The following is a 249,144-nucleotide window of genomic DNA, read 5'->3' as shown; positions in this document are numbered from 1 at the left end:
GTCATTTACGTTAATAAACTAAGGTGAGAGCACAAAGGCTGCCAGAGAGGGATCCGAATATCCCTCTCCTGCGATACTCTCCCCATATGATTGAATGGCTAGTTAGGCATCGGGGTCAAGTTTGATAAATTTGCCCACAATACAGTCCCCGTAGACTATTATGAATTGTGCTGTAATTTGCCTTATGCGGGAGATATCCCCTATTTTGTTAAATAGCCACTTGACTTAAAAATACCTAACCCATGCGGTAAAAGCCATTTCTACATGGTTTAGAGCTTAACAAATAGGCCCCTTAGTATTTCAATTTCCTGCCAGTACCCTACGGAGGATGGAGCTGGAGTCATGGATCCTATTATTACTGTCAGTCACCCATTCACCTCTGCTATAATTCACCAAGAACTAATATCCTTACATGTATTAACTGTACTCACTAATTTCTTTTTGGGACAGTGCTGATTACTGCATTGGAAACATACTTGCCTACTCTCCCGGAATTCCCGGGAGGCTCCGGAATTTCGGGGAGTCCTCCCGGAAGAGTAGGAAAACCTCCTGCTTTTGCCAAAATTCACGGCATTGAATGGTGGGGACGGGGCTTAATCTCATAATTAAGCCCCTCCCTGCTATTCAATGCCGTGAATTTCGGCATTTTATAGTGGGGGGCTTCTCCCCCGGATACCATGGGGAGAAATTTTAAAAGTTGGCATGTATGATTGGAAAAAAGGCTGAGCCTGCTAATTTGTAGACAGATTGGGTGAGGTTGGACAAATCAGGGCAAGGCCTAAGGTGTCCCAATTTCTCCATTTTGAAAGTTGGCAGGTTTGCGTTATCTCAAATATTAAGTTTGTTTTCTTATTGTTTGTGCTATATAAATATGTATTTAAAAAGCCCTATTTCAAATTCAAAATGACTTGCTTACAACTTACAGTGGCTATATTTCATACAACATTATTATTCTCCTTTTTAAAGGACCGACATATTGTTATGCAGCACTGTACAGAGAACGTCATTGATTGCACTATATAAATAAATGATAATAAAATAAATTCAGGCACATCAATCTCTGCCTCAGTAGAATTCACAGCCTAATTATCCAGGCACAACCACATACATACTCCATAGCCAATTAACTTATGTCTTTGGTCTGGCAGAAGGAAATCCACAAAAACACAGAATAACATACAAATATCAAACACGGAACTCTAGGTCGGAATCAAATCCAAGACCACAGTGCTGTACATACATAACTTTACCTAAAAAAAAATTATTTAGATGTTGGCATCACGCCAATCAACCAACCAACTCAAGGTGTGGTTCTCCAAATCACCCAGTGCCCAAGCCCCTGTGCAGGGAGCTTGGGCCATTCCCTGGAGCCATGAGGCCCCTTAGGTAGACAAGGGTCTTTGAATCCCCTTTCATCTAAGTCATGGGTGGTCCCTTTATATTCCCAACACCCGGAACCTTAAGGTCCCTTAGGCAAGGGTCTTTGGCACCACTTCCGCCACAAGGCTTGGGTAGTCCCCTTTCGTACCGAGGTAGGCCGAAGCGTCCCTGGGTAAGTGGTTCTTCAGCTCACCCCCATAAGGAGGGAGCCACCATCAACTTGAGGAGAGGGTCACATATCATCATCATCGTTATCACTGTTTATAGCGCCACTGATTCCGCAGAACTCATTCACATCAGTCCCTGTCCCATTGGAGCTTACAGTCTAAATTCCCTAACATACATACAGACAGACAGAGAGACGAGGGTCAATTTTGAAAGCAGTCAATTAACCTACCAGTATGTTTTTGGAGTGTGGGAGGAAACCGGAGCACCTGGAGGAAACCCACGCAAACACGGGGAGAACATACAAACTCCTCACAGATAAGGCCAAGGTTGGGAATTGAACTCATAACCCCAGCGCAGTGAAGCAGAAGTGCTAACCACTGAGCCACTGTGCTGCCCACATATGAGGGTCTTGTACTCTAATCCCTCAAAAAAAACATACACACCAAAAATATAAAAAAGTGCCAATGTGGTAAGTGCTCATGTCAATAAATTAAAAATAGAAAAAATGCCCAAATTCCCCAGGCTTACAGCTTGAGGGTTTTTAAAAACCATTAGAGCAATTAAAACGCTAGTCTGACAGCCTATCCATTTACTCATAGAAATTAATGATTTCAATTTGAAGCAATGAAATGCTGTGCTTCAAACATGGAGAGAAAACATGGAATATCATTAAAACATGGCTTCTTTGAAGCACGTTTACTATTTGCAGAATGTTGAAGTACCTTTGAAGAATTAAAGTTTGGGAGACCTGGTTCTAGAATGCTTTTCTGAAGAAGATGCTCATTACTGCCATACATATAAATCCTTCTCGTCCTGTTATGAAGAGCTTCTAGCCCTACCTCGCTGAGAGAGGACTGAGAAACAGTGGCAGCCAACACCTGCCGAGATGGGCCTACATAACAACCCCCAAGAGAGGATCAAAAGACAGACACAGATCCCCCGCAGAGCAGATGTAATAATACAGGCAATCAGGGGAATTCTGTGTGACAAAGGCACCACCTGCCAAGTCAGATGACAGAGCACCAGGAGATTCTCTCTCCACAGGACTAAGTGCAAATACGGATAAGTGGATCACACCAATCACCAGGCCCATTAGTCTTTACTATAATATTGTTATCTATCCTTTATTTTTAGACAGATCATGAACAAAAATCTGTCATTAAAAGGAGTTTTCCACCTTTCAGATTATTTTAATTCATTGCCTCCTACATGCAACTTTTATTTAAGAGATTGCTTTCCCCCCCTCCCTAGCTTTCTTATATGCTTTCCAGCCATGTCTTTATATCATTGGATTTTTTTTGTATTTATTTGGGGGGGGGGGGGGGGTCATTATGTCAGAAGTCTGCTCTCTTTGTATCCCATACTTACCAACTTTATAATGTTGGTTTCCGGGAGCCTGCGGGGGAGGTGGGCGTGATGGGGGGGCGGGGCTTCAAAATGTGCGTCATTTTGGACCTGCCCCCCATGAAGTCAAACGTGTCATTTGACAGCAGGGGACCAAATGCCGCGATTCACCGGGAATCGCAGCGTTTGGGACCTAATTCTGCCCACTTCTCTAGGAAGTGGGCGCTTCCTAGTGAAGTGGGCAGATTCGGGAGATTGCCACACTCTCCCGGCAGTCCGTGAGACTCTGCCAAAATGCTGGCGTCTCCCGGACATTCCGGGAGAGTTGGCACGTATGTTGTATCCATTACAGGGCAATGAAACTAAACAGCTCTAGCTGATGATAATTATACATGGTTACAATGCACTGAAGGAAGTGATAAGGTAAGCGACATGACAAATAGACAGAAGTAATCTAAGCCTATGTTTTCTTGTCAGAAATACTGATATTTGGGACAAGATAGTGTCAATGTCCTTTATAGACTAGAGCTAAACAAGGAGATCTCGACAGAGGAAACACTACACTAAACACTACGTCATTATATCATTGAATCCTGCTTCGGTGCCAGGATCTGATGGCCTTACACCCCAGAAACTTGCATTGACAGAGTTGCTTAACTCCATTTTAGGAGACCCATCCTTTCACTTGGCCATAACAAGGGCCAATATTGTGATATAAAACCTGGTTGCAACCCAAATGTATGTAGCAGCTAGAGATCCATATCATGAAAAAAACATAGCCCTGAAGATTTATGTAACATGTTAGCCACCGAAAACACTGAAAAAGCCTTTGAACCGATATTCTGATCATTCACGTTTCATGTCCTTTCCACAATGAGTTTGTCGGGCAGCTTCCTAAATAGCATATCAGCCTTGTATCACAACCCAGCAGGCGCAATTTCAGAATATGGCATCACATCTTATGCTTTTATCAAACGGAACGAGACAAGGATGCCCCCTTTCACTCTTAATATTTGCGATAGTTATTGAACCCTTGGCCATTAAAATTCGGTCAAATGTATCTCCTCCCAAGTGACAACACATAAAAGTTCCTTATATGCGGATAATGTATGCTAACAATATCTGATCTGCAACAGTCTCTCTCAAATCTCATACAGGAAACAGAAACCTACTGGGCCCTGTCAGGATACAAAATTAATACTGACAAAACAGAAATCTAAGATTATTACAATCTGGTTCTGGTCAAAGCTAAGCCATACTAGCCAACTCTCCTGGAATGTCGGGTCGGTCTCACGGACTCCCGAGAGAGCTGGCAAATCTCCTGCATCCCGTTATTGGCACCCCAAAATGACGCGATTCGCAGTGAATCGCGTCATTTTGGCCCCGACCCCCCACGACAAAACTACAATGCCGTCACGGGGGCGGGGCCAAAATGACGCATTTGGCCATATCCAGCCCCGTCCCGCCCTCCAGTCACGCCCCTCTCCCGGAAAGAGGTTCGAGAAAGTAGGCAAGTATGAGCTAACCTAGAGCCAATGTCTCTATCATTAATTGTTTCAAGCTAAATATTCTCCTCTGCTCACTAAATTCCTACCCACTTCAATATATCACCTTAGTGTTTATCTGGGTAAAGCATCAACCCTGAATAAGACTATGAATATTGTAGCAACCTACTAGAGGAGGACTGGGCATTCCAAATATTACCTAGCGGTCCAAATAGCTCAATACGTACAGTGGAGCGCCCCTTCATCCTCTAAGCTGTGGTCCAATATTGAGAGCCTAAAGACCTTGGACCTATCTCATCTCCTTTGGCTCCCTAGACATTGCAAGCCCATATGTACAAAATCTTACTTCACTATTTCTTGATCTCTAGCAAATTGGAACTATGTATGCAAGAAGTACCTCAGATTTCTCCCCCTTAGTCCCACTTCAAAATAACCTAGATTTTCCCCCGGGGTGAAATACAAAATCCTTCAGGCCTTGGCTGCCAGGTGGACTTAAATATCTTAATGACTTTGTCATCACCTTTTCAAAGATATAGGATAAATTTACTAGTCTCTCCAGGAATTTTGAGCAAAAGTTGCAGATCAGACACTTCCATCAGACATCTAGGCCTAGGGGTATATTTACTAAACTGCGGATTTGAAAAAGTGGAGATGTTGCCTATAGCAACCAATCAGATTCTAGTTGTCATTTGTTTAGTACATTCTACAAAACGACAGCTAGAATCTGATTAGTTGCTATAGGCAACATCTCCACTTTTTCAAACCCGCAGTTTAGTAAATTTAGCCTCTAGTCTAACAGACCTCATGCTACAGTAGTTTTCCTTCATCTGTCTTCCTCAAAAGGTCTTACCTCAGCCCTATACCTACAACTAACGTTAGTGAGTTTGTTAGGAAAAGACCCTCATAAACTGAAGTGGGAGGCCAATCTGGCGAAGGCTCTGAATGATGAGGAGTGGGCATAGGTTAGAGATGTCCTGGGCCGCCCATTATAATCTAAGGCTTCATTTTCAAAAAATGCACAGATAAAACATTACGAATCATGTAGATTGCACCATCTTTCTTGTTTTTGGAAAGCAACCTCTCCAGCACCCCAACCCTGCCCAGAAATGGCCACACACTTGGATGTTAGCACTCCCCTTCCCCTTCATACTGCATCTTTCATGCCCTCCCCTGCTCTTTCTCTAAAAAAAAACCAAGAAAGAACTGAGTGTCTTTCCTGGTAAATATATCAAGCTGAGAGTTTTCCTGCGGGCTTGAAAAACCAATCAGATTCTAGCTATCATTTATTTAGTACATTCTACAAAATAACAGCTAGATTCTGATTGGTTGCTATAGGCAACATCTTCACTTTTCAAACCCACTGGAAAACTCTCAGCTTGATACATTTACCCCCTGATGTGACTTGTACTTCTTTGTTTACTCATTGCTGATACGTTGCCAGTCCACACTGTGGTTGGTTGCACCTGTACGTTTGCTTTGATTTTATTATACTGATCTTTCGGTGCTTCAATAAAAGTTCTCTTCATCTTCACTGTGAGTGAATGTGGATAAACTGCCATCGGTATCTATTATAGTTTGTATCCATTACAGGACAAAATGGAATGTCTGTATCCTACACTCACAACAGAAAGCAGCAGGCTTGGTTCAAGGATTCTGTAGTAAATAAACTTCAATATCATCAAAGAGATAGAGGGTGGGAGAGATTCAATATTTATATTACAGAACAATAAAACAATGAGTTAGGATTTAGCTTCTGATAAGAGTTACTCCCACGGCTGTGAAGAGATTGGTCAAATTGCTTCTGTGGTTTTGGGCAGTTCTTTAAGTGAATAGTTTATACAGCAGCATTTTTTCTGTACAACGAAAGAACTTGATCCTGACCAATCTAATCCAACATAGCAGTGCCCACAAAACACATGAACATGTACCTAACAAATATAAGCACAGATCTAAACGCTTTTCTGATGGCCATGAAACATATACAAGTTGCATGCAGCGCCCCCTATAGGTAGACAAATAAATTAACGTCACATGACTCTCAAATATATCCACAACATTGAATTGCACTTCACATTCTCTCCCCATGCTGACTCTGTTCATATAGAGAATACAATATAGTAATAATAAAGTAAAAAAAGGGATATTTTCAAGGACAAAAACATTTAGTGACTTTTTATTTTACAGGGCGAGTTAGACAACCGAAGCACTCACCCTAGGCCCCCAAACTTGTCTGTGTGCATTACACAAACTCATACCGATTTACTACTGAGATAAAAGCTATTTTAGTGTCTTTCGCCTTTCCAGGTGGGCAAATGTCCCTTTATGAGAAATGCTATGGCCATCAGACTTCACTAGAAAGAATTATAGGGGCACATTTATCAACCACCGCAAAAAATGAAAAATAGGTTTTAATCCTTATCGCATCGATAAGTATTGAACTATTTCTCGTATTTATTAAAAAATCTCCACAGGAACAGCCGTCGTTACGATAATCCTGCTTTGAATCCCTGTGCGCATGCACCGATCAAAAAATTGATTCCTCTGCAGATGCGCTGTTCAGCTCTGCTCCGAAGAGTAAAGAAAAGACCATTTCCGATGATGTGGCTGCCGTACATTAATTAATATAACAGGTTTCCGGAAAAAAATCTCTTTTTCGGAACTTGTTAGATTGCTGTAGGGAGCAGTCACAATACTATTTGATGGTGACTGCTTAGAAAAACGATACAGAATGCAAAGCACGATGCAACAATCATAAATTTCAAGGATACTCCAAAGTGTGCCAGAATCACGGTGAGTGTCCGTTAATTAGTGTACACTGTTTGATAAATAGGCCCCTTAGCAACCTCAAATAGGCAAAACTGACAGGTATACTAAACTTATTTTGATGCCAGTGTCCATGCCCAGAACAACTAAGAGTTGAATGGTTTTCTATGCAACTCCCCCACATGAGCAAATCAGGGGCCCTTATATATAAATATATATATATTTATAAATAAATAAATAAATAAATATATATATATATATATATAGACCCACTCATGCTCTTATCCCTATTCAGGGCCGTAACTAGGGCTGTGCCATAGGGATGACCGCCCGGGGCACAACGCTGAAGGGGGGCGCAGTTTAGGAATATTTTAGGTTAATTTGGTTAAAATTGAGGGCTAGTGGGGCAGCATTTGTCTTTCTCGCCCCGGGCGCTAGAATTCGAAGTCACGGCTCTGTCCCTCTTCCTGTATCTGTGATGTAAATGTAAATTTCCCAAAATCATTTAAGCCTTTAACATCGCTACTTATTCAAATGAACCTTTATTCTGGCTTTTATACAAGTTTGGCTGGATCTAACTGTACTCTATTCAGATACACCCTATTATATGTGTCTAATGTGCAGTAGCTAGCACATTTAACCCTTTGAAATAAATAGTTATTCACGACTAAGAAATCAGGCATTTAATATTACTTATGGTTGGAAATGGGACTTTTATGTGTTTTATTACAGTGATATATTTGCTGAGGATGAGCGACAGAGCGGTGGTAACGATGGTTGGCATGGATCGCAGACATTGCCAACCATCTTGAAGACGTAACTTTACTGTACCAAGTAACGGGAGGAGCAATTATTAACTTTCGCCATCGTCATGACAACGGCATCTACCACCCACCACGGAACTGTTACTGAGAGAGAAACGTGACTGACAGACCACACCTACAGAGATCACATCATGGTTCTGCCCTTTCCTCATAGCCAATCACACATCCCTGCATCTCCATGACAACAGTCGCTCTTCTTTTTCTTGATTGGCAGACCACAGACACCTTTAGTGGGTTTTTTTTTTATAACAAACTTTATCGCTACTAATGTGTGGGACACGGCGGTGCTGTAGCTGCAATTTTGTAAAGCAATCAATAAGATTGTTAAACCATTGCACTGTTTTAAAACCAATGCAGTTGACCATATTGTGCTGCAATATTGGAGAAAAGTGTTCAAGGCATTAGCATTTTTTTAAAATAAATATGCAATACATCTGTTATGCAAATGCATGGGAAATATGTCACACTATTCTCAGCAAACAGCTCTAGAGCCTGGTTCAGTGTCTACACTACCTGGGGAGTAGGAGGCAATTTTATTCAGGACAATTCCAATGCAATCACCTTAGTTACATTATAAGTAAATAGCAATAGGATGCAGTTTAAACCTTGACCATTTCTTACATCACTGGAAATACTCTAGTGCGAGGATTGCATAACTGCAAAACCACAATTAAAATATTACTTAATAAAGTATTCTGCTTGATTTTTAAAAATTGTTTTAAAAACATCGCTCATTGTATATCAGATCCTTCGGGTATAATCCTCTCTGTGTAAGGCTGGGTCAGTCGGTTCATTATAGAGGGAGAAATGTCTGTAGTGTGTACCCAGCCTAAGCGAACACAGTCTGCAGACAGGAATTAGCATTGAGGGTGGGGGTTTACATGTTAATTCCTCTGGATCAGGCTTTGCCAATATGGCCATCCAGCTGTTATGGAACTACATCCAAGCGTGCTGTATTAGCAGAGCCGTAACTTAAAATTATAGAGCCTGGGGCGAGAATGTCAAATGCCGCCCCCCTAGCCCTCAATTGTAACCAAATGAACCTAAAATATTCCTAAACCGCGCCCCCCTTCAGCGCTGCGCCCTGGGCGGTCGCCCCTAGCGCACAGACCTAGTTACGGCCCTGAGTATTAGCCTCTAGTCATGCTGGTACTTGTAGCTCCAATCAGAGTCTCTGATGTCAGTCTCGTGTTTGATAATCATGCTAGCTTTTGTTTGCACTGAGCTGCTGGTTTACAGGGTTTTGTGTGCTACAGGGATCTGCATAGTTGCCAACATTTTAAATATAGTTTCCATGGACACTTTGCTGCCGAGCTGATGTATCTAAGCATAACATGTATAAAACTGTTTCAGAAGACTTGGCGCAATACATTGCCCAACATGTCACTGTTACTGGATCAAATGCGAACATATTCGTTCGCACTTGAAATACTCTTTTGCAATAAATGTTGATGTTTAAAGCCCAGAGGATAAGCATAAATGGTGAGAACGACCTCTAACATGCAGAAAGGCAAGAAGAACTGTATTTTTTCTGTCTTGCGTGGCCAGTAATGTCACCTCTAGTACCAATAACTGCACCCACCAATCAAAACAAGTGAAGTAGTTGTGACCAAACGGTCGTTAAAAAGGGATAAAAACGTATGGATTTCTTAAGGTGTCACTGCGGTCTGTAAGAATGGGTTGAAGATAACCACCCACACATCTTCTGACTGCATTTACCATCATTTTTTAGACCACATATGCTGCAATGTCAGGCCAACAGCCTGATATTGCTGTATATATAGAATTGTTATAGGGCAGCGTGGTGGTTCAGTGGTTAGCACTTCTGCCTCACAGCAATGGGGTCATAAGTTTGATTCCCAACCATGGCCTTATCTGTGTGGAGTTTGTATGTTCTCCCCATGTTTGCGTGGGTTTCCACCGGGTGCCCCGGTTTCCTCCTACACCCCAAAAACATACTAGTAGGTTAATTGGCTGCTATTAAATTGACCATAGTCTGTCTCAGTCTGTGTGTGTGTGTGTGTGTGTGTATATTGGGGAATTTAAGTAATCTCCAATAGTGCAGGGACTGATATGAGTGATTTCTTTGTACAGCGCTGCGGAATTAGCGGCGCTATATAAATTGCTGATGATGTATTGTTTGTGGCCAGCATTTCACTGCACTACTGAGGTCAGAAAGTTGCCACCTTTGCTGTCCCACTTAAATCCTACTTGCCAACTCTCCTGGAATGTCCGGGAGACTCCCGAAATTCTGGTTGGTCTCACGGACTCCCGGGAGAGCTGGCAAATCTCCCGCATCCCGCAATTACGGGGCTAAAATTACGTGATTCGTCATTTTTGTGGCCCCACCCCCCGCGACAAAACAGCATATTTGACGTTGGGGTGAGGCAAAAATGTAGCAATTCACCGTGCCCCGCCCCCTCCCGCCCTCTAGACACGCCCCTCTCCCGGATACAACTTGCCAAAGGTAGGCAAGTATGTCTTAAATCCAGAACTACACAGGTCAGGGGGAGTCTGGGTAGGTGGGTATGGGGAGGGGGGGTCTGGTTATCCGTAGAATCTGGGGAGAGTCATGCTATTTCCTGTTTCTTTTCTGCTCTTTTTTTACTAGAGGCATCCAGCCTGCTCTGACTAACCTGTCATTACCATATAGCCGGGTTGGTAATAATAATTGGGTGCGGGTGGCATGCAGACGATTTTTCTTGTTAAACTAAACTTATAAAACTCCCACGTGGCAGAATGTTAATAATTATAGTTTAATTATGCAATAAGTCCAGAGAACAGTGAACACTATTGCGATGTACTTTTTCCCAATACATCATCGCTTATTAAACATACCCGGTGGTATCATCTACATTGAACCCGCACTGTGTGTTTCTCCACTATTGCAATGTGTCACAATATCATTAATATTGCAGACATATATGTATTTTTAAATATCTTTTTCTTAAACTTTTTTTTACTTTGTGTTTGCAGTTTAGAGAGTGCTTGCAGTGTTAAACATTACAGCGTATTAAACATATGCTAAAGTGACATCTTTAATGTGCTAAAGGGCCTCTGAAGAATTAAGGCACATTGTTAGCTCTGAGAGAGATACTTGTGTGGCAAATTGTGAAGGTACCATTGTCACATGCCCTATCTCTCATGAATAAAACACACTGGGCTCCATTTTCTCTTTGTCTCGCTCCAGTAACACAAGGAACAAGAAGAGATCAGGTCTCTGCATTGAGAGTCTCTGTTTCAGTTGAGTTTCAATAGAGTGAAATTAATTCTGGATCAGTTATTGGGTCAATATATCTGTGCAAGGACAATGCAACCTTTTCAGTACTGTATGTGAAAATCTCATTAGTGAGCAGTTCTATTTTGTGAGTTTAAAGGAATGGTAGTAGTATAGGGCAATATTGTTTCAGATGCATGAACTAAGGACAGGCACAGAATGTTGTTGCCATGTTGTGTAGAGAATAAGTAACATCATCATCATCATTTATTTATATAGCGCCAACATATTCCGTAGCGCTTTAACACTTGTCAACTTTTAATGTCTGCCCTCCGGAAGATACCAGAGGAGAGGTTTGGTGACAAGTGCGGGAGGGGGCATGGTTCCACCCCTGTCTGGGAAATGCAGTGATTTACGGCATCATGTAACAGGGGGCCGATGGTGGAAATTGTGTCATTAAGCCCCGTGTCCACCAGGTATACAGGAGGGTGCCTGCTCTTCCGGGATTCTGGGAGAACTCTCTGAGCCTCTCTGTCATTCTGGGAAAGTAGGTAAGTATGAAGTAACATAATACGGGTCAAAGGTACAGGGGTACAGGCAAACAAATCAACAATAACATTACACCACGAGGGACAGGGGGGCAGCGGGCACCCGGGCCGCTCAGTCTAGCGGCTGTTCGGGTCGGCTGCCTCCCCCCGCCCCCCGCCGTGGATGCAATTTTTTTTTATTATATTACAGACGGCCGCATCGCGTGTGCGATCGCGTCAGCGCACAGGCGGCCGCATCACATGACACGCGATGCGGCCGCCTGTGCGCCCCCCGGGCTGATAACTCCCAGCCCGCACCTGACGAGGTAGTGCCAAATATAAGGCTATAATCTGTAACATTTCCATGTCTTTAGTGTACAACAACATAGCTGAAAGGTTACTGTATTTCATTTATTGTAACTATATATTGATTCTTTCAGGTGGCCACGACTGACGTCCACTCTGGAAATAAACAGGGTTTTGTTGGGCAGCGGTCTGTGTAGCTCAAGGAGGGTATAATGCACCGTACTGAGGATTCTATGATGGGCTATGTGGAATGGCATCTGGTATATTTGCATATTCAATATTAACAATCTGGTATTTCGACGTGTGGTCTTTCACCTTCCTGGATTGATGGTGGCGCAACTGGGCTACCTTGTTCCCAGCTGTAGGGGCAGAATGTCCAACGTAGTCCTGTGCCCTGGTCGATATTGATATGTACTCCTTGGGACGGACTCCTCTGGCCCCTTCAGCTGCTCTTTTATCAATGATCCTGACAGATAATGTCCCAGTAACGGTCTATAGAAACCCAGAACTTGAATTGGCCGCATCTGTGTTGGAACGCCTATGTTCGTCTGCCCCTTTCTCACCCCAATACCACCCTTCAAGTTGTAGACAGTTGTAAGTGTCGTTCAGACATGAATTGCATGCAGTTGTGTTCATTGACGTTGGGTACGTTTCTGAGCACTTGCAGACCTATTTCACACAAGATACGGCACGCAATGGGACTTACGTCTGAACATAACTCAGGCCCTTATTTGGAACCGTCCCAATGATTTAATAAACTCTCCAGAATACAGCTCCCGTTTGCTATCACTTGGCTGTAGTGTGGTTCTAGCTTTATCTTGACTCTCAGACTCATCACATGTTGCACTTGAGTCTAGCTGGCAGTGTTGCCTCTTATTATTCAAGTTGAGATGTGCAAACAATTTTGTAATGCCACAAGATCTACATGTTTTCCTAAACACTGCACTGCTCTTTCCCTCATTTTGCCTCAGTATTTGCGTGTTGTATGTTTGGCTGTCGGTGAGTTTCCATGTAGGTTTTTATGCTGTTGTTTGTTGACCAAGTCTCCTGGCTGCGCTCTTGTATTTCTGCAGACTTGACATGGTCAATCTGCTGTCTGTCCATTGCTCTGATTCTCTGGTCAGTAAACTCTGCTGTGCGCCACATCTTAATAGCTGCTTGTAAGCCTAAGTTCCATTGTCTTACGTGACGGCGGGGTGTGCTCTCACTATTTATGCCCATTACTACCCTATTGTCACCCTTTACACAGTTCACTCAAGACTACAAGCCTCTGGCCTCTTGACCAACATTGCTGCGTGACTGGATCACATGGCCCACTAGGCAGTCTTTAACTCTGCATTCTGGCTGGACCAATTTGCACTGTATGGAACTTGACCTCGTGTCTCAGACTCTCATTGTCCCATAGATTGTAAGCTTGCGAGCAGGGTCCTCTTACCTCTCTGCCTGTCTGTATTACCCAGTATTGTTTTATTACTGTGTTCATTCCCAATTGTAAAGCGCTACAGAATGTGCTAGCGCTATATAAATAAATGATGATGATTACTAATTTGTTACGTATAAGTTCACGTAACTAGATTCATTTTCCAGACTTGATAACATCTTACTAGCCGACTCTCTGATAACTGAAACCATTAAGGCCGATATCGGATCAATACTCATATCTGATCATGTCCCGGTTTTTGTATCGCTCCGCCTCCCATTGGAGGGTCAATGAAATTTCACATGGCGATTTCCATCCTATCTAAATACATCAGACAACTTTAAACAACACCTTAAACCCCACTGGATGGACTATCTAGACAATAATATAGATCATTTTGATAATCCAGTGCTATTCTGGAAAGTTTCCAAAGCCGTGATACGGGGGAATATAATAACATATCTGGCTAATCGGAAAAGGGAAACCAATAAACCTATCAATCCTTAGCAAAAAGTATGAGAACCCAAAACAATGTTTACCTCTGTAACCCTAATGACACCACATTAGGGGGCAAATGTATCAAGCTGAGAGTTTTCCGGCGGGTTTGAAAAGTGGAGATGTTGCCTATAGCAACCAATCAGATTCTAGCTATTATTTTGTAGAATGTACTAAATAAATGATAGCTAAAATCTGATTGGTTTCTGAAACCCGCCGGAAAACTCTCAGCTTGATACATTTACCCCTAGATATCAGGTAAAACTCACACTAAAAAATTTCTTCATAGCTTAAGCTCAGTCTAAGATCGATTACACGAAAAATAAATATTGCAGACTTCTGGCAAACATGTCTAAACCTTTTAGACATAGAAGCCACATAGTAGCAATCAAAACAACAGACTCTGATGTACCCTTAATCAAATCTAAAGATATAGCTGACGCTTTCCTTAAATATTACCCGACACTATATACAGCCACCCCACCGAACAACTCCCTTTTGAACGACTTATTACAAGAAGCCAATTTACCCAAACTCTCCTCGTCAGCAAGATTTATTAAATATTGATATCTCCTCACAAGAGATCTCAGATACTATTTAGGCATTAAACCTCCACAAATCCCCTGGCCCTGATGGATATTCGGGTAAATATTATAAACTCTTGAAAGCAGAACTGGATCCAACCTTGTTGGAACTTTACCGAACTATCCACCGTCATTGTCCTCCCACTACCCATCTTTTAACCAGGCATATACCACCCTTATTCCAAAGCCAAACAAGGATCCTATGTTGTTGTCCTCCTTTTGACCTATTACATTGCTAAAGTTGGATTTTAAAATCCTTTCTCGCATCATAGCCAAACGACTCCAAAGTATTCTGCCTTCCCTGTTAACCTCACACCAATTAGGTTTTGTTCATGAACGCCATTCGGCACGGGGCATCCGCACCGCCATAGCCTCCATAATAGCTTCCTTCCATGTCCCCAGCACATCCAATGTACTTATTAGCCTAGATGCACACAAGGCATTTGACACAGTGTCTTGGTCCTTTTTGTCAGCAGTACTGATGACAGGGAATTTGGAGCAGACTTTACAGCACTGATCAATTATTTTTATGACAATAATTAACACACTAATAGGAGACCCTTTAGTGATGACAAGCGGCACTCGGCAGGGGTGTCTGATGTCCACCCTGCTATTCAACCTATCATTAGATCCTATGCTAAGAGTGGCCTCAGCTGAAGCGTATACATATTGGCAGGAAGTGCACCAGAATCACAGCATTTGCAGACGATATTACGCTCCAAACCCGGAAGCTTGTCTAGGCCCCCTAGTGGAAAAAATTGGGAAATTTGGCCCAGTGTCTGGCTTCGAGGTGAATCTTGACAAATCTACAGCTATCTTTCTGGGACAAAGTCCAGTAAAACCTTGGTGGGCTCCAGCCCTGTTGTTGATGGGCTAGCCAGTCAATACCGTACCTTGGGGTCTGGCTCCTGAAGAACATGGCCACTCTCTAGAGTCTGAATATTGGTAAAGCCATAGCTGACATGCAAAAGGAACTATTAGAATGGGAACAACTTAACCTCTCTTATCTGGGTAGGGCTAATCTCTTGAAAATTATAATACTTCCTAGTCTGTTCTACCCTCTGCAAACATTGGCACTCTTACTAACGCAGAAAGACGCTCAACATATCAATTATTTATTCTGCTCATTTATGTGGAAAAAAAACTTCAGCAACCCAAAACAAATGGAGGTATACATTTTTCTGATATATATTAAATTATAGCCATGCGGCACAGTTGCGTTACCTGAGAGACTGGTTAATGGATCAGATCACTTACACCAACCTAGAGGTAGAGAAACAATTTCTCCCGGAGGTTCAAATCAGGGCTTTTCTTCATCTCCATGATCAAGAATTACCTTCCTATGTCCTTGAAAATCCCCTTGTCACCTCAGTCAGGAAAATCTGGCATATTCTAAGAATTAAACTGCACCTTAATCCCTATAAACCCATTCACTTACCTTTTCTTAAGAATCCTGAATTCCTCCTAGACAGATCCCGGACACTGGTCGCTTTACACAAAAACGAATCAATCATATATTAAATGCCTCTAAATGTTTAATTGCCGCCCTATGGAAAAATACCTCTCCCCCTCGCTCTCAGCCACTATAAATAAAGTATGGTCAATCTATAGGATGGAAAGCATCACAGCTTTTCTCAAAGACAAACCTGTGAACTTCCAAAAAACATGGTCTTCCTGGACGAGTTACTATGACGCTGAACCTCCCCTGACAACCGTTTGACAAGTATCTGTCGTTTTGATTTATATCCCCACTGGGTCTAAGAAGGTTCTTTACGCATATGAGAAGTGGAAAGGACTAATTTAATTTGCCCTTCATAAAATTATCAGGGTTCACGCTCTTTTTCCATGTAATCTGATGCATAAAGCAATGAGTAGAACATTCCCCCTCACCCCTTCCCTCCCTTAAAGCATTCCCCTCCCTTTTGTTTGTCTCCCCCCTCCCTTTTAAAAACTTAAACAAACAACATTTTTCCTTCTTATGTATATCGTACCTGATTATAGATAATGACTCCAAGCCTTTCTTTTTATTGAGAGTAAGCATTTTGGAGTTTTTTATATGTATACACCATGTTTATCTCTTGGTATGTGTCAAATTCACTGTTTGTTTTGAAAAAACTCTAATAAAATTACCTTTAAAAAAAAAATAATAAAAAAAAAAATCCTGAATTACAAAATGGCATGGCGGCCCACCCCTTCACCGGATGGGGGAGGGAAGGACTGCGGACAGCGGGCCAATTACTAGACAAGACTCACAAAAACCACAGCGCTATAATAGAGCAAAGGAATTATTCCTCTTTTTAGGCCTTTCCTTTATTCAAGCCCAACATAACACCCGTTAAGTAATGTCCCTCTTTACTGCAGTTGACTGGGACGACCCTCTTGGCACTCTGTTATTAGCTACTCCCTCCAAATGAGGAGCAATATCTTCTAATTACGCCTTCCTGACGACTATCCTAGACCATACTAAAGTCAATACAGGTTTGAGTAGATGGTTGACCTGCTTTCCCCTATTAGATGAGGAGTTGTTATTGAAGGCATTAGCTACCTCAATTAAACTTTTCCCGGCCTCCACATACACTGAGATGTTCCTAAATATATTCCACAGAAGATACCTATCACCATATTGCAGGCACACAATTGGTCTCTCTGATAATTCTAGATGCCCTAAATGTGACGAATCCAAAGCTGACCTATACCACTGTTTATGGGCCTACCCCTCGATTAAGACCTTCTGGACCCACATATGGAGATTCACAACGACAGAGCTGGTGAATTATCTGTCGCTCACCCCTGAGTGGGCATTGTTGGGCATACTCCCACCTGGCACGCGGACTAATGCAAGGGGGAAAAATTGCTGGTGGCAATCTCTGCTGAAGCCAAGAAAACCTTTCTTCATATGTGGGCACAGGACTCACCCCTCTGCTAGATATGTTCAGGGAAAAATTGTTTTTTTCCCCTGCGAATGGATTGTCTGAAAGCATCATTACACAAGGGCACACTAACCCGTAAGTTCTTTGTTATTACCTTTATGTATGTAAAATGTGGAGTTTTTCATATATCCTTTGCTATGGTGATTTTATAATTCTTGATTTGATCAGAGTTTTACTATGCAAAAGTTTCATTGCTGGAATATGACGGGACCTCTCATTTCTACGAACTGGAATTGTTGCTTCTGTGACTGGGGAAAAAATAACAACAAAGGGGACTAAATATATCCATGTTCCTCCTTTCACACCTATAAAGCATAGCAAATAATAACTTATATGTACATGTATGTATATTGAATTTGAAAATGGCTGACAACACTTGAAATATTATTGTCAATTGTACATCTCCGAACTTCTTCAATAAAACCGTTGACAAAAAAAATAAAAAATGTCACTAATGCATATAAGATTGCTTTTACATCCCTTTGTTGTTCCTCTGCAAGGTCCAGTTTCTGCTTATAAACATAACGACACTCACTGCCCGTCGCCCTCCTCAGTGTGACTGCCTGCACCTGAACCCGCTGGTCATCAAGGCCCGTGACTAAAGCCACTCGGACTAAGCTCCGAAGTTATCCCAGTTACTACTCATATTGCCATTCACATACTTCCTAACTGTCCTGATTTTGACAGGACATTCCGATTCGCGGGCTGCAATCTGGGCGGGGCTTAACAAAATGTGGGTGGGGTGGAATTTTCGCCAACTTTGCCCACTTGTGGGTGGAGTTTTGGTGAAATAGGGATGGGGCTTATTTGGCCCCAATTTTGTGATTCTTGAGGGGAGATTCATTTCAGAGCAATGTATTTCCGAAACATCTGCAGAGACACGTCGCACCGATGTTATGGCTGGAAACGCCACTCATTTGCACCCCCTAGAGGTGCGCAGAAAAATGAATGGAGATTCCTACGGTAATTTCCGGCAATGAACGCAGCCAGACATCGCGGTGATGTCCCCGTGGCACATCGGCAGCAATTGAATCCCCCCCTAAATGTCGGGAGGTACGACTTCATCTGCATCCCCTCTGGGGGAGGAATATTATCAGTAGTTGCCACGATGATCTGCTCCTTCTTCAGAATAGCATTAAACGTAAGACGGGAGGGTGCCTGAAATCTCAATCCAACTGATACCCACACAGTCCGTGTCCTTTTCTTGCTGTCACTGAGCTTTCCACAATCCTGAATTGTTGCGCATCCAATAAGCAGCATAATTTGTGGGTTCAAAAACATGTTTCAGATGCATGAAACAAGGACAGACACAGAAGGCTAGTTGGCAGTAGCCATGTTGTCTAGAGAACAAGTAACAACATCCGATTAAAGGTACAGGCAAACATAAAATCAATAGCATTGTACCACAAGGTGGCGTCAAACATAAAGTTAACAGGCCTGATTCATTAAGGAACTTAAATTAAGAAGTTTCTTATTTAAGTCTGGACAAAACCATGTTACAATGCAAGGGGTGCGAATTAGTTTTCTGTTTTGCACATAAGTTAAATACTGACTGATTTTCATGTAGCACACAAATATCAACTTTAAATTTCAGTGTACAAATAAGCTATCAAGTATTTGTGTGCTACATGAAAAAACAGTCAGTATTTAACTTATGTGCAAAACAGAAAACTAAATCGCACCCCTTGCATTGTAACATGGTTTTGTCCAGGAGACTTAAATAAGAAACTTCTTAATTTAAGTTCCTTAATGAATCAGGCCCAACATCTGTAACAACTACCCTGTGTGGTTTAATATGCACAGCAATGGTGGGCCCTTCGAGCTCTAGACAGGAGCCTAGGTCCCTAGAGGCTGCACCTGCTGTGAGCTTTCCTGTCTGACAAATAAACTGTAATGTGCTGGATGTGAAAGCACATTATAGTAACACCCAACACTGCAATTTGTGGTATATAGCTCATTGCAGTGTTTTAGGCAGGAAAGCTTCATGGTAACGCAGGTCCACAAACTCATGTTACCATGCAGGCTGGAACGGAGAGGTAAGTGGCACAGTATCTGCACACAATTTAATCCGCACTGGATTGGCCAAACAATTTACAAAATCTCAGGAGCAAATTCATTAAAGAAACATCAGCTGAAAAAATAGCATTGGATTAGCACTAGTTGGGAGACATATGTGTAAATAAAAAATAAAGAACAATTATATGGAAAGTCATAATGTGGTGTATGAGTATTTTTCTTAATTCAACTTGAAAAACTCTATTAATTCCTGTATTTCCCTTTGGCATCTCAGATTATTCTAATTCCTGTCTTCTCAAGGTTAATGTCTCGGTGCCCTGCGACTTTGAAGGAGGTATTTTTTTGAGTCTACATTAGAAAGTGAACTTGGCTCAAATTATTTTCCCTCAAGCACTAAAAATCCAGACAAACGGAGAATAATTTCAGAGCTTGAGTCAGAACATATTACCATTCATATCCCATCACGTACGCCTCATGAGAATGTGGCTGTAAAGTAGACATTAGAAATGGGTCCACAGGGAAGAAAGACATCTCTATCATTTGTCTCAAGAATGTGAGAGGTCCTTTATTACCACTTGCAAAGGATTTAAAGCTTATGATCCAATTCCTGTAGAAAGAAAACCATGGTGTTCCTGTGACCAAGGGGAAGGGAGGGAGTGGCTGAGGACCTTCCTTAAACTCCAGAAAAAAAAGACCCTAAGTATAAGAAAATGACTTACCAAAGCCCACTTTCCTATTGGATAGGGTATCAACCAGGGGCAAACGAAAGATTTGCAGAGGGGGATTTTCACACCATTCCGCCAGTGGGCGTGACCAGCATGTTGGGGGTGTGGCTATAATTTTAGAGTGTGCTTGATTCCTCTCCAACTCTCCCTATCCCCATAATATACACGGGCAATGCTGCATGCACTACTGTTAGGTGCATGCAGCTCTCTCTTTTCGAGCAGAGCCGTGTGAAGCGGAGGAAGGGTCCAGGCACCTCAATTATACAGTGCCCCAGGCTTGGCAACGTAGAAGAAGCGGCGCAAAAGATGGTAGACTTCCATACCAGGTACCTTGCCAGGGTCCTTATTGATCTCCACCATGTGGTACTTCTTTCCTGGTGGATAGGACAAGTGGCAGAAGCAGCATAATGTCGGTGAGCTGCAGTGGCGCCCCTATAATTAACAAGTACCTTTCATTTCTATAACAAGAAAATGTAACTAATTTAAACAGTTACTGCAAGAATAAAACACTTTTTTTTAATGCTAGTGTTTTGTTAACACCATCTGAAGATGGCATTACCAGAAGAGGGTGTACCAACTCGATACTATGATACCCGGAATCTCCCAACATGGGTTATCGAAAGTGTTAACCCCATTAAAGTATAGGGCAAAATGATATCAAGCCCTTTTACCAGCAATAACACACGTTTTCTCCTGCCGAAGGGCTTTTCATCCTTTAATAAATGAGCCCCTGAGCTTTACACCTAAAACTGCTTTTTAGGCACGGGCCGCAGCTCATGGGCCAGTGTGGCCCCTACAGGCTAAAATTTTTTAGGCAGTCGCTGCAAACAAAAAAGGTGAAGAATAGAAAAGTGTAAAGCTAAAAATGCATCTTATTGATGAAGCATTATCACAAAAACGGATAATTGAATTGGGCTCTGTAATAGGTAACTGGCATCCCTAATTAGAACCACTACACTAGAGCGAATAAAGGTAACATCTGTCTGATTGTTACAGGGTACCACCAGCGTTGCATGAAAGACACTTTCTTAAGCCTGTGAGAGTCTCAGTTTCTCTCTGTTGTTCACGTTCTTGCTTTTCTGAACATCCTGCAATATTGGAACAGAGCAGCAGGTGTCAGGATGAGACTATACAACGATACTAACAAACGTCTGATGTAGGAAGAGACTCAGAAATGTGAGAGAAGTTTAAGACGAACCACAAACCGTCACCTGCTGCCACCAGCTTTATTCAGCTCCAACCTTCTGGCGATGTAAGGTGGTTTGAAATGTCCCAAACTGCATGTGGTTTAGGCCATTCAGAACATAAGAGGAGGCACACTGCGCTTCTTCATTATGAAGGAAATCATTATTTATTAAATAAGGGAGGAACAAATAATTATGTATGATCTTATGGGGCAAAATTATTTTATGAAAATAATATGTGATTATCTTAAGAGTGCAATATTCTTTTAGCATTATATTAAGAGTGCAATATTCTTTTAGCATTATATTAAGAGGGCAATATTATTTTAGATTTATATAAGGGGGCTTGCTTATGTTGGCAATGATAATATATGATGGGGCAACACTTATTACTTTATGATATGGGCACTATTTATAATGCCCATTTATAGCACGACAAGTGCCAGTATGCACATGGGTGACTCCATTAGCAAAAGGGGCACCACTGCACCAGATGATCGCTATTACTATACCCAGATAATTAACTATTATTTGTATTATATGTAATGTTATTACTGGATGGTGCACTCACACACAAGATAATCTAATGTTGTAAAAGAAAGGAAAGAGAGAAATGTGCTAATAGAGGCACTCAGCGATCTTAAATTTATTAAAATATCTGAATCTTTATTAAACAATCTTAGAATTAAAATTGAAACCCTCCAAATGTAATAGCGAAATATAAAACCATTAAGTGACAACTAAGTGAATTAAAATAGCAAAATAATTTGCTAAGCTCCGCTACTCTGTATATAATATAAATGTAATTGAATCATCATTGTATTCCTCACTTTATTCTAATCCCATCCTAATCAATTATAACAGTGTTGTTCACCTAGTGGTGATCGTGATATGGCAGTAATAAGCCAAACTGTCTGCATATAACAAGCTGTATGGCTTTGCTACGCATGTGGTCTGGTATAATTTCTCTGCAGCAATTCTACCCAATAAACTGAGTTCTAATAACACTCTAACTTGTTCTCAATACTCGGTCTAATAGTTATTAAACACCTGATGTGGTACTACTGATTGCTGTAAGATCTCAATCCTGCCGTTTGTACACCTGATATGGTCCTATTAATTGCTGCGAGATCTCAATCCTGCCATTTGAACACCTATTGTATGGTTACTGGCTGCTGCTAGATATCAACCCTGCCGTTTAGATAATATCACACACAAACACTGTTAATTGGTATAAGGTGAGTGACAGTGGCCTTGGTCTGTATTATACCTTCTACCTTGGAGCCTCCAGCTTGTCTGCCCTGTCTCCCAATTATTTAATGATGGTTTGCAGCTCAGCATCTGCTTGTTTCCTGGTAGCTTAATATCTTTCACAAATGCATCCAGGTCAGGTCTTGTCATTAGATCGTCACATGTTTCATAACCAGATTAGTCTGAATCTGGGTGTTGCGGAATGTGAGAATTGGTCACATTTTGTGAAGTCTGTTTCTCATCCTGTTTATTCTTAAAGAACTCATGTAGCTCCTCTTTCCTGTATTTCAGTAGCAACCTAATGAGGGTGCTGAGATGTGGAGCAAGCTTAGCGTTGTCCTAGCGTTATCTGGTAAGAGTAAGCACATTGGCAAGTGGAGCCTAGTATTATTATAGCCATCTTAGAACAGGATGGACCCCACAACACTCCATGCTCACCCACCAGCATCTGATCTTACTTTGCGTGTATCATTAAAGTATACTTATTTTGTGACACATGCAGGGTGTAATTCACAGTATTTATTTAATTCGGTATTGTAGCTGGGTTAGGGGAACAGGTCTCATCTGCTGGGGTAGACGGTAATGTACAGCAGCCGAGAAATCACACAAGTCCAAGGTTTTGGTACAACTGATCTCAGCCAGTTTTATTCAGCAGAAAAAAAAAATTAAAGAAAAACTTCAAAATAAACACCTTGGGCCTGATCCATTAAGGAACTTAAATTAAGAAGTTTCTAATTTAAGTCTCCCGGACAAAACCATGTTACAATGCAAGGGGTGCAAACGAGTTTTCTGTTTTGCACATAAGTTAAATACTGACTGTTTTTTCATGTAGCACACAAATACTTGATAGCTTATTTGTACACTGAAATTTAAAATTGATATTTGTGTAGCTACATGAAATAACAGTCAGTATTTAACTTATGTGCAAAACAGAAAACTCATTTTCACCCCTTGCATTGTAACATGGTTTTGTCCAGGAGACTTAAATTAGAAACTTCTTAATTTAATGAATCATGTCCCTTGCCTTGTCTTCCCGACACTAACTAAACACAAGTCATTCCTGACTGTCAAACTATAAAAGAAAACATTAGAAGTTCCAGCAGTTATAGTTTAGTCACAACAAATATCAGCCTTTCTCTTATAGAGACTCTGCAGTCCCTTCCCCCAGGCAGAGAAAGAGGATGTCCATCCTGACTGCTTTTTAATACCCTTCCACAGGTGCAAGTGCTAATTAGCCTATCCCCACCCTGAATGCCCAAAAGACCCCAAGTGGGCCTAACAGATGGAACCCACCCTCACTCTCCATTCATAACCCCAGGAATCCTTTACCAGTTTTTACCAAAGGCTAAACACACTTAGCAAGCCTTTTCAATGCAGACAAGCAATTTCTTTGGGTTTTAAAACATGTAGGTCAGAAACCTGGGACAAACATTCCTGCTTAAAAACACTATTCTATTGTTTTTGTTACAGTATGTGCAAACAACTGCACAGAGACATCTTTTACTCTGATAGATGTACTTTGTATTCGGGGTAACATTGTCATCATCTGTATGTATTTTGTGTGTATGATGAACTACACAGAACAACGTCCCTTGTGATACCTGCTGGGTATAATTCACAATATCTGTTCTTACTCTATATCTATGAAGAACTGCACAATAGCATCCTTCATCTTGTTTGCTGAATGTAATACCCACGTCTTCTTTTAGTCTGTATGAATACATTGTACAGTTCAACGTCTTCCTGTCAGTCATTTCATGTTGAAGTGTGTATCGTCCCACAACAGTCTAGATTACACCTTGTGTGATATATATAGGTGCTCATGCTGTGCAGCCAAATGACTAGAATGGAAACTGTATTTAAATATAATGTATTTCAGTCCTGTCTCTGTTTCCAGCAGCGTGTATGTTACTAAAGTAAGACACCAGGCTACACACACCTACTCCAAGTTGGCAGCTACTCACAAGAGTGAAGCACAAAAGCCTTTTCCACAACCAGAAGAGGATGGAGGTTCAGCTATTATAAATAGTAAAGGAAAGCTATGCCTGACAGCAGCTTACTATTGTAGGGTCTCTATAGTGACTGATTCTTGTCTTATGTCTCCACCTTTTGCTGTCTCTCTTCTTTTCACCCATAATGCACAAGCAGCGTAGGTGTGCGCAGCAGATATCAAACCTAGTGAGGCACACTCTGCACCACAGTTTGCCCCCGGAAGGGATTGTGTAGCTCCGTTTTGGGGGGAGGGTATCTAAAAGTGCCCTCATATCATATTATGCAACAGTATTGCCCCCAATTCAGATTATGCCACACAGTAGCGCCCCCAGTTCATTTAAAAACAGGAATCCACTGTAGTCATATACCAGGCAGGTTGCATTAGATATACAAGGATTATCTTATCTGTGGTGTGGATTCTAGTGGTTGTAGAGTAATATTTACCTTGCACATTAGCTTGTAAATATAATTTCCAGGGACACTTTGCTCCTGATCATCTATAACCACAGCTGTGCATCTAGCACATACATTGATGCATTCCAATGTCCTGATTTGTACTCCAGTTTCCTCCCACACTCCAAAAACATACTAGTAGGTTAATTGGATGCTATCAAATTGACCCTAGTCTCGGTCTGTGCGTGTGTTAGGGAATTTAGACTGTAAGCTCCAATGGGGCAGGGACCGATGACAAATATTCTTTGTACAGCACTGCGGAATTGGTGGCGCTATATAAGTAAATGATGATGATTTGTCCTGATTTGGAAAGTGATTCTGTACAAATACTCTATGCAAGTATTTGCATGATCACTATTGCAGAATTGAAATATATCTGGTGGAAAAAGTAAAATGAACTTCAAAGTCATGTCTGCTATCACTTTTGAAGATAATTAATATATTTCCATTTCTCTCCTTAAATGCAGCTGTTTCTATCTTATATAAATCATGAGAGCATGTGGACAGCAGGATTAGGACTGTCTTTACAAACTTATGTCCAAACTACAGCACCTCTAATCCCACATAAGTCCACACAGCACCACAGCCCTCCACCCCCTCCCCCCTTTACAAGGTTACTTGCCCTCTGACAAAACCTGTGTATTTGTGTTTGTGTGCAGGGTCTGATTAAGGGTTCAGGCCATCCCAGGCTAATGCGCTCGTACTGCCCCCTCACCTTCCACGACAGGCTAAACAAATTCATTCTTATATGGAATGGAGGCATGAACAAGCATTTCTGAGGGTTAAGATGTGGGGGGGCTATCACACCCCTCCCGTTTTCCAGAGCCCAACATACCCCATGTTGGAGGTGTGGAGGCAGTGAATTATTTCTTTACTAGAAAGAACACGATCACTAAGCAACAATGTTTATTCTACAGGCTATTTTTTTCATTCTTACACATAATTATTTTCTGTTTGGCAATGTATTGGCACAGCCATGGGGACCAGCTACGCTCTGAGTTTCGCCAATCTATATATGGGCATGTTGGAGGAAAAACTTATTTGGGATGGCGACTTTGGAGCGAGCCTGATCCTCTACGAGAGATATATTGATGATTTGTTTTTTATTTTGGATGCGGATGAATACTCTATTTTGCACTTTATTTAGCACCTTAGTCAAAATCCCTTCGGTCTCACATTTACAAGCAGATATCACAAGTCACAGATTAATTATTTGGCTATAACCCTGGACATTATTGATAATTCTATCCATACTTACACTTACCACAAGGACGTTGATACTATTTGGACTATAATAGCAGCCGCTAAAAAAGTTGGCTGCAAAACGTACCAAAAGGGCAAATAAAAAGCATATGGAGAAATTGTACAATCAATGGTAAATTTATGGAACAAGCAGATGACTTGTTAGTTTCAATCAGGGAGAAAAACTATCCTGTAAGCTGCTGGAGGAGGCTTTGTCTAAAACTGGGGAACTGGACAGAAATAGTCTATTGAAATCAAAACCAAAAACGGCCATTTCAAACAGATCTAAACCACTCAAAGAAATCTCTTTCTTCCATCACACAAAATTAAAAAGATGGTCAACAAATATTTCCACATTCCAAATTCTAACTAGACCCAATTCTTAAGTCCAACTCTGAAATAGGACAAGTGTTTTTTTTTTTTTAAAGAAGGTAAACTAAATTCAGTGGAGCTAACAAAGATGTTAAAAACAAGATGTATCTATCTGTAGGGATTTTCTGTTGCCAGAATTAAAGGGATGCTACAGATGCAATAGATCCCGTTGTACCACCTGTAAATGTATCCAACACAGAACGGTAACATTCAAATTGAGTGTTACAGGCAGGGGCGCACGCAGGGGGGGCTTCTGGTTCTCCAGAAACCCCTCCCCTCTGCGAAGAACTGGGGCTAAACAGTGCCCCTACATAGCGGCACTGTACTGTACAGCAGCCGCGGCGGTGCTGTATTGTAGTACAATAGAGCACCGCCGCATACGCTTCTTAGACAGCGCCGCGGCTGTTGTACAGTACAGTGCCACCGAAATGGAGCGGCTGCATGCGCATCAGCTCTCTCTCTCTATTTTTTTTTTTCGAGGGGGAACCCCCCCTTAAAAATCCCGCCCCTGACAGGATCCTCTTTCCCTATTAATTCTTTCATTAATTGTGGTACAAATTATGTAATATACCAAATTAAGTGTTATTGGAAATTACAGTAAATAGGGAGGACGACTAGATTATTTAAGACCCGTTTTCTTGAACACAACAGCAACATCTGAAATTATAGTGTTCCTGGACATCTCTATGAAAAGCATAACAGTGACCCTAAAAAAATTCAGTTAATCGGAATCGAGGTTATTGTACCCACCCCTAGAGGAGGAGATTGTTATTGAAGATTGTGTACGAGGGAGAGCATTCTGGCTGCATAGCATAAATAAGACTGTAGAGTTGGATTTTTTGCTAGTTTATTTTTTTTATCTTTATTTTTATTTTAATATTTTATATCATCTATTTATTACATATTATTTATTTATTTTTTATATTACTATATTATATATCCACTTGTCTCTCCTGATCTTTGATTTTTGTCTTTTATATTTTGTTTCAGAACTGTATCATCAAGAAATTTAGAGCTGAATAGTATATACTATTCATTAGGAGTAAGGGGAGCGCAGAAGTAAAAGTAAAAGAAGATTTTTCTAACTTTGGTAATATGAGTTCTTTAATTTTGTAATATGAGTTATGTTTATTTGTTTAAAACTCATACAATTGCACACTGCTGTGAGTCCTATTACATTGGATGGATCGTATAGTCTTATATCTATAGTTGCACTATTAATAATAAATAAAATCTCTCCACATATACCATCCTCTATAGAATCAGTGTTATCTTTAATGGTAGCAAGACAAATCTTTTAAGATTGAGATTAACATTAATATTTTTTTTTTATTATTATTATTACTTTTTTATTTATGGTTATAGTTTCTCTAAGCCAGCATATATCTATTGATTATCGCTCATCTGTTTTGTTTAACCTACATGCCATATAATGGACTTTATATGAAAATGCAAACTTACTTTTAGCATTTTCCCTGCTAATTAAGACAGATGGAGTTTAATGAGCAACTTTGAGTGATTGGTCATTGGACCTTTAAATAATCAATAGCAGAAAAGCTGTTACAATACTCCTTCTGAAGAAACCGTTAGTCTAAACGGAGAAACGCGTCAAGCTGTTTACTAGAGAGCTGGATTGCCCCTACTCATTCGAAACGGATCGATTGAGTGACTGTGTTTATTCACTTATATTGTATTGCGTCGAAATGCATTTAAAGCCTGCCGACAATGAGATCTGTTACTATACACAAAAGCACATCGGAAGCAGTTAATTGCTAACCAAGAACATCTATATTGGGACTGATCCTATCTGTCCCGCACTGGGGACTTTACATAGCTAACACCATCATTGCTGTGCTGACAACTGGGACACTTAGAAGCTGGGATTTAGATTCCATATTTTCCGTATTAGTTCCGCTCAAGCCCCCATAGCCATGGGGAGGAAGCCAGTACTACACATAGCCAGAAACAGCTGATGCTAATGTAGGGTGGAGGTTGTGTGTGATTCTCATGGACAGATTTGGGATCCCTATCAACTGCTCCTTTTGAGGCTAAATGGATTCCCTAATTATGAGTTATTGCCAAGTGTATTGGTACTCTGATACACTTCTATGTTCAGCTGGATTTCTATCCATTGACTGTACTATATCTGGCTGAATACACTTTGTCCAGTTTAATACCCGCAATCTTTCAATCTTCCGGATGACATTTTGTCTGGAGACTTTGGACATTTTATTATATACCTTTATTAGTAATCTTAGATCTAGAACTACCTTTCATATTTGCTACGCTAATCGAGCGTCAGGGGCAGGCTGGGCTGGGCTGGGCCAGTCCCATAGTGGGCTACCTTGGGATGGGTCACTGGGACATCTGCATTATTTTTCCTTCATAATGTTCATAGTAGGCTGCTGAGTTGAGTCTTGCCCCCCTGAAATTTGCAAAAATTTGCCAGCCCTCCCCTGTCGAGCGTCCTTCTCTACATCACTACAGTTTATTATTTTATATGTGCAATAATGCAATTGTTTATTTACGAACCAATTATTTGAAAGAGAATCCTGTGCTTAATTTCATCAGCATCACCATTTAAATTATATATTGCCACTGATTCCGCAGTGCTGTACAGAGAACTCATTCACATCAGTCCCTGCCCCATTGGGTCTTACAGTCTAAATTCCCTAACATATACACAGAGACAGAGAGAGAGAGAGATACTGGGGTCAATTTTGATAGCAGCCAATTAACCTACTAGTATGTTTAATGTTTTATGTAATTTTATCATTGACTAAATTGCTATTTTTTAATATTTGCTGGCTTTGCATAATTTTAATACTATTTCTATTTTTTATTAATGTCATGCTATGGGGTCTGGTGAGACACTTTCAGTGCTGCATTTTTCTTTATTTTTGCTATTGCTTTTATATGCTTTTGATCTCCCATTGGTCAGCATCTCTTTGTGCTCACTTAGCCAATGTTTATACTGATTTATATTTCTTATTTATGTACTATCTATCTATTTATCTAATCTATACTTTTAGTGACAGGGTTTTTGTTTATGTTTTATCTAGTTATTATTTATGTGTTTTCAGTATTCAACTTTTTATATGATTACATTGGAAGGCGGACTTTGTTTTTGGTAGTGATATCAACATTTTTTTTTATTGTTATTTTATTCAAAGGTAAGAGGCAGGCGCTGGTATTTGTATTTCTATAATTATAGGCCAGACTTGTGGGTTTCTTCCTAAATATAGCAGGCAGCACAGGAGCTAATTTAATTTCATGTAACTTGGGATGAGTCGTGTCTTTCCACTGTCACATTAATAAGTGATAAGGATTGGGTTAATGGTACACAGAGTGCGTGCAGCTTTGGCGACCTGAGCATTGTAATGCTGTGGAACCTGTTCCTCTAGATGGAAATACAGTAACTTGCGTTCCAGCCTGAACGATACTAGGTCCATTTCAAATGGAAATAAGCCTAAAGAAAATATTTTACTACATGGTAGAGGATGAAGGCCACAAATTATGTAATAATTTTTTTTACTTAATTTCGATTAATAAGGTTAACATACAACCATGATATCTAGATCTCAATAACCCAAAAAATCTTTTTACTTAATTCAACTGCACTCTTTACACCCCTGCAGCAACAAGCTCTATATAGATGCCACCCTATAGTATACCAAAAATGTGAACCAAAAGTAAAACAAAATTATAGTGCCACAATTGCGCTTCACCAGCGCAATTGTGGCACTATAATTTTGTTTTACTTATGATATCTAGATTTGTCCAGGTATCACTGTCTGATACATCCCAGAGTGCACCTAATAAGCATACTCTCTTTTTCTCTTTGCATTGGAATAAATTACTAAGTATGTAGGGAGGCACCTCCCAGTAGACACAACCTATAGTAAAATCTGACTGGAATATATATATATAATAAACATTAATACCTAGGAATATAAAGACAGTTGGTGTGACTCAAACCATTTATTTCACGAATTCCAGTCCCGAACCCAAGATTGGAATGTATATAGCTTTCAAGACAATCTTCACATCAACATCCGCCAGAGAGATTCCAAACAATCTGCCCATCCTGCACTTTCTTATATGTCTATCTCAAGTATTACAGACATAATTGGATGCCAATACTAACTTTAGACAGTAAATGGCAGTAGTACTCTAAGTATAAAATATTTTATTATTTCTAAATCACAGTAGGTGGTTGTAATACATATAAATCTATATATTGCTTATGTATTTCAGCAAAACAAAGCACAATATGCAGTATTTTTAATTAATTCTCAAGTGTCTTTTCCAATCTGTCTAGTATGGAATCGTCTAATTTGCAAACATTTACTTATCTAATCTCTTTGATACCTAAGTGGCAGAATCTTAAACATACGAAGAGTCATACATACCATGATAATACATCAATTCATATATACAATATTTGATTGAGCTTTAGGGAAAAGCTGATAAAGGGTCCTTGGGTCCCTGGGGTTGTAGAGCGGGAGAGAAGGGTGGGCTCCATTTACAAGACCCAGTTCGGGTCTGCTGTTCTGCGGTGAAACTGGTTAATGCTGGCATTTGTGAACTGTGTTTAAAAGACTGCTAGGCAGTGGATTCAGTCTCTCACTAACTGGGGAAAGGGACTGCAGAGTCTCTGTGAGAGGAAGCCTGATCTTTGCTGTGAGAAAACTGTGCTGGAACTTTTTATGTTTTGGTTTGTTAGTCAGGAGTGACTTGTATTTAGTTAGTGTCAGACAGGCAAGATGTTTATTTTGAAGTTTCTTTTATTTTCCTGTACCCAAACACACTATCATCTACCTCCCAGGAGATGACACCTGCCCCCTACCCCAGTCACAGTATATCTAAATACATTTAAATTTAAGTATATATATATACATATATATATATATATATATATATATATATATACTGTCCACTATCTGGCATTGGTTGTACTAAACATTGAAGAAGACAGGTTTTCATACTTTAATAACTTGATTTATAAAGTACTGATGATACACAATGTATACATACAAAGTAAAAGAGCCAAAGTAGGCCAGAATAGGTAACACTGTATACGTCTTGAAGGGGCTGAGTGACAGGCCGAGCCTTTACATAGAAGAACGTACAAAAAGGGTAACAAAAAGGCAAATAAAATACACGTTCATTTAGATGGCCTGAAATGTACCAAAATAATAAATACAAAACCATTTTAAGATATGTCAATGTGTGAGGTCTATTTTCTATGATGTAAGGAGGAAGGGAGGGAGGGGAACATGAGGGAGGGTGAGAGGGTTGGGGCAGACTGAGACAAGACATGGGACTCCTGGTGCCCAGTGTAGGTTTTCATACTTTAAACTCCTCTCACAGTCCTAGCTTGATTGGCAGGTGACACTCCCACCTTGCCTTTAAAGAGGAGTTTTTTTGCAGGTGTTCGTTTAATCACTATTCATTAAACGACTTCTGTCACATTAATGTGCTTTCTTGCATAATGTGCATCTAGATGCTCCAAACCAATGGCAGTACAATAGATTCCTGCTGTGATAATGTATTTAGTATAGTGGAAAAGTGACATATTGCACAAGCACTGGTCAGAGTGATAAATATACAAGTGTTGTTACACAGCGATAATAACAGTACAGCCCTGTATTGCTCAGTTCAGCTCAGGGCCCCACATCTCCCCCCTCATTGCTCACTGCTAGCCGCTGAGTCTAACAATGGATACCAGTTCATAGGCAGTGATCCTGACAGGCACCGTGTGTTTGCAGGGCCTGTGAAGCCTTCAGTTGTCAGCTGTAGCAATGAACAAAGCACCCTATACACACACATTTTATTTATTAACATTTATTTATTTAACGCCAGCATATTCTGCTTTATAATTTACAGTGTTCATTGACGTTAGTCCATACTTGCCAACTCTCCATGAATATCCAGGAGACTCCCGAAATCTGGGTCAGTCTCCCGGACTCCCGGGAGAGAGGGCAATTCTCCTGATTCCCGACCGGCTGTGGAAAAGTGAATGGAGGGAGCGGGGCTTATTGGCGTCATGGACGTGTCATTGTGGCCCGCTAGTTTTATTGGTCGAAAAGGGTGGTGACAGCATTGGGGGTGGGGCTAACGGCACAATTTTTTTGAGCCCCGCCCCCACACACCCACCTGCCCCCCCGGACTTCCCGGGACACAAGCTGCCAATGTTGGCAACTATGCGTTAGTCTTTGCCCCAGCTTACAGTTCAAATTCTCTACCACACAAACACACACTCAGTACAGTATGTCTAGTAATTGACACCATAAAGCCATGCCACTCACAATGCAATGCCGTGATTTTAGGCAGTTCATAGCAGGGGGCGGGGCCAATGTGTCACCACACCCCCTCCAGCACTTGTCACATGAGCTCCTCTTTTAAAAGTAGGCATGCTGCATGCATGTTCTATTTGCACCTATTTGGATCATACAATTGGGTGCATTATTCCAGCTCTCTCTATCAGTAAAGCTTTTTGTTCCGGTATTTCATTACAACACCTGGTTATCTGCGGAATGTCAGTACTTGTTAGTACACTGTGTAGTGTCAGGTGATGTGGAGTTGTGTTAGGAAGGTGTGGTTCTTGTCACCCAGTTCCTTGTAGGGTGTGGGACAGGAATTCTGAGATTGCAGAAAAGCAGGAACTGGTAGTTTCATCTGGCTACAAAGTGACACGTTTGTTAAAAACAGCAATCCACTGTAATCATATACCTGGCAGGTTGTGTTAGATCAATAGAGATATACAGGCATTATCTTATCTGTGGATTATAGTGGTTGTAGAATGTTCACCTTACATGTTAACTTGTAAATATAATTTTTAGGGACACTTTGCTCCTGAGCCTCTACACCTAGCTCCCTGAGCTGCGAGCAGAAAGTCGGCGTTAAAAGTAACGTAATAACGGTAATAGTGCGCAAGCCGCGTTACTGTTGACAGTAACGCGGCCAATTGAATATGTCCCATTGATCCATACCAATGTCCTGATTTGAGAAGTGCTTCTGTGCACAAGTATTTGCGTGATCACTATTGCAGGATTTACATGGGCCCGGTGGAATAAATAAATAAATTTAATAAAATGAGCTACAAAGTCCTGCCTACTATCACTTTTGAAGAATTCCCTTAATTAATTAATTAATTCAAACATTTCCATTTCTCTCCTAATTTATATTTTATGTAAAGGCTGAGAGTATGTGCACAGCAGGACTGTCTTTACAAACTTACGTCCAAACTACGGCATGACTAAGCCCACATAGGCCCCCCCAGGCACCACAGCCATCCCCCTCGACAAACCCCTGTCCAAAATTACTAGGACTCTGACAAAATTGACCTGTGTGTGTTTGAGCGCACGGCTTGATTAAGGGTTAATCGGCGCAATATTAGATTATCAATTTCTCTAGAGATCAAACAACATTTCCTTGTTCCTATCCTACTACCCATCCAGAAAAACATATTGATATATTTCATCTCACACTTCAGCGCTTGATTTATTTTGATCCTTATTTGCTGATTCTTTAAATATCTTTGGAAAACTCTGCTCCTGCAAATATTTATTTTTTTTACTGATCCCCGTTTCTTATTCCCATGTTTACTGTATAGGAGGAAGCAGAGATTAAATGTACTGCAAATATGCACACTGCATTTTCTCTCCAACGCCTATCTGGTAACATAATTATAGGCCAGACATGTCGGTTTCTTCCTAAAAATAGCAGCCAGCACAGGAGCTAATTTAATCTTATGTAACAGTTGCGATGAGCCGTGTCTTTCTACTGTCACATTAGCGGGTGATCAGGACTGGGTTAATGGTACACAGATGTGTTTGTGTGACCTGAACATTGGAATGCGGTGGAACCTGTTCCTCTAGCTGGTAATACAGTAACCTGCGTTCCAGCCTGACCGAAACTAGGTCCATTTAAAATGGAAATAAGCCTAAAGAAAATATTTTCCTACGTGGTAGAGGATGGTGACCTGTTCTTTCTGAGACTGTCAGGACAACCCTGTGAACCCAAATTATTTAGTAGCTTTCTACTGATAAATGAGTGTTTCTATGCGCTGGCATCAGGGACCCCAACCCAGTGTGCCCCAGGTCATCTATAACATTTTATTTTTAAGCACGATGCACAAAGGTGTCAGCTACTCTTGTATTAGAGGGTAATGATGTCTAGGATGTCCTGGTGTTTGAACTGTGAATGTGCAGGGGCCTTAAGGGATAAAGTAAATCCAATTGAGTCCTGCTAAGCACATGGAAACCACATACTGCTGCGCGTTTCACGTGTTTTAGATTCACTGAATCAAAGTACTTCATTAGTTGACATGGAGCCGTGTAAACACATGCATCTACCTTTATCATCCTTTCCAATTCACCGCGTGTAGAAATACGATTGAGATCTCATGAATGCATACTTGCCAACATTTTTCATCTCCGGCTGCCGAGTCTGGGGATAGAGCCGTGCGAATCGAGTCATTACGACCCCCTGCTGCGGCTTAATACAGTGAGGGGTGGGGATACGATTCACTGTGAATCCTTAAGTTCCGCACCCACTCACTTTACTAGGAAAGTGGGCGGGACACTGGAGCTTGCGCTGCTCTCCCAGGAGTCTGGGAGAACTCCTAGAAATTCCAGAGTCTCCTAAACATTCCGTGAGAGGAGGCAGCTATGCATTATTGTAGCTGCCAGTTAGCAGTTGTTGACAGTCACTATTTGTTGCCAATTTATCAGTAGTTTCGTCAGTCACTACACCATACTTGTCTACTCTCCCGAAATCTCCGGGAGGCTCCCAAATTTCAGGGAGTCCTCCCGGATTCCCGGAAGAGTGTTCAAACCGCCCGAAACCTAAAAAGAATGCTGATATTTACGGCATTGAATACCGGGGACGGGGCTTAATTGTGTCATTAAGCCCCGTCCCTGTTATTGAATGTCGTGAATTTCGGCATTTTATAGTGGGGGTGGAGCTGTAGTGAAGCAAATATGTCACCACGCCCTCTCCTGCCCCTGACACATGACCTGTCTTCCTGGAGGACAGAGATAAAAAGTCAGCAAGTATGCACTACACTATTGAAGTGGTTGGCTGCAGTCACTAGATATTTAGACACAAACATCAGACCCTAAATAAGATGACATATATTTTACATTTCCCATATTTGTATAAATTTAGACAGAGTAGGACAGGCTAACCAAACCCAGTCCTCAGGGCTCCCTATCAGTGCATGTTTTCCATATCCTTGCTGGAGCACAGGTGTGTTCAATACTGACTGACACATATTAAAAGATCCACAGGTGGTGGTAACTATTTCCCTTGTGACCTGAAAACCCTGCACACCGCTAGTGCTCCGTTAGGACTGGTGTTCATTTGACCTGTATTTCCCGCTGTATCAAGTATAGCGGCCATTCCACCTGTGTGACAGCATTCATTCTAAAACTGTATTTGAAAGTGTAATATGCAATAACTGGAGGCTGAATACCTAAATGTCATCATTGCTTTTTATAGAACAAACTTTGTTACTGGATTCGATCACATAATGCAGATAGCAACATTATTACTTGCTTATTATTTAGCATAATAACATACCATACCTCCCAACATTAGGTAAGTGGAACACGATCACACCCCCTCCAAAAGGGGACGTGTGGTTGTATACCAGGGGCATGCCAATAACTATATACTGTATAAATGGAGCAATACAATCCCCATTAAATTGTTTCATTATTTTAATTATAACATAATTTTGCCTTTTAAATACCCCTTTTCAATAAATATCATAAGAATAGTATCTAACATGCATACAATTAAGTTGGTCAATATATAAAATAGGATAATTTAAGGGACCATACATTCCAAGTTAAAATGTAAACTGTCACTGAAGATGAAAGAAAGTTTTCAATTCTGATATTGATGTTAATAAAAAAAAAACACACTTTTATTCAGGATCAGGACCGATTGTAGCTGAGAAGGAAATCCCATTACAATAATATATATACTATCATCATCACCAGGGCCGTAACTAGGGCTGTGCGACAGGGGCGACCGCCCAGGGCGCAACGCTGAAGGGGGGCGCAATTTAGGAATATTTTAGGTAAATTTGGTTAAAATTGAGGGCTAGGGGGGCGGCATTTGTCTTTCTCGCCCAGGGCACTAGAATTCTAAGTTACGGCTCTGATCATCACCATCTTCTACTGAGAAAGTCATTCAGCAATATCTAGGTTTGTTGCAATGTTCATACTTGTCACTAGAGGGAGCCCCTTCCAGCTAGCTGTGCTCTGAGACACCTGTGCAATGCACACACAGCGAGAGCATCACGCCAGCCATTGTGTGCATTCACCTGCCGTCAATAGACACAGGATGGAGCTGCCTAGTGGCTCAGTCCAGCCCATCACCACCCACTGCACAGTTCAATCAGAGCCAAGACTACGCTTCCCAGAACTCCCTGCTCTGTCAGGGGAGTGGTCTGCTCATTGGCTGTGCCTGTGCAAAGGTTGTGCAGCAGGAAAACAGGTTTATGTTGAGTATAACCCGGGTTACACATTAAGGCAGTTGTAACATGTAAAGATACAGATACAAGGGAGGGTGTTTTATGAAGCAAAATTGTTACTGTCACAGGTCACCTGTTTTTCACTAAGGATTAATTGTATTGTTCAATGCACAAATAACTGAGTCTTTTATATCCCTGTAATGCCTGTTCTGCAGGAAGGGAATTGCAGCATTTAAGTCCAAATGATATGCACTATATAGGTAAAGCAACTGTAAGGATCTCCAGCAAGACAGTCAGCTATTTGGGTCATTGAATTATGGTCTGTTTCTTGTGGATCTTTAGCTGTTGTGGAACTACAAGTCCCAGCATGTCTTGCTAGTTCTAAACCAAATAGTGTAACCTGGGACCCGAACCAACGCCACAGGCCTAGTGGTTATACAAGTCAGGACTTCCAGACATACAGATAGACAGGTTGCACATTATTATATGTTAGGAACAGGTGAGATTTGTGTGTTCTGAGGAGAAACCAGAGCATTCTAAGTGCTCCCATGTGAGTGAAAGTAAGTAAATGATCAGAGTAAAGAGGTCAGTGGTTGGGTACTCTTGACTATAAAACAATAATTAGATCATTTATGAGGACTACATTTTAAATCCTGAAGTCTAGCTTATGTCGCTTAGTATCACGGTCATTAGGAATTACATAGTAAGTATAATTGTGCTATCTGTGTGATTGGTAATCTTGCAAGTGCTGTATACGAGCTAAAAGTACTCATGTCTATTATACAGCTTTTAATTCATCATCATCACCATTTATTTATATAGCGCCACTAATTCCGCAGCGCTGTACAGAGAACTCGCTCACATCAGTCCCTGCCCCATTGGAGCTTACAGTCTAAATTCCCTAACACATACATACAAAGGAACACAGACTAGGGTCAATTAGTTAGCAACCAATTAACATAAATCCACACCACTGATTATTATTATTTAATAGCGCCACCGTATTACACAATGCTGTACAGAAAATATGTCATTCACATCAGTTCCTGCCTCATCCATGAATATGTTAGGGCTCTATAAATATGCAATAACAATTTACAGGTTACATAATGAAATCACATGTATGTCAATGTCGTATGGACAATTTTTGTCTGGGTCTATTTTAAATATGTGCATTAGTTGATATATACGTATTTTGTGTATATGTTTATTCAATAGGTACATCAATAAAGAAGTGTAATTGGCAGGTACACAGCGTATCTAAATAAGCAGGAGTATTCACATATTATAAGTATACAGAGTTTTTGTGTAGGTACGTACGATAAGAAAATACACAAGCGTGTTCTGTATTTATGCTGTTAGACAATGGGACATTGCCTGTTTTATTGATCACTTCCTGAGTCTACAGGGACTGCATGGCACAACCTGCTGGCCACCCTCTGCAATTGTCTCTTTGCAGCACAGAGAAAACTACATCTCCCACAATGCAACAGGACAGAAACAGGGAGGTGAGGGGGTTGGCTGTGTATCTGCTCTGCCTGGAACAGCTGACAGCCTGTAAGGTGAATGGAAACCATTACCCCAGAGAGAGGGGCTACAGCTGAATTCCTGTAGGTGATGGGAGAGAGTTATCCCATCTGTACCTTGTGATGGCTGGAGGACAGAGGATGATGCTGAAGTGGAGATGATATGATGATTGCTCAGTCCACTTACCGGCTTCAATTGCTGCTTAAGGTTCCTACATGCCTTAAGAGATGATCTCTCTGGTAGATTGTGGTGCGAGACCCCAAGCATGGACCTCATAGGTAAGTGACCCACATGATTGTCATTTTTATCTATATCTTTTATAATGAACATTGGTCCTGATAATAATGTCCAGTGAGGAGATCTCTCTATATTAGATATAGAGACCCAGCACTGTCTGATCCTGTCCTGATAATAATGACCAGTCAGGAGATCTCTCTATATTAGATATAGAAACCCAGCACTGTCTGATCCTGTCCTGATAATAATGACCAGTCAGGAGATCTCTCTATATTAGATATAGAAACCCAGCACTGTCTGATCCTGTCCTGATAATAATGTCCAGTCAGGAGATCTCTCTATATTAGATATAGAAACCCAGCGCTGTCTGATCCTGTCCTGATAATAATGACCAGTCAGGAGATCTCTCTATATTAGATATAGAAACCCAGCGCTGTCTGATCCTGTCCTGATAATAATGACCAGTCAGGAGATCTCTCTATATTAGATATAGAAACCCAGTGCTGTCTGATCCTGTCCTGATAATAATGACCAGTCAGGAGATCTCTCTATATTAGATATAGAAACCCAGCGATGTCTGATCCTGTCCTGATAATAATGACCAGTCAGGAGATCTCTCTATATTAAATATAGAAACCCAGAACGGTCTGATCCTGTCCTGATAATAATGACCAGTCAGGAGATCTCTCTATATTAGATATAGAAACCAGCGCGGTCTGATCCTGTCCTGATAATAATGACCAGTCAGGAGATCTCTCTATATTAGATATAGAAACCCAGCGCTGTCTGATCCTGTCCTGGTAATAATGACCAGTCAGGAGATCTCTATATTAGATATAGAAACCCAGCACTGTCTGATCCTGTCCTGATAATAATGTCCAGTCAGGAGATCTCTCTATATTAGATATAGAGACCCAGCACTGTCTGATCCTGTCCTGATAATAATGTCCAGTCAGGAGATCTCTCTATATTAGATATAGAAACCCAGCACTGTCTGATCCTGTAATAAGGAACAATCAGGAGAACTATCTCTATTTAATACAGAATGCTAATGTCTAGATAAGAGATCTCTATATATTAAGCTGGTCGACTGAAGTACACACGCACCTAAGAAAATGAACGAGATCTGGCAATTCAATACCTAATTCCAAGCAGCTGGATCACTTCTGGTATCACTGGGACCTGTTAGTGTGAGCAGTTCGGCCAATAGAGGCCCATTGTGGTCATCTTCCAACCACATACATGCCCAATAGGGATCCAATTTCTATAGTATCATTATCATTGTATTGTAGATCTCTACATTATATGGAATTTTTAGGGACTTTTGTTGTCTTTATGTATGTTCAGCATAACACAAAGCTGAGTGACAGGTAGACTGTAATTGTCACACTTCAACATCATATTTCTATCAATCAAATAAACCCAGGCACGCTATCTAACCTGTCACAAGGTTAATGTCCCACATGACTAAAATCTGTATATCAGGGAGGGTTCAAGTGAACATTTAATCACACATACATGTAGAAAAACACAGGATCCCTCAGCCCATTTAAAATGTCTTTGATAGTTTTTAATGAGGATTTAACCTAACTTTTCTTAATCCTACAGTTCTGTTTTAAGCGCGCTGAGGCTCGAAGTTCCAGGATTTCTAAACTCTCCACCTTAACGCACCTAAGAATTTGGACAAGCAACTGGCCTGGTATAACCTATTCACTAAACCCATTTGTTTAGCAGAATGTTCCTGTCGGACGATGGATGGGAAGATGAGTAATGGAGATGATTTTTGGTCTAGTCCAGGGCCACTTCATGTACAACTGGTCTTGGACGTCTTTATTTCCCTTTATTATGGAAAAAAGCACATTTTACAAGTCCACCCTTGGGATTAACATGGACTAAAATGATTACTCTCCCCCCTTGATCTGCAGGTATGGATGGTGTTCCAAAACCTGAGCCCATCTTGTGGCAAAACTCTAAAGACACAAAGGAGAATGGAATGTGGCACGATGTACAGGATTATGGAGTCTCCAATCCTTTGTGGACTGCAGTTTTTGATTACGAGGCCACAGCAGAGGAGGAACTAACATTACGGAAAGGGGACTTAGTGGAGATCCTCTCCAAGGACTCTACGGTCTCTGGTGATGAAGGTTGGTGGACTGGAAAAGTGAGAGACAAAGTTGGCATCTTTCCTAGCAACTATGTGGTCAGTGATCTTAAATATACCACCTTAACGGCTGCCCCAAAAGATTTTCCTCATCCGTTGCAGATAAAGTTTGAGGAGCTAGAGGTGGAGGAGATCATTGGGGTGGGGGGTTTTGGGAAGGTCTACAAAGGAGTATGGAGAGAGGAAGAGGTGGCGGTGAAGGCGGTGCGTCACGATCCAGATGAAGATATCAACGTAACGGCAGAAAACGTCAGACAGGAAGCCAAGCTTTTTTGCATGTTGCATCACCCCAATATTATAGCCTTGAAAGGAGTGTGCCTGACGCCCCCGCACCTTTGTCTGGTCATGGAGTATGCCAGAGGTGGGCCCTTACACCGGGCCCTGGCTGGGAAAAAGGTCCCGGCTCATGTACTGGTCAACTGGGCCGTGCAGATTGCGCGAGGCATGAAGTATCTTCACGATGAGGCTATTGTACCTATAATCCACAGGGACCTGAAGTCCAGCAACAGTAAGTGTTCACAAGGAGAGGTGCTACCTGTTATTGTAGATGTCATGGATGGCGCTGCGGGGTGGGGTGAGCAAACCGCCTCTCCCTGATCTATGTTCTAAGGTTTTTGTTTTAGTTTTTTTGTTTTTTTTAATCTGTTGGTTAAAATGTCAGGCGTTAAAGGGCAGACATACCCTATGGCTCAAAATGTAATGCATACCATCATTCTCAGTGTGGGGCTTAAACAAACCATGTTTCGGGTCAACCAGAGGAACAAACAAGTTCTATCTTTACTCTAAATTGACTGTGTTGAATGTTAAAAATGATGTGTGTGTGTTTGTGTGCAAATGTAGCAATGATGTCCTGTATATTCATAAGGTGGACACGCAAGGGCCAATCCTGCTGCTCAACCCAAGAGTCGAATGTCGGGATCATGACTAGGTCGGCCCAACGCATACTGGCCCATTAGTGGCCTGTTAGGGCAGTGGGAAGATGACGGCACACAAACGCCAATACTGGTCACCACATATAATGCCTGATAATCTTCCTATCGCCCTTGACTCCCCCCCCCCCGCCCCTTTTCCACACACAGAGTGCAGGTGGCCCCTTTTGTGGACGGAGTAAACAACGATGAAAGTGCAGCCTATCGCTTTAGTACGAACCAATGATCTGACCTCATTGAGACACTTAATGATGACTTGCTAATTTAGCTCTTTTAATGATGCATATGTCAATATATATTCTATACTATGTTGTAGTATGTTCACAGGACATGGCCTTTATGTACACGTCATGCTGTATCTGTACAGCGTACATATGCTGACTTTGTACACCTGTTTCCCCTGGAAATTCAGAGGACAGGTCTGCAAAGTTAGGGTGAGAGGGTTGAAGCTTGACGCGTTTTGTGTCTTCATGAATGGTCTGCATCACCCCCTGTCCACTGATGTGCAATGTGGCCTGTGCCGTACGTTAGCTGTCTGTCAATGGCCACTTGAGTGTACACCTTTCTTGTACTGGATAGAGTCACCCTTTGCCCCCAGAACAGCCTGAATTATTTGTGGCATGGATTTATCACAGTGCTGGGATCATTCCTCAGAGATTCTGGTCCCTGTTGGCGTGATAGTGTCACACAGTTATTCATCTTGGGAATCTTCTGTTCCACCACATCTCAAAGGTGATCTACTGTACTGAGATCTGGTGACTGCGGAGACCATTGGAGTACACTGCTGAGGTGCGGTTTGTGACATGGTGCATTATCGTGCTGGAAGATAGGTAGACTGTGGCCATGAAGGATGCATATTGCCAGCAACAATGTTCAATTGGTATTATGGGGGCCTAATGTGTGCCAGGAAAACAGTCCCCACACCGTTGACACAAGGAAAGATGGATTCATGTAGATTACGCCAAATTCTGACCCTACCATTTCCATGTTGTAGCAGAAATCCAAATTCACCAGACTGAGCAATGTTATACCAATCTTCAAACTGGAGCACCCATAGGAAGCCCATGCAAGCTAAGGCCATGGTCGGGAATCAAACCCATGACCCCAGTGCTGTGAGGCACAAGTGCTAACCACTAAGCCACTGTGCTGCCCCATGTCTTTGCATGCGTTGAGTGGCTACCACGCGATTGGCTGGTTAGATATTTGCATTAATGAGTGTACCTAATAAAGTGGCCACGGAGGGTTTGATCCAGAGTGAGACATACTCCCGTTGTGTAGTGTGTAGCTTTGTGTTTTGTCACACTGCGCATGCTCAAAGTGAACGCAGGATACTGCAGCTATTCAGACATGCGCCTTTTTAACATTTATGACTCCTTGGGCTAGATTTACTAAACTGCGGGTTTGGAAAAGTGGAGATGTTGCCTATAGCAACCAATTAGATTCTAGTTATCATTTATTTAGTACATTCTACAAAATGACAGCTAGAATCTGATTGGTTGCTATAGGCAACATCTCCACTTCTCCACTTCTTCAAACCCGCAGTTTAGTAAATATACCCCCTTGTGTCTGAGGAGGAGTGACAGGGGAGGGAAGAGGTGCTGTAATGTAGGCAATGTACAGTAAGGGCACGTTCAAGCTTATTGAGACTTTAGTAATTGCTCGGCCATAGATTTGGATTTGTTTAGCGTGTTGTAGCAAAGGTAACAATAAAGCTATTTTTGTACAGAAGGTATTCCTGTTGTGTTAGCTCGTTAATTCAAGTTTACATGATGCTTCATAACCATTATGTTCGTAACATTTAAAATGAAAGGTATTTGTACGGAATGTTCTCAGCTTAGACGGAAGCGTCTGAGGGGTGTGTCTGTTGTGAAGAGAACGGGTCTTCTATTCATTCAAACTTGGATGCATCTTCAACTGTGAACACGGTGTACGTACACATTCACTTATCTGCAGCTGGCGGGGGGGGTCTCCGGTGTGTGTCTTGCAGCTGTCGGTGGGGTCTCCGGTGTGTCCTGCAGCTATCAGGGGGGTCTCTGGTGTGTGTCCTGCAGCTGTCGGGGGGGGGGGTCTCTGGTGTGTGTCCTGCAGCTGTCGGGGGGGGTCTCCGGTGTGTGTCTTGCAGCTGTCGGGGGGGTCTCCGGTGTGTGTCCTGCAGCTGTCGGGGGGGGTCTCCGGTGTGTGTCCTGCAGCTGTCAGGGGGGTCTCCGATGTGTGTCCTGCAGCTGTCGGGGGGGTCTCCGGTGTGTGTCCTGCAGCTGTCGGGGGGGGGGGGGGTCTCCGGTGTGTGTCTTGCAGCTGTCGGGGGGGTCTCCGGTGTGTGTCCTGCAGCTGTCGGGGGGGTCTCCGGTGTGTGTCCTGCAGCTGTCGGGGGGGTCTCCGGTGTGTGTCCTGCAGCTGTCGGGGGGGGGGGTCTCCGGTGTGTGTCCTGCAACTGTCGGGGGGGTCTCCGGTGTGTGTCCTGCAACTGTCGGGGGGGTCTCCGGTGTGTGTCCTGCAGCTGTCAGGGGGGTCTCCGGTGTGTGTCTTGCAGCTGTCGGGGGGGTCTCCGGTGTGTGTCCTGCAGCTGTCGGGGGGGTCTCTGGTGTGTGTCCTGCAGCTGTCAGGGGGGTCTCCGGTGTGTGTCCTGCAGCTGTCAGGGGGGTCTCCGGTGTGTGTCCTGCAGCTGTCAGGGGGGTCTCCGGTGTGTGTCCTGCAGCTGTCGGGGGGGTCTCCGGGGTGTGTCTTGCAGCTGTCGGGGGGGTCTCCGGTGTGTGTCCTGCAGCTGTCGGGGGGGTCTCCGGTGTGTGTCCTGCAGCTGTCAGGGGGGTCTCCGGTGTGTGTCCTGCAGCTGTCAGGGGGGTCTCCGGTGTGTGTCCTGCAGCTGTCAGGGGGGTCTCCGGTGTGTGTCTTGCAGCTGTCGGGGGGTCTCCGGTGTGTGTCTTGCAACTGTCGGGGGGGTCTCCGGTGTGTGTCCTGCAGCTGTCAGGGGGGTCTCCGGTGTGTGTCTTGCAGCTGTTGTGTAGGCATGTGACACTGCGGTAATGTCGGGGTGCTGTACATATGGTATGGTGTAGTGGTCTCTGCCGGGTGCATACCTGTGGAGCTGTAGTAGTATGTGAGGGGGAGGTGTGTCTGTATTGTGTAGGCATGTGATGCTGTGGTAATGTCGGGGTGCTGTACATATGGTATGGTGTAGTGGTGTCTGCTGGGTGCATACCTGTGGAGCTGTAGTAGTATGTGAGGGGGAGGTGTGTCCTGCAGCCAGGTTTAGTATCAGTACACACTGACCTTTCACACCTCCTCTCTCCTGAAACCTGTTTGACTTTCTCCTTTTGTCGTCTGTATCTCGATTAACTTCTGCACTGCCGTGATTTTGTCACCCTGGTAGTGAACCTGGCAGCTCGCCTCACCTGGGCCAGTGTTTGTGGGTAAATATTGTGATTACTGTTTGATCAGTGTCTCAGCAGAGGTGGTGCAGACAGTAACGGACTAGGATAGAAATACAATCAATGGCTTTATTAGGCTGCCACAGAGGGTTAATGCCTCAGTCTTCGTGTCATTTGTATATGCACAGCCATTATTTTGCATAAATGTTCAGCACTGGCCGTCAGGAGATACATCCATCCTATTATTGACCTGGTAAATTACAGACACAGGGCTGTGAGTGTGTGTTGTCTGTATGCAACGAGAGCCAGGGACTGTGAGGTTACAGCAGTGGTGAAAGGGGTTATTTGGGGCTCCCTGGAAGAGTCACTGACAGACACCTATTCATATACACTGGGTATCGGAGTGTGACAAAGACCTATATATGCTATATGTATATTTACTAAACTGTGTTTGAAAAAGTGGAGATGCTGCCTATAGCAACCAATCAGATTCTAGCTGTCATTTTGTAGAATGCACGAAATAAATGATAACTAGAATCTATAGGCTATAGGCAACATCTACACTTTTTCAAACCCGCAGTTTAGTAAATATACCTCGTAGTGTTTAAGGCTCATGTTCACATACTACATTCATAGAGAAGCATTTGGGATTTTAAAACTTTATTTGCACTCTTTCCTGCTAAGAATGAAGCCTAGTATGACATCACAGTATTAGAGCAACAATTTGATGCAACTTAAGCAGGAGGTTAATGTATAGCTGGTCACTGAATGAGGACACATCACTGTCCCACTACAGGACACAATGTAACAACAAAAGAACTTTCATGTCAAAAGTATAAAATACTGAGGGCCACATTGGACTCATGTGTTCCGATTTCCCTACAACAGTCGCTTTTTTGCAAAAACTTTAATTCCCCACACATTCGTTATCATCATCATCATCTATATAGCGCTACTAATTCCGCAGCGATGTACAGAGAACTCGCTCACATCAATCCTTGCCCCTTTGGAGCTTACAGTCTAAATTCTCTAACACATACACACACACAGACACAGACTAGGGTCAATTTGATAGCAGTTAATTAACCTACTAGTATGTTTTTGGAATGTGGGAGGAAACCGGAGCACCTGGAGGAAACCCACGAAAATATGTGGAGAACATACAAACTCCACTCCAGATAAGGCCATGGTCGGTAATTGAACTCATGACCCCAGTGCTATGTGGCAGAAGTGCTAACCTCTGAGCCACTGTGCTGCCCATACCTTCCTATAAATGAAAATATTGATACCCCAAATTAAGGAAACAGGTTCCTGTAACTGTTTCATCTTATTGGGATCTAGAATATAGAATGGGGTTGGTTTTATGGTCTATGAAACATTCAAGTTCCCTCCACCATCTATTTCCCTCCACTGTATTAGAGTAAAGGATGAAGAGGTCAGCTGCACTCAGTAAGACACTGCATATGTCTGTATAGTAGCACACACCAGAACACATCCATAAACCCAAAGAAGGGTCGGTAAGAACATAGGGGCATAAAAGTGCCCTAGTTGTGGTGATGAGGCTGATTTTATTTCCCCATAGTTTCCCAATGCAATGGCACGACTGCCATCGGGGGTTATTGTCGGCGATAGAAGTGTAATAGCTTACTGTAGCCTTTTCATGAGTAGGGCAAAACTATTTTATGTTTTTAATAAATCATCCCCATAGTTGCCAACATTTTAGAATATTTTCTACGACACTTTGCTGCTGCGCCGGTGCGTGTAAGCGCGTCACTTGCGACAGTCTGGGTGCCCCATGGGGCATGATAATCCCCATTATGTCATATTTACTGAATTTGATTAGAACATTTTTGCATGCTAAATATGTCTCTTCATTAAATATCAACTTATAGAACACTAGAAAATAATAATATTGCATCAAAGACCTAAAAATGTCTAAAACTGGAGACTGTCCCTAGAAACTAGGGACATTTGCCAACTCTGTGAGAGATTTACTGTGACCAGGGCAGACCTAGATTTAGCATTGGACACAGCAGGTCTGGTCCCAGGGACTACAGAGGATCAGAGTGGGCGTCTATCCTCCCGCACTGCAAACATTTTTTTTGTTTTCAATTCCATCAGCAAAAATGAACTGATGTGAGCTTATTGGAAGAAGGTTTAGTGCGTTTCTGTTCTGTGAGATATCTCTTCTCTGACACATAGCTATAAATTCATAGAAACCCATCCTATGTGTGTGTGTATTACAGGTCCTGAAAACCATGTATCTAATAAGAGAACAACAGTACAGGGATTCTTATAGTTCATTTGTCTCATTGCCCATAATTACAGCGAACAGGCCAGGATTTGAGTCAAAATTAGTCCATTTACAGCCAATTAAAACACAACTCTCTTTAACAAGCAGCCTACCATCACGTTGGACCCGTAGTTTAAATAGTTTTTTCCGTTTTAAATATGGATTTTACAGAATCCCCTCCATTCTCAATAATAGTATTTTGGTGGGGTTCCCTACACTGCTTTTTGCTGCCTTTAGCACGGTCCAGGCATTTGCTAATAGCCAGGACCTTCGCCAGTTACTTTTGTCTGTAATCAAAAGGGACAATGCACGGATCTTGTTAGTTATTTGGAGGTAGAAGGACTCCATGGTCACATAAGAAAGATTTTTATTTTTTACAGAGAGGCTGCTAGATCTGTGGGACAACTGCAGCAGTTGGGCAGGGACTAACAATGTAATAGAATTCAGTAATGCATGGGACAAACATATTGCTATTGTTAAGAGAATATTACAAAAAGAAACAAAAGCACATACAATAGGGCAGACTCAACGGACCTGTCGGCTCTTTTCTGCCGTCAAATGTTTGTTTCTTTAGCTGCTGCACAGCCTGTGCTGCTGCTTCCACAGTCGAGGGGAAATAACAAATCTCTCTTAAGCCTCACATATTGGGGGCGCACTGGGTCCCCATTGCTGTTCCTAGCACTGCTACCTCTATTGCTGCGCTACCAATTCTTTTGTTATGAGATTATCTTGTGTTTAGTTCTGACAAAGAAGGACAAGGTTGTAAATTCCGTGCTCTGTCTCCACACTTTATTTTCTGTTATTTGTATAGAATTATTATTTTTCAGTCCACAGACTGCAGTATCTATCCGATGAACTGCTGTTATTGGAACGGACTATGTGAAACTGGAAATATTTGGTTTTGTTTAGGTCATTTAGTTGCTGAATTTCCTGCAGTTTGCTTTTTGTTTTCCTAAAAATATAATGATACAAAAATTTGTTTAAATACATGTTGCTTGCATCTTGTAGTTCTCGGTTACAAAGACACATTAATACACACCCACATATACATTGCAGGTTATCTACTAAAAGTCCAGAAGCCCATTACAACCAGGCATTTGGTATCATAGATCAGTACAACATGACAGGTTTTACTGTACATTAGATATTTTGCATTTTGTAACTATCTTCCCTTCACACACGTTGATTCTTATCTGTGTCCTCAGCGGCTGTGTTAAACAACAATATGTATTTTCTTAAATGATCCATGCAAAGTGAGCAAAGCAGAAGGGAACACTGCAAGGACTGATTTGCATATTAGTACCCAGAGTCCCTGGCTCTAGCGGAAACATTTTATTGTGAGGAGTCCGTAGTGACATGATGTACAGCCTCATTGCAGAGCTAAGGAAAGTCACGTTTGTATGAACAGACTGGCATTCTAAGATTCCAACGCACATGTGTACAGTTCACACAACATTTATATTTCATGACATTCCTACTTCATAAGAAGGTGTACAGAAGTGTCTTCTATATTGATATCAGTATATGCATGCCAACATGGTTTACTGGATAAGATCTTGGTTGTTGCAGGATATAAAACAGAGAGTTATAGTAAATGGAGTGCATTCACAGGAGGGAAAGGTTACCAGTTCAGTAACCCAGGAATCTGTACTTGGACCAGTGCTTTTTAATATCTTTATTGGTGACATTGCAAAAGTAGGTATGTGCACCGGCCACTTTTGGTGTCTCGTGTTTTGTGTTTTGGATTCGGATTTGCTTGAGGTTTGGGGTTCGGATTTGTTTCGCAAAACACCTGACGAAAGGTTTTGGTTCGGATTTAAGGTTTTGGATTCGGATTTATTTTGCAAAAAAACATAAAAAGTGCTAAAAACCAGTTTTGTGGTTTTTGTTTTCACTCCTACGCTATTATTAACCTCAATAACATTCAATAACAATCATTTCCACTAATTTCCAGTCTATTCTGAACACCTCACAATATTGTTTTTCGGCCGAAAGGTTGCACCGAGGTAGCTTGAGCACATAATGCCAAAAAAAGAGGTACAAGATGGAAGTGTTCTGGGCCCTCCCTCCCACCCCTCGCGAGATTCGACGCGAGACTTGGACGACAGAGCCTCGTTTTCATTTTTTTGCCCGCCGGAAATATCTGAACAGTGATCGAATCCCGTTCGGATCCGCTCTGTTCGGGTGGGCTCGGATTAGCGGAATCCGAGCCCGCTCATCTCTATACAAAAGGTATTGAAGGGAAAGTGTGCCTTTTTGCAGATGACACAATGATATGCAACAGGGTAGACACACCAGGAGGGGTAAAACTAATGATTGATGATCTAGGTAGACTATAGAAATGGTCAAGAGAATGGCGACTACAGTTTAATGCCAAAAAATGCTAAATCATACACTTGGGTCTCAAGAACCCAAAGGCTAAATATAGTATTAATGGCACTTTAATGGATTCTACTGAGGAGGAAAGGGATCTATTAGTCACTATTTCAGATGACTTAAAGGCAGGTAAGCAATGCAACAAAGCAATGAGGAAGGTAAGTCAGATGCTTGGTTGCATAGGGGGAGGAATCAGTATCAGAAAGAAGTAATAATACCACTGTATAGGTCATTGGTACGGCATCATCTAGAATACTGTGATCAGTTCTGGAGGCCATATCTCCAGAAGGATATAAATACATTAGAGACTGTACAAAGAAGGGCAACTAACATGGTGCATGGCCTACAGCACAAAACTTACCTGGAAAGTCTATAACATCTTAATATGTATAGTTTGGAGCAGAGAAAGTGAAAGGGGGGGGACATGATAGAAACTTTCAAATATATTAGTCTTTCACTATTTGGATGTATAGATCAAAAGTTAATTTTATTTCCGTACTTAAAATGTTGTCATGTGTTCTTTTGTTTTTCTAACGATTAAAATGTATAGCCGATTACTTACAATTATGTTATTGTTATGTATTTCTTTTGTAATACATATTATTTATAAATAGCATGTTGGTCCTGTGGTCATTTGAGGGCCAGTCCTGTGTTAGTGACCCAATGTCCATGTTCTCTGTTGCACCCACAGTCCTGATACTTGAGAGGATTGAGAACAATGACTTGTTTAACAAGACCTTGAAGATCACAGACTTCGGTCTGGCCAGGGAGTGGCAGAAGACGACGAAGATGAGCGCAGCGGGCACCTATGCTTGGATGGCTCCAGAAGTCATCCGACTCTCGCTCTTCTCCAAGAGCAGTGACGTGTGGAGGTAACGGACTAGACCATGAATGGAGAGGTCTCCTTGTGGTAGATGCTCTCTCATGAGGTCTTCTCATCACTTTATTATTTTACACCAACAACATCAGACACAGCCCTGAGAGAACATCCATGTCTAGGTCTGGGCCCCTAGTTTAACAGATTATCCAAGTAGAAATATCCCTAAAAAACACAAATTTTGGGGGCCAGGAATTTTTCGTCAGGTGGTTGTAATCCAGAGGGGAGAGAACCGGTAAGACCATATTGTGGGCCGTCATGGGAATCTCCTTATCAAGGAGAGCTAGTCTGTGGCTAGTTCTATATAGAAATCCAATTAATGTCATAATTAGGAAAGCTATAGCAGTAAAATCAGAGAAGGTGATTTGATTTCTCCTCTCTGAGCCAAACTCCGGCAGAGACATCTGGGGATTGAGGAGGAATCTGCTGGCACATACAATCTCGGCCTCTTTGGCCCAAATGGGTCCACTGGGGTGACAGTCGGATGAAATGTGGAAGGTCCATAGTCCGTCTCATATGGGCTCTCATTGTATCTGGGAAACAAATAGGGGGTTGTTCTATAAAGGTGAAGGAATCCGAAAAGTGGTAATAAATATTTATGCCGTATTATACTAAAGTGTTTTTATTCTTTTTTTTATTCCTTTGGTGGTGTAACTAGACCACGTCCACTTTTACTTACGCTTAAGAAGAGATGGGAAAATTGGCACTATAACCTTATAAAATATGTAGTGCAAAGAAGGGGAACCCAAAAAATAATTTACAGCAAAATCTCTATTCCTCTTATATAGATCAGAGTTGATTTACGTGAATGATCACCCACCACTGTAGTCTTTATCTTTCTCTAATGTATTCGTGTTCTCTCGGTCACATGACAATGTGAATGGGTGTAATAACAGTATCTCTGTGTGTCTTTCAGTTTTGGGGTTCTCCTGTGGGAGCTGCTTACTGGAGAGGTGCCGTATCGGGAAATCGATGCTCTCGCCGTTGCTTATGGAGTTGCGATGAACAAACTGACTCTTCCGATCCCATCAACGTGTCCAGATCCATTTGTCAGGATCCTGGAAGGTAAACAGATTCCATTGCTTCGGAGTGTGACTTCAGATTCATGGTTCGGTTACCGTGGCCCTGTAGCTAGGTTAGGCAACCCTTCGATGTCTAGAAGTTTTGGAACTGACTGGCAGAGTATACCGGCACTTGTATTACCACAACCGCGGAGTATAGTATTCCTACATCTCATTTCTAGGGGGGGATTTCAATTCCCCCCCAAAGTACCGCCACGCTAAAACTATTACCGTTATTACGGTAGTTTTAGCCCGGTTTTTGACTTGCAGTTCAGGGAGTTGCGAGCAAAAAGCCGGCGTTAGAACTACCGTAATAACGGTAATTACGTGCACTATTACCGTAACAACGGTAGTAATGCGCAGGCTGCGTTACTTTTAACAGTAACACATCCAATTGAATTCCCCCCATATAATGGGGTCTCAGATTCCCTCAAGTCCCTCACTATATCTCTGTCTAAAGGTGACCACATGTGTTAGGCTCCGCCCGTTTAGCCAAATTAGACAGAACCAACCTTTCGCGGTTAGACTCCATGGTTATATCCCATGGGGCTCCAATACTGTGCTTGGACTGTGAACAGATCGCACTGGTGATTGGCCGTCTGGGGGTGGTGTTCCACTCACTCTGAATTTTCTAGCAATTTGACATAAATTGGCCAAGAAAATATCTGTGCGGCCTGCCTTAACTTCGCTTACCAAGTCTAATGTTGACCTATCCTTTTCTCAGTAAAATAAAGGTTTATACATATATACAATATATATATATTTAATGCTACTGTCCTAGAGCAAACACAATCCTGTATCTTGTGTTGCTCTAGATCAGGCCTGTCCAACCTGCGGCCCTCCAGATGTTGTGAAACTACAAGTCCCAGCATGCCCTTCCAGCTATCAAATGGTGTCTACCAGCAAAGCATGCTGGGGCTTGTAGTTTTACAACACCTGGAGGGCCGCAGGTTGGACAGGCCTGCTCTAGATCCTCAGGCTGCTTTGTTAGTGTCCGTTGTTAGACATAGACCATAATGTATTCACCAGTACTTATGAATACTTACACATCAGTGGTATCTATAACAATCCTAACATTTGTTATTTTGGCTTTAGCGTGCTGGAACCCGGATCCTCACAGCCGCCCCTCTTTTTCCGTTATTTTCGACCAACTGACCACCATAGAACACTCAGCCATGTTCCAGATGCCCTTAGAATCCTTCCATTCCCTGCAGGAAGACTGGAGGTTGGAGATTCAGCAGATGTTTGATGAGCTCCGGACTAAGGAGAAGGTGAGGCTTTGTGTATGGCAGGCTGTCCGCGACCAATCCCTCGCTTCTGTTACGATATTGTCTGCGCTAACAGTACATTGATCTGTGAGGGCTGGTAAATAACACATATATGTATTTTACATTTCCCTGTTATAACTGTAAATTCTTTATTGCCTCCTTAAGACAGATTCATAAAATCATTTAGAGAAAACCAAATTATTTGCCCCAGTGGATGGAACAGTTTTCTCATAGGCAAACCAAGGGGGTTTTCTAGTGCCCGGAAACCCCCCTCCAAGCCTGGGACACTGTATAATTGAGGTGGCCGGACCCTGCCCCCGCTTCACACGGCTCTGCTTGAAAAGGGAGAGCTGCGTGCACCTAACAGTAGTGCACACAGCATTGCCCGTGTATATTATAGGGATAGGAAGAGTTGGAGAGCAGCCAAGCACTGTCTAATATTATAGCTACGCCCCCATGCATGCTGGTCACGCCCACTGGTGGTGTGATGTGGAAACCCCCCCTCTACAAATCCTGCCTTTGCCCCTGTTTCTTTGGGGGTGAATTAATTCCTGGATCTACTGTTAGAGTTGTAAGATGTTTATATGGCAGTGAGGAACTAATCGTCTAAAATGTGGGGCGTCTCAATCTGTTGATATTAGACAGGCATTGTTGGACTCTTTGTATATTGTGGTGAAGAGAATAGAGTATTCTGTTCTTTGTACTAGTCGTGCTGTGTTCTGAAGAACAATCAGACTTGTCCACTAAAAGCCAGTTTTATAATGAACAGGTAGAGAGCTAAATTGTGTTGTTGTTAAGCTGGTCATCATTGTCTTGCCTATATTATTTATCCAGAACTCTTACTCTACAAACTGGTGATTGATTAATGCCACACAGGGGTAATGTAGCAGTAAATTAACGTGAAGCTCGTTTCCCCCATGTTAGGAGCTGCGCAGCCGGGAGGAGGAGCTTTTTCGGGCGGCAGAGGAACAGAAGAACCTGGAGGAGATGCTCCGGAGGAGGGAACAGGAACTGGCAGAGAGAGAGATTGACATTGTGGAGCGGGAGCTGAACATCATCATGTACCAGATGTACCAGGAGAAACCCAAGGTGAAGAAACGGAAGGGTAACTTCAAGAAAAGCCGTCTGAAGCACAAGGATGGGAACCGGATCAGCCTGCCGTCGGGTAATATCCTCTCAACTTTCCTGTCTCCAAATTTATCAAGAAAAATATGATACTATTTCATTTATACATTTGGTGCAAATAGGATGCACAAAAATAAAATACATATACAGGGTAATGCAGATTGTCCATCACCATAGATCATAGAGCTTTCTGACCTGTAGTAATCTATTTATTATATATTACTATTCCCTTTCCACTCCAGCACACGTAACCCCACTGTAAACCCATTAACACCTGTGTTGTTTGCCCCTCTGTATAAGCATCCGTGTGTTTCCCCCCCCCCCCCCCCCCCGCCAAGGTGCCCGTCCCGCGCGTTTCCTCCCCGCCAGGTACCCGTCCCGCGCGTTTCCCCCCCGCCCAGGTGCCCGTCCCGCGCGTTTCCCCCCCGCCCAGGTGCCCGTCCCGCGCGTCTCCCCCCCCGCCCAGGTGCCCGTCCCGCGCGTCTCCCCCCCCGCCCAGGTGCCCGTCCCGCGCGTCTCCCCCCCCCGCCCAGGTGCCCGTCCCGCGCGTCTCCCCCCCCGCCCAGGTGCCCGTCCCGCGCGTCTCCCCCCCCCGCCCAGGTGCCCGTCCCGCGCGTCTCCCCCCCCCCGCCCAGGTGCCCGTCCCGCGCGTCTCCCCCCCCCCCGCCCAGGTGCCCGTCCCGCGCGTCTCCCCCCCCCCGCCCAGGTGCCCGTCCCGCGCGTCTCCCCCCCCCCGCCCAGGTGCCCGTCCCGCGCGTCTCCCCCCCCCCCGCCCAGGTGCCCGTCCCGCGCGTCTCCCCCCCCCCCCGCCCAGGTGCCCGTCCCGCGCGTCTCCCCCCCCCCCGCCCAGGTGCCCGTCCCGCGCGTCTCCCCCCCCCCCGCCCAGGTGCCCGTCCCGCGCGTCTCCCCCCCCCCCGCCCAGGTGCCCGTCCCGCGCGTCTCCCCCCCGCCCAGGTGCCCGTCCCGCGCGTTTCCCCCCGCCCAGGTGCCCGACCCGCGCGTTTCACCCTGCCGATGGTATGCCATACCACCTCTTCACTTTTTCTGTGTGCTTTGTATTTTTCCCATAATACATTGCATGTGATTCTTTTAACTATGTATTATTCACAGCACAGTACAACATCTCTTATAGTTGTAATTCTCATTATATGGTTATTTTTCTTTAGGACTGAGCATATGCACAGTACAACTTATCTTGTACTGTGTGCAGTGTTTTTGTAACTGTTCCAAATTTGTATATGAATATGACAGATGTTATATATTAAGGGGTATAATATACTCCTTATATATATAGAGATGTGCTTGGCCCATGGCAAAGTGTCTGTGGAAATAGTAATGAATGTTGATTGCAGCATATAAACCTTATGCGGAATGCATACAGCTGGCTCTGACATATACATCTATAGAATTATTTGAGAGCATCTGCCCCATGTAACAGGAATACAGAGCTGACAATGGGCTTATACACTGGTATGAAATATGGGTGGCTTCAAGGGACAATGCAGTTCCTGTGGCAATAGAGGTCAGTGCACGATGTGTATACGGTGATACGGCCATACCGCCACTTTTCCGACTGCCTTCATTATAAAACTATCAAATTCTATTCACTTACATTACGTTTTTCATACGGCCACTTCTAAATTTCCACTTTAACCACTGACTATAATTACATTATTTATTTTTAACTTAAATGAAGAATTGAAGTTCTAATTCATTTAGTTATAATTTTCCTGTGCTGGTTGTATCTCTCTCTACAGGGTTTGAACACAAGATCACAGTTCAGGCATCTCCAACTTTGGACAAGTGTAAAGGTCAGGGGTCAAGCAGCTACAGCCCCCCCGGAAGCCCCCTGATCATCCCCAGACTCCGAGCCATTCGCTGTGAGTGCTGTCCATACACCTATAAACCATTTGCATTACAAAGACCTGAGACACACTGATCATATAACCTACTTTTATATGTGTGTAACTGAGCAAAGGACCAAGAAATATAAATATGTAAAATATTAGCAACTCTCTTAATTAATCCAGCCTATATTTTAGGTTTAGGGGTCCTTTTAATCAAATGTATTAATTTTGTGGAATTTTATCTAGCAGTTTGTGGCTGTTACTGGATACCCTTTCAAGCTCTGACTTTAAATTTTAGGATGATTGTTCTACAATTCTATTTTTCTTGGTACCAGTGGAGTAGAGATTGGGGAAATTTTCAGAGCTGACCAAGGTTATATGTACCCAGGGATAATGCTAATATATTACACTAGGCATATTGTCCTGGGCCTTCAGCTTTGCTTTGGTACAACAGCGACATAAGCCTGTGCTCTGCGCACAGCCAACGGGGCGTGCCCTCACAGACCAATGGAAAGCCACAACTGAGACCTTGCAGCTTCCTATTGATCCAGAGGGGTCACGCCCCCCGCTCTGTCAGATGGATAGATATAGAGATATAGATATAGACATATATATATATATATATATATATATATATACACACACACAAGTTAATCCGTGCATGATACTCATGCATTCTAGTCAAATCAAGCTACTTAAGGTGTTTAAAAAGGTTCTTGTCATGCATTTGGGCCTAGCCCAGGCCTCCTCAGGGGAAGAGCGTTACTTCCCGACGCAAGCGCCCTTTTTTAACGTGGGTTTGTCCACATGTCACCACCTCATCATTCTTCTCCATCACCTCATCCTTCATCTTCATCGCCACATCCTTCATCAAGCTACTTAAGGTGTTAAAAACTCCCCACTGCCACCCCCGGCAACCACCAACCACTCCCAACTGTCACTTCTCCTTCAAGAAATATATAGGTCAGTGTATAACTCTGCCCAGCAGGTGGCGCTGCAGCTTGTTTTTTTTTCTTTCCACACACGCCACTAGGCATTTATATAGTAGATATATATATATATATGTATTTATTTATTTTTATTTATATTTCAGCTGCTTAACACGTTTAACCAGCCAGCCGAGACCTATTTCACTTTAACATTTTACTGGAAGTACCCCCAGAGGAGTAATGTGTTTTGAATAATTAAATGAGAACAATCTATCATGTGTGTGTGGTAACAATGTATTCTATGAACAGATGTGTGACCTGTCCTCCGTGGGTGCATTTAGTTATCCTTACAATAGTAATGAATGAAGTAAGTAGCAATGATGAAGTTTCCTATAATATAGGAGCAGCAATTATTAAACTTTATTCATTACTGTGTGTTATCATCATCATCTATCTATATAGCGCCACTAATTCCGCAGCGCTGTACAGAGAACTCACTCACATCAGTCCCTGCTCCGTTGGAGCTTACAGTCTAAATTCCCTAACATATACATATACACACACACACACACAGACAGAGAGACTAAGGTCAATTTTGATAGCAGCCAATTAACCTACCAGTATTGGTAAGATGCGGCTCAGGAATCGCTCTAGAGCAACTGACTGGTTAATAACACAAGGTCATCTCGACTTCTAAATAAAAGCATATGTACATTGCGTCAGCAGGATTGTCATGTAGAGGTAAATCTGTGTGTATATTGTATCCCAGTGACCCCTGTGGATGGAAGTAAGACCTGGGGACGGAGCTCGGTACTGAAGAAAGAAGAGGTCACCTCGACAAAGAAGAAAGGAAAAACATGGGGTCCAAGTTCAACGCAGCCTAAAGAGAGAGTCGGAGGAGAAGAGAGGTGCCTGGGTCATATATATAATATAAATAAATCAGACTAAACATGCTAAACTCCCTGTGGTGAAAATGATCCAAGGACTAATATTGTCAGTAAAATGTAACTTTCATATGTATATTATTTTTAATCTTGGAGTTTATTTTACATTTGAAACAATGTATGTTTTGATTAAAGAAATGTACCTGTTTGCTATAAAGATGGGCTAAAAAGATCCAGCTCACTGGACATACAATGAAGTACTGGCTGAAGTGCTAAACCTTACGTGTGTCACTTGGGAGCACAGTCTAACTCGGCAGCTAACATTTGATTGAATTTTGTGCCGGATGTGATATAATTAGGCCATTTCAAGGCCGATGTTGAGGATTTTTCCTTTCAGATCTGAAAACTTCCGTTGTATGGTCATAGAAATGTTTCAATTCTTGTTGTTTTGCTATCTCTTTTTAACATATTGGGTAGTATCTATTTATAGTCTGTATAAGTCATGGTTGCTATTGCTGTCCGTGAAGAAATGTACTCTTTAAATACCCACACATGCATCAATTGCCTTGGAGCTGACCACCCCTTTCTCTCCCACGTCAAACTCCATTCTGTGTTACCTTCTCTGCAGGTATTAGCTATGTTGCTTGATTCACTCATAAGAGGATTATTTTTGAGAATAATTGTTTCTTACAATGGTGTATTGCTCAGTAAACGGGTGGGTGCTCAGTAATAATTTTAGAAAATATATATATATTTTTTTACTACAATCATATACAGTATATTTGGGATTAACATAGGTCTGTTCTTAGAATGAGCCATTAATAAGAAAAAAGGACAGACTAGATGGGATAGTTGGACTTGGTTTTTCTACAATACTATGTGCCTAAACCTGTCATATCTGCCGCCAGGCTGAAGTCACTTGGAGAAGGCAGCAAGCAATGGTCCAACAGCGCCCCCAATCTTGGCAAGTCCCCCAAGCACACCCCTATCAGCGTGGGCTTCGCCAGTCTGACAGAAATGGGTAAGATTCTGAGATTTGGCGAAGGGAGAACTATTGTGGGGAGATCGGTAGGGCAGATTAAATGTTTTGCCTGACACAATCTTTTTGAATAATGGAACCACAATAATGTCCAGAACTCCTATATCGAGGGGTCCTTTAAATTTTGAAACAAAGAGCACTCGCATGACTTGAAGTTTGCCTAACGTTTAGATTATAGGAAAATAAGCATTCGGTAGCTAAAATGAGACACATAAACCAAAACACAGTAGAGCCAAAGTACGGGCCGAGAGTATTTGGGGGCTCTGCAGAGAATATTTCCCATAAAATAGCATGATAGATAAGAGACCGAGGGAGGATACTGCTTGGATAGTATATAACAGGATAAATAGAATTCAGTAGTAAAGTATTTTTCAGGTAGAGGCTAGTTTGTAGCAAGAGGACACCGTCTGACGATGGGGGGGGGGACGGCTGATTCGTTACAATACAAATACCGGTCTGTAAATGCACTGACATCAGACCTGGGACACTTAGCAATTTGTAAGGCCAACTTGGTAATATTTAGACCTGTACGGCGTCAGCCTCCCAAAGAGAGAGTCAATCCTGCGATCATTGCAGTATGGTTAGAAGACCTGATCACTGTCGTTTTTCTCATTCCAGAGGAATATGTGGATAATGAAGGTTCCGTTCCCCAATCCCCATATTCCACACAGTCCTACCTCACACTACCCCTCCAGTCCGATGCCAGGAGTTACACGGAGGACTCCAGCCTCTCTGCAACGTCGTCTTCGGACAGTCCCAAGCGCAGCTCTCAGTCACGCAGGAAAAGTGAACTTGTGCTCCTGGGATGCGCCTCCCTTCTGGCAGCCGTCGCACTGGGCAGTGACCTGGCGGAACTGGTGCCCCAGGAAGAGAAGAGAAAGGGAATTTTCCAGTGGGCAGCGAGGGGTCCAAGGCGTAGCGCCAATTCTCCCAGCCGCTCCATGTCTAAAGAGGAACCGGTCATCCCACCCAGTTCCGTCACCCTCGTCTCCTTGTCTTCCATCTCGGACTGTAATTCCACTAGGTCCCTCATCCACTCAGATAGCGACGAGGCCAGGCTGGCCTATGATAATGTGCCCTGTGGGCAACAAGCTGTTAGGGAGCCCAGTAGGGAGCAGGGTGGCTCCGAGCGCAACCCACTTGTGGACTACAAAGTGGAAAGCTTCAAGAGGGACCCACGGCAATCCCTGACTCCTACCCACGTCACCGTGACCAGGTCCAACGCCACAGCCGCGAGAGGCCACAGGAGAACTCCGTCTGATGGAGCCATACGGCAGGTGACGCAGGGTCACCGGAGATCTCCCTCAGATGGCAGCGCCCCACCACAACTCAGTGACGAAGGTCAGTATTGTGTTCTGTCCAGAGAACTCTAGAATTCCTTTGTATTACTCTGGGGTTATTATGACAACCGTGTTTAGTATTTACACTAATGGAAATACTGGCATCAAATCAGGAACATAGTACAGTATCATGATGCATATAAAACATATGAGCCTATGTGCACCCTGTAGTATAGGCAGCTGCTAAACTGTATTCTTCTACTCTCTGCTGGATCAAAGTAATAGATTCATGTCCGTAGATGGAATATTATACAAAATGTACCTTTTATATATATTTTTTTTAAAAAACTCTTTATTGTACAGGTATAACAAAGCAAATGAACATACATTTTCAGATACAACAATAATGCACTGTACAACTACATTTTCAACTTTTATATAGAGGGGGGAGGGAAGGGGTGGGGCTAGGGAATAAAAGAAATGAAAGGGGGAGGGGAGGAAGGTAGGGTGCATTCTACAATTCCAAATATTTAAGTCCAATACACATTGATATAAGCATCATACCTTTTTGTGACATTAAGATTTCTAAGTCATTGAGATGCATAAGATTAAGACAGAGATTCAAATTTAAGATTAGATTTGATTTAGGGAGGGAATACCGAGTTAAAAGAGGAACAGAAACCAAATGCTGAACATGCTCCAGACAATACAAGAAAGGCTCCGATCATCTCAGGCTCCCCCACAACCCAGAAGTGTAAAATTCTCCTACATGAAGCACGTTAAAGTCTTCTCAGTAGAGACCACTTGGTTCCCTCAAAGACTTGCATAATTTGAGCTTGTACATGGGATTCTTAAGTTTCAATATACACCCCCCACTTAGTATAAAACCCTTTAATGCCTTTTTCTAGATCTGAGAATGTAGCACGTCTGTCAAAGTATAGAATATCCAACAATTCCGATTTACGTGTAGTCCATTTGCCTAGTATGGCTTTCCTTGCTAGAGTGACAATAACTGTTAGTAAGGGTATAATCTGAGGATTCGGTAGTTGCTCCTTCCAAGCATCAAAAAAAGCAAACAGAGCCTCAGGGTGTGGCTGTAATTGTATACTAAAGGTAAAATTTAGAAAAGACACCAGTTTGTTCCAAAAATTAATAATCTTTGGACACGTCCAAAAATTGTGTATCAAGGTAGCCTCAGGGGCCCCATGTTTTGGACAAAACCCAGTTTCAGACTCCACTATATGCCTCCTATCTACTATATAAATCCCTAGTGGCGTGTGTGGGAAAAAAAAAAAAACCAAGCTGCAGCGCCACCTGCTGGGCAGAGTTATACACTGACCTATATATTTCTTGAAGGAGAAGTGACAGTTGGGAGTGGTTGGTGGTTGCCGGGGGTGACAGTGGGGAGTTTTTGACACCTTAAGTAGCTTGATGAAGGATGTGGCGATGAAGATGAAGGATGAGGTGATGGAGAAAAATGATGAGGTGGTGACATGTGGACAAAACCACGTTAAAAAAGGGCGCTTGCGTCAGGAAGTAACGCTCTTCCCCTGAGGAGGCCTGGGCTAGGCCAAAATGCATGACCAGAACCTTTTTAACACCTTAAGTAGCTTGATTTGACTAGAATACATGAGTATCATGCACGGGTTAACTTGTGAGATATATGCTCTGTTTATTGTTCTTATATGTACTTCTTGGAGCCTAGCTGAAACTAATCCTTTCATAACCTGTGTTGTATCAGCTAACGCCTTCCATGGAGGTCGTAGATTCGGAATATCCCGTTTCCAAGATTCCCAAACATTGGACCAAACAGATGCTGCGTTTGTATTAATCAAATCCAAGTACAGATATCTGATTCTAAATCTGTGTATACGAAAGAAACCCAGTAGAGATTCAAGGTTTATCATTGATGTCTCCTGATTTTGTGTTACTGCCTTTTGTTTACTGGTAATATAATGTCAAGCCTGCAAATATAAGTAGAAATGGGTACGTGGAAGAAAATGTGTCTCCTGCAGCTGCTGAAAAGTGAACATTACCCCTCCCTGAGTCAATGACATCCTTCACTGATAATATACCTTTTTCCTTCCATACTTATACATCTGGTTGGATGATGAGGGGGCTAATTCTGGGTTTCCCCATAACGGTAAATACATGGTGAATTTCGGGTTATCATTCAGTTGTTTACTAATTCCCTGCCATGCAGCATATGTGTCCTTGAACAATACATTTTGTAATATATCAGGTTGTACGTTACTTTTTGACATATGAATAAGTGTAGCCGGGGCGTATCGATAGAAACTCTCCTCCTCTAAAACTTTTATTTGTGAAATGCTCAAAACCAAGTAACCAGTCTGAGATATTCCTAAACATTGCTGTCCTATTAAAGATCAGAACATCTAGGAAGCCTACTGCTTAGGTAATAGCAGTCTATGCCTCAATATTTTGGGCTTTTTCTGCTGCCATATACATTTGGTAAAAAGGGTCAAACATTTAAAGGCATCATTCCTGTTTATGGCAATGGGCAACATTTGCATGGGGTATGTCGGCTTAGGAAAGATTATACTTTTAATAATTGACACTCTCCCCGTTAGGGAAACTCTAAGATGTTTCCAGTTATTCAACTGCACCTGTATCTTACCAATAATAGGCGTGAAATTGTTTTGGAAGAGGTGATGTGGCGACGAGGGTATTTAAAGACCCAAATACTTAAAGTGTTGGTTGCACTATTCGAAAAACTCCCAATGGTACTGATTTATTATTCTGGGAGTTTCCTAATAAGAGTATCTCGGATTTTTGAAAATTAATTTTATATCCTGTGAAAGAGCTAAAGCTCGTTATTGTGTCAAGTATTACTGGGACAGAGGCAGATGGTTCTAACACAAAAAGCAACATATAATCTGCAAATACTGAAAGCTTCACCTCCTCTTTCCGCGCTCTAATACCTGAGAATTGGCGACTTAGTGCCGCTGCTAAGGGCTCTGACACTGGCGCGAATAACAACAGTGATAACGGGCGACCCTGACGCGTCCCTTTGCGGATGGGGTAGGGAAGCGACGAATGTCCATTAACAATAACGTGAGTTAACGGATTCGGATATATTGTTTGTACATTTTCAATAAACTGTGTGGGAAAGCCAGACGTACGTAAGGTTCCGTATAGATGATCCCAGCTCACCATATCAAAAGCCTTCTCGGCATCTAATGAAACTGCGGGATCATCTCTACTAGTCTCCCATTCCCACTGGAGCACAGTTATTACTTTCCTAATGTTAGAAACTGCGTTTCTCCCTCTAATAAACCCTGTTTGGTCTTTATGAATGTCAGGCATTATCCCCTTCAAACGTTCAGCAAGAATTTTTGTTAAAAGTTTGTAGTCTGTATTTAAAAGGGATATTGGCCTGTAAGAGCCAGGTAATTCCGCATCTCTGCCGGGTTTGGGTAACACCTTTTATAATTGCGGTTTTGAATCTAGAAACCTGCTGATCGGATATCTGAGGTAAGTGTACCTGGGACCCGAAATTAGCTTTATTCTCTAGATTAGGTTCTTCAGGGGAATAAAGTTTCTCATAAAAGGATTTAAGTATCGTTAGAATACCCTCACTCGAATATTTAAGATCACCCGAAGTATCTCTTAGAGAAGTAATCGGAGATTTAGTACCTTGTAACAGATTAGAAAGTAATCTACTGAATTTGTTTCTATATTTCTACCTTTTGTACCTTTAACTATTTTAAAGTTCTTCATTTGATGAAGATCTGCATCATCATGTATCTGTCATTTTGTTTTGATGGACCTCTAGATGGGGATGGAATTGGTAATACCTCCCGGTCATGTACTTTACAGGATGTGGTTACCCAAATAAATGCTAAACGCAGATTTTCTCTTCTTACTTTTGATGTAGTTTTACTGTCTGGGAGCCAAATAGTGTAAGAGATGATCTGGAAGAGTTCTCGGTTTTGAACAAGTTAGTTCTATTTTCTCTCTTCCATTGTAACTACGGAATCAGACCTGAGACTAGTAAGTTGTCCGTGAGCTCACAGGAGCCGATTGTCAGTGTGAGCGACATCTATACTGCCTTCTGAATAGGTTCGCTCAATCCGCTCCCGGTGGCTGCCGGCTTCAGGCAGCGGGACGATATTGAGGGTGCTTGTTATTGAGAGGTGAATGGAGGCAAGAGCGAAGTTCACATAGCCTAGTTGTTAGCACTTGTGCCTTACAGCGCTGGAGTCATGAGTTCAATTCCCGACCATGACCTTATCTGTGAGGAGTTTGTATGTTCTCCCCGTGTTTGCGTGGGTTTCCTCCGGGTGCTCCGGTTTCCTCCCACCACCTAGCCACCTAGTGGACATATAATGAAAAATTATGATATTATTTTCTGTACCTTGGACAATATCTGTAGCATAAAGCACTTCTCTGGTATCGGATAAGCATTGTTTTGCTTAGCAAAAAGCGCTCTATGTAAAATACTACTTTTAATTTTTTTTATTTTATTTTAGATATAATGTCCCTATAAATTTAAGACTGAAATTGGCCACATTAAACGTGACCAGATACTGTGTTTTTTGTCACTTTCAGTTCCAATAGAATCATTAATTACAACCCAGCATGCCCTTGCAGCTTGGATGTGGTTCCAAAAGAAGTTGTCAGCCACAGGTTGGGCATCACCATTTATTTATATAGCGCCACTAATTCCGCAGCGCTGTACAGAGAACTCGCATCAGTCCTTCCCCCATTGGACACAGACACACACAAACTAGGGTCAGTATGTTTTTTTGGAGTGTGGGAGGAAACCGGAGCACCCGGGAATTGAACTCATCACCCCAGCGCTGTGAGGCAGAAGTGCTAACCACTTAGCCACCGTGCTGCCCACACAAAACATACTAGTTTAATTAGGTTAATTGGCTATTAACTAGGTTAATTGGCTGCTATTAACATTGATCTCTCTCTCTCTCTCTCTCTCTCCCCCCCTTCCCCCCCCCCCCCCCCCAATGGGGCAGAGACTGATATGAGCGAGTTCTCTGTGCAGCGCTGCGGAGTCAGTGGCGCTATATAAATGATGACGATGATGATGACGACAGGTTGCCTGAGCTTTATCTGTAACTAGAATACATTGGTGATCTGTCCTGTTTTGTAATGATAACGATGTCTTTTTTTTTTTTTTTTTTCTTGACCACACAGGTTCTAAAGAGCACACTCCTTTCCCTCGCCTACCAGACCCCCACTTTGTGTTCCCCCCTCCAGCCCGGCGCAAAGCCCAGGAAAAGGATTTGGCAGTAGAAAGACCGACCACCTTGGAATTTGCTCCCCGCCCTCGCCCATCCTCCAGCCGGCCCCGTCTGGACCCCTGGAAATTTGTGTCCCTAACTCGGACTCACAGCTCATCGCCGCCTAGCAGTGGGGCAGACGCCAGCTCCAGCGGATCGGCAGAGGGTATTCAGGTGGTGGGCGTTGGGGAAACGCTGCTGGACATGGAGGTGGAGGGACAGAGGCTGGACAACACCATTCCGTTGTGCGGGGGGGAGATAGGGCTGCAGACTGACCCTTATTGTAATTTGGGGACGGACGTGTCTTAATATAAGAGGCTGCGGGTACAGAGTATTATCCGTCTGCTGCCTCATAAAGGAACGGAGCGGCTCCTATGAATGTATTTTGTGGTTGTAACCCAACGGGTATAAACTAAAAAAAAAAAAAATGACTGTAAGTAATTAATAAAAGGGGATCCCCCACTTTATTCCTATTCTTAGGAGCAGCTGAAGCAGAGCCAGCAGATTCCGGTGTATGAATGCTTTACTGCAGGCCAGAGGCCTTGACTTATTGCAGTGTTCTCCAAGGTCGCACTCTCTGCCCCTCTGTAGACCAGGATTTAATGATATCTCATTGATTTCTGTGAAGATGACTGAGCCTTTGCTTACCCCACTGTGTTTACAGATATCCTTAGCCCCCTGTCCTGCTTGGGCAGGTGGTCAAGGCTACAAGACCCTGCTGGAACCCTGGGAATCATTGGCTTAGTACCATTGTAGCATGGCAATAGACAGGATGTAGTGACCTGACCGGCTCCATCCATCGTCGTCTTAATGGTGACCGAAGTATTAATAAAGAATGTTACCACTCTCCTCCACAGCGTATATATTTGTGTCACATAGATATAGTAGAGATGTCCGATGCACGGTCCTGGTTGTTAACAATAGCGTCACCGGAGAGCCAGCCTACGCTGCGGTGCTGTACAGAATAAATATCACCACACTGGTTCAATCCAAATATGTTACATTTGTTGTCAGGTATCGTTATTTCGGTTGGAGAAGACACAACGCTCCAGTCATCAACTGCACACCAGCGAGATTTTTCTATGTCTCTCTTTAATTACATATATCAGTTTGGAATGCAACCCCTGCAATTCATCAGGGATAATTAAAAAAAAAAAGTCCTGTTAGACTTTGAGGTGCAGACATGAGCAGTTCCCACCGCAACAAAAAATTGTTCTCTATCCCAAAACTAGGAATTTCCTTACAATAAGGTGCTTTCTCGTTAGTGAACGGTGTCATTTATCTCCTTACAAAATTATGGAAGCTATTATTTTCATGATCACATTGGTGGTGCTGTTGCTTTTGCTGTCTCTCTTTTTCATACATATATATATATTATAGTTAAGTATTTTATGTTACCAGTTTATTTTGATGAAGGAATAAGACCTTCTTTGTGTGTTTAGGGGTTTATTGCATAACGTGGTCCCAAGACCCAAGCATACAGTAACTTACAGCGACCATGTCTTTAGCAGCCTGGTGCAGTCGGAGGGATGAGATGGGATATCCGGTTGCTCGGTATGTGATACAGGGAACCTTTGTGTAGTTGTGCTGCTCATCTTTTAATAATTTGCTCAGTCTGTTTTACAACTTTAAGGTATCGCTGTAGCTGTGGCCCTTAGAGAGGTTTAGTTTCTTTATCAGCAAATACGAGGCGCCTGAAGAGCTCATTCTCCCAATGGGGGATATTCTATAAAAGTGGAGGAATCTGGGGCCTAAATCATTAAGGAGAGTAAGGCAAAAAAAAAAAGGAGTAAATGTTCTCTGGGACAAACCATGTTACAATGCAAGGGGTGTAAATTGGTTTATTATTTAGCACATAAGTTAAATACTGGTTGTTGTTTTTTTCACATAACACACAAATACTTGATAGCTTTATTTTTACACTGCAGTTTAACGTTGATCTAGGACATGACCCACCCCCAACTATAAATCTGTCATCACATTTTAAATTTACCTCCCCCTTCAATGCAACATGGTTTAGCTCAGGTGCAAAGTTACTCCTTTTTTATGCTTTGCTCTCCTTAATGACTCAGGCCCCTCAATTTTTTATTAAAAATTTCCTAGATGGAATGATTATACATTTTTTTACCTAGTTCTAGTAAACAGCCTGCATGAAAACATGTTTTGTTTTTTTGTTGTTTTTTTTGCTGTGCTTCCTGAAGAAAGTAGACTTTTTTCAGCTGATCTCGTGCTATCGTCTGACAGTATAATATACTATTTATTTACTATGGAGTGGTGAATCATTCTGGGGAAAAAAATAGGTTAAAAAAAAAAAAAAATCTACATTACGTGTATTCAATAAAAGTGACAGATTATTGTGTTCTCTGAATCACGTCTGCATAACTGGAGAGGAGGCAGAAGTGAGAGAGAACAATAGGATGTTACTGAATAAGAAGTATATACAACAACGATCCTAACCCAACTTAATTCCTCTTATTTTATAGCTTTCCCTATGTGATAAGTGTATGCTTTGTGCTTGACCAAAAGGGCTATATGTTATTAATCCATTTATCTACACAATTCAGACAGCTTCCCAATACTCCGTTGCCCGTGCGTTACTGACCTGGAGTGTTAAGAGTTAACTTACTGCTTCTTGCGCACAAGCGTGAATCAGTTCCACTTACATTTAAAATGGAAAATAGCAAGTAAATACTTTAAAATACTTTATACATTAGAAAAATGCTTTCTTCAAAGAGTAAAACATTTTTTAAGTGGGTTTGGATGGCAAGAACAGAACTATTTAATACTTGTTAAACCGGCTTTCCCATGCAAAGGCAATGGATGACTTTGGCCAAGCGCAATTTAACCCTGTCGCTGGCAATATCACCATAGGGCTTTTCACCCCTTCATAAATATGCCCCGAGACTGTCTGCACATGGGCCAGTCCTGACCATCAGCATCATTGATTGATTTGACTACACAAGTGAGGTCCTAATTCGGATGAGATCCAGCTGACAGTTTTGGCTTCTCTGCGGGAAGTTGGTTTGGTCAGAACATGTTGCGGACACAGGTCAACAGTGATCTTCCAGATGACTTTTCCAGGAACTTATAAAAGATTTATAGATTTAGTTACAGTAAACCATTTTTACATCATTTTTCCTTAATATTCTCTTTTAATATTCATTTATAGATTTGTAGAAAGAATATGTAAAAAGTTTCAAGATTATTAACGTTGGGGCAAATTTTTGCTCCGTTTCAAGGAAGAAAAGTTTGATAAAATAAATCTGTGTTTTGTTGATAAATAAGAAGCGACCACTGTTGCCCCAATACCAATGCACCAGGGTCTTAGTTTTCAGCCCAATCTGTTTTATCTTATGAAAACACTGCTAATTTGTTTTGTTTTATTTTAAAAAAAGGAAATGCAGACACAGAGTTTGTTTGCTTTTATTTACAAAAGAAAAAGTCCTACAACATCCTTATGAGACCGAGGAATGAGCCACGATTTCACGTGAGGGAGCAGTTCTGTCTGGGTGATCCCCGCTCACGCAGGAAGTGCAGAGCGTTAGATGTGGCCGCCGTAAGGTGCAGAACTGGCTGTAACTCAGTATATCGTATCGGGCATCACATTGGGATCCAGTTTTCTGCAAAGAACTTGATTATTCCTATGAAGACGATGCAATAAATCTAGTTCAGAGGTCCCGGGAGTGGGCTTGGTGGTATAATGCTGAATTCTATATTCCTCAGTTCACACGTATGAATGAGTCTGCTCCTTGTAGTGTGATGTTATCAGATTTGTAATCAATTGGTGCCCGTAGTGCTGTGTACCCAATTATGTTGGCTACAAGCTGAGGAAAGTCATTTTGGGGCAGTTCTTCATAAGAGGTAAATGGGAGGGTTGAGAACTGAAACCGGGGCATCCTTAAAATCAGCATGCTGTTTTCAGAGCTACTGAGCATGACCCCTCTTCTCCAGGTATGTCTATATGTCTATATATATATATACATATATATACATACATACATACATACATACATACACACGATGCATGCATTGACACATTATAGGCAGTTGAGGGGCAGATCTGTTTAGAAAATGATCCATATAATTTATATAAAGTGCCAGAGCCGCATTACTATTCTATAACTGGGTCTCCTCCTAACGAGAGAGAGACTGTTGAGGTTTGTACAGGGCAATGCTCAGTACCAGGTCACAGTATCTCAAGATACAAGTCTGGCGGGGGGCAGGAGCAGGTCTCGGGGTGGGCTATCCAATCACTTCCTTAAATCCTTTCCTCTCCCGTTGACTTGATCTCTGAACTTTCATCTCTGTCAGCTGGATGTAACGAAGAACGTTGGTGTCTGTAGAGAGACAGAACATGCGCACTGTTAAAGATATATCGGCAAAACTGGGCAAATCCATATACATTTATATTGGTTAATCTATCAATATTGCCACAAGCTCACTAAACCTGCCATGTTGTTTTTTTCCCCCACAGTTTTGTGAAAGGAATTGGCAGTAGAAACCAAAGGAACTTGCAATCTAAAGAGGATGGGCTGTGGGCAAGAAATAATTGAGAGGATGGTGGACAGAGACACAGATGCTCATACTGATTATAATGTGACGGGAAGGGAGAAAACCAGGTACATCTGACAGTATAATCTGTTTTAATTATCCCCATTTTTACTCGTTTAAAGCTCTAAGACTACAAGACAAGTTGCATTATATGATGCCACTATTAATAACATATACTAATATATATGTAAACATTTCAAAAGCTTGTCAGAACTGTAACTATGTCAGACAAAGCTCTGATTGTGGGGAAGCATTTTCCTTTGCACACCATCCTTCCTGTCAGAGTGAAGGGCATTATAAGAGGTATTCATAGTTTTCACATGATATTCAATGCATGACTTTATATCCTATTTGTAAACATACTGTAAGTACCAACTCAGTGCCCTTACCCTACAACACCTTTATGACCAGGCCCGTTTTCATGGTTTTGCACTTCAGTCAGTTTCACTGGAAGTACTTCTTAATTTCTTATAAAATGCTTAATGGCTGATACCTTTCCTTACATTATTCTCTTATCGTTTTAACCATAACCATAATAAAGACACGACAACTTGAATATGAGGAAAGTAACACGGGATTTATTGAAGGTATGGTGGTGGAGAAAGAAGCAGACCGAGTCGACATCCGCCAGGCCAACCAGGATGCCCCAAGCCTTCCAGGGGGCATCCGCAAACGGGGGACAACCACACACCCCAAGGCGCACATATCTACCTAAACGGGGCTACCGCCCCGGGCACTACAGAACCCTCCCCTTTTCTAGGCTAACGGAAGCAACCACAAGTCAACCCGGTCGGGAAGTACTTGGACCGAGACTAATAGCCTATTCCATTTGAAAACAGGTGGGTTAAGTGTGCCCGATACCATCATGTGCCCTTACCACTGGCAGCAGTGTAAGAGATGGATTCTTCTCCGCCTATCCCATATATAACCTCCGTAACTCCTCCCCATGACTCATCCGGACGTCCTGATCAGACCAGCCCCTTTAATCCCCCAGAGTCCAATACAGTTCAACACAGCCTTAGCTTTTATTATCCCTCGGGCTTATATCCAGCCCTCTGTTCTTATTCTACTCAAGCAAATGTTATATTGTTTTTTGGGAGCTTCTTTTTATAACATAATTGAATTAGACAGCATCTTAGTTATCTATTATCTATGAAAAACCATAAATCACTAAAAAGATACTTTGCCACCTCTTTCAGTTGTGAACGTTGATCGTAATGAATCTGGACATAGGATCTAAACAGAATGGTTCCTGAATGAACCCCCCCTCCCCCCCCCCCCCCTCCAAGTTGCTTTAGATAAAAGAGCTGAGAATAATATTTCCAAGAATGTATAAAAAAGTTATTGGTTTTTCGTAACTAAGGATATTTGATCTGATCTAGTGAATGTGAAGGAAGATTTTTTTCAATGCAGAGCAGACTTATAGTCTGTAAGACCAGTGAAGGAGGCTGCATGGAGCCTCTCAGGGTTTGACACGGCCGATAACACAGAGCAATCTTTTACACCAAAGGCGACCAAGCAGTCAGACATTACAATGGCCAAGTTGGTTGTTTGAGACAGGATTTGGCACTGAGCCATTACCGATCCTGATCAGAGTCTGTCAGTGGTCAATCCAGACTAGTGGCGGATGCTTTGGGACCACCACTAGGGTTGTGTCCCATAACTTGATGTAGCTTTTCAGATCAGGGACTAAAAAGCCAGATCTCTCTGACTCTACACACTAGATTGACCAAGCTAGATATAGACCAGTCTTGGCTAACCTGTGACACTCCAGGTGTTGTGAAACTACAAGTCCCAGCATGCTTTGCCAATATATAGCAGCTTATTCCTGGAAGAGTATGCTGGGACTTGTAGTTTCACAACACCTGGAGTGTCACAGGTTAGCCAACACTGATATAAACCATCCTGGCCGCTCTGTGTAGAAGCCCTGCCTGATACATAGTAAACAGAATATCAAACATTTCACTTTCCGGCAATATATAAGAACATAGTGCATTTCTATACTTGTCCATGTTATTGGAATACTGCAAAGTATTTTAAAGGGGTATTATCCTGAAACATTCATTCTTTTGAAATCAATAGAAGTTTTACGGAGCCAAGTGAAACAAGAGTATTCGACACGTCAGGGAGGTCCTGTTATTATGTTATTGTTTAAGAGTAATGAGAAAATAATCCTGTTGTTTTTCTGACTAATTTTACCTGTGTACGAGATTGCCGTGTTGCTGTTTAGAATTGTTATACTGTAAGTAACTAAATACCTGTTAAAAAAACAAACCTATTAAGTGCACCTGTCATTTTGTGGGCTGAAGCCTTATTCATGAGGATGCAATTTAAGAGGAACTTGTGACGTCAGTGAGGCACGAGGCATTTCATTGACAAGCTGATTATTGGTGCAGCCTACAAAATCTCTCTTTCCACAATGGGCCTGATTCATTAAGGAGAGTGAAGCAAAAAAAAAATGAGTAACTTTGCACCATGGCAAAACCATGTTGCATTGGAGGGGGAGGTAAATTTAAAATGTGGGGACAGATTTATAGCTGGGGTAGGGCCATACTTGCCAACATTTTGGATTTTGCGTCCGGGAGCTGCCGTAGGGGAGGTGGGCGTGCCATAACGACGCGTGTCATGCCAAATGCCGCGATTTCCGGAGAATCGCTGTATTTCGGCCCTAATTCTACCCGATGCGGGAGATTGCCACACTCTCCCAGGAGTTCGTGAGACTCACGCAAAATGCGGGAGTCTCCCGGACATTCCAGGAGAGTTGGCAAATATGGGTAGGGCATGTCCTAGATCAATTATAAATTTTGTTGTAAAAATAAAGCTATGAAGTATTTGTTTGCCGCATAAAAAAACAGCCAGTATTTAACTTATGTGCACAATAATAAACTAATTTGCACCCCTTGCATTGCAACATGGTTTGGCCGTGAGAAAACTTTCTCCTCTATTTGCATTACTTTCCTTAATGAATCAGGCCCAATGGGTCTAGTACATTTCATTTCACATGGTAGGGGGGGGAGACTATATTTACCACTACTGAACCACAGCACTCATCATCATTAACCTGACTCTTCTGATTGGTTGTGTCTGACCAGAGCCCACTTATGTATCACTCAGTGCTGAGAAAACAACACGGCCTTCTGGTTATATTACCCCTGTGGGTGTGAGTGTGACATCTATCTGCATCCCCAGAGATTGGCGAGTGACAGCAGGGCCATCTTTTCCATTGGGCACAATGGGCAGGTGCCCGGGGGCCCCACGGGCAAGGGGGCCCCATATGCAGGGCTCTTAATTAGAATAAATAATCCTGCAAAAGAAAAAACCTGCAAAAAAAAACCTTCAAGGGTCACTGAGCAAGTACATCTATCTATCTCTATATATCTTTATCTGTATCTCTATACATCTATATCTATATATATATATATCTATATATGTAGGGGCCCTGATGCACTGCTTTGCCCGGGGGCCCATAATGTTGTTAAGATGGCCCTGAGTGACAGGTAGACTGCCTGGCGCCAGCACCACCCAGTAATGTACCTGCAGGCTCCCGGCTGCGGGCGTCCTTGAGATACAGCAGGGCATTTCCATAATCCCCTAGGTGGTAGAAGGCGATGCCAGCTCGGTACGTGGCTTTGAAGTTGCTGTTCTGTTTCTCCAGCACCTTCAGGCAATACTCCTTCACCCGCTCATAATTCACCAGCTCTGACTGGAGCAAACAGGCTGGAGAGAGCAATTGTCAGGGGAGAAAGAGAGACAAACACAATATTACCTCACTAATCCTACAGAGTCACTCCCACTGCAGAGTGACACAGACACAGGGGTATTATGAGACGGGGTGGTCTGACCACTGTACTACAGGGTAACACAGACAGAACACAGCTACTAGACATGGAGCCTGGCCCGCCTACTGCAGGGAGATGTAGGGACAGACAGAAGGGAGGCCCATTACAGAGTGACATAGTGATATAAGGGAGTTATGAGACCCAGTCAGTCCCTCCCCCTGCAGGGTGACACATAGAGAGGGGACTATGAGATATGTTTTATTCCTCCCACTGCAGGGTGACACATACAGAGGGGACTATGATATATGTTTTATCCCTCCCACTGCAGGGTGACACCGTGACACAGACATAGGGTGACTATGAGACATGTTTTATCCCTCCAACTGCAGGGTGACACATACAGAGGGGACTATGATATATGTTTTATCCCTCCCACTGCAGGGTGACACCGTGACACAGACATAGGGTGACTATGAGATATGTTTTATCCCTCCCACTGCAGGGTGACACCCTGACACAGACAGAGGGTGACTATGAGACATGTTTTATCCCTCCCACTGCAGGGTGACACAGGCATAGGGTGACTATTTGACATCTGTTATCCCTCCCACTGCAGGGTAACACATACAGAGGGAACTATGAGATATGTTTTATCCCTCCCCCTGCAGGGTGACACAGTGACACAGACAAAGAGGACTATGAGGCATGTTTTATCCCTCCCCCTGTAGGGTGACACAGTGACACATACAGAGGGTGACTATGAGACATGTTTTATCCCTCCCCCTGTAGGGTGACACAGTGACACATACAGAGGGTGACTATGAGATATGTTTTATCCCTCCCCCTGCAGGGTGACACAGTGACACAGACAAAGAGGACTATGAGGCATGTTTTATCCCTCCCCCTGTAGGGTGACACAGTGACACATACAGAGGGTGACTATGAGACATGTTTTATCCCTCCCACTGCAGAGTGACACATACAGAGGGGACTATGAGACATGTTTTATCTCTCCCACTGCAGGGTGACACCGTGACACAGACAGAGGGTGACTATGAGACATGTTTTATCCCTCCCACTGCAGGGTGACACAGACATAGGGTGACTATGAGACATGTTTTATCCCTCCCTCTGCAGGGTGACACAGTGACACATATAGACGGTACTATGAGACATGTTTTATCTCTCCCCCTGCAGGGTGACACATACAGAGGGTGACTATGAGACATGTTTTATCCCTCCCCCTGCAGGGTGACACAGTGACACATACAGAGGGTGACTATGAGACATGTTTTATCCCTCCCCCTGCAGGGTGACACAGTGACACATACAGAGGGTGACTATGAGACATGTTTTATCCCTCCCCCTGCAGGGTGACACAGTGACACATACAGAGGGTGACTATGAGACATGTTTATCCCTCCCCCTGCAGGGTGACACAGTGACACATACAGAGGGTGACTATGAGACATGTTTTATCCCTCCCCCTGCAGGGTGACACAGTGACACATACAGAGGGTGACTATGAGACATGTTTATCCCTCCCCCTGCAGGGTGACACAGTGACACATACAGAGGGTGACTATGAGACATGTTTTATCCCTCCCCCTGCAGGGTGACACAGGTGTGTTTATGGATATCATACCAGCTGCTATATGAGAGGCTTTGCAGATAAACTACATTACAAGTAGTGACGTTATTCTGGGCCTTCCCTGGCATGTTAGAGGTTAACGAAGAGCCTCTGATCCTCCCCCCACTCCCAATTCACAGGGTAATCTGTGTCACACCAGTGAGCCCTCCTCCCCGGCCCCAGCACCTACCAGTCAGGCTGTCATAACACTCGATCTCTGTGGCCTCCACCCGCACCTTCTGAGCCTCTGTCAACCTGGTCCCAGCTCCGCCATTGGCCTTCCTCTCCTCCCCGTCCTCATGGACCCCCTTCAGCACCAGCAGGGCCCGGTGGTATTTGCCTATTGCATCCCTGAATTTTTTGTCCTTGTAACAGCAGTTTCCTTCTGTCTTAAACTCCACCGCTTTCTGGATCCTGGCCTCCATCTGGGGCTCCGGGGCGGCTGGCAGCCTCCCCCCACCTACACCGCTCTGGTCCCCCATGGCCCTCACTGCTGGCCCATGCTGGGGGTACCCCAGCGCCTGTTCTCTCTGAATGTACGTTCTGTGCATCAGGGATGAGCGGCAGAGATGCTGAGGATGCTGGAGGAGGAGGTGGAGGAGGAGAGCACCAGCATCAGTCCATCCCCCACTGCATTCTGGGTACCACACAGCTGAGCTATCTCCTTAACCCCTTGAGCGTTCCTCTTAATGGTTCCCAATATACAGGTCAGTATGCTTCACATGCATGTAGCGGTAGCATTACTAACGAGAGAGATCTGTCTGTGGCTCACGTCTCACCTGAACACACTGTTATGTTTTTAGATTATGCTGAAATTTTAACACTGTCATAAAAAATTAGACACTATGGTTTGAAGGGTCTCCAGGGTAATCTCCAACCTTAGCGAATAATTATTATTTTGCCCGTGCTATTTAGATAACCAATACGACCCATTTTAATCACCAAAAAAATCTCTACTCTCCATGATCTGGTAGGACATGCTGAGACTTGTAGTTCCTTAACGACTGGAGAGGTTGCTTTGTTCTACATTTATATAGCGCTAAACTATTCTGCAGGCAGCACAACCAGGGAGATGAAGTCAATTATACCATGGTGACAAGACAGTGACATACAAGGCATCCCTGATCCCTAGAGCTTGCAATCTAAATGAAATTCAGGAAGTGAAACACAAGATACAAAGGTCTGTTTTTACAGTGCCCAATATTATCCAGAAAGAAGATGACAAATTCTATCAGAGTAATAGGTACACTGGATTGAGAGTTTTAATTATAAAAAAAAATAATCAAAAGGACATATAGTACGGGAGACCTACCCAGAATTGGGGAGTCTAATGGACATTTCGGGAGAGTGGGTCTTAAGATACGTGCGACTTTGAATAGTGCGTAGTAACATACACTTAAATCACATCCTACGTTAAAAGCATACTTACTAATGCTGGAGACCTCTCCTCCGGGAGGGGAGATCTCAATGATGCGTATTGGGTGTGTGGCCGCGTAAATCCTGTCTTTAGGCGGGGCCAGGATGACACATTTAGCCCCACCCACTTCACCAAGGACGTGGGCAGGATGCGCAAGATTGCTCTGCTCTCCCTGGAGTCCGGGAGAACTCCCAAAAATTCTGGAGTCTCCCGGATGTTCCGGGAGAGCAGAGCAACTATGGTTAAAAGCATATAATACGCTTTAAAATTATCCTACGTATCCGGCAATAAAACAGAATAAATAAAAATTTTTTTTTAAAAAAAGCATCCTAGGCTGGTGCTAGAAAAATCTGGGGACAAAAGGAGTGAGGTCCCTGGGGTCCTCCCCTGAAATTACCAGTACCAGCAATAGACTATGCCAGCCAGGGCTGGTGGCATCATAGCAGACAGTGTGGGGTCCCCTGCCATAGAGGCAACCAGCCTTAGGCCGGTTAGCATTGGGCTGGATTCCGATCGGGTCTACAAAAATAGTGCACCCCTCCCCCAGGATTAACCAGCCCTGCCTTGAATAGCACTAGGGGCTATTCCCACACCGTTGATGCTTTGACAAGTAGATTAGAAGTAAGCATTTTGTCCATGGTACATTTACAGTACTATAAGCAGCAGCATGTCGGCTGCTTAATGGCGGCCTGGGCATGTTGGGACTTTTAGTGCACCACGGACAAAAAGCTTACTTTCATGTATATTTTAACTCCTAAACCCAGGGTGTGCGGAGTCGGCTCCTCTCAGCACAATAACATTGGAGAGATCTTTACAGTTCTGTTTTTCAGACACACGGATCCACATGACAGATCTTGGTCACATGACCGATGTACTCCATGTTATTGTAATGCAATGCTTGGGGTATATTTACTTAACGGCGGGTTTGAAGAAGTGGAGATGTTGCCTATAGCAACCAATCAGATTCTAGTTATTTATTTAGTGCATTCTACAAAATGAAAGCTAGAATCTGATTGGTTGCTATAGGCAACATCTTCACTTCTTCAAACCTGCAGTTTAGTAAATCTAGCCGTTGGTCCCTGTGATTCTACAGTAAGGGCTCATGTATCAGCATAAATGTTACACAAGCAAGAATGGAAATATATATAAAATCTGATGGCAGTCTATCAGCTTACAGCCAATATCAGGTACTTACTTTTATTATGCGGCACCTCCATAATTACATTTTTTTTTCTGAACATTTTTTAAATTGACATATTTAATATAACAACTGAAGCCATTGATTGTATTATCTATATGCATATCTGACGGCCTCTCATAGTTGTTAAATGAAAAAAAACAGGACACACATCTGTAACATTCACCCCTCACTGTGTGTTATTTGGGGAAAACTTCCCCGCTATGCATTTTACTGTGACATCACCTTTTACCAAACCAAATAAAGACACGTACACCAAATTAAAGTTGGAATTAATGACGGAATTTATTTATATTTAAACTAATAGGACTGTAAGGCGGACGAGAGCAGGGAAGTCAGGAACGCAAAACCAATAAAGGTGGAAAGGTCAGACCATAGTACCACCAACCCAGGATCATACCTTATCTATTGGCCGGTGCTAAGATCAAGTCCAACGGCAAGACTACGCCCCCTATTAACTCCGCCAGTATAAACCATACAAAACTGGCCCAATGGTCCTCCTAACATACGGACCAACCATGGTATGGCACCATAATCACAGAGGGGTAGTGACCTATGACAAGATCACCCGAGCACCATATGCACAGTTACCGACTGCACTGCTCTCCTACTCTAACCAGATACAACTCCAAAGTAACCCAAGAAATTGCAGGGTGGGCGGGAGGAATCCGGAAGCAGGAAGAACTATATCCTGTCTGCACTGACTTATAACTGTGTATAAGTTCCAACCCCTTCCTGCTCCCATTGGCTGAAATTCTAGGAATCCACAGATCATAGGTTCTTTGGCAAGTCACTCACCCGCATGATTTTAACTGCGTTTAGTCTAATGGACAAACTTCTCTTTCCTTTAGATCCCAAATAGTTGTAGGAGCTTGTCCTTATTATCTTGTAACTTTGGGTTATGGGAAAAGAAGAACTGTAGGTTTCAGTGGGAGTAAAAATAAATAAATAACCAAAATAGGAATGCTCAGCAGATGTGCTTTAGTAATATAGATATTTATAGTTGGCGTTTGTCTGACATGGTATCTGCATACAAGGCTGTGCATATCATATAGACCATGTGTGTCCATGGTTAATAACTTGAGTGAGCTTTGGGGAATCACTAAGGAATCCCCCAGACACAGCTATCACTAAAATAAATATGTTCTGTGATATCGGTCCTGCAGGAGAGAAGCTCCAAAACAGTTCTCCCACAGCGCCCCCAAGTGTTAGAACATATGGTTACATGCTCTAACAGGCTTAAGTGTCAATGGTATATTATTGCTAATATGCAGGGCTGGGGGGCGTTCCATAATGGGCTACCTTGGGCTGGGTCACTGGGTCACCTGCATATTTTTCCTTTAAAATCATACTTGCCAACTTTCCCGGAATGTCCGGGAGACTCACGAAATTCGGGTCGGTCTCACGGACTCCTGGGAGAGCAGGCAAGTCTCCCGCATCCTGCAACTGCCTTTCCAAAATGATGCGATTCGCAGTCATTTTAGCCCCGTCCCTGCGACAAAACGGCATTTCCGGCGCAGGGGGTGGGGCCAAAATGACTCGTTTGGCCACACACAGCCCTTCTTGCCCTCCAGACACGCCCCTCTCCCCGGTAGAACTTGCCAAAAGTAGGCAAGTATGTTTAAAATGCTGCTGATTCGAGTCTTGCCCCCCAGGCTAAAATTTGACAGCCCTCCACTGCTAATATGGCCTATATACACAGTCCAAACCTGTGATACACGTATTTGTTATTCCTACAAGCTGACATGGAATAGAATGAAGGGTGCACTTCTCAGATTGAAAATAGGCAAAGATTTAATCATGGAAAGTTTTACCTGGCCTCGCCCACCCCCCGCAGTACTGTGCTGAGAATAGCGGCAGGGGGAGGGGCTTAATGGCACAATTCAGAAAACAAGTTGAGACGTTGGTGATTATCTAAACAAGGGAATTAAGATTCAAATACAGCTTTATTATGAAATGTATATCTATACAAGTGAAAAGAAAGTTGCACATGTGACCCATGAGAGGGTGTGGCCAGGGGGTAGGCGGAGTTTAAGAACATAAAAGTTTTGTGCTTTTAGGCTCCTAAACTGTAAATCTGGTCCTATTTATAGCTTCCTCCAACACTGATCATAAGGTTAAAACGAAGTAATGAAACGAGATACATAAAATATTCACTTTATTAAACATGTTCTGCTTCCTTTTTTGACAAGTTTTGGAAAAGCAATTTCTTATATTATAGGTTTTTTTTTTTGAATACATACATTAAATGAATTGACAGACATACATGGTATTAAAAAGCACGCAACACGTGATACATAACTCTCTATACACACATGTAAAATACATCTATTGCTTTCACAAGCAGAAAATATATTTGCAAATCTGGACACTACTAATAACTTAAAATAATTAAAATAAAAAAATGATATATATTTTATATATCTACCAAACCAAACAATGCATCCATTTATGATCTATCCTCATTAAAAGTATTTTTGTTGAATTAATGTAGTTTTATTTGTAAGACATAATGTCACATTGATCACAGCACATGTTGTGGTGGTCATTATGGAAGTGACACAGATGCAAATCTTGTTAATCAAATCAGAAATACACTGTGGTGAGTTCTTGGAGCTCTTAGTAGATGCCTGGTATTATTTGGGTACAATGTTTAGCAGCTCTAAGGGCACAGCAGGCCCATGCAGCGGGCGAGATGCTTAGAGTTGGCCATGGCAGGCCCTGTGCTCACCCTCAGCTGCTGAGGACGGGAATATTTTTGCCAGGTGGACTTGGCATCGGTGCTGGCGCGGAGAGCTGCTTTAGCCATAAGATGTTGAGGGACGCTCAGTTCTGCATCACTGAAACGAGAGCGATGACAACATTGAGAGTAAGGCTTGGAAGCCGTGACCGAGGGGCAGTAATATTACCCGTACCTGTATGTATAAAGTGCGCCATACCACATCTGATCAGGACTCAAGGATCCAGACTCGAGCGTTACCTTATGTGCCAATGTCAGCGCACCCAAAGCCAAGAGCCCCGGCTCGATCATTGCCCCATCAGCCTCAAGCAGGGTAAGCTCCATGAAGTACATGGCCAGATACTGAACCTGGAGATGGAGAGAGGAGAACATGATCTTATGTAACCTATCTATAATTACCTACACATAGGTTCCAACAATTGTATAAATTACTGCAGGGTATAAGTACCTATACATAAGGTAACAATAATATATACTGTATACTTGCCAACTCTCCCGGAATGTCCGGGAGACTCCCGAAATCCAGGTCTGTTTCCCGGACTCCTGGGAGAGCAGGCAAGTCTTCCGCATCCCAAAATAACGCAATTCATGGTGAATCGCGTCATTTTGGTCCTGCCCCCGGCGTCAAAACAATTTCCGTTGCAGGGGGTAGGGGCCAAAATGGCGCGATTGACCACGTCCCGCCCCCCGACCCTCTAGCCACGCCCCTCTCCCGGACTGCACTGCCTGGAAGTAGGCAAGTATGATATACTGAGAACCACACATTTACTGTGAAATCCATATTGAACAAGAGAAGTGGTACTGTGCTGTTCTCAGTATCTAAAGAAAAAAGCTCTAAATGGAGTTCTAATTCCCTACATATCATATAGTTATTAGCAAGAACCGTTCTTCACAAAAAATTAAAGAATCTGTCTTCAAACTGCTGTCACTCACATGCCTCAAATTATGACGAGGTGTGATGTGATCGGAACAGATACCCAAAGTATAATTGAGCTCTTTACCACATATTACATCCCACACTCACCTGTTGGTCACATAGAACGCTTAGGACTAGATTTACTAAGCTGCGGGTTTGAAAAAGTGGGGATGTTGCCTATAGCAACCAACCACATTCTAGCTGTCATTTTGTAGAAAGCACTAAATAAATGAAAGCTAGAATCTGATTGGTTGCTATTGGCAACATCTCCACTTTTTCAAACCCGCAGCTTAGTAAATCTAGCCCTTCGTGATAACAATGCTACACTAGATGATTTCTGAGAAACAATGGCCTGGTCCCAGGTGGATTCTCCGGTCGCCTACTACAAGTTATTACTAAATAGATTTAATGAATATATTATATTAATTTAACATATTTATCTATTCAGAATCTCATAGTGCTGCTTTTAGATGTCTGCTTAAAGTATATGAATGAAAGTCCACACACAGTCTCTTATAAGCAGAAACTTGCAACTATCCGTCTTCCTTTCTTTATATATACATATAATATATATATATATACATATATATATATATATATATATATATATATATATATATACACATACACACACACACACACATGTTAACTCCTTTCTGTACATTTACATCCTTTTCTATATAACTTTATAAGGAAAGATACAGAACACACAGTGATCCTACAACATTGGGAATAATGTTATTCTTTAAGCTAAAGATCCGGTCTACGTGCACAGTTACGGCCCTAGAAGGTAGGAGATTGAGCAAATCATCAAAATGTATTTATACAGCTCCAGCAAATTCCGTAGCACTTTACAATAGTGAACAAACAGTAATAAAACAATACTAGGTAATACAGCATACTTGCCAACTCTCCCTGAATGTCAGGGAGACTCCCTGAAATAGGGGTGATGTCCCTCACTCCCTGAAGAGTCTGGCATTCTCCCTGATGCTGAGCCAGTACAAGACGTGGTTGGCTTCGCCATCTGTGGCATGATGACACAGTTCAGAAATTGTGTCTTATGTCCATGTATTGATGCCTATGGAGGTGACCATTTTCATGGACACCAAGGGCTAGATTTACTAAGCTGCGGGTTTGAAAAAGTGGGGATGTTGCCTATAGCAACCAATCAGATTCTAGCTATCTTTTTGTAGAAGGTACTAAATAAATGAAAGCTAGAATCTGATTGGTTGCTATAGGCAACATCCCCACTTTTTCAAACCCGCAGCTTAGTAAATCTAGCCCCAAGAGTTAATCAAAGACTGACAGATAAGACAACATGACTTCAGTAATGAAGACAGAAATGTAAAAGACACTTCAGTCTCTAGAGATTCATTAGCTGCTTTTCTTTAACACATAGTTGCCCACTCTCCCAGAATGTCTGGGAGGCTCACGCATTTCTGGGAGACCTCCCGGGAGAGCAGGGCAACCTCCCGGTTCTCACCCCTGCAACAGATAAGTTGTGTGGGGGGGGGGGCTTTATGATGCAAATATCGCTTCATCTTAGCCCCCCCTGCTGTAATTGGCCAAAATTGTGACAATCGTTTAGGGGGCAGTGCCAAAATGATGCGATTCTTCAAGCCCCGCCCCCGAACACCCATCTCACCCCTGGGATCTCCATGAAGCAAACAAGGAAAAGTTGGCAAGTATGTAATACAGACAGCTAGAGAGGTAAGAGGGCCCTGCTCGCAAGCTTAAATCACGAGCACCAACAAGAATTTGTCTCCACTAGTGTATGAAAGACCAGGTCAAAACGATGCCAGTGGAAGAGGTAACACACTGTGCTTTTACAAGGGGTGGGAGTGGGCCGCAAAAGTCATGTTTAACTTAACCATGACGTTTGGGTCAGGAGATGTCCAATACTAAAATATATACCAAATTCTCTTCAATGTCAGTAGGGGCAGGAGGTCAGATTGAGACGGACAGTTATGGGTTCTGTTCTCAGATGTGCACGTCTGTTATCGGAGTACCAGAGCCGTCTTAAAGCATGGGCACGCTGGCCAGTTGCCCGGGGCCCCATAGGCTTGCCAACTTTTCAGTATATTATTCGGGGAGATTTATTCAGAAGCTTCAACCCCAACTGTGCAGGAGAACGTTCATTTTCAAGAATGAAAGTAATATACAAAAAAAAAAAATCAGCTTTGCAGCACAATGGGGCAGCAGAGTTTGAACAGGCTTTCACTCGTGTATGGAAGATTACATCCTGAAGACCACTGACTTCAAGCCAATTATAATTATAAAGCAGTTTTCTGCTAAGAAATTTTGCAAATGTTTGTGTTGAACACTTGATTAATAATAAACAATTCATAGTAATTTCGTACTGTGCCATCTCTGTCTGTAGTTGTATGATTTACTGAGTATCATTTTTATGTTAAATTTCTTGTTTTTTTAACTTCATGTTATATTGTCCAAATGCTTGTGTGGATTAATCTGTGCTGTACAGCATGGTTTTCAATGTTTAAACACTGATTTTGTTGGAGGTACCAATAAATATAAGCTTAATTTTATCTCTATTTTATATTTTTATGCCTGTGAGTGGTTGTGTAGGTAGGGCCCCAGTGCACTGCTCTGTCCAGGGGCCCATAATGCTGTTAAGATGGCCCTGCTCAGCGCACATGCTGTATATATGTATATGTTAGTATAACATAATATATCCTGGTTGGAGCAGCCTTTAGGGATGGTTTGTTGTGTTAATAAACTAGTGTCCCATGTTGGTAATTCAATAAGACGCAGAGGTCTGCTGAACAAGCAAATTAGAGGTACAGAGAAAAGGACATCTATAACATGTAATGATCCAAGAATGGGGAAAGGTGCCCAAAGCCTTGGGTGACCGACTAACGTTTTACAAAATACTGGTTGGCAGCTGCCATGAATTTACAACGCGGCCCCGCTATAGTCAAACAGTGCCAGCCCTAACCTGCTTCTGTGCAACTGGCTGAAGTTGGCTCCAACTGATTTAAAAGCCTCATATGGAAACGTTTTTGTTTTAGGGAGAAAACACCTTAACTGCTGCCCGTTATCCGTTTTGAAAATTAGTCAATTCAAAATGTAAGTGGACTCAGACAGGTGAGCGGGGCTGGTAAACGTGGTAAACGTGGCACTTGTAGCACAGCATGGCAGAGGGTTGTAACATAAAACAGGGACAAAATATTGGGACATGGTAACATGATACGCAGTGTAACATAACGTTACTTTTCATCCAGAACAAAGGAAAACACCCTTTGAATCACAGTTGCACAATTGGGCTTTTGGTGGAAAGGGAAAGGTGCTTATAAATCACAGACACTGTGAGGAGCGATGCTATAGACAGCAATAAGAGGAATGTCATGCATATGTTCAGCGGGTGCTTCCTCCTAAATGCAGTGTGGGCAGCGCTGCTACACAAGCTAATAAGGGGAATGTCATACATACAAACAAATGGTCATCACGTCCTTCTTCCTACAGTCAATGTGAGCAGCACTCGTACACCAGGTAATATGAAGGATGACAGGGATAAGCCCCTCTAGCTACTCCCCGATTAAATATCTTATCATATATTCCCACAGTCAGACAATATATCACCTCTATGTTGTCAGGAAAACCTCTAACTGCCTTTACCAGTCACAAACCGCACTTTGCGCACCTGTGACTTGGAAGTGTTTACTGTAAGGGAACACACTGGATTCCAGCCCAAATCTCACACTCACCTCTTTCCCTAAAGCTACAGATTTGCTGAATCGCCCCAAACCGCTCACACAACCACACCCACTTCGAGTTTTGCCACCACCTATTGAATACAGGCAATAGGACCCCAATATCCGGTCCCACACTGGCACGCAATGAGCACTCCTTGTTACACACAGATAGCAAGGCACCAGCAATGCAAGGGTTAACCCTTCACCCCTTCGAGGCTCTATGACACCGATGTACAGGCAGGCACACACTAGGCTTGGTATACCAATGTAGTCGCAATTCACACCTCAGCAATGAAAGGTTTTAGCATGGTCAAGCAATCTTATCTCTTCTACACAGGCAATGGATTCGTTTAGAGCAATAAGGACCGAACTATTAAATAGTTAGATTTAATATACAAAAGTACAATGCTTACAGAGAACAAAAAAACAGTTAGATAAAGATTTGACATACAAGTAAAAAATTGCAAACAGTTATAAAAACAAATGGGATGAAAGTACAGAGCATCGCTTACGTGTAATAATCTGTATGCCTGGGGCAGGCAGAAAAGATGGACAGTCCTTCAATTAGATTGATACCCAAGAAGCTGACAATATGTCCCTTCACAACACAGATTTTTTAAGCCAAACGAAATGGGACGTTCTTCACAGGGGCAGCATTAATGCTAATAGGGGGGCAGGGATTTCCCCTGGGTGTCACTATAGTTTGCTTACAAATATTCCAAAAGTTTTGACCTTTGGTAACTCTCCATAGATATATCCCAGAGACATAACTCCCCCTTCAGTCATAGTCTCCCGCACATTTAAATACCAAAAATGATGGAATTATAACAATGCGACATACTTTTCCCACAAACATGTGATTATAGCTTTTCCCTGATACCACTAGTACCTGTAATTCACAGCCCTAGTCTGATTTATGCCCCTCAGTATGGAGGTGCACACAGATTTTCCAAAATATGAAATTTGAAGCAATTTTCTTTGAAGTTCATATTTCTATATACCTGTATAGGCAGCCTTCAAATGCTGTCTTTGTGTCCAAGATTCTCGCCTAGGCATATGGCTCTCTAATTTACATCTAGTGGTTCTCTTGTGTTGACACTACCTATTGAAAGGAAGTCAATTAGGAAGCGGAATACAGGATCAAAACAATGGATGTCTAGGATCTGCATATCCTAAGCTGGTCTCCTCACAAAGGGTCTGCTCAACCTAATTATCTCCTACTGGGCTAATTGACCAAATGTTTTAAAAAGGAAACAAACTATTATCTGAGGAGAAAATCATGTTCACTTCTATGTCTCAATGTAATATTTTATTTGGGCCCTGACATTTAATATTCAATTTCACCATATCATATTTTATGCCCTCATCCTGACAGAGGATAGTGCCAGGGGCAGGGTATGGAAATAGAGAAATAATTAAATATAATTTTTGCACAGTGTTCCAAATTAAGGTCAAACCTCTTACTTGGAAGTCCCAAGCATTCTGCATAATAGATCCTATACCTATATTAACATGTAAATATTTTGGATATGTTTTCTTGGCACCACTGTTGAGATAGATTTCTACATATAATATTATACATATATTATAAACGCACCTTTTCAGGACACTTTCCAGTGACCGAGAGGAGGCGCAGGAAATGCAGGGGCTGTGTGTATTCAAGCTCAAAACTCAAGCGGCTGAGGACCTTCTTCTCCATTTTCATAAGCTCCTTTTTGCTGAAGGCGTCTTCCATCATGAAACAAAGCTCCGCTGGCTGAGGGAGATACGAAAACTGACATCCTGGCACCAGAAGGGATAGCTAACTGCTGACTGTGCCTTGTTTCTAAGACTTGTGACACGCCGGCACTATGCACAGATAACCAGTCCCACAGGTTCAATAGAAAACAAATAGAATTCCCAACATTTATTAACAAATGTAATGTAGGACCAGTGTCCTACTAGAGCCTGTTTTTTTTTATTCATAGTGCTACTTTCCAAAATGTTTGACATTGTACTGCCAATAGACTCTCCCCCTTTATTGCTAAGCCCTGTAGGTAGGCTACTCTAACACTGTGCAAAGGTGGTTGGTTAGTTGATAAGGTGACATCATACTGTATATCAACAGGGATTCCTATAGCCTTAGTTTTATTCCTCTCACTCACTACATGTACAGAAAATGTCACACTCAACATTATAAGACGATTATCTATACACAAATGTTCACACGTATTGACCTGAATCCACCTGTTAGCTCTGTGGACAAGGACAACCTGGGACAGGTGTCACAAGCTGCAAACTGGAGGAAATATACGCTCTGGCCAATATATGGTACTATATAACATTCTTAGTCTATTAGATTTATGTATATTATAGCTCAGAAAAGGCGCTATTGATCCTTTCCGTATTTGGATGCATTTGTTGGACAGAGCAGAGCTCCTACATCCTCTGACCTCGGGGATAAGGCTCTCCTCCATCTTACAGGCGATGAAGAGGCAGCTGGCAGCCAGGAGCTGGAGCAGATACGTCCGGATATTGTAGACCTTCATGTATGAATTCATTAGGTAGACAGCATGGTAGAGAGTCTCCTCCTGCAGGCCCAGATATTCCTGCTCCAAGACACAAGGAGAAAAGTCACGTGGAGAGGTTTGCAGAGAATTGGGGAAACAAGAAGCCCCTAACCTGCAACCAGTGAGACAGGACCCTCATTACTCTGCGCTGTTCTCTCAGATAATGGCTTGTTGCTTTCTTCTATGCCTCCACCCCGCATCATGACCCATCTCCCCTGTCACATACAGCCTCTTGTAATCATGAATGGACAGGTCGCTGCTTCCTACAAGATATCAACATATTCATCTGCTGATATCCTCTTTGCTGCTGTGAACGTTTCTATGATCTGATTGGCAACAGGTTGTTCTATCCCAACCCACTTCAAAACTGGGGAGATGAAAAGTTCAAAAATATGTTTAGACCCTACTCAAAAAGGAGCTTAGCTCAACTAATACTGCTCTGTCATTTGCCTGAAGTCAGTGGGTTTGAAGCCTTTAGCAGAAAAAAAACCACCTGTTTGTGCAGGTGATTTTGTACGCACTGGTGCTAAACAAATGGCGCTGCGAGCAGGACTGGATCATAGGACAGCATGTAACCTTCCTCCCTCCAAGAGAAGAGCCTTCTTCTGCAGGTATCACTAGATGCACTTTATGTGAAACTAACCAACACTTTATAGAGGTTGTTGTTTGTGTGTTCATTTGCTTTTGTTCTATCACACAGGTTTACTTCTGTCTAGTTCAAGCTTTTGTTTCTTTTTCCACTCCAAACCCTCGAGGACAGATGCAAGAAAGCCTGGGTCAGCCAGGCTAAGAACAGATATCAACCAGATAAAGGAGAATGTTCTTAGTAGGATACTCACATGAACTTGGACCAACCAATCCACCAGCATGGCTCTCATTTCTGTGGTCACTGACTTCGGAATCTCACCTGCCCGAAACACATACTTGCGCTGGTTCTTCTATGGGGATATTTACACAAGACTGTTAGAAGAGATGGGGACCTTTCTATATGGCCTCTCTGGGTGTTTTTCTTACCATCATGCAAGAGAAGATATCAATGGCGTATTCTTGCTCAACATGCATGTCTAGTTCCAGTATGGACTGAGTTAGTGCCTCCTCCCAGAACTCAAGCAACAAGGGCCCTGAAGAGGGAACTGTGACTGGGATCTGACTGTCCGTGACCTCTGGAGCTGCTGGAGAGACAAACATCCATGATCGTCGAAATATTACAAATATAAAAACAATTGTCTGGATAAATCCAATCATGAGAACTTTCTCTCTGTCTTAACATATAGAAACCCAGCACTGTCTGATCCTGTCCTGATAATAATGACCAGTCAGGAGATCTCTCTAGATTAGATATAGAAACCCAGCGCTGTGTGATCCTGTCCTGATAATAATGACCAGTCAGCAGATCTCTCTATATTAGATATAGAGACCCAGCGCTGTCTGATCCTGTCCTGATAATAATGACCAGTCAGGAGATCTCTCTAGATTAGATATAGAAACCCAGCGCTGTGTGATCCTGTCCTGATAATAATGACCAGTCAGGAGATCTCTCTATATTAGATATAGAAACCCAGCGCTGTCTGATCCTGTCCTGATAATAATGTCCAGTCAGGAGATCTCTCTATATTAGATATAGAAACCCAGCACTGTCTGATCCTGTCCTGATAATAATGTCCAGTCAGGAGATCTCTCTATATTAGATATAGAAACCCAGCACTGTCTGATCCTGTCCTGATAATAATGTCCAGTCAGGAGATCTCTCTATATTAGATATAGAAACCCAGCACTGTCTGATCCTGTCCTGATAATAATGACCAGTCAGGAGATCTCTCTAGACCCTAGAGACTGTTTCTTACATTTTCGTGATATTGAGTTGATCACTGCGGTCACAACTTTCTCAGTCGCAGATATCTTGGAGCACAGAAACAGACTTTTCTTCTGTTGGTGAAAGAGCAGAATATACATAAGTAATAATAAATTAGGTTTAGAATTTTTAATTATAGACACATACAGACAGAAAGTGAGGGTTGCGCTGCTGGATGAGTACATAAATTAATATTGGGACTAATGATGATCTCTTGAAAAATCAGAAGAGGCACTGAACAGCAATCAAAACATTTAATATAGATATAGATATATCCAGTACAGAGTACTGGCAATAGCCAGAAACCTGCTGTACAATAGCCAGAAACCTGCTGTACAATAAAACAGTGTGAAATCACTCTGTCACATAGCTATGACATAGAAACATAAAATCCAGCTAAATTAGTATACAAACAGCCGCGGCTAATAGACTAAATAAAAATCAATATGACATATGGTTGCGCAACCAAGGTGAATGTGGCCAATAGTAAAACCAGTCAATAAAGAGGCACCTGCAGAATGAGACGGTAATGGTAAAGTCTCAATAAAGTAGGAATAGATATGTTGTATGTGGATTCCTCCTTAGAATATTGAATCACCTGAATCCAAAACATCCGACAGGCATATTACACAGCCTGGATCTTGATGATCACTTCAGTAGCCACCTACTTATTGAATTAAGGGTAAATAAATGTTACCGGTAACCCGTGGTTAGCAGTCCCGTTTCCAGCGTAAGTCACGCCCCGACGATACCGGGACCTTGCTGAGGTGACTTTGAAGTGTAATATCCAAGCCGGCTGTAGATGTTTAATCGCGGGGCGAGCCGATTAACTGCCTCCAGCGTGAATCACGCAATGTTGTTTAAACGGGTCCTGCCAGATGATCCTCAGATATTGTATCCGCACCCGCTATGGGTGTCGAGGGAAGCCAAAGTCGGCGCTGGCAGTAAATAAGAATAGTGTCCACTTGGCGAACACAAGTGGAGAGAGGATTCAGGTAATGAGGCAATCACACATAAAATCCAGTTCACAAGAAACCCCCGCTGACGCGTTTCGTGCCTGTTCCAGGCACTTTTTCAAAGAATTTAGAATTTTTAATTGTTCGTCCAGGTTTCCCAGCAATCCAAGGGTTGATATTCCATTAAGATGAGGCATCTTAATATGACATAAAACTTGCATTATAGAAATAAACATAAATATTGAGCAAAAGGAGAAAAACAATTATTTGGGTTTACAAATAGAAATAAATTGCTGTAAAAGACAGATATTTCCCTACTTATTCTATACTTATCTTCTGGGAGATGCGGAGGGCAGTTATGTAGACTTGGACGGAGCAATGTGGGTTATGATGGTAGCCCCGATCTCTCAGCGATCACTGAGGGGACGTGATTTGCTCCATCATGTCTAGTTGTTAAACAGATTTATCTCAATGTGTTAGCTGTGTTGTCCTTGTTTTCTGAACCTGCCATTTGCACACTGTCCCTTATTGCAGCTGACTCAATACAAAACAATAAATTAGATCAAATAAAAGGATATTTATGCATCATGTGATGCGTGCAAGGTTTCCATTTCTTTAGGTTTTTTTGGCCAATTGGCAGAGAGATCCAGCTGTTCCTAATTAGATACCTTGGACCAGTGCTTTCTTTATTTTATATTGATCTCCATTATATATTGAATCTCCCCTTATGCTGACAGTTTGTATGCGCACCTAAGATATGGGATTTTACAATGTAGTCTGTGAACTCAGATTTCCACCCTCTACTATGCCACTAATAATTGGTAGTCCTGGTGGTGCGTTCCTCAGCATCTGAGACTTGTGCACCGCTGAAAGTCGGCGATTAATAAGCGAGTTGGGTCCTTCCAATGGTTCGAGATCTACTCTAACAGTACAGATTTTGATTATCATTCCTGATCTGCTTTGAATTGGAAATGTAATCTGCAAACCTGGAATAAAAAGTTACACAGGTAGCATAATACAATTCAGTGGATGAGACAGCTGCTAAGAACTAGAGACGCTCAGGCTCGGTTCCTCGGAAACCGAACACACCCGAACTTAGCGGATCCGAGTACCGAGCCGAGTCGACAGGTACTTTCGCGCTTTTTCGAATTCCAAAACGAAGCAAACGGAATCTATAAATACCGCCCTCCACGGCGATCTACGGTCAGCCTACCATGGAGGCATATTGCTTTGTGAATACTAACAGACTCATACCTTACAACTGTCCCGATTTAGGCAGGACAGTCCTGATTTGAGGTCTCTGTCCCGCCGTCCTGATCAGGACAGCTTTGTCCAGATCGGTAGGAAAGTTGGGAGAGATTCTGTCCATTGCTACTCTGCACTGCAGAGGTGAACGGGTTTGGAGGGGAGGAGAAAACGGGGATGTGGCCATGTCCACGTGTGATGTGGCCACACCCCCAGCATGCTGTGTCTCCTCCCCCATCCCGCTGCCAGAGAGACAAATGGTGGGAGCTATACAGACTGCTGCTTGTCTCTCCAAACAATTTGCATTATATCAGTGCTTCTTTGACAAATATCCATCATACAGCAAGTAGCAGAAATAAAATGTCTCTATATCTATGTCTAACACAAATCTACGGAAGCCCTTGAGGCTCAAATACCAAATCACAGTGTACTGGCAACAGAAGCCAGGGAGAGACAAATAAATTAGCAATAAGATAAAATGAAAATGATCTGTATTCAAAACATTGCAGGGTGTTTAGCTCTTTAATAGACACATGATAGACTAATGCCATCCTGTATTCTCTTTCCAGTATGGCAATCACTGACCTTCTTATCTTCTCGCTTGTAAACTGTCTCTGCCGTCTCACACTCACTTAGCTTCTTGTCTTCTCGTTTGCATAGAATTTGGTTATTGTCTTTCGTCTTGAAGGGCTCTCTTTTACCTTCCATCTGAAATTAACAGAGGATGCGGAGAGGGGTTTAAACGGGATGCGCAGAAACCAGGATTGATTCTGGATTTGGACAAATACAGTTGTTTTTTTGGGGTGGGTTTGGGGGAGGGTTGCAAGACTTGGATAAGATACCAATATCTGTACTATGTGCTAAAACTGTACAATAATTAGGATTTGGTTACCAAATCCAGATCAAATAAGGATTGAAGTCACTGAGACAAGGGCACTTATAACAAAAAATAAGGGCAACAACAGGCAGGGGAGGATTGGCAAATTTCATCCTGGGAATGGGGGGGATGGGAGGGGGGCACACAACTCAACTCAGCAGCCTATTAGGAACGTTTTAAAGGATAAAATGCAGACGGCCCAGTGACCCAGTCCCAGGTGCCCCCCAGCCCAGCCTGCCCCTAATAAGAGGGCTCATACCAGTGTTAAATACATGTATTTTATTAGCATTGTTAACGCTAGTATAGGCGCGTAAACTTGTATGACACTAGAAGCTATTGTTGCTAGTGTCATCATACCCACTGTCTTTTGTACAAGCATTTGCTAAAGTTGCAGTAGTACTCAATTTGTGGAGCACATCTACTTCTGTCCACATGTGTACCACAAATAAGTGGGTCTAAGTAGATCAACAAGAGGAGTTTACTCAACAAGTGGCCTGCCCCCCTGTGGGTGGAGCTTAATTCCATTCATAATTTATGTGTCCTCCAGATGCATCCAGAACATAGTAATATAGAATATATTCCGCAGAGCACCTTATACTCATACTAGTTACAGCCTTAAAGCAGGATCTATTGTCACTGGCTATTTGACATTATTACACACACAGTGCTCCCAAATATTGTCTCTAAATCCATTATGGAAAAACAAATAAGGGGGACCTCTAACAGACATTTTATTCAGCTCTTCTGAATTGAAGTGGACAGATTGATTCCCTTGAAATATAGAGCACAGCTGCCTACTCTCCCAGAATGTCCGGGAGAGCAGGACAACCTCCCAAATCCTGCACGCTTCGTTGGCTATAATAGGCCAAAATTGATATTGTATAGCAGGAGGAGGGGCCTAATGCTGCGATTAGAGTGGCCACACCCCCAAGACACAGCCAATTTTGGAGATCTCCCGGAGGGGTGATCTCCAAAGTTGTCAAGTATGATATAGAGGCTGTTCTGAATACAGGTACTCCTATTGGACTGACCCCATTACCCCCCAATTTACTATATGAGGGTTCAGGACAGAAAGGGAACAACCCCTTTAAATTTGTCAACCTTTTTTTCCACACTATTAGTTCATGGATTTCCAGAGTGTAGCACTATTTACATAGTATATGTTATTGTACTTATATAGTTTTCTAGTTAAAAAAAATGTACCAACAAGAATGTCTATACCGGAACGTGAACCAGAATATTAAAGGTTGTTATTGTTTTGTGTTGGTAACCAATAAACAAATATTACATAAATAACTATATTTATGGTGCATAGGGAAGTGAGAGCCCAGATGATTTGCAAACCCACGTGACTCAGGGCAACTGAATCCACTGCTCACAGGTATGTAGGTTACAAGGAAGTTCCACGTATGATCTATTGTCACTGAACAGAGCAGTAAAAAGCAAAAAACCTCCCAAATGTTTGATTAGCTCTATTGTTAGGAAACTGCTTTTGTAGCTCGGTGTCATTGTTTGTCTGCTTCCCACTATGTACTCCCCCCCCCCTCCTATTTCCCTTTTTTTTCTGTACCCCCTTACCCATGCCTTTAAAACCTTCAATAAAAACTATTAATGTTAAAAAAAGAAAAAAAAAGCAGTAATAAGAATTTGCTAATTTTATCATTAAGTGGGATCGGGAGATATGACTTGAAAATACAAAATAAAAGCGAGTTTCTACTTAAGCAAACTCCAGAGATAAATGGTCTATATGTGTCAAAAGTAATACATTCTAAAGAAATAAAAGTCTTTGGCAGATACATATGGAATGATCACAAATTATCTTGTTGATCTGTTCCCTAAATTTTCAGGTAGGAGATATCCAAAAGTTGTCCATATCTCTGTATAATAATTTCCTAAACAACTTCACTGATATGCTGCAAATACATATATGTGATGTCATTAATGGTATCACATGCATTGGTCACATGAAAGCATTGCTTATGTAAACTGGTGCATAGCAAAAACTAATCATAAAACCATTAATGTCACACTAATAATACCCATATTGTGAAGCCATACTCTCTTACCTGTGCTGTGAGGATTGATTCTGATGGGTGCCATTGCAAAGCATTCTGGGTAACTTTTTAGCACTGTTCACAGTAAAATGTGAACTGGATTGCATACTAAGGCTGACTGCCTGAACCGAGTGCTTCTGTTAGGTCAACCATTTAAAACATGGCTTCATTGCTAGGATACATGCACATGGATTGCTTTTTTTTTTACCATCCAAAAATTGCATTTTAATGCACATATTGCTTTGTATCCGCTTATTACACATTTGTAAAAATAACACATTTGTAAAAATAAAATTACAAAAAGCGCGTTTTTAATCATCCTTTTTTTTTTTTTTTTTAGCTTAGCCCAGTCACATTCTTATGTAACCCTACACCCAGCACTCACCAGAGTAGGGAGGCCATGTTCTGGGAGTTAAGTCACAGGGGAGGAGGAGCTACCTTAGGTGCTGCAGACTACACTTCCCAGCATGTGTGAGGAGAGGCGTAAGGGGAGGGCTGTAGATCTGACAAAGAAAGCTGCATGTTTGACAGAGCGAGCTGCCAACCTTACAGAGAAAGCTGCCAGTCTTGCTGAAAGTGCCACCAAACTATCAGGGAGAGCTGCCAGTTCAGTATAGAGGGAACTGCCAATACTAATAATGAGTCTGCCATTGCCAGAGATCCATTTCAAGCTGCCAGAAGTCCAGAGGGAGTCCAGGTCAGTGCCAGAGGTCCGTGCACAAAGTGAGTTCAAAACTGTTCCAGTTGTTTGTAGAATATTCTGTTCCATTCCAATTATCCCAGGTACATGTTGCTACTACTAATTCTACATTAGAGCCTATAGAAGAGAGCCACTCCAAACTGCTGATCCACTTTTCCAGAACTGGTCAGTGTCCAAAGCAATTGAGTATCCCGCTATATATTCTGCACAGCACCATGCATAGGGTTAACCATTATTAATGAGATCTGCCTGAGCTACACTAGAGGTCTGGTCATACACTGCCAAGACTACTACTCCCTTCCTCTCATCTTTTACACAAATGTGTGTTCTTGTTCAAGTAGTCACTAGCCTCATCAATGTCTTCTTACCAATTATATGTGCTGGGACTACAGCCAGTCATTGTCTCCATCCTCATAGTTACTATTATTGGGACTACAATCCCCCAAATCATTGTCTACTTCAAAGTGAGAGTTACATTCATCATCATAGTTGTTTTAAAGACTGTATGCTACCTCGGAAGCTTTTATGTGACACTAGTAAAATCAGGGTATGTGCCCTTAGGGTTAAATGTGATTGTTGCCCACCCTGAGCCCATACAAAAGCCATTCCAGTAGGTTTCCCCTTTCTATCATGAAGTTCGGTTGGTGACTCTTGATTGGAACATGGTGTTAGAGAACGCAGGCAGTGTTGCCCGGGGAATGTATAAGCATGAACTGACCCAAATGTTATGTATTTTTTTTGTTGTATGTTGATATTCACTATGGCTTGGCTTGCGTAAACATGTCTGAGGTTATCCACAAGAGGTTGCAAGGAGTCTCCAAAATATTCATGAAAATTACACAGGCCCCTTTGGGTATTTTTGTTCTTTCATTGGCACCTTAAGTTGGGTTTACCTGACATGTGCCTTTGTGGAACTACAATTCCTAGCATGCCCTGCCGGACAGAGGCTGTGTAATCTATCAATACATATTGGGATTGTAATTCAACAACTGTAGGGCCGGAGGTCTTAATAAATAATTATTTTTCTTTTTATTCTTTTTTTTTTTTTTTTTTAAAACAAATGAAATGCCCCTACTGTCATGGAGACAAATTTGCCCTATATCGGTCCACTTCGATCTCTGTGTTCATGCGTGCAGCTGTATACTTTGCAATGTGCCATGTTTTTTTTGGACGCTGCTTGCTTTATTTCAATGCCTACGCCCATTCATTTGTATGGGAGAGTATTGTGTCTATACCCATTAGAGGGTTAACAAGAGTGGTTACACCAATGTTTTGCTGTATTTTTACCATACCATGTCAATGGGCCATTTATTTCAATGGTCTGCTCGTTTCAATGGAGTTGTGCTCTACATATAGAAATCCTTTTGAAACTATTGGGCCATTTAAATGAATTGGATCATTGTCAATTATTTTTTTCCATTTAATAGATATTTGATTAATCTCTATTGATGTATAATCCAGTCCCCAGAACGAATCTTGCAATTAGCCAATCACGTTGTGGCTTGGGTAGAAAACCACCTAAAGGTCACAGGCAATGTAGTTCAGTCATTTTGTGGTGGGTCTCCAAGTGGAGCATTTTACCTTGTCTGTTGTGTTGTTTTCGTAGATTACAAACTGAAGATTTCCAGTGCATTACAAGAAGAAGATCCCTCGCATAACACATACAGAACATTTACCTTTTTCTTAACAAATTAAGAACATTTCTCGTGGAGTAAGGATTCAAATTGGATTACAAATAAAGAATATTTACCATTCTATTATGTCATGAACATAGAGAGCTTGCAGTTATTTATAAGGGATAAATCATATCTGCAGTGTAAATAGGTTATATCAAATGAATCCATGTATAGATTGAGCTGTTAAAGTGTAAAATGTGAAGACGGAGAGTCTGATGTAAATGTATTTTATGGCTTTGCACATCCCAGTGTGAGAAGATAACCATGTCGCCTGTAGCAGCTTTAAAGAGCTCTTGCTGTTAGTCTTGGACTCCTGAATAGACGTTGTGGGGCGGTCACAGCTGGACATCCTTGCAGCCCAAGGCAGCATTGTGCAAACTTATACAGGTATATGGAAATATGAGCTTCAAAGGAAAATTCCTTCATGGTTTATATTTTGGGGAATCCGGGTGTCACTTCATACTGAGGAGCAGAAATCACACCAGGGTTGTGAATGACAGGTACAGGGGGGTATTCGGGGACAGCTAAAATCACATATCTTTGGAAAAGGTATGTCACATTGTCAAAATGTCATCATGTTTGGTATCAAAAGATAGACAGAATCATAGGGGATTTATTAATGATAAAATTGGGTAGATTTGACCCTTTGCAGGAAAGTTAGACCACATAGTAGAATTGGTTAGTAAATCAGGCAACATGCAAATGGTGATTGGAAAAAGTGTCGCAGGCCACAACCCCTGGGGGCAGACTGTCAGACTTTTTGGAAACTCAATTCACATTGATAAGCTGTCCATCTTCCAAGCCAAATTTCCCTTGGCCAGAATGCAATTCATGTAAGTGCGAATCTGAATGTAACCCCTTTTAAACTGCTTTGCTTGTTATGTAAATCTATTAATTGTTATTCATTATGATTTTATCTGTATGCCCTGTATTTTTGTATATTAAATCTATAATTTAATATGCTGCATCCTTGATACTCTAACAAATCCATTAGCCTGTTAGAAGAGAAAGCTCGACCAAGTTAACCCTTGGAATGTCAGTGTGTGATTTGTTGATACATTTGATTAACAAGCTGTGTGTGCTTGTATTTACATTTGTGTAACAGTCTGGAGGTGTGAAGAGTTAAACCTGTGCTTGCTGGTGTTGGTCTTGCTAGTCTGTGGATAGCTAGAAGCCTGCGTGCCAGTGTGGGACAGTATATTGGGGTCCTATTGCACATATTCAATAGGTGGTGGCATCAGGGCCGCCATCAGGGGGGTACAGGGGGTACCGTTGTACCGGGCCCAGGCTCACCAGGGGGCCCGATACAACAGTACAACACATACTTACCTGGGGGCCCGCTGTCTTGCAGTCCGCTCTCCGCTACTCTGTCTTCAGTGACAGCCAGGCACCAGAATGCGATCGCAGGGGTGGAGGAATCATTCCCCCTGCGATCATGTGATCTGGCTGTGACAGTCGCAGGGGGAATGATTCCTCCACCCCTGCGATCGCATTCTGGTGCCTGGCTGTCACGGTGACAGCCAGACTGAAGACAGAGTAGCGGAGAGCGGACTGCAAGACAGCGGGCCCCCAGGTAAGTATGTGTTGCGGGGGGGTGCTCATCGGGAGGGGGGGGCCCGTACTGGGACCCATAATTTCTGAAGGCAGCCCTGGGTGGCATACCGGAAGTGTTTGGGGGCTATTTCGTAGGTCTATAACCTGCGTGACAGGTAGAGAGAGACTGCGGGCTGAAATCTTGTGTGACCTCATACAGCAAACACCCCAAAGTCATGGCAGCTGGGAGCGTGTTCGTGACAGATTACAAAAAAGGAACACTTCAAATAGATTACAAGATTTCCCTATATCTGTAGTAGGGAAACTGATGGAAACACTCTTAAAAGAAAGAGTTGTAGAATATCTCAAATCCAGTAATTTACAGGCTCCCGAACAGCATGGATTTACTGGGAGATCAAGTCAAAGAAATGTAATTGACTTTTTGACTGGGTGACTAAAAAAATAGATCAAGGGGATTTGTAGATGTAGCTTATCTAGTTTTTAGTAAGGCTTTTGACACTGTCCCAAATCACAGACTGTTAAATAAACTCGAAAGCTTGGGATTGGATTGATAAGATCTTGGTTGTAAATCCTTCTATTACAGCATGTAACCTATAATCTATAGAACTTCTCCAAATACTCAATATACATCCCTTTATAAAACTCCTCCTGTATAACATTTCCAAATACTCCATATTATAGAACCGCTCCATCACACTTCTCCTATTCCTTTATATAACTCCGCACTAGACCTCTGTGTAATTTCTCATATAACTCTTTGCAGAGTTTTTTTTTTTATTTGCACCATACAACCGATCTCTAAACCTTCTCTGTGTACTCTCCATATGCCACTTCCTATTAGAGATGTTCACTGACCCCGTGTTGTGGTTTTGGATCTGGATTAACTATATGTTTTGGCTTTGGCAAAACCAACCGCCCTTGTGCGTTTTGGTTTTGGATCTGTATTTTTTTAGAAAAATAGCTAAAATATGTTAAAATCACATAATGTTGCTCCTTTTTTGTTCCTACATTATTATTAACTTCAATAACACTAATTTCAAGTCATTTCCATTCAATTTTGTCCACCTCACAGGTCACAATATTATTTTCATACACTTTCAAACAAAGACTGCAGCAGTTCTTGCCAGTGATAAGAAGAAGACCATTGTCATGCCTGGGCATAAGACCAAAAAATCCACCTCTTATGTGTGGAATTATTTTTACCCAAATTAAACAGTTGTCTAGCCATTTGTAGCATTGTAAAGTCAAAGACAGTAGAGGTAGGGACCTTAACCAGCTAGGATCCTCATCCATGTTACGCCATTCGAAGCGAGTTCATGGAAAACTCTAGGGAAAATCAGAAACTTATGCTAGAAAAAATAACAAGCAGTCCAGCATCAGCTACCTCCCTTCTTTTAGCTAGATCCCAGCACCTGCAATCTACACTCCCAACACCTTCATCATCAACATCCTCACAAGTGATTGGAGTTAGTCCTGCATCCAAGTTGCTAATGCGAGATGACTCCTCCCCTGTCCAGGACTCCTCAGAAGAATCCTTGAGTGTTAGTCCCACTGCTGCTGCTCCTGCTGCTGGGGGTGGATCTTCAACCCAGAAGCAAACCAAGAAGAAGACTACTAGTAGTTTACAACAATTGACTGTTAAACAATCCTTAGCAAGTATGAAAGCTGTCACCCAGTTGCAAAGTGGATCACAGACACCATGGCGACTATGCTAGTAATAGATCTGCGTCCAATATACACTGTAAATGCAGTTGGGTGTTAGACAATTACTTGAGGTCTTGTGTCCCTGTTACCAAATTCCATCACAACACCATTTTACTAGAAAAGCTATTCCTCACGGAAGAAGTCTTGGAGGCGGGAGTGAGAGGTGGTTATCAGAGACAAAACAAGGCACAAGTCAGAGGTGATACCGCTGAGAACCTGTTTGAAAAACTAAGGGATGTCATTGGAACATGGCTTATCTTGCTCGGACTCTCCTGAGGATATGTGATATCTGATAACGACACCAATATTGTTAGAGCATTACAGCAGGGGGAATTCCATCACATTTTTTGTTTTGCTCACACAAGCAACCTGGTGGTACAGAACTTTTTACAAAATGACAATGACATGCAGGAGATGCTGTCTGTGTCCCGAAATATTTAGGGTCATTTTCAGGATTCTGCAACAGCATGTAGGAGAATGCAGCAGCTGCAAGAAGAATAGAATTTGAGGGGGAATGTACTTTAGTCCAGCAAAGTAGGCACCTGCTAAGAGAGTGCAGACACTGTTAGCTTGAGTCAAGTGATTCAGCTAATTAGACTTTTTGAGAAGCAGCCGTAGAAATTGAAGGAGGAAATGAAACAAAGCAAATCCGCTAACTATATTGGAATTGTAGATTAAGTACTTAATTCACTTCTCCAGGATACAAGAGTTACCAACATCTTGAAATTGGATCACTACATTTTGCCAACTGTGCTTGATCCTAGGTTTAAGAGCTATGTCTTCTCTTTCTTTCCAACTGACCCAGATCTCAAGAGATGCAATAAGCTCCTGGTCATTGCATCTCTTGAGATGCTGAAGTGGTAGATGAGACAACGACATCTCCTCCGTCTCTGGCAACTGTTTGTATGAAAAAAAACTAAGCTTTCCCAAGACACCCAGTGGTGATGCAGAGGAGTCAGCACAACATTTTGACATTTGGTCTGTTTTAAAAGAATTGTCCAAAAATTGTGACAGCTCTGCCATAAAATGCACTACGAATTCCATGAGGAAGGACATTGTCAGCAATTACTCAAAGTACACAGACTTCTATGATGGTGGATTCCAGCGGGGATGAATTAGTGTTGTTTGAGGATCATGTACACACTGATGAGGGTGAATATGATGACAGTGTAGATTGCAGGTGCTGAGAGAGGGGAGCTGCCTGATGCTGGTATGCTTGGTAATATTTTGGGTAGAATGGCATCTTGGCAATTTTATGTTATTCTACAGTAAACTATCACCTTTATTAGTTTTTTTTTTTTTTTTTTCTTTAAACAGGTACAAGCTTTTTATTTACATTTTTTGTTTCCCTGACTTAAAACCACTATGCACTTGAACATAGGCTTTAGTACATGAGGTAGAGGGATTAGTATCCTCATGACTGGAGAGTGACGAGAACAATGCCACCCCTCCTGTTTCTGTAAGAGCTATGGCACTGTAGAATGACACTGGAGACTTTTAAAAACACTGACAGCCCTATTATAATTTCTGTTTCAGCACTGAACCCTACCACCTCTCCTGTTTCTGAGTGAGCTATGGTACAGAAAAATGTAACTGCAACACTAGTATTTGTATTTCAGCAATGACAATTGGCAATGGAGCTCTCCTCTTTGTGTGTTACCTATATAACACTGAACATTATGGGACTGCAGCTTTAGAAGACCAAGCCTGCCAGACCTATTAATTCTATTTCAGCAATGACAATTAGCAACGGAGCTCTCCTGAATGTCACTGTAGAAATTGAAGAACACTGCTACCCCCTCCTCTTTCTATTCTACCTATGATGCTGCCCAACTGCTCTGCAGACTACCAAGAACTGTGCCCCTCTGTGAAATGGCGTTCGATCACCGTGGAGGGCGGTACTCATAGAATCCAAAAATCGCAAGATCCGATGACGTTTTGCCTCGTTTTCAATTCCAAGGGCGCGCGAATATACCAAATCGGATTGGATCTGCTAAGTTCGGTTCTCGCGGATACGAGCCTAAGCATCTCTACTTCCTATTAGTTAATGAAGCCTAACCCTAAAACTCTTCCTATTACTTTATATACTCCATCCCTATAACTTCTCCTTTTATTTTGCTGTTCACACCAAACCATCCTCCTCAGGAATGAAATCCATCCTTACTTTAATGTCACTATACAACTCACCACTAGAGGTCAGACTTGAAACAGCAAAACAAAGCAGCACCCTTACAGCTCCCATGTGTGGTAAGTATCAGAATGAAAACGTCCTGTGTAATGAAAAAGCCAGGTTGTAGAGGGTGCTGTGGAAAAGGTCATGACCCCCTCTCAAAGGTTGGCAATACCCATGTGCCTCACAATAACCAACCACTGAGTAATATTAGGAAGCTATATGTTAAATTAAATATCAAGGTTATCGTGGCAGAATTTATATTTCCCCTGCGCACTAGCTGATCCAATGTCCAAACAAATGCAAACCATCAACTCGGGCACTTAGAGGTGGTCTTTTTCTTGGCTGAACGAAATTTCGCTTGAAACCATCTGATCACTTCAATTGATCAGCGCCATCACTTTCTGTGGGAAGCAGACATTTTCTGGGCTGAATATTCATGAGAATGCAACCAATTGATTCACTAGGAACCAGTGCCATAGTATTTCAGTGAGATCACTGGTTCTTTGATTGGATAGGCTGCATTTTCAATTTTTTCATTCTCTTTAGTCAGAGCAAAAAGTATAGCATTGCAGAAAATGAACATGACAAAATAGACCATGTTCTTACAGAATCAAGTTCAGTACACTTAAGTTTGATAAAATAAATACCTTTTAAAGACCAACATTTCTGCGTTCAACTTGTTTTTATCTGTATTTAGGGGTTGACAGAGAGGGGAACATGGTAGAGGAATTCCAGGAGAGGTTATATTTCTGATATAGGGGTGGGTGGGGACAGATTGGAAGTTACTATATGGAGGTGAAGTCGTAGTGGGTGTTTAGGAGTTTGAAAAGCAATCCTCTCCTCCATAGTCCAAGGCTACAGGTACACTGACTATATGTTAATGTGAGGATGGTTGACTTTGGCTCGCTCTATAGGTCCAAACACGTCCCCTATCCTGATCATATGTATTTTTTCTCTATGCCAGCATTGTGGCGGATGTAGTTTTAAAGCTCTATAACATGGGATGATTGGAGAGAGGAGGTAGCTGTCAGAAAGTGTGGATACCACTTTTCTCAAATATTTGCCAAGATTTTTAGGTCAATAACACATAAGAAAGATCAAAGGCTCCCTGGCTTTCCTTCCAAGACCTCCCAAAACACCTGCCACATATCTGACCGTCAGCTCCGGGAAAGCCAGAATCCCCCTTCTACAACAGAACATGGTACATTTACTTATTGGAACACAAGACCAGCATCTCAAGAAACTCAACCTTCTTCCTTAGAACCTGGTCTCCATGGACCCAATTTAAGAGTATCTACCCTTCACTTACAACATGAATCCAAACATGAATTTAATGTGGTTCGGTTTTCTGTTCTTCCATCAACGCTACGTTGCCCGAGGTTTCCCCCTTCTACACCACTTTTTTTTATTTCCTCTTAATTCAGCAAAATTGAAACCAAACATCAACATGCTTTGAGATTGCGGCTTCCAGCATAGTGTTCAGACAATTGCATATGCTGACCCAATAGGACGCAATCAACTGGACAGGACCACCAGATATGAAGCAGGGTGATGCTGTGGCGATAGGCTGTATTCTCAGAATGACGGCACATAACTCCCACATGTGTGTTATTTTAGCCTGCACAACCCCAGGCCAGATTCAATTTTTATACCCCTGTTTAAAAAATACACAATGGCAATCATTTTTACCACCACAGCCATGGTTAACAAACTCCAGCTAAGTGCTCGTATCTGGGATATGTATCCTAGCTTGTATCGGTGCCCTGCAATCAACTCAAGAACCACACAAAACATTAAAATATTGTTTTTTTATCCAGAAAAAAAAAAAAAATGACAGTAATGAGAAAAACGTTGTGTTTTCATCTCAAATGTCTAAAAAACGTTCATTGTTTTTAAGATAAGACATTCACCTCATACAACATAAAGTTTAAAGGGCCAGTCTGTCAAAATTAACAGTTTTCATAAATGTTTTCACACTTGACATTTTGGTGGACATTTTTTTTTTTAATGATCTACTTCCTGGAAACATCACTACAAGTGTGACTGCAGATGATATAAGAAAACAGACATTCACAAGCTAAATTAAATAACAGCTATTCTCAGGAAGGAGAAATAGATTAATATTTTGAACTGGCGTGTGGGACTGCCCCTTTAAATGAGGCCTCTGCAAATTTGCAACTCCTTCCCCCCATCCCAAGTTTTCAATAATCCTGTAAAATAAGAAAGTCTATTATTGCTCCACAAACTGCTGCTTTCATCTCTTATTGTCTGGTTTGCTGCAGCCTTGGTTAAAAAAAAAAACAAAAACAAAAAAACCCAACATCCTTTAAAGGGGCAATTTCAGGTCATAAAGTAAACAAATAACCCCACCACCCCCTAATTTCCAAGGATTCCTGATGAATGGTACATTCCACAAAAGTCGGGAAGGCGGGACATACTGTACATGTCCGACAAAGCTCTTAACCAATGAGATCGCTTGATTTTTGCCAGAGGGTGGATGATTATATTGTCAAGTCGCTGTTCCTGTGCTGGTCATGCCAATTCTAAGAAAAACAAAATATTTACCTACAGGGATACACATACATTAAACACAAAATTATTGCTTTCAACCCGAAAATCCATTTGTTGGAAAAAAAAAAAAAGAAAAAACAAAAACACGTCATTTGAATAGTCAGCCATAGAAGCCAAGCCACTTACATGCCTGTGAAAAGCGGGTGCGCACAGTGTACACCCCACATTTAAAAAGTGTCATAGAGTTCATATATGGAGGCCAGAATTGATAAGACACACAAACTGCAGCAGTGCAGTAAAGCACGGACTGTCATCAGCTCCTTGCGGACATACGGAGGAGGAAGTGGTGAATGTGAATATGTGAAGGGAAATATTAGAATATATTTAATGTGTTTCCTGCATGTACCGACTAAGTGGAAAAGCACCATTAGACCCACCTAACCGTCCAAACATTCTACAACCTATAATTCCTACCATGAAACACATGAATGGAGACACCCGTGATACACACTTGTTTTTCACCCCCCCACCCCCATTGTAAAATCACGGTACCATTATCAGGACAGGACAACGCTCAGGAGCGACCGCAGGCCCCTTGTAGGAGGCAGTAGCTGCAAAGGATTCTGGGATGGTTTTTCCCCAACACTATGGCTTACAATCCTGTTACTGCCCCACCAGCACAAGGCAATAAAAAGATATGAAGGTATTTTCGTTCCATGATGAAGGCCCACATTATATAGCAAATTGTTTTGTAATTTTTTTTTTTTTGTAAATTATGCAAAATGATGTAGTCTTTTTCAAAATTCGGGGGACGGTAGGCAAATACATAGTTGCTGCCCCGTTTCAAATGGGGACAGGATTTTCTCCACTTTCAGTAAACAAGTCTTTCGTATTCTCTCCCCGAATGCCTCTTTGAATTAGAAGTCTACTCCCGAATGCTGGCTGAGTATGAGAACTGGGGAAAGTGAGGACGCTGCTCGGATTCTAAGGCATCCAGGTTATCATCTGTAATGGAGAGAGACAGGATCAGTACACATTTATAAAGATACCCGTCATGCACGTTTACGCATTGGGTCCTGAGCAAACTGTCACTGGATAAGTCTTTGTAACCTCTGGCGTTACTGACATGCGTTTTATAAGCACCGCAAAGAAGCGTAAAGCGAGCTCCAAGGGGTAGAGGTTTACTAAGGCTTCTAACAGGAGGCGATGCCCACATCAACCAATAAGATGCTAGCTAGCCTTTATCTAGTAAATCTACACTCACATTTGTGCATCACATGTCGTTCATTCTAATTATTACCCACCATAACAACTGCTACGGATCTGAAAAACATCCCTATGAGAGAGAAACATTTACTTACATCTATCAGGTGGTGTTACGGTTATCGATTGAGCCGTAAATTCATCGTCAAAATATCGGGTGTCGATTTCAGAGGTGACTTGTGGCTTGAAGGGAGGGGTGAGCTAGACACAAGAAAACAAGGGATTACTTCATTATCCAATGATATTGTCTAATCTGCAATGAGAAAATTATGCAACGTTTGCCTGTAGGAGAGAAAAGTACTAGAGAGGTCTATGCTACGTCAAGTTATCTGTGCTTGAGATCTCCATATGCATTAATCAGTTTATTTTTTAGGTACAGCTGTCTAAGATTTTGAGTTGCATTCACGAAAGTAGTGGAAAGAAATATTTCCATCCTAAAAGTGTCAGAATTTTCCTCTCCCTCCAATCTGCACACCCTGCCCAGTATTATCATTACTTGGAAGCTTGGAATTGTTATTTACTTGTCGATTCCATGAAGTGTGTATCAGTATCAAAGGTCGATCAATGAAATGTACCAATGCATACAAAGACCACCAGTTTCCAAACTACGGTCACTGCATATTAGAATACAAAAAGGGAATTTACGCAGATTTCCATTAAAATGCTGTTGAGAGTGGTTGATTACGTAATCCATCTGCCCAAAGATAGACATTTAGAAATCCAGCAGGGTTTGTTGTCTCTTACGGTGGATGAGGCTGACCATTCGGCCTAACATAGGCCGTGATGCCTTGAAATGATCCTAATGTGATTGGAGGATGACTGCAGTTGGCCCGTGTGCGGCCATGTTTAAGAGATGCCCAACATGCACTTGTAAGTTACCTTTCTCTGGGTCACGTCTTGCCAGTTAATAGAAGAAAAGAACCGGTGATCCATCACTTCTTGGGCATCGTTTGGGCCCCCTCCTAGCCTGGAAAGTGATAACAAGCGTAATATTATTATACAATATTTATATATATATATATATATTATATAGCAGAGTTAGTAAAGGTTAGATTGACACTACAAGATTACACCGCTATGAAAGAAACTTTATTTTTTTTCCCATCTGAGCTCCAGGTCTTTCTTGACTCAAACATAGGTTATTTAACAATAGTTTGATAGGAGATATTTCTGGTCGATGAAGGTTTGTTAGGATGTACTTTCTTAATTATCTATTTAGTTTCGGGCAGTGCTGCTTTTGCAGTCTATCAGAGACTTGTTTCATGAGCCCACTAATAACTTTAAAAGTCATTTTAATTTGATGTAGGAGACTTCTATGGAAATAAAGCCTCACATTCCAAGTCACTATATGCTACTGAAATCCACCCATTATCAGGAATTCATGTACATTTACATAAAAGAACACGTCATGTGCCTATGAACCTATACACAGAAACACCACTGTCCTTGTACATGTAACACGAGTGTGACACAGTACCTCTGTTTAGGATCCTTTTTCAGCAGCCCGGCCAGAAGTGACTTGGCTTCGGGACTCAGTGTGCGGGGGAAGCGGATTTCTTCCATGAGGATGAGCTCAAACAGTCTCTCGTGGTCCTGATTGTAGAAGGGTAATCGCCCGCACATCATTTCATACATTACCACTCCCAGCCCCCACCAGTCCACGGCCCGCCCATAATCGTTGTCTTCCAACACCTAGAAATAGATGTATTCGTAGTCAGTTTATTGTCAATAGTAACCACGCCTCAAGCCTCTTTCACCAGTTAATCAATTTGTTTTGTTTGTTTTAAAAAGGGTTTATCACTATATAAAGTGTTATGTATGATCTGCTACAGACTCTTATTACAACAAATAACTAGACTTTACGTACAGTAGATGGCTTTGTGTAACATGGTATTGGGGTCAGGGGTCAGTGGTCAAAGTGGCGGTATGGAACACGTAATGGGAATGTAAGTGAATGGCACTTAATAGTTTTACAATGATGGCAATAGAAATGACGGATTGCCATACCACCGTATACACCCCCCCACTTCCACCACTGATTGGAGGAAATGTATACATCTACTATACAGCCTCTAATTATACATATCAATGCACACAGTCACCTCTGGGGCCAAGTACTCCGGGGTACCGCAAAAAGTCCTCATAGTGGCCCCATCCGTTATCCCCTCCTTGCAAAGCCCGAAATCCGTTATTTTAACGTGACCATCCTTGTCCAGCATTAGATTCTCCAGCTAAGGGGGAAAGATGAAATCAGTGATTACCACAACAAACACTAATACCCCACGGGTAACGTCTCAGGACAAAGATTACTGCCTCGCAGAAGCCTCACACACGGACGTAGGGTTGTGAACTACATCAATCATCCTCAAGACACATTTCAAATGAACAGTCAGGTCTTAAATGGAACGAAATATTTTAAATGTCCCAGTTATGCTCAGCTAAAAAGAATGAAAAAACGTTCTTGTGTCGACTCTCCGTTCATAGATGTAATGTAGTAAAATTAAATTGTTGTAGATAATTTTAGTTTTAGTTGCAATTATAGGGCTGAACACAGCAACAAACAGAACACACTCTGTAAATACCTCTCCCTATGCGAGATATCTATAGTGATCTGGAGGGTTGTTACGTACCTTGATATCCCTGTACACCACGTTCCTGGAGTGGAGATATTCCAGGGCAGACACAATCTCGGCACCATAAAACCGTGCTCTCTCTTCCGTGAAAACGCGCTCCCGAGACAGGTGAAAGAACAGCTGCGGGGACATAAGCACACATCAGTCACAGACACACTGACAATGTTACCGACTGTAGTATTCCTCAATTTACAGTAAAATGGTTTCAATTAAAATGTCCAAAATTTCCGTTCATGGGGATATAAATCATAACACTTCTTTGCACAACAGCAGACAGAGGGAACTTTTCTACATCGTTCCCAATACCTCACACACAGAAAACCATCGCCAGATACCGTTCCCCGTGTCACACACGCCATACCATCGCCAGATACTGTTCCCCATGTCACATATATACACCATACCATCGCCAGATACTGTTCCCTATGTCACACACACCATACCATCGCCAGATACTGTTCCCTATGTCACACACACCATACCATCGCCAGATACCGTTCCCCATGTCACACACACCATACCATCTCCAGATACTGTTCCCTATGTCACACACACCATACCATCGCCAGATACTGTTCCCTATGTCACACAGACCATACCATCGCCAGATACTGTTCCCTATGTCACACACGCCATCGCCAGATACTGTTCCCCATGTCACATATATACACCATACCATCGCCAGATACTGTTCCCTATGTCACACACACCATACCATCGCCAGATACTGTTCCCTATGTCACACACACCATACCATCGCCAGATACTGTTCCCTATGTCACACACACCATACCATCGCCAGATACTGTTCCCCATGTCACATATATACACCATACCATCGCCAGATACTGTTCCCTATGTCACACACACCATACCATCGCCAGATACTGTTCCCTATGTCACACACACCATCGCCAGATACTGTTCCCTATGTCACACACACCATACCATCGCCAGATACTGTTCCCCATGTCACATATATACACCATACCATCGCCAGATACTGTTCCCTATGTCACACACACCATACCATCGCCAGATACTGTTCCCTATGTCACACACACCATACCATCGCCAGATACTGTTCCCTATGTCACACACACCATACCATCTCCACCTACCGTTATCTCGTATACCCCCACATCATACAATCTCCACATAGTGCTTCCACTGTCTCACACAGTTCATTGAATCTCCACTTACATGTTTTCAGTGCATCACACATCTTACAATACCAGTTCCAATATCACAACTATGGAACCAGTCACAGAACACGGTCACAGGCACACACAGTGAGAACAGATATGACACATTTGCCTCGCACCTCTCCCCCGTTAGCATACTCCATAACGAAGCAGAGTCTGTCGGTGGTCTGAAAGGCATATTTCAAAGCCTAGAGGGGACAAACATATATGAGATATTGTTGATAATAACACACCATCACATCATACAACAGCAGCCAGGAAAACATTGAATAAGACATTAAATGGAGCAGAAGAGAAGATACATACCGTTAAAAAGGGATGCCTGGTGTTCTGCAGGACCCTGCTCTCTGTAACGGTGTGAGCCACTTCATCCTGCAATGACAACGATATTACATTTGGACCACACAACATTGACAGAAGAGGAAGCAGTGTCTGTATCCATTCACAGCAGGTAATACGATAAGAAAGGATGCTGGAGGGTTGTTGCTGGGATAGAGCAGCCAATACTGGACAATTAACCAGAAAATTATAATGATGCCTGACAATAATCCGAATGAAACCAATAGAATATGATGGCAAATACCGGAGAATGACAGTCATTGGCTTACGTGTATGGCATTTCTCAGTTACAGAAATCATCCTGCAAACCAACCAGCAGGAACCACCAGTGATGTCATCGCCATTGTATCTTGTAGAAGAGCCCTGATCTGGTAAGATTATTGTCCACCACCCCTAAAGTCATTCCCTACAAAACATTCACAGCACGAAATGCACAAAATGATGGGGCCTACTAAGGCACAATTTTGGCATTGATCTTTGGGAGAGAAAGGATTGTGGAAAGTCCACTGATAAAACAAATCAGTGTCCCTGCTGCCCGTGGCTCACGCTCCCTGCACGCACCTTGGCGATGATGACTTCTTTACGTAAAATCTTCATAGCATAGTAACGACCGGTTGCCTTTTCTCGAACCAGGATCACCTTCCCGAAGGTCCCTTTTCCCAGCAGCTTCAGGTAATCAAAGTCATTCATAGTCTGAAGACACAATTTGCAAATTAAAATAAAAAAGGGACAAATTATACTTTGATATTTAGAAGGGTTTGTTCACCTTCAAATCACCTTAAACTTATTTGGACTGTAAAAAGCCCCCCTTCAACCTTTGCTAAATACATAACTTTCTCTACCTGGCTTCCTTTTATGCTCTTCAGTCATTCATTTATATAATCACTAATCTTTATTTCAAGATATGGAAAGAACATGTCCAGCATGTATAATTAGAAACAGAATATAAAAATAAAGATAGTAATTTAAAGCAGCCATCCCACTTAGAAAGTTATCCCCCCCCCCTTTATATAGCAAGTTATATACTTTTTAGAATTTATTGCATAGTTATTTTTCTTAGCTATCCTCTTAAAATTCATCATCTCCATTTCAAACTCCCTCTCTGGAGGGGAAACTAGTATGACTGCCAGACACACACACAGATCTCAGCAGGTCATGCGATAGCATAAGGGGGAGGATTTTACAGTACATGATAGGGGCATTCCACAGCCTCTATTCTCACTACATTATGTGCTATGTGACTGTGGTTGCCATGGTAGTCACATGACACCGTGGAAACTCTGTAGAATTATAAATTATTAATAGCAGCCTGAAGAAGCAAACCAAGGAAAAAACGTTAATGACCGACATTCTGCTCATAGCACACACCTCATTTTGTCACAGGATGCTACTTTTACGATTCTCAAAAAGTATGTATTCTTTTCTTGAAACATAAAACATTTTATGCAACAATATAAAAAAAAAAAAAAAAAAAAAAAAAAAAAAAAAAAAAAAGAAGGAATCTGGGGAAATGAGAGAGGTTACAAAAAGTAAGCAGGGGAGTGGGGAGATAAATCAGGGATAAAAGGGAATGTTTTATTTCAAAAGGTAACACGATCCTTGCAAAGCATTAACAGTAAATTAAAGACATAATCCGACGGTGCAGTATTCAGTCACATCACAGCTTATCCTCATAACTATGGCTTAATTTATGGGATTCTTGCGTACCCCGATATTGATAACAAAGAATCCCAAGTTTGATTAAAATGTGAATCCTTTACTCTGTAGGAAATTATTTTTTTCTATTGATTTACAAACCATATTCTATTCTTAACAATTATGGGTGGTGGTTACGGTGGTTTCCAATATTTTGCACTCGTGCTCTTAGCTGCCTGAATGACATGTAACCAGAGTTTGTTAAGGTTCCCTTTACAGCCAGCGATAGGTAAACCCAACATAACTGGAGAAACTCTAGTTTGTAGTATATCGTGTAGTCATTTCCAACCAAAAGAACGACCACTTGTTCTTGTTTGCTGTAGTACAAATCTGCACGTATATAATATTCCACACATTGTGAACACAACCTGTGTAGGGAACACACTTACACTAAATCAATTCCTGCTCAAGTTATGGAGCAATTACAGTTTATTTGCCAACTGTAAACAACATATGTATAACAAAGTAAACGGTGAATATGGTATGTGCAGACATTTGGACACTGTGACAATTAGGACTTAGTGATATCCACTTAGGCAGAATTTGAAGCTTCCAAACATTTCTTGTTGCCCGCTTTCTACTGTGAAGATAATTCCCAAGATACCGGCTTCCACTTAACCCCAAAGCACAAGAGATCCACTCCCGTGTGTAATGGATGGAAAAGGTAATATTTTCTTCAAATATGTCCCTTGTTTTTCTCCAACTATATCTTTTGTAGCTGTGTCCGCAGTACATTTGTCCATATGTCAGAAGCAGACTTCTGTGCTAAGATTTTAGGAAAAGTTTTGTTCTGCCAAGTCTTCTGTGCACCAATGCACCGGTATCCGCTAAACCTTTCCCGGAGGTCCTTTGCAATAATATGTGGGGAATTGCTTTGCACATCTGACCCGTTTACATGCAGGTCTATCAGAAATTGTTCTGAATCTTGCTTTGACTTTAACAGTTCCACTTATCTTCCATTTCTTAATGATGGTTCTGACGGTGGGAATTCCAAGCTGGAAGTGTTCATATCTTTTTTTTAAAGGTTTGCTCTGTAATTGACTGCAATTACCATTATTTTATTTTTTACCTACCTTTTCCAAGTAGTAGGTCAGCTGGGAGTTGTCATTGGTTAGAAACATTAGGGGTAGCACAGTGGTTAGCACTGGTATCTCACAGCACTGGGCCATAGCTTTGTTTCTCACCAGGTAATCCAGTTTCATCCCACAGGCTAACATACTGGGATAACTGGCTTCTAACAAGAATTGGTGTGTGTGTGTGTGTGTGTGTGTGTGTTAGGGAAATGAGCTCCAATATAGTACAGACTGATGTGAATAACTTGATATTCTCCTGAAAGTATTGTATTGGGGGCACAATACAAATAAACTTACAAAGATTAATTTATTCAAATTAGGAATAGTCTTTACCTGGCCTAAGACCTAGCCAGTAGAGATGCTCAACCCCTGTGAGCAAGAGCAAAATTTGATTGAATTGGGCAGGTTCAACAGCCTTGAACTTATTAACGAATATATTCAAAGGATATTCAAAGCACAACCTAAAATTTCGAAGTCCTCCTGGAAACGAATTTAAAACGGCAATCAGAAGTCGAACGCACAAGATGTATAGCAAACCATGAACACACTCGACATAGTATGTGTAAGAAATGTTACATTCAGGGATCTACAGACCTCTGATGGAGTAATGAATAGAGTTCTCAAACAGACTGAATTATGGCTTTCATGGAAGAGCAGTCAGGAGAAAGCGCCTTCTCATCAGATATAAAACATCGCAGTACAGCTTAGATTTTCATATGAATGAATAAAATGGAAGACTTCTGCCGAACAATGTCCTCTGCACAGAAGAGACCAAAGTGGAGATATCTGCTCTCAATGTACCATGTTGGGTGAAAACAAAAACACAACGCGCATCCCCTTGTACCACCTATGAGGCACAGGGAGGGTGATGATTTAGGGCTGTTTTTGCAGCTACAATACCTGGACATCTTACAATCATTGGGTTCACCACGGACTCCTCTTTATACCAAAGTATTTTAGAGAAAAATGTCTGAAGCCAGAATTGGACCAGCAATAAAGCAGTGATCCCAAGTACACTGGACAGTCTACACACTGGCTGAAACAGACCAAGTCATAGTCCAGACCTCAAACCCTATTGAGATGCAGTAGTGGGAAATTAAAAAAACCTCTGGATAAATGAATGCCCTCTGAAAATCAATGAACGGACGCTGTGTTGTAAGGAGGAGTGATCCAAATTCTTCAAATACAATGGGAGACAGATAAACTCATGGAAAAGTAATTAAGGTGGTTCTACAAGCTACTGAACCATAGGGTGTACTTACTTGCTCACATATGGGCTCTTCAGGAAGGCTTATTTTTTCTTAAATAATCACAAAGCAAAATCTTTTATGGGTTATTTGTTATATTATTTTACATTTATCAAATTTTAGGATTTGTCCAGGAATAGACAATTGTTAAAACATTTAAAAAAAACTCGAATGACTGTACACACACACACACACACACACACATAGATAAAACTTACTACTTTGGGTCGTCCCTTGGACACGGCCACATCCATCTCTTCGGGGCTGGGTGTGTCACTAGGAGAGCCACATTTGTAATCCATGCCGTCCATGCCATCGTCCTCAGTCTCCTGGCTCTTCAAACTGTTGGCAACAGTTTGTATTGCTCTCATCCATTCTTCTCTGCAATATTATAAGCAGGAGTTGCCAGTATTACCAGGAGAGGTAAACAGGAGAACCTAAACGGTGACTGGAACGTGGGCTACGTAAGACATTCCAACACCACAAGAGCAGATTTTACTCTGGTGCCAAATCTCCATCATTGGCAAACCAATTCATCCACAGATTCCAAAGCAAGCACTCAGGTTGGATTGGAGGATACATTTTGGGATTCAGGTATCTATGTTTATCCCTGCATTGAACGATGTGTCCACTTACCTCTCCTCAGGGGTGTCCACATGAAAAGTGCGCTCAATAACCGTAGTCCACTGCAAGCATCGGATCACAAAGGTGTTGGCCCGGGGACGCTCTGTCTTCATGAGCTGACATTCTATCGACATTACAGAGTGTCATACACATGCTTAATGGGTGAAGCAACAAACACAGGTTAAAGGGCTGAGGCACTTACCTCCCACAGAGAAGTTGTTAAGTGGAGGCAGTGCTAGGCTGTTTTCTGATGAATCTGGCTTTTCCTTATACCCGATGAATGAGCCATCACTCTTCAGAAGGAAGTACCTGGGTCTCCAGGTCTTTATGTATTCACCTGAGGACAGGAGGACACATTACTGCACCTCAGCAACAAGAGAATAAATACAAGCCCACTTTACAATAGGAAGTAGTGGTTAACAGGGCTAACCCTAGTGATACATCAGCTTAAAGGGATTTCTAAGGCGAAATAACCATTCTGCCAGCAGATATCCATAATCGTAATATCATTTACCACAAGATTTCCGCTACACCCTACACAACAGCAGCATAAACCCATGCCGTGCACTGCATGCAGTGCGATAACCATACCTCTAGCAGAGACCCAAGACCATGTACTGCAAGCAGTGTTAACCACACCACCAGCATAAAGCAAAACATAAAAGTAATATGACAAACAATGCAGTGAGTGCAATGATCACATAAGTAAAAACATATAATAAGCCCCCCCCCCTGCCACAGCGCCATGCAATAAGCTGACCGCCACGTGACCACAGCGCCATACAAACCCCACGCCAACACAACGCCATACAACAGGCCTCCCCACCACCAAAACACCACGAGCACTGTATGCAATAACCATGGCACAGACATAAAACCACGTAAACACATTGCTATATCCTTAATGTCACTACATAACTTATATCACTTCATGCAGTGTAATAACCTCAGCGCCAGCATAAAGCTTTGCAGAGTAAACCACATCGCCAGTATATTGCAACAGCACACTATGCATTAGCATAAAACTAATCCGTTGTGTAACACAGTGCAAGGGGAGACCCATTCTATATATATATTTTTTTCCATTACGTCATTATTTGTTTTTAAACAAAAGCAACTTTCCCCTTTAAATTGTGCTGCAGGTGGAAGCCAGCCTCACGTATGGAAAAGGTTAATGTTACAGGAGGTAATTCAACACAGCCTTCCAGAAATAGCATCTAATCAGGGAGCTAATTTTACCTGCTGTCTAGGAGGGGCTAGGAGCACTCGTTCTCCTTCATACTACTCCACAGCACAACGGCCAGTCCCTACTAGGATCACAGAGTCCTCAATTACACATTTCATGGATCAGTATTCATGAACACCAGTGTGTACTGATGTCAGTGACATGTTCAATGTCTCAATCCTCCCTACAAGCACACAACAACAACAGATACACATCTATAGGACTAGTGTGTACCAAATGACACTCACACACTTGGCTGGGTGATCAGGTCGTACATGTTGTTGTAAAAGTATTTGGGACAGAACTTGTCCGGGGCTACGGTCATCCATTTCTAGGACCAAATCACTAAAATACATGCTTTTAGCACAGTGGTGGCTGCAGGAGGCCTGGGAGCTGCATGTGGATGGCCTGACTACAATGTACACAGTTCCTAATAACTCTGAATGTACTGGGTTCCCTGTGACACCAGTCTAGGAAGTACAATAGCCTGTGCCTGGATGATGAGGTTTTCAATGCAGCTTGACTAACCTGCCGTAGCTTACCCTACCGCTGCTCCGATTTCATAACATGACCTAATGCTTCTTTGCAAAATTATGGTTGGACAAAGGGCTACTTGTGAGGTTCCTGAAAAATATTGTTTAGCCTTTCATTGCTTTAGCAACAGACATGCCAAGCCAATACATCACTCTGACATGCACACGTCTAGTCTGTACAACCTCTTTACAGATATGCAATATTTTGCCATGAACAGAGTTACTCATTATTTAATGTTGTTTACTGGCAGGAGAAAGCAAACAAAACACTAGAGAGGAAGTGACATCCGCCCCTCCTCCTTGTACCAGAGAGAGCTGGGAGCAGATAAAATCTCCCTGTGTGTCACAATTAGTACAGGACACAGCTCCAGAGAAGAGCAGCAAGACACAAGACAAATAATGGGTATTATCGTCAGATTGGAGAGACCAGAACACGCGGCATGACAGACGTGTGATTTAGGATGTTCTCCTGAACCTCAGAGACATCCACAGACACCGTCCGTGCCTGCAGTGATATGTTTTGTAGGTCAGCTGGGGGGGTGGTCGCAATGTGGACAAACTGTTATCCAATCTTTCCTGGTGTTTGAAAACACCTGCCATGCAACTTCCACGGCAGTAAGGATACCCCCCATATAACTCCACAGTCACTAAAACGCAAACATCACATAAAATTGTCACAGGGTACATGGCATTGCATCAACATTTATTTATATATCGCCAGCAAATTCCGTAGCGCTCTACACAAGTGTGCCCCGTCTACCAGAGATAACGTGGTCACAATGCATTCTGTGCCCTCTGAGGCTGCCGGAAAACGAGGGGCCTCAGGAGTACCTCTGGCTGTGCGGAGGTGTGTTTTTCATTAGGATTGTGCTTGTGGTATTTTAGGAATGTAGAGAGGTCAGGCAGGGTTACATGAAATCACAGGATGCCCTCAAGCATACGCTATAGAGGGCAATCTTCCACTCAACAGCTGCACAATAAGGCGACCACCATTCTCTTCCAGCTTTCTGCTTGTGGATTGATGCATTTAAATACAGGCTTCCTTTACATCACAGTAAACTGCATGCGTTACCTATGAGGTGGGGTGAATGTAAACTAGATAAGAATAACATGCATAATAGTGCTGTGTAGGCTTACTAAACTGTAAATAATATAACAATAATGCCATATAACAAAAACAAAACAAAACAAAACACACAGTAGATCATCTATTTATATAGCGCCACTAATTCCGCAGCGCTGTACAGGGAACTCACTCACATCAGTCCCTGCCCCATTGGAGCTTACAGTTTAAATTCCCAAACATACACACAATCAGACAGACTAGGGTCAATTTAATAGCAGCCAATTAACCTACCAAGTATGTTCTTGGCATGTGGGAGGAAACCGGAGCACCCGGAGGAAACCCACGCAAACACGGGGAGAACATACAAACTCCACACATAAGGCCATGGTCAGGAATTAAACTCATGACCCCAGTGCTGTGAGGCAATGCTATTTAACAGCAATTAAAAATATTCCATGAGGGTCAGATGAACACTGGTGTCTGGTCACAGTGCCTAGCTATTATAGCACCCAAAAGGAAAAAAAAAAAAAAAAAGTCCTGTACCACACACATACCTCTCCTCCTGGAGAATGGCGATGTGCAGGAGTGGATGCAGAATGTGGCCCAGTTTCGCTCCACATATTGAGCACACTCAATTCATTACTGTGGGTGCTTGTTTTTAATGCGTCACCCTATACATCAGGGCGGAGTATTCTGAGCACTATAAACACAAGCACTTGTCTAACACTACCCTATATAAGGCTATAAGGAAGTCTATTTTGACTCTTTACACTTGAACCAAAGACTAGTGCTTTGAAAGCATAGAACAGATATCACAGGCCAAACAATTGCCTGCTATAAGCTTTAGAAATTATAGGCCTTTACCTGGCCAGGAGTGAAGGAGAAATTATAATTATTTTTAATAGGCTGCATAACATTTCTATTTAACAGGTCCAAGTAATCTGTCCCCACGTGCTGCTACTCCTGTGGGCGATACCTGCACTTTGTATAACAGGGCTGCGGGACCATCTGGCTTTTGACTTGCAGAAAATACTATATCCTTCGCACAACTTCACAATGCAATCCAGAGAACATGTAAAATCCAACCCTCACTCACCTCTCTTCTGCAGCCAACCTTCCTTAACCACCATTACTTCAGTCATGGTGATTAAGAGACTGAGGCCAAAGCGCGATCAATCAGCTCGGAGGACGCAGATTTAGACAATTTGCCAGTTCTGGAAAGAAGAGAAGAGAAAAAAAAAACGAGGAAGAAGTGACTGGTCAGTTCGGTAAGATCACTATAACACTTATTAACCAGAATCCAAATAGAAACAGCTAAATTTGAAAAAAAAAAAGCAAAAAGTTATGACACTTAATTTACTTTTCTCCATTGGCCACACTTAGTCTGCAATCCAGCAGGAGATAATTCATAAAACAACTTTATAATCATACTCCTAATATCTTTTGGAATTTAAAACTGCAATAATCTTACACTAGCGCCAACATAGTGCCCATATTCTTACAACTTATACTGCAATGATTCACAGCCTTTCTGGTGTAGCCACAATCCACTGACACAGGATTCATTTTTTTTTCCCCACAACACGTAAATATAAAAATATTTTTAAAAAACATAAAATTTTAAATCATATTTTTTAAAATCAACATGAATCATTACTATGCAAAATTAAATTATAGCTCAGGTATTTTCAATTTATTTTTTAATAATGTTCATGGTTCTCAAAACTTCATGCGACACAACACGGCTGGTGTCTGAACGGTTTTACTTCTGCAGACTGTTGTCTGATCCTACAAAGGCATCCTACAGGTAAAACATTTCCTCAGACATGCAGGGGTTAACCCTCCTGCTCCATGTCAATGAAATATATTGTAACATAGCTACAGATATTTGTATTTTAGTAGAAACCATCTATGTGATGTTGAATACTTTCGTGTCAAAAAAACCCCAAAAGTATTATAGGAGTGATACCCTTATTGGCTAACCAAAATAAATGTTTATATTTGCTAGCTTTCAGAGCACAGAGGCCCCTTCATCAGGCTAGTTTAAAAATTAATGACTGCTTGATGTAACATCTCTTAAATGTTGTGCCCTTTTCTCAATTTGTACAAGGTGGGGGGGGGGGGAAATACATCATTAAGATAAGCTAAAGTAATAAAACAGAGTTTTTTTTATTAGGATGGCAGAGTCATTCATTTGTAAACTTTTCTGATGAAGGGACGGACCTTTGTGCTCTAGAAGCTAGCAAATATAAAAATGTATTTTAGTTAGCTAATAAAGGTATCACTCCTATAATACTTTTGTCTTTTTTGACACGAAAGTATTCAACATCACATAGATTTTTCTGGCTGACATTGTACTGCAATAAAAAAAATATAATTATTTTTTTTTAATACACATTCTGACAGTGGAAGTTACACATGACTTCTATAAAACAGGCTTCCTATCTGCTTTCATTGAAAAAACAAAACAAAACAAAAACACACTGTTTTTGCCTGTCACTGACCAAAACATTTTGTGTAGACTGCCAACTGTGCCCAAAATTACCAAGTTCCCTATTTTGTTTAAACCCCCTTCAGATAAAAAAAACAAACAAAAAACAAACAAACATCCTGTTCTAAATTTACCACTTTACCGAATTGTGACAACAGAAACAGTGATACAATCTCTACTTCCACAACAGTAGCACAACATTCAAAATAAGCACAGCCCTACGTTACAAAACGATCATCGCTAGGGTTTGTCCGTTTAATATGTATTAGCATGTCTATCTCCTCCTGCAACTTATAGCAACTACATTACACTTCATATAAGAGCTGTTTAATGACCTTGTTGTGGGATAGTTGTATCCAAAAGATACAGCAGACCCGTGTTGTAAACGAGAGCAATGAAAAAACAACTTTGCCAAACAAAATAAAAATGTGGCTTAAAAAGGTACAAAAAGGAAGTTTGAAAGAAGAAGCAATGTATTAAAAATGACAGTAGGACACATATAAGTCACTAAGTTAAGGTCATATGAAGGTGGCATCAGCTTGAAAATGATAATTCTCTTTTCAAAAAAATAATTTTCAATAAATATATTACGTCCAAACATACATATTTGCAAATACAACATGGTAAGTGATCTTTAGTTTAGAAGATGCCTGGCCTTCTGTAGGGCAACACATTTTAGTTGGTTTGCTATAAGCACCAGACACTAGCTGACCTGCCCCTTCTAAATTAAATTCCATTTTGTGTTACCTTCTCTACAGGTGTTGGCTGTAGGAAACCAATACTAGCAGATGGAATCTTTCTGCAAGTAGCTTGGTGATGGTGTCATAGGGGAGATACAAGTACTGCTTACAAGTTGCAATGCATGATGAGGTGTAGATTATTACCACAACCACTGCACACAGTTGTGATGCATCTGCTGATTGACAGCACTGTATTTTTAAAAATATAAACTGGGATTCACAGAGGTGTCTACAGAAAGTAACTTCTGACACATTTCTTGTACAAGTAGCTTAAGACTCCCCACAGCCTTCTGAAAGAGAAGTGGCGGACATGCTTGGTGATCTATAAACTAACCAGTTATTTTTTTGACTATTATAATCCACAACCTTTCATATATATCAATGCTCCAGAGTGGATTTACTTGTTGCTTCAGTTAAACTTGTTTGTAAATTACGAATAACATTTTGCCAGCAGCGTGTTCATGTTCCAGAATCCTGTCCCCCTACTAGCTCGTCTAACAGCTTCTCTGCTACAAATGTCAACCTTACTGATCTAAGGCTCACAGACACACCGTGTGAGTCTATGCTCCATGAACTAGCTCCATGTTATAATAAAGTGCTTTTGTGAGTCCATGCAACCCCATTACCCCCAGCTTATTAGTCTGGCAGAAGGCAGCTGCCCCCTTACACATATTGGCTGCAGACAGGAGATATTGGCTAGAAATGACAGCAGACTCCTACGTGGAGGAGTGTCACAGGAGAGCCCAGATTGGCCAGTTACTCGTTATAGACTGGGCGACTATTGTGTGTATTGTAGTCGCCGTGGTGACTGGATATTTCGTTTGAGCCCGGTATTAAAGTAGAAAGAAATATTCATAGCCTCCTGCAGAGGCCCTACAATAACTAACCAAGTAATGTGTTTAGAACAAGACACGTCTCACATTCAAGAGAACCTTGTCTGAATCCTAAAAAAGTCCTATAAAACATGGATTTCTAGATAAGCAATTCTGCAGTACAATATCCCTTTGACATGAACTACACACAGACTTTAAATTTTGTAACCTGTAGTAAAACAATGACAATCAGAATGGTCTCTATGGTTACAAGCAAGTTTTCTGAACAGTTGTGTAGGCACCAATTCTCATGAACCCACCACATGTGGTATGATGACACTCTCCTACGGAACTTGACTACATTGATTTAAAGCAAGCTTAGGCAACCTGTGTCCACATCTTGTGTTAAGAAAGACTGTTGGGAATTGTGAATTTCCTTGTAACACACAGGGCTTTCCTTTATCTTATACAGTCAGTGTGTGCAGTATGTTGGATTACCATCTTAATTCTGTGAATGAAGCAAAACCACACCCTCTATGCAAAACAGTGCAAGACGGAAATATATTGAAAAAAAAAAAGCAAAAAAAAAAAGCAGAAGAGCTACTCCACCGTCGCCACAGAGAACATGACAACAGATGTAAACTACTCATCTGTGTTTTAATCCAGTATACAGATCACCATGCTCATTCAATTACTGCGCCTCTGCTGGGGGCATTATCACCATCACAGCATGTTCGGATCGGCATCACAGTGGAAACACAGCAGATTGCAGTGTTTGTTTTGTGCGTTGCATAAATAATACGCAAATTCTTATCTCTCTGGAAACAGCTATCAGTACAGAGACAAAAATCGAGAGAGGAAAAACACCAGACCAGGTCAAGCAGTGAGCACATGAGAGGCTGAACAGAGCAAACACTGGCAGGCTCTCACCTGACGCTGCTTATCTCTCTCCAGGAGATCTTATGGAGGAGACTGGATGGATCAAAATGGACAGGGACAGATGGGTCATTAGGGATGATTTTAATGATTTTGTTTGAACAAAAAAAACAATAGTGCAAACAAACCGCTGGTTTCTAATCGATTAGGCAGCTACAGTGGCATCACTTGAAGTGCACCAGACAGCCGTACACAGGGAAGGATTTCACTAGGAATCAGTAAGGCAGAAGGTGCTTGGTTACAGATAGACAGGACTGGAATATCCATTCTGTGCACAAAATATGGCTGCCTCCACCGTGTGCAAAAATTGAGTGGAAATGTTTAGTTTCGCCATAGGGCAAATTTTTCCATTTAACAAATGCACATGATGTTTATATACCTTTAAAAAAAAAAAAAAAAAGTTTTAGAATTGTAGAATTATTTGGCGTGACCCAACATTCCGCAAGTGTTGCATTTTCTATTTATGGACGGGCTTTTATCGCCAACTACACTATCAAAGGCAGAGACACTGTCAACATCATGAGAGATAATGCAAAATATTTAAACACCCAATATAACTAAAATACAAGCTGGTAAAAAAATAAAAATAAACTTATGTTCAAACTTCATTTTAGGAGTAAAACATAATACCTAAGGTAGCGAATGCACAGGTAAAACCTGGGATGTATAGAAAAGGAGATAAAGGCTTGCAATACAAGCATAGTATTACCATTGTATAATCCACTAGTTAGATCATATTGTGAATATGGAGCACAGTTTGGGACAACTTATTGTAAGGACATAGGAGAACTCAAGAAAGCTTAGAGGAGGGCAACCCCATTAATAAAGGGAATGGGGGGATTCATTTACTAGATTTGTTTACTTTGGGGAAAAAGACATCTTAGAGGATACTTAATACTTATAAAATATATAACATTTATCTAACTTTCCGTACCAAGGACCAAAGAGTGGACAAATGATCATCTGCTGCAAATGGAAGGTTTCACCAAAAGCATCGGAAAGGGTTCTTTACTGTAAGAGTGGTGAAGCTGTGGAATCTCTTTCTACATTAGGTGCTGATAGCAAATTCACAAAAAAAAGTTTAAATGTATTTGATGCCTTGCTTACAAGAAATGTAATCGGTAGCTATAATTAGTAGAAGACATCATGGGAGCAATTAATCTGGGGAATTTATCCAATTGCTATTTTTGGCTATTTTCCTATGTGAGACTAAAATTGGCAACTAGAACTAATGTAACAGTGTCTTTTTTTAAACCTTACTAACTATGCAGGTTATCTTGTGTTCTACGCCACTGATCGATATTAGCTATTTTAAGCTCAAATAGGCTTTTAAATTGGTCCTGGTGGGAGTGTGCACGTCTGTTGTGGGGAAATTAGTTTGTCATATGAAGTGAATGAATAACATGCTCTAGTTTCCCAGCACTACAAAATATACTCGTACTAAAATAATAGGACAATAAAAAAAGGTAAGAATCAAATAAGTCAAAAGCAAAAAGGAGGAAAGAAAAGTGTCTAAAAGGGGCACTGGAGGATGTATGGATGGGTATATGGGTTCCTAAATTTAAAACATATCGATTTTATTAAGTTTATTAAAAACTGATGCATCATCCTAATTACAAAAAAAGCTAGAGAAATACTAAAACAAAACATACTATTGGTTCTGGTCAGTACAACTTTTCCTCCATCCCAAGCACCATTATAAGTTTGAAACAAATATTAAAAGATACATCAGCTATTTATATTACGCCACTAATTCTGCAGCACTGTACAGAGAACGCACTCACATCAGTCCCTGCCCCATTGGAGCTTACAGTCTAAATTCCCTAACATATACAGACAGAGAGACTAAGGTCAATTTAATAGCTTCAGAATTAATATAAAAAAGGAACTAAAGGTGGTATTGGATAATGGTATTACTTAATCTCCTTTTAAGATCTTGGACAGAATGAGACAAGGGACCTCCCTCTGACAATTAATCTATGCATTATTAATTGAACGCCTAGCAGCAAAAATGCACCCAGTCCCCAGGTATTCGTGCGGGGGTAATGCACAAAATAGCCCTCTATGCGGATCATGTTCTTCTTACAATAGCAAATACAGACTTTTTTTCTCCCACCATTCCTTGTAGAAACTGAAACTTATGGCTACCACTTAGGATACAAAATCAACCCTCAAAATACTGAAGTCTTAAGACTTTGATCTGGGGCCAGAAATTTCCCTTAAAATGAAACCAAAAATAAATAAATGTTTATCTCAAAATCCACACAGCTAGACATCAACTGTTTTAGGCCAATTTTCCTTAATTGCTGTTTAAGATCAAATCTGACCTTAAAGATTGGAGCCATCATTATATCTCCTGGATAGGTTGCATTAATGCTGTCAACAATGCCCAGATTTTTATATTTATTTTAAGCCCTACTGATTTGTGTTTCTCTACACGCATTCAAATTCTTACAACATTATACTTTGCAAATCACATGGGATAGAAAGGCCCCAGAGTTCAGCTTTGGACTCTGTAGACAGTGGCACAGGCTGGAGGCCTGGATGTTCTAAACTTTAAACCTTATCTGTCAGCATGGATCGCTTTGTAGAAGCCTAAAAACCGTAAGAGTCAGGACCTTGATTGAGGCCGAGAGCCTTGGTGTCTCATTGGTCTCTTCTCTCTGCTGGCTCCCTCGGCCTAGCCTCCCAAAATCAGCTCTATATCACCCTGTAATCTCTCATACATTAACACTTTGGGACAGAGCAAAGAACCTACATAAATTAGCTCCATCTCCTGAACTAATTGTCTCACTCTTTGACAACCCAAACAACCCTCCAGATTGCAACTCAGCAACCTTTGAGCTATGGAAAGCAAGCAGTATTAGATATATGTAAATTGATTGAACAAATAGTTCTTCCAGTTCTTGTAACTGAGGAATTTCAAAGCTTTCTTTACTCAAGACATGTTTGAGTGGTAGACCGTTGATCAACTTAGAATCTCTTCTCTCTCCCATATAGGGTATTTAGAACAAGAGGGCTTGTCCGAAAGGACCCGCATGAGCGAGTTTGGGAGGGAGATCTGGGAGGGCCTTGGATAATGAGGACTGGAAGGAAATAAGAGAAAATACAGCCTCTAGCACCATCTGTGTGAGGGTAAAGGAGCATGTTTATAAACTCCTTGTCCAGCACACGGAGCTTTTATCCACACCAGGTGGCAATGTCCTGAACGATCATCATTTTGGTTAGCGATTAGAAATTAATCATATATGGCACCTTGAGTTCCCCCTTTCCCAGGTTCTTTAACGCCTAGCGTTCGCAATAGGACTTTATAATTGCTTGAGATTGGCCCGCCTGGTTCTTAACCATTGCCCTTCTCCAGCGGATTGCCACGCTGCCCTCTGTGTATGCCCTTTTTTTCCCTCATTTCCAGTTTGTTGCATATCAAAAATTGATCAACCAAGGTTGTAGTAATCTTCTTTAGACAGTACTGTTTTATGGCTTAGTGATGTGTCAAAATTCTATATTTTCTTTCCGATTTCTACGCTAACCGACATGCTACAATATTTAAATTCTACCTCGTTTTGTGTTCTGTTGATCTCCAATAGAAAAAAAAAGAAGGGGTAACTAAAGGGCAGTTACACAGAAAGATTGAAAGTGTCCACATAATAAATGAATTACTTGCAGCTTGTGTACAGAAAGCCCATAACCAGGAGACATTTCATCAATCACCTAACACTTTATTCACAGCTTCTTGTGTGTTTATAATGAGCAATAAGTATTTATTGATACACATATAAACACCGACATGTCCTTCTGGAGGTGGTGGTAAACTGTAATTTGGCAAAATTATATCTGTGCTGTGTTGCTATATTAATATCCAACCCCCCCCTCCCCAATTCTGCACAGAAAAATAATTCTAATTCAGTATCTCATTGATCAGAAACATTCTCTAATCCAGGTAATAGTTTTAGAAATATTTAACCATACATTTTCCAAATCATTTGTTACATATATCTACACCATAGAAAAATCCCAAATAAAATAGTTTGGGAATAGCACTCTTAGGGTAAAACTGGGTACACACTACAGGTTTTTCAACCAATTATCATGCCAATCACACAATAAACAACTGTTAGGTCAGATATTGCATTAGTGTGTCCGCTTCCACGATCATGTTTTATCGCACCAAAGCGCATCGTATCGTTTGATTTGATTTTATAAACGGACTAAATATCTCTATCAATGATGGAACGATGTCCTGCAAATGTGGAAGCGTGTATACACTCACGGCCAGCAGTGTAGGCAGACCTCTATAGTGTGCGCAGAGTCAGGATCTTTTCAGCAGATGTTTATGACAGATCTGATGGTAAACCGTGTAGGTGTGTACACGTGAACCGGTATGCTCAGTCGTTGGCAAAATCGTAACAGAAATCGCACCTGCAGTAATTTTCTGTAGTGTGCATCCAGCTTAAAAAACGGAGGGGGAATTGGGAGGCAGCCCTATTTCACTAGAAAGGGGTCTCTGTACCCTCAATGGATTAGAAAACATTACACATTATAGGGGGTTAAGGGCGTAAAGGGAAAGGAATGGGAGTTGCAATTTGTGTCTGATTTGATTGTTCCAACATTCAAAATATTATACCCAGTAACAAGCAAATCCCTAGTTCAGATGTAACAATACTAAACAGCATGTGGATAATGATGTATGTTACCAGTGATTCAGTACGTGACCTGTTATCCGGAATTGTCCTCCTTTAAACTAATAGTTCACTTAATTTTCATGATCCAGTTGTCCCAACAATTAAATTGCCCAGGAGAAAAGTCTGTTGGTTGGATCCTTGCTGTGAGTGCAAGGATCACTGATTGGTCGTCCTTCTCAGTTGTTCTTACTCCATGTTACACATTCTCAATATATGAAAATAAAAGCAGATAAAAGACATAGTGTAATACTGTAATGACAAGGGGTCTGTCGGTTAGATAATGATTACACTTACAAGGTGTCTTGTATCGCTGCAGTTAGTGTATAGAAATGTTGGCCAAAGCTCCTGTCAGCAGCATTATATGAAACAAAGTGGAGAAATTGCACAGATAGTGAATTATTGTAAAAGACATTTAATTCTAAAAATACAACATTGCACTTACAATATATGATCTTGTATAGAAACGTCTCAATTATATTAAGTATCGTTCCTGTCCTTGATTGGCGTCCCGGATGTGTGAGCGGTCAGAGGGGATAAGTCTCTCTTTTGACATTCATTCCAACTGCTGTGCCATGTAGACAGAAAAGGATTAGGACAGAGTGAACAATACAAATGGGAATTTTCCTTAACCTACCAAACGCGTTGCGTCTATAAAAGACCTCCGATAATGTCTTATGTATTATCCCTTGTTTTATAGTTTTGTTTTTCAGTTGGGGGATTGTCCTTAGTGCTTCCAATTAGACAACGCCTGTAGAGGTTAATCCTAATTAGAAACATTAATGCTGGGTTCCTTAAATTAAATAAGTTTGGAATATATAATTATAGATATTTGTATCATAAATCGAGTTGTCAAACTGGTTTGAAACACAAACACTGTTAAAGGTGATATTCATAAATCAATTAAATAAAAACAGTATCAAATAAACAGTTGCAACTTATTTCGTTCAGAGCTAAGCAAGCAAAATGAAATTGACATTGCTAGCTTTCATAATTTAATCGGAACGATTGTTAATCTTTGTGGGGGTAGCTAAGGAGCGGTGTTCGGCTTCGGATGATGTTCGTATAGTGAAGAAATCTCTATTAAAGATGTTCATCTTACAACTATTGGAATACGGATCCTTTAATTCTAAAAACTAAACAGCAACCAGTCGCTGCTTTTAACAACTAATTGGAAGCAAAGAGTAGATACCAAATAGTGGGCCTATGTTTTTCATCAAAAATTAATAAGTATGCTTGTTTAGGTCTGAACGACTTAAGCTACAATTATTTATTTGATATAGTTTTTAATTAATTTATGAATATCACTTTTAATAGTGTTCGTGTTTCAAACAAGTTTAAGTATTTGATTACAGATACAAATATCATTATATATGGCATATGTATTACATCTAAGGAACCCAGCATTAACGTTTCTAATGAGACAACACCTGCAGAGGCTAATCCTAACTACAAGCACTAAAGGCCAGCCCCCCAGCTGAAAAACAGACTATAAAACAAGAGATAATACACAAGACATCGGAGGTCTTTTATAGACAAAACGAGTTGGGTGGGTTAAGGAAAATTTACACTTATATTGTTTACTCCGTCTTGATCTTTTTCTGTCTACATGACAGAACAACTGGAATGAATGTCAAAAGAGAGATTAAGCCTCTGACAGCTCACACATCCAGGGCGCCAATCAAGGACAGGAACGATACTGAATATAATACAGAGGTTTTTATACAAGATCATATATTGCAAGTGTGATTTTGTATTTTTAGAATTAAATGTCTGTTACAATAATTCACTATCTGTTCAACTTCTCAACTTTGTTTCATATAATGCTGTTGACGGGCGCTGCAGCCAACATTTCTCTACATGATCTGCAACGATACAAGACATCATCTTGTAAGCGCAATCATTATCTAACTGACAGACCACTTGTCATTACAGCATTACACTATGTCTTTTCTCTGTTTTCATTTTCATATATCTAGTATGTATCACATGGAGTAAAATCATGGAAGGACGACCAATCAGTGATCCTTGCACTCATGGCATGGATCCAACCATCAGACTTTCTTCTCCTGGGAAATTTACTTGTTAGGATAAATGAAGCATCCAAAACTTACTGAAATATCAGTTGAAAGGAGGATAATTTCAGATAACAGGTCCCTGACTGCATCACTGATAACATACATCATTATCCACATGCTGTTTAGCATAATTAGATTTGATCTAAGGATTTGCCTCTTACTGCTACAATTTAGGTCTAATATTTTGAATGTTGGAACAATCAAATCAGACACAAATTTCCTACTATCTATGCAACTCCCATTCCTTCCCCTTTCAATTTCCTTATCATGTGCACCTTACCCACTGTACTGTTTAATGTTCCCTCACACACCATAGCTGTCACCCAAGCAGCCCACCCACACATACACCATAGCTGTCACCCAGGCAGCCCACCCACACACACATACACCATAGCTGTCACCCAGGCAGCCCACCCCCACACACATACACCATAGCTGTCACCCAGGCAGCCCACCCACACACACGTACACCATAGCTGTCACCCAGGCAGCCCACCCCCACACACATACACCATAGCTGTCACCCAGGCAGCCCACCCCCACACACATACACCATAGCTGTCACCCAGGCAGCCCACCCCCACACACATACACCATAGCTGTCACCCAGGCAGCCCACCCCCACACACATACACCATAGCTGTCACCCAGGCAGCCCACCCCCACACACATACACCATAGCTGTCACCCAGGCAGCCCACCCCCACACACATACACCATAGCTGTCACCCAGGCAGCCCACCCCCACACACATACACCATAGCTCTCACCCAGGCAGCCCCCCCCCCCCCACACACACACCATAGCTCTCACCCAGGCAGCCCCCCCCCCCCACACACATACACCATAGCTGTCACCCAGGCAGCCCACCCCCCCACACATACACCATAGCTCTCACCCAGGCAGCCCACCCCCCCCACACATACACCATAGCTCTCACCCAGGCAGCCCACCCCCCACACATACACCATAGCTCTCACCCAGGCAGCCCACCCCCACACACATACACCATAGCTCTCACCCAGGCAGCCCACCCCCCCACACACACATACACCATAGCTCTCACCCAGGCAGCCCCCACACATACACCATAGCTCTCACCCAGGCAGCCCACCCCCCCACACACACATACACCATAGCTCTCACCCAGGCAGCCCACCCCCCCACACACACATACACCATAGCTCTCACCCAGGCAGCCCACCCCCCCACACACACATACACCATAGCTCTCACCCAGGCAGCCCACCCCCCCCACACATACACCATAGCTCTCACCCAGGCAGCCCCCCCCACACATACACCATAGCTCTCACCCAGGCAGCCCACCCCCCACACATACACTATAGCTCTCACCCAGGCAGCCCACCCCCCACATACACTATAGCTCTCACCCAGGCAGCCCACCCCCCACATACACCATAGCTCTCACCCAGGCAGCCCACCCCCACACATACACCATAGCTCTCACCCAGGCAGCCCACCCCCACACACACCATAGCTCTCACCCAGGCAGCCCACCCCCCACACATACACCATAGCTCTCACCCAGGCAGCCCACCCCCCCACACATACACCATAGCTCTCACCCAGGCAGCCCACCCCCCCACACATACACCATAGCTCTCACCCAGGCAGCCCAACCCCCCACACATACACCATAGCTCTCACCCAGGCAGCCCACCCCCCCACACATACACCATAGCTCTCACCCAGGCAGCCCACCCCCACACATACACCATAGCTGTCACCCAGGCAGCCCCCACACATACACCATAGCTCTCACCCAGGCAGCCCACCCCCCCACACACACACCATAGCTGTCACCCAGGCAGCCCACCCACCCACACATACACCATAGCTGTCACCCAGGCAGCCCACCCACACATACACCATAGCTCTCACCCAGGCAGCCCACCCACACATACACCATAGCTGTCACCCAGGCAGCCCCCCCACACATACACACTATAGCTCTCACCCAGGCAGCCCACCCCCCCCCCACACATACACACTATAGCTCTCACCCAGGCAGCCCACCCCCCACACATACACCATAGCTCTCACCCAGGCAGCCCACCCCCCCGCACATACACCATAGCTCTCACCCAGGCAGCCCACCCCCACACACATACACCATAGCTCTCACCCAGGCAGCCCCCACACATACACCATAGCTCTCACCCAGGCAGCCCACCCCCCCACACATACACCATAGCTCTCACCCAGGCAGCCCACCGCCCCACACATACACCATAGCTCTCACCCAGGCAGCCCACCCCCCCACACATACACCATAGCTGTCACCCAGGCAGCCCACCCACACATACACCATAGCTCTCACCCAGGCAGCCCACCCACACATACACCATAGCTGTCACCCAGGCAGCCCCCCCACACATACACACCATAGCTCTCACCCAGGCAGCCCACCCCCCCACACATACACCATAGCTCTCACCCAGGCAGCCCACCCCCCCCCCCCCCCACACATACACACTATAGCTCTCACCCAGGCAGCCCACCCCCCACACATACACCATAGCTCTCACCCAGGCAGCCCACCCCCCCGCACATACACCATAGCTCTCACCCAGGCAGCCCACCCCCACACACATACACCATAGCTCTCACCCAGGCAGCCCCCACACATACACCATAGCTCTCACCCAGGCAGCCCACCCCCCCACACATACACCATAGCTCTCACCCAGGCAGCCCACCGCCCCACACATACACCATAGCTCTCACCCAGGCAGCCCACCCCCCCACACATACACCATAGCTGTCACCCAGGCAGCCCACCCCCCACACACATACACCATAGCTCTCACCTAGGCAGCCCACCCACCCCCACACATACACCATAGCTCTCACCCAGGCAGCCCACCCCCCACACATACACCATAGCTCTCACCCAAGCAGCCGACCCCCCCCACACATACACCATAGCTCTCACACACACCATAGCTCTCCTTGGCAGGACCATCACGCTCGTACACGAAGTCGCGCAAGTAGGTGACCTATCTAGAAATCCTGTTATAACTATTTACTAATCCTTAAAACCCAGTTTGCTAGTAACCGTCTAGCAGTCCCACATTACAGGCCAGCGTGTGTAAACTGGTCTCTGTGTAGCAGTATAATGCCCCTAGGCCTCTGTGTATAGCTCATAACACCGTCCCCCTCCTTAGGCCTCAGCCGCTGTGCACTTGAGGCGCTCGGCGAAGCGTCCCCGGTCTGATGCGTAGTGCACCGGGCCGCAGCCTCGGCTCTCCTCCCGCTCACCTTCCAGAGTCAGGCTCCACTCAGCCCGCCGTTCCCCGATCTCATGTCTCCCTCCTAACGAAAGTTGCAGCGCTACAGAGAATGGAGGCGAGAACATCCGCCTACATCCGCCCGAGAACTAAACAGCTCAGGAACGATCCGGGCCGCCATCTTTTTTAAGGGCACCTGCCAGGCGCTGCCATGTACAGTGTGAGGTAATGTGAGCAGAACTGATGAAGATATATCACACACTGTATAATGTCATTAGGCATATATAAAACTGTCACCAACTCATAATATCTCAATATCACGTCTAATTAATTCTCAAAAATATTTCATTATGAAAACATTTACGTGTAAATACAATTTAAATCTTAGTATAATCACATTCAGTCAGTACTAAGTTTATTTTATCTTTATAATGCTGTATTTTTCCCTTTGCATTAAAATTCCAGAATTTTAATGCACTTCAAAATACAATTTTCATGGCTAAAATATTGTTATTGCTGTCTCTTAAAAATGTGAAAAAGTGTATAATCTGCCCTTACATGTCCTTAATTTATTTATATATCCTACTATATTCTCAACAAAATAAGTAGAGAAATAATTTGAGGATGTGTAACAGTTTCACAGCCCTAACCTAGGGCCCTTAGAAACATAGATGGGTAGGAAGTAGAATAGTCATTGATATACACTCAGTGGCCACCTCATTAGGTACACCTGTAATACCTGTTAATGCAACTATCTAATCAGCCAATGATGTGACAGCAACTCATTGCAGACATGGTCAAGGGGTTCAGTTGTTGTTTAGACACTAGGATAAGGAAGAAATGTGATCTAAGTGGTTCTGACCGTGGAATGATTGTTGGTGGCATTTTTAAAAAATTGGCTTGGTTATGAAGAGGGGAAGCCCTCCAGTCAGGAAGTGGTTAAAGAGAGGTGAGATAGTATTGATCACGTTACAACATAGGATATTTTTACACCTATTCCACTGTATGGGAACTTTTTCACGTCCCAAATTATTGGGATGACTACTGCGCTCTCCTCACTCTTGGTAAGTTTTTTTGTTGTTGCTTTTTTTACAGACAGCATGATGTCCTCTGATATCAGGAGACACATCGGGGGAACCTAAACATTGGAACTTAGGTAAGACCTTTGGTTTCACTAAGGATATCTCTCCCAAGAATTATCATTTGATATTTCACTTAAATTATTACACTCTGACATCCCCAAGGTAGTGTACATTTCAGGTTGCTTTGTGTGGCTAAAAATCCATGAGCTGCTGCGTAAAATCATTATTATTTATTTACATCTTATTTGATCAGGGAGGTTGTGGTTGCTAATAATTGTTCCTACATGCCAACGTTTACAATTGGATCATTTAGTTAACAATTCCAAAATGCCCAATCATCCCATTTTGTGTAAGACCACATCTAGATTATGATTGGATACTCCCCCCTCCGGCCACCGGAAACCAGGAATGTGTCGCAGACATTGAGGTTGTTGGCAGCTATGATTGTCCATTGCAATTTGACTATCGCTCAGCCGGTATTATTGATGTTAGATTTTACAAACCATCATGAAAGGTACTTTTTAAAGTGGTTGCCTACTTTTGAACAACCTCAATAAGATATGCTGCAGCTTTCGGCACTGGCGGGCTAAATCCGTCTGTAGCTCTAGTTATGAATGGCGTGCAGAGTGCTCGTATTCCACTGCATGGAAAATTAGTGGCAATCGGCATATTCCCCCACATGGCCACAGTTAGAGGGGACCCCACCCCATTTGTTTATGAGGAGAGGCTGCTGTTTTATTAAGAAGGTCAGTCCCTTAAACTTGTATGAACTGGATATGGATCAGAGCAATATACTATATTTGACACTGGAACCAAACGTCAGTATTACTAGATTAACTATGTATATTCGCTTTTGTTTTTTTACCCCCTTCCAGATGTAGACTGTGGTGGAGCTTTCATACGGTGGAGTAACCCAGCTGCAGGTACATAATTGCAGTTATTGGATGTTGGATATATTATTACTTCTTTATGGGATTGTCATTTTCTTCTTTTACATTTTTAACTTTGGTAATAGTAACCGCTGCCATTGAGATAGAATTTACTATGTCTTGTCTTCTGCCTCATCAAATCTGATTAGATTATGTTTTGGTTGTTTAAGATGAGAAACTGTGGAGCCACATAGAAATTGATCAATTTGATCAACATCAAACAAACTGGCAGGCAAAACCTAAAAAAGCGTGTCTAGCAGAAGGAAGACACTTAGGGCTAGATTTACTAAACTGCGGGTTTGAAAAAGTGGAGATGTTGCCTATGGCAACCAATCAGATTCTAGCTTTCATTTACTTAGTGCATTCTACAAAATGACATCTAGAATCTGATTGGTTGCTATAGGCAACATCTCCACTTTTTCAAAACTAGTTTAGTAAATATACCCCGTAGGCTGGGTACACACTACAGGGTTTTCAGTGGATTATTGGGCCAATCGCACGATGAACGACCGTTCGGTCTGATATCACATTAATGCGTACACCGCAACGATGAATGATTATCGTCCCAATGTACATCGTATCGTTTCATTTGATTTTTAAACTCAACTAAAAATCTCGTTCAACGATGGTACGATGTTGTTCCAATCCTGCAATGTGTATGCACTCACGATCAGAAGTCCATAGATCTCTATGGAGTGTGCAGAGTCATGATCTTATCGATCGATGGCTATGACAGATGAAGAGCACAGATCTGAAGGTAAATCTTGTAAAATATTTTGTATAATGTGTACCCAGTCGTAGCCCACACAGTAGACAATCTCACTAATGTCAGAACTGAGACTCATTAATTATCCTTAGTTGAAGAAGCCTTGGACATTTACATGCCATGCTTCTGTGAAGGTTGTGAATGGAAAAGCCTCAATAACCAGGGACTGGCGTGTTTAGGTGTAAAACCTTGTGAGTGGTGCAGCCCATGTTATGTTTGTAAGCAGCACACCTGTGCATGTGTAATACACCTTATCACTGTCATCGCCTGTGTAAACTGCTCCTACTTCCTGTACTGTGTACTCACCTGCCTGGTGTGTGTTTCCACTATCCCGTCCAGCTACTGTTTACTCTGTAGTGTTTTTCCCCAGTCATTCAGCACGTGTGCAAGTCTTTAAGGTGTGGATATCCTATGACAGCGCCCTCCCCACACTAATTACACAACACAGAATTCTGGCAGTGAGTAGTGTAAGCCACATTTACTTAAACCTACTTACAAATCATATGTATCCTGCAAGGAATCCCTCTAAGTCATGTCATCTCAAGGCCTCCCATGTGATGAACGGCTGCCCACAGTAAAGCTGTGTACACACTAATGCAATCTTACTTCTGATGCGATTTCTGTCACGGTTTTACCAATGACTGAAAGTCACGATGATCATGCAGATTTATGTGTACACAATTACAGGATTTACCGTCAGATCTGAGGTCTGTATCTCTCATCACCATTAGCTGAAAAGATCATGACTCTGCACACTCTATAGAGATCTGTCTACACTGCTGGTCGTGAGTGCGTACACGCTTCCACATTTGTCCATCGTTGATCGGGATTTTTTTGGAAGTTTATAAAACCAAATTAAGCGATGTGCTTTGGTACAGGATCGTAGCAGTGTACACGCTCTTGCAATATCTGACCAAATGGTCTCTTATCGTTTAATCTGCATGATAATTGCATTAGAGTGTACCTAGCTTTACTGTCCAGTTGAGCCATGCCTGCATTCACTCCTTAGCAATGGGTTTTACCTATAACTAAACCCCACCTGTGCTCAGCTGCCTCTGTCTGGAGTGGACAGAAGCGCTGGGTTACTCCTAATCCCCTTCCCTTAAATGACCCTTTAATGCCATATGCAGCCGGTGCATGCAGCAGCCATTAGTGGGACATATCTCCCAACTGTCCTGAAGTCCACACAAAAGTCCTGACCAATGGGAAGGTAGAACAGTCCCCTCAAATCTGGGAGAATTAGGAGGTAGGTAATGCAGAGGCTGCCATGAAATACAACTAAAACCACTGCACTGTAAGGTTTATTGTGACCCAGTTCATAGTCCTCAGCATGGTCTGGATCATTGCAAGCAGGGATGCACCAGGGGACATAATGGATGGGAGTCTAACCAGTCTAGTCAGACTGAGTAGGAAGTAGGGAATCCATTGTGTTGATCAATCAATTTGTCATATGGGAAGAAGGAACACACCGATTGGCTGAATGTTGGGGTTCTAGAACCAGCCACCTTCTGGTGATTATCTTACAGGTATGACACAGAGCTTCAGTTATAAGTGAGATGGTTTAAAATAATCCAGGTTTCATGTTACCCTGAACAAATAGACCTGTGTTGTATAACACAAGAGTAACTTCAAGATCTACTTCCTAAAACCTTGCAGCCTGGGACAGCTCCAGATTAACTGGTAGAACAGTCGAAGACATTAAAACATTTGGGGTATAGGTTACATTAAATTTACATTGAGGTGGTATAAAGTATGTATATTTGTGTATATTTGTGTCATATGTTATCCATAATTGGGGGACACTAACTCGGGAGCCTTAAGCACTTCTTTCCAATTGTCATCATCCATGGATCCCACACAAGGGTAATTACACAGGAATAAAAATAGAGGACATATAGGGTTGAGCGTTAGCCGTAAGATAAACTGTGGGCAACAAAACTTGCCTGGTGTTTATTCCACATGTGCAATAAAATAAAGCGGAATTTAATGTTACGTATATCTTGCACTTGTAGCCCCTACTCCTGGAGAGGTTGAGAGGGGACAGAAGCTATGCACAATATCAAACTTTAACAAATACATTTTAGTCTTCTAATAAATAAAATATTTATTGTGGCCCACAAATGTTTGGTATAAGGAAATACGATAACCCCTCCCCTCTAAACCTAAAATATGTAGCCAGTGTGGTAGCCTGGGTCTGTTGATACTGAAGTGGGGGACAACAATCGTTAGGTTCCCCTGCAAAAGGAGCAATCAGATTTTCCAGGCTAGGTCAGACACACTAAACATTTCTTGTGGGCCTGATTCACAGTTTAAAGCGTGTATTCATGTTCATGTTCCCACTGCATATGTCTGTAAGAAGATCTAATTGAAAAATGGCAAAATGGTGAATATGTTTTATAGCTACTGTGTATATCTTAAATAATTAATGAGTATGGAAGGATATTGTGACTATCTGTGTAATGTCTCATTATTGTACATTTTAATGGTTTTACATTAATAAACATGAACCTTTAAATGTGCTTTCCCATATAAGGAGTAACGGGAAGTGGGCAGTGGTGTCCCATCGTGACCCCCTGCTGCCTCCCATCAATGTATTCCTCCACTCATTTAAACCACATGAGTACCCCAGTCCATCCAGCTCTCTCCATCACAGGATGCTTCATTTTGCACACAAAATTGGCATTTCCAGTTCACTTCCATATTGTACAAGGCATTTTCAAACATTTATCAACCATAATTAATTAAACTACAGGTCTCATTGTACATTTGCTAAAAGCTGCAATGCTTTATGCAAAGCCTCACTTTAATCTTAGCAGTTTAGAGAAGAATGTATAAGACATTTAGCTGTCTTTATGCATATTAGTGACCGGTTGCATTGAATGACAATGTAACGTAGCACATCACAAAGGACTAGACCTTCCATTCCAGGTATATTTCTAGCTAGTAAGTGAAATAAGATATTACCTGTGGTGCTGAATGCTCCCCCTCCCCTTTATCTGTGTCTCCTACCCACAGTCCAGCGGTCCTGGGGACACATGAGAATGTTGCGCTGTTGCTGGAAGAGCTGGGTGCCAGTTTGCAGGTGTAGGGAGTGAAACTTGTAATAAACACCTGTTCTATGGAGAGAGGGAGGAGAGAGGGGTGTGAGTACATGTGTTTACCCGTGTGGATGAGATGGAGATAGACACCGTCGCACTGTTTGATAAACATGTTTTTGTTTCTTGTATTTTTTTTATTGAGCAGTTAGGTGTTACGTTTATTAGGGAAATATAACTTGTGAATCCTGAATGACAGACAACTTTTTACAAGTGAGCCAAACAAGGGGCAGTTACACCAAAGCAACAGGGGTTTAATGACAGGTAAAGACTAAAAGGTTCATCTGATCTTCCAAATGTTTTTTTCTCTGATGCAGAATTCACTCTCAGAATCTGTGTGCTTATCCCAATGCTCTCTGCTGGGGAGAGTCTGGAGAGTGTTTATTTTTCCAAGTACTCTTAACCCCTTTACAGGAGGGGGAACGAGTCTTAAAAGTACTGTATTTTGTTTTCCATATCAAATGTTTATCAGTTCTGCTGGAGGTGAGGTCACTGTGTACGCACACACGCTGTAGGTAAGGTTTCTACTCTACACTATTAAGTGGCACAAGTGGCATTTTGTAGTCTTGAAACCTATAAAGAGGAGAAGTCCTTCAAATATTTAAATTCTTTCACCATATTACTAGCTGGTACATGAATACATTTACGATTAATGTGGAACTAAATGCAAGTGGATAAAAACATATATGTCAAACTGGTGCTTTGAACACTAGGGGGTAAATGTATCAAGGTGAGAGTTTTCCAGCGGGTTTGAAAAGTGGAGATGTTGCCTATAGCAACCAATCAGATTCTAGCTGTTATTTTGTAGAATGTACTAAATAAATGATAGCTAGAATCTGATTGTTTTTTTCAAACCCGCCGAAAAACTCTCAGCTTGAAACATTTACTCCTAGGAGCTAGATTTACTAAGAATCGAGTTTGGTGGCGGTTTTAATCCGCCACACATCGCCGGCGGTTTAGTAGTCCAAACGCCACATTTACTATAGGCCGGTTTGAGGCTACGATTTAAAATGGCTGGCGATGTGTGGCGGATTGAAAACAGCTAAACCGCCGGCGGTCTTGGCGGTTTGGTTAAAAGGCAGGACAGGACAGTTTTAATACCTGCTTTTAAGTGGCCTAATCGTTCAAACATGCTGTTTGAGCTATTTTGCCATTCAGAACATAAGAGGACGCACCATTGACATTTAAATTATTTGGGCAATCATTATTGATTAAGAGGCAAAATTATTTTACAATTAACTTATGGGGGCAAATTGTAATTTTATTATATTAAGGGGGCAAAATTATTGGAATATTATATTATTTGGGCACTATGTAATGCCAAATTGTGCAGCATATATAATTATATCCACCATCCATTTTAATGGCGTTTCAGGCTTTAGTAAATCCGGCAGTTTTAAAACCACCGAAAACCGTCGGCTTCAACAAAACGCCCTTTATTAAATAGCACTTTTTCAGCTAGAAACACGCTAGTGTTCATCGCTCTCAAATTGCTCTGGTCTGACGCATTGAAGTGAATGAACTCTTTCCTTGTTAAAGGGCAGGGATTAGGCTCCACATGCAACACTTTCTGAGCTAAATCGCTCCCATGTGACGGCATATGTTCGCTCACATGTGACGGCTTGCTGGAAGAGCACTAGTGTTTTTGGCACCAGTGTGACTTTGTCCTAAAGCCTCGTGCCTGGCATCAATTTCGTCAGTTGAACTAACATGCCATGCATAATAATAGGTCTGACAATGGAAACCATTTTTTCTAATGACCCCATACCCACTTCAGTGGCGCATGCAGGGGGGGTTTCTGGTTCTCCAGAAACCCCTCCCCTCCGGGAACCAACGGAACTGTACAGCAGCCGCGGCGCTGTCAAAGAAGCGTCCACGGCAGTGCTGTATTGTAGTATAATACAGCACTGCTGCGGATGCTGCTTGACAGCGCCGTGGCTGCTGTAGAATTCAGACTCGCCGAAATGGAGCTGCTGTAATGTTCTGCAAAGTGGGGCGCATTTGGCACATTTACACTCACGAGTCGCTCAGCAGGTCTAAAGGTGTTATTTGCTTCGTAATTGACTTCCACTGTTTTTTCATAGCCTTATAATCCATTCCGTTTGAACCATTTGAAGAATTTGCTTTAGACTTTCCCATGAAAATTTAATGTGGTTTCTTTTCACAGATTTTTCACAGAATATTGCTATTCCAAATATCATTTTCATACTAAATTTATATATATTTTTTTATACAACGTCCTTGGGTCATTTTTCCATGAAATACTTGTTGTTTGTTTTATTTAAAACATGATGTATAAATAGATAAAACACATTTTAAAAGGTTTTAAAAGATCTTATCTCCCTTGATGCGGTCAAATAACTCGGTGAGGAGCGGGATGGGATAACGATTTTTAATTGTTACAGCATTTAGCCTGCGATAATCAATGCAAGGACGTAGAGACCCGTCCTACTTCTTTGCGAAAAAGAAACCTGCACCAGCGGGTGAGACAGAGGGCCCGATGAATCCTCTCTGGAGTTTTTCTTTGATGTAATCGGGCATGGCCTGGGTCTTGGGTGGAGAGAGAGGATAGACACGTCCTCTAGGGGGATTCTTTCCTGGCAGTAAGTCTATGGGGCAGTCCCAAGGGCGATGGGGATGTAAGCGTTCTGCTCAGTCCTTGTCAAATACATCAGAGAATGCTAAATAGTGAGATGGTAGAGTTGAGGAGGCCACAACTGTAGAGGCAGAAAGGAACTGCAGAGGTATTACCAGGGTTAGGCAGCGGGAACGACAGGAAGAACCCTAGGCTATGATCTCGGAAGTGTTCAGTCCACCTGTGGGGAATGTAAACGAAGCCATAGGGAAAGTAGAATGGAACAGACAGTTGAAGTGGAGGAGGATTTAGAGGATCCCAACCTAACCTCCCCGGAGCAGATTAGGGCTTGGCGCTTCCCGACCTTTTTAGACAGGAATTTAAGAAGTGACCGGGTTCTGTAAAGTAGATACAGAGATTATTCCTGCGTCTCCTCTCACATTCCTCAGGAGTCAAACCAGCTCTTCTAATTTGCATTGGCTCTTCAGGTCATGACGGTGGCTAGAAACGAGGTGCTAGCCTAAAGGAGGATCAACGGGATTGATCTTTCTCAGCAGACCTCTCCCAGAAGCGTAGATTTACCCTATTGCATAGGGAGATAATAGCGTCCAAAGTAGAGGGAAGCTCGTGTGAAGCCAGAACATCCTTCACCTGGTCAGACAGACCTTGCCAGAAGGCAGCAACAAGTGCATCGTTGTTCCAAACTAACTCGGAAGAGAGAGTACAGAGCGGTTCCCTTGGCGTAGCCTGAGGACACTGGCAGAGGCAGAGGAGACATGTCCAGGTTCATCAAAAATCCACTGGAATTCTGTTAGAAAAGTGGTACAGTTACTAAGCAGAGGGTCATCTCTCTCCTAGAGGGGAGAGGCCCAAGCTAAGGACTGGCCGGTCAGTAACAATACAATGGTTCTGTCGGTAGGGAAGTTCTGTGACTGTAGTTCGAACTGAATGGAACATTGGTTCAAGAAACCATGTCAGAGTTTGGGGTCTCCGTCGAGATTAGCAGGAGTTGGTAACCTGAGACTGGAGGTAGTTGAGGCCGCCGCTTGATGAGCAACTGGTTTATCTGGAGGAGGAACAGAGGCAGAAGACTGCGCAGCTTGTAAAGTATCCAAGCGGGCGGCCAGGGCTTGAAGGCACTGTAATAACTGATGTGTAGTGTCCTGCTCCACTCGTGCAACCAAATGTTGCAGCATGGCTTTAGCTGAAGGTGCTCCCGTGGGATCCGACATTCTGGTCTGTTCTTACTGTCACAGAATTCACGGATGATCTTAGGATCCACTGGATCTGCCTGATTTGACACAACTCAACCCAAGGGCGCGTAGTCTAACGGAACAGGTGGTCTTCGCCAGGACCCCCCGCAAGGAGGTATGGTCTTTGCAGCCCCTGTCCCGCAGGTCTCGGTCCCTAGAGAGAGTACCAGACAGATCGGTTTGTGAGAGAAGTGAACAGGGAGAGTAGTAAGTAGTTGACTCACTTGAACAATGTGGGAGTCCAATACGTAGACTGCGGGCAAGAAGCACAACTGCAGCGGTACACGAGGAGGTGGCACAGAGTGGATAAGAAATAATAGCAGAGTCACTGGAACAGCGTGGAAGTCCAATATGTAGTCTGCGGACAGGAGATACTGGACTGTAGCCGTACACTAGGAGATAACTCAGAGTAGATAATAGTGGAGTCACTGGAACAGCGTGGAAGTCCAATATATAGTCTGCGGACAGGAGATACTGGACTGTAGCCGTACACTAGGAGATAACTCAGAGTAGATAATAGTGGAGTCACTGGAACAGCGTGGAAGTCCAATATATAGTCTGCGGACAGGAGATACTGTGCGGGGAAACCAGAAGCAGAGGGAGAGCGAATGAGCCAGGTCCTAACATTTGCAGAGACGTTAGCACAAAGAACAGACACCTGACAGCTATGTCCGGTGCTTTAAATATCCCACCAATTAAGTGGGACAATAGGAGGCGAGTGGGAAGGCATTAAATAGAAAAATGGGTCTGCGTAGGGCCAGACCCGAAAGCAAGATGGCGACCACCATCGAGAGTAAGCGGGAACGGCCGCTGGAGTTTCTGACCGTCCGGAGCAGATATGACCGCCGGTACCTGCTTGCGGGTCCAGCAAGTGACAAATAGCTGTCAATTTCTTCACCTGACCAGGGCTTACTAAAAGTGTGCATTAAATTTAAAGTGCAGGCATGCAATGTCAACGCTTATTTGAGCCAGTCGTACCAGGATGTTGACTGTGGCTTTCCATGGAAGCTTCTCTGCTTGACTGGTGCCTCCTCATAGGGTAATTCCTGAAGCACTGATTACAGATGCAGCTGATATTCAGCTAAGGATGGATGGTCTGATACTGTCAGCTTGTTCTTTTGCTGGCCTATCTGTCCGTTACTCACACTTCATTTTGCTGGCCTATCTGTCCGTTACTCACACTTCATTTTGCTGGCCTATCTGTCCGTTACTCACACTTCCTTCTGCTGGCCTATCTGTCCGTTACTCACACTTCCTTCTGTTGGCCTTTCTGTCCGTTACGCACACTTAATGGGCCTGATTCATTAAGAAAAGTATAGCAGAAAAATAAGTAACTTTTCACCTTGGCAAAACCATGTTGCATTAGAGGGGGGTGTAAATTTAAAATGTGATGGCAGATTTGCAGTTGGGATAGGGCATGTCCTAGATCAACTTTAAATTTCAGTGTACAAATAAGCTAGCTATAGCCATCACATCTCTACTTTAACAAATGTCATTATTCTATTGACTAATTCTCTCTTTTCTACTTATCCAATTTCTGTTCCTCTGAATCTCACTTTAAGCTGTCTCAAATTTCTTTACAGTGCAACCTGGTGCTTTAAAATCCCTTTAAATTGTATTGATTTTTCTAAAAAAAAGTTTAGTTAGTGTATATTCCTATAGTTAATCTTATATTCCTCAATCAAGGTGGAAAAACTATGGATTTTGTTATATTCTCATATATTTCTCAATAAAGTTATAGCAACTGTTTGCTTCTATAAATGGTCCTATATTTCTCAATAAAGACATCACAAATATGAAGTAACAGCTATTTCCTTCCACAAATTATCTTGTATTTCTCTATAATAACTTTTTGCTTTTAGTAACAATCTTATACTTCACAATTAAGATATCTCAAATATGAGGTAACAACTATTTGCTTCCACAGATTATCCTGTATTTGTTAATAAAAAGTATAAAATATATGAAGTATTATCCACCTCTCCCTCTCTGCTCTTTTACTCCTGTCTCCTGCACTGCTGTACATATCTCGAGATGCGTACGGATCTGCAATGGCAGCATAAGTGCTTGGTTTACATCAAGTCGTCATCAGCCTGTATTTGCACCTACCCTGTAGCAGATGCAGAAGATACGTCTCTCAACAAGTGTATATGCATGTTTCCGCAGGTATGCATGATGTCAATGAATTGCACAGCACATGCTAACAAAGAGAATGCACGCAGATGCGCAAATGCAGAGTTGCTCACATCTGTGTAACGGAGCAGTGAAGGGGCGTGCAAATGTAGCCCCATTACAGTAAGGGATAGACCTGTCAGTAAGCATACTTTTGCGGGTTTCTGAGGGCTGGTGCAAAAATTCATGCTAATGATTATGATCAGCGTGGATATTTGCATTGTGCAAAAAAAGTATTAAATAATTTTATCAGTGCTCATAGGCTGTCAAAAACTTAGGGGAGCAAGCAGCATTTGTGTACCCCCCCTCCCCCCTGAATAAGCTGCTACCATAATTAATCTATGACTGGCTGGGATAGTGATAATGTATCATGCATTGCCAATTTCATTGCCCATCCTTTAGTGACGGACTCCAGATTTAAAACTAGGCTTGGTTAGGTGTAGTTTGAAGAATTTGGTGAGCAGAGTAGGTGCATGAACACTTGTTGAGTTAAACCAAAAGTGGTCCTCAGTACCAAAGCCCTTCCAGTACACCAGCGTCTGCAAGAGTCAGTGATCGACTGGATGTTGTATTCCTGGTGGCCATTGTGAAAGTCAAATAATTGAATGAAGTAAATTAAATTGATTAATATTGTTTTACCTTGCAATTACGATTAGTACGCCATGTGTTATGACACAATCGTAAGGATAAATAACGCACACATACACTTTGTCACGGGCAGTAGGAGTCTTTACCCAGGGATCACCAGGTGATGGGCTTACCAGAGCAGTATAGATGGTAATATGGTACTCTGGTAGCGGGGTGATCACGGAACAGGAGACAGCAGATGATAGAGATGCTCGTGGAAAGTCTATGACTAGCAGCACTGGTAATATATATGTAGAAGTACACGAGGAACTGAATGGACAAAGGAAACGTGAGGGTAGTCAGTGGTCTGCGGCAGCAAGTTGTACCACTGCTATAGTGAGGAGGAATGTCCAACAGAAACGAGGAGGTGATGAGAGTCAGCGGTCTGCGTTTAGCAAGTTGTACCGCTGTCTGGGTGAAGGAATGGAATCCAGGTGGGGGTATCCGGGAAGTCAGTGGTCTGCGTTAGCAAGTTGTACCACTGCTATGTGTAAGGATACTGGAACAGGTGACTCAGGAAACAGGGATCAGTGGTCTGCCTCTAGCAAGTTGTACCACTGAATATATATGTGAGGAGGAGCACGGGGAGAGACTGCAATACAGAGGATACACGGGCACACTGAACTTGATCCCACGATGATATGCACAATATAGTAATGACTGAACAGCACTGCACAATAATACAAAGTCACAGGAACTATCCGGGCAAAAGATAACACAGTCAATGATGGCAATAGTCTCAGCGGATAGTAAACTCCAGAGGAGAACAACTCAGTCCAGCAAGATATGCAATACACCAGCACAGTCAATGAGAAGTATGCATACCGTGGTTCAGGAACAGGCTGTCAGACAGGAGTGCAGAGATACCTGAACGGTTGGAGGCCGGCAGGATGCGAAGTCCCTGGAGGGTGAAGCGGTAATCAAGTAGGTGCAGCGCACAGGTAGGTAGACCAGCAGGGAAAGCAACAAATACTCAGGAAGCAGTAGTATGTAGAACTGGACTCCTGGAGGACCCTGAAGAGTAGCGATGGTCTAGCCGAGATGAAAGCAGCGAAGCGTAGATCCGATGCAGACTGGCGAGTAGACCCCGGCAGGAACACTGAGAAGCACGGAGAGCGGATCAGCTGCTGCAGACACAAGTAGAACTGAGGAATAGCAGCCTGCAGGTACATGGAGGTAGCGGATAGAAATCAGCAGGTGCAGTCACGATGAAACACGGGAGAGTAGAGCTGAGCTGGAACTGTTGAGCACGGAGGGCAGCAGATAGGAATCAGCTGGTGCAGTCTCGATGAAACACGGGAGAGTTGAAGTGAGCTGATAACTGTAGTGCACGGAGGCATCGGATAGGAATCAGCTAATACAGTCACGATGAAACACAGGAGGGTTGAAGTGAGCTGAAGACTGTAGTGCACGGAGGCAGCGGATAGGAATCAGCTAAACAGTCACGATGAAACACAGGAGGGTTGAAGTGGTCTGAAGACTGTAGTGCACGGAGGCAGCAGATAGGAATCAGCTAAACAGTCACGATGAAACACAGGAGAGTTGAAGTGAGCTGAAGACTGTAGTGCACGGAGGCAGCGGATAGGAATCGGCTAAACAGTCATGATGAAACACAGGAGGGTTGAAGTGAGCTGAAGACTGTAGTGCACGGAGGCAGCGGATAGGAATCAGCTAAACAGTCACGATGAAACACAGGAGAGTTGAAGTGAGCTGAAGACTGTAGTGCACGGAGGCAGCGGATAGGAATCAGCTAATACAGTCACGATGAAACACAGGAGAGTTGAAGTGAGCTGAAGACTGTAGTGCACGGAGGCAGCGGATAGGAATCAGCTAATACAGTCACGATGAAACACGGGAGAGTTGAAGTGAGCTGAAGACTGTAGTGCACGGAGGCAGCGGATAGGAATCAGCTGGTGCAGTCTCGATGAAACACGGGAGAGTTGAAGTGAGCTGAAGACTGTAGTGCACGGAGGCAGCGGATAGGAATCAGCTAATACAGTCACGATAAAACACAGGAGAGTTGAAGTGGTCTGGAAACCACAGGAGAGTTGAAGTGGTCTGGAAACCACAGGAATCAGCGGAGCTGAATACACGAGGAAAGACAGGAACACCTTCAGAGGCTCATGGGGAATGAGACTCCAAGATCAGGCAACGAGGTATGGAACTCAGGTGCTTTAAATAGGGAGTGTTGCCTGATCAGCCAATTAACTAAGAGGAACAGGTACTGAAGGTTTGAAAGGGCTGCGCATGCGCAGACCCTCAGGATGGTGGACGGCCACGGTTCCTAAACACACGGGAAGAAGCACTCACAGTCTGGTGAGTGACACACTTACACTCACACATTCACTTGCGAATAGTTCATCTTAATAAATTTCCAATACACAGTCATTTATAATCGAATGTAATAGATTTAATAGTTTAATATAATAATGTTAAAACCACTTTATTGATATCTAAGGTTCAGGATTTAGGACACATATCATGTTTAGTTTCATTTTAATCCTCTTATTACCACCAGACATCTGCTACAATCGGCTAAGCGATCACATCTTGCGTATGCAAGTTATGGATGAAAGAGGAATAATGGTCAGAATGATATTGTGTGTAATGCAAATAGACCAGTTTAAACTAGCTTTTCGGCGGGAAGACACGTATGCAGCTGTTGGAGAGTTGACCGCCACCCTTGGAGTGCATTGCACATTATACAGGACTGTCCTGAATCCTGAACCTATGGAAACATGCCAAGACATCACTACTGTATTTTATGTGTCACAAACTGTATATAAACCAGGCTCTGGGTCCACTATACAGTCTACTTTGACCACAGACTTCAGCATTGAATGACTGTATGCTGGATCCAGGGCGCTTGCATATGTATCGGCTGTACTTATTTTATTGAATTGTTATTTGTTGCATTCTGCTATATTTTGCTTTTAAATCTAATTGTGGGTTGGAACCACACAAATCGCAGCGGACAATGTTTTATTGGTAAGTGATGAAATGACTTTAATACCTTCTACTGCAGGAAGAGATAACACCACTCAAATTGTAATTTGGTCCTTCACAACCGGTTTCAAAAGAGAGAAACTTGAAACACTGGTGGATACAGAACAAGGTGGTAGCCGTATCCTGTACGTTACTGGACTTATTTACCCCCAGGTTGGGTATGGACTGATGTAGATAGGTCACAGTTTGAACAAGGGCATCTTCATGTCGATGTTGCATGTAGACAGCCACAATTTATCACTCACAAAAACACTTTTCTCTCCCATCACCTCTGGTCTGGGATTTGGTTAGCTACCTTTATTTGGTTAGCTACCACCATCTTCAGCCATCTCCAAGTAATCATCCACATGGAATCCAGAAAGGGGCATGTGAAGCCAGGATACCCTTCGCGTGGAAGCCATGGTTAAAGTTAAAGGGGAAATCCCCACGGAGTTTTGTACAGATTGTTCCATGAGAACTCTTTGCATACAAGCAATTGGGACAAGTCATCTTGGACATCCAAGAAAAAGCACAGTAGAAACTTGTATGAATTGGTTAGCATGCTCTGTGTCTCCATTCCACTCGGGGTGATGCCTTAGCGAGAAGTGGAGTAAAATTCCCAGCCCCTTTCAGAAGGTCCTACAAAACTAGACCTCTTAACGATCTCCAAGAGAAGTCTGTGCAGCCGAAAGATCTCTTGGTGGAGGATAATTTTCTTGGGTCTTTTATTTGATACCAAGGCCCAGGGAGTGTTCTTACCAGGATGGTTCAATTGCAGGTCAGGACACTACTTTCTCGGACAAAGGTTTCAGTGCTACAGTGCATGAAACTGATGGGTTGTATGGCGTCTTGCTTTGAGGTGGTTCGGTTTGCCTGTTTTTTTTCTCTAAAGTTTCAGAAGGAGATTCTGTCAAAATGGACCAAACTAATTCCTCAGTTGGACAGATAGTTTCTTTGCTTGTCGGTGGAGACGCATCGCTCTCTCCTGTGGTGGCTCAAGGCAGATCACCTGAACCAGGGCTGTCCACTTGTATCCTGGGACTGGACGGTAGTGACACCCGATGCCAGTCTTTCAGGATGGGTGGCGGTGACTATGCATCTTCGCTTACAAGGCACTTGGTCATGCGGAGAAGCTTGCCTTTCCATAAACATACTGGAGCTGAGGGCCATTTTCAATGCGCTGACTCAGGCCCAGGAGAGTTTGCCACGACAGTGGCTTACATAAACCATCAGAGAAGAACCATGAGTTCTTTGGCGATGATGGAGGTGGCCAAAATCTTAAAATGGGGGGAACGTTGGGTTCCAGCCATCTCAGCGGTTTTTATCCGATGTGTTCAGAACTGGGAGGCAGACTATTTGAGTTGCCATGTTCTACATCCGGGAGAGTGGTCACTGTACCTGGAGGTTTTCCAGATGATTGTTCACAAATAGGGTCTGCCGGAAGTGGGGTTGATGGCTTCACGGCTCAATTACAAAGTGGACAAATATTGCACCAGGACCAGAGATTTGCAGGCATTTCTGGTAGATGCCATGACTTACCTTGACACTTCAACCTGGGTATGTTTTTCACCCAATTCCAATGTTGCCAAAGGTCCTCCAAAAGGTAAGAAGAGAAAGTACCACAGTAATTTTTCTGGTTCCCGATTGGCCTTGGAGGTCTTGGTACATGGATTTTCTCAGGTTGTTGGTGAAGCCACCCGGGCATCTTCCGTTAAGGGAAGATCTGTTAAGCCAAGGTCCATTCTTTCACCATGACCTGGCATGGTTGACTTTGACGGCCTGGACGTTTAAACCTTAATCTTAAAACACAAAGGTTTCTCTGATAAGGTAATTTACACGATAGTTAGTACTAGGAAGTCCTCTTCTTCCAGCAATTATTACAGAATTTAGAAGTTGTACATCGGCTGGTGCGAGTTGAGAAAGTTTTCTACCCTTTCATTTGAGGTACCACGTTTACTGGCCTTCCTCCAGGAGGGCTTAGACAAAGGTTTGCAGCTGGCATTCCTTAAGGTGCAGATATCAGCCTTTCCTGTCTACTTTCAGAAGCGGTTGACATCGCTGCCTGATGTGCAGACGTTTCTTCAAGGGGTGTTGGATGTGCAAACCCCCTTTGTCTCTCCGGTAGAACTGTGGGACTTAAATTTGGGACTCCGCATCTTACAGGAACCGACGTTTGAGCCACTGGAGTCAGTTCCTATAAAGTTTCTCACGTGGAAAGTAGTATTCTTACTGGCCAGGAGGGTCTCGGAATTGGCGGCTCCTCTTCTTGTTTTCCACAACTGCAGGGCAGTACTTCATACAGTGCGTTCTTTTCTTCCAAAAGTGATTTTGAGGTTTCATGTTAATGAGGACATTGACATGAGTCAAACAAACAGAGTGTGTTGTTGTCGTTGGATGTGGTCCGTGCCTTGCGGATTTACCTTGACAGATCAGCATCAGTCAGGAAGACTGACAGTCTTCTGGTCTTGTATGATGTCTGGAAACGTAGCTGGCCAGCCACTAAACAGACTATTTCCAGGTGGATAAAAGACGCTATTCGCCAGGCTTATGTTTCTGCGGGACAGCAGGTTCTGGGAGGCCTTTCAGCACATTCCACTAGGTCGGTCAGTGCTTCTTGGGCAGCTCGGCACGGGACTTCAGTTAAGCAGGTGTGCCAGGCTGCTACTTGGTCTTCCATCCACACATTCACAAAATTTTATAGATTTCATGTGTTTGCTTTTAAGGATACGAGTTTTGGCCATAAAGTGTTATGTGCGGCTTGCTTGGAGCATTCGCATCCATAGGGGCAGCTTTGGAACATCGCCATGGTCTGCAGTGTGCCCCAGCTAGTTGTGCTAGAGAAAACAATATTTTTATACTCACCGTAAAATCTCTTTCTCTAAACACAATTGGGGGACACTGCACATCCACCCTTTTGTTATTCTGACAGTTCGTTGTATGTTCTGTTGATTGAGTTTTGCCCTCTCTTGCTGCTTGGTTACTAAATTAGCTGAGTTTCTCCGGTAGAAAGAGGGGGATAGAGGGGTGGGAGCAGGCTAGACAAGTCTTTTTAGTGCCTGGACTCCACAGCACACTCTATAAGTCATGGTCTACAGTGTCCCCCAGCTGTGTTTAGAAAAAATAGTTTTTACAGTGAGTACAAAAATCTTGTTTCTTAAAAAAATGCACGTACATCGGGTATACATACGTCCGAATTCAACAAGGAGCGGATCGGAAGACACATCTGTTGATGAATGTGAGTCTAGGTCCGCTCTGCTCTAACAAACAAGACATTGCAGGATACGTTCAATACATATGTGAAATGCAAACGTCACAAAAGAACGCAAAGTGATGTGGTTGTAAATCACGTATCTTTGAGATGCCCATAGCTTGAATCTGATGCTGCTGTGTGCACTTGAGCTTGACATGCCCTCACTGTACATTGACTACCTGCGTCCGCTCATTACCCTCCCGACTCCGCCTCTGAAATCGTAAGCTGTCGTAAGTGTCCTTTGACCTTGAAGATGAATTGGAAGCTTCTGCGCTCTGTGGCATATGGTCCAGTTCTGGGCAGGCGCAGAGTAATTGTGCGCATTTTACACAATGTATCGCCATTTACGCTGCTTAATCAGGCCCAGTATGTATTGCATGTACAGTATCTCGAAGACGAATCTCTATATTTCTAATAAATAATTTTCTGTATTTCTGGCAACAAAATAATCTTTTTGATAATTTATGTTTTAAAATCCTTTTCTGTTATTTCCCTGGTAAGTTATATTGCGACTTCAGTAATGTCTTGTTGGAGCTGCAGAAGGTGATTGGCCACTGCATATTTTTTTTTAGCACTATAACGGCATTATGTTTGTCAATTGATGTCGTTTCTTAATTTTTATTTAGCAGCAGGTTAATTTTTGTATTTGGTTAAACTGCAGAAAGGAATATGGAGGAAGAATAGCTCTAAAGCTCACTCGATGTGTCTCCTGTTCTGGTAAACAAAACCGTGTCCTGATGGCTCAGATCTTTCTGATTCTGGGAACTGTTTCTTCCAATAGCCTTGACAGCCACGATAGAGACATCTTTCCAACTCTTCGGCAAATTCTCTTACCCTTGGGAAAGTAAACTCCCTAGTTCCTCCCCAGGCATGGCACGGATCATCTGTGGCTGGTAAAGTAATGGGAGATGGTGAGTAGCTATCGGTTTCCACTGAATCTGTTGCTCCTGAATATGGGTGTCGAGCTGAATGGAGTCCCTCCAGGGAGGTGTAGAGGTTCCAGAAAAGTGAGTTACTCTTAATTGAGTCTATCTATCCTTTCTGAAAGGAGATAAGCTGCGAGAGTCCAGAATTCAATAGCATACTGGGTAACCGAGTTATTGTTTCTTGATCTTGACCAGTCTTGCAGAGACATTGGCAGTGCAACCCTGAAAGACAAAGATCAGTTTCAACGTGGCTAAAGTGCCTTGTTATTTGCCATCAGCAAATCGTCCTTCTCGTGGAGTGGTGTGGCCCTGACCAAAGCCTGCCCAATTAGCAGGTAGATGGCATGTTCTACTTTGGGGATTGATGCTGATTGTAGATTTAACTGGAGGCAAATCTAGATAAGGAGTCCCCTGCATCCTTTGCAATTTTAAGCTCTCAGACAAACATGAGCACCATCATTTGTTCCTTCCTGATAAAAATCTGAAGATCTGTTGTCAGGTGATTGAGGTGACCTGCAAGTCATTGCACACAAAGTCCGCAAGACTGCTTGCTTCAGGATGAAAATCTCCTGAGTGGTGTTTCAAAGTGTCACATGGCAGCTCTATACCAGCATGGTCAGTGTTGATGATGCACTGCCACCTTTCTTCTATAGGTGGTATTGAGGTGGATCCTCACACTGAGAATCTATGGGCCGAATTCAATTGGCCCACAAGGTGCCGCAGTGTCTTCGAAACAGTCCAAAGTGTCTCATTTTCCCTTGTGTCCCATAGACATGCAAGGAAAAATGTGCCGTATTAGCCAACATGGTACACAGCTGGATATCAAGGCGATATCCGACAGCACCTTGTGGCTATTTGAACCTGCCTCTATGTGTTCACATGGCATAGAAGACAGAAACAAGAGAAATCAATACACTTATAATAAAGTTTCGGTGAATCAGAGGATCTTGAGTGCATAGATGTGTGTTATACCATTTGGTTGTCTGATAGCATCTTCAAACTGGATGTAGATGAAGATTACTCCCATCTCAAAAACAATTTAAGTTTGTTTCTCCGTCTGGATTTACTCCTCCTTCCAGTACTTTCTGACGATGAGGAAAAGCATTTTGTCCCAGTACTGGCTCCTCCCAAGAGAGAACTACACCACGAGAGGCCAAGCCACTTAGTCCTGAGAGGATGTTTGTGAGGAACAAAGCTGAACTGGATGGGTTGGAGAAGTTAGAATCATGAGGGATGTAGCCGAAGTCACTGATTGGAGAATGTAGAATTGTGAGGGACGAAGTCGATCAACAGACAAACAAGAATTTTTGAAACACCAGCAGGGAAATGAAATTCCAACTTTAGACATACAAACATTGGCAGGAAGCTGAATACAGATGAGGTCTCTTAGTCCTAAGTGTGCCCTCTGTGAAAAAGAATGTGCAGTTGACGGTGCACTGCCACCTGTTGGCTGTAGATGGTATTGCAGTGGATCCTCATATGATATAGTCTTCAGTATTGATGGTGCACTGCCACCTGTCGTATGTAGATGGTATTGCGGTGGATCCTCACATCTCTCTTTGAATAAATTAAATGTGGGGGCAGAATTCTGAATCCACATTTGGAAAACAAAATTCGGGCTGCAGCAGATATAGCCAGATATAGATTTTTACTTCCTTTGAATGTTCTTGTGCCCATTGGAAAATTTAGGTATGTATATATGTGTGTGATAGAAGAAGATAAGAAGAAGTAAATTAATGTAAACAGAACAATGTGTGTTATTGTTGCCAGTTACAGTTTTCAGTAAGGATAAGGAATAAGTGAGATAGTGGGGTTCATAGGGATAATGCTGATAAGGTGTGTGAATGTAGAAGGATCTAATAGGTAGACTACAGAGGTGGTTAGAGGATTTGTTATTATATCTGAGAAAAAATCAGGATAGTGAATAAATGGGAGAGGTAATAGAAGGAGGTGTAAGGTAAAGATAAATAAAAGTCAAGTAAAGATAAAGCATGGTGGCTTAGTAGTTAGCACTTCTGCCTCACAGCACTGGGATCCTGAGTTTGATTCCTGACCATGGCCTTATCTGTCTGGAGTTTGTATCTTCTCCCCGTATTTGCATGGGTCTCCTCCCACACTCCAAAAACATACTAGTAAGTTAATTGGCTGCTAAAAAATTGGCCTTAGACTCTCTTGGTCTGTGTGTGTACTTGTTAAGGAATTTAGATTGTAAGCTCCAATGGGGCAGGGACTGATGTGAGTGAGTTCTCTGTACAGAGCTGTGGAATTAGTGGCGTTATATAAATGGCTGCTGCTGCTAATGAAATACAGAAAAAAGTTTTTTTCATTGATTTAGATTTAAATACACAGCAACTACAGAGGAACCTGTAACAATCTCCCAGAGACCAGCATCTGCTAACATCCTGGCACATGAGCTGGACCATACACAGGCATGACATTTAATAACTGTGGTAGTCAGCAGCTTACCTACAATGTAAATATTTTGAAGGCATACCACGAGCATGTGGAGATAGTAACTGATGGAGAAACCAGGCAGTTATCAACTACCTGACCTCATGGATGCCAAAATGTAAAGGTGGTATAGAGGAAGTGTGTTGAGATGGAGCAATGGTGGTTGGTGGTTCAGTTTTCTGAGGGCCAGTTTAGTAGGAAGCCCTGCCGAACTTTCTTGGTGATGCACCACTTGCATACTGGTGAGCATAGGCCATATCTCCTTTGCCTCCGCTGAGACACACCTTGTCTCACTGCAGGTAATGGAGATTCTATACAGGGAGGTGCAGGAAAGGCTGGCGTTAGGTGTTTTCCAGCCATCACACAGTCCATTGCCAGTGGCCCTCCAATGTATTGGTCCCCAAGAAGGACAAGACAACATGATTTTGTGTAGACTACTGTCGGTTGAATGATGTGACCGTGCATGTCTCCTAACCTTTGTCCTGTATTAATGCGGGACATTAATACTCTTGACTGACTCCAGAGGCTCAAGAATGGTTGGCATTCATCCCCCCATTTGGCCTGTTTGAGTTCAAGGTCATGCCATTTGAAATAAAAAAAGTGCTAGCCACCTTACATTGTGTGGTCAAGTGACTTTCGGGATGGGTTTGAATGCTTTATTCATTTTCAGTAAGTCTTCTGTAGATCATCTGTAACATGTAGGGCTAGTGTTAGGGAAGATTCATTGGTAAGTCTGATTATAAGGGCACGCAAGTGCCAGATGGGCATGTTAGGGGTGCAATATCTGGGGCATAGTTTGGGACAGGAAGGGTTAGGCCAAAATCAGCGAAGGTGGAGGCAATCCGAGACTGGCCTTGGCCCAATACCCAAAGACAGGTACTGGCATTCTTAGGGACTACAGGGTACTAAAACAAATTTGTCTCTGATTTTAGTGCTGTAGTGAAGAACCTGAACTCCCCAAAGTAGTAGGCTCAACGCTTGTGAGTTGGCATTCCAGTCATTGAAAGAGGCCCGGGTGCAAGCTCTAGTGCTGACGGAGCCAAATTATGACAAGAATTTTATTGTACAAACTGATGCGTTACAGTACTGACTTGGATCAATGCTCAGTCAGGAGGGGCCAAATGGGTAGGAGCACTGTGTGTCCAATTTGAGCAGAAAACTGCTGAACTGGGAGGTTGGGTATGCCAGTATGCCATAATTGAAAAGAGTGTTTTGGTGATTGTGTGGACTGTGAAAAACTTTAGCCCTATTTTTATGGCCAGCACTTCACTGTGTGTCACAGTTTGGTACACTGGATTCTTGGATCTGCCCAATCTTTGCGCTTCTCCCAGCAGGGCGCGGAGTCTAACGGACAGATGGTATTCACCAGTGATCCCCGCAAGGCCTTAGTGGTGTTCGCCCGCAGGTCGTGGCCCCTGCCAGGAGTGTCAGGCGAGATCCTAGGGGAGTAAATAGTAAGATGTTATATAGAGACACGATGGAAGTGGATGGAATGTAAGCTCTTCAGTCAGTCAAGTAACAGGGTAAAGACAGATACAGAGTGAACAATACAACTAACGGGTAAATGGACCCTAATGTAGCTTGAGCAATACAGCCTGTAGTGTCGTGGCACAAAAAGATAGAGGCAGCGTGAACAGTCCAGCCAGCAGGGTCACAGGGGCAAGTGTAGCTTGAGCAATACAGCCTGTTATAATAATGACACAATGAAGATAGTTGCAGCACGAACAGTCCAGCTAGCAGAGTAACGGAGACAAGTGCAGCTTAGGCGTTTGGGCCCGTAGTACAGCAGCACAGCGGAGACAGGTGCAGCGTGAACGGTCCAGCCAGCAAGGTAACAGAGACAAGTGCAGCTTGAGCGGTATAGCCCGTAGTACAGCAACACAGCGGAGACAGGTGCAGCGTGAACGGTCCAGCCAGCAAGGTAACAGAGACAAGTTTAGCTTGAGCGGTATAGGCCGTAGTACAGCAACACAGCGGAGACAGGTGCAGCGTGAATGGTCCAGCCAGCAAGTTAACAGAGACAAGTTCAGCTTGAGCGGTATAGGCCGTAGTACAGCAACACAGCGGAGACAGGTGCAGCGTGAATGGTCCAGCCAGCAAGTTAACAGAGACAAGTTCAGCTTGAGCGGTATAGGCCATAGTACAGCAACACAGCGGAGACAGGTGCAGCGTGAATGGTCCAGCCAGCAAGGTAACAGAGACAAGTGCAGCTTGAGCGGTATAGCCCATAGTACAGCAACACAGCGGACATAGGTGCAGCGTGAACGGTCCAGCCAGCAAGATAACGAGGACAAGAAGGCGCTGAGGATCCAAGTAAACGTATAGGAGACAGACAGAGTCTAATCAGACAGGTAACTTGATCAACAGGCACTGAAGGGAAGGAGGAAGTACCTTTTCAAGTTTGGAGCCAGAACTGAGAACCAATGGGAAACAGACAGAGGACACAAAGGCTTAGGGTCTGCGCATGCAGCTGAAGTATGCTTCAATGGGGAACAGGTGAGCGTCTTGGTCCTCGATTGTGGAAGCCGAATGAGCGCCATGTGACACTGTGGTTCATCGATGGGCAACTTGCGGTCCTAGGACCACATGCGGCCCTACGAGCCTTCACCTGTAGCGCCCAGCTAGTTGCTGCTTTATTGTCATATTTGTTATAGCATGTAACACTTGTATAAAATACCAGCTGGTATATTATTACAGACAGGGGCCTCTTTATTTCATTAAAAGTATTGTTTTAACTTATTACTGAGATTAGGGGTATTGTGCAGCCCTTTTGTAGGTTAGAGGGCCGCACTGTTGGACACTTGAAGTGTATAAGGTTGGCTGTCACTGCTGTGGTGACTGATCACAATCATTTAAAGTGGTTGCAACAGACCTCAAGGGAAAACATTATTCATTAAGCCACCACTGACTCGTTGCTGCTGCATGTCGTATTATTTAAAGGCACAAAATAACTAAATCAGTAAACAACTTTTTACAAAACTAGAGAAACAAATACCTGGTAATACATGTATCAAATTATTCAGGAACGCAAGAATTATTTGTTTTCTTTGGGGAAGCCTTGTGTGAACAAAAGCCCTTCACTATTTGGATTTTCTAAAATGTTTTTCTTTCCATCATCTATACAAAGACTGGAACGAGTGCCAGTCCCCTCTGAAGAGCGAAGAGTGTGAGGCTAGTTTTATGACATACAATTAAATACTGACTAAGCAGTACTTTTTCAGGCCCCTCCTTTTAGCTATTAACGAGCTGTCCCTGAATTAACACCATTCATGCCAAGACTGGCAATATGCCAGCTAAGTGGCTCTTGAAAGTGAATCCTGTAAAATCTTAAGTATTTCAGGTGTCAAAATGGCCAAACTAAATTCTATAGATGATTTGGACAACTGATGTCCTGTTTGTGTGCTTGATCCTCCAGCTGCCAAACCGCATCCCAGTGTAGGAGAGACAAGGCATCAGCTATTAAATGTACTACAAAGCCCTTTCCAATAAATACCGTAACCCATTGATCCCGCAGCATCCGTGAGCAGCTGCAAGACTACACTATCTTCAAAGTTCCACTGGGAGTAGGAACGATCATTAAACACACTTAAAAAAGAATCATAAATTCTGAAATCTTATTTTACCTCTGCTGAAAAGCTACTATGCCAGTCCTGTTTTCTTAATGCCTACCAGGGAAGTTGAGGCATAAATTTAGCCGGTCAATAAGCAATCTTTGTCTAAGTCTTAGAATAGATATTCTCACTGAGGAACAAGTCTTAAAAAACAGAAGAATAGACCCAACCAGAGCTGTAACTTAGAATTCTAGCGCCTGGGGCAAGAAAGGCAAATACTACCCCCCTAGCCTTCAATTTTAACCAAATGTACATAAAATATTCCTAAATTGCGCCCCCCTTCAGCATTGCGCCCTGGGCGGTCGCCCCTGTCACACAGCCCTAGTTACAGCCCTGGACCCAATATATTTAGTCAGATTGAGTATTTGCAAAGTCTGTATACATGCTCAGTGAAGACACTACACACCAGGGCCAGGCTGTGTCAGCTGCACCAGTGGTACTAAGGGAACCAGCCAATCCCGTCTTCAATCACCTCCAAATATGTGACCTTCTTGCATAAATCAACCAGGTGTGCGATATGATCGGTAAAACTTCTACTGGATCTTTTCAGTTTTTTTGGGTAAATATATTGCACTTACAAATTTGTTGTATATACAGACATGTAAACATGTGAATTGCGCTAACGTAGATTTTAACGTACAGGTTGTCTTCTTAATAAAATGTTTTAGAGAAATATGATATGATTCAATAGAGAGAATGGCAAAATAGATGTGCATCAAGTCCTGATAAATAATAACGTGGAAATACAAACAAGTAAACAACTGGTTTACAGCTTTATTAGTGGGTTTAGCAAACAAATGAGAAAACGGTCAAAAAAATTGAGTATTTTATTGCTGTACCCGAGCCGTAGACAACAGGCACATTATTATTTATTTTTTTAAAAAAAAAATAATCTAAAAACCTTAGAAATAAATGAGCCCCTTCTGTTCCCTTCACAAATAAATAAAATAGGGACAAATGAATGGAGTACATGTAAAAACTGTAATTTTTGTAAAGATGGTACAAATAAAGTAAGTGAGTTCTCTTCATTTAGGAATAGAGAGAAAAGATTGAAGTACAAGGATATATGAGCTGCAATCCCACTTATGTAAATGATCTACTGATCCGCCTTTGTAGTATACAGTGGGCCTGATTCATTAAGGAGCGTAAATGGCGATATGTTGTGTATTTTGCGCACAATTACTCTGTGCATGCCCAGAACCGAACCATACACCAGAGAACGCACAAACATCCAATTCATCTTTGAGCGCAAAAGACACTTACCTGCAGCCTATAGTTTCTGTGGTGAAACGGGGAGAGGAATGGGCGTATGCACTTATCAATGTACAAGAAGGGCGTGCCGAGTGCACGCAGCAGCGTCAAGCTTTGGGCATCTCAAAGGTACGTGGTGTTACTGTATCACTTTGTAGTATTCTCTACCTGAGGTCATTTCTTTATTGGGTCTAATGTCCTTTTGTTTGCATTCGGCATATTTTTCACTCTTTAAATTTCACAAATGGTAATATGGATGTTGCACCTAACTCTAACATATAAATACCAGTTAGTAACATTTTATTAGATGGGAGTTAATGAAATGTCAGAGCAAGTTAACACAGTGAGTTATTTCTAGGATAGATATATTTCTAAATGCTAGTTATAACATGACCTCTCCAGTAGCCCTTTTCATGTACAAGAATCTCCAGTAGATGGCAGACATGTGCTACTTTCCAGGCAGTATTGCTTTCTCCACAGTGTTATCCTCCAAGGCTAAACTGTTGTCACCAACGCTCAATAAATAAATATCATAACTCTTAACTGTACATTCTGTGGCAAGACATTGCTTCTTTTAATCCCGCATCCTCCCTTTCCTTTCAAATAATAATAATAATAATAATAATAATATGTTAGCAGTAATGCCATGTGATTTATATGCTTAGTTATATGCAAGCAGGAATATACCAGCTGGGATTATATGCCGGTACTAGTGGCCTAGTAATATGACAGCAGTACTGCCCAGTAACCTTCTAGCAATGTAATATGTTAGTTATTTGACTCTAGTAGTTACTCAGTTACATGCCAACACATACCTCATAACTGTCCAAATTTAAGCAGGATACTTCCGATTTGAGGGCCCTGTCCCGTTGTTCCACCCGTGGACATATTTGTCCTGTATGTCAGAAAGTTGGGAGGTATGTCCTGGTCACTTCTGCGAGGGGTGCACCTGTCACTAGTCAATATGTGTTTGAAGGTGAGGTGGTCTAAAGGTAGCCCATAGCTTCAGTCCATCTCGGCTTTGGCCATGCCTCATCAGACGTGGGCATGCTTCCTGTCCCAATTCAAGGAGCTCCACAGTTGCCAAAATCAACACCCATTAATGGCATCAGTTGTAGTAATTGTAGTAGTGTCAGTAGTGGTTGCCCAGTAAAATGCCAGCTGTAGTTCACCAGTAACAGTTGCCCAGTAATATGCCAGCTGCAGCTATTTGCCATTAGCAGATGCCCAGTAATATTCCTACAATCGTTGTTATATGTCAATAAGTAGTTGACATTACCCTAAGAGAGATTTTAACTTCCACTACCACCTAGTGAGGACCCCGTACTGTTAGCTAGCCCTCAGTCTGTACAGCCCAGGGGATTAAGAATAGCCCCAATGATTTTCAGCACTGGGCTAGTAGCCTCTGGGTGAGGGGCACAGTGTCTTGTGCACCTGCCATAGACGCACCTGCCTGGCCTGGGCTTCAGTATGTCAGGGGTATCCATCTGTTAAGCCAGGCCAGACTGACTTAGATTGGGGCGGGTTGAGAATTTTTGTTTACGATTTTAAGCAGTGCCCTGTGTATGGGGAATGTTTTAGTAAATCTTGTATGAAGTGTATTACATTACTCAGATTTCAAATTTGCTTATCCACTGTGTGGATCCCATTAAAAGTACGGTGGCTTGGTGGTTAGCACTTCTGCCTCACAGCACTGGGGTCATGAGTTCGAATCTCGACCATGGCCTTATCTGTCTGGAGTTTGTATGTTCTCCCCGTGCTTGCGTGGGTTTCCTCCAGGTGCTCCGGTTTCCTCCCACACTCCAAAAACATACTGGTAGGTTAATTGGCTGCTATCAAATTGACCTTAGTCTCTCTCGGTCTGTGTGTGTATGTTAGGAAACTTGGACTGTAAGCTCCAATGGTGCAAGGACTGATGGGACTTCTCTGTACAGTGCTGTGGAATTAGTGGTGATGATGATGATGAAGTATTGGGCACGTCTCAAACTCTAATAACAAAAATAGATGCAAGCGCTGCTCTATGGAAAACAAAGATGATTTTTGGCGGTGAGCGTATTTACATCCTGATTCAAATCTTGAGATACGTATGGATTTCAATACGGGTGGAACTAGTCAAGTTCCATGCTCTTATTTTTAACCGCATTAGGTTGCAGGTTGCGTCCGAACGTGAATCAATATATGTAATTCAAAAAGAGTAGTATTTGTGTCAGGCGTACAAGTGTGTTTACTACGCCTAAATATAGTGTAGAGATGCAGCTTGACAGTGTTAGTAGTAAAAGCTAAAACCACATTACTCTATTTGTATGTAATATATCAATGCAATGAAGTGTCATGCACACAAGATAGAACAATGTCTTAATTGTTATTTATAAATGCAAATGTCTCATTTTCCATATACAAAGTCATTAAATACAAAACACCCCCACACCCGTTGTTTACCCCTTTAAAAATCCAATGGGAATGATTTGTCCTGCAGTAGTCTAAATGGAAATGACAAGTAATGCAATTAGAAGGCCAAAAGTTAATATAATAAAATCTACAATGGTAATTATATACCACCAGCTTGAGAGGTCAATACGCAGACAGTCACTCAGAAGCTGCTAGCTACCACTGCCGATTGTCATCATCTTCATCATGTATATTTACACCAGACCTCCAGTACCCGCAAGATGCATATCTCACTTTTTAATGCTCATCGCTTCTTGTGTGTTCCACTTGTCCGATGTGTGGGATGCAAAAGTAAAGAAGTTGGATGTATTATTATTATTATCCTTGAACTTTGCTTCATAGAGAGGTACATTTGACTCCACAGTCTTCCTGTACCAGTGAGTGGTCTCATTTCACTATACTATGCTGTTAGATGCTCGGTTTGACTACATGTTAGCCTAGGCTCTGCCACTTTAGACCTGGTCACACATGGATGCAAAACTTGATTGATCTTAAATACTGCAGTAAGCACCATGCTCTGATTGGCTACAGGTTTTTATAGTCTATAGCTTAGCAGCACATTTTAAAAAAAATGAATACAATAGGTGCTCTGATCCTAGTCAAACTCATAAGGAACACTTCAATCCATCGCCCATGGCAAATGTACCCTTGTTTTGCAAAGCCTTGTGAACCAGTGTAAAATCTGGTGCAAAACATGTAGAAGGAGTCACATGGTATCACAAGAGAGAGAAAGCGGCAGTTGTACATCACCACCCCATTATTCAAGCAGCTTCTCATTATCATCTTATCAATACTTCCTGAAGTTCTATGGTCTTGTCCAGGAGGCTGACACAGTTGTCCGGCTAGATGGAATAGCGACCTACTTGTGAGCCCAATCTGTGCGCTGTCTATACACTCTAAATGTAAATCTACGAAGTCACGGCCAAACACTGCCTTCCTGCCCCCACCTTATTAAAGCCACTTTTCCATACTGCTATTTCATTGATGCTCAATGTCCAGAAATACAGACCAAACACTTGATGTATGTGTAAATATACATACATTTCCATTGAAAGTCCAGGACCAATTTTGTTAAAACCCAGCCTGTTTGTGTTCTGTATATGTGTTGCACCCCTGATCACATGAACAGAAACCTTACCCCTAGTGTTACCTTAATGGCGAAACCTTCTCCCACTCTCCAATTGTGCCAGCTCTGCTTTACATTACTGGCGTCTCATATGATATGCTACCATTACTCTATTTAGAAAGTTGGAGTCTGAATTTATCCGTTTTGTAATATTGTCTATTTTTTTGTTTGCTCTAGGGGAGAACATTTTCTGTTCACTTCTTTTCACTGTTATTTTATCTTGTTAGATTCTATATTGGGGAAATTACCATTGTTCATTGATTGGTTTGAACAGTTCTTTCTCTTATTCTCTAATTATATATTATACATTTGTAAACGTATATAGCAAACGTACCTCACCGTCAACCAGGGGCTGGCTGGCTGGCAGAATTTAGCCCAGGGGGCAAGCACATAGCATTGGCCCATAAGCAGCGGCCCAACCTTCAAGGGGGGTCTTCGGTGCAGTATATATTTAGGGGCTAGATTTACTAAACTGCGGGTTTGAAAAAGTGGAGATGTTGCCTATAGCAGCCAATCAGATTCTAGCTGTCATTTATTTAGTGCATTCTACAAAATGAGAGCTAGAATCTGATTGGTTGCTATAGGCAACATTTCCACTTTTTCAAACTCACAGTTAAGTAAATATATTCCTAGTTGTCAATCTGACACCCTGGCCCAGGGCTGGATTAAGGCTCTGGCGGGCCCGCGGTATTTTTGACAGGGACCCCTATGATGTAACATGGTTATCATTTTAGACAAATACACAGGCAATAGTGTGTGCAGTACAGTGTGAAATGGGACATACCTCCCAACTGTCCTTGCAGTCAGACCAAATCCTGACTAAGCCAGACAGTCACTCAAATTCGGCACTGCTCCAACAGATTCAGGACAGTTGGCTGACTGTCCTGCTCTCTTCTACCTGTTCTTGTCACTTTCACCACTTCTGGCTGCTGGTGTCTTTAGCTCAGTTGCTGCTTGTCTGTATCCTGGAATGTTGGATGCCCTATTTGGAAAAAAAATGGGTATATGAAATATAGAAAACTCCAATCAGTCTCGCTGTTAAATCAATATAACATCCGCCATTTCATTCACATTTGATAAATAGATCTACTTCCTTTCAACTAGGGATGTGCACCTGCCACTTTTGGTGTCTCGTGTTTTGTGTTTTGGATTCGGATTTGCTTAAGGTTTTGGGTTCGGATTTGTTTTGCAAAACACCCGACGAAAGGTTTTGGTTCGGATTTAAGGTTTTGGATTTATTGTGAAAAGCACAGCACAGCACAGCATGAGATATAGCAGGACAGAGGACCACCTAACACAACCTCCCTCTACCCTGATCAATGCCCGAGTGAAGATGGCGGCGGCTAGCGGGGAATTTATAGAATACGAGTATCGCGAGATCCGACAGCGGGATTATGACTCAGAGCTTCGGTTTCAGTTTTGCAATTGGCGGGAATACCCGGATCTGTCTCGGATCCGGCTCGGATCGGCAACGTTCGGGTGGGCTCGGATTTCAGATATCAGAGCCCGCTCATCTCTACTTTCAACTTGTTCTGACATTAAATGAATAGCATACACATTTAATAAATAGACCTATTTCCTCCAACATTAAATAGTATTCCCATTTAATAAATAAACCTATTTCCCTCCCTCCAAACTGCCCCAGCAATAAATTAAATAGCATTTATGTTTAATAAATATTACCATTTCCCACAACCATCCCAGGCATTAAATAATTCACATTTAATAAATAGACCTAATTTTCCATAAACAGCCCACATTCAATTAATAGCTCTCAAACCACACCATCTTAACTTCATATATCCTACTATTAAATTAAATTCCCCCACCACCCATAATTAGCCCCCAACTTGCACTCCACCATGAAATTAATAGCCTACCTCCCACATTATATTAAGATCCCCTTCCCTCACACATTATATTAATATACTGCCCCCCACACAATTAACTAGCCCCCTCCCACACAATGTACTGGCCCTCCTCACACGCAATCACATAATAGATACTGGCCCCCTCACACACACAATAGATACTGGCCCCCTCACACACACACACACAATAGATACTGCTCCCCGTCACACACAAAATAGATACTGGTTGTCACGATCTGCATCCTGCAACTCTAGTCTGCTATATATATATATATATATATATATATATATATATAATATATTATATATATATATATATATATATATATATATATATATATATATATATATATATATATATATATGCATCCCACCTGTAGTACCACCGTTCCACCAAAGGGGCCACTGTGGTACTTAGGCTGCTCTCTTACCTTCCAGAACTGCCTCGTTATTCCATGATGATTAACACCTGCCTCTGGCCTACAAAAGCCTGCTTTTCCCAGCGGTCTTGGACAAATCATCTGTTGCCATTACATGTGTTGCTGTGCCTGTGTTCTCTCCTGATTGATCACTGCTTGTTCCTCTGTTTTTGCACCTCTACCTGTGACCCCTGACTTGTCTTGTCTGTGACTCTGTACCTGCTTTCAGCTCTCCGGTGTTACAGAGGACTAACCTGTTGCAGAATGTACCAGCAGTCTCCACTACCTTGTGGTAAAGTCTTGCAGATCATCGCATCCTGTGTCTGTTATCTTCAGTGCCTTGCTCCCCAGACCATCGCACCTTGTGTGTTATCTCCACTACTTTGTGGTAAAGTCCTGCAGACCATCACATTCAGCTTCTGAGTTCTTTTGCTATTTCTGCCATACCCTACCATACTGCATCTTGTAACCGATGTTTAATAAAAACCACTTTGTTAACTACACTCTCTTTGTGGTTTCATGTTGGGAATCCTGAGAGTATGATCTGGCCACAAGATTGAGCCTGTTGTTGCATGCTTTCCACCCTTGATTGATGATTCCCAGGATACTGGTTTATTAACTCGGTAATCAATGTCCTGAGACCATGGATAATATTCCTTTTCCAGATGCTCCAAGTGGACATTCTCCAATTCTGCTCTCAGATTTCTCAAGTCTCTTCTTTGCTAATTAAGGTGCTTAAACAACTTCCAGTCTTCATTCCAAGTACTACTTGCTCCAATACTAGTTCTAGAGTAGCAAATTATTTTTCCAGGGAGAAAGTCATCGCTGCAGTACATCCTCCAGAGTCTGTACCTAGTAATAAAGTGAAATCAAAATATCTTTGCCCAGAAATGGATCCACCCAGGGAACAACCTAATTTATCTGTTCAAGCAGCACCTCTCAAAAATGTCTCTACAAGCTTGCCATCTACTAGGAACCGCAGTGTAGCAAACTCCAGGTTCTCAGGTGCTCCATGCCCCCATCTCTCCGAAGAACAGCGATGGCGCAGAAGGACCAATAAACTATGTCTTTACTGCGCCAGTGATGTACATTTTTACAAGACTGTCCACTCTGCAGACCACGACATTCTACAGAACTGTCTCCAGTTTGCTTTCCTCCTCAGTCCGGATTTGTATACACAGCACCTCCTGTTGGCACATTACAGCCCGTTCTGCTCCCTGGCATGAAGCCTAGCCCGCCAGTTCCAGCCGCCTGTCCCAAGGCGACAGTTTCTGCCGCCAGTCCCAGGCGCCAGTTCCAGTCATTTGTCCCCAGCCCCTGCCTCCGGTCCCGAGTCCCCAGCCCCTGCCTCCGGTCCCGAGTCCCCAGCCCCTGCCTCCGGTCCCGAGTCCCCAGCCCCTGCCCCCGGTCCCGAGTCTCCAGCCCCTGCCTCCGGTCCCGAGTCCCCAGCCTCTGTGTCTGGTCCCGAGTCTCCTGCAACTGGTTCCAACTCGCCAGCCGTTGCTCCGTTCCTGAGCTACAGCCTGCTTCAGAGAGGGAGCTGCCCCTACAGCCTGCTCCAGAGACGTTGCCTTTAAGTACGGTCCAGCCGTATTTAAATGACGCGATTCTCTGTGAAATCCAGGATGCGGGAGAAATGCCAGCTCGCCCGGGAGACTGACCCAAATTTCGGGAGTCTCCCGGACTTTCCGGGAGAGTTGGCAAGTATGAGGTAACACGTATTGGAAGGGAGGAAGGGGGTCATATCCTAAGAATCTGCGGTCAATAAGAGAAGGTGGCTGGTCCCGGAGGAGGGACCTGCCACCAAGTAATAAAGACTAGGGACCAGCCCAAAATAGATTTTTTTAGTCTGGCCCAGCCCACCCCTGTCCTCAACTGCGAGCACAGCAGTTAGTGTGGTGTTATATATAAGTGAATGAACAATGTGGTTTTTCCAGCCAGCCAGAAAAATTTAGCATTTTTAAGCTATAAAATGCTCCTCTAGCAACAAATTCTGTTCAACTGCAAATTCTCCTTCTCTGTCACGCTACAGTTATTTAGGACAAACACTGATTAGTGCAATATCTGCTCTTTATTCAGGAATCCCAAATACTACGTTACTTGCCCATGGTTCATCCAGTTTGTGGAACCAGACACCTCATTCTTCAGGTTTGATTTATTCTGGTGTATAAGGTCTGCAATGATAGTTGGTTGCCTTTCTACTTGTTGGCAATATAGAGTATTTTATATTGGTCACTATGGATTATGTTAGATTATTCCCATGCTTGGTAAGATCTTTGAGAAGGAAATTTAACAAACAAGGAGTCGCGTCATTGGTTAAGATGTCAGTGCCTTGAACTATGAGGTATTACAGTCCTTTCCTCCCTCAGCACATTTACCATATGTACCAAAGACCTCCCATACCCTCTAATATATGTCAACATAGATAAAACCACCTGACCTGCTGTGATGTCGGGTACCATACATGTACCATATTTATAATTTGGTCATTCTGTGGGGTGTGTAAACTGTGATTGATCCACTCTCTTCAAAAATAATATTGTAATCTAATCCTGGCTTTTGGAAGCTTTTTTTCCAATGTTGGCAGCGTGGTAGATCTGTTTGCCCTCTTGGAAATCCAGGATAGACATTTTGAGCCTGATTCCTTAAGGCACGCAAAAGGAACGTATTGTGCGTTTTTTTTTAAAAAATACGTAATTTGTGCATATGCAGGTCCGTATTCAACCACAAGTGGATCTGTAGAAATGTCTCTTGTTGAATGCAGGTCTAGGTACGCTCTGCATATATGGCCACTTGTCGTATTTGAGACAGACACAATAGACTGCAGGTTATATACAATACATATGTGCAATATAAAGTTCCAGTAGAAGGCAACCCCCCCACCCAATAAAAAAAATATGACAATTATTGCCACCTGTTAACAATATAGTTATTAATGAAAAAATATATAAAAAAAAGTTTTTTTCTTTTATCGTGATGTTAATGTTATTAGTGTCTATTTTACATTAAACAAATTTTCACAGTAGCTTTTGATTGCAAACCCATGTTCTAGCATGCAAACGCGACCATCATCACTATCAGTTGGCACTTATATCTGACTTGCAGTTGGTGGAAGTGATATGACTGAAAAAGACGTACAGTGTGATCGTACGCAAATTACGGTACGTATCGGCACTTACGTTCCTTAATGAATCAGGCCCTTTATATGCCCTCCAGTAGTAGTAGTTTGGATATCCAATCTATTACTAAACTCAAGCACTCTACCATTTCTCTGTCCAACTCTCTGCAGTGGTGGAATTCACCACAGCAAGTACGCAGCATATTCAATAATATCAAAACCTGAGATTTAAGACAAGGACATTCCAGGAGTTACAACCAATGAACGTGCAGCAATCAAAGTAATTTGTAACTACAGAAACCTTCAGGTGAAATTTACCGCTAGATGGATGTACACATTAAAACTCAGACATACATAAGGCTTCTTGTTATATACATATATATTTTATTTTGTTGTTAAACAATGCCTATAAAAAGTGTATAAAAAAATCACAATTTGCGTGTGTGTAGAAAATGAATTGTGTTTCTTTTCATAAAAAAATGTTTTAAGAAGGCAGAGAGGCGCAGACATAAGTGATGACCCAGAATGTGGAGAGTTTGGTCTCTCCAGAGGATCTCAATTGGTTTGTATTAGCAGCTATTACTGGAGACACATACTGATCCCTTGGACAAAGGGCCCCTGAGTCTGCATACTGTGTGAGAAGTTAGCAAACAATGGTAGGTGCGCAAGCTTGGGGGGAGATTATATATGAATTTGCCCCTTTCCTTACTACATGGTATATTTCAGTTATGACACACAAAGGTCAAACCCTTGCAGATGTGAGATGTGTGTGAGGGCTTCGGTTAGCTAGGAAGGTCCCATAAGTTTTGCTTGATGGTGTTCTCAGAGGATCCAAGTTTCGGCACAGACCAGAATTTGGCCTCAGGGGATATAACATTTGGCACAGGCTATAATTTTGCAATGTCTTCCTTTAAATTGTGGTTGAGCCACAGAAATGGCTTTTACCAGCTCAAGCAGATCTTGTTCATTGATCCCAATCACCTACAAGACAATGCTTGTAATCAATGTCTCAGTCATTTGGATACACCCTGAATGTATAATGGGTTTAGGAGTACAGGTAAAACAATCATAACTTTCATTCCCAAGGTCCTTTAGGCAATAAACAGACACCAGTTGGTGACATGTGTCACCAAATAAAATAGTGTATAGATAAACGTTTTTAACATATAAAACTCTCAGGGGTTGCCCACAACTGACTGCACTAAAGAGACCATTAAACATTCGGCAATATATACAGAAAAATAAATATCTCCCTCCTGTCTTTCACGCAAGCCCCTGGACCTCACAATGACATGGACTTAGACCACCACAGGAAGTCTTTGGTTCTCCTAAGAATGGACTGTGGGGATTTAATCCTGGGAGGGTACACAGTAGTTGTGTTGTCGGGACATGACAAATCCACGGGGACAGACACACTCGTAGGCTCCATCGGTGTTACGGCACTGCCCGTTCAGGCACAGAAGGGAGAGATCTTCGGCTTCATCACATTCATTAATATCTGAGACAAGTTGTAAGAAGACACTTTAGAAAATAGATTAATAACTAGAGACTAAGAGATATGAGACTATGACATGCTAAGCTATACTGAGCATCCTGATGAGGTTCACAGGGGTCCTCCCAATTGTCTTTTAAAGGGGGGGTTCCACCTTCAGATTAATTTATTAAACTTTTACATGTGCTTCTGCAACATGTACTGAATACATTGCTCCTTCTTTATAGATTCTCTGTGCTTTTCAGCCATGTATTTATCTAAGCAGATAGAGTTGTTTATTTTCGTTGCCCTGTTCTGTTGTGCCTTGTGTATGATACAGCTATATGCAATTTTGTGTACTATCCCAGGGGAACCAAAACCAACAACGTGCCTACTTATGTAAGGACATGGCTGAAATATCAGAGATGTCCATTAAATTAAATTAAAGCCAACTGAAGGTGGAAATCCTCTGCAAACACACATTTTGGACAGTGAACGCAAGTTTGACCCCGGCTGTGTTTTCTCTTTATACAGGAAGTAGTGGTAAGGTCTGTATGTATCTTCTCACAACAAATAACAGGTCAGTTTGTACCCATTGAACAGCCTATGGAATACATGTGATGAAGCCATGCCCATTTATTCTTAATAGCTGTTTTGCACATGGGGCACTGGAGTCATGCCAGAGCGGCCTCATTATAATAGCTGTCTTCTACTTGCTCATATTTGCGGTTATTAAACATATATAACATTTCTGTTAAGTCCATCTGAGCACCTTTCTGCATGCCCTATGTCTAGTGGCACTTACCGAGACATGCCATTCGTGTCATGTCTAGCCTGTACCCATCATAACAGTCGCAGGTGTAACCCTCAGGGACTCTGATACACCGGCCATTTTCACAACCGTTGAGGATACCGCACTCCTCCGCTTGCAGCCCTTCAAATTGCTCATAGCGATCTAGGAGACAAAAAGTTAGTAATGGAAAACTTCTAATTATACATCGCATATCCATCAACCCAGTGGTGGAAGTGGAAATTTAGAAGTGGCGGAATGGAAATTTGGAATGTAAGTAAATGGAATTTGATAGTGTCACAATGAAGTCAGTGGAAGAAATGGCGTACCACGGTATACATCCCTACTACTTTAATGACAGAGAGAGATATTTATTTTACCGTGAGGCGCTTCCCTCAGGCCTCCTCTCCAATTGGGGAGACTGTCTGAATCGCGCCCTCCAGAAATCCACGGCGGTGTTCTACGTCGGTCTTCTAATCCGGTTCCTGCAGAACTAGGGCTTCTAGTTCTGGAACGCGGTGGAGATGGTCGCAGAGGTGGATCGTATGCAGGATCTCCTCTCCGGAAGGGTGGCCCAGGCTCATCTACACCTGAGTCTGGATAGGAAACATCAGACTCAAAGTCTGGAGACTCAAAAGGAGGAAGACTGTACACTGAATCCCGTGGGTCATAGGGTGAGGGTGGACGAGATCCAAACCCCACTCCAGGAGGTGCTGGGTAGGCTTCATATCCGGGCCTCACTATTCTGGGATCGGGATTGGGGAAGGAATCTGCTCCATAAGGAACGCCATAACCTGGACCATATTCAGATCCATATTCATATGGATCATGAGGAGATGGAGCTGGATTTCCGTATCCTGGAGATCTCAGAACATTGCAAAGGGCTTCAAAATCATCTAAAAGAAACCAATAGAAGATGATTACCTCTAATATCACTACATTGTACTGATGAAACATCACAATGTGTGTGCTAACAGTTAAAAAAAACTTACCTCCAAAATGTAACTGTAAATATAATATTTTACTGTAAATATGAACCATGGAGGTAACATACATTGTTTAGTGTTACCCTATATATTTCACTGCAGCTCTTTTTAAAATGAAAAGTAAATTATGCTCATGGGGGTAATAACTCATCCCATATCATTAGAGGATATCCTCATGGGATTTCACACCGGTCTAAAGGCTGATTCTGACCACCCTCTTCCATGTGTTTCAGGGTGGGATTCATACAGTTTAGCATTTGTCATCTTTACCTGAATCTCTTGCTGGGCAAAGTGCGCAGCTCATCCCCCAGGCTTCCCCATATAGGCAGCAGCATTCTGTGTATGTTGTCTGTCTGTCCAGTAGAGGGCGCTTACACAACAAATCTGCCCCGACTGCTTGCCAGCACAAGGCGATGTTACTATCTAAGGGAGAACAAAAGCAGTGACACAGGTTGCATATAAAAGACATACCGGGATACAAACAAGTGTCACATTCATGCAGTCCCCTCACCTATTGCCTGGCTTGTGTTGGTGACACACCTACTCTGGGATGTATCAAGCACTAGTGGGGGGTTGCATGTGCAGAAATAGGACCCCACTGTGTTCACACAGTTGCCTCCCACGCATGTTTCCTCCTCTTGGCATTCATCGTTATCTGTGGGGTAAAAAAAAAACTTGTTAGCGCTGCTAGGTGTCTTTCTCTAGAACAGACTTACCCTATGTAGCAAACACAGAGGTAGATTTACTAAAAGTTCTAAAAAGGAAACGTGTTACCTATAGTAACCAATCAGATTCTAGCTATCATTTATCTAGTACATTCTAGAACATGATAACTGTTTGGTTGCTATGGGCAACAACTCTTACTTTTTTTTTTAGAAGCTTTAGTAAATATACCCCACAGCCTTCTGAATATTATGGTATACTAAGATGGACATACAATGCCCGTTATAATGGTCTTTGTACAATACAGTATACAATGCAATACTAGGTAGGAATCTTTAATTCTTCCAGCAGGTGGCTTTAATCCCATCCTCCAAAAAGTTTTTTTTGTGAGCAATGTGGTTAATGTGGGATCAGCATATCAAATTCATATTTGCATTTGTTCAGTACGTACACTTATTTTTATTGCAATATTAATAGTATATGTCATTAGGTTTACAATCCTGCTCAGCCACCTTACCTACACACTCCAAGCGATGGACGTCATAGTAGTAGCCATTGGGGCAATAGCAGGAAAACAGGGGCGCCTTGTTGAGACAGACACCTCCCTTGCACAGTTCTGGCCCAAAGAGCTTGCATTCATCAATATCTTAAATATAAATGATGTTGTGAAAATCTTGTAACACAGAAGACCAATAGAATGAAGTACAACACATCACAATAACTCCAATGTCTTATGTCAACCAAGCCAGCTAAGAATGACCCGGTCCTTGACGAAGAAGAGTTTTCCAATAGAATAGGCAATGTTAGGGTAAACGCTAAGGGATTTGTTAAAAGGACATGTGTAAGAAACAGGGATTATATGACTGTTCGCCTACGACAGAGAATATGAATGGACACGATACACAAGGCAGTATTGTGCAGAAACAGTAATCATCCACGTACCTTTATACCCTTGTCCTGATACCATGTACCCCACTCCCTCCGGGCACAGGCTGCGGTACTCAGCTGAAACAATAAGTCAAACATATCTTGCATTATACAAGTAATGTAATTAGGTAGGTTTGTACTAGTTGCCGCCTTATTTCCATTTTCAAAGCCATCAAATTTGTTCTGCAGGAATCAAATCACGTTTACAATTATTAGACATTTAATATGCAAAATAGGCTATAAATTATTTCTCAGTTATCATGGAGAATGAAATCACCTGAAATGTCGCTTATTTGGTCACAGCACCGAGACTTCCCCATTACCTGATTCCATGCTTGGACATCTCTGGATCTGGCAGGACTGGCCCCATCCTTTGCCAACGGTACAGCAGCATTCAGCTTGGCTGACATTGCTGGCCAGCACGTTCTCACACACATTGCTGTCTTCCAGGTTGTAGTAACATTCTTTAAGGGCTGAGGTGGGCACAAAATTTACCCGGGTAAAGCCAGTGTTGCTGGGATACACAGGACGCGCTGTGGTAGGAGAGAGAAGATGACGAGAAAAATCATCATCTATGTTTCAACACAGCCCATAATCATTAGGCACCTCATGGGTCCCTTACCGGCAGAGGATGTCCGTATGCATTTCCCGAACATTGGGTCAAACTCTTCATTGCTGTTGGGACAGATGCAGAGGAAAGATCCTTCCACGTTCTCACAAAGGGCCGTCCCACACACTCCTTGTAGGGTCTCACACTCATTAACATCTGGAAGAGGGAGAACAACAACAACCTCTTCTAACTCAAAATACAAGATATACTAAGTGGAATAATCCCAAAGTGTGTCATTTGCAAAGCAAATTTGCTGGAATTGTCTTGTGCCAGTGAAATTGCATCTTTGAAAAATGTGTTTATATTTGTATTTAGAATACATTACAACAGGAAGTATTGCTGTCTCTGCAGATTATGATTAGGAAAGAGATTGCTCCAACCCATTGAGACAGCACAGTGTGCCATATACGTCAATGAGGCACAAGCAGTGTCCTGCAGGGAGAAACGTGGGTCGGAAATACTAGTGAAGTGTCAGGATACCATCCCCGCAAGCCTCAGTCAGTACTACCCAGGCATTCATCAGTGAGGTCTGGCAATGAGACGGAATGGATGTACTGCGCTCTGATTGGCTGTCAGGAATAAATGTTACAGAGGAGAGAGGGAATGTGTTACAGAGTTGAGTGGGGCTAAGTGTATTACAGTGGAGGGGCATGAACCCAATGTGACATGACCCCTATATGACATGGTCATGACACCACCGGCACACAACTCTATTTCTGCTGGGACGTTTTAATGGTGTTGACAGGTATGGAATGACTGCAAAAAGGTTCCTTTTTTACTGCAATTAACCGTATTTTACATTAAATGTATTTTCTATTTGTACACAAATGAAGTTTTATTGTGGCTCCTTCAAATGACTAAAATTTGCCAATGTGGCCTACTGATAATAAAAAAAATTGTGCCCCCATAATGTACATGGTCATTTTTATTGTTCTTGCCAAACAGTCTCATGTGGTGAAATTATTCATCTTTTTAAAACATTTCTGGTGAATTCCAAGAATGAAATTAATACATGAAATCGTACGTGCGGATTCCAGGTGAACCACACAATGATGGTGATGGTTCACTCGTATGCATTGGGGATTAATTGTAGCTCAAGAGTAACTTTCATGTGTAGAGAAGAATACTGGAGGCGTATTGTTAACCTGCATGTGCACTGGAGATTATTGATGGCTTTATAAAGGCTTAGGGCTAGATTTACTAAGCTGCGGGTTTGAAAAAGTGGGGATGTTGCCTATAGCAACCAATCAGATTCTAGCTGTCATTTTGTAGAAAGTACTAAATAAATGAAAGCTAGAATCTGATTGGTTGCTATAGGCAACATCCCCACTTTTTCAAACCCGCAGCTTAGTAAATCTAGCCCTACTGTTAAACCAAGTGCAAAGAAAATTAAAGTTGAGACCTAGAAGTAACTCCTCCGTCTACATAGGATAAGTAGTAACATGAGATACTTGGATAACGGTTATGGCTTAATCTAGCCATAGTAATCTAGTGCTATGTGCCAAATGACAGGATCATTTTCACATTTGGCCACATAAGTGGATGACTCATTTGGTTAAGATGTGGCAGGTCAGGGCTATTGATCTGGTCACTCAATCTGTTTAGACCTGACAATAATTGTTACACACATACAGACAGTAGTCATCTACTGATTGTATTATCAAACACGGCTATCAATGATCCCATAGGTTTGGGAATTTCTAGAGGCTTTTTGGGTAGCACATCTTCCAATATCAGGTCAGTAATTGGTGTGTGTGGCCAACTTTAATAACATTTTGACATAAAATACCTTTGGGGCACATTGTTCCACTGAATAACTTTATTTATTTTCTCTTTTCACATAGGTAGGACCATTTTTTGAAATTAGAAAACTGTAAGTCGGCATTGTAAGGCGGTATTATTACAATTTATTTGTATAGCGCCAGTGGTCAAAGTGGAAATTTAGAAGTGGCAGTATGAAGACTGTAATGGGAATGTAAGTGAGTTTAATTTGATAGTTTTGCAAAGAAGGCAGTAGCAGAAGTGGTAGTATTTCATACCACCATATACACTCCCACTTCGACCACTGTATAGCGCCATTGTATTCTCTTATCTGACCCTGAATCAAAGCACTCACCCAAACAGTGCTGATCGCCCCTCTCCCCCTCATAGCCCCGGTCACACAGGCATTGGTAGGCTCCCACTAGGTTGAGACACAATGCGTGTTCCCCGCAGACGGTCTTATTTAGACACTCGTTGATATCTGACACAGGAACACACATCGGCGTTACACAAGCATCTAAGCCTCTTGAATTTAAGCTTTTGTTTGCAAGAAGACCAAGCCTCAGTCACACCACTGTCTACTTCACCACTTCAGCCTTGCAGAGTGAGATGGAGGTAGCTTGGGGGTCTCACCATTGCAGTCTCCTGAAAGAGACAGCTGATATCCAGGCTCACAGTCACTTATACACTTGTAGGATCCTGGTGTGTTTTGGCATCTCAATGATCCACAGATTGAATCCCCGTATTCCAAACATTCATCTATATCTAAAAAAATGAGAAAGAAAAAAAAACATTAATTAATAGTCTTGAAGAGGAAACAAAAAGACAATGTTTATCATTAACACTGCGTATCAGTGTGTATCTAGCAAAATGAAAACATGAGGTATTGGTTCATATTTAGATCAAAATATTTAAGCCTGCAGCCCAGCCTCAAAGGCAGCTCATTGTATGCAGGATGTGGATCTCTGACCTCTGGTGATTAAAACCCTAAAGGGGATTCTGTCTTATGACCCTAAAATAATTTTTTAAAGGTTGCAAAAGTCTTATTCAAATTTCTATAATCTCCCACAACCTTTGAGCACCAATTGTCTCCACCTCCAAGAACAAGTTATCAGTAAATTTCTAGCAGAAGCTAACTGTTCCAAATTATCCCAGCAGACAGTTGAACAACTTATCAAAGAAATCTTGGAGGTAGACATTGTGCAATTCATCAAGGGGCAGAAATTAGGTAAAGCCCCAGGACATGATGGTGTAACCCCTCAACTTCTACTAATGTAGCAATGTTCCAGTAGAGTGTGTCTCTCCTTAGAGCTAATGTTGCTCTGACTTGTGCACCGTCAATTGCCTGCAGCGCTGTGATTAGATGGTCAGGACATTTGAGATGCGCTCTCTGCTATCGGGTGATCGCTCCACAAACTAGAAGTGCGACTGTTGTGCAAAACTTTAAATGTCACATCAATGGCTTAAATTCCTACTACTTTAGAACCAACCTTTTCATTAAGTCAAACTTTTCCATTCTATCCTAAAATGCCACATTTGCTTTTTGCTGACCACAAACAATTTTACTATCCTCTGAAGAAATTACCAGAATGGCAAAGAAAAGTGCCAGGAGTCTTTATCTTCATGTACTGGCATAACCATTTCATTGTTAGTTTGCTTTGGGAGACTCCTCCTCTACCATCACCCCTCTACCAGCGGGAGCTGTAAACAGCGGGCATAGAGTATATAGCAGGTAATCTGCATATTGGGCTTTCCTTATATCACTGGGGATAATTTTCTTATCATCAACCATGTGCATTAGTATATAATTTACACATAAAGTTGTCGATTGTAGCGGGGTTCCGCTTACTGCGGTTGGAACGGACCTCTGCTAGACGCTCAAATAGAACGGACCATTGGCACTTGTGCACTTTGTTATTTCAAATTGAACAGCAATATTGTTCAGGGTCCGGACAAGGAAGGGATCCCAAGTCGTGTCATACTGCAGCTGAAATATAGCGGAGTTTTGACTGCCAACCAGAGACTTTAGTGGCCGACTGTGCATCAGCCACGGAATTTGGCCGTTCTCAGCGCTGTTTTTTTTCTTCATTTGCTTAGTTGTGCCTTTGCAGAGTGGAGACTTCACATATCCCCTTAACAGCAGCGAGCTTTGTCTTACTCTCTATTAACTTATACAAAATATTATTATAATATTTATGTGTTTGATACTATTTAGACTTACAGTGCGTCATAAGGGTTTTTTGTATTTTAATCCTAAAATAACGCATGTTTTTCCCTAATTTTCAGCCTAAATTAATCATGAGAATGAAGGGACGTTGGGCCAGCCTTTTCCACTTGAATGCCTGGAATTGCTCTTCTCCGCCAAAGTGCAACAGTAAGGTGCAGAAATAGGTCATAATAAAAGTATAAAATGAGGCCCAATCATCTCTAGTTCAGAGCTGGTGCATAATTCAAGTCTTAGTTTTGCGGAGAGAAAATGCTTTGCCCCTTTCTGCAAAGCAAAAAAGACCCCTAAAAATGCATCCTCTCCAACCCTTTATTTAATTACAATAACTTCCATAAAACTAGGCGCACCGGTTTGACTACTCTGTACTTGGCACAATGCCCTTGCTCTGCAGTGCAAACTTCTGTTCCCCCAAAACATCACCATCTTCCTCCTCAAACCCATGCACATTGGTAGAAATCTAGGTCTGCTGCACAAATCCTGGCGCTTAGTGCCCCAAAGAGGATTTTGCAGTGTGCCTCTGCGCTACTTACTTAAAGCCCAGAGTCATTTTAACAACTAGGGAGTGGGTCACTACTTCGTCCACTATGGAAGGAGAACTCACAGCATGCATAATTAGAGAGCGGATGACTGTGGACACAAGTCTATGGGGCAAATTCGGTCTCAAACTGAACTAAATATGATAATCTTTCTTGTTTTATAGGATATGAATGAAGATCCAGGCAGCATGGTGATACTGATCTGGACTCCCCTTTGCCTCTGCATGCATTAATATTCAGAATGACATCTTAGGTAGAAGTGACATACCCACACAATTCTGTCCCTCTCTGGACATCTCATGACCCCAGTTGCAAGTGCATCGGTAGGAGCCAATGAGATTCTCACATTTGGCATTGTCTCCACATGTAGTAGAGTTGGCGCACTCGTTGATATCTGTAGAAAATGTGAAAACATTAAGTATTCTGTGCAAGTGCAGTGACGCCAAACTTTTCTTTAAAAACTGGAATAGTAATGGACAATAGTCCTACGCTGAGTACATTATGAATGGACCAAACCTTGCATCTAGATTACCAAAAGGGAGTGAAAAAGGGGAAATTATGGGGATAACTATTTACTTACCTGCACAGTCACCGGACGATGTTAACCTGTACCCGTTATCACAAGTTGCAATACATTTATAAGAGCCCAGTGTGTTTTCACAGGTCTGTGTCCCACAAAGTGAAGCCCCTCTCTCCTGGCACTCGTTAATATCTGTAGGAATGCACAGGATGCTCATTATTTTGTAGCATCGTATGAAATTGCTCAGAGAACAAGAAATTCACGACCTTTCCTACTGGGAGAGTTTAGTAAAGATTTGTCTTAATCTCACCTGCACAGTCGGCTTTGTCAGGGGTTGCTTTGAAACCAGTTGGACAAACACAATGGAAAGACCCCACGGTGTTGGTGCAACGTCCTCCTTGGCATAGGCTACCTTGTTTACACTCATCCATGTCTTGATAAAGGACATAAAAAGAGATACAATGAAGGGCATTGGTAAAGTTAACTCATGTCCTCTCAACATCCTCCAAACTAATCTCTTTATATCTGCATGTCTTAGCAGACGCTCTTTTCTAATTCAGAGTTTATTAAACACAAAACCTTCTGCTAGAGTGTTATTTGATGTTAGACTTTATCTCAGCTGAGAATCTTCAAAATAATCAAATACTTGGGTTATATTAAAGTTACAGAGTAAATGTTCTTTTGTTGAGAAAAAAATATTTTATATTTTTACTGTTACAGCTGGTTCTCTGCTGTAGTATATTCATTATTATGTCAGGAGTCCTGTTCAATCGAAGCAAATGCGGCATGGTGTGAAAAATCACAATATTATTCAATATTGTATGTTTGGACCGTAGCGCTGGTATATTACATCACAATATGGTACGAAATCCTACCTTGAGGTCTAGATCAATACATTTCTGTGTACCTCTACTATTATTATTATTTATTTATAAGGCTCCACAGATTCCGTAGCTCCAGATACAAAAGCAAGTAACAAATAGATGATGTAATACATGTCAGTAGCACAGATGAATGTGAGTAATGCTATGGGGACTCACACAGAGTGCAGCAAAAGACATGACAGCTCATACGAGAGACAGGAGACAGACGTGGGACAAAGGTAGAGAGGACCCTGCCCACGAGGGCTTACATTCTAAAGGGGGGGGTGGTGAGAGACAGTAGGATCAACTGGGAGAAAAATTTAGATGTCAGAAGATGAGGAGGTGATGGATAGAATGGTTAGGAGGTGGTAGGATAGGTGAGCTTGGAAAGGTAAGTTTTGAGTGACCGTTTGAAGGACTGAAGGTTGGGGGAGAGTCGAGTGAGACAGGGTAAGGAGTTCCAAAGATATGGGGCAGCACGGCAGAAGTCTTGGAGGTGAGCATGGGAGGAGCTAATGAGAGGTGAATTGAGGTTGAGGTCAGAGGCGGAGTAGAGTGGCCGGGTAGGTATGTACCTCGAGACAAGGTCAGAGGTGTAAGAAGGGGACACGTTGGTAAGGGATTTGTAAGTGTGGATAAGGCGCTTGAACTGAATTCTGAAAAGGACAGGGAATCAATGAAGGGATTTACACAATGGAAAAGTGGAAGAGGTGCAGTGGGAGAGGAATATGAGCCTAGCAACAGCATTCTGTATGGATTGAAGGTCATAAGTGCGAGAGCGAGGAAGACCAGTGAGAAGGAGGTTGTAATAGTCGAGACGAGAAATGAGTGACTGGACCAGGGTTTTGGTTGCTTCCTGAGAGAGGAAGGGACTGATTTTTGTAATGTTACGGAGGCAGACGTAGAAGGATTTGGTGAGGGACTAGGTGTAAGGGGTAAAGCTGAGGGCTGAGTCAAGGGTGACTCCAAGTCAGCAAGCTTAGGTGAAAGGAGAAAGTGTGATGTTGTCAACCAAGAGGGAGATTTTGGAAAGCATAGCAAATTTGGCAGGAGAAAAGATGATGAGCTCGGATTTGGAGATGTTGGGTATCAGGAAGCGCTGTGACATCCAGACAGTTAAAGCAGAGAAACAGCTTAGGACAGCAGGAGAGAGGTCATGTGAGGAAGGATAGACTTGCGTGTCATCAGCATAGAGGTGGTATTGGAGGCCAAATGATTGAATGAGTTCACCAAGAGAGGTGGTGTAGAGAGAGAAGAGCAGATGGCCAAGGACAGAGCCTTGTGGGACTCCAATAGAAAGGGGAAGAGGGAGGGAGGAAGAAACAGAAGCAGACACACTAAAAGAGAGGCCAGAGAGGTAGGAGTCAAACCAGGAGAGCTGTTTTGTGAAGGCCTAGGGTGTGAAGGGTGGTGAGAAGAAGAGAATGATCGAAGGTGTCAAAAGCAGCAGAGAGGTCAAGGAGTACGAGAAAGGAGAAGTGACCATTGAACTTAGCTGAGAGTAAGTAATTTGTTATTTTAGTGAGGGCAGTTTCAGTTGAGTAAATGGGACGGAAGCCAGACTGGAGAGGGTCAAGAAGAGAGTGAGAAGAGAGAAAGTGGGTCAGACAATTGAAGACAAGTCATTTGAGAATTTTAGAATCAAAGGGAAGCAGAGATATGGGGCGATAGTTGGAGAGAGAGGATGAGTCATGGGAAGGATTCTTGAGAATAGAAGAGATGAGAGCATGCTTGAAGGCCGAGGGGAAGATACCAGTGAAGAGAGAGAGGTTAAAGAGGCCAGCAAGGTAACAACAGGCATTGGAAGAGAGGGAGCGGAGGAACTTGGAGGGGACAGGATCGAGTGGACAGTTTGTAGAAGAAAAGGAGGAGAGAAGAGAGAGGATATCAGGCACAGTAATAGGTGGGTAGGAGCCAAGGGAGGCAGAGTGAGTGATAGAGAGGACATGTGGGGAGAGGCAAGTCTGACGAGAACTGATTCTAATGTTTGCGAACATACCAACACATGATGAACCATCAGGAGTAGTGACATAGCCCTCCGCACACACACATTTGTAAGAGCCTTCTGTGTTCTGGCACTCGCCACGTGGGAAACAGAAATCCCCTTCCAGGCATTCATTAATATCTGAAAAGACCAAGTAGGTGGTCATTGTACTGTGAACAGGTTAGAGTGGAGGAGACATCTACATCAGCTTTCTTAGCTTTCTGTACTGGTGTTGGTGATTATTCCAGGAGGAAGGTAACATCAATTATGGCTGTTCCATGATTTGATAGCACTGGATCAGTTTACAGCCACCTACAAGGCCAACTTTCTACTTGGTGTTGCATATACTTCATAGGAAAACAAGTGAACAACCTACTCATTGTTTGAGACTATGGTTTACATAAGAAGAATGTTACATAAGCCATTAGGAGTTCCTCTGACCTATGCAGCGTGTCCGATCACTGTTCAGTCGGAAGCCAGGAACACAATCACACTGGAAAGAGCCATCGGTGTTGATACATTTTCCACTGGGCCCACAAGTAGACTCAGTAAGGCATTCATTGATATCTGGACAGAAGGGTGGAAGTATAAGAAATGAAAGGGGCACTGGAGCTCTGCTGGCATTGCTTTAATTAGCAAGAGTAAAATATTATAGCAAATTGTTTTATTTTTCTTAGTCTTATCCAATATATAACAGGTTATATGATACCCACCCATACAGCGTCGGTTCTGAAGTCTATATCCGGCACGACACTGTCGACATTGGAACGATCCTGGTGTGTTGACACACTCTTGACCAGCACAAGCTCCTGGATTCTCACACTCATTAATGTCTGTGAGAGCAAATGAAATATCCCACTGATAATTACTATCCTTTTTCATTTTGGTTAGTTTTATTGACCAATTTTCTCACTTTAAACTGAATCAGGCCATATGTATGCTTAGGGGTATATTTACTAAACTGTGGGTTTGAAAAAGTGGAGATGTTGCCTATAGCAACCAATCAGATTCTAGCTGTCATTTTGTAGAATGTACTAAATAAATGATAACTAGGGGCCTGATTCATTAAGGATCTTAACTTAAGAAACTTCTTATTTAAGTCTCCTGGACAAAACCATGTTACAAGGCAAGGGGTGCAAATTAGTATTCTGTTTTGCACATAAGTTAAATACTGACTGTTTTTTCATGTAGCACACAAATATCAACTTTAAATTTCAGTGTACAAATAAGCTATAAAGTATTTGTGTGCTACATGAAAAAACAGTCAGTATTTAACTTATATGCAAAACTCAACTAAATGCTGCAACGGTCAATTCATCTGCATACACAGAGGACATTTACCACAGCTTACGACTTCTGGGAGGGTGCGGGGTGGGGAAGGGATGTTTGCCCCTAGTCAGTGTACAGTAAGGGTGTGCCAAACTCAGGCTCACGCAGCCAAGTCTAATTCAAGCTCTGGGCATCTCAGGTTACTTGTTTTTCTGCCATATCTCTTGCTCCAGCTAAAGGGTTACTCTACTAGTGATGACAGTTGTCTATGCATGCTAGAACATGTGTTTGCGATCAAGAGCGACTGTATTTCATGGGTGGGAAAAATGTAAAAATGTTTTATTTTTGCACCTGTTTTATCATTGATGCCTATATTATCAACAGGTGACATTAATTGAATATTTTTCTTTTTCTGTGCGTTCTTTTGCAAATTTATATTCCATATAGGTTTTTGGACTTATCCTGTCTTGTGTACTAGAGCAGAGCATGCTTACAACCAAATTCATTAGTGCACGTATCTTCAGATCTGCTGCTTCGGGTGTGCATATAACAGAGTTCTGTGCGTCTCAAAACAAATGAACATTGCGCTCAGTACGCGTGCCTTGATGAATCAAGCCCAATATGTTTAATGTTTCAGTCCTTCTTAGGACCAGATAATAATGACAGCGACCTGTCAGTCCGTCCGAGCACTACAGGGTACTAATGACAGCAACATGTTTAATAAGTCAGTATCTCCTAGGGCCAGAGCAAGGTTCCCTAACTCTAGTCCTCACATACCCGGATCAGATCATGGTTGTAAGGCTTCCTTATTCATAAACAGGTTCTTTAATCTCAGGGTATTTTAAATGTCTCCACCAGTATTGTTCCTTAGCTGGAACAGGGAATGTTTTTGCCCTATGATCTGATCCTATCGGATAAAACAATGGGAATGTTGTGTTTGCAATATGTTTGCACTGAAGATCCATAAATATGCATCCTCACACCAATATGTCAGTGACATGTTTAGTAATCGTTAAGACCAGAACACATGACGGTGCTATGTTCAATCATTTAAACACATCTTACCAATGCAGTCACTGCCCTGTGGGTTTAGTCTGTAACCAGTAGGGCAAGAGCAGCGGAAACTACCCGGGGTGTTCAGGCATCTTCCGGATCCACAGGGACGTGGTGTCTGCCGACACTCATCTATGTCTGAAAGTGGAGATACATTATATAAGTAAAGTACATGGATGAATTTGTACAGTGTAACCACACTTCAGTCCACTAGCACAGCTTAGATCACTCATGTATTACATGTAATGATTTCACAAGAATTTATTAACATAGCTGCAGAGGTGCAATAACCCATAAGAACCAATCAGATATTCCTCTCATTGTCTGGCTTGCACTAGACTGGTAAAAGCTAGTTGGTATGACTGTACTGTGTATTCTGTTTGTTAATTATCCCGTGTATGACATGTCTAGTAAGTGATTTACTACATTGTTTCTATCTGCCCCTCATTTGTACCCCCTGAATTACTCACCTTGACAATCGGTGCCCTGGGAGTTGGCAACAAATCCTGAAGGACACACGCAGTGGTAACTTCCAGGTGTGTTCTCACATCGACCATTCAGGCACAGCCGTCTGGGAGTTAGGCGACACTCATCGATGTCTATAGTGGACAGAAGTGTACAGTGTACATCACACTGCTACAAGTCCAAACTATTTTACTGCAAAGTGATGCAGCATATATGTTATGTTACCATTACATTTATAGAAAAAAAATATGGAGTCTATGAACATTCTCTTAAACTGGACCCAGAGAGCCGACCACTTGGTTTGTTTTAGAACTAATTAGCTGCAATCAAAGAATGTATGTGATCCCCAAAGTGTCAAACTTGATCTACATCTGATGGGAAGATCGAATGTTGGTCAAGACAGCCGGAAGATGCAGTCGAACGATGACTGTATCTGACCGTGTTTGGGTCATCATCTGCCAACGCTAATGGGGCCCTGCTGTACTCGCTGCTCGGGCAGATAGTTTAGATTTGGCCATATGTGTGGCCAAAATCTGACACTGATGCTGCCTCTATGCAGTTGGGTCAAGAGGACGAATGACTCTGTTCATCTTTAGGCAGCCCTGTGTGTACGAGGTTAAAAGCAAACATGTCATAGTTTTATCAATTAGTCACCATGATTATAAGATTTCACCCATACGTTACCTACACACGCTTTTCCCTGTGCGCTAAGACTGAAGCCTGATGGGCAGACGCAGCGGTAGCTGCCAGCAGTGTTTTCACACCGGCCATTGGCACATAGTTGTTGTCCACTGTTACACTCATCAATATCTGCAAGACAGAGTATGGAATATGTAACAATCAATGGTGTGTATACATTGGAGTATAGCTTCCTCTGGTAAAGATCCCATACTCATTTCCTACAGAACCGAATGCCAGATTTCTACCTATAAATGGCCCCTGCAGTACAGCAAGAAAGATTATGGTATCCATCTGATACAAAAACCAGCTTAATATATATGTGTAAACAGGAAGGGCCACAATGGCCTGGAGCCTTGACCACATCTTATCACAGAGGAGGCATATGACAGGCAAGGTGTTGGCATAGAGATGGATGTTGTAAATGGGTTTATACACAGAGTGTCAGGATTCAAACCCAGATTTTCTGCTTATGGAGTCTGCTGCTCTGCTATTATTCTGGCTGCTGGAGAGTACCGTGTCTTCACCTTGTGTTCTAGCTCAGATCAACTGTTCTTCTATGTTGCAGCATGTTCTAGCCCCCCGACTTCCTATAAAAGCCTTGCCTGTTTCTGTCTGCCTTGCCAGATTATTGTGCTCCTGCCAGTAATCTAGTTCCTGCTCCTGCATCCCATTGTCCACTACTCATGTACCGACCTCGGACTGTCCTCTACTATGCTTCTGCCTGAACCCTTTGCCTACTTGCTTCACTGTATACCAAACCCTGCTGTCATTATTAAACTATTCTTTGCCTTACTTCCAGTCACTGGACTTCTGTTCAGTTTCCAGGCCGTTACACAGAGGATGCTCTGAGAACTTTCCTGAAGTGTACCATGAATGGTCAGGATCGCCCATAACTGGGATCTACCTCCTGCCTCAATGACCCTGAATGTGCTCTCTAATTGGAGATCTTTTTGTGTCTCCTAAGATAGTTTTACAGGCCCCTCCAGCGAACTTCCATGTAATGTATTGGCATGCCCTTTCAAGCACTCCGTATAAAATGTTGTATTTGTTCCAGTATTTGCCTTAAATGAAGCCCCGCAACCTTCTACCTCTGATTTTACTTGATTCGGGTGGTTTCTATCCTCTTCGTTCTGAGTCTAGGTCCAGGTTCCCGATAGCGTATAATGTCTGTTTGCCTTTTTTTTATATATATATATATATATATATATATATATATATATGTCTTCCGCGCCCTCCTTCTTGGGCCCCGTTGTTTTCGGTCCTCCCTCCCACCTTCCCCGCCCTCTCTAGCTGTGCATTGAGCTTACTGAGTTACTGTGCTTACTGTTTACTGTACTGTGCTGTCTCCCATTGTATTGTAATTCGTTTGTCCCTGTACGGCGCTACGGACACCTTGTGGCGCCCTATAAATAAAAATTAATAATAATAATAATAATAATATGGTATATTATATCGCCTTTACAAGTTATCATGCTTGTTTATATTGTGTATTTCTCCTGAGTGACACTCTTCCCCACTTTTTTTGTACCTCTTTGTTTCCCCCTTTTTTTTACTGTGCCCCTTTACTTACCTTTGAGAAAAATTCTAATAAAAATTTATTGCAGTTGAAAAAAAAAAATGGGTTTGTAACCACTTCTAGTGAATCAATTGCTGTAAATGTGTTGTATGTTTTGTAAGCATATACACAATAAAGTGTTCTCTGATGAAAACATAAATAAAGGATGGGTTTAATCTATACACTATAGGGTTAGACGACATGTCGCACCTGTACACTCTGTGCCTTGTGGGTTGGTGCTGAAACCAGAAGAGCAGGCGCAGCGGTAACTGCCCACTGTGTTCTCACAGCGCCCGTTGGTACAAGGACTCGGGATCTGTCGACATTCATCCATGTCTGTGGGAAAACATCCAAAGAAAGTCACATTTCCATCGTCATGTGAACAAAGTTGTTCATATCTGAAAGAACATGCTAAACAATTATCACATATCTGTACTTTCCTAAAATTACAGCTATTTGAAGGTCAATGTGTATAGATTTGTCCTGGGAAATTTTATAGTGCCTGACACAGGATTATTAATGAACATTGCTGAAAATGTGTAATACTACACTAAAACTACAACAACCACACAGTAATTATCTTTTATCTCGCTACTGCAAGTTTAATAATGAAAGAAAACGCTTTATTGGTTGCTGTGGTTTCAATGTACGTTTGCACTGTTGGTGAACAACCCTCAATGGCTCGTTTTCTTATCTTTGACCCACTACAGTATATATAGTTCATACTATCTGCTCTTTATATTGTATGTAAAATGCACTCCACAGTATCACTTCTCTTGTTTTGTATATTGGATATACTGATTCTCAGAATGGATTTCTATTCCTGGACCATCTACACATGTGCAAAATGTAGCTACAGTGATTTCAGTGTGATATAAAGGCTAAGGGCTAGATTTACTAAGCTGCGGGTTTGAAAAAGTGGGGATGTTGCCAATAGCAACCAATCAGATTCTAGCTGTCATTTTGTAGAATGCACTAAATAAATGAAAGCTAGAATCTGATTGGTTGCTATAGGCAACATCCCCACTTTTTTTAAATCTAGCCCTAAGAGATTAGGAAGAGGTTGCAAGACATATAGGGGGGGGGGGGGAGAATTCAATTCCCTGCTATGAGCTGCCAGACACCACGCCGATGTCTGTCTGCACTAATTTCCAGGTACTACTGTACCCGAACATGAATTTTCTCTGAACACCTCTATGGTCGTGCAAAGGAAAATCAGTTATGTTACATTGCCATGGAGTACCTTCACGACTGTTCCGATGTACTTCATGGCACAGGTAATTGAATTTCCCCTCCATAGTATGCAGACACTCTGGACTATAACAGATTTATGAAAGGGATCTCTGGGAAGAGTGTGAGATGCTCTAGTATAGGAGTATAGCTAGGGGAATCTCTGCATAGTATAGGGGACTAAGTGTTAGTGATGGAGATCTCTGTGATGAGTCTGAGACTGTAGATAGTGGACACTCTGGAACGGTTAGTGATGGAGATCTCTGTGATGAGTATGAGACTGTAGATGATGGGCACTCTGGAGAGGTTAGTGATGGAGATCTCTGTGATGAGTATGAGACTGTAGATGATAGGCACTCTGGAGAAGTTAGTGATGGAGATCTCTGTGAGGAGTATGAGACTGTAGATGATAGGCACTCTGGAGAGGTTAGTGATGGAGATCTCTGTGATGAGTTTGAGACTGTAGATGGTGAACATTCAGGATAGGTTAGTGATGGAGATCTCTGTGATGAGTTTGAGACTGTAGATGGTGAACATTCAGGATAGGTTAGTGATGGAGATCTCTGTGAGGAGTTTGAGAATGTAGATGCTAGGCACTCTGGAGAGGTTAGTGATGGAGATCTCTGTGATGTGTATGAGACTGTAGATGATGGGCACTCTGTAGAGGTTAGTGATGGAGATCTCTGTGATGAGTTTGAGACTGTAGATGATGGGCACTCTGTAGAGGTTAGTGATGGAGATTTCTGTGAGGAGTTTGAGACTGTAGATGGTGGGCACTCTGGAGAGGTTAGTGATGAAGATCTCTGTGATGACTGTGAGACTGTAGATGGCGAACACTCTGGAGAGGTTATTGATGGAGATCTCTGTGATGACTGTGAGACTATAGATGGCGAACACTCTGGAGAGGTTAGTGATGGAGATCTCTGTGATGAGTTTGAGACTGTAGATGGTGGACACTCTGGAGTGTTCGAAGAATTTAGTGAAGGGAATCACTGTGATTATTAGAGATTTGGACTTTACAGATCTTATTTTCACTTCAACAGTTCCATGCAATTTACATTTCCTGACTGATAACATAGCAATTTAAATGGTTTAGAACGCTTGTATATAGAGTGAATCATCTCCAGAAATCATCAGCCTCTCACTGCTTAGAGCGGCCCTTTGTTTTTAAAAGTCACAACTGAAGAGGTTGATTGTTATTTTTATCATTTCCTTATAAACATGGCACTTGGTGAGAGGATTGAGAAATACTTGGAAACAGGCATCATTATCATGAACAATAGACTTTCAGACTTCACATCCAGTGTAACAGTCTCATTGTGAAATGCGTTGGGTGAATGCCAACTGCAATTTGTTTTTGTCATTTGAATAATGTTTAGCATTTTATAGCCTCTAATTGGAAAGAAGAAACATTAGCATGCATTTCCTGGAATTTTTGGACACAGTTATTCCAAATATAAAATAAACTTGTTAACAGCCATGTAATGAGCTAAGGATTGTCCAGCAGTAAGCAGTGCTAGCCAAAGTTTGCAAAGTGCTATAATGCATTAAAAGCTGTTTCCACCCAATGCTAAAACTGTAGTTTTGGGTGGAATTAAGTGAGATAAAATACCCAATGTTACTTAACTGCACTATGGCTGTTTGATAAGACTCAAAGTATTTCCTTTCTCCTGCTTGGGCTGCCTATGTTAGAGGTTGCCATGATTTTAGCTGCTCAATTTAAATGTTGCTGGACAACTGGTTCTCTGCTTACAGTCTAAACTCCCTAACATACACACACAGACAGATAGAGACCTAGGGTAATTTTTTTTTTTTTTTATAGAAGCCAATTAACCTACTAGTATGTTTTTGGAGTGTGGGAGGAAACCGGAGCACCCGGAGGAAACCCCTGCAAACACAGGGAGAACATACAAACTCCACACAGATAAGGCCATGGTCGGGAATTGAACTCATGACCCCAGTGCTGTGAGGCAGACGTGCTAACCACTTAGCCCCAAGATGTGGCCAAGATATGTTTTCTGTTCCCTAAGAATGTTAAAGTCATTCATTTTCTTGTGGATCAAAGACCAGCATGTAGAGAGAACAAGGACACGTATCTCACCAATACAGTGGGTGCCTTGTGTGCTCAGCCAATAACCATTGTTGCATATACAAGTGTAGCTGCCAGAACGTGGCTCGCATCGCCCGGGTCCACAGATCAGTGGGTTCAGCTCACACAAGTTAGTTTCTGCAAAACAACAATAAAACAAAGTCACATGAATCATTAATATTGGTAAACATAGAGCATCTGCAATTTCGCTCTAGATGTAGTTTGGCTGATTTGTTTTCACACAAACTCTCAGCAGAGATGTGGCTATCCTTCTTTTCACTTTCTTGAAGTTCCTCTCAAGTTTTTGTTTTTTTCACACACAACAATTTTTTACAAGTAGATTTTCATGGAGTGTCATCTTAAAATTTTAATTCATAACAATAGTCTTTTGTAAGTCACCCCTTTCACTTTCATTCCATAGACTTTCATGGAGTCCAAACTATTAATCACTGCGCCACCCAAACACAGTTACTACCTTTAACCCAGAGTCCTGAGACACAGCAGTGGGCTCCTCCAGGGGTGTTGAGCCCACTTACTACCTTCACAAACTGAACCTAAACTCTGGCTTTAAGGACAATTTTGCTCCATACATGGATTTGTGAAAAACTGAGGCTACGGTTAACTGAATATTTAAAATGAGCACAGGATTTAATTTTGGGCACTTTATAATATATTAAAGCAGCAAACCCATGAAAAATTAGGTGTGTTTCTTTTAACATAGATCACTGTGGCAGGCTGCCAATTATTGTGTTTTATAAGAGGACGCTTTGTAATTACCATTTTCCTTGGTTTCTTCAGGCTATAAGTCCGCAGAGTTTCCACAGTGTGATGTGACTAACATGGCAACCACAGTCACATAGCATGATAGTAAGCAGAGAGGCTTTGGAATGCCCCTGTGAGTTCTGTCAGTCAGATGTAGAAATGTCTACATGTTTTAGGTCGCAAATACTTTTTTCTCATCCCATATATTTGCATGGTGACTCAGTTACTAGATTTGATCTACCCAGTAGGCTCATAATTTGACCATGTCATTAGACTTACCCTGGGGGGGAGAATCCACCACAATATCTACGCGTTCCGGAATCTTGGTTGGAATGAGTCTGTCCAGAGTAATAGAAGGTCTGTTAACTTGTATTTGCGTCCTTTCAGGAGCTCTGTGGACCGGAGCCTCTGCAATGCTCTTATCCCTGGCTGGTATCCTCTCATCCACATTGAAATGGCCTAGAAGTGCAGATAAGATGCTACAACTTGATCATTCGTTATTTTGGAAAGTAAAACAAGAAAACAATATAATGAATCCAGCTGTCAAGGTCCAGTATTAATAATAGTTGGGTTTAATCTAGGACAGCTTATAGAACTTAGCAGTAGCTTCTGCTGTCTTACCAGTCACAGCTTGCAGGGGTGGTCCCACAGTGGGGGCAGCTGCGATTCTGGCTCCAGGCTGGGACAGAACAGGTACCTTGTTCTGGTCTTGCCCAACAAAGCGATGGTTAATTCGTAAGTCCGAAGCTGAATAGTGATATCCAGGCCCAGCAGGACATGTGTCTTTAAATCCATCTACAAAATCCAAATCAGGGGTATTAGCTGTGTACTGGATTCAGAACAGAAAATGTAGCCTAGCGGGGAGCAAAACACCAGACTGCTGGTTTCCTACCTGTGCCGAAGGGAGGACACCTTTCACATGCTTTCCCCCACGCTTTCCCCACACGACTGCAGCAACAAATCTGTTTGGTTATGTTCCTGAGGATAGGGAGAGAGCAGCCACCATCCCGCAATATCCTGAAACATGGACCTTTGGCTTCTGAGATCACGTGATGTGCTGAAGAGAATATCATTGTCAGTAGGATGTAGAGATGTTATATTATATAGCAGGGACACAGTCAGTGCAAACACCACCTTAACCTTTCTCCTCATAGAGACAGCCTACAGACCTTTAACCTACTTCTAGCATATAGACATCAGGACAGAAACCTCTCACCTCCTCCAAATACACAGACATCAGGACACAGACCTCTCACCTTCTCCTAATACACAGACATCAAGACCAGACCTCTCACCTCCTCCTAATACACAGACATCAAGACCAGGCTTGTCACTTTCTCCAAATACACAGACATCAAGACCAGACCTCTCACCTCCTCCCAATACACAGACATCAAGACCAGACCTCTCACCTCCTCCAAATACACAGTCATCAGGACCAGACCTCTCACCTCCTCCCAATATACAGATATCAAGACCAGGGGGTAAATGTATCAATCTGCGGGTTCTTCAACACCCGCGTGTTCAGCCTCTTCTGCGATTAAATTTCAAGCGGCGCTGCATTGTAAAGGGAAGTTAACCCTTTACAATGCAGCGCCGCTTGAAATTAAATCGCGGAAGAGGCTGAACACGCGGGTGTTGAAGAACCCGCAGATTGATACATTTACCCCCAGACCTCTCACATCTTCCCAATACACAGACATCAGAACAGAAACCTTTCACCTCCATCAAATACATAGACATCAAAACCAGAACTCTCACCTCATCCAAATATAGAGAAATCAAGAGCACACCACTCACCTCCTGCTAATATACAGACATAAGTCCCACCTTTTAACTCCTCCTTATACACAGAAATGAGAGCACATACATCAGGACACAGACCTCTCACCTCTTCCTAATACAGACATACCAACCTCTCACTTCCTCTACACATATGGTAATGATACATTGGTTCAAACAAGGTTGTTGTCTACAGTATGTGTTTTTATAAGAAATGCCACTCACAGATGCAGCTGCTCCTTGAGGAATCAAGGAGATACCCTTCTTTGCACAAACAGGCAAAGCTCCCTCTAGTGTTGGTGCAGTCACCATTCTGACACAAAGATGCATCCTTACATTCATCTATGTCTGCGGAGAGAAGGAAGATGTTAGAGGATAAGAATGTTGTAGATGAGAGCCCATATCAATCCACTTACCTGTACATGTTCCATTAATTCTATCAAATCCCTTAGGGCAGGGGGATTGTGAGGAAACTCCCTCTCCTGTGGAGACACAATTAATGTATTAGAAGGATTTTACATGTGACTGAGTCTTCGTGGGGTAACTGGTCATATTTAAGGGTACATATAATTCTAAATCACAAGAGGTTCACCATGAGGAACCTAAATACTGTGACTAACCGCTTGACTATACTGCAACTTGGGACCTACAATTTAATAAACTGCAACTGTTTTATAATTAAATACATGGTGAAATTATAAAATGCCTCCCGCCCAAGGGGCTCAACAATCCTTCTATTTACAACATATTTGTGTGCAGTAAATTATGAGATAAAAGCAGATGGACTAAGGGAATGTGAATCAAAATCAACATGCAAAAAAGTAAATACGGTCCATGTAACAGTAAGCCCTTCTTCTATCCAAAGTCTACTAACGCTAAATCATTAATAACATAAACTGTTACTGAGAAGAGATGATAGATGTTAGTTTATCAGTTTGCCAAACTGCAGCATAACTATAGTCGATCTTTTGCAAGACTGTCCCTCAGTGGTTAACAGTTATGAGGAGGGCGGGAGGGAACCTCCTGTGAACCCAATAAAGTTTCTCTCTGTTTTGTAATCACATTTATCTATTACAGATGGACACGATCTCTGGACGCTTGGTAAGGACAGATGGGACAGATGTGTACTTGGCACGGCTCTCTCAGCAGGATAATGTGGGTGGTTTCTGGAAGAGGCTAGCACCCCCCTCAAAGCATTGGCTGCGTGTGTTCCTCAAGTAAGCCTGGTCTAGCCTGAGGTAATCAGCGATGGAGATTTATCTCGTACTCTGTACAGGTTCTAGCTGTCCCTATCACTAAGCAGTCAGGGACATTTTGTGTTGTTCCAGTTAATCACTTGGTAGCACAATATATACCTAGTGGATGTTTGTTTATTCAAATACATATAAACGCATATTCCCTGACAGAACACAATAGCGGGGCTTGTAAGGTGACCAAATGATATGAGACTTTTACATACAGTCATACACAATAATATATGAATTAATCAATATGGTTATAAGCAGTGGTGAAAGTGGGGGTGCATATGGTGGCAGTAGGAGAAATGGTGGTATGGTATAAAACCACCATTTCTCCTACTGCCTTCATTGTAGCATTGTATCACATTCTACTCACTTACATGTTCCATATAGCCACTTCTAAATTTCCACTTTGATCACTGAATATAGAATAACACTGATAATTAAATGAACTCATACATATGCATCTTTACTATCTACCTACTACGACAGATTTAATTGGGGAGTGGAATTATAAATGAATGCACCTCTATACGGAGGAACATAAGCACAAGGGGCCTGATTCATTAAGGATCTTAACTTGAGAAACTTCTTATTTTAGTCCTCTGGACAAAATCATGTTACAATGCAAGGGGTGCAAATCAGTATTCTGTTTTGCACATAAGTTAAATACTGTTTTTTCATGCAGCACACAAATACTTGATAGCTTATTTGTACACTGAAATTTAAAGTTGTAATTTGTGTGCTACATGAAAAAACAGTCAGTATTTAACTTATGTGCAAAACAGAATATTAATTTGCACCCCTTACATTGTAACATGGTTTTGTTCAGGAGACTGAAATAAGAAGTTTCTCAAGTTAAGATCCTTAATGAATCAGGCCCAAGGTTTGTCCGAGCATAGTACAAATTTGCTTATCAAGACCACGAGTGTTGATTGAGTCCACTAAACATCATCATTACCTATGTCTGAGGAAATGTAGGATTCCATATTTCCTAAAAGAATGTGGGAATACATTAATATATATCAACCTCACTCATTCATTGCTAATCTGAAGGAAGGCTGAGTGATTGAAACCTGGCAGACTTCAGCTATATCTGATACATGAAACTGTTTATGATTAAAATGTTATTATATCAATAGGAGACAGAGAACATGGTTATAACAACAAAGAATGACTCAAACCCAATGTCATTCTATATAATTAGACTTAAAGGTGAGATCATCATCATGATTTATTTATATAGCACCAGCATAGTGTATCACAATTGGGAACAAACACAGTGATAACACAATCATCATCATCTATTTATTTATATAGCGCTACTAATATACTGGGTAATACAGACAGGGAGGTAAGAGGACCCTGCTCACAAGCTTACAATCTGTAGGAGAGATGACTATTATATGTTGAGAGTAAACAGTGATTCTTTCTCTATATGATAACCCTAATCAATCGTATGAAAACTGAATGAGTCATGGCAGGTCCTAGCTAATAATTTGAATACACAGTCTATATTTTCTTCACGTGTTCTGTACATAAAATTTAGCTTTTTATGGAGTTGCTGATATTTTAATGAAAGTAATAAAAGTTATTAAGTGCTCTTATGTGCCAATAGAATTGTGCACCAAATAAAGACAACTATCTTTTTTCATCTATTTCCTTCTGAATGATTACATTAATTAATTGTCAGGGTAGCACTTTACCCTCGGTGGTAGTCACATATCGATGCTGACTACCCCGACAAAACCTATCCCGACGTGGTCAGACCGGACGCCTCCTTCCCGACCAGGCTACTTCCCGTCTGCTGCGAGCAACGACTTGAAGGCATCGGGACGAATGAAGATGGCGGCGGCAGTTGATGATGTTACCGGCGAGCGCAACTCTGTTAGGGGATAATGTAGGTATGTGGGCATGGACAATGTACAACGCTTTGTAAAGTACATTGTCCATGCCCGCATACTTACATTACCCACTTAACAGCACCGATAACCGAGTTGCACTCGCCGGAGACGTCATCAACTGCCGCCGCCGCCGCCTTCATTCGGCGCGCTGCCTTCAAGTCGTTGCTCACAGCTGACGGGAAGGAGCCTGGTCGGGAAGGAGGCGTTCGGTCTGACCACATCGGGGTAAGTATTGTCGGAATAATGAGTATCATTATTCCGTACCACACCCCTTTGCGCCATCTAGAATCCAGAGAGAAAATATATTGTGAGAGAGTCACTGGTTTGAATGGCAGGTATTCATGTCTCAGGCTGTCTGACTTGCATGCTCTTAAACCCAGGGACATTGCTATGTAGGAAGCAGCATCCAAAAGAGTGTGTTCGAGTTCAGGAAAAGCTATTAAAAGTCCCTGGTAGTTTGTATGGAGCGAGCAGGGTGGGCTCCATGTAAAAGGCCCAGTCCGCTTCTTCTGGTCTGCAGGCTCACAGCAGACTAATTAGGAGCTTCAGGTGAGCGATGGCTTTAAAATACTGCAGCTCTGCCTCAATCACTCTCTCAGACCTGGGGAGAAGGTTAGTTGCCTCCTGAGAAACTCTGCTGTGGTGAGCAATTATATGTGTTTGAATTTGTGTGTGGGACTTAAGGGACTTCACTCTTGAGAGAGGGTCTACATGAAATGTGTAGTGAGTGCCGGACAGGCAAGATTTTTTTTTATTAATGTTTTGTTCATTTGAATGTGGTAATAAAACTGGCTGAGGTCAGTTACACCGCAAATTATGGACTTGTTTGACTTTATTGCTACTGTTTGTTGCCATCTACCTTGGGCGATGGTACCTGTTTCCCTCACACGGTCACAACTTGTCTGTGCCATTGAGTATCCATGGCAGTAACACACGATAATGGATATTTATAAAAATTACAAATAAAGTTTGGCACAAGCTGTTATATGCACCTTTCATCACATGACCTCTCCTTAGACTACACCCCACTCAGTATTCCTCACCTGAGCATCTCACCACCATTAGTATACATCACATCTGTACTAGAAACACCTCTCATCACATGACCTCTCCTTAGACTACACCCCACTCAGTATTCATCACATGGGCATCTCCCCACCCTTAGTGCAACGTGGAACTAGAAATACCTCTCATCACATGACCTCTTTTCTCTTCTCAGAGTACATCACATCTTAGTATAGAAACACATCCCACAGGAGATCACATCTTAAAACAACCGTACTCTATGTACAAGCTTGTATGTGTTCTTGGTCTGTGGAGTTTATCTCAATGGTTACAAGTGGATACTTATAGTAAACCATGAGCTTTTTGGAAATAAAATGTATTTGCAAATCTATCTATTATATAATATTATCCTTTATTTATACAAGGTCAAAATGTTCTGCAACACTTTGCAATCAGGAAAGTAAATCCAATATATCATGAAAACAGACATTAAAACATAATATGAGTGTGCCCTTATCACCATACCACCTAAGGCATTCATAGAATGAAACACAAGTGCTTGTTTTGTACAGAGGACCAGTCATGTCAGCCACAGGGGAAAAACTTACCAAGGTGCCCAGGGCAGGGTGTACAGTCACGAACCCCCCAGGCCGCTCCAGAACCCCGGCAGCAGATATCCTGAGTTCTCAGGCCTGGTATAGGTGAAGAACACTGCAATACAAGCAGAAAGCTGAATTAGCATGATAGGAGAGCAGATGTTCTGGCGGCCGACTGGAGGTGTGTCATAACTTGGGCCCAACATTCACCAGGCTTATATTTCTCCCCATGGGAAAGCAATAAAGTTGCTGTCATTTAATCTGAATCATTTCGGTGCTTTCCCAAGGCTGTGCCGTCCTGTCACATGGGCATTGGTGGATCAGTCATAAAAGGGATAGGCTCTTTGATGAGATCCCAGGAGACAATGTAGTCATCTCTTGGACAAGGATCTTTCTCTGCGAGAGTTAGTAACGTCACTTAAGGCAAGTGGAACTGAACTGGCTGAACGTGCAACCAGCTCACTGGGCTTCACATATCAGTGCCTTACATATTGATGGTTGTAAGGCTGTGGTTGGCAGTATCTAGAAGAAAGGTGATGCTCCTATAGGTTTTGCACTTATGTGAGATTGAACTTTGTTTCCTAGTCCTGTGTTCCATATTTATGGCATGGCTTTTCAGGAATGTAAGGACGAGGGGATAGAGCACTCCTATTCTAATCCTGTCCAGGCTCTGGCTCTGTTGATACATTAGTGAAACTCAGTACTTTCATTTAATTTCCGCACTGAGCGTCTGTGGCACATCAATAGTAACACAGCCCCATCCTGCTCATTGGTGAACAGAGAGGAATAGGTTGTAATTTAAAAGCAAGCAATGTGTGTCCTGCTGTCAACGCTGCTTCTCTTAACTTTCATAGTAAAAGATAATGAAGTCCCTGCCTGTGTTTGATTACATTCATTATCATGTGGTCAATTTTAGGGACAGATACCCGCTGCTCTACCCGCTGCTTCTACTGTGTAAAGTTGGTGATGGGGGGTGGGGTGGGGAAGATGAACAATAGGGATGGGGTACATGAATAATAGGGGTGAGTGGGAGATGAGGAGTGATAATAAAGTGGGTTGATGAATAGTATATTTTTACCTCTAATCTCAAGAATACTCACAGTCTAAAGCAGGGGTAGGCAACCTGCGGCTCTCCAGGTGTTTCTGAAACTACAAGTCCCAGCATGCTTTGCCAGTAGATAACCAGCAGATAGGTGGCAAGGCATGCTGGGATTTGTAGTTTCACAACACCTGGAGAGCGGCAGGTTGCCTACCTCTGGTCTAAAGTAACATGTAGTATCACATACACAGCAAGTTTACAGTAAAGGGTAGGGCGTATGATTTTGTCATGGGAAATATTTCTGTATCTAGTATCTGTACCTGACCATTGTCAATTCGCCTGTAGCAGTACCCGTAGCCAGAGTTTTCTGTATAGCCATTGAATCTGGGGCTGCTCTGGGCCTGTACTCTGTACACAGGAACACTGCCTGCATGACTCTGGGAGACATCTCTGTGCCTGGCATTGGTCGGTCCCTCACGACCATCCACACGCTCCACCCGATGGATGTTCACGGCGGCCTCCGGAGGATGTTCAACATGGACTTTCACAATGGAAGCTACTCCTGCAGGAACACAACCAGACCTCATAAGACAACATTCCATGGACTTCACCAAAATATGATCAAATAAAGCTACTCTTCTTTGGGAAAGACAATAGTTAAAGTAAAGGGTGGGGTACTTGTTACCGGCTATGGGAAAGCCGACATAGTTTTAAACGAAGCGACAATAACGATTGCAATAAGGCCGTTAATAGTAAAAAGACTACTTACTATATAACAGATAAGAACTTTTTCTGAGCGTTTAAATGAGCGCCCAGTGTAATATCCGAATGGTTTACACAGCTACACTAGGAAATTACGTTATTTACCATAGACAGAGTGAAAATGCCGGTTTCAAAGCAGCAATAGCCGGACCCCATGCCATGTATAATGGCATACAGATGTGGGGTCCGAGTATTGCCGCTTTAAAACCGGCATTTTTACTCTGTCTATGGTAAATGACGCAATTTCCTAGTGTAGCTGTTTAGCCCATTCGGATATTACACTGGGCGCTCATTGAAACTTTCGGAAAAAGTTGTTATCTGTTATATAGTAAGTAGTCTTTTTATTATTATCAGGCTTATTGCAATCGTTATTGTCATATCGTTTAAAAGTATGTCGGCTTTACCATAGCCGTAATATTAACTTCCACCGAAACTAAATTTTAAGATACAGTAACATGTTAATGTTCTTTGGCTTATTTTATCCCAGAAAAGAGTGAAGCTGCTGACTTCCATCCATTTATCCTGTCACTGGCTAAGAAATAAAGGGGCCTATTTATGAAAGGTTTCCCCCCTGTAAAATCCCCGAAAACAACAGTTTTCGGGGATTAAACACTAATTTGCTATTTATGATTTGCATCTCCTATCGGTTTACTGAGCACTCACTAACAATGTATGGGAAGTGCTCAGTAATGCTATTTAACAATGAATGTAATTAACTTTTCAAACATGATAATGTACGTCAGCTGAAGCTGGCGTACATTATCAGTAATGAAAAGTTTCAGTGCTGTCAGCTCTGCTCCGAAGAGCAGAGCTGAACAGCGCATGTGTGGAGGGATCACATGATCCCTCCCTGTCACTCACCGCTCTCTCTCTGCAACTATAGTTGCAGATAGAGAGCAGAGATGTCTGTGCACATGCCCGAGGGTTTCACTCGGCGCATGCGCACTGGAGTCAGAAGAGGAGCCCTGTTCATCGCATGCTGCTTCAGAACCGAAGAGACCGTGGTAAGTATGATTTCCACTTCACAGGAACAGCAGTTTTTCGGAACTGCTGTTCCTGTGTTGCTTTTTTAATAAATATGAGAAATAGTTCAATCCTTATCAATGCGATAAGGATTAAAAACTATTTTTCATATTCTGCGAGTTTTGATAAATGTGCCCCAAAGTACCTTCTCATCGGTTGGCCAATTAATTATGGAACTAAATAATAAACCAAATATGTGCTGTAGGGAAGGGTGAAATTTAGATTTATCCGAATTATCCAATTTATCGTTGTTTACTCATAACATTATTCAGAAGTTAATATGTTGATATGTCTGAGACAATCTCTTTCAAATTCAGATTCACTGACTATTCCACTGTTAGCAGCAGTATATGGTAGAGCAGACTTTTTTGAGCTTGTGTACTAGGTCAGATATTATAGAAACACATAGAGAAATAAGCAGTTTGTTCCTCATACCGTCTTTCTCCGGCTGGTGGTTGGATATATTTAATGTGTACACCGATTTAGTCAATAAATTCTTCTCCTCACTATTGTTTCTGATCGTGTATGCAGCGACCCCACCGTTTGAAGACACAGGAATCTGGCAAAACTTCCCAGTGAAGTTTGGGGGGCAGAGGCACGTGTCCTTCTTTATACATACACCCCCATTTTGGCACAATAGAGGGCAAAGATCTGTAAAAAGACAAATGATAAATGGTCATGAAAACAGTTTATGGGACGTTGTGGCCTTGAGAATAAGACTAGGGTGCTCCTGAACGATCTTAATATCTTGACAGTCATCAAGTTACTGACTGGGCAGGCTGGTGCTTGTAGATCTACAAGTGCTAGCATACCCATAGCTTTTCAGAATATGCTGAACATTGTGGAACTACAGACGCCAGCATGTCCTGACAACTAGGGCCTACTGGAAGTTATGTACCTGATCGGGGGGAAAAACACAGACACATTTTTAGAAACATTTTTATCACCGGAGTGTAGTGTTATTTTATGCGTATGACGCTTTCTACATACCTACTGTATCTGATAGCAAAATGACATTAAACTGAATAGAGCCAGAGAAGGCTAATGCATCTACCTAACTGTAGTGTTATGTTATGTGTATGACACATATTGTCTAGTGCAATGTAGTGTAGTACAATGTTATAGTATGTTACCTAACAGAGTGCAGAGATTTGTTACCATAAGACATTCTCCATATTTACTGTTTCTGATACTGAACTGAATGAAGACTTTTGCATCTACCTAACTGTAGTGTTTTATTGTGTGTATCACACATCTTTGCTCCAGATGCACAATACATTGTAGTACAATATTACAATATGTCATCTAGTATATAATGTTATTTTATGTGTTTGACACATTTTCCATACTTACTGTACCTGATAGCTAAATTACATTGAAGTGAATGGAGACAGAAAAGCCTTTCACATCTACCGAAGTGTAATTTTATACTATGTGTATGACGCCTCTTTGCTCCGGACAAACAATTCATGTATTCATGTTTTTTTTTTTACTAAACATAAGGTGTGATCTACCCATACAAACTCAAATGCCGTATATAGGACTTTAAAGTCAGACCTTAAGCTTAAAGTAGTTAATTTTGATGACATTTTCACATCATCCCGTCTTTGCAGATAGCTATTGTAATGTAAATTCATTCAGTTAGTCAACTGGAAAACAAATACAAGATTGTCTTTCGTACACTGTAGGTAAACTACATGGGATATAATCTCCAACAATAATGTGGATTGCTTCTGAATACACTTTATACTTACGCGGTATGATTTAGAGCTAACGTAAACATAAACTGTGTTTTATTGCAACTGTGCTTTTGTTACGTGTATGACACATTTTCCCAATGCAGTGTTAACTCATTATGAAAAATGTATGTAATATATTAAAAATAATGCAAACAAATTTTATATAAAACTATAACATTTAATAACATTACATAACAAAAACAACAAAGAATAAAGAATTAAGAAAAAAAAATGTAAGCCACGTCATCGACACTATTTTAGGAAGAATATATCTCATGGCCGAAACCTCCCTCCGTAAGACCATGAAATAAATTATTTTCATTTATTCCTTTTTTTGGCTCCTAGTTACCTTTGACCCTCACCATTTATATTTATATATATTATATTATATTATATTATATTATATTACACAGTTATATTATTATTATTATTTTTCTAAATAATGTTTTTCTAATACCATAACACACTAACAAATCACATGTTTTCAGATAAAACTTTAATACACAACTGGGGTTCAGTAATCATCACAGTTAAAGTATGACTTGGGTACCTCTTGCAATTTGTGCCTACTCTTAGCTACCACCTCATCATATCACTCCATCTCCTGTGAAGCTGTCTTATAGAGCGGACTAAATTCAGAGTTTGTAGTATTTTCCACCTCACCACTTTGAAGACCTTTCTTATTAATCTGTTGCCTAGTTTGTCATTTCTGTACTTCACCATGAGATACAGCTCTGCCTTACTGCAGTTTATGTTGTCTAATGTTCTCCAATTATAGAAGCGTAAACAGCAATTCTTGTATGGAACAAAGATGTGTTATACACGCAACATGCTACACTTAAGCAGATGCTTGTGATGCACGACATCCAATCACTTACTTACATTATTTTAAGTAGTATAGGAACGAGAAAATATGAGGACAACAATATTCAGCTAGGTGGAGCTCCTGATCAATGTCAAATATTTTGACAAATATATACACTCTGGGGGGTAATGTAGAAGCTGGCGTACATTAACATGTAGAAAAGGAGAAAAATTTCACAGGGCAGACTTTGATACATACCGTTTATGAGCACTTCCCACTGTTATGGGGAGTGCTCAGAAAAACGATAATACATGCAAAGCAGCAGATATCTGAGATATCTGCTGCAATGCTACAATAATACATAGTAATTTAGCGGTAAATCAGTTTTCGGGGATTTAACAGGGGGGATAGCTTTGATAAATAGGCCCCCTACTGTTTACTGAACCACTACTAACAATTTGTTATTTTGCAACATACATGCATATTTCTAATAAAATTAAGAAAATAAAATAGTGATGACACATACCGAATTCCCAGAATGAGCCTCCTGAACTAGTCTACGCCTATAACAGCCCCTTTTCCCTTAGAGATAGACATGCTCACTGGTACTGAGTTGCCCCAGGTCTTATGCACCTGGCAGTAGAGGCTTATTCTGAGAAAGACACCAGCACCGAGATATTGGAGAGAATTGTACAACAGGAAAAATGTAGGTACTTACACGGGCTAGAATAGATCTGGCCAGGTTCAGTGTCTAAGCAGAGGTCAGGACAGGTGGAAATCCAATAAAGACTCAAGGTCAGGGCAGATTGCAGTTCAATGAATAGTCTATGTACAGGCAAGAGGTCAGGGCAGGCAGCAATAAAGAGAATGGTCAGTGTTCGGGAAACAGGATCAGAACAATAACCTGGCAAGAATCAGGACTGCAAACACTCAATGCACAAGATAACTGCACATATAACAGGCAGTAAAAAAATGGAGTTTCCTGCATTATAAAAGCGCAGGCAGCCAATCAAAGTGTTCCTCTGTGAGTAGCTTCCTGCAGCCAGATTCACTGCATGATTACATGATAGCATCTTCCTGCCAAGCTGCTCTGAGGTGTCCATAGCTGGCAGAAGTGCTCATGACAATATGATGTTCAAAGCATAGCAATAATTACTAAATTACTGTACATACAATATAATCTCATACACAGACACTTTTGAAAAAGTGCTTGAAGAACTGTGGTGTTACTGTATGCTATATTATACTAAGAAAAGAGCAAAAAATATTATATGACCTATATTGTTACAATTAAATTAATAGCTTGCTTTTCTCATACACATTTGGAAGTCGGCCTGCAATCTCAAAGGCAGATGGCATATTTCACAACCATCCTAAGGCAACTATGGACCAGGAGAAAGGAAGAATAACTGACCACCGCGAAGCACTGCTTGTCATTGTAATATTTTTCCATATATTACTTTTCATGATGAATTAACTCATCTATATGACCAACACATCTCTACATTCTAATTTTAGTTACCAAACGCAAAAATACACCCGAGGTATCTTTACACTGTATTTTGAGTTTGACGTATCTTACATATCTTATATTACACACGTAAGACTGCGAGTTTGCCGAATTATTTTTGTGTCTACATTTAAATTTACGGTAACTAAGTTAGACCTTGTATGCATAAAAATGTTTTCAGGGGCTATTCAAATTATTGTTGAAAACCTTTACCTATGTCATTTACCTACAGTACAAAAAAGTCACACCGTATTTGTTTTCCTGTTCACTAATTGAAGTAATTTACATTACAATAGAATAGTTGCAAAGACTGGGTTATATGATAAAATTCAACCCATTAACTAGTACAATTAACAGTAATTCTAAGCAGTGCAACATTATTTGTCATACTTTATTATTATTATTATTATTATTAATTTTTATTTATAGGGCGCCACTAGGTGTCCGTAACGCCTTACAGGGACATACAAAATTACAATACGAGGTGAGACAGAACAGAACAGTAAACAATAATCACAGTAACTCAGTGAGCTCAGGGCACAGCTAGAGAGGTGGGGGAGGGGAGAGGGGTAGGTCCGCCAACAGCGGCACCTAGGAAGGAGGGCACGGAAAAGAGGGAGACCCCCAGGGGGAAGAGGAGGGAGCGAGAGGGGACGGGGGAAGGGGGTCCTCGAGGAGGAAGGCTGGGTAGCTGGTGAGCTGAGTTAAAAGTGGTGGAGACAGGAGGAGAGAAGACCCTGCTCAAAGGAGCGTACAATCTAATCATACCTATAGTATTTGAGCTAAGTGTACATAATACTATAGCTTTAGCTCTAAAACCTTTAATACATAAACATGTGATACTACATGAACTTTTTATTTGACACATTACATAATTATATTTTTATTTATAGATAACATAACACTGTACACTGTCAGACACAGTAGGTATGGAAAATACATTATACGCATAATATAATATACTCTGGTAGATAACATACTGTCATATTGCACAACACTGAATTGTGCGTCCAGAGTAAATACGCATAACATAACACGACATTTAAGTAGATGCATAAGGATTCTCTGGGTCCATTAGTTTGAATATCGTTTAGTATCGGATACAGTAGATATGGAAAATATGTCATATGCATAACCCAACATTACACTTAGGTAGATGCACAAGGCATCTCTTGTTCTATTCAGTTCAATGTGATTTAGCTCAGATCAGATACAGTAGATATAGAAACATAAACATAAAATAACACTTCACTTAGTTAGATGACATTAAGTTTGTCCAGCTCTACTCAATGTCATTTAATGTTAGTCTCGTGTTTTTTCTTTTAATTTCATTTTTTTTTTTTTATTTCCCGAATTGTGGTTGAAAACTCCCTATGACCTACTTCAATAAGAAGATTACCTTTGGGTTTAGCAGTTACATAAAATGGTAAATGAAGGTCTGGGTCCTGGTGCCCATACGAAAGGTGTGCAGGGGTGATCCCTGGTCGTATTTAGCACAGGGCTTGTTTGCCTTAGGAGGGGGCCACGCAGTTTCTACCAGGTGCTGACCAGGCTTTTATGACACTATGTGCTGCAGGTCTCCCTGTTATAGAGTGGCCAGCCCAGCCTGCCATAACCTGGTGCTGGTTGTTGCTTTCTCTGGGTGAGAGAGGGGGGGGGGGTAGCACTACAATGCTGGTGCTGATTGTTCACTTGGGGGGGCTACACTGTCCATTTTATTTATCTTTACAGTATCAGTGGGAAATCCAGCGCTATGACATCAGGTGGTAGAAAATGGTAAAGCAGGTAAAGATGTAATTGAGACTCAGGGGCTGATTTGTCAAAGGGTGAAAAGCCATATTGCCAGTGAAAACAGGAGTTTTCTCCAGTCATAGGGCTGTTTTCATTATGTCCTATACATGAAAGGACAATTAAATGTATTGTATTACGGAGGTACTTGTGCTGACGCAAAACCTGTTCTCCTGTCGCCATCTCAGGAGCGCAATAAGAGATTAAAATAATAATTTACATTTACATGTTTTGAACTTGCTGTTCATTTGTATTTATTTATTTTGTATTTATTTTTTTCAAATAAATGGAACTGAAATCCCATATCGCTGCGATACTTGGTGAGCGGATTAGCATGTTTGCTGACAAATAAGCCCTCAGGGGCAAATGCAGGATTTGTAGAGGGGGGTTTCAACACCACACCACCAGTGGGCGTGACCAGCATGCACGGGGGCGTGATTATAATTTTAGAGAGTGCTTGGCTGCTCTCCAACTCTTCCTATCCCCATAATATACATGGGCAATACTGCATGCACTACTGTTAGGTGCATGCAGCTCTCTCTTTTCGAGCAGTGCCATGTGAAGCGGGGGCAGGGTCCAGCAACCTCAACTATACAGTGCCCCAGGCTTGGAGGGGGGTTTCCAGGTACTAGGAACCCCCCTCGGCTTGCCTATGGCCCTTATCCCTTTCAGAAACATTGGCAATGCAATGCTTTGTCTTTCCTTGAAGCGCCACAGTGTGTTACATGAATGGCAGCATGGCCTGTTGTCAATTGAACGGTTGCTTACTGTCTGTAATCTATAACTCCTTATATAATCCTATTGTCGGTGCTGGCTGGGGATTGTATTTGTATAACAAGATATGTAAGAAATCAGACATTTACTCTGCCTGTCATCTGCCAAATTTATAAAAAAAACTAAGATTTAAGGTTTTTTTTTGTCTACACAGTTTTATCTGCTGTATATGTCCATGTTCATAACAAGTTATATAATACACCACAGGTAGGTAACCTGTGTTTCTTCAACTGTTATGGAACTACAAGTCCCAGGTTGCCCTGTCAACCTGTGAAGAGGTCTAATGTATGATTATTACATAACATTAAATTAGTCAGCAATCTTAAAATGTTTAGTGTCTCATGGTAACAAAATGGGTGGGTAAATTTATTTTGTACATATTTTATGCCACACACAATTTGGAAAAATCAAGAAACTGCTTAGTTAGGGGGTAACTGCAGCCCACCCAGACAGTCATCAAAAAGATGACGGCCACACTCTGCTGTAGGCCAGTTTTCCTAATCAGCTCTGATCGCACATATTTTCCACCCACACGGATATCACAAGTGCGCAGGTCCCTGAGCCCTAAGCATTTTGTGACAGTGAGGAGAAGCAGACGGAACAAGGGTAGGTCCAGGACATTCCTGGCCCGCTAGATCTCAGTCCAAACACCCCCCCAGAGCCTTCACCGTGCAGCACATTCGATGTAAAACAGACACTCACAGAAACAGCATTGTGAAGTATAATTGAGACTGGGTGTGTGTCCAGAGATGAGGGACGCCTGATTAACTCTTATGGTTCTAAATAATACAAGATGTTTTACAAGGATCATTCAACCACAGGAACATGGGACGTAGAGGAGAACCACATCCATCAGACAAATTTTCATGTGGTTAAAGAGGAGTAAAAAATTAGTGTTAACAGATGCGCCTATGTTCCAATATGGAATATTGTTATGTTGAATTTAGGGTTTAGAAAGACCCCATTGCCATCCGATGAAGGGTTGTTGCCTAGATGTGAGGGATGCCAATTTCTCGCTGAATGAAAACAAAAGGGAGTTAAAGCCAACCAAAAGCATTTCAGGGCTGGAAAACAGATATTGCATAACAGAGACTATAGGGGGCAAATGGACATGCATGCAATGCTCAGATCTGATCTTTGGAAAGAAATTAGTAAATTTCTCTCCCATATTTTGTGACAAATGCCCCACATTCCACACTGCAGTTATCCTCCGAAACTCATGAAGTTGTTTCTCATTACTTCATACATTCCAACATTTTAAAAAGTAAATTTGGACAGTATAAGCCCTGATCTGCCCAAAACGAACCCTGCCCACATTCCAGTAATCACACCCCTACTCTCTCACAGACCATGCCCATTTTGGAGTCTGAGAATTTGGACAGAAGGATGTTCAGGTCTGCGAATGAATTACCGTGAGCTCTGCAACCTGCTCTCTGAGCCAGACTAGATGTCTGGTCCTGTTCACGTCCCTTCTACTGGACTACTGCCAGTGGAGCTAACTTTTCATTCTCGAATCCATGTACCTTGTTGTACCATTATTGAAAATGTATCAACAGAACTCATAGGGTTCTTTGAAAAAAAAGTTGTAGTATTAAATTAAATACTCCATGCGACAGGATGGACCGCCTATGCCACCCTGTCTGTTGTTGCTGAGAACCGAGTGGGCTTACCGTGCCACGATTCCCTTTCTTTATTCCAAATGCACCCTCTAACCGCAGTATGAGGGGCTTAAGCTGCTGCCACAACTGGACTCCTTCACGGCATCCAGAACTGGGTTTCTTCTGGGTAACTGTCGCTGCTAGTGTACCTCGTTGCTGGTGTACCTGGGCTGGTATCCCTGACCTCTTACTATAGATCAGGGTTGCTGTGGATGGATTCCACCTGGCCTATCACACTGGCCAGAGCTGCTGGGTAGCGGGCAGAGCGGTAATACCGGAAAGCTGGGTCCAAACCTCAGAACAGATGGGAACGGATTAGAGTTGGGCCTAATCTGTAGGTCACAGGAATTTCATAGTAACATAGTAACATAGTAACATAGTTGATGAGGTTGAAAAAAGACACCAGTCCATCAAGTTCAACCTATTTTGGATCTCCTGCGATCCTGCACTTATATTTGAAATTAATCCAGAGTAGGCAACCGCCCATCTGTTTCAATTTTGAAAATCCCCCCAGACTCAATATTGCAATCCAATTTTTACCCTATATCCACTACTATCCTTTATTTTAAATTAACGGTCGTATCCCTGGATACACCTTTTCCTCTTGGAAAAGTTGTCAAGCAGGTCTTTGAAGCAAGTGATGTTTATTTGCTCAAGTAGTCCTAAGAAGGACAGTTCACACGTCAGTCTGTGGTACTAGCGATCTTTCCAGAAGTACAGATGATACAAGAATGATACATTACATGCTCAAACAGCTCACTTTTTATACAGTTCTGACATAACTCCTGGCAGGGGGTAAGCCAACCCCCTGATCTGAGATGGTTCTGCAACGTCTGAGCTATTTTTAGTATCAGGATACAATATATGTTTTCCAAACATGGATTTACATGCAATGCAAAGCTAACAATATTTACACTTATCTGTGACATCCTAAAACTTGCCGTGATTTCCTGCATCCTGTTTTAGACACAGAGGAAATCTAACAGCAAGTCTAATTAAGCCTTCCTGTGCCTCCAGGGTTGTTGGGCACTCACACATCAAAAGGTCTAATTAAAATGAGATTAACATGGGTCCTTTCTTCAGACAATTGCAGAATACACATTTCCTCCACTCTATTGCTAACTTGAGAATTCCCAAAGAAAAGTTACAAACCCCAAACAAGTCATTTCCCTACATAATGCATTCCAATGTAACACGATAAGTGCTTTTGCAATTATACATTGGTGCCTGCACCTCTATTTGAAATACATTTCTAGAATTAATTATTTTTACATGATTCAGCCACAAATAAGTTGTTTATAAGTGATCCAATCACACTCCACAATTTGCAAATGTAAATCACTTTGGTTTAGAAGCAATCTCTCATACAACAGCAATTATTCAGTAAATGTATATATTAATATGGCTGAGAGATCACAGTAGTTATAGTCAGTGTACATGGATATACCATCCATAGATAGAAAATAAGGTTGATAATTGGCTTGTGTAGAGTTAAATAATCAAGACTCACAGCGCTGATTGACTATATCCTTATATTGTGGTATCTGAGGATAAGTTGAAATAGTATCATATCACCGGAATAACTTCAATGACAGGAAACCACACAGATAATAATTCACTTGTATTATGTCAAATAAGGAAGACTGACAGCGCTGATTAGCAGATTTAACTGTATCCTTATAGTGTAATATCACAGAATAAATTGTAACAGTGTATTTCACAGGACTAACTTCAGTGTAGCGAACCTGCAGTGAGATGTAGGAACGTCTGACCCACAGTGAAGGGGAGTCACGGGAATTGTGTCTTTTACTGAAATACAACTGTTAATGAGCTGTGGAACAGTGCTGCTATTAGGATAAATAGGAGTAGCAATGATTTATATTGATTTAATGCAAATATGCCAAACACTTTGCATTCAAACAATACAATCGGGAAATTAAGATCAGAAAATCAATGATCAAACAGAACAGCTTTGGTTTCAAGGAAGCATTTCTGGCATAACCAGTGGTGAAAACTGTTCCAATATCCGCACTATATTAATTATATATCTTTCCTATGGCAGCGAAGGCTTGTCTGGACTTGTGGAAACCCCTGATGATGTTACCTTTCAGTTGGGTACTCTAGAATTTCCCATTGAGTGATACCTAGCATTGACTAATCACGTTGAACGGTATGTAAAGTGATTTGAAGGGGCAAAGTCAATCCGGCGTGATAAGGGAATTTTTTTGCTCACACAAAAGTAACGCACCTAATCGCGCCAGAAGTTTTGGAATTGCCTGCTTGTCCGAACCCGTTCTTCGCTGCTGGCAAATTCTTTGTATCCTAATGGGAAATGCTGGTGTTTTTGCAGTCCAATGTGAGGAAAGAAAAACCTCATGAAACCTGATGCAATTACTCATTACGAGTACCCATCACTGAATGACTGTGTCCTGAATTTCCTTTAGCCAATCACTCCAGGTCACAGTCATACAGAGGCGGGTGTTCATTGAGAGAAATTACTTTGGCTTATACGATTTGGGTTTTTGTCCTATACATGTTACAAAAATAGGAGAATCACCCAATTGGATTACATAAACAATAACATTTCTCAGTGGGTCACAAAGAAAGAAGAACAAAGAAAGAAGATTGTATTTTATAATAGAGTTTTATGCAAATAAACTTTTTTTTTTAAATTGTGTCCTTTTTTTGTTTTGTTTTGTCTTTGGTATAGACAGGGGTCTCATTGGGGTCTCATTGACCTTAGTCCATTACAACGGGATCACAGGAGTCGTTTTCATTTCCCTGGTTCCCACAATACAAAGGGGCCAGGAAGTGCCCAGACCATTAAACGCAGGGCTGTTAGTCTCTAGAACAAGGGGCACATTTTTTGTGTTCTTCCCCTTCCTTCACTCCCTCTTCCTTTCATCCCTCCCTCCTTCCAATTGAGCTCACACCATTAACGTCAGGGAGTTCTCCACTGTCCACTAGGCCCCCCTCCATCACTCATGGGGGGTATGCGGTATTAATATTACACTTGTCTGTGGTATTACGTGACTTTTCTGGACGTGTGAAGTGACTATCCCTTACCCAAGTAGGGCACCAATATTTCATACAGCAACAGAGATTAAGATAACCGCAGGAGCAGGTAGTCTAAGCTGCAAGGGCAGGTAGGAGAGACCAGCACAGTCTGCCAATTGTTCTGATTTTGGTGGGACAGTTACAATTTTGGGCTATTGTTCCCACTGCAGGGACAGTCAGAAGGTATTTTCAGCATCATGCTGCTCTGCTCATGATTCGAGAGCCATGTGTATCTAACAGTGTTGTGAACAACATTGCCGGTGTGTTTGAAGGGGAACGGAAGGGCTTGGACCACGGCCTAGCGCTGTCTAAAGAGATTACCTCTTGCATAATTCTGGCTATGCAGCAGTGTACAGGCCATGTCTCATAATGGTTTGACCCCACCTATAACAAGGCTACTTTCATTACATTTTTCCAGGGACTTTTTAACTTCCCTATGTCCCTGCGAGGGGAGGGGTTGGCACATTAACATTTCCCTCATGGTGCCCAGAAATGTGGGTACAGCACTGTTAAAGGGGTATCCTTCCTTGGATGGCAGGAGAGCTCGTTCGGAATGCCGTCATTACAATTAAAGCTGTTGCAGCTTTAAAGCTGTGTTTCCAGCTGTTCAGAGAGATGTTGGAATTGTGCCTGGCACTTAGAGAAGAACATAGGCTGACAAGATCAGTAATGAACATGTACAGCAATGCGCCAAAGAGCATCTGACAGTCAGAGAGACAGGAGGTGCACACGGAGTACAGCAGTCATACCATCTATTGTTAAATGATATCTGTATGTACCAGCGTTCATTCTTGGAGTCTTGTGGATCTTAGGAAATCATTATTTACTAATCACGTATATGTAGGGAAGGTTAAACCCCACCAGACCACAAACTACTTAATTGGTACCAAGCACAGCTAACTATGTGAATACACTGGTGGTTTGTTGAGTTACCAGGAGAAAAAAGTGTACCATAGGGTCCACCTACAATATAATGATTACTCCACTAATAATTATATACCACACTCTGCACTCGGTATAATACAAATACCCTCCACCTATGTGTATCACATATGAATACAAATTGATAAATTGATTGAATTTTTGTGAGTATAATCCAGATACACTGCACTATTATTTACACCATTTATACACCCAGCTGCTCTACTCTGTGTATAATTCACATATACTGCACTCTCTGTATATTATTCTCTCCCTGTCCTGAGTATAATACAGATATGTCTCTGTAAGGGGTATAGACTGACCAATCAGCGTCCCACACTGTGCCCTAATCAGGAACCACTCCGATGGGCCTGTGTATTAAGCCATAAACCATGCAGTAATGGCTTTTTCCGCATGGTTTGGGCATTTGTTAGTTGCTGTCCCAGGATGATTTTTTAATGAATGCATTAGAAAAGTCACCTGTCATTGATGCAGTGACAGATGATAATTAACGGGGCAAAACCCAGTTAGTTAATAAATAAGCCCCTGAGACAAGTATTTGGCAAAATTATGGTCACAGCTTTATTAAATGCTTTTAAAACTTGCAACTTGCAACTCGTGTCGATTTGAAATTTACCCCATTGTTTCCAACTCTATTTAAAAAAACTAGAGAGTGGTCTGCCTACCATATGGGCACCACAACAATGTCCTCCCGGAGGCTAGCCCCTTGGCGTAAATCACAATGCAAATGCTATACCTGGCACGCCGCCCGTATTGGCCCAAGCGTTGAAGCTGGAGCCTGGCTTGCTGCTTTCCCCGCACTTTTAACTGAGATAAAGCAACTTGAACAATACACATACTTGCCAACTTTTACTCAGGGATATCCTGGGGGAGGTGGGCGTGCGGGAGCGGGGCTTGTCGAATCGCATCATTTCCCCCCCCACCTAAACGATTGTCTCAATTTTGGGCAATTACAGCAGGGGGCGGAGCTAAGATGGTGTGATATTTGCATCTTTAAGCCCCGGGAGAACCGGGAGGTGTCCCAGAAATGCGGGAGTCTCCCGGATAATAGGTAACTATGCTTTAAAGGAAGCAGCTAATGAATCTCTAGAGACTGAAGTGTCTTTTACATTTCTGTCTCCATTACTGTAGTCATGATGTCTTACCTGTCAGTCTTTGATTAAATCTTGGTCTCCATGAAAATGGCCACCTCCATAGGCATCAATACATGGACATAGGACACAATTTCTGAACTGTGTCATCATGCCACAGATGGCGAAGCCAAACACATCTTTTACTGGCTCCGCATTAGGTAGAATGCCAGACTCTTCAGGGGAGTAAGGGAGATCACCCCTATTTCAGGGAGTCTCCCTGGCATTCAGGGAGAGTTGGCAAGTATGACAATCACAATACATGATATTTCACACAGCATACAATAACATTACATGTTAACAATTTACAGATTACATTTCCTCTTGCCCTGCCCCCTCCGCCTTCACCTGAGTGGCTATCTGTACTGTGCTTATGTAAAAAAGGTAGGATGGTCTTTGTACTGCTGGCCTGCGACTCCTTTTCTCTGTATAATACATAAACACTCCCTATTCTGTGTATAATATATACACTCCCTAGTCTGTGTGTATACACAAAACCCTCTCTCTCTGTATAGTACATGTAGGGGTATATTTATCAAGGTGCGGGTTGGAGAAAGTGGAGTTGTTGCCTATAGCAAACAATCAGATTCTAGTTACCATTTATTTAGTACATTCTACAAAATGACAGCTAGAATCTAAGTGGTTGCTATAGGCAACATCTCCACTTTTTTTTTAAACCCGTAGCTTGATAAATATACCCCGTAATCCCTCTGCTCTGAGTGTGGGTGTATGTATGTATGTATATATATATATATATATATATATATACATACACACACACACACACATATTATATATATATATATGTAATACGCACATGCCCTCTGCTCTCTATAATATACACATACACCACATGTTCTGTCAAACTACCACAAAACCTCAGGCGCTGAGAATTTTAAACAATGGCCAAACCAAATAGAGAAAATATTGTCTAAAGGGACACCACTGGCTCTTCAGTGTTTCCTGCAGCTGGCTCCTTGAAACCTATTAATAGTGCAAATAAAATGATGTTCACAGCGCTGGAAGCAAATGGGATGCCAGACAAATTTGTAATCAAACGCTAGAGCCCATTAAAGAAAACTGAGCTTGTGGGTCAATTAATAGTAAATGTAACAAACGCTTTAATAAAAGAAAGTCGCATTAAAACATTTATACTCTAAAAGAAAAAGGACTATGTTTCCATATGACTAAACGGTTGACGGAACCCAGCTGATGCATGACATTATCTCATATCATAACTGCTTTGTTTATACTAATAATGTTTTGAAGCAACTCCCATAAAGGGAAATATTGTATCACTTCTGCAGTTATATTTATTCCAAAATATAGAGCTGATACACTGTCTAGAAGAACCAAGGGAAGATATTCTGGTCCCTTGTTAATTAATTTCTTTGATCCAACCACTCCTCAACCGCAATCAAGCAGATGGTTATGTCTGGCATACCACATGTTCTCTGTATAATTCACATACTTCCAGGACTCTCTATAATACACATTATTTCCCTGTTCTGAGTACACAAGCACCTCCCTGCTTTGTGCAAAATGTGTTCTGAACCTCAAAGCACACTGGATGCGCATTACAAGACACCCTTATTTTGCACTGATGCACTGAGATGGTATTTCCAATGTTCTCCAAGATGCATGTCTTCTTCTCAACTCTTGGCATGTGTCACCATAAACTAGAATTGTACCAAGGCTTAAAGAGTCAGATAACATCTGAAGAGCTGCACTGTGTTCTTCCTCTTAACTGTTCTGATGTAGACAGGACAGTCCCGATTTGAGGAGCCTGTCCCACCATCCGTTAGCACTATTGTCCTGTCAGTCGGAATGTTGGGTGATATGTCCTGTTCACCAAAGTTCTACGCTGTAAGTTATGTTCCTATCACCGCTGCTCTCCACTGCAAGTTCTGCATGGGAGTATTTAGCGGAGGTAGGTAAGGAGCAGTCTAGAGTTGGAGAAGCACTAAGCCTCCCCCCAGTGTGTTAAAACACCACCATTGTCCTGAATCTATGGATACAAAAATTCTGAGGTATGCTGTGTAAAGGTGGAAGCATCAAAGGCCAAGCTACTGCCACTTTATTTGTACATAGTAAGAAACTCCTCCACACCACCAACACCTAAATCAGCTTGTGCAAGTTTTTGCTCCTCCATAAACGCCACTCTTCACACCTATCTCTTTAGGAAATCTAGACATTTACGCAAATTGCAACATTACCAAAGCGGTTCCTGCTCAGTAACTGACCTCCTCTGTGTATAATACACAGGGCCGCTGGGAGTAATATCTGGCCCTGGTGTGGCCGCTTCTTGGTGCTTCCCCTCGGTTGTGCATGTCAATCTATGGATCCCCATCTGCCAGTTCCACGATCACCACCACCGGGCACCAAAGGATACCCAGGTACTTTGTACCTGCCCCAACCCCCAATCTGTGCCCCTGATAATAAACATACTTTTCTGGCTTGTTTATAATACACAAACAAACCTTGCTCTGTATATAATGCACCATTCTGATATATGTATAATGAATTATAAGTCATGCTCTGTGCATAATGCACGTATAAACCCTGCTATATGCTCTGAGTATAATATACATGCTTCTTCTTCTCTGTATAAAACGCACATACAGTTCCTGCACTGCTATAAGTATAATACAAGCCCCTGCTCTGTATGTAATATACATTCCTATGATGTGTATAATATACACCCCTGCACTCTGTATAATACAACGCACCCCATTCTGTACATAATAATAACAGTCTCTGTAACAGATTTAGACCTCCCCACCTCCCTGCATTGCCAGAACAAGCACTCTCCCAGCGACGCTGGTTTCCGGTGTAAGGCACTTGGATTAGTCAGTCTTGGATTACTTGTAGAAGTCATTACTTATAATAATAAACCCTCTGAGTGTAATATCCCTAGGGGTTATTCCAGACATGTAGTGTAATGTTATGCATGTTAATCATTGGTGTATGTCATGATTACATGTCTGTGTACAACACAAGACAAGTAAATAAATATATATACACAACACTCCCTTTACACTAAACATACGATATGAGTGTCAGACAGGAATAGACTGTTCACAAATAATAAATGGTCAGAACGCACAAGATTTGATGAAAGACCTATGCAATTTATAAGCTTTTGGTTACACTTAAATCTTTACAAAGACAAAAGTTTGCACATTACTTTCATCAGATCCTCTAAGTGCCAACCAGACATCTGTGAATAGTGCCAGCAACAGGATAATGTAACAACAAAAAGTGAAAACGCTTAATAATGGCCAATGTTGTAGTAAGGAGCAGTACAAGGTACTAGACAACAAACACATTATAAGAACTGGTCCCTGTAATTTTTGAGGCCATTCTGTGCCGCACCCTAATTTACAATGTAGGCAATGCCAGCCTTTGCCCATCTCCTGTTACATGTCTGTCAGTGGCCATGTTTATAGTATACCTTCCACTACACACCATTCAGAGACGATTGTGATTGTCTCTGTGCAAGCTACAACTCTGCTCCTTCACCACTGCACTACGGGCCACCACATGTCTGGCACCATGCCATTTCACACTATACGCCATTATATTGCTTCCTCTTGCCTGACATTCTAGAACTACCTGTGGCCTTTTCACACTACAGACCAGTTGGTGACCCGTCTGCTGTGCACTGTAGTCCAGGTTCTGAACACTTCTGCTTGATACTGTGGACCAGCTTGTCACGCTCTCTGCTTCTCACTATAGACCAGACTCTGGCCTCCTTGGTGTCACACTACAGACCAGTTGGTGACCCCTCTGCTGTGCACACTGGACCAGTTTCTGACCACTTCTGCTTGATACTGTGGACCAGCTTGTCACGCTCTCTGCTTCTCACTATAGACCAGTCTCTGGCCTCCTTGGTGTCACACTACAGACCAGTTGGTGACCCCTCTGCTGTGCACTGTAGTTCAGGTTCTGACCACTTCTCTTGATATTGTGAACAAGCTCATCACACTCTCTGCTTCTCACTATAGACCTGTCTCTTGCCTCCTTGGTGTCATACTACAGACCGGTTGGTGACCCCTCTGCTGTGCACTGTAGTCCAGGTTCTGATCACTTCTGCTTGATACTGTGGACCAACCCCTCACACTGTCTGCTTCTCATTATAGACCAGTTTCTGGCCTCCTTGGTGTCACACTAGAGACCAGTTAGTGACCCCTCTCCTGTGCACACTGGACCAGGTTCTGACCACTTCTGCTTGACACTGTGGACAAGCTCATCACGCTCTCTGCTTCTCATTATAAACCAGTCTCTGGCCTTCTTGGTGTCATACTACAGACCAGTTGGTGTCCCCTCTGATGTGCACTGTAGTTCAGGTTCTGACCACTTCTCTTGATATTGTGAACAAGCTCATCACACTCTCTGCTTCTCACTATAGACCAGTCTCTGGCCTCCTTGGTGTCATACTACAGACCGGTTGGTGACCCCTCTGCTGTGCACTGTAGTTCAGGTTCTGACCACTTCTCTTGATATTGTGAACAAGCTCATCACACTCTCTGCTTCTCACTATAGACCAGTCTCTGGCCTCCTTGGTGTCATACTACAGACCGGTTGGTGACCCCTCTGCTGTGCTCTGTAGTCCAGGTTCTGAACACTTCTGCTTGATACTGTGGACCAACCCCTCACACTGTCTGCTTCTCATTATAGACCAGTCTCTGGCCTCCTTGGTGTCACACTAGAGACCAGTTAGTGACCCCTCTCCTGTGCACACTGGACCAGGTTCTGACCACTTCTGCTTGACACTGTGGACCAGCTCGTCACGCTCTCTGCTTCTCATTATAAACCAGTCTCTGGCCTTCTTGGTGTCATACTACAGACCAGTTGGTGTCCCCTCTGATGTGCACACTGGACCAGGTTCTGACCACTTCTGCTTGACACTGTGGACCAGCTCGTCACGCTCTCTGCTTCTCACTATAGACTAGTCTATGGCCTTCTTGGTGTCTACTACAGACCAGGTAGTCAGTGCACTGTCTTGCATCCTAGACCAGCTTCTGACCACCCTGGCCCATGCTATAGCTTGTGATTTTTTTTCTGCTTCTGACTAAAAACAGCTATTGGCCTCAGGTTCACCCTAGAGAGTCGTCTTTGCCCATATCATGCAGCAACCTCGGGAATCCTTGGGTTGATATTACAGACCAGTTTGTCTCCTCTGCCTTGTACTTCAGACCAACCTGTGACGCCTCTTTTCTTACTAATGAACAGTATGTGACCTCCACATATTCGCACTATAAATGTGCTTGTTTGCTCCAGTATTTACCTACTCCCATAAAATATAAATCTCCCTGCGCCCACCCTGCTTAATATACTATAGATCGGCATGTGGCTCATACTCATTCACAGAGTTATTGGTCTTGCTGCTTACACGCCTTTCAGCCTCAGCGAGTTTCTTGGCTTCACAGACGCACTTCAGCCGGCAGTGGCCCAGCGGGAATTGTTGCCAGGACGCTTCCTGCTAAATGTTTATACTACAAATGGACATTATTATGGGGCCGCCCTCAAAATCCCCCCAATCTACTTGTATCGTTTCCAAGCTTTTCTATTGTATACACGTCAACAAGGGAACACATAACCGTGAACATTTTATTTTCCGAGGCTCGGATCCAGATGGAGACTGGAACTGTTTACATGAATAATCAAGGCCCCTTCCTCCTGGTCTGTTCAACCCTTCAGCTGCTGGTCCCACTCTGATAGTTCAATGGTTGGTAACAAGTAGATCCTAGCAGAGAAAAGTTCTCATCTATCGGGCAGTGCTGTCAGTTATATCGACTACACCTTAACATGATGATAGCAAGCTTAGTCTAACATGAAACTCCCATAGAGATACAGTGTCGGACAATATATATGTGTATATGATTATAATGTATTTAAGAGGAACTGTGGTAATCTGTATATGCAGGTAGATAAAGTAAAAGGAATCTAAAGTAGTGATTGCACTAGCGTTTATACACCCTTTAGACCAGCAGAGGGTAACAGGTGGCCAGCGGGACACCAGCGACTCGCAGAGCCTTCACCTGCGCCACCCTCCCGATCTTATCAGACAGCTGACTTCAGCATCACATGACCTCCTCTGCATAGTGCAGTGAGGTCACATGGTATACTTGGAGGAGGGAGTGCCCTGTGCTCACCCTCCTTCCTCTGTGCGGCCCCTTTGAAGTCTAGAGGGCCACACATACTGCCACCTTCCACTTCTTTCTCATTGCCTCTCACTGCTTTATACTGCAAGTTCTCACGAGCAGGGCACTCCCTACCCTTTGTCTCTTGTCTGCATCTTCCTTATCTACCTCGAATGCACCCATTATGTTTTAGGTTTAACTTTTATTTGTGCGAGTGTAAAGCATACTTGCCAACTCTCCCGGGATGTCCGGGAGACTCCCGCATATTGCGAGAGTCTAACAGACTCCTGGGAGAGTGTGACAATCTCCCAGATCTGCCCACTTCACTAGAAAGTGCCCTCTTCCTAGTGAAGTGGCCAGAATTAGGTCCCAAACACCGCGATTCCCGGTGAATCGCGGCTTTTGGCCCCGCCCCCCGCTGTCAAATGACGCATTTGAGTCGTTATGTCACGGGGGCGGGTCTTAAATGAGGCACATTTTGGAGTCCCGCCCCCCATACGCCCACCTCCCCCGGCAGGCTCCCGGAAATCAACTTTCTAAAGTTAGTAAGTATGGTGTAAGGTTTTATGTTTTGTACTTGATGATAGGCTACTTGTAATTGTACTTGTATATCTTGCACTTAAATGCTTTATTATGTTTTAATTAGTATTCATGTGGCCAGTATGCTGACAGTCCGGCGCTGCGGAATTTGTGGCGCCTTCCAAATAAATGATGATGTTCTTGGAAGTACTCTGTACATCACTGCAGGATGTGTTAACGTACTATTAATCAATAATAATAGTAGTGCTGTAGTATGTGTGTAGTGTGTTGCACAGTTCACCGATGCAAATGTACACTGTTGTCTGATGTTGCAAATGTACAATGATTCCAACACTCAAATGTAAAAGGAACTATTAATAAAAGTCCATATTAATAATCTCGGACAGTAGAAGCATTGCCAGCTTTTCACTTCGCTTCAAGGAAATACACATTATTTTCATTCCTCTGCAAGAAAACATGCGTGAGAGAGCTGGGTGGGGGTCTGCCTCTCACGAAATCAGTGTAATGATGTATGAGTGGTTTGACAGCTATAATCTGCAAGACTAATGGCAGCCTGTATGTACTCTGATAAGGTTGTAGCAATGAAAATGTTTTCTCCAGAAGTCAGACACCTGCTTTCTGTAACCCCATCTGCAGGTTTCACCAATTATGGTTGGTTTCTGGTCTGTTGATTGTGAGAACCGCGAGATGGACTGTGATGAACTGTGGCGAGTGTGGTCCGTGGCAACATTATAAAATAATTACCAGAGACAAGTTGCTGCTGAGCAGGTGAAATTAAGTGTGTTACGTGCGGTGCTGTCTAGGTAGACTCTCATGTACTACAATTTGCATCCCGACATGTTTACTAATCTTGGTTATAAGGTCATTTGCTTGCATTTTGCATAGGCTTCTTTAATAAGTAGTATGACGCAGATAACTGAGAATTGCATGAAATATACAGAAAAAAAGAAATTGTAATGTGTAGTTATCCAGTATTGAAAAATCAGGACATTTTCAGAGGCATTAATGTCCAGTTTGTTCACAGATGTAAGTGCCCAAATTGAATGAGATCTGGCTGTTTGGCACACGGACTTCAGAAGGTTCTGATGGTAAGGTCAGAAGATGACCACACGAACAGGCTTGTAGAGGTCACCCTCCACCGGCATTTAACAACATGTCTGATAATGATCGTGTCCAGCACAGACCAAATGCTGGACATATACTGTGATATCGCAGCGGATGTGGCCTGCTTGAAACTTTGGACTGTCCCCACCGATCGAAGTGAGGGTGTATACGGTGGTATACCATACCTCCACTTCTCCTACTGCCTTCATTGTAACACTATCAAATTCCATCAGATTCCATTCACTTACATTTTTCATACCGTCACTTCTAAGTTTCCACTTCGACCACTGACTGTCCCTGAAAATTAGTGACCGCTAGCAATTGTAGTGTGCTACGGAATGGTCACTACGGGACAGGCAGTGCTGATAGTACCAGTGTTTATGCTGTGTTTATTGGGCTTACAGGATAATCTACAGGGTAAATTGCCATGGTGTATTGAAGTTGATGTATTTGCTAAATGTACCATATTACACAATGCCATGGGCCAAACATTATACATATATTATTATTACTATTATTATTAACCTTTATTTATAGGTCGCCACAAGAGGTCCGCAGCGCAGTACAGAGGGAAAATAAGACAGTACATGGTATAACAGTACAATACAGTAAAAAAATAACACAACTCTCAACACAGCTACTATGGTGCAGGGGGTATATTCAGCGCAGGTTGAATCTGTGCCCATTAGCGTGGGTAAAACTAACAGGTTTAGAGCTACTGAAACAGGCAGTGGTGGATCCCCCTAGCAGGGGCTTGCTGCCAGCGGCTGCACACTATGTGCAGGTCCGTTCGGCAGTGACAGGGACAGGCAGGGACAGTGTGCTGCCCGGCTGCTCTGATTGTGTTTTAAACACAATCAGAGCATCCGGGCAGCACACTGTCCCTACCTGTCACTGCTGAACGGACCTGCACATAGTATGCAGCCGCCGGCAACCTCAGATGTAAAAAAGGGGGCGGGGCCTAAATCGCCCCCCTAAATCGCCCCTGGTAGAAGAATTCTCTAGATCCGCCCCTGGAAACAAGTGTAGATACAATGGAGGAGTGGAGTCAATGGGCAGAGAGCCCAGTTAGGAGGTGCGCAGTGTAGCTGGTGAGAAGGGGTTATAGGTAATTAGCACAGGAGGGAAGAGGGTCTTGCTCAATAGAGCTTACAATCTAAAGGGAAGGGGGTAGACAAATGGTTGGCATATGGAGTGAGCCAATGTAACGGCATCTGAGGGCAAGAAGCAGAGTGGGAGAGATGGAGGATGAAGGAGGGTGAGGTGTACTACATGGTGAGATGGTTAAGTGGAGGACTGGGAGGCTTTTCTATACTGGTGGGTTTTCAATGACCGTCTGAAGCTGTACAGACTAGGGGATAGTATGACAGAACGTTGGAGATTGATCCAGTGGAGGGGGCAGCACAGAGGAAATATATATATACATTTATAAATGTAATGGATAATTAATGTGCATTGGCATGGATTAGGAATTTATATTTAATGAGAATGGGCTTTTAATGAATAATTTAATGAATATTGATATTTATGGGTTATATAATAGATAGGGGCATTTATCATATAGGTATTTTTTTTCTCGGCCCATGTATTGTGTATTCAATACCAACTTAATGCCCATATTCATTAAGGGCCTGAGTTATTAAGGTGAGCAAAGCAAAAAAAAAAGGATCCTGGGCAAACCATGTTACAATGCAAGGGGTGCAACTTAGTTTATAATTTATTTTGCACATAAGATAAATACTGACTGTTTTTTCATGTAGCACACAAATACTTGATAGTTTTATTTTTACACTGAAATCTACAGTTGATCTAGGCCATGCCCTACCCCAACTATAAATCTGTCTCCACATTTTAAATGTACCCCCCCTCCAATGCAACATGGTTTGCCAAGGTGCAAAGTTACTTTTTTTTTTTTGCTTTGCTCTCCTTAATGACTCAGGCCTTAATGGTGTGTGCCCAATAAATGCTAATGCCAATGAAATGAGAACACCAATTAAAAGTCAATGCCATTAAATTCCCATACACGTTACACATCAGAATTCACTAAGTGATCATACATCTTAAATGTCCATACCCACAGCTGTTTATGCTTACTATAAATGATGATGCTGATACATATTAAATACCTATACCAACTAAAAGGAAGAATGGTTATGGATGCAGTTTGGTATGTATGTTTAATCTGTATGGTTATTTAATTGGTATTGGAATTTTATGGATATGGAAATGCAAAGGAAATTGTTATTTAATGTATACCGCCATATAATAGATATGTGTATATATGATAGAAGTATTGACAGTGTTGTAGGAGAATGTGCTGATACAATTGTCCAGTATTACATGCACAAGGCATAACTAATGTTAGTAAAAAGTTCTGTGTTACCTAGTATACTGGCTGTAAGACTAGTGAATATATACTATACAACTATACAGCATATAAGCAAAGTGCGTACTCTAGAAAGCTGATATCTAATAACAAAGCAATGTAATAATATAAGATATGGGGAACTCAGGAGAGAAGACGTGTGCAAGGCCATTTCCGCAAGATAAACGCAGTTTAATAATATTGTTTCTAGTGCTGAGACCACTGCTGTGGTTATCTATTGGTGTTTACCTGGTAAGCTTATTCTACAATTTATATTTCTCTTTCCTGCCATTGGGGGACACTGCGAGACATTGGGGTATAGTAGTGGGTGTGGAGTTCAGGCACTTATCAAAATCTTTGATCTCTACTCCCCTCCTATACTATGCCCCTCCTCTCCTGTGTGGAACTCAGTTTTTTTTAAGTGCCTTAGGAGTTAGGTCACTTTTGGTATAGGCTCCTGCCTATACCTAGTTTAGTATAGATTTAACACGTTCTTATTTTGTTGTTATTGCTTTACAGTGTCTCGCGGGGATTGATCCTAGGACCCAGAGGGGTGAATAGCCTGGTGGCTTCCTTCACTCTGGGTCCCTGTGAAAGGTAAAAAACGGCTGCTGCCCTATTACCTTGACACCATCATGCCGGCAATCCATCCCCTAGAGATGAGCTATTAGCCATACATCCTCTGGTGCGAATCTCGGAAGGACCATACTTCCAGATCTAGTCTGCCTAGACTGTTAGCCTTCCTACAAGAGGGTCTTGATAAGGGACTCCGGCTGGGATCCCTTAAGGTCCAGGTGTCGGCGCTTTCTATTTATTTTCAGCGAAAACTTGTGGTTCTCTGCGAAGTTCAGACATTTTTGCAGGGGGTGCTTCATGTTCAGCCCCCATTCACTCACCTTGTAGAGCCCTGGGACCTCAATCTGGTGCTCAGGGCACTCTGCCATCCACCATTTGAACAACTTCAAATGGCGGAGTTACACCACCTCACTTGGAAGACGATTTTTCTCTTAGCTATCTCTTCGGCTAGGAGAGTGTCGGAGTTAGCAGCGCTCTGTTGCACCTCTCCCTTTCTGGTGTTCCATGAGGATAGGGCAGTGCTTCGCACAAAACCTTCCTTTGTCCCAAAGGTAGTATCCAAGTTCCACCTTAACCAAGAGATAGTGGTTCCGGCGTTCCGTCCTCCCTCTTCTTCCTCGTCTATGTCGTCTACATCCTCTGATGAGGATTTGCGATTGCTGGATGTGGTTCGAGCCCTCCGGTGCTATGTAGACCGCACAGCCTCAGTTCGCAAGACTAAGGATCTCTTTATCCTGTACAGTGCACAAAAGAGTGGTTGGCCGGCGTCCGAAAAAGCGATTGCTCAGTGGATCACCTCCACCATCAACCTGGCATATGTTCCAGCATCTCTCCCTGTCCCTCATTTGCTTAGGGCTCACTCTACCAGGGCAGTTGGTGTGTCATGGGCGGCGTGCCATGGTGCTTCGGCAGAACAGCTATGTAAGGCGGCCACTTGGTTATCTGTTCATACATTAGCAAAGTTTTACAGGTTGCAGGCCTTTCCATCATCAGATGCGAGTTTTGGCCGAAAAGTATTGCGTGCAGCCGTTCCAGAGCATTCCCTCCCTTAGGGGCAGCTTTGGTATGTCCCCAATGTCTCGCATTGTCCCCCAATGGCAGGAAAGAGAAAAGAGCATTTTTACTCACCGTAAAATCAATTTCTCTTACTCCATTGGGGGACACTGCACACCCTCCCTTGCTCTGTAACTAGTCTGTTAAGTGAATAGGTATGTTTCTATTCTCTGCCCTTTAGGGCTCCTCCTTTCTCAGACTCTTAGTTAGTCAAAACTGAGTTCCACACAGGAGAGGAGGGGCATAGTAGAGGAGGGGAGTAGAGATCAAAGATGTTGATAAGTGCCTGAACTCCACACCCACTACTATACGCCAATGTCTCGCAGTGTCCCCCAATGGAGTAAGAGAAATTGATTTTACGGTGAGTAAAAGTCCTCTTTTGATTTGATTCATTATCTATACATAGTCTACCATAAAATAGATGTTAGACTAGCCAACTACTTTGCATGAATGGGTTCTACTTTCAATATAATTAATTCTATTACATGTTAAAAATGAAAATAAGTAGACTCCGATGTTAGTCCTTCCCCTTCCTTTTAACTTCTCCCTAAATCCACCTTTTGTCCCCCCTTCCATTCATCTCTGATAAAATTTGCATCAAATTTTACATATTTTGTTTTTGTTTGCCCATGTGCCTTGGAACATAGATTTGTCAATGAATTGCTTTAGAGACCTTCTTTTCCACATAGGGGTTCTCCTGGGTCAGTGTGGATAGAGTTTAATCTGAATCTGCCTTCATATGAGAGGCATGCAGATAATAGCTCAGAGCTTCAGAGAGACAACTGGCACGAAGCAAATCCCTGTGTTTGTTATTCCAGGAATAACACAATCAGGTGAAATATAATGTTTCTATACAAGCTGCAGTAATAAGAACACCATAAAACTGTATATGTTATAATGTGGTGTCTGTTGGGGAGTGGTCAACGTTATAAAACTCTCTCACATGTGACATGAGTGTGTATGATGTACTGTAACCAGAGATTTTAACAATTTGTGAATCGCTTGTAATTTGCCAAAACATGTTACGCTCAGTGTAGAATCAGGTCATTCATGGACGAAATAAAGCCAATCAGAAAGTGTCATCAAATGTCACATGACTATAGCCATATAACTATCTATATATCCATCTGACACTCAGCATCTGCAGATGTTTTCCCCTAAGAACAATCCAGAGAGAATATTTGTGACCTTGGTGTGAGCTAATCTTCACTTCTATGCACTCCACAATGGGCGAGGTACAGGTCACAATCAGCTTTGTTCCTGCCGTATACCTTGATTTATGATGTGCGCTTAGTGCATACAAGTGCATCTCCCGTCCACAGGGAATAGTTGTGCACCTGAAAGGGTAAATCATATTATACCTGAGGGATATTTAAGCTTGAGGGAAAGTAAAAGCTGAGGATTGTGTTTGGGTTCTTTCTCTAAAAGCAGGCAGTGGTACCCCCATATTATGACACTGTGGAAGGTCACTTGTGTCAAACTGATATTTATTAGAATGTTACCACTCTGTTCCTATTGGTTTAACCCACAAACGTTTGCCTCCATTCTGGGTACCAACTCTGCTGGGAGACCTCTCTATAAATCTCCTACTATTTTATGCAAACTAATGCCAGTGTTTTGCAGCTGCTGAGAATGCATATTGCTCAAGTTCACCAAGTTTATTACAAGGGTTTGAAGATCTGTTTGTGATTAGTGAACACTCAGGCTAAGTGCAGGCTTACCTCCTGCAGAGAGATACATGTACCAGAAGGGCCTGTACCTCATTACAACTGTGACATTCCACCCATTCCACCACATTACTGCCCACTGGGTATAGCAAGTGAGCACATGGAAACTCGCAGTTGCTCAGCGGGTGGTTGCCATGTGCGAACCCCCTCCCTACATGTTACAATATACATCTGACTGCTTTAAAGGGAGGAAACTCTTTGCAAGTAGGATGTGGGGCAGAGGAGGGGGGACATCACTGGCATCCAGCCAATCATAGTATCCGAGTGGTCTCTTCACTCCAACTATGAGCTCATACTGCAGTTACTCTGCAGGAACACTGTGTGTTATATCCAGCTCACAAGGGGTTACATGAGGGTCTGTTCTTACACATAGTAGGAGAGTTCTGCAGTTAATAGAGTTCACAGAGATCTTGTTTTGAGAAACAACTGTTAGCGCAAGAGAAAGGGCGCTGATTATGTAAGGTAGAAAGTGGTGGATACATGGAATAGGGCTCTGGTGGAGGTGGTGGGCATTATAATGGTAGAGCAATGCAAGGACGGTCATTTCTATAAGACAGATAATGAAAATAAGCTCTCCTATCCAGTGCTGTAGCTGATTTCCTTCCAAGCTGCTCTCCAAGACCCATCCATTGCTAAATCAAACCCAACTGCCCAAAATGATCACCAACATTACAACACAGGGGTGCATCTAGATATTTGCTGTGGGCCCCTGAGGGCCCCTGTGTACCACCCATTCTTACGCATATGGGGCTTTGAGAAGGATGGCGGCTCCCCCTTCATCTGTAGGCCCATGGTAGATGCCCTCCCTGCACCTATGGGAGTTTTGTCCTTGCTACAACACACTAATGACATAAACAAAGCACTAATTACATCTTAACTAATCTATACACACATTCCTCTGATGCTCAGTTGCTGAACAGCCAGAAGAGCGCTTAAGCTTGCCCCATATATTGCAATGTTCACCCGATATCAGGCCTAATATCACATGGACCCAAAACAAGTCGTTTAATAATCCAGTCGATTATTAGGCATGTTGGTAAATGAAGATGAACGCCATCATTCTTGGTGTCATCTCCTGGAGGCACTAACCTGTTTCCATGAGGCTGGATGGGACCCAGCTGCTCTGCCTCTGCCACAGTCTGATTTTCCTGGTAATAAAGAGGAGCATGACATAGCGACATTATGGAGAAACGGGTTTGTGGTTTGGTTTGTCCTAATGTCTCAGTTGGGGATGCTGACATGTATGGACCTGGGCGCCAAATCCCCCGATATCATGCAAATTGACCACATACACGTGGTGCCAATGTGGACACCAATTTTGTCGCTCAGGGTAAGCATCAGGACTGACCCATGTGTGATCAGTGTTACAGATGCGTGTATTATCAATATGTTTCTAGGGCCTTTAGAAGCCGCATGGCTATAGTTACTTAGTTCCACCTATAATTCGCTCATTCCATTTCTATTGATATGATGTAAGAACATTATCCACTATATATCAACCTCCACCTTGCCCATTTCTGTAGTGTTTTGGTAAACACTGCCAGAACGACGATGGCAAAACGCGTCTGCGCCCATAAACTCACTGAATATAAATATGGTTCTGCGGTTTCCATTGAACAGGACACTTTAGGGAAGGGAAGTTTTCAGTTCCCTCTACACCCTGGAGACAGCTCACTGCAAGCAATTGTCACTAGTTCCTAATGAATTGATTCTATTTTATAACGGTTCAGGCTACACATTGTCTGGTGGTAGCTGGTGCACTTTAGCATGCCATTAGAAAATGCGCTCTTACATAGAAGAACACCGGGTTCAACCTGCATCTTCTGTGCAAGACGAACCTGTAAGTAGCTTTAATTCTTTCTGTCATTATATGGACATCATTCTTATGGACATCATTCTTATGGAATATGCTTTGAGAACTGGCAGAGGTTCTCTCGCCTGAAGACCATTAGAGATGGAAATAATATTCTTTTGCCAAGTGAAAGTGTTTGAAGCTCTATTACCTTCATTTTTGTTAGCTTGACCTCTAACCTTGAGCTTGCTTAACCCCTATAAATATAATAGAAAACGTCTCCAGGCATCAGGATTGTTAAACCCTGTCAGGCCATGTAAAGCCTAATTTTGGCCATGTGTCCCTAATATTGGAGAAATGACATCTGTGGTAACAAGAGCTCTGCTGAAATTAACTCTTTCAGAGGAGTCTTCTTCTAATGCAGCAATTGCAATGCCATCTCAAAAGAATTTGTATCTAAGGGGACTCACCATTAGGTTTGGCCCAAGATATATACTAGGCGCTTTTATTACTTTTCATATCTTCACTGCATGACAGGGAGAGTTATTTACTATCATTCCTCAACTGTGCAAATCTGCTCTAAAACCAGAGCAACCAATCAGCGATGACCTTTTAGTGAAGCTCTGCAGAGCAAAACCATGTTTTGTGACATTACGCACCTATTTTTTTTTACAAATGTCCCTTTTTTATGGGAATTGTATGAACTAGAGACATTTAATCTGATGGGTAGTGTATGACTTCAATCTGGTGTCACACACTAGCCACCAGATTGAAGGTCTGCTCTATGCATTAGCCACCCTTTTGAAGGTCTGTTCTATACACTAGCAACCAGATTAAAGCTCTGCTCTATACACTAGCCACCACATTGAAGGTCTGCTCTATGCATTAGCCACCCATTTGAAGGTCTGTTCTATACACTAGCCACCAGATTGAAGGTCTGCTCTATGCATTAGCCACCCATTTGAAGGTCTGTTCTATACACTAACCACCAGATTGAAGGTCTGCTCTATGCATTAGCCACCAGATTGAAGGTCTGCTCTATACACTAGCCACCAGATTGGATGTCCTGGTATCTATTAACCACAAGACTGGAGGGCAGCTTTAAACAATGGTCCTGCTATACGCTAACCAATAGATTCCATGTCCTGCCATACACTAGGCACCCCATTGTCTGCAGGTGGTATAAATTTTATTTCTTCTGATGGGACAAGTTAGGCAGATCCGTCTTCATGCGTGATAGCTAAACTCTTCCTTCCATCTCTACAAATTAGTTTTTGTTTTGCTGGATGAGATTAATTATATGAGATGGAAAAAGACATTATTTTTTAGGTTGCTTTTCTGGTAGCAATTATAAAATTTGGAATGTGGATGTGTACAAATAGGTGGAAAAATAGGCTCATTTCCGCAAAAATGAGCTGTTCTGCTTCTCTTTTAATAATTGACCGTTAAGAAAAGGTATGATAGGTTGCTAGTGTTTTAGTACAGATTTATATATGTAAGCAATGTTAGAAAATTACACTCATTGCGATGGTATTAGAGATTTAACAACTCATACTAGGTTCACGATCTTGTTCTGTTGATAGTAATGGGATAGTAAGTCCTAGATTGATGGTATATTTTCTTCAAATTAAGCAAAATATACACCAGGGATAACTAGAAAAAATTGTGATTACAAAGACCATTTTAAACACCTGAATAAGGTGATTTTGATGGGTAAGGCTTGGTGTCCTCATCAGGGGGTATATGTATCAAGTTGTGAGTTTACTGCAGGTGTTTAAAGTGGAGATGTTGCCTATAGCAACCAGTCAGATTCTAGCTATTATTTTTTAGAATGTACTAAATAAATGATAACTAGAATCTGATTGGTTGCTTTAAGCAACATCTCTACTTTCAAAACCCACTGGAAACTCGCAACTTGATACATTTACCCCCAAGACATATTACTTAAGTTAGGCAAGAAATCCTCCCATATTCCTATTTAATAGGACTGAATGATTCTCTATATGACCCTTATGTATAGACTGGCGGTTTATGAATTGTGTTAATATATAATAATTAATTTTTTTACTGCATGGAAATTACATTGTATTGCCCAGTTTTGTGTCATTGGAAAGAAAAGATATATTAAAGTTGCCCTCACTGCTCCATCTTTACAAATAAATAACAATTCATATAAATTTCCTTATGAGAATATTGTACGTTTGTATATAATTACAAGGGAATACACAGGAACATAGGACATCACATGTCAGTACTTAATATAAAATAGTAGTGGTTCATACATTTCCCAATGATGCATAGGACATCCATCCACCAATCAACATTCAGTGTCTATCCACCAATCAACATTCAGGGACTCATTGATCAGGAAACGCAAAATGAACGTAATGTGCATTTTTTTTAAAACGTACATACATCGGGAATACTAACATCTGTCTTCAACATGGAGCAGATCTGAAGATATCTATTCATGAACACAGGACTCCGCTCTGCCCTAACAGACGCTGCAAGATACATCCAATACATATGTGGAATATCAAGGAACCAAAGAACGAACAGAAAACAAAAAATTTAATTAATGTCACCTGTTAATAATAACAATTCATGATAAAACATGAAACAAGTGTTTGAAAAAAAAAAAACCTTCCATAAAAAACATTTATTAGGATGTTATTAATGTCTACTGTACATAAAATACATTTTTACAGTTACTCCTGATTGCAAACACATGTTCTAGCTGCATATACAGATGTCATCGCTAGTAATCAGCATTTACATCAGACCTGTGGCTGGTGCGAGTGTTACGAAAGAAGAAAACATACTATTGAGATACTCAAAGTTTGAATCTGACACTGCCGTGTGCGCTGGAGCTTGGCACGCCCTTACGTACATTGACTATGCGCATACGCCCATTCCGCTCCCTGTTCTGTGCGTAAAATTGTAGGTTGCAGTAAGCGTCCTTGGAGCTCACGGATGAACTGGCACATATTAACACTTACGTTCCTTAATGATTCAGACACTCAATGTTTATCCACCAGTCAAATGTGGAACATGCATCCACGTGGATGCACATGAAACATCAATTATTGTATGACACTGATTGCAATTATCTCTCCACCAGTCTACATGAAACATATTACATCCACTTACCAATCTTAGAATAAACACCCATCTACCAGCTGTATGGATAATGGAATATAATGGAATATTTAACAGCAAGCCATATACAGAACATTCATCCACCACGGTCAAATATAGAATAACCAACAGTCCATCCATCAGAAAAATGTACATGGAAAATATGTCTACCAGTCAAAAATGGAACATCCAATATCCCTTCACTTGTCATATATGCGACATCTATTCACTATCATACATAGAACATCTACCCAGTGTCAAACAATGGAACATCCATGCACCCATGGAACATTTAACCCATGCACCCATGGAACAGTTTTAATAGTTGCATATGGGACATCCATCCATTATCCATACACACAACAGCAATCCATCATGCCTAGATATACATGACACATGTATCCATCAATCAAACATAGGACATCAACTTACTGTCCATACAAGGATTATTCAACCATCTGTCAACCATCTGTATCCACTAATCTAAGCTGAGAGAACGTAACGTATACAGTGTGAGTACTTAGCTATCAGTGTGCCCTTTCTGCATTCTTACCTATTCTCTACTTAAATAAACTGTGGTTTCTGTGGATGCCTCCTGAAATTAGACTTTAGTTTAGTAATTTCATTGTGAGATTGTCCTGTGTGTAATGAGATCACTCTGCCTTACATCCACTGTTGTTACTTTCAATTAAAGTATCTTCATAGTACTTGCACCGTGCAACCTTTCAATACGAACATCCTGTATGATGTCATATAACTATCCTAAAATAATGAGATGGGTCTCAGTAAGAAATTAAACTATTCCTGCATGTAATTTTACTGCTCTGTCATTGACTGTCTTGATTGCCCTGAACAGCCAGAGGCATCACCTAAAATATCTGGGCCCCATAGCGAAATTGCGATGGGGCCCTCTATGCACCACCGTAAACTCATATCTACCATAAGCGATGCATCTCCTGTAAGTATCCAATAGGGCAGAATACTAATTGTGGTAGTGATAATCTGGAACAATAGGCTGAATTATATATACAGTAATTTTATTCTTATTATTTTCCAAACCATATACCTGCCTACAGTGGTTGAAGTGGGAATTTAGAAGTGGTGGTATGTAAAATGTAAGTGAATGGAATGTGATAGTGTTACAATGAAGGCAGTAGGAGAAGTGGTGGAATGTAAAATGTAAGTGAATGGAATGTGATAGTGTTACAATGAAGGCAGTAGGAGAAGTGGAGGTATGTCATACCACTATATACCAGCCACCTTTCACCACTATCTGCCTGAATACATTTGTTATGAAGCCATATTAAGTTTTTACAAGACACATATTCCCCTGTGCTGCCACAATACTTTCATCATTTCTAATGAGAATGTCAGGTATGAACAGAAACTGTCCTAACTTCCAATAAAAGTGCAATTAGATTGTCTTCAATTACAAGAAAGACAAAGGGGTATATTTACTAAACTGCGGGTTTGAAAAAGTGGAGATATTGCCTATAGCAACCAATCAGATTCTAGCTTTCATTTATTCAGTGCATTCTACAAAATGACAGCTAGAATCTGATTGGTTGCTATAGGCAATATCTCCACTTTTTCAAATCCACAGTTTAGTAAATATACCCCAAAATGTCTAGTATGGAATGAGGATGTACTGTTGTATCAGTATTAGCAGGAGCAGTCTGGGCTGGGGAGCCATAGTGGGTTACCATGGACTGGGACACCAGAATTTTCTTTTCTTCAAAACAGGCAGCTGAGTTGAGTCTTGCCCCCCAGGCTAAACTTTGCAAGCCCTCCCCTGAGTATTAGTGTTTGATTAGAGATATCCTGCCTCTCATTACAACACATTTCAACCATGTTAGCTCCGTGTGTGAATTAGTTTCGCTTTGATGCAACAACCAGGACTGGACTCCAAACCTGATCTTGAACCCTGAGTTTGTGAGGATTTATAAAACCATTATGCAACAACAAGGGTGTGCAGTAATAACTGTGTTCTACTGTACATCTGATCCTATAAAGCAGCAAAAGCTACCGTCGGCTTAAAGTTCACAAATAATTGTGCAATGATCTGAAACAGTGTTGCTTTTTAATGTGACTGAATACATATTGTAGATTACGCTGCACCAGCCCCCCGGCTTTTAATGTTGGAAGTGTGCGCACTGTGAACGTTATTTATGAAGGGCACCGTACAATGTTTTGCACCTCATTGATTAAGAATGCACTTTAAGATACGCGCTTAATCTCCGAAGTGCGTCTATGTTTGCGTCTTGGTTTACGGACAGGCGGACAAATCTCCACAGTCACACAAATGTTAATGTCACATCAAATTCCAACACCCCACCACTTCACTACCACTATATTACACATTTCCATTTTTATTCTAAAATATATGACTTAACCTAGACAGTAAGAAGACATTTTTATTAACGATGCCAATTCCGCGTGTGTGTGAAGCGTTTTTTTACACAGTTTGGAGTGCACCTGAAAATGCGTTTCTCTCTGTCCAAATGCAACACGCAGGCGCAAAATGGTTCTCATAAAAGACCATCTCCACCAACTTTAAGTCCTTATGAGAAGCTTATATGGCAATGAAATGCATTCTCTCCACCCTCCTATTAGTAATTTCACTCTGAGCTCTCATCTCTGCCCTGCTCCGCACAACATGGCACACCGCACAACATGGCACACCGCACAACATGGCACACCGCACAACATGGCACACCGCACAACATGGCACACTGCACAACATGGCACACCGCAGAACATGGCACACCGCACAACATGGCACACCGCACAACATGGCACACTGCACAACATGGCACACTGCACAACATGGCACACCGCACAACATGGCACACTGCACAACATGGCACACCGCACAACATGGCACACCGCACAACATGGCACACCGCACAACATGGCACACCGCACAACATGGCACACCGCAGAACATGGCACACCGCACAACATGGCACACCGCACAACATGGCACACCACACAACATGGCACACCGCGGTGCCTACCCTGTACTCCGCTACAAATATCTACATTTCACCCAGCTCTTCTCCTAGGCTCACTTGTGCAAATCAAGTCCGAAGTTGCTTCCTATATCTTTATATATGTACTTGTCATGTTATCATCATATTTTGTGTGTACTATAAATTAGATGGTAAGCTTTGTGATTTTGCAAGATTATTACCAGAGTACTGTAATGTCAGTTCTGTTTAAGAATAGTGACATTATTTATCAATATAACCAATAATACAGTCACCATTGGGAATGATGGAGCTGTGAGTTATAACATACAAACCATGCAAGTACTACGCTACTAGATATAGCTATGAATGATAAAGACTAGAGTGTAAGCTCTATGTACAAGACTTTTCATGCAGTGACAGAGAATAAAGTCATACTCACAGGCCCGGAATCCGTGTTCGCCGCTTCTCCGGGAGACTTCATCGCTGTACAATGTGGTCATGTTCCCTTTCTCACACTTGTTGGTGCAACGGTCCCCCACACATTGAACACGGCAAATCATGGGTGTGAACATCACTCTGACCTTCTCCACCTGTCCAGAGGCTGGCGTCCACCCCAAGCAGCAAAGAGACACAGAAAGAAGTATTAATTTCCCTTCCATTTTGAGCTCTCACTCCCAGAGGCCCCAATAGATTGCAAGCTCTTGGGGGCCTCAGGGAGTGGGTTTAGATTTCTTCTTGGGGCTGTGTGGGTTTTTTGCAGAGATTGTCGTCTTCCTGAACGCCTCCTGCCTCTCACGTAGAAGGAGAAGGGAGGGAGAAACAGGGGGAGATTTGTGGGGAACTGGATATCAGCTCCTTTGGGGTCTGATGTTTTTAGAATCCCCTCACACAAGAGAGTACGGAGTTGGACTGAGTGACACTCTCACTTTATTGAAGCAAGGAAAGTAAAAAAAAAAAAGAAAAAAAAAAAAAGAAGAGAGTGAGCTAGAGAGGACGGATGAGGGAGTGACAGAAAGTAAGAACGGTTACACAGCATGCTGGCTACAATATGAAATGTGGATCAACTAATTAAAAACAGTCACTGGGCAGTGATCCAACAACAATGTTTACAAGGGTATCCTGTCAGCCATTAGTAGGGCTTATTTAACCCCATTCAGTCCCTGCTCCAAACACTTTTATACACTCTGGGTGCAAATAACAGCCAGGGCAAATAGAATTAGATGCCAAGAGTCATCTCTAGATAGACTGTGCAGATATAACAGCATGCTCTCTGCACCTGCCTCTTCAGATAAGAAACACAATAGATACAGAACCACTGTTAGACATGGTACTATGGCGTGGCGTTCTGGCTCCAGGAATGTCCATCGGGCCCCGTGTTTCCCGCCTGCATATCTTTGTTGGCCCTCCATGTTCCATCCTAAATGTATACATGGGTTTCCAAGGAACTGGCCTTCGAGCACTAATCCCTGATGACTATTGAGTGCCCCCTTTCCAAGATTAAGCTCTAGGCCAGTGTTGGCTAACCTGTGACACTCCAGGTGTTGTGAACTACAAGTCCCAGCATGCTTTGCCAATATAAAGCAGTTTATTGCTGGAAGGGTATGCTGGGACTTGTAGTTTCACAACACCTGGAGTGTCACAGGTTAGCCAACACTGCTCTAGACAGTAGGCATGAAGTTCATGATGGCAGAGTGCAAGGGGCAGATCAAAATAACCCTGGGTAGACATTAGATAGATCAACCTGTGTAGTACAGTTATCCCTCTTTATAACACCAGATAACACACCAAAGCTGGTGCTATAATGAGCTGGCGGAGTTAATGCTTTTTATTTCACTTCTCCATTTGGTGGTAATTAATCGGGGTGTTATAAAGGGGGCTGGGTATAGAGGGAGCAATGTATATGTTGTAATGGAAAATTAGACCTATTACCATGTATTCATTGATTCAGTACTATATAGAAATATAGAAAATGATATATATATATATATATATAATACCCCCACTGCAGACAATAATTTGTCCATGTCTTCTAAGATCCCCTCTGCAGTGAGTTGCTTGTTTCTAGAAATCAGCTTTGCAGTTAATACACTGTTTGTGCACCTTTTCTGGAATCTGCAGTTAATGGTTTGTCTCTACACCTTCCCTGGGATCGCCTCTGCAGTTAATGGTTTGTCTCTACACCTTTCTTGGGATCCCCTCTTCAGTTAATGGTTTGTCTCTACACCATTCCTGGTATCATCATCATCATCATCACCATTTATTTATTTAGCGCCACTGATTCCGCAGCACTGTATAGAGAACTCATTCACATCAGTCCCTGCCCCATTGGAGCTTACAGTCTAAATTCCCTAACATACATACACACAGAGAGAAAGAGAGAATAGGGTCAATTTTGATAGCAGCCAATTAACCTACCAGTATGGTTTTGGAGTGTGGGAGGAAACTGGACCACCCGGAGGAAACCCACACAAACACAGGGAGAATATACAAACTCCACACAGATAAAGCTATGGTTGGGAATTGAACTCAAGACCCCAGCGCTGTGAGGCAGAAGTGCTAACCACTTAGCCACCATGCTGCCCTCTGCAGTTAATGGTTTGTCTCTACACCTTCCCTGGGATCCCCTCTGCAGTTAATGGTTTGTCTCTACACCTTCCCTGGGATCCCTTCTTTGCATTAAGTAGTTTGCCCCTGTACTTGTTTGGAATAAGGCTGGTAACAGTTACAGGTGATAACTACACACAGATACTGTGGTTGTAATCTGACATATAGCTGATATCGCCATCAAGAAACCTTAAGTAATTGACTCCTGGACATTTTACTTCAGCCGCAGCAGTTGACTCACAATGTTCTTATATTTATAACCCTGTCAAGCAAAGTATTATTTTTCTATTCACGCATTTCCACTGAGCCAATAAACTAAACAATGACTCTAGAGTCTTCAAAGCCACCTCATAAAGTGATCCTGTACATGACAACTATTTTATGCTATTTGCATTCTAGCATGCAATGGAAAAAAAAACTAAAACCTTATTTTGGCCTAAAATAGGGAAAATAAAATGGAACATTTTAGTGTACAACATTCTGACAGACACTTTCACGTGACTGATCCTCTAGCCCAGCAACCCCAAGCAGTTTCCACGTGTTCTCCCTCCTTGTTGCTGACAATCATGCGGAGGCAATAGGAGCCCCCTGCAGCCGGGCATGGTTTTCTATTGTCTTTACAGGCGCTTTGGGTTTACAGTGAAGCTAGAACATCCTATGCAGTGGCTGGGTTTACAATTTCTCTCCAGAGCAGTGAGTAAGCAATGGACACTCAGGCATCAATTTTGGGAGTGGGCTCTTAGCCATCCACACCAGAACATGGGCTAACGCAGGATTTGTAGAGGGGGGTTTTCACACCACGCCGCCAGGGGGCGTGGTCAGCATGCATGGGGGCGTGGCTATAATTTTAGACAGTGCTTGGCTGCTCTCCTACTCTTCTTATCCCCATAATATACATGGGCAATGCTGCGTGCACTACTGTTAGGTGCACGCAGCTCTCCCTTTTGAAGCAGAGCTGTGTGAAGCGGGAGCAGGGTCCAGCCACCTCAATTATACAGTGCCTCAGGCTTGGAGGGGGGTTTCCAGGTACTAGGACCCCCTCCCCTTCCTCGGTTTGCCTTTGAGAGTTAGTGCAGTTACCGTATTTTACTCTTTCACTGTCATTTTCAACCCAGTCTCAAAACACACCACAAGATATACCTGTGCTCTTGGGCTATGGCGTAGTGGAGCCATTGTCAGGGAGTGACTTGTCTTCAGGGTCTTGCTGCGACTCTAGAGGACAGGTTCTACATGACAACTATAGAGAAGAATACTCATGTCTGGGCCCACTGCGTACACCTTGCATGGCAATAAAGGACTTATCTGGAATGAGGAATAGTGTTACTTTGCTGCATGTCATTAAATCAGATGGGAAAGGGGAGCGGTGGGCAAAGAATCATGTGCTGAAAATATTTGTCGATTTGTTGCAAGCTTTTACTTATCAGGAATGTTTCTTCCTGTTAAATATATCCATACCATATGTGAAGCTTAGAGGGACTGTGGAGCCGTGGTGTGGTGGTACTGTGATGAAACCTTCCGGCTGCAGAAGGTTGGTCCATCAGTATATCATTTCTATTTCTGTTGATAACATGACCATAAATCCCCCTTCCCCGCAAGCTCATTGCCTAGGTGTAATCTTTGATTCACAACTGTAATTTGTTCCCCACATCAACTCTATATCTAAATCATGTTACATACACCTAAAGAACATTTCCAGAATACGTACATATCTGACACAAGACACCGCAAAAACATTAATTCATGCACTCATCATCTCCCGCATCGACTATTGCAATTCCCTCCTTACTGGTCTTCCCAAAGTCAGACTTGAACCCCTACAATCTATTTTGCACGCAGCGGCTAGATTGATTTTCCTTACTAACCGTTATTCCTCTGCTAAGCTACTCTGTCAGTCTCTGCATTGGCTGCCTGTATATCAACAAATCCAATATAAAATTCTTCTACTAACATACAAGGCCATCAACAAAATTGCACCGACATACATCTCCTCACTTGTCTCAAAATATCTCCCTACTCGACACCTCCATTCTGCACAAGATCTACGTCTCTCTTCCACTCTCATCACATCCTCCCACTCTCGGTTACAGGAGTTTTTTCGGGCTGCACCCACTTTGTGGAATTCCCTCCCACGCACAATAAGACTTTCCTCTAGTCTTCAAACCTTCAAGCGTTCACTGAAAACCCACCTCTTCAGACAAGGTTATGATATTCCTCAAACACCATCTTAATTTCCCTAGATTACCCTGTTACCATTCTCTACACAGCTAACGCAAGACAACAACCCTCTGACCAACATTGCAACACACACAGCCCACTCAATACTTTTACCTTTACGTTCTAGCTGGTTCATTGTGCAATATGATGTAGCACATGCCCTTGTGTTTCAAACTCCCATTGTCCTATAGATTGTAAGCTTGTGAGCAGGGTCCTTTTACCTCTCTGTCTGTATGTATTACCCAGTATTGTCTTATGAATATTTGTTCCCAATTGTAAAGCGCTACGGAATTTGCTGGAGCTTTATAAATACATGTTGATGTTGATGATGATATATGCCATGGGGTTGAATAGATATGGATATATGTCCGTCCTACTTATCAGGTAAACAATCTACCTCTTTTATAGACCGCTCTCATGGCACCTATCAGTCTGCCAATACAGGTCAGTAGGCCAGGGATTCTCGTGACAATTTCATTGCCAAGGTACCCATTCAGCTAATAGGTGCTTTAGAAAAGGAAGATGGCCTACATTGAGGGTCATACCCAAAATACTAAGGGTAAGGGCTCAAGTGGCAGTAAGTGTGCAAAAGATGGCACTATGACTTGACCAATATTCTAATAAGGCTAAGGCACGTTTGCCATTAGAAGGGTTTTCTGAAGGTTTCCTTATCTCTGTAAGGGAGCCGACTTTGCTGGTGAGCTGAAGAATTTGTTCTCAATTCAAGAACATAGAGAGAAGGTTCAGGAGAAGGTATCTAAAAAGACTTATTTGGGTCCTATGGATAGTCCCTTCCCTTCTATTCATGTTTAACAATTTCACTGCTAGGGGTAGTTCCCTTGGGGTTTCAGGATAATGCCTCACCCCTCAGCCAGCTATGCCCCATACCCTGATCTAAACTGTGTAGTTTACACATCCTTTATCAGTTCCATTGTCTATGGTGAGAAGTTTCAGTGCTTGGGCACTACAGACTAATGCGGATACACAATCTATTCTCCTGCTTTCATCTGCTGAGTTCTAAACTCGAGGAGCAAAATTTTGTTGAACATTTTCTCCCCATAGGCTGTGCCATCTCCTGGTAATTATTTGTAGCGTCTAGTTAATTTTTGTAATGGGTGATTAGGATAAGATCCAACAAAAGGAGAGTTTGTTATTAATTGGACAACTGTATTTTTGCTGGTACATCAAAGTCTCCAGTCTGCTGTAATATCCACTCCGGTGTGCTGGAATACCTACTCTGGTCTGCTGGAATACCCACTCTGGTCTGCTAGAACACCCACTCCAGTCTGCTGGAACACCCACTCCAGTCTGCTGGAATACCCACTCCAGTCTGCTGGAACACCCACTCCAGTCTGCTGGAACACCCACTCCAGTCTGCTGGAACACCCACTCCGGTGTGCTGGAATACCCACTCCGGTGTGCTGGAATACCCACTCTGGTCTGCTGGAATACCCACTCTGGTCTGCTGGAATACCCACTCCGGTGTGCTGGAATACCCACTCCGGTGTGCTGGAATACCCACTCTGGTCTGCTAGAACACCCACTCCAGTGTGCTGGAATACCCACTCTGGTCTGCTGGAACACCCACTCCAGTCTGCTAGAACACCCACTCCGGTCTGCTGGAATACCCACTCCGGTGTGCTGGAATACCCACTCTGGTGTGCTGGAATACCCACTCCGGTGTGCTGGAATACCCACTCCGGTGTGCTGGAATACATTTTTGTGTACACACATGCATAAACTTTGTTATGTCTAACTCTGTATGAGGCATTTTGCACTGCGAGTCCCACAAGTGAAAATGTATCTGTGGACCGTGTGCTATGTTTATGGAGCTGTGCATGGATCTGATGACAAAATGTGTTGGGCAGAAAGGATTGTATACCAGCGTTTATCATCAAGTGCAAAAATGCACCCAATACACAAAACTGAGATTTAGTTTGAATAATGAGGATGGTGTGGAGAATGTGGGTACTGAAATGATTTCCTACGTGTAGGGCTCCATGGTTCTTATTAGAAGCACAAATTGAGCTGAGACGTACGTCACCTCAGAGGCGTCAGAAATTGGTACTTCCCAAGCCCTGGTGCTCAATCTAGGCACCGATAATAGGGTTTAATAAATATGTGCACATACAACAGTCTAAATAAGGCTCAACTCTGTTACATCAAAATGTTTAATGGGTTAACAATTTGTCCTGCTTAAAGTCAGATTGTGGACTTTCAGGAATAAAAGGGCAGTGTGAAGCCTTGTAATCAGCCCTGGGTGAGCTCTCTCCTGCTCCCTGCCAGACTACATGTTTGAATTCCCCCCTGGGTCCTGGCTTCATATCACTTAAGTTAATGTTACCTTTTGCGTGCTAGGCAACGCTCTCACATCCACTGTCCCTTTTCAGAGAGCAGCAGCTGAACGTCAAGCCCCAAATGGCTCCTGACAAGCAGCTGGCTTGATTCATTAGAGCTGCTCGGCCACAAGTGTTAGCCATTATCCTATCCGGCAGTAACGGCAGGCCAGAACGTGAGGTCATACAGTACAGTGCAGGATGACTTCACCGCTCTGCCCTGTGCACAGCTCAGTTCTCTTCCACTGGCACCAGGAGGGTATGCGGTAATGCCTGTGTAAATGGGAGATGCCCGTTAGGTCAACCCTGCAACCTCTTACTTAACAGATGCTGGAGAATATATCCACGTTAATGAGAAGACGGAGAGGTACTTACATGTAAGAAATGTCCTGGTGAGGACTTGCAAGAACTGCGATCTGCTCTTTGGTTCAAAACCGACTATTCTTATACTCTAACACCTGCTATTGGTTATAAGGAAATTAATAGCCAACAAATTCAACACAGAGACCTTAATTCAGTTATTAAAGTCAGCACTAAACGACTAGAAGTCTTGGCAACACTCACAAGTTTTCTTTTTTTGGGGGGGGCGCAGGGCTAACCTCATTAAAAGGATAACTTTCCCCAAATACTCTACAAGCTCTCCACATACTTTTATCTAAAAAAAAGGTTGATATCTTGTTACATTTTGCTTTTAGCCAGTTTATCTGGCACAACACATTAAGTCCAAAATTAGCATGATAGTCTTACAAAAATCTCTAGTGGAAGAAGGCATTAAATGCCCCCAACATTATCCTGTACAGTCATGCTGCGGTATGCAGGGAAAGAAAATCATAGAGTTTGTATTCAGAGATTAAGAAGGATTTAAATGTAAAGTATAAACTTGAAGTTAAAGCGATAGGACCGCGCTCTACTCTCAGAATGCAAGAGCTGCTATAATACAGGGTATCCCTCCCTGGACACACTTGAATTGTAATTAAAACAGTATGCACTGAATTGCCTTCAATGAACCATATACAAATGAATGAAATAGGGGATGGATGTTATATAGTACAGGGGATGTGGATATTCCAGGCTGGTAGCTGAGGGAGGGGGAAGGAGAGGGTTAATGGTAGGGAGAGAAATATAACTCTATTCCAGGTGGTGGGTCTCTAATGTTACCTATGATATATTGCTACCAAGTAGATTATATAAAGAGGTTTTATTACATAGATACTGGCACAACAATTGGATTGACATCCAATACAATGGTTAAAACACAGGACAAATCAAGATCAAATATTGAAATCAAAGATAAAAAAAATACATTAAATGGAATGTAATGAATAATTGGGTCCCACCGTGGATATGGGTAAAAAACGTCTGCCCAGCCTAACACATGTCCAACCTAAGGAGGTTTCTAATGGTCCAAAGTCTCCAATGCAATGTCAATAATGAAGAATGTCTGTTAAAGTCCCCATATGCTAAACGATGATGCAGTTGGTGGTTCCTTGTTGTAAATCAGGTAAGCCGTGAGGTGGATCATTAAAGACATGTAGTCGGACGAGTGAGAGGATGGGAGAAGCAGCGTGCGATGTGCATTCCTCCGTGGAACGCAGGACTTGTTCCTTCCTGTATATCGTCAGAGGGGGCATCCCCAACGCGTTTCACCTGACCAGCAGCTTTCCTCAGGGGGTTGTGTTGACCGTCATAAGGGGTGGATATTTATAAATATATAAACTACATACAGGAAGGAACAGATCCTGCGTTCCACTGCATCATCGTTTAACATATCGGGACACAGTACACCCGAGGGAACTGTGAGTCTGTTTGGGTCAGGTACCCGCAATTCGCTCAGACTTTTTATTTATTTTATTTTAACAGACATTCTTCATTATTGACATTGCATTGTAGACTTTGGACCATTAGAAACCTCCTTAGGTTGGACATGTGTTAGGCTGGGCATACGGTTTTACCCATATCCATGGTGGGACCCAATTATCCATTACATTCCATTTAATGTATTTTGTTATCTTTGATTTCAACATTTGATCTTAATTTGTCCTGTGTTTTAACCATTGTATTGGATGTCAATCCAATTGTTGTGCCAGTGTCTATGTAATAAAACCTCTTTATATAATCCACTTGGTAGCAATATATCATAGGTAACATTAGAGACCCACCACCTAGAATAGGGTTATATTTCTCTCCCTACCATTAATCCTCTCCTTCCCCCTCCCTCAGCTACCACCCTGAAATATCCACATCCCCTGTACTATATAACATCCATCCCCTATTTCATTCATATGTATATGGTTCATTGAAGGCGATTGAGCGCATATTTTTTTAATTACAAAGTATAAACTTGACCGTAGCATTTTCATGTAAAGAAAACTTTTTTTGTACGTTCCCATAGTTGTTTATAAACCCTTTTATTAAAACAATTAAAAAAACTACATAAAAAGACAAAATGGAATTATAACCCTATAGATTGCATGGACATATAAAGAACAATTATTTAATAGAAAATATATGTATAGATCTTTCAACCTTTACAGAAACAACAACAATCCGTTAGTATCTCATCAATTGACAGATGGTATCTGTCACGGTGCTTGGAATCTGAGCTGGTGAAAATCATAAGCGCTCAGTTAAGCAGAGAATTTCCATATTAGTAAGTCTCAAGCAATCCCCAGATGTAAAGGTATAGACTGTTTACATAGGGGACACATAAAAATCAAAGCTGGTAAAATTGCAAGCGCTTACTTAACAGGTATAATTGCCATATTTGTATACACATAGCCACTGCCTCAACCAGTTCTAAGGTGGTTTATAACTACTTAGCCACAGTACGGATGGCAAAGACAAGATTCGAAGTGTAGCAGCTGTTTTGCCCTTTACCAAAAGAAGAAGATTGACGATTTCAAAATCAAATCCCAAAAACGTAAATATTACAGCACTCGATTCTCCAAAGATTTTCATAAAGACCCAACGCGTTTCTCTGGCTTGCTGCCAGTTTCGTCTTTTGGTAAAGAGCGCAGTTTGTGTTTTTTTTTATATTTTTTCATGTTTTAAAAAAAACAACTATGGGGACTTGCAAAAAAGTGTTTTTTTTCATATGAGTATACTGCAGTAAAGTTTATACTATACATTTAAATTCTTATTTTTAATCTCTGACTGCACACTCTGCTCTTTTCTTTTTCTTATTTTTTTATGCTTTTGATTGTAGATGGGAAGCTCCACTTTTTGGGAAGCAGCGAGTGTGTAGATAAAATTAAATAACAAATGAAATATAATTCAGTGATATACTGCAGTGTGTTTAGTGCGCCTGTAATCTATGTAGGGAGTGGATAAATCTTCATGCCAGCCTCACCCTGGAACAACTCATGCCTGATATAAACGTGACATATGTTTTGCATCAACGTAATCTCACCCCAGATACACTAGACAATCCCATTTTGATGATAAACTGGTTGTCCTGGCTCAAAGCAAGAAACAAGTGGGGCCTCACTCACTATCACTATATATTATTGCGATTCTTGGTAACCCTAATATGATATAGGCAGGCATTGCATCTATATATATATACCATAATTACCAACGTTTCACTCTTTCCTTTCAGGGAAAGAGTAAAGTAAGGATTTTGTCGCCGGGGCGGGACCAAATGCCACGCCCCGCCACGCCCCGCCACCGCAACAACATGACATAAAAGTGTCATTTTACTGCGGGGGTGCGGGAAAATGACGTGATTCACCTTGAGACCAAATTGGAGTTCATACCTTGGCAGTCTTACAGGCTCACCACTAAACTATCCACGTCAGATTGGGGCAATGCCCGAAACATGTCGTTCAGGAAAAATAAGCTCTCCTCTAAGACTATTTCCATAGGTGCTTTTATATGGCACCCGCACACTAAGCGCTAGTATGTATAGACACAAGGGGTTACTTATGTTTTTCAAACACAGGGGTTACGTATTCTTTTGCTCCTCTTATACATTAATCTGTTTGTATCCATGTGGATAATCATATAGGGTACTGCAGAATTTGCATTCTGAGCGTTAGTAGGAAAAGACACGCATGAAAACGCGCATTTATGTGCATGAGCTCAGCCAGACGCATCTCATGATTTGTCCGGCTCTACAACACTGGTATATAAGCCAGGTTTATGTCTTGAGCAACGACTGTAGCGTAGAGAACGCCTAGGGATGTCTACACAATATAATAATATAATGAACTGCCATATCCAGAACAGAGAATTGTGTCACATTTACAGTGTAATATATAATCAAATACAAACACAAATTTATGCCTCAAACTTTCTACAAAGCTGGCAACACAGGGATTGTCCCAGGTAATTTTAGCCATGTTTTGTCCGATTCTTCTGCTCTTGAGGAAGCCTGGCAATGACACGGTAGAAGGTTGAGCTCTGTTCTTATTTATTGTTTAATAACCACCAGAACTATTCCTCACTGTCCTCAGTTTCTGCATCTAAGATGGCGGTCGGATTGATCTGCAGAGACACGGCACTCCTTGGTAGGTACAGGTTTACCTACAAGTAAATGTGCCTCCTGGTACCTCTGTAATGGTAAACACCTTATTAAAGTTTTATTAGTCCTTCCCCCTTTCCCCTTACTACTACACTATGGATTTGTGACTCCGTTCACATCAGAGGCCACAGACCACCGCACTTTCCATGCATGGTCACTGTCTGGATCAGTTTCATCCAGTGCTCTCGTGACTGCAATTATTCGGTGTGAGTGCCCACTGGTTAGTCAGACTAACTGGGCTGTTGTTCAGCTCATTAGTGGAACCACAAGAACTGTCCAGTGCGGTAACCTATGTTGTCTCAAGTGTCGGGACAACACTGTGGCACAGTGGTTAGTATGTACTCCCCATGTTTTCTTGGCTTTCCTCAGGGTTAACTCCCACAGTCCAAAAACATACTGTTAGGGTGATTGGCTTCTGTCAAAATGGAGCCTAACGTGTGCATATTTGTGGTAGGGAATGTAAACTGTAAGCTGCGATGGGCAGGGACTAAAGCCAACTGATTCAATATTCACTGTAACGTGCTACAGAATATGGTGACTTTGCAAATTAATAATAAATGTCTTCATCGACATGAGCACCTCCATCCCTTTTTATTGGTGGGGGGGGGGGGGGGGGGCTTGGTTACACCAGAGTACCCTTCCCATTTGGAACTAAACAGCAATATCCCCTCCAGTTTAAGACGAGAAGCAAGCTGTACGTAGTGGATACCAGAACATGAAATTAGCTGTCTACGACTAGTAATAGACTGAACTGGGTGGGAAAATAGTTTTCTGTCTGTCATCGCAGTCTTATTTAATGGAATTCTGCAGGAAATTCATATCAGACTGAATAATGTTATTTTCTGCTGGGTGTTTTCAGACCTCGGTCCTGGGAGCAGACAGAAAAACAAAGACAGGACACAGATTGGAGCTAAACTCCACATTCGTTTCTTGGCTGTTGATAAGGCCAAGGTCACCCGAGCACTTAGCCTGCTCAGCACATACTATATGTGTTCAGAGTACCTGCTGTCCTTCGCTGGATACTCACATTCATTACTAGAGCTAGCCAACCGTACTATGGTATGGACTAGTAACTATATTCTTACAGATAAATCATTTATTTGACACAATGGCCACTTGGAACATTTCCAGACAGGAACGATACTCTGTGCCTGAATGCGTTCTACGTACCCACGTCTCTATTATAACTCACGTTACATCTCAGGGTGTCATACTCACTAACTACGGCCCATAGGCAAACCGAGGGGGGGTTTCCAAGTATCTGGAAACCCCCTCCAAGCCTGGGGCACTTAATTGAGGTAGCTTGGACCCTGCTCCCGTTTCACACGGCTCTGCTTGAAAAGGGAGAGCTGCGTGCACCTAACAGTAGTGCACGCAGCATTGCCCATGTATATTATAGGGATAGGAAGAATTGGAGAGCAGCCAAGCACTGTCTAATATTATAGCCACGCCCCCATGTATGCTGGTCACGCCCACTGGTGGCGTGGTGTGGAAACCCCCCTCTACAAATCCTGCGTTTGCCCCAGTACGCCTAAATATATACAACATAATTGCCTACTTTTTATACCTCAA

The 249,144-nt window shown here is 42.3% G+C and overlaps 5 protein-coding genes and 1 long non-coding RNA gene across 8 annotated transcripts; 2 read left to right on the top strand and 4 right to left on the bottom strand.

Moving 5' to 3' along the window:
* Nucleotides 1-38,427: 38,427 nt before the first annotated feature.
* On the top strand, nucleotides 38,428-66,495 carry MAP3K10 (mitogen-activated protein kinase kinase kinase 10). The gene is made up of 11 exons (XM_075187065.1): nucleotides 38,428-38,992; nucleotides 40,560-41,620; nucleotides 50,767-50,947; nucleotides 51,869-52,017; nucleotides 53,109-53,284; nucleotides 54,206-54,446; nucleotides 56,164-56,286; nucleotides 57,952-58,090; nucleotides 58,975-59,087; nucleotides 59,724-60,446; nucleotides 65,561-66,495. The coding sequence occupies exons 2-11, from the start codon at nucleotides 40,879-40,881 to the stop codon at nucleotides 65,953-65,955; spliced, it is 2,982 nt and encodes a 993-aa protein (XP_075043166.1). The 5' UTR covers nucleotides 38,428-38,992; nucleotides 40,560-40,878; the 3' UTR covers nucleotides 65,956-66,495.
* A 2,558-nt stretch (nucleotides 66,496-69,053) lies between these two features.
* TTC9B (tetratricopeptide repeat domain 9B) lies at nucleotides 69,054-76,254 on the bottom strand. Its single transcript, XM_075187064.1, has 3 exons — nucleotides 75,797-76,254; nucleotides 73,732-73,914; nucleotides 69,054-69,983 (listed from the first exon to the last, which is right to left on the bottom strand). Exons 1-3 carry the CDS (start codon nucleotides 76,155-76,157, stop codon nucleotides 69,889-69,891), a joined length of 639 nt encoding a protein of 212 aa, XP_075043165.1. The 5' UTR covers nucleotides 76,158-76,254; the 3' UTR covers nucleotides 69,054-69,888.
* Nucleotides 76,255-80,383: 4,129 nt separating this feature from the next.
* CCNP (cyclin P) lies at nucleotides 80,384-95,170 on the bottom strand. Its single transcript, XM_075185982.1, has 9 exons — nucleotides 95,136-95,170; nucleotides 92,778-92,900; nucleotides 89,984-90,065; nucleotides 89,154-89,311; nucleotides 88,979-89,077; nucleotides 88,023-88,178; nucleotides 87,188-87,346; nucleotides 81,137-81,309; nucleotides 80,384-81,061 (listed from the first exon to the last, which is right to left on the bottom strand). The coding sequence occupies exons 2-9, from the start codon at nucleotides 92,898-92,900 to the stop codon at nucleotides 80,884-80,886; spliced, it is 1,128 nt and encodes a 375-aa protein (XP_075042083.1). The 5' UTR covers nucleotides 95,136-95,170; the 3' UTR covers nucleotides 80,384-80,883.
* A 9,553-nt stretch (nucleotides 95,171-104,723) lies between these two features.
* On the bottom strand, nucleotides 104,724-133,471 carry AKT2 (AKT serine/threonine kinase 2). Its single transcript, XM_075187075.1, has 14 exons — nucleotides 133,366-133,471; nucleotides 119,441-119,558; nucleotides 115,723-115,857; nucleotides 115,533-115,644; nucleotides 115,115-115,277; nucleotides 111,443-111,574; nucleotides 110,849-110,914; nucleotides 110,662-110,730; nucleotides 109,335-109,457; nucleotides 108,807-108,935; nucleotides 108,182-108,396; nucleotides 107,584-107,671; nucleotides 106,803-106,905; nucleotides 104,724-106,446 (listed from the first exon to the last, which is right to left on the bottom strand). The coding sequence occupies exons 2-14, from the start codon at nucleotides 119,484-119,486 to the stop codon at nucleotides 106,367-106,369; spliced, it is 1,461 nt and encodes a 486-aa protein (XP_075043176.1). The 5' UTR covers nucleotides 119,487-119,558; nucleotides 133,366-133,471; the 3' UTR covers nucleotides 104,724-106,366.
* LOC142102298 (uncharacterized) lies at nucleotides 133,463-169,709 on the top strand. Of its 2 annotated transcripts, XR_012679238.1 has the most exons (6): nucleotides 133,463-133,559; nucleotides 134,430-134,490; nucleotides 135,292-135,339; nucleotides 160,180-160,436; nucleotides 169,224-169,332; nucleotides 169,461-169,709. It is a non-coding gene; the product is annotated as an uncharacterized LOC142102298 (long non-coding RNA). The 2 variants fall into 2 exon arrangements; XR_012679237.1 differs by lacking the exon at nucleotides 160,180-160,436.
* On the bottom strand, nucleotides 169,651-236,871 carry LTBP4 (latent transforming growth factor beta binding protein 4). 2 transcript variants are annotated; one of them, XM_075187071.1, is made up of 31 exons: nucleotides 236,336-236,871; nucleotides 201,516-201,731; nucleotides 199,616-199,857; nucleotides 198,269-198,371; nucleotides 193,930-193,995; nucleotides 193,739-193,861; nucleotides 192,624-192,788; nucleotides 192,353-192,526; nucleotides 192,011-192,190; nucleotides 190,982-191,107; nucleotides 187,861-187,986; nucleotides 186,099-186,224; nucleotides 185,420-185,548; nucleotides 184,962-185,087; nucleotides 183,341-183,460; nucleotides 183,069-183,194; nucleotides 182,643-182,768; nucleotides 180,091-180,213; nucleotides 179,841-179,972; nucleotides 179,529-179,654; nucleotides 177,131-177,262; nucleotides 176,853-176,978; nucleotides 174,749-174,892; nucleotides 174,450-174,659; nucleotides 174,142-174,204; nucleotides 173,717-173,845; nucleotides 173,048-173,191; nucleotides 172,807-172,959; nucleotides 171,931-172,446; nucleotides 171,566-171,715; nucleotides 169,651-170,787 (listed from the first exon to the last, which is right to left on the bottom strand). In XM_075187071.1, the coding sequence occupies exons 1-31, from the start codon at nucleotides 236,553-236,555 to the stop codon at nucleotides 170,639-170,641; spliced, it is 4,791 nt and encodes a 1,596-aa protein (XP_075043172.1). In that variant the 5' UTR covers nucleotides 236,556-236,871; the 3' UTR covers nucleotides 169,651-170,638. The 2 variants fall into 2 exon arrangements, with proteins under 2 accessions (XP_075043172.1, XP_075043173.1); XM_075187072.1 differs by lacking the exon at nucleotides 176,853-176,978 and having other exon boundaries at nucleotides 236,336-236,865.
* Between the last annotated feature and the right edge of the window lie 12,273 nt (nucleotides 236,872-249,144).

Source organism: Mixophyes fleayi, chromosome 9 (genome assembly GCF_038048845.1).
Source record: "Mixophyes fleayi isolate aMixFle1 chromosome 9, aMixFle1.hap1, whole genome shotgun sequence".
NCBI lineage: Eukaryota > Metazoa > Chordata > Amphibia > Anura > Limnodynastidae > Mixophyes > Mixophyes fleayi.
This window is presented reverse-complemented; position numbering and strand designations above follow the sequence as displayed.

Coding starts and splice junctions, on each gene's coding strand:
- MAP3K10 (XM_075187065.1), top strand. CDS start 40,879: ATGGATGGTGTTCCAAAACCTGAGCCCATCTTGTGGCAAAACTCTAAA. Junction 52,018..53,108: donor ATTTGTCAGGATCCTGGAAG/GTAAACAGATTC, acceptor TTTTGGCTTTAG/CGTGCTGGAACCCGGATCCT. Junction 54,447..56,163: donor CCGGATCAGCCTGCCGTCGG/GTAATATCCTCT, acceptor CTCTCTCTACAG/GGTTTGAACACAAGATCACA.
- TTC9B (XM_075187064.1), bottom strand. CDS start 76,157: ATGCACAGAACGTACATTCAGAGAGAACAGGCGCTGGGGTACCCCCAG. Junction 73,915..75,796: donor GTGTTATGACAGCCTGACTG/GTAGGTGCTGGG, acceptor TGCTCTCTCCAG/CCTGTTTGCTCCAGTCAGAG. Junction 69,984..73,731: donor CCGCAGCCGGGAGCCTGCAG/GTACATTACTGG, acceptor GTCTCTCTACAG/ACACCAACGTTCTTCGTTAC.
- CCNP (XM_075185982.1), bottom strand. CDS start 92,900: ATGGAAGGTAAAAGAGAGCCCTTCAAGACGAAAGACAATAACCAAATT. Junction 87,347..88,022: donor AGGAGAGCCTTATCCCCGAG/GTCAGAGGATGT, acceptor TATCTCCCTCAG/CCAGCGGAGCTTTGTTTCAT. Junction 81,062..81,136: donor GGCGCACTTTATACATACAG/GTACGGGTAATA, acceptor CTCTCGTTTCAG/TGATGCAGAACTGAGCGTCC.
- AKT2 (XM_075187075.1), bottom strand. CDS start 119,486: ATGACTGAAGTAATGGTGGTTAAGGAAGGTTGGCTGCAGAAGAGAG. Junction 108,936..109,334: donor TGGTGTACAGGGATATCAAG/GTACGTAACAAC, acceptor TTTCCCCCTTAG/CTGGAGAATCTAATGCTGGA. Junction 108,397..108,806: donor CGGAGTACTTGGCCCCAGAG/GTGACTGTGTGC, acceptor ATCTATTTCTAG/GTGTTGGAAGACAACGATTA.
- LTBP4 (XM_075187071.1), bottom strand. CDS start 236,555: ATGGAAGGGAAATTAATACTTCTTTCTGTGTCTCTTTGCTGCTTGGGG. Junction 174,660..174,748: donor CATACGGACATCCTCTGCCG/GTAAGGGACCCA, acceptor CTCCTACCACAG/CGCGTCCTGTGTATCCCAGC. Junction 172,960..173,047: donor CAACACAAGCCAGGCAATAG/GTGAGGGGACTG, acceptor GTTCTCCCTTAG/ATAGTAACATCGCCTTGTGC.